General features: G+C 39.4%; 5 protein-coding genes and 1 long non-coding RNA gene across 8 annotated transcripts in view; 3 read left to right on the top strand and 3 right to left on the bottom strand.

Annotated features, from left to right (window-relative positions):
- The window catches only part of hs3st1l1 (heparan sulfate (glucosamine) 3-O-sulfotransferase 1-like1), a 30,306-nt gene extending 22,509 nt beyond the window's left edge, over positions 1-7,797 (bottom strand). Inside the window, exon 1 of the mRNA XM_055018999.1 lies at positions 7,468-7,797. The gene's annotated coding sequence lies outside the window, so the exon portion shown is untranslated. The remainder of the gene's footprint in view (positions 1-7,467) is intronic.
- Positions 7,798-41,147: 33,350 nt separating this feature from the next.
- LOC129350757 (uncharacterized) lies at positions 41,148-42,502 on the top strand. Its single transcript, XR_008604260.1, has 2 exons — positions 41,148-42,163; positions 42,278-42,502. It is a non-coding gene; the product is annotated as an uncharacterized LOC129350757 (long non-coding RNA).
- A 50,357-nt stretch (positions 42,503-92,859) lies between these two features.
- dntt (deoxynucleotidyltransferase, terminal) lies at positions 92,860-213,714 on the bottom strand. The gene is made up of 11 exons (XM_055018782.1): positions 213,515-213,714; positions 207,045-207,219; positions 204,408-204,518; positions 181,749-181,919; positions 176,348-176,419; positions 176,024-176,147; positions 172,308-172,440; positions 159,569-159,671; positions 141,035-141,283; positions 140,516-140,599; positions 92,860-94,361 (listed from the first exon to the last, which is right to left on the bottom strand). Exons 1-11 carry the CDS (start codon positions 213,712-213,714, stop codon positions 94,275-94,277), a joined length of 1,509 nt encoding a protein of 502 aa, XP_054874757.1. The 3' UTR covers positions 92,860-94,274.
- Positions 213,715-222,218: 8,504 nt separating this feature from the next.
- Positions 222,219-251,653, top strand: blnk (B cell linker). 2 transcript variants are annotated; one of them, XM_023276669.3, is made up of 24 exons: positions 222,219-222,450; positions 222,744-222,806; positions 233,734-233,780; positions 238,874-238,939; positions 240,074-240,120; positions 242,168-242,211; positions 242,294-242,405; positions 243,009-243,112; positions 243,212-243,284; positions 243,425-243,508; positions 244,036-244,061; positions 244,152-244,180; positions 245,273-245,329; positions 245,410-245,437; positions 245,532-245,583; positions 247,376-247,436; positions 248,203-248,230; positions 248,408-248,438; positions 248,843-248,918; positions 249,070-249,098; positions 249,205-249,260; positions 249,354-249,437; positions 249,523-249,678; positions 250,822-251,653. In XM_023276669.3, exons 1-24 carry the CDS (start codon positions 222,382-222,384, stop codon positions 250,936-250,938), a joined length of 1,539 nt encoding a protein of 512 aa, XP_023132437.2. In that variant the 5' UTR covers positions 222,219-222,381; the 3' UTR covers positions 250,939-251,653. The 2 variants fall into 2 exon arrangements, with proteins under 2 accessions (XP_023132437.2, XP_023132438.2); XM_023276670.3 differs by lacking the exons at positions 222,219-222,450; positions 222,744-222,806; positions 233,734-233,780 and adding an exon at positions 234,256-238,442.
- Positions 251,654-251,695: 42 nt separating this feature from the next.
- On the bottom strand, positions 251,696-257,027 carry LOC111572833 (zinc finger protein 518A). Its single transcript, XM_023276668.3, has 3 exons — positions 256,887-257,027; positions 253,827-256,049; positions 251,696-253,680 (listed from the first exon to the last, which is right to left on the bottom strand). Exons 2-3 carry the CDS (start codon positions 256,033-256,035, stop codon positions 252,995-252,997), a joined length of 2,895 nt encoding a protein of 964 aa, XP_023132436.2. The 5' UTR covers positions 256,036-256,049; positions 256,887-257,027; the 3' UTR covers positions 251,696-252,994.
- A 9,195-nt stretch (positions 257,028-266,222) lies between these two features.
- ccnj (cyclin J) lies at positions 266,223-276,406 on the top strand. Of its 2 annotated transcripts, XM_023276676.3 has the most exons (6): positions 266,223-266,365; positions 266,591-266,682; positions 271,819-272,029; positions 272,114-272,413; positions 274,912-275,071; positions 275,361-276,406. In XM_023276676.3, the coding sequence occupies exons 2-6, from the start codon at positions 266,614-266,616 to the stop codon at positions 275,722-275,724; spliced, it is 1,104 nt and encodes a 367-aa protein (XP_023132444.1). In that variant the 5' UTR covers positions 266,223-266,365; positions 266,591-266,613; the 3' UTR covers positions 275,725-276,406. The 2 variants fall into 2 exon arrangements, with proteins under 2 accessions (XP_023132444.1, XP_054874323.1); XM_055018348.1 differs by having other exon boundaries at positions 271,819-272,413.
- Positions 276,407-288,358: the final 11,952 nt, after the last annotated feature.

Genomic DNA, 288,358 nt, shown 5'->3' with positions numbered 1-288,358 from the left:
AATGAGGGATGTGCCTGGCATGATGTGCCTTCTCATCCCAGGCAACCAGAGAACAAAAGTAATGAATAAATAACTTAGCCCGTCATCAAGTGGAATGATAAATCTACTTCACATCACTTGCCGATGATGGCAGCGTCAGGCTTTCTTGAACCTCTTGATGAAAAGTGGCTCGTGAAATCTGTTCAGTAGAAGGTGTCACCGCCCTCTGCTGTCTCCTCTTTCACCCACTCATACCCTGTCCCATTATTTCAGAATGGCAGTAAATCTAACAGGAAAAAGCCTGTTGTCTGATTCTGTCATCAGATTCTGCCTCTAATAAGGCTTTCCCGCAGGCTGAGCTCAGATGATGAAGACGAGGCTCCAAAATGCATGGTAAAGACAGCTTCTATGCCGACTTTAATTTGGATGTTGTTGATGCTGATGTATGCTGCTCATCTTGTGGACCAAGGTGGCTTCTTCACCCTGGATCCCTGCTTGCTGCGCACTCATGAATTATGGAATTCGGCACAAATATGCAAATCCGGGCATTAGCCTAGTTATGCCCCTGTACTGTAAGTTACAGTGACTTATCTATTATGTATGAACCAAGGAGTGGAGTGAAAAGGTCCTGGCAGCAAGCTACATGGCCCTCTCTCAGTTGTTCACTTTCACATCATGAAAGAACATGAATAGCAGGGGAGGTAGCTCCAAAATGCTGGCTTTCTGCAGCACTGCATCTCCAAAGACTTGGGAGAATTAGAGCTTCTCTCCATGCTCAATTGCCAAGCTACTTAAAATAACAATGCCTTCCACAGGATTTGGAGGCCTGGAAGATATGTAGGGAATAAGCATGAAGTTGTTGCTAATCCTCTAATTTCCCCCCACAAGGCTGATATGAAATGCTAGTCTGATCAGTAATCAGTCCATTGGGGAGGCAGACAGGGGATCCAGTCAACTCTACAGGCGCACACAAAAATCAGCCTCTGTATACATTACCATCACAATGCTGGATGAGTGATTGTAGTCGAGTGACCTAATCACAGCGTAAATATCCAAAATCAAGAAGCTGGCAGAGTTGAGAATCTCCAAGGCTCAGTTTTGAAATCATGCATACACTCCGTTAGGGCTGAGAGCATGACGAGTAAGTACTGAGGCTCTGTGATGAACAGAGCGATCATTAGCTCGGATCAAAGTCAATCATCAGGCACATGACAGCTGACAACTTCTATTAAAAGGGCGCACAGGAAAATAATGATGCTCAGTCTCTATCGAATACTGTCCCATAGAAGTCAAACTACATATATGTGTGTGTGTGTGTGTTTTACTGTATGTTGTGCAGAAATCCGTCCTCCAAAGCCTTTTGGGGCCTAATTGTGAACAATGCTCTTCACTGGTACAGCAAGCACTTTCCAACATGAAACATTTGCCAAGACTAATTGTTCTGCTGGGTGTGTATTTCATAGTGAAAGTGGAAGAAATTGAGCTAAACAGACTAGCCTGCTATAGTTAGCTCAGATTGCAAACATTAGCACTGATTCTCTCTTGATGTTACTTTGATTTCATGTTATTTCCTCAACTGATGAGTCACTAGCTGCATACTCTGAGCTGTTTTCTCACAGCGTACGAAGAAAGAAGGTCAGTTAGTACCACACGGTCTAAATTCTGCCATGGAAAGTTCTGTAACCGCAGATATCCACATGTAACTCCAGGAATGGAAACAGAAAAGTATTACCTAACATGCAAATTCAGTAAATCTAGGGTAGGCATTATTTTTTGCTGTTAAAAGTCCATGCTAATCTTTCATGATGTTGTAATTCAAGTGATCTAAAATTCTGCACCACCTCTTGGCTCCATTTTCAGGCTTCAAGAAATCTAGTCTATAATGGTTTTCAAACAAGTTTTTTTTTTTTTTTTTTGCTTTTTTCCCAGAGAGAGTGCATAAATCCTATTGGATGCAGAGGTGCTTTAAATGGTAAAAAGCCTGATTCCGTGGCACACAATCCACAAGGAGAAGTTGCTATTCCAGAATTGGAAACAACCACCTACACTGCAACACAACGCAAAAAAAGTCCAAAGAAGAGTCTGATGATAAACACAGTAAAACACATCCGGATTGGTAAAGCGTACTCAAACAACTGGACTTACGTTCATTAACTACTGAATTGGGCGCTTGGCATTCTTATCCTGGCCAGTGAGCTGCTAACCTCAATTTCCTGTTAAATCTAAAGGTGTTGTTGTGTTTATGTAGATTTACTTCTAGTTTAGCCTTCTGCTAACTGTGATTAATGGCAGCAGTGAAGTCAACTTCATGTTTACATTCATGCTCATAATCAAGCTTGCATTCAATATGCACATGAAACCTATGCATATCTTCAATACAGAATTGAAGGCCTTGAGACTGCATTGTGCAAGTCCTTAAGGAAGACACAGAACCTTAAGTTTAAGTGACTTTGAACGTGGCATGGTTGCTGGTGCCAGATGGGCTGGTCTGAGTATTTCAGAAGCTGCTGATCTACTGGGATTTTCATGCACAACCATCTCTATGATTTGCAGAGAATGGTCCGAAAAAGAAAAAATATCCAGTGAGCGACAGTTGTGTGGATGCCTTGTTGATGTGAGAGGTCAGAGGAGAATGGGCAGACTGGTTGGGGATGATAGAAAGGCAAGAGTAACTCAATTAACCACTTGTTACAACCAATGAATGCAGAATATCATCTCTGAACGCACAACATGTCCAACCTTGAAGAAAATGGGCTACAGCAGCAGAAGACCACACCAAATGCCACTCCTGTCAGCTAAGAACAGGAAACTGAGGCTATAATTCGCACGGGCTCACCAAAATTGGACAATAGAAGATTGGAAAAACGTTGCCTGGTCTGATGAGTCTCGATTTAAACTGCGACAGTCAGATGGTCAAAACATATATATATATATATATATATATATATATATATATATATATATATATATATGCATATATACGTATATATATATATATATATGTGTGTGTGTGTGTATATATATATATATATATATATATATATATATATATATATATATATACACAAAATTAGCGCGTTAACAGATTAATTCAGCAAAATAATTAATCAGATTAAAAACTTTATTGCAATTAATGCATCTGCAGCGTAGAATGACTGAAAATCCCTGAAACGTCTCTGGCAATGCATTTCAGGTGTTTTAAATTGGCGCAGCTTTTCCAGTGTTTATGGCATTAGTTTATCAGCTCAGGAAATGAGCACATGTATCCCCCAAACTCACTGTAAACGAGACAGCAACTCTGGTTACAGTTTTTTTCTTTTTTTTTCTGGAGATTTTTCTTTTCATTAAAAAACAGACCAATTAGGTCCGAGTTCAGCCATCCCGCCTGACACTACTCAGCCAATGAATTGGTCTCTGCATTCCCGCCGCTAAACATCACAGCTGAGTTCAGAAAACAGGTGAGGGACAGATGAGAGGAGGACAGACAAAAAGATAAACAAGAAAAGCACTCAGAGAGTGCAGTGCTCCTCCAAGACTGTTCATTCCTCAATTTGTGTATTCAGAAATCCCGGCAACATAGAATCTGGCCATTTAATATAGATCGACCCACAGACTAACTAAATAAACACAAAATTGCCTTGCGTTAGCTAGTGCTGGGCGATATGGAAAAAATCATATATCACAATATGGATTATTTTATATCACGATAACGATATATATGACGATATACCACAACAAAGTATGTTTTCAGTTATTCTCTGAAAAGTTTGACAAAAATTTCATTGCTTACTTTTCTCCATGAAACTTCAACCTGTTGCTAGGGCTGGATCCGAATATTCTGTCCCCATGGTGGTATGCAGATATTAATTTTGAGATCCGAATATTCGCCCCCTCCTACCTCCACCCCTACCCCCCGTCGGGCGTTACGAACCGAGCCGAAAATTCGGCTCTTTCCTCCCTTAGCTCACCGCCTCTGACCTCACGGACTGAACCGAATATTCAAGTCATTCCTCCATCCGTCCGTCAAATTCCTTGGGGGAGTAATAAACAAATAGACACCGAGAGGAAAGTCGCCCTGCACATGTTGACTATGTTTGGCTCAACATACAGCTGTAAGCCAGCTTCACAATGATGAATATCATCCAAACTAAATATGGTTCCAGATTCACCAATGAGCTCCAAATGTGTCTGAGAACGACCCTGACACCATTCAGACCATGATTCAAAATACTGGCAGCTCAGTTCTCCCATTAAGCAGCAGGGGTATAAGGGGAGTGATAGAAGACAGAAAAAATGTAAAAATGTTCAACTGTTTAAATTTTTGGAGATTAGGTATTGTTAAAGATGTATATAAGTTGGTTCATGTTGTGCAGTCAGTATTTTTCACTTTATTTTCAGATGTACAGTTATATCAAAAGTTATTTATTAATAATTGTTGTCAAAATGTTTTTGAACCGTACTGAATTTATTTGAGTTGATGATCAGTTATTGCAGACACTAATAAAACTACCAGGTTACATCAACATATATCACATTAATTCACGTTAGACATTAAGATTTTCTGGACCTTTGCTTTAATACATTTTTTCTGACTGGGCCTCTATTCAATTTTAGTTGAATACCCCTGAGCTATACAGCACATCGGCCCTCTTTTTGAATACAAAAAACCCCAAAGACGGAACAGTCCTCCAACTTACAGTAATAGGCACACTCTATAGGAAGGGGTTTTCTTTTCACCAAAGCACAGGTGTTTAATAAACACGTTACATGCATATATATTCCCTTCTTTCTTGAATCTGTTTCCTCATGCAAAATGAAACGCGATTAATATAGATTAAAAATGAATGATATTTAAAAATCACGATTAATCTAAATTAATCCACAGCAACCCTGTGTTTAATCTGATTAAATCATTTGACAGCACTAATATATATATATATATATATATATATATATATATATGTGTGTGTGTGTGTGTGTGTGTGTGTGTGTGACTGCACAGTGCCTTGGTGGTTAGCACCCTCGCCTTGCAGCTAGAAGATCCCCAATTCATGTCCTGGCCCTTCCGGCATCCTTCTGTTCACCTTGTACATGCATTGGTTTTCTTTGGGTTCTCCGGCTTCCTCCCACAGTCCAAATGCATGCTCAGGTTAATTGGTAACTCTAAATTGTCCATCGGTGTGAGTGTGATTGTCTCTATGTAGCCCTGTGACAGACTGGTGACCTGTCCAGGGTGTCCCCTAGGTCAGCTGGGGTTGACTCCAGTCCCCTGTGTCCATATATATATATATATATATATATATATATATATATATATATATATATATATATATATATATATATATATATATATAAATAAAGGAAGCTTTTAATACAGAAATTCTAGCCTTGAGATTGCACTGTGCACATTTTTACAGCAGAAACATGCTGATTCCTTCATGAAAGCTCTTTTATCTCTTGCGGGAAAATCAACCAACCCCCACAACCACAAAAAGAGAAATACTCTGGAACTCATTTGCATTTTTAACAAATATCCCATATGCCTCAGCTAATGGTTTTCATCCTTTAATTCAGCAAACATAACCTCATCAAATATTAATTCCATCCCCTTGTTACTTTCTATTGCTCTTGATTAGGAAAACTTGAGGAAAAGAGAATGCACTTTTGTTTTGTTGTTCCTCTCTTCCACCCCCCTGTTTGCTCAAGTGGAGCCAACTGGATAAACTCCATCAAACAAAAACCTAATAACAGGAAATTGTACACGAGAAACTGTTTCTTTCTCTACCTCCTCCGTCTTTTTCTATCCTTCCCACATTAAACTCTCCTCTCTCCGTGGTCTAACATACACTGACCCAGTGTGTTTGTCCAGTAATATATCACTCAGACACCTTGAGTTTTCTTTGGGGATTTAGAAATTATAACGCCTCTCCAAACCACTATTGTCTTTTACAACCAGCCTCACAAACACTCACTGTCAGAATGATGTCACAGACCATCCAGCTCACCTTTAGTTACCCATTTGGCTCCAGCACAATATGAAGCAAACAAAGTCTCTGTTCCAGTTTAGATCGGGATACACAGTCGTCTCATTCATGTTGATTAGTCGGGTATGAAAATAATAAGGGTGACCCCTCTTTCATGTGGACCTTTTGCCCTTTTCTTTTCAGTCTGCATCCCAGTTTTCTGACCATTTTACTTCCTCACTAGTGGAATCTCTTATTAGTTATAATTATATTGCATTTATTTATTTATTTATTTTACCACTTCTAACAAAACCATCCTTTCATTTTAAGTGTCTTAGTACATTTAATTGATACAGATTCTTAAGATCTTTCATGTCTTGTGCGTCTAAAAAACTAAATGAGGATTTTCCTCTGGTAAAGTACAGCTGTATGCAGATTTAAAAACCTAAAGAGATATATACATACATACACTGCACCTCTCAATGTAAGGAGCGGTAAAGTAATTGTCAGAACATTAACACCCCCACATCACTTTCAGGAGCATAGTTGAGCAGCCTATGACTAAAAGATTGAACCTGTTGTAAATATAGACCAATTAGAGCCCACTTTTAGCCATGGGATGGGAAGAGGCTGCAGCTGGAAAACAGTATGTTTCATTTAAATTTCATCAGAGAACTTATTCCGGTGAAATACCGGCTTATGCCTTTGAGAAATCCTGCAGCTAGAAGCACCGGCTCACATAAGCCAACACCCACATGCTCATAATCAGAGGTGAATTGCACAGCCAGTGGCAATTTGCATCCTGTGACGTTAATATGTGGCTGCTGGAATTTCACTTGGGTAGATCTGATAGCAGATACGGGAGATGTGATGCTGAGGGGAAAACGATGCTACATCAAGGCTACATTTCATCAAGAACAAGAGAGTGGCAATTATCATTAGCTGCTCTTGTCTGATTGAATCTAACCAGTGACTTGATCCCATGTTTGAACATCCAGAGCATGAGATCTTTCAGTTCCAGACTTCAGCACTAAAACATCTGTGGATGTTTGTGTTTGGATCCATTTTCAACTTTATAAAAATTCAGTCAAAACTTTTAATGAATTAAAAGTGTTAATTGGAAGCAGATTTTATATGTCACGGCCCATAGGATATACAGAAGACTGTGCTCTTGGGAGCTTATAAAGCTAATTTATTGGATGTAGCATTTTAATTAGTTTGATCAATACTCTATTACAGAGGATTTAAATGTGAACTGCTGGGAAAAGACAAGGCTCTCATTTCACATGAGTGAATGATCATGTTCCAAAATGTCAGATGCAGCTTTTCTGCAAGGCGATAACTGGATTTATTCCAGCTTCGTACTTCATAAATTAATCGCCTATGAATTCAGAGGAATAAAACGTCCTTTTGTCAAACGCTGGAGATTCGTGGAAGCATGTGTGTGAGTCGCTGTGTGTCAGGACCGGAGGCTCTCACACACAAAGTAAGGAGGAAATGTTGAGAGAAAATCAAATCTGGTTACCTCGCACGGGGGGGCTTCGATGAGGATATCAGTGCGCCTCTTGGGTTTGGGCTGATCTCAGGAGCGGAGGATGAAGATGATGCTGAGCCACGGAGCGCACTTTTGCGCACCGCCGGTCCACAAAGAAGAGAAGCGTCCGTCTCTCCTCTCGGCCACTCTCATCACTGATTCATTGGAAAGCAGACACCAGGGAGGAACGGAGTCCTTGTTTATTCAAAGTGGATAACTCGGCTATGTCTCCGGCGCACGCAGACGAGCCTGTGGAGAGGAACGCGGGCAGAGTTGTGTCCAAGCCTCTGCTTCGCCTGGCAGACAGGAGGGAGCGGGGAGGAGCCGTCTGCCGTCAGATGATCAAGGTGCTCTCCTCACCGAGACTCTGCAATCCTCAGCCTGAGCAAAGCTGCACTTCACACTTCAGCACAGAAACCCCCATCTAATCATCCACTCTCAGCCACAAATGCAGAATTTATATTTGGATTTACACTATTATTAAGTATAAAAGCAGTGCACATGTGGATATGGGTCATTCCAGAAATGGAGGACATTTGGACTTCTTTTTTTTTTTAAATAAACCTTCTCTCACAATTTTCTGCTTCATATTAATCAATAATAGGTAATAAACCATCAAATGCTTGACTGACTCAGCTTACAAATCACTAGTACCAATTTTACTACATGTTTTATTTGTGGTTTGCTAACCCTACTCTACTCACAGTAACAGGGTTGCAAACTCATGCTAATGTTAGTTTTTTTCTCAGGAGTAGAAACTAGATATTTAGCTAGTTGTTACTGCTGACCAAGAGGACAAACTTACTGATGGAAAATAGTAAAGATAATATGCAGAACAGGGTTGCATGAGATAGAGTGAGACATTCAGTCAAGACTCACAATGTTATGAAAATATGAAAAATAGAAAAGAGGACATGGCTTTGCTCTACCCATTCATTTGGAAAACTGATGATGTTCATTCCAGCGTATCATTTGATTCACTGTTTTCTTCTTCTTCTATCATCTAAAAAAGTTATGCTAACAGGGTTGGGTGTATAATAATAATAATAATAATAATAATAATAATAATAATAATAATAATAATAATAATAATTTTTATTTATAAAGCGCTTTTCCAAAAACTCAAAGACGCTGTATGTTGTGAGACACACATTCCATGCCTAATAATTATTATTTAAAATATTATCTTGATTTAAAAAAAATGTTCCCACAATTACAAGAGACATTAATGAAAAAAATAATACAAAAGTTAGAGATTTAAATTTCATTTTAACAGTTTTATTTGAGATTCAGTTTGGTCATCATCATCGGGGTGGGACAAGAGAAAAATGGCACTCCAGACTTATTTGGCATTTTTAAAAAAATATTTTCAAACATTCTTTGCTTCTAGTTTTTTTTAGGTTTGGTCTCAGGACAAGAAAATTTACACAACAACTGCATGTTTTAGTATTTTGTACATGGATTATTTGAAATTTGATGAGTTGGACGTAAAATGTTGTCCTATTCTGAAATGACTATCTGTGACCAGGTGTTCAGCCTCATGGAATATTTGCTATAACAATATATACAATGACTAAAAATTCCCTCTGCATTAAATAATAATATCAAAATGCTATAATGTGCTATATGACTCTATGTTATTACCATGGAGAAAAACAGCCACATAACAATCAGCAGAGACATAGAGAGACATATTGTACTGCCAGCAGACAAAGCCTGCCAAGGCCATCCTAACATCAGCCCTAAGTATCCCACCATTACAACTTCTGGTAGAAATATTACAGCAGCAAAACAAGCACTGGTACCAGAGGAGATTAAAGGGGCAGTAAAAGGGCATCAAATTCGGCTACAAGGTGAGACAGCCCTGGCGGTGTTATTAACTCGGGGCTCGGAACTCAGAATTTCATCCTGAATTTCAGTCCAATAACAGGGTTTCTTTCCAGAGACTAAAGTCTGGGTTATACTACAAAAGAAAGGTGATGTGATGTGATGTCTGACCAGTGGAAATCAACCGAAGCCGCTCCACATGGCCACACTGGCAGTGTGAGGAGCCAGGTGTCATAGTAGATGATTTGAATATGGAGATAAGGGCTGCACATTTTCAGACACTCTCTTTTGGAGGACATTCAAAGTGTTGCATTTAGTTGTTCACAACAGCAGTGCTCCAAATAGTAGTGGAAAAAATAAAGTGAGCTTAAGTTAGAAATTCAAACCCAGGATTCTTCCTTACTTTGACACAACTGGCTAATCATAGACTGAAGTAAATGGTAAATAGCATGCAATGAAATAGCGTCTTTTAGCCATAGCTGGGTTCTATATTGTATTTCCTATTTACCCATTTGTACCAACCACAGTAGAGTTGCTATGTAAGGTGTTCCCTTGCCATTGGGAGCAACTTGAGGTCCAGTGTCTTGCCCAAGGACACCTCGGCAGGTGAAGGGACCAGTGGTTTCAGTCTTTCAAATAATGGATATCCTGCTCTACAACCTAAACCGTGGCTGTCCTGTCTGACGTTGTTTATGGAAAGTTATTCAAATGGTCAGATACAGACACTGACTCCCATCTCTTCAGTCCAGTGTCAGAGAGCTTTTACTTGCCTTTAAAACAAAGACAGGTGACAAATTAAAGGAAAAACTCAAGCCCTTGACCCTCTGTTGTGCTTTGGGGAGCATTTTGCTGACATGGATTGGGTTCACTTGTCCCCTTTGATGGAAGGATCTCTGCAAATCAATACATGTTTGTCTGAGCGATCGCCTTTATTATACGATGAAACATTTCTGTCCTGATCAGAGTGGTCCAGGATGACAATGCTCCCATCCAAAAGGCACAATGAGTCACTGAATGGTTTGAAAACTCTGGATATGATGTGAATCATATGCTGTGGTCTTCACAGTCACCAGATCTTGACCCAAATTAGCACCTATGAGAGATTTCTGACTGATGTTTTAGACAGCGCTTACCCTGCACTATTATCAAAACACCAAATGAGTGAATATCTTTTGAAAGCGGGCTGTTTGGAACTCCAGTGTAGTTCCAGATACTTGGAGTATCTATGCGAGGAGCATTGAAGCTGTTCTAACAGCACTTTATATTGGGTTTTCCTTTAGGAAACTCCTCAGCTACATCTATAATTTTACAACTATTTCAGATGCTATTGACACGTTAAGTTATGCTTCTCCAAAAATGAACATATATATCTCTGCAAAGTCACCACAAGAAGGGAGTTATGGGTAACCTTTGGTGGCACTCAATGGAAATTGATGGACTGATTCAACTCCTGACAGTGTTAGGCTCATAATAGAGGTGAAACAAACAAAAGCATTACAACATGCAGTTACAAAAGAAAAGTTAGACAGTAACCCAATGCTTTTCTACCCACCAGCAGCATGGAGTAGCAAAATTCCAACTTCACTAACTGGAGGAAAAATCAACATAAAGCATGAATTGCTAAGACGATAGATTGCCAGGTCTAACATGTCACTCCAAGTTCTACCATGGATGTACAAATGGATTGAGACTCAAATCATTTTCACACTCATCAAAGCACTCAGTGACCCCTCATGCTCCTATGAAGGGAGTAATTGTTATTCAGAAACCCCTCCCGTCAGTATACAATGTTCCATTACAGATGCCTGACTGAGGCGTGAGACTAACTGTGCAGTAGAAATGTGCTGTGACCAGAAATGTTCTGATCTGGGAGTAAATGTGATTAAAAAAAAAAAAAAAAGCTCTTTCTGTGGAGCATTATGATCATTATCATTATACAGGGACTTTCACCGTGCCAGTATGTGCTCCACCTCAATAAAAGCAGCTGAAGATTTCCACTCTTTTTCTTTTTTTTTAGCCTGTATTGTTCAGCACAGGAATATCTGAGCTATTGTATTAGTGTATGTTACAGAGCATAATAAGGCAGTGGTTAGTGCTATTTTCCCATTACAGATATCTCTACATGTCGCGGCTCTCTAACATATCATTTTTTTCTCTGCACATGATGAAAAAACTGAAAGAGAAAGTTTAACCCTTTCTCATTTACATAGGTACATTGGCAGATTTTCATGACTCTCTCTCCCCCAGGTAACTTCTGCATGAGCATGTGAGTCTAAAAACAGACTCATCACCTCACAGGTGGGAGATAATGTCAGAAAAAGACAAAGCGCTTTTACAAAGGAAGGGTCAGATATGCCTGGGAGCAACATCCATCCATCCATCCATTATCTGTACACTGCTTCAATCCTCTTTAGGGTCACGGGGGGCTGGAGTCTATCCCTACTGACTTAGTGTGAAGGCAGGGGACACAATGGACAGGTCACCAGTCTATCATAGGGCTACATATAGAGACAAACAATCACTCTCACATTCACACCTATGGACAATTTAGAGATACCAATTAGCCTGAGCATGTTTTTGGATTGTGGGAGGAAGCAGTTGGGAGCAGGAGTTGGGAGCAACATGTCAATTTTAAAAAATCCCCATTCATAATGGAAATGTGTCCATCTATCATCCCCTTTGAGTGCATTTCCTACAGGAGACTGTCTCTGAGTCCTGGATGCTGTAGCCGGATGCCTAAAATGAGCCAGCGAGAGGGTGCATTTATATTTCAACAGCTTAGTCCACCTTTGGAGGCACAAGTACAGAGATCATATTTGATTGCTTAAAAATGTATGGTGCTGGTAGGACAAAAGATGGCAGCTGTAGGTTGATTTTAATACTGAGAAATGGGGACACTGAACAAGACACCGCCAAGTCAGCACCAGTGTGGCCGACATGGGAATCTGACTGAAAATAAAAGCCAGTTTTAGCTCTAATTGAGCACAAAAGTGCACTTTCAAGTGATGGGGTAACAGTTTGGGGAGTGGAAACTAAAATTGTGTCCTTAATAAAATATAGTGCTGTGCTAGATTAAAAATGTTGGGAAATGGGAACCTAGGACCCCAAGGGTTTCTGACCCTACTTTGAGGAGAGCGGGGGTGTAAGAGATGGGAATAGTTGCAGGCTGTACTTTGCAGCATGTAGATGTATTTGATAATTTATCAGCCTGAACAGAGCAGCAGTGATAACCTACAGCTCACTGCCAGCTATAGCACACCTTGACTCACAAGGTCTCAAGCTCAGAACAAAGTTTTCATGCTGACTTGAAGATATTTTGCCAGATAAAAGCAATATTTCAAACTCATACATTTAATATTGTTCACTTTTCAGAGAAGAATCAAGCATTAAAGCATCGACAGTTAAAGCTATTATTTATTAAAAAGGGATTTATACCATTCATTTCACTTGCATTTCATCCTTTTCCCCTGTGAATCCCTATAAGATGGATTATATGTGACACTGACCCCAACATGAATTAAATTATTAACCACTGGCTCCTCTACAACTGTGTTTTTATGTCATTTGACTGAGCTGTGTTTGCCAGTGTCGCATGTTATGTAATCTGTTTCCATGGCACAGCCACAGAGATGCATCGGTGCTGTTCAGACTCGTCCCATCCTGGCCTCGAAAAGACTCCGCTGATGAAATTTTCATTGGACAGATGAAGCTGAGCGTAGTTTCATAATTCCCTAGTGAGTTGCATCAGCTTGTACTGATACCATTCTATCAAGACCCACTAAAAGCAGATTTGATGTCTTGATAGCCGAGGGAACCTATTATATTTGAGGGTGATCCTCCCCATGCTGGGTTTTGGATTACATGCTCCATGATTGAAATGTTGTTTTGGGTAGAAGTGGCAGTTTTTCCTTCAGAGCATTTCATTGTCCCTCAACTGTCAATCCAATGATGCTTTCTGGTTGATGTGACTAGAGGATGACCAACTTTGAAGAGATATAATAGGGACTCAACTGTTGTGTGTTATGTGAATGCAGATATGTTAACGGTGGTTTCTTTAAAAGAGTGTAATGATAGCATGCATCTGTAACCGACACCGCAGGGTTTCCAGTATCCCCACTCCTAGATGTTTCGTATTTACTGCTAAGACCCTGCAGAAGTGTGTTTAACATTTAATACTGATTCAAACCTACAGAGATGCTTGAGTTTCATACTTAGTCTCAAACAGTCTAGATGTTGCTTTGTTTAGTAATGCGGTACAGTTGCTAATTAGTCTATTTGTCTTATTTCCTTTTTGTGCCTAATCAAAAATTAGAACATATTTTATATGGCCTCAAACATGTTCAGATATTTTAATGGGGGATTAAGAACAATGGAATGTTTCTGTTGCTTTTGGCACTGTGTGTCTTGCCAAAGTGTTGCAACTGTGGCATACGCTTCATGTTTATTTAAACATTTGGAAGTCAGACGAGGCTCTTAGTTAATAGTAAGCCAATTCTATTTCTGTTTGTATGAAAGCAGGACTCATATTCTTTCTTCTATAAAAGACCCCTCCAAGCTAATGACTACAACTTGATCATTTGACCCTGGTGACCCTTTTACGGCATTTTTTTTTTAAATCATCGTTTTGGTACATGTAGAATGAAAAATGCAATTTCATGAGTTCTGAGTAGTATTCTCACCAAACAGGATTTCATGTATCTCAATTTAAAGTTGTGTTCCAAGAGCTGAATTTGTGGATTTACACTCTGCTGTGCTTATTTGTTCCAAACAACCAGTTCCCCATCTGTACAGAAGATAGCAGCCACTAGCAAAGATGTCTTAGCATACTGACAATACGCTGAGACATCACTAAAAGGGAGAAAGGCGCAGCTGTTGCCAGAAAATTTATATTTGCCACTTTAGTTCTGAAAAATGTCATTCATTTGTTAGTGTTAGGCCAATTGGCTAGAATAAGGCTGTCAGGTGATATTCACGCCAGGCCAAAAGTGCTGTAATACATATTATACTGTCCTGTCTCACTATAGCTTACTGAGGTTTGTAAAGAAAGAAATATTCTCAGGCACAAACAAAAAAACAACAAAATCCAGAATTAAAAAGTAGCTGTCCCACACATTTTGAAAGCAACTGCAATTCATCCATCCATTATCTATACACCGCTTAATCCTCATTAGGGTCCCAGCTGACTTAGGGTGAAGGCAGGAGACACCATGGACAGGTCACCAGTCTGTCACAAGGCTACATATAGAGACAAACAATCACACTCACATTCACACCTACAGACAATTTAGAATCGCCAAGTAACCCGAGCATATTTTTGGACTGTGGGAGGGAGCCGGAGTACCCGGAGAAAACCCAGGCATACAGTGAGAACATGTAAACTCCATGCAGAAAGATCCCGGGAAAGCCAGGACACGAACTGGGGATCTTATCGCTGCAAGGCGAAAGTGCTAACCACTGACTCACTGTATAATATTTTCAGGCTGCCCTGATACCCCTACATTTTAAAGCTGCATTAATAGATTCACTCACTTGGGGGCAGAAGAGATATTAGCACATCCTAAAGTTCATGCAAAATTGTTAGCAAAAAAATGTACAGATATGTACCAACATCAGGCTTTATTTTAAGTCTGTAGTTTTACTCCTCCTAAGCAAAATGTCTGTTAGCTAGCCTTTGTCCTTGGTGCTCAGCATGTATTATACCGATGCGTTATAGTGTTCTGCTGTTGTTATTGTTGTTTTTCTGAGAAAAATGACTCCCTACTGCAGATGAAATCAACTTCAATAAGAGCAGAGTCATGGGGAAACAAAAACCAAAATACTATAGTAAAAATGAAAAGGTCAACAAAAAAAGAATTGGTGCGGCTTTAATCTCTGATTCCTAGAGCTAACTTGCATTTGTCGGTGCCCAGTGCCTCTTTATATCAATGAACAACCACTAAAATGTACTTGTTCTGTCTGAACTTTTAGTCTAAAAAACTCCAAACAGTACATGACCTTTTTTTGAATGACTCACACCTCCATTGTAACTCTGACCACTGGCCTGGTTGTCTCTATGTTTTTCTACAAGAGGAAAAGCCAACACTCCAGGTCATCCATTGTGATTGCTCACTGCTACTTACTGAGTATGAAGAGAACAACTCTGTGAGCAGGAACCACCACCTGGCGTGAGGTGATTCAATCACCATGGTGACAGCGGAGGCCACACTGTCAGTTCCTCGCATGGTGATGAAATACTTTATTTGCCTGGTGGATGGATCGAGAGCTGTGACCTCCCACTCAACTGCTCATTGACCTACTACTGACGAATCAAAATGCAAAGAGCTCTGATAATCCTGCGACCAAAGCCAATCACAGAGGAGAGCAAAGTGTTGACCTATGAGGTATGTTTGAAGTCAGCGTTATATGTCTCATGGGAGCACTGAAAAGGCATCAAAATAGATGAGAGAGCTATGAATCTGATTTCAGATTAAGTGGATCTTAGTTTTCAGTTTGAAATAGCCCTTGAAAGAAAAACACTCGGCTAGATATAAAAGTATGTCCAGGGAATGGTTAACTTTGTCTCGCAAAAGGCTGGAAATAGTTTCCACAAAGCCCTAAACACACCATTTATACCCTTTGTTTTTTTGTCTAAATGAAACTTTAGAGTCTAAAATGTTCAGTAAGGAGCTTTGGAGATGCTGGTAGGCAGATTTTCTTGGCTTTGGATAGAGCCAGGCTAACTACCGTATACATGAGTAAATATCACTTTGATGTCAAATTCACAACTGAACCAGCTTTCAATAATTGTATTATTTCTAAGTTGAGGAGTAGAATATTTCCTTTTATATGATCTCTGACACACAAGTTTAGAAAACATTCAATCAGTGAAACAAAGTTGAGCACAAGTGCGATTTCCAATTAGCCCAAGTACATAAACACTATTTTAAAATGATCTGAGAACACCAGAACTTTGGCATGGAAGAAACTGACAGAAGAACTGAAAAATCAGGGTTACGTATAGAAATTTAAGTTTTGATGACAGCTGAGACCGTGTGAGGGACATTGCATAAGGTCATCCTCTTTGAATTTTCCTTCCCAAAACATCCAATCATCCATTATCTATACACTTCTTAATCCTCACTAGGGTCGTTGGGGGGCTGGAGTCTATCCCAGCTGACTTAGGGTGAAGGCAGGAGACACCCTGGATAGGTCACCAGTCTATCACAGGGATACATACAGAGACAAACAGTCACACTCACATTCGCACCTACGGACAATTTAGAATCACCAACAAACCTAAGCATGTTTTCAGACTGTGGGAGGAAGAACCCGGAGAAAACCCACGCATGCACTGGGAGAACATGCAAACTCCATACAGAAAGATCCCAGGATGAGAACTGGGGATCTTCTAGCTGCCAGGCGAAACTGCTAACCACCAAGCCACTGTGCAGCCCCCTAACCAAAACAAGCCTGATGAATATTGGAGGTACTTTCTGTCTGGCCAGGACTGCCACAGGGAGTGTATAGTCCTGAGGTGGGAGTGTGATGATATGGGGCTAGATGACTGCAAAAGGTTTTGATCACATTTATAGATGATACCATGAAGGCCCGTGGATTTACCAAAATAGTGACTGACAACATTGAATCCCAGTCTGCAGAAGCTTGGTAGAGAAATAATATTCCAGCAGGACAACAATGCAAAATCACGAGTTTGAACAGATGAAAAAAATTGAAAACTATGACTTGGCCTGACTTGAATCCAATAGAAAAAAGGCAAGCTCAAAAATGTTTTGGGAGAACAGAAAAACATCTCTCAGACTGAGCCTGTCATCAAAGCTGAAAGTGGACATACAACTTATTGAAAAGATGACAGATGTCAGTAATGACTGCACTTTGTTATATTGATTTTCTGCTGTGGAACCTATAATTCTAATATCGGAAGCCTTAACTTTCAGTGTTCTATTTCACATAAGAGCAAATAACCTTCTGTTCAATTTATAGAAATGCCAAAACTATAAGGTTGGAAAATATTGAATTATTTGACATTTAATTGACATTGCACAGGATGCACTCACTTCTGTTGTAGGCTGTATCTCCCCATTTTCAGTCTTTCTGCTAAAGTAAGTTATATACCATCACAGAACATCTCAGAGGCCAGGCTGTAGAAATACTGTTTTTTTTACATTAGATAATAAATTTCATACAAGACAAAGTTTGGAAAAAGAAGACTTTGTGTGACAGCAAGCCTTTCCCAGCTGTCATCTCCTGTCCGTGTTCAACGCCCAGGATAAATCCGAGGATCAGCCGAGCTAATTTGGAGCAGGTGATGTGGGAAAGTTACAATTGTGCTTTTGTTCACACATTCACAGCTGACAATGTACCACCTGCCACTGTGTGAATCACGTGCTGATAATACGCCGCCTGTACTTGCCATGCAGTTTTCACCCAGAATGTTACACATTAAGTCTGCTTCTGTAATAATTCGGAGGTCCTTTGCAAATAGGCTGATTAAAGATTCAGAACACGATCTTCTCTTCTGATGACATACTCAAAGCCTTGAGAGTGAACATATTTATGCATTAGCTCACATTTAAATATAGTATTAAATTACCATTCAAGCAATGTGTCTGACACCTAAAGTTGGAGGTTTTACTATGTAGGAGGGCATCATTTGGCTGTAATGTCAAATGTGGCCTGGCTGCTGGAGTTCATTATCCTGCTCTTGGCCTGGTGCCCTTTAGAGAACAAACATCTAGGAGGGTTTCAGACTCTATTCAGATGAGCGAGAATGTCTTTCACAATGGATGGCTACACAATCAAATGACCACACACGCTTAAGTTTAACTCATTCTTATTGCCTCTCTAAGGAGCTACAGTGTGTGATGCGTATTTTTAGACATGCTATTTGGAAGCGACTGAGGTGAACGGCCTCCCTGTCAATCAAGCTTTCTTTTAACCTTCAAATGCGTCCCTTGATCGAAACTGATGAGGTCTTGTGCATGAATGAAGCACTGCTGCACTTTCCTGAACTTATCACCTGTGTAGCAACTTGACAAAAGCACTGTTGCCAAAAAGCATTTTGTTTCTCTCCTTAAAAACATACATCTTTCAGCATATTTCTGCTTTGCACCACTCTGGAAAAAAAAGAAAGAAGAGGCTTCGTCAACAATAAAGAGACTGACAGGAGTGTGATGCAGGCCCACTGCGAGCAAATCCGACAGGGCTACACCAAACGTCTCCTTCCTGACTTATTAGCATCCTGAAAAGTAGGTCAATCAAACGAGGAAGAGAGAAGCATGTTGAAAAAATACACTTTAGTGTTGGGAATACTGCTGCCAAAGTAACAGTGAAATTACAGCAAAAAAAAACAAACAAAAAAACATATGTTTGTGTATTAGTAGCTCATAACGAAACAGATTTGAAATGTTTTGTAGTATTTGTCTAACAATTTTGATACAAAAACAAGTTTGTAGTATTTCAGTTCTGAACCAATCTTTTCTCATTAGGATTAAATCTTTTTTGCTCCACCTCACTACAGTTTCTTACAAACTAATTGCCAATTAATTCATGTAACAGCCTTCCAGAAGAGTCACTGCCTACAGAGGCTACGCTTCTTTTTCCAGTTTTCCATTGTTGTTGCTAAGCGCTCAGTAGGCCAGGTTGCATCCATCTTAAAGTCAAGCAGGTCTTTTTTTCCTCACATCTATTTCATTACATGATGACATTTGAACAGCTAATACTGCAATTAAGAAAAAAGGCAAAAGGGCCCTATGCATATGAAAGATGAAGCTGTGAAATCAGTGATACATTTAGAGTGGATGAACAGCACAAGGAATCAGGTGTGATTTATTTTAAAGTGAAGATCATCATTAAAGAGCGCTAATATTGTACATTGTGACATTTTGATAATTATGACAGTGGTGCAGTTTTCGTTTGATTTGAAGCCGGTTTGAAGTTTGAAGCACATGAAACCTCGCTGCATTAATAGTAATGATGATGATGGTGTCAGCTCCTACAGATGATAAATGGCACATACTAAGAGAAACAAGGCAGGTAAATGGATGAAAGGCCCTGATACATGTATAAAGGAGCTGGTGGATTCATTTAATGTGAGGAAGGGGGGTGTACATGTGCCTGCCTGTGTTACTGCCCATTGTTTGCATGCTGCACTCTCTGTAACTGCTTTATGCAGGGCATCTAAATATTTAATGCCATGTAAAGGCTTTTTTCTGGATATGCAGTGTTTGCATATTTATTTGCTTTTAAGGTCCAGCAAATAACTGTGTTGATGGCTCACAGTGGATTCAATAAAGTTGTGATTATGGGAAAGTATTGGCTTTTGCAAATGGACTACTTGTACATTTATCACTCATTTCACCTTGCCTATAATTCACTCTCTGGCCTGTAATTTAAAAACACAATACACAGCACATAATGCAAATGCACACATACAGAGCGGAGGTCTTTGATGGATTTGTATTGTATCGTAATGTGCATGCAACATCCTAATTATTCTGGCAACTGGAAGGGCGGGATTTCCAGGGAAATGCAATGCCAAGTCTTGCTGATAGTGCAGCTGCTTATTGCCCCCGGTAAACTTTTTTTTTCTCTCGTCTCGTTGCAGTCAAATTGTTCTTGTGACGAAGCTGGAAGCTCTCCACACCAACTTTGATCATTCCTATAATCATGACTGTGGAGGAAACACCAAACACGATAGCTTCGTCCCGCTTTCAGCTCTGTCCTTATCCCTGGAAGTAAAAGAAGCGGGAAAGGAGGTGGTACTTTAAGGGGAAAATGCTTTTTTTTTCACATCTTCGCTATTTCTCTGACAGATCTTTGAAGTTATTTGTATCCTCAGGCAAAGCAAAAGTACTGAGTGTGATAGCTTTTATGCGCCGTAAGATTTGGCTTTTGTTTCTTTTCTCGACTCTTTTTTTATGCAGCGTAGCATATTTTAGACACAGTGATGGCGGCTGAGCCTAAGGGAGTTACAGCTTGTCTGTGTGAGGAGTGCACTTGTTAGGGTCTCTGGGTTATAGTGGAGAAGATCAAAATAACACTGTGTGAGCAGAAAGACTGAACTATTGTAGAAGCGTGGCAAAGCGTCACGACTGTCCTGCTGACAAATTCAAGAGGTCATTTATTTTCTGAAGGATTCTCCTGTCCTCTAAAGTCCAGTACTGTTGACTTTTGACTTATGTTTGATCGACAATGGAGCTGTAGTACAAAACGTCCATAGTATACAAAAAAGAAGCGCTTGTGTTAAGGTGTTAGATTTGACAAGTACAATAGAACTGTGAAGTGAAAGAAGTTGCTGGTTTCTGAAAGTGTTTTTCTTCTTTTATTCATTCACATTTTTTCCAGTAATATCTTCATTGTTGCTTAACATTACAAACTCAGGATTATTCAAAGTTATGGAAATATTACTAGAGTGAGGACTATAATGTGTTTATTATGATTACTTAATGAAAAAAAATAACACATTTAATCGCACCTTTCTCAGTTCCTTAATTTCTGGCACAGCAGTAACACTGATGCACGCTGCAGCTCAGTAGGTGGTGGTAATGAACCTAAAGTCTGTTTGTCGGATAAAGAGTGAATCAGCGCACAAACATCGAACCAACATTCGGACCAACATGGCGGCTCTGTCGCATACCTTCTCTTTTATTATGCAAACAAACCGTATTTGCATAAATGAAACTACTTTATGCAGAAGAGCACCGGGGCGACGGGCCATATGTTTAGCTATGACAGTCCTGGTACCAGCAAACAGAGTAGCCAGCCCACTTTTCAAGACATTGAAAGTGCTTGAGTTCACAAAAAGTCTTAAAATGTTGAATATAATCACTATAATTGTACTTTGAGTTTGCAGTAATCTGTGAATGTAGTAACAGAAATGTTTATGAAACATAAACATTTCTGCTAAGTTCATGTATGTCTATTCATTGATTCAGTCATCAACCAAAATTTATTTGAATTGAAAAACTTTGCTTATTGTGTCAAATATGGCTATTTGGCCAAAATGCAGCTGATCGCGATTAATTAATTACAAAATCTCTAATTAATTAGATGAATGTTTTTAATTGTGTCTCACCACTAGATAATGCACACCTAACAGCCATAACATGAAAAATATCTGCCTAATATTGTGTAGGTCTCCCTTGTGCCACCAAAACAACTCTGATCCATCGATACTGGGCCTCCTGGATTAAGACTTCAATTAGATTGAGTTTGGGGAGTTTGGAGCCCAGATCAACATGCTGGGCTCTTTATCATGTTCGAGTCGCTTCAGACTAGTTTTGGCGGTGTAGCGAGGTGTATTGTCCTACTGCAGGAGGGGGTCAAAGCAGCTTCCACATAAATGCAGGACCTAGGATATCCCAGCAGAATGTTGCACTGTAATGACCCAGTGGGTTGCTGAGGTAGGGATGTGAATTGCTTGGTTTGCCGAATGAATAGCTGAGCTCTTTGTGTGGGTGGCTCATCTCGTAGAGTGATTAGAAAGACATCCTGACAGCCTGTCAACCTTCACAGCGGCTTTCTCAGTAGCTAAATCAGTAACCGGCTTCCACTTATATGCTCCTCTGGCCTCTCAGTAGTCTTATATTTGGTGAACCCCCTGTGCCCTGTTTAGTTAAATGCTGATGTCAGCAAGCTAACCTGCTCATCATGATAGTGCAGATGTGTAGCAGGTAGAGTTGCCATGTTCACCATCAGTTAAAAGTGTTAATATGATAAAAGAAAAAAAAAGAAAACGCTTATTACCACTAAACATAAAGCTGCAATCTTATTAGTTTTCAGTTAGTTTAGGAGAAATTATTCCATTTTGTGTCACTCAGCTCTTTCACTATATGAGGGATAACTTTAACCTGCTGGAAGCAAACATTGAGGGGATTCATTGGCATTCATCCTCTGGACAGGGTGGATGTCTAAATTTGATCCAATGGTTGTCAAAATGTTTTAGGATTAGCAGAATCCATGGAGGATATGAATGTTTGTACAGGATTTCCTGGAAATCCATCAGCTAGTTGTTAATGTAGTATAATGTAGAGCAAAGTGGTGATTTGAGGACAGAGCAACAAGAGAGACAAGCATTTTGCCATTCCATGAACCATGCTGCTGACATAGCTGAGAATGTTGTTTTGAATGCATCATCTGCGTATTAACATTATCTACATTATGATACATGACAATAGAGTTATTTGATGTATTGTATATTGTTAAAGGGTTCCCCTGATCCATGTCTGATAACTTGCAATATTTTGCATTTATGTTGGCTAAACATCAGAGGTCCTTTTCAACAGATTTCTCCTCCATGTGTCAGCTGTTAACTGTTGAGTGAGTCATTTTTGTTCAGCAGGGAAAGGGAAAAAAAACAAAAAACAACAGGTTTACTGTTCAGATGGAGGGCTGCACAGTGGCTTGGTGGTTAGCACTTTCGCTTTGCCACAACGAGATCCCCAGTCTGTGTCCTGTTCTCCCTGTGCATGCATGGGTTTTCTCTAGGTACTCCAACTTCCTCCCACAGTCCAAAAAACATGCTGAGGTTAATTGGGAACTCTGAATTGTCCACAGGTGTGAATGTGAGTGTGATTGTTTGTCTCTATATGTAGCCCTGTGATAGACTGGTGACCTGTCTAGGGTGTCCCCTGCCTTCACTGTAAGTCAGCTGGGATAGACTCCAGTTCCCCTGCGACCCTAATGAGGATTAAACGGTGTATAGATAATGGATGGATGGATGTTGCTCCCCAACTCTGGCTTCCTCCCACAGTTCAAAAACATGCTGAGGTTAATTGGTAAGTCTAAATTCTCCGTAAGTGCGAATGTGAGTGTTCAAAAGTTTGGGGTCATCCAAGCAATTTCATGTTTTCCATAAAAACTCACACTTTTATTCATGTGTTAACCTAATTGTACAAGGGTTTTCTAATCATCAATTAGCATTTTAACACCATTAGCTAACACAATGTAGCATTAGAACACAGGAGTGATGGTTGCTGGAAATGTTCCTCTGTACCCCTATGGAGATATTCCATTAAAAATCAGCCGTTTCCAGCTAGAATAGTCATTTACCACATTAGCAATGTCTAGACTGTATTTCTGATTAATTTAATGTTATTTTCATTTTTTAAAAAACTGCTTTTCTTTCAAAAAAAGGACATTTCTAAGTGACCCAGAACTTTTGAACAGCAGTGTACATATACAGTAGAAAGAGGAGCAAGCTGTCTGCAAGATATTGAAAGACGTATTCAGCATGGTGAAATATCTTTGTAGAGCTGATTGTGAGTAGATAAAGTAGTGTGAAAAACACCTAGTTTGGTTTAAAAATCTAAGTAGTTATCATAATAATATCTACCGCACATGGAGCCTCCATTTCTCTCCAGTATGAATTATACCTGGGGGTATTTGGAAAAATATTGTGCATGTTGATTCTAGTTTTTGTCAATTTTTCCAAAATAAATAACAAAAGAAGTTCAACTTTTTTTTATGATTCATAGCTCTGAAACTGTGTCATACCATGCAGATGATATTTCTGGGCTCTAACCATGTTTGTGCTGTTTTCATAGCGAGGAAGGATTCTGTATTGCAGTTTTTTTTTTTAAAAAGGATCCCACATTGAGTAAAAATAGCAGAAAGTAGCAGAAATAACACAAAAACTGCATCGGTTCAACTGGTTAAAACAGCAGCAATTTTAAATCAAAGGTTGCATAATTAGCTTATAGACCGATTTTTGGTTATTTGTCATCTCAGCAGGGTGATTTATAACAAATCCAGTTTGAGTTAGTTTAAGTGAAGCACAGTGTATGACCTGCACTCTGTATCATAATTGATCCCATCCTGTGTTAACAACTTAAGAGACGCCTTCATGCACTGCAAGCATTCTAGCAATCTAGGTTCTTTCAGTAATTTGATCAGCTATTTTCCTGCACAAAGAAATGTCACTCCACAGCCTTTCTTAAAAGACCATTGGGACTTTTGGTTTTTATGTGGCTCAGTGAGTTGTTTGGCACAAGTTCAACTGCATTTTCTGAAAATACTGAGCATAAATGTTCTGTTTGTCAAGGGTGAGTGTAGGCTTGATTGGCCTTGAAAGTGTATATAAAAGGGGATCTTTCTTGAATGGCCTCTAGAGGTGCCATGTGAAATTACTGGAACATGAATGTCAAATGTGCTTGTGATATACATAGTCCCTCAGATTCTTATAACAACCAAGTATGGATTAGTGAACAGGCCTACAGGGAACAGATCCTCTGTTTGAAGTGACTCTTAGCAGCCGGAAATTCAAAGACCTCAATTAAAGTCGAGATGTTCTGATTTTGTTAACTCCTGATCTTTGTCAGTGTTGTTGAAAATCTGCCTGCTTGTCTCCTTCATATGGAAGCTGTACAACATCCTGAGGTAACAGACTTTAGATGCTGTATATCTGTATATAGTGATGTGAGACAGTCTCTCTTCATCCCCACTGTGATAAAAAAAAACAACAGCTAAAGTTTCTGAGCAGTTTTGAAAATATGGTTTACTTTCACTGAAGAAGAAGCAAAAAAAAAATCCTCAAAAAACTAAAACATACAAATCAAGAGAAGCACTCAGAGAGCGCAGTACTCTGCCAAGGCTGGTCAGTCAGTCTATGATTTCCGATGGATGAAATCTTTAAACAATTCGTGGTCCACAGCGGTCGATTTTTAGCAGGCAGCTGACGTAGCGTTCACTTGTAGTCATAGTTACAGTGATGTCATGCCGCTATCTCGCAATGATACAGAAATCTTTAACAAATTCGTGGATCCAGAATAAAAGCTGCATCACTGCCAAAATCGAATCACTTGGCCCTTGTGTCATTTCTGACCTTCCCTGAAAATTCCATCCAAATCCATTTTTGAGTAATGTTGCAAACAGACAGACAAACCATCGCTAATTGTCACATAACTTCGCCACGTTCCTTGGTGGAGTAATTTATACAAAGTGAGACACAACAGCTGCAACAGGACACACAATTCTTCAAAACGAGATGCAAAACAGGTACAAAGAGATGCCAAGCTGCAAAGACACACAAGCTAATGGCAGAAAGTCAAAAACAACTAAAGTGAGACCCAAAATTTCCCCCAAAAAAGCAATGCAAAACAGATATAATAAGATGCAAAGCTGCAAAGATGCCGAAAAGGATGCCAAAAAGAATTAAAACAACTACAAAGATAAGGAAATATGCAAAGCATTCACAAAATGATGACAAATAATAAAAACAAACAAAAAGTGGATAGATAATGATTGCAAAAATGCAAAATGGCCAAGAAGTGACAACTAACAGCTGCAAAAACGCACACTCCTGATTGCAGAGACACAAACAACTACAAGAGAAAAGAAAAAAAGCTACTGAGAAATGGACCACAAGCAACTGCACAGCTTAACAACCAGAAAGAAACAGAGAATAAATACAAAAAACTACAAAAAGACATTGAAAAAAACTCCAAACAACATAGCTGCAATTTGCATGTATTTTATTTAGGCATTTTTCTAGGATATCTTGTCTCTCTGCCAAGAGGCTCATTTTCTGGTATTTCAACGATGCAACTGAGGCAAGTTTCAGAGCAGGTATAACTGCATAAATTAATATTTGCTTTATATTCTAAGATACACTACCATTCAAAAATTTGGGGTCACTTAGAAATGCCCTTATTTTTGAAAGAAAAGCAGTGGTACACTGTGGTAGTTAATTGTGTTGAAAGGCTAATTGATGCTTAGAAAACCCTTGTACAACTATGTTAGCACATGAAAAAAATTGTGAGTTTTCATGGAAAACATGAAATTGACTGAGTGACCTCAAAGTTTTGAATGGTAGTGTATGTGCATACTGTAATTGAAGTGCAAACTCCCTGTTCTTTTTTCATCAATTCTGCACACTATGCACAATTTGATGAAAGCTGTCTAGAACTGTAGGGTATTTATATGTCATTTGTAACTCCTTTGGAGCCCTATAGGTTTGCGTGTTGTTGAGTCACAGCTGTATGACATCAATAGGCCTGATAGATCTGTCAGGGCCACAAGCTTTGCCAATGATGTCAGTTGTGCTGATATTCAAGGAAAACTTGCAAAGTGCATGTTGTCAGTACCTGCAAACTTACAAACTGCAGAAACACACTTATGATAAGTAAAATATTGCATCTCATTTGAACAAATGCCATGTTAATACACTGCCCATCAAAAAGAAAAAAAAAAGTTGCACACTGTAATATTTCGTTGGACCACCTTTAACTTTGAAAATGACACACATTGGCCAAGGCATGACTTTGATAAGCTTCTGCAATGTCACAGCATTTATTTCTGTCCAGAGTTGCATTAATTTTCTAGCAAGATCTTGTATTGATGATTGGAGAGTCAGATCGCTGCACAAAGTCTTCTCCATTGATGGAAAGACCTGGTATTTTTTAGTATACTTAGGTAGTCAGCTGACCTCATTCTTTGGACACATAATGTTGCTGAACCTGGACCTGACCAACGGCAGCAACCCTAGATCATAACCCTAACCCCCATAGGCTTGTAGGCACTAGCCACGATGAGTGCATCACTTCATCTGCCTCTCTTACCCTGATGTCCCCAGAGTAAGTCTGGACTCATCACACCATATGACCAATCACATTTACTCCTCAAAGATGATGGTTTAGTAGGTGTTAATAATGCGTTGGATGGTCCTTAACCTGACTTTAGTATTTTCAGAAATCTCCTTAATCTCCTGCATCTAATGCTTGATGCAGGCACTACTTTCTCTACTTACAGTATTTGGGAATGCATACATGAACTGTGGTAAATCAGGTTGAAGGGCCGATTAGATTTGAGCAGCTGGTTTGTGCCTGCTGAGAAACTGATTGTCATGTAGATCTCATTTCCCACGAAAGCGACTCCCACAGATTATAATCCACTTGATTAGAGAGTGATTGTTCCCTCAACTACAAAGCAAATCAAAACAACCTGAAGTGCCGCTCCGTTTTATAACTACAAGTGCTGCTGACTCAACTAAATCATCCGTGTATTCATCACTAAAATTAGATTCAAAAAGCTTCATAAGTCAACTGCTTTTCTGCTTCTGAAGATCTGTGCAGTTCGTTACATTTGAACATAACATACACTCCGATTCGTGTTTTAAAAAATCTATCATACAGGCTTTGAATAGTCACCGAGTTCCATAAAGATCATTGAGAAGAAACTTAACTGGAGAAAAAAAATGCTGTTCAATATAACTTCTCTGAGCTTATCAACTATGGAGAACTTACCAAAGAACCACTGTAAAGTTATAGAAAAAATAATTAGTGCCTGCTTAAGCCTTCATTCACATAGCTATTAGGATTCTTTGACTGAAAACAGTGTGGGCTGTCATTCCCTGCACAAAGAAGGATGTAAATGCAGACATTATGGTGCATGTGTTAAATACAGTGAAAAACATTGCGATAATTGTTGTTGTTGCTTCTTTTTCAACAACAAAAAAATCCTTCTAATGCAGCCACCTTAAGCACAAGGCGGGACATCAAAGAGGATGTAGCAACACATGCACATAGGATGGAAACATGTTTCGAGCTCAGCGAGCTTCTTCAGTCACCAGCGGCGATGAAAAGGGGCCCGACAAAGATGAAAAGAAGAAGAAAAAGAGGGAATGTGACATAAGCTGCTCAGGAACAGTTCACATGAAATACTGCTTATATAGAATCATATAACTTCCTGCAATACACTTATATTACTTGTATTATTTCAAATCGTGCTAATGAGAATCAACCATAGGAGGAGGAAAAACTGACTGACAACAGAAAAATAGGAAGAACAGGAAAAGAAAAGATGCAAAAATAAAAGACAAATAAATAAAACAGATCAGGTTCCTAGTTTGGTCTGTCTGCTACTGTGGTGTCCAGCATCAGAAATCCATTCAGCTTCTGACTGGAGTAGATTCTAGTTGTAGCCTCCACTCCTGGTGGGGGGTTCAATTGATGTCTAGAGCAGAATTTTAACTCTGGAGCCACAGGTTTGCATTTTAGAAGTGGTTCACGAGAGGGAAGAAGAGTCTATATTAACGCTGCTTTAATGTTCAACAGTGCAATTCTCAGGGTACATTTAATTTTACCCACATTACTATTTGGAGGTGAGGACACCGTAATATTCGAAAACGGTCTTCTTCCCCTCACGGGCTGCCATAAAAAGACACACCTGAATATAATACAGTTAATACTGAACAAATGACATATACGTTGGTTGAAGTTCTTCTAATTCTTCAGTTTTCAGCCTGTGACGGTCACAGATATAAGCTATTATCTATACTGGTGACTGTTTTGCTGTAAAAGTCACTCAGTGTTTCATAAGTTGAATGTGTTTACAGTGAATAAGTGGCAGCAGGAAATGCTGTTTGCTTTAGCAGTAACACAGATTACAGATACACGCATCAGTGAATCCCTTCTGCGTAAATCATGTGAACCTTGTAAGGGAATATTGGACCACTAACAGGGATAATGTATGGGTCATTCCAGAATTGGAGGCCATTTTATGTCCCACTCATCAAACTTCAAATGATCCATGTACAAAATACTAAAACATGCAGTTGTTGTGTAAATTTTCTTGTCCTGGGACCAAATCTAAAAAAAACTAGGAGAAAAAAATGTTTGAAAATATTTTTAAAAATACCAAATAAGTCTGGAGTTCCCCTTAAAATGCCATTTTGCTTTTGTTCCATCCCCCTGATGACCAAATTGAATCTCAAATAAAACAGTTAAAATAAAATTTAAATATCAAGATAATATTTTAAATAATAATTATTATGCACGGAACGTGTGTCCCACAACATACAACCAGCCCTGTTAGCATAACATTTTCAGCTGGTAGAAGAAGAAAACTAAACAGTTTTCCAAAAGAAAGGGTCGAGCAAAGCTATGTCCTCTCTTCTATATTTCATATTTTCATAACATTGTCAGACTTGACTGAATGTCTCAGTCTACCTCATGCAACCATGTTATGAATATTATCAGGAAAAGACAAATTCTTTTTACTTTTTTCTTCACTTTTTTCTATCAGTAAGTTTGTCCTCTTGGTCAGCAGTAACATCTAGCTAAATATCTACCTTCTACTCCTGAGAAAAAGCTAACATTAGCATGGATTAGCAACCCTGTTACTGTGATTAGAGTAGGGTTAGCAAACAACAAATAAAACATGAAATAAAAATGGTGCCATTGATGTGTAACCTGAGCCCATCAAATCTTTGATAGTTTATTATCTGTTATGGATGAATATGGAGCAGAAAATTGTAAAAGAAAAGGTTTATTTTTCAAAAAAAAAAAAAAAATGAAGCTCAAATGCCGTCCAATCCTGGAACGACCCATCCACATGCACTGCTTTAATTCACAATAATAGTGTAAATCCAACTCTAAATTCTGCATTTGTGGCTGAGAGTGGATGATTAGATGGGGATTTTTGTGCTGAAGAGTGAAGTACAGCTCTGCTCAGGCTGAGAATTGCAGCGTCTCGGTGAGGAGAGCGTCTTGATTTTCCTGAACGTAACCAAGTGATTTTATTGCCTTAACTTAACCAGGCTTCTAACGTGTAGTTATTTTCATGAAATTGTCAACCAAAGCGTGATATTTTCCATGAGGTTTTGGTGCCCAAATCTAATGACATAGGGAGGGAAAACGAAAGTTAACACTAACTGAAAATGAAACTTGAGATAAAGAATAATGGTCCCAAACAGGGTCAAAGCCCTGTTGCAGACTTCTGCCTCCATCCTCCCCTCCTATAACTCATTATGTCTACAGTTTACTTGTATTGGAATATTATTAGTGGGAGGAAGGGTTGAAAAATGCTGCTGTATTATACATATTCAGTGTATGTGTGAATGAAATTGAAGCGAATACTGCTGAACACTGCATATTTTCACTCCAAACTGTCTAATTTCAAAAGCCCACCGTGCACAGTGACCACAAACTATTTGATGCTGCTCCTGTAAACAAGCAAATTCAAATTAACAGCTTCCAATAGCCCCTAAGGCTATCTGCAGGGGTTTGAGAGTCCACCTGTGCAGAGCAGCTAGGTTGTGAACTCTATGTGACACCAACGTGTGAATGGGCCTCGGCATCCATCCCTGAATAATTTGTGGGCTGCCAGTTCAACCAGGCTAAATGGTCTCCCAGCCCTTCAGAGATGCACTCTGCTCTGCAATCTCAACTGGTCCACATTTTATGCATCTGGGGCTGCTGTGATGAAAGAAAAACAAAGTCATAAAGGTAGGGGTGCTCACCAGATTTCTCAAATATGTATGTGTTTAATAAATCATGTGCCACTCCATAGACATTTTTCGAACCACTCAGGTTGACTGACATATACGCATGCAGATTTAAATACAGGCTTGTCAATATTGCAGGTATCATCCATCAAGAGGAAAATCATTTTCTCATGCTGTCACTGTAAGGAAGACTACTCTGTGCTTGGTGCCTTGCAATATGCTTTTCTCCCTCCTGCCAGCTACAGGAATGATATTAATATAAGTTAATGTATGCCTTTGTAAAGTCTAATCTTCAGATACCCTATTTTGTCACATACGTCCCACATCTTGACATATCCACTAATGCACAGTGCAAGAAAATTGAGAATAATTAATTAGGAACATGATCAGAAACAGGCAGCTGTTTGACACACGAATCAAAGAAAAATGTCAGAAGGCAAGTTAGACGAAGTCAGGATGGTCAGTGGGTGCATTTTTCTCAAACCTGCATTCCTAGTTCAAAGCTAAAATACCTTCAATGTAAACAAAATCTGAATTTTAAGTCCATTAATTTGCCATTTAATTGCTTCTCCCTTATTTGATCCAGTCTGGTTTTCTCTAACCTCTGTCCAGATCTTGTCCACGGTTGTTTAATTGCCAGAACTTAAAGCAGCATTAATTAGGATTCTTAAGGGGAAATATCAGCATCTTTTGCTGATAAACCCTCAACAATATTCACTACCGAGCCACTAACTTGGTCTGTCTGTCTTATCACGCTGGGCAGGTTGTGCACAATGGAGTTGCTGCTGAAAACAGCTTCTAACTGGTTGCAAAGTTGTACACTGAAAGGTGCTAAAAAGCTTTAAAAAAAAAAAAAAAAAAAAAACATGGGAGTTGCAGAGGTGGGTGATCATCTCTGAAGAGTTTGGACCTACAAGCAAGATTTTCCACACGACACATACTTGTAAGTATTGATTAAAACAGCCTCACAAATTAGCTGCGAATGGCAAGTGAAATTTAAGTTAAGGTGTTCTCACAAAGTTTTATTTACAGTGCAGCAGTTCAGAAGCCTAAAATCATTTTGTTACAATGCAGTGGTCTACTGGGAAACTTTTAGTCCTGGTTTTCATGTGGATGTGACATGTACCAACACCAACCAAAAATGTTGCAGACCAAGTAGGGCTGGGCGATATGGCCTAAAAAAAAAAATCTCAGATTTTTTCACAAAAAATCCCGACTCACGATTTATCCGATTTTTTTTTACCCCCTACCTAATCTCTGCACGCTGGAGTCCAGTCTACTTAATGCAAATGAGCTGCAGCCCTCTCCAGGTAAACACACCTGATCGCAGCTGGAAATGCGCCGCATGTGACATGCTGGTCCTGTTGCGGTGCGTTTCCAGCTGTGATCCGGTGTGTTTACCTGGAGAGGGCTGCAGCTCATTTGCATAAAGTAGACTGACTTCTGCTTTATGCAATTGCATGCAGAGATTCCACGCATCGTGAAACTGTCCTCAAACTTCTAAACTAGGTGTCGGTGACCTAAACGAGGACAGATTCAGCTGCTACAGATTATTTCTCGCTTCAAATGCTTTCAGAAATACTTTTCGCTGACGTGTTTTTTGAAATAAAAGGGAAAATTTGCGGCAGAGCCGCTGTGTTTATCCGACTTGTCTGCCGGACTGTCCAGCTGAAAGCTCGGTCACGTGACCACCTAGCGGCCCGCTGTTTCTCAGCGCTGTCATGTGACCATGTTGTGGTTCGCTCGTGACCGCCGTCCGTGCGATTTTCAGATGCGGTGCGTTGCCGTGCAGGAAAATCGCATCTAGTGGACACGCGCCTTTAGATCTGCGCCACTCGCCACCATGTTGTTTGTGTATCAAGCGGCGGGGGGAGGGGGGCGCGCACTCTGAACTACGGGAGCCCAGCGGGAAGGCGTTGGTGGCGGATGTTGATGAGAAAATCGATTTTCATTAAAACAAATCGACGTTAAGTACAAACTCGAATTAATCGATAAAATCGATTTATCGCCCAGCCCTAAGACCAAGCATATACACTTTTAGTCAATAGTTTGGACACACCTTCTCATTTAATGGTTTTTCTTGATTTTCATAAATATTTAAATTGTAGGTTCTCACTGAAGCCGTCAAACAAAACAAAAAAGTGTGAAATAAGTCAAAACAGGTTTTACATTTTAGATTCTTCAAAATAGCCACCCTTTGATTACTGCTTTGCACACTCTTTGCATTCTCTGCATGAGCTTCATGAGGTAGTCACCTGCAATGGTTTTCCATCAGTCTTGAAAGAATTCCCAGAGATGCTGAAGACTTGTTGCCGGAAGGGGTAGCATGTTGCTGCAGGATTCTGTGGTAGCCATGCTGGTTCAGTGTGCCTTCAGTTTTGAATAAATCCCCAACAGTGCCACCAACAAAGCACACCCACACCATCACATCTCCTCCTCCATGCTTCATAGTGGGAACCATGAATGTAGAGACCATCCATTCATCTTTTTTTTGCAAAAGACACAGCAGGTAGAACCAAAGATCTCAAATTTGGACTCATCAGACCAAAGCACAAATTTCCACTGGTCTAATGTCCATTCCTTGTGTTTCTTGGCTCAAACAAATCTCTTGTGCTTGTTGCTTTTCCTTAGTAGTGGTTTCCTAGCAGCTATTTGACCATAAAGCCCTGACTGGGGCAGTCTCCTCTGAACAGTTGATGTAGAGATGTGTCTGCTACTAGAACTCTGTGCCATTTATCTGGGCTCTAATCTGAGGTGCTGTTAACTTGCCATTTCTGAGGCTGGTGACTCAGATGAACTTATCCTCAGCAGCAGAGGCGATTCTTGGTCTTCCTTTGGGGCAGTCTTCATGTGAGCCAGTTGTGTTATAGCGCTTGATGGTTTTTGCGACTGCACTTGGGGATACATTTGAAGTTTTTGCAATTTTCCAGACTGACTGACTTTCAGTTCTTAAAGTAATGATGGAGTGTCATTTCTCTTTACTTAGCTGATTGGTTCTTGCCATAATATGGATTCTAACAGTTGTCAAATAGGGCTGTCAGCTCAACACAATACAACTGATGGGCCCAACCCCATTAAAGAGGCATAAAATTCCACAAATTAACCTTGACGAGGCAAACCTGTGAATTGAAAACCATTTCAGATGACTACCTCAAGAAGCTCATTGAGAGAATGCCAAGAGTGTGCAAAGCAGTAATCAAAGCAAAAGGTGGCTGTTTTGAAGAATCTAAAATATAAAACATGTTTTGATTTATTTCTTTTTTCTTAACTACATATTTCCATATGTGTTCATTCATAGTTTTGAGAGACTCTACAATGTAGACAGTCATGAAAATAAAGAAAAACGATTACATGAGAATGTGTGTCCAAACTTTTGACTGGTAGTGTAACTCTCTACCTGACTATAATCAGATTCAAGTTCATCTCCCCTGCATATACATCATAAACTTATAAAGTGCAGATGCTTAGCAAATTGATTATGAAGGTTTTCTATACCATGATTAGTGATCCATGTTTCGCCAAGTACGAACAATGGGAATGTCAGTCACCTGTCTGGCTGCCTGATCAGCCTGGACCATCTGCAGGCTTAAGCAGTCTCTCACATATTCCTTTGCAATGAACCAAAGGCTTAATTGGATTTATAGCCAATTAAGCCTAATATTAACATAAATCACTTTGGGATGTTTCTGCTTTCCACTACTTTATGTTTTATGACTTTACCAATTCAGTTTTTCTTTATTAATTAAGCTTTTAGTAATTAGCTTATTTTTTATTTCATGAGCAGCAAGGGATCACAAAGCTAAAGTTTTCCCACAAGCATTATGTAGAAGGTAATATGCAGCACAATCTGTTTTTCCACTACTTTGAGGATCATCTATGTTACAAGCTTAAATCAGTACTTTTTGGAGGCACTATTGTGTTCTGTACATCATATGTGTAGGAAGCAATATTAGGTTTTGTTTGTTTTTGCACTTTCCATGTCTTTATCTTGTGTCCCTGACTGCAAGCCTAGTCACCCATGTGAGATTATACAATGACTGAATTGAATTTATTCCCTCCACAATCTCAAATCATTTAAGGTAACACAGAATATGCCAACTCTTCCTCCTTTGGCCTGTACACACACTTGTGACTGAAGCTCAAACACCAGTTTAATTGCCCTGAACATCGCAATCAGCGTTCACTGTGAGCATGTTTGGCAAAAGTGAAAAGAGCTTTACTCATCTTTAATTGAGGGACACAGGCATCTCATGCTGACAACATACAGTATGCTGTACCAGAGGGCCCAATTTACCAAATCTAACAGTGTGTATGATCTCCAAGCCATGTTCCAGACAAACGGTCCAGACCTACAGATGCACTGACTTCATACAGTGTAATATTACATGCAGTAGCTGCATGTCCACCATGCTCTGCAGACTCTACTGTATTATTAATGCTATATTTGCTATATTTAGCTTCTTCGAGGTCTTGGATTTAACATTTATTTTTCACCTGCTTCTGAGATGTATGTTCATGCTATGCATCTCTCTCATGAGAACATATTCTGCCCACCAAGTCTCTTACTTTGTCTCTAATATACAGTGGTAGAATATTTGGATACTCAAATATTATCATAAAATATTTGTGGAAAAATCTTTTTTGTGTTTCAAAAGGTGTGGCTGCATTAGACAGACACAAACAAATACAAATGATTTTTTTTGTTCATTGTTTCCAAGAAAAACTAACCCAACTAAATTCTTGACAGTTTCAATATGTCAGTTCTCCACATCGTCGGTATCAAAGTCAACAAATAACAAAGAATGTGTTCAAAACTGAACAAAAAATAAATAAACCATCACATTATCAAATTAATATTTAGTTGTCCTGCCATTAGCACACAGTAGAGCTCTAATCCTGACTGGCATGTTCCCCACAAGCCTTTCATACTGTTGAGGCGTAATCTTGTCCCATTCTTCTTGAATTACTGCTTTTAATTCTTCTAAATTCTTTGGTTTACACTTTGAAACAGACCTTTTGATGATCCACCACAGATTTTCAATGGGGCTCATGTCTGGGGATTGAACTGGCCAATCTAAGACCTGGATACTGTGCTCCTGCAGCCAAGTTCTACTGGCCCTGGATGATTTCAAGGAGCATTATTGTGTTGAAACATCCAGTTTGGACCTTGACGGAACAGAGCACATGCAGAAGGGAGCATGTGGGTTTGGAGAATGCCACAATACCTGGCAGAGTTCAATGTCTCATCACAGACAGTGAGATAACCAACACCAGCACCACTCATGCATCTCCAAACCATGATACTGCTTCCACCATGCTTGACAGTAGGTACTGTAAATGCTGGAGATAATGCTTCTCCTACCTTTCTGCATACCCTCACATTAGCAGGAGGAAGATAAACTTGGAAAGTGGACTCATCTGACCACAGAATCTACTGCCAGTTCCTGGCTGTCCAGTTCTTGTGTGCTTGGGCCCAACGACGCTGTGCTAACTGCTGTCTCTCATTGATCAGGGGCTTCTTGACAGCCTTGCAGGACCTTAAGCCATGATACAAAAGTCGGCCATGTACAGTGCAGGTGGAACACTGGACACCAGATTGCATTGACAACTGCTGCTGAAGCTCCTGTGATTTCATTTGGGGGTTTTCCTGCACATACAGATCAGGATGCGGTCATTTCTTGCTGAAGAAACCCTTGGACACCCAGATCTTGATTTGTCTTTCAAGCTGTTAGTTCATCTGTATTTCTGCAGAGTGTACTCAACTGCTGAAGGACTGCATCTGCACTTCCTGGCTATCTGGCAGCAGCTGTACCCTTCCTGGCTGAGAATCTGGATCTTCTGTCAGGCCTGCGGCTGCAGGCTCTGAATAGGGCCCCTCCTTTCTGTTTCCTTTTTAGGTATGCTTGGTATGAAGGCTGTGGTGGCAGGTGATCCAGATTAGCAATCAGCAATCAGCAGAGGTGCGAGCAGGTGAAGCAAGCCAATCAGTATTCATCTCCCCTGCAATATAACCAGATGTCTCTCACCACTCGATGCTGAATTGTTGAATGAACCAGTCAGTTCTTTACTCATTCTGTCCAGCCGTTGTTGCTCTTAGTGCTTCAGTAACTCGTGTCTCTGTCTCCCCTAGTCTGGACCTCCGCCTGCTCGAGCACAACCCGTTCCTGGCCACCTGGACCTCACAGCCCACCAAGGATCCGCCACTGCTCAACTCATAGCCAAGGTTTAATAAAAAGCACAACCTTCATTCGTGGATCGCTGGTACCAAAATGACCCCGTACTCAAAATTTCTAATGTATTTTTATGGAACCAATCAATTTTAAGTTTTTAATGGCTTTTTTCAAAAATTTGTTTAGTATTTTGACTGTGATTGTACTTAAAGGAAATTGCACTTGAAGACATAAGAGTGATTCTTAATGCAATATTTCACAAATGCATGGGGTGTCTGAATTTTTTTTTTCCACCACTGCTGCAGTCCTCTAATACCATTATTATCTTAAGTGTAAACATTTTATGCTCGTGTTATTTCCGATGCCCTGGTCAGAAAAATGATTTTGAAGTTGTCTGAGTAAAGTGCTTGATTATTTATGTATAGGGAATTCGAAATGACAACATATTCTCTAAAATCATTTATTTATCTATTGTCTTTCCACAGGCAGCAAGAATTGCCAATGTTTTTGCAGCCATTTGGCATTTGCCCCTTTGTGTCATAAAGTGTGAGTCTGACTGTTTAGAGCATAGCACAGAAAAATTCAGTTTGCATGCTTGAATAAAAATGGCCTCATGCATGTTGTTTACATTTTTGGGAAACACTACAGCACATTGTCACAAAATCGAATCCTAAACAGGTGTTTATGTTCTTTGAGTGGGAGTTTTTCCCAGGTGATTCTCCCTCATCTAATTTCCTCAGATTTGTCCGACTTCATATAAAAGTTAATCTGAAGTCTTTTTTAAAAACATAACACTGCTGACTCCTATCATTCTGCTGTATGGCGAGTTCAATTAATGGGTTTTAATTTTGACTTTACAGGACATAGAATGCAATGCCAGTGCAACATTTGGCACCAGAAAGAACTATTTTAGTCCTTTCTCAGGCCACATCACTGAAACAAACCCGTAATTAAAAATGTGTACACCACTATCACTGCCTGTCAGCTGGAATTGGCTCCAGTCAACAATCACCACCCCATACAACTGATTTATGGATGGAAGGTCAAAGAAGATGCCTTTAAGCAGACTTGTGCAGTGTTTAGAGTGTTACAGATACCCAGTAATATCACGGCTGTGCCTTCTACATGAAAGTGACTTGTGCGCTTATTCAGATATGACACCAACATGTTAAATTACTCTAACTGTCAAGATGCCTGTCTGAAAGTGGCTCAAGTGATTATTTACTGTATTTGTGTTAGCTGGTGAGAAAAACCTGAATGGGTTATTTCCCTGACGTCAGACTAAATGCTGTAAAAATGCACCAGTAACCTTCAATCCTGGAAAAAAAGGATGACACAGTATGTACTGGCACTGCCAGTATGGGTCTTCTTTGGTAACTAAGCTACCACTACCAATATACAGTCATGGAAAAAATGATTAGACCTCCCTTTTTTTTCTTCAATTTCTTGTTCATTTTAATGCCTGGTACCACTAAAGGTATATTATCTGAAGAATACAATGAACATGACAAAAAAATGCAGTTGATTACATAATACTCTATGTCCTGTTTGGCATGCGTAAGCTTAATTATATTATCAGGGTATATAAGAGGCCACTTCATGTCATGAGCAGCACTGCACACGCAAAGGCATAGAGTGGTTTCCTGCTTACACTGAAGCCGTAGCACAACTCAGAAGTTGTCAGCTCTCACATAATGCCTGAAACAGAAGAATTATGTGAAGCCACAAAGGCAGCCATCTTGGCACTGCAGGAAATTGGCATGAGTGAGAGACAGGTAGTGAAAAAACTGAAGATCTCCAAGACAGCCATTCATTAGAGAAGACAAGAAAAAACAAGCCAAACACGGTATTACCAAATTGCTAGCTGGTCACAGCAGGAAACATGTTTCTACCCCACCAGATGACCATGTACTCATCAGTTGCTGTGCCAGGACTCGTCGTCAGACCCCCAGAGACCTTAAAAATGAGTGGGCACTGTAAAAAAAAATGTGACTTGTTCGGCAAGGACAGTTGGAAACCAACTTCTTGAAGCAGGTCTGAAGTCACACAGAGCACGGAAGAAGCCCTTCATCAAAAAAAGGCAGAGGAAAGCCTGGTTACTCTTTGCTGGGGATCACAAGGATTGGACTGTTGATGATTGGACTAAGGTTCTTTTCAGTGATTAATCCAGTTTTCATTTGATGCCCACTCCAGCCAATTTACTGTTTAGGAGGAAGCCTGGAGTAGCCTACAAACCAGACTGTCTTGCCCCTACAGTAAAATATGGGGGTGGATCAGTGACCATCACGGTTTGTTTCAGTATGGGTGGAACAGGACAAATGCAATTATGTGAAGAGCGAATGAGCCAGGTCATGTAAAGGGCTACTCTTGGAAACAATCTTCTTCCATTAGCTGGAAAACTCTTTCCTGCCTTGAATGACTACATTTTCCAACAAGACAATGTCCGTTACCATACGGCAAGGTCAGTTAAAGGCTGGATGTAGAACTGGAACATTGGAACCATGCCTTGACCTGATCAATCACCAGATCTAAATCCAATTGAAAACCTGTGGAAAATCATCAAATGCAAAATGGAGAACCACAGGCCCAAAAAAAACAAAGCAAATCTGTTTGAATTTGTGCGACGGGAATGGGCTGCTGTGACAGCAGAACACTGTCAGAAGCTGGTTGAGAGCATGCCAAGATGCATGGCTGCAGTCATCAGAAACAATGGTTATGCAATCAAGTACGAACTCCTATGAGTGTCATGTGACTAAAACAGACACAAGAAAGAAGAAAACATGGGATGCCTAAAAGCACTGTTTTTGGCAATACAATGCCCTAGCTATTGATGCAAGAACTTAAGTGATTTTGGTTATTATCAACAAAGCCATGGAAAGCTCCTGAATTAAACTTTTATGACTTTTATTATTTGTCCAAACAAATGTACCTTTAATTGTACCAGGCATTAAAATGAACAAGAAATTGAAGAAAACAAGAATGGTCTAATAATTTTTCCCATGAAAAATCCGCCATCAGCGTGTGAATGTGTGTGAATGGGTGAATGTGACATATAATGTAAAGCTCTTTGGGTATCGCTTCAGGTATAGTAAAGTGCTATATAAATACAGACCATTTACCATGAATTGGAAATAATTGAATTTTTTTTTTGTACTGTCTTGAATCCCAAATGAAATACGTTTATTGCTATAAATCAGAATGATTGCAATGGTCCATTTGTGAAACAATGAATTTGTAGAGGACACTTTTGTGGGATTTCTGCAGTGGGATTTAGTTTAATCAGCAATACAGATAGGATGTCTGCAGTCAGAATTATAGTCTTTAATACTCATACTGTTAACTCTTAGAATCCTCAAACGTGCCTGTGTCTTTGAAAATTGTGATATTTCATCAAAATCACTTTATTCTATTGTCTCATTCAAAAAATTTGCTAAAGAATAAACCATTTGCACCAGATCCCGTGCACAGCAAAAACAATCTGCATCCCTGGGGGCACTTGAAAATCCACGACCGATTATTCACCTGAACTGCAGGCTTTGCTTACACAGAACAGAGAGGAGATGACAAGAGGGAGTGAGAGAAAAATAAGTCATTCTTGATCAATGAAATTAATGCAGCATAGCTCAAAAGGGGGATATAGTGTATTAAGTTGTCAGCAGGTTCTTGGAAGATACACAGTGAAATATCTTTCTAGAGTTGATGTGCAGAGTATTGTGAAAACACCCAGTTGGTAGAGGTTGTAGAAATTTAAATAGTTAAATGTCTGTAGCATGTAGAACCCAATTGTTCTGTGAGTATTTGGGAAACTGTGGATCTCTTCTTCCCCCCAATTTTCACAAAATAAAAAATTCAAAGACATTCTACTTCGATTTGTCATGTTGTACAGATGACACCTGAATTTTCTTTACTTCTAGTCATGGTTGTGTTGTTTCCATAGAGCTGGAGGACTTATACTGTAGTGAAAAATTAGCCAACAGTGAATAAAAATGGGACAGGACTGAAAGACGCCAAGAAGCTGCCTTGGGTTCAGAGGGTTAAAGAGCTCATATTTATGGAGGACTAAAAGTGCCAAAATTAAATAAATAAATACATCATTAAATAATTAATTAAATATGTCATTAATTAATTAAAATTGGAATTAAATATTTCATTAATTAATTAAAATTGGAATTAAATATTTCATTAATTAATTAAAATTGGAATGAAATACTTAAATGTGTTATTAAATAAATATATCATTAAATAATTAAATATGTCATTAATTAATTAAAATTGGCATTAAATATGTCATTAATTAATTAAAATTGGCATTAAATATGTCATTAATTAATTAAAATTGGAATTAAATACATAAATGTGTTATTAAATATGTCATTAATTTATTAAAATAACAATTATTTTAAGTAAAAAACATATTTCATTATTTCACTATTTAATTAATTATTTCATGGTCCTTGCGTATGGAGGACTAAAAGTGCCAAAATTAAATAAATAAATACATCATTAAATAATTAATTAAATATGTCATTAATTAATTAAAATTGGAATTAAATATTTCATTAATTAATTAAAATTGGAATTAAATATGTCATTAATTAATTAAAATTGGAATTAAATACTTAAATGTGTTATTAAATAAATATATCATTAAATAATTAAATATGTCATTAATTAGTTAAAATTGGAATTAAATATGTCATTAATTAATTAAAATTGGAATTAAATACATAAATGTGTTATTAAATATGTCATTAATTTATTAAAATAACAATTATTTTAAGTAAAAAACATATTTCATTATTTCACGATTTAATTAATTATTTCATGGTCCTTGTGTTGCAGTGGATCATGAATTAATTTTATCTGTCAACCTCGCCCGTCAAAGTCGGTGGGCGGATCCTAACACCTGATTGGTTACCCTGCACATCAAGTCAAGGCAAATCGATTCCAGATAATGGATTGACGCAGAGCTTGTGAACACATTCCGATACACTGGGTGGCGCTATTCACCTCTACGTTGGTTTGGATACTCAATAAAACAAAACTTTATTAGCAACCGCTAAAGACTCGGTCCTCTTTCCCAAATGTTGATACATGCGGTGCAAGACAAATTTTCCTTTAGCATTTCCTTTAGCATCTACTCGGCGCGCCACGGCTCGTCTCGGTTTAGTTGTTTTTCCATTACATTGAGTACCACCTCATCGTGGGTTGAGTCGTCATAGCACGGTGGCCCGAAAGTCCCTTACCGTCATTTTTGTGCGACACAAACGCAATGCAACAATGTACATGGAGGCGATAGTACACCTGCTGCTCGGTCTGTGGCTTTCTGTCAGATTCAGAGTAACAGAAGAGTCGGAGAAAGCTGAGAGCGGCGAGTCGAAACACTCAGGAGACACACAGGAGAGTTTGGGAGGCGATACAGCAGTATCAAGCTGAAGACAAGAGGATATGAACGAGACGACATATAAGGGTAAGCTAATGCTAGTTCGCTAGCTATCGTGTATCAGTCCTGTGAACGACCCTGTAATGGCTGCAGTTTGTCGCTATTAGGTATTAAAATATGTATGCTGTGTATGTGTTTCAGATGCTCTCTGATGAGACTTCATGGGATTTACCTGAAGCAGCAGCACATGAGCCTGCAGTGGCACAAGGTGTAGAGGAGGAGGGCAGAGATGTACAGGATGCACTGATGCACTACGTGTCATGCAAAAGTTAAAAGTTGTTCTTCTTGTTATACTTCTGTTTTTCTGTCCCCGGACCGCTATTGTTTTCTTTAATGCAATTCTGACAATAAACTTTTGTAGATGTGTCTATGCTATTGTTTGTTTGTGAAGGTTAGCAAGATTAAATAAAAAATTAAACGCCAAAACATTAAAACAGCTGTTTTAAGAAAATTCCAGTTTGATAAATCAGTATTGCTTTGGTGTAATTCAGTCACCAGAATTATGAACCATAAAGGAGTTTGTGTTAAAACATGTTAAATCCCATTAAACACAAATACATTATTAGGGAATATAGAATTGTTTGGTTCAGACTGTTGACTCTTTTCCTACCAGTGTCTTAACAGACAAAATGAAAAGTTATGATGCAATCACATAAGTCACAAAATAGTTTATTAGTCAGCAGCAAAATCAAAACTATTTACAATGTGCAAAGTACAAACTGTGGTGGGCCTCTCCTACAGTGGAGGGCTAAAAGTAAAACTATATACAACTACAGGTGCTGGTCATATAATTAGAATATCATGAAAAAAGTTGTTCATTATTTCAGTAATTCCATTCAAAAAGTGAAACTTGTATATTATACTCATTCATTACACAGACTGATATATTTCAAATGTTTATTTCTCTTAACTTTGATGATTATACCTGAATACTAACAAAAATCTCAAATTTGGTATCTCTGAAAATTAGAATATTGTAGAAAGGTTCAATATTGAAGACACCTCTAATCAGCTAATTAACTCAAAACACCTGCAAAGGCCTTTAAATGGTCTCTCAGCCTAGTTCTGTAGGCTACACAATCATGGGGAAGACTACTGACCTGACAGTTGTCCAAAAGACAAGCTTTTTCGTGATATTCTAATTATATGACCAGCACTTGTAAATCTCAAGTCTATGGGAGGTGGACTCGCTCACACTCGCCGGCTGCCCACTGCCTACCCAGCTACCCCAGCTGCCCCAGCACACCCAGGAATGACTGGTTGAAGGCAGTATTCTGGGCCAGCTTCATTCTCTCTTGCCTCGCTGAGGAGCAACCAGATGTTCTCATCATGCTGGGCATGACTCCACTCCTCCTCAGCCTGCATCTCCACAAGTACGCTAGGAAGGTCCAATTTTCTGTGGCCCCCTTTCCTCTTGCCTAGACCAAAGACAGAAAAGTGATCAGAGTCAGCTTTAATGGCCAAGTAAGTACACAATATACACAGAATTTGGTTTCGGCTGTTGGTGTCATCCTAGGAATATGGAAGAGAATAATAAAAAATAAACAATAGAAAGAGGAACAGGGAGGAAAAAGAAATAGTAGTAAAATAGAACACAATATAAACAGAAATGTACAGCTAGACTGGAATGTATGAACACATTAGCAAAATGGTAATTGCTATAAACACAGTAGTGGTGATTTTTGTGTACAGGGCACTGTAGTCCAAATGTCCAGGGTGAGTGGGGTCTCTGATGATGTTTTCTGCAGTCCGTACTATGGGCTGTAGTCTGTTTCTGTCCTGCTGTGTGGTTGATCCAGAGGTGCACAGGACAGATTGTATGACTGCAGTGTAGAACTGGATCAACAGCTCATGTGGCAGGCCATGTCTCCTCAGCTGTCGTAGGAAATACATCCTCTGCTGAGCCTTTTTCAGGAGGTCCTGAGAGATTGTAGTCCCCAGGAGCTGGAAGGACTCCACAGCTATGATGTGATGTGTTTAGCCACCCGTCCATCCATTTTCAATCATGATCATGTCTTTGATACTTTAATAAACTTCTGGCACTCTTCGCTTTAACCAAAGCACAAGCAGTAACTGCTCCACCACAAACAAAAACGACGTGGTGTGAACTTCATTTCATCCTGTGCACATTTTGGAGTTGCTAAGAAGAGCTGTGTTTTCTCATTTTTATGTATATTTTCATTCAGTTTCACAGCTACCTAGTGACTATAAGAAGAATGGTTGCAATACTACACCGCACCAGAACGTAAATTAATTAGAGTGACTTACTTGTTAAATCAATAGAAAATAAATGCAGCTGCATGTGTTCTGTTTATGTGTCACTGTAGCTACATGTAGCTTTCATCAGGCGTTCCTGAGCTGGCTGCTGCACAGTTTGCATTTACACCTGCCTCAATTCTTGGTCATTGGTCTCGTTGTTCTGATCATGCTTGCAGGCATTTACACCTGTAGTAATAATAATACGAAAATCAACCATGCTCTCTGTTTACCGTGTCTTACCGGTGATAAGACGTTGCTGTGACGTGCTGGTGTCGGTGTCCGAGCTGGTGCTGGAGAAGAGACAGGGCAGCCGGGGGCTCCGCGACGGAGGTGGAGTAGGCTTCGCATGTGGAAAGGGATTCTTGAACAGAAATAAACACTCACTCTAAGTACAAGAAAAACACGGCATGCTGACTGAAGTATTAGCTTCTGAGAGCTAAACGTTAGAAACAGCAGCACGAAATACAAGCAGAGCACGGAGTTAGCGCCGATGGCTAACTAGTTATCTTATTGTCTGCTACAGGAGACAACGACGTTACTTTCTAAAAATACTTGTTTGCTTAAAAGAAGCTTGCCACCAATGGAATAAATGATGTATAAGTTTCTTGAAGTCACAAAACACTCACCGTTCTCGAACGTCTCCAACAATGCAGCGGCTGAGTCTCCCTCCTGTTGCTCGCCGGTGCGGTGCCAGTAAATAGCTTCCATTAAACCTCTTCCAACACCTCCTGGTTGACCCACGCCGGCCGTTGTGGTCCTGGGTGGACCGATAGTCATTTTTGAGCTTTTTCAGCTTCTCCCTACACTGCTTCTGTCCTCTTTATATACAGTCTACTGTATATGTGAGCGGCCATCCGCTCAGAGACCTCCTGATAAACTTTCTCCGTCCAGCTCTCTCTGTATTCTTTGGTCCGCCACCAAAGACAAAGTCTCGACCTCTTCATTCACCCACGGTACAGGTCTGGCTGTCACATTAAAATTATGAAGAACAGAGAGTTTCGTGAAGAGCAATGCACACCGTCGCTGTTTACAGTCATTTTTTAATGCAGGATTTTGTTTTCGTGCTGAAGTTGCTCTGTGTCGTCACTCCCTGTCCAATCAGTGGCCTGCACTATGTAAACGCCACATTATCGGCTCATCTCAGCTCGCTGGGAACCTCAGCCGAGAAGGTGCTGAAAATTAGTCCGTATGGAAACGCTCGCAAACAAAGATGAGACGAGCCGTACCGTGCCGAGTAGATGCTTGTGGAATCGCGGCTAAACAAAGACGAGCGGAGCCGTGCCGCGCCGAGTAGGTCCTAAAGGAAAAGCGCTCGACACTCCGAGCATCGCTGCAATTTGACAGGCTGGTAATCCACAAAGAACGTGATGTTCCAGAACTTCCCTCGGTATGCCAAACGCCCTGGTCCCTGTGTGTGCTCCTGTTGCACCCTGGTACCAGAAAACCGGCGGAGTACTTCCTCTAAATTTGCAGTCACTCTACGGTCAACATCTTGGTCGGAAAGTGCGGAAATAACTTCAACAACGTCAATAAATTCCTCTGCTTTACACGCTACATGCTCGCGGTAAGCAGGTCCTGCTTCCACATACTCTGCAAGGTCTAAAATATCTCTCACCAACTCTCTAGAAAGTTCACAGCGACTCTCCCTCTACACAGCCTCCATGTTTAGAAAGACTTCTACTTCCGGTTTCAAGGCAGACAAAAGCAGTGGATTAGACTAGATTCACGTTAGTCCCGCCCACGGACTTTGACGGGCGAGGTTGACAGATAAAATTAATTCATGATCCACTGCAACACAAGGACCATGAAATAATTAATTAAATCGTGAAATAATGAAATATGTTTTTTACTTAAAATAATTGTTATTTTAATAAATTAATGACATATTTAATAACACATTTATGTATTTAATTCCAATTTTAATTAATTAATGACATATTTAATTCCAATTTTAACTAATTAATGACATATTTAATTATTTAATGATATATTTATTTAATAACACATTTAAGTATTTAATTCCAATTTTAATTAATTAATGACATATTTAATTCCAATTTTAATTAATTAATGAAATATTTAATTCCAATTTTAATTAATTAATGACATATTTAATTAATTATTTAATGATGTATTTATTTATTTAATTTTGGCACTTTTAGTCCTCCATACATATTATGCACATTTACAGGTTTATAATATCATTGTGGGGGTCTGTCAGAATACCTTTACATACTGTAACTTTCAAAAAACACTTTTTTCCTCACATTGTACATTGCTGCATCACCTCTTCTCATCCCCTGTCTCTTTGAGGGCTTCCTTCTAAAAGCTCAATCTACTAATTTGTCAATGTTGATTATGTACTCTAAGTACAGATCTAGGAGAATAAGCACAGAAATGTCACCTGAGCAGAAGTGACTTTAGTGAGGAAATAACGGTGGGTTGTGAAGTGGAAACTAAGTCCCAAATCATGGGCCAGCGTCTAAGACTTGACGGTGTTCAAATGTCTGAAAATCTTCTTTAAAGATCTTCCAAAAAATACCAGGAGAAGTCAGCATTCGAGGGCAGCAGAATATACTGTCGATAGAAAATCTAGGAGCAGTTTTTAGAAGTATTGCACCCCCAAGAAAATACAGAGATACTGAGCTGTGCATCATCTTTTATGCTGTGAAAGCTGGTCATTTTTCCACACCTATAAGGCATATGATTGGAGTGACAGTTTTGACACCATTATACCTTTCTAAATCTATTAGTCAGATCTTGACATCCGGTGATCATATTTCACCATTAGATCACACTTTATAGAGGAAATGCACGTTAGATTATCATTAGGTCATGTTTTATAGAGAACATGTCCAGACATGCTCAGACTTTGCCCTATTATTTTGTGACAGATTTCATGCATATTATACCATTATCTATCATTAAGTTTCTTATACATTTTTAAAAATTATATTGCCTTAAATATACACCATTATGTTTTGAGCACTCCACATTTCATTTTCTGAAAAGTATATGATTTGCCTTTACACCAAAAATACATGTTTTATGTTATGATCTTCCAGCTGTGTGTGTGTCCTCCACAGACACACACACACACACACACACACACACACACACACACACACACACACAATATCATCAAAACATGAGTGATTATTAGAATCTTCATTATTATGTATTTTATATATGTGTCTTAACTCTATTCTTCAGTTTAATAGCATTTTCCATAATTATATCATCTTTTACTTTTAGTATATTATACCTACAAAATATACACTACAGTTGCCAGTTTTTGTCTGAGGGTGCAAATGTGTTACATGGTGATGTAAACAAGTAATGGAAGAAAGTCTGGACATTAAATGAGGTATTTCAGACAGGTGAGGAGAAGTGTTTCCTGTTGAACAGAATAACTTCCTTTGGTGTGGACCTCAGGCTTTGTGAGTTTGCAGGCCTTTTACATGCCCAAAAAAGCAGCTATACTATACACTAAAAGAAAGGAACAAATATATTTTAAAAAACAAACCATAATATAGGCTCTTTAATGTCTCTGAGCTCATCAATCTTGTCAGTCAAACTGGATTATTTTACAACATAGACAGTTCATTCTGCTGATTCCTCTGCACCCAACAGCTGGCCCTCCATAGCTTTGTTCCAATCTAAAATACTAAAGATTTTAATGCATTCAGCTCCACATAAACATTTTTCTTATTGTTCAACCCTCCCAAAATCTAATCATGCAGCTAATGTGTTCATATTCTCCATTTCTCCCAAGCCTGGCTTTGAAAACGGAGAAGAGAGAAGACAGAAAAGATTTTTTTCCTTTTCAAGGTCTTTCTTTAAAAATGAAAGATCCTCTGATTTGGTGACAAGAAGGCTGGGATTGGAATAGTCTCCGAGATGCAGATGAGTAGAATGAGCCGTAATGGGTCCCAGTTAAATGTCTACCCCTCTTCGTTTCTTTCTCCTTCAGGCTTTTCTGGGAAAGAGCATATGCGCTCTGCTGGTTAAAAGTTTAAAAATGTTGTTGCTTAGAGACGACCGTGGGAGAGATGTAACGTTGAAAATTACAGCAGCGCGATTTTTTTGGTAAAAGTGTCCTACTGCCAAGTTAACGTCAGTCAGATTAAAATCTTTAACAATTCTTCATTTCTGCTCTGTCAGTGACAAGCCAATAGATCAGAGAGGCAGAATTGTCACAACATTGTGTTTTGATTAATTCTGCTTTGTTCTAAGAGTCACACAAAACAGTTTACACTCATCTCAAACAGAGTTTTATCTCTGGTGCAGGGGGGGAAATGCTGAATACAGTCAAAAGAATAACCACCTCGTAAGTTTTATCTGTGCAGTGTTTCAACTTGGCTGTGGAACTTTGATGATGTGTCACCTGGAGAAGATCAACGCCCGGCTGAAGTAGTGCAATATCAAAGTTTTCTCAGAGCAGAAGGGCTTGAAGGTAACTTGCTCCAAGCAGATTTTTCATCAGCAGGTTTCTTTCCCTCTGCTCTGGTTGGCCAAAGGCTTGTAGTATGTTGAAAGACAGCACAAACAAGGAATATTAGGTGTCTTTTCCTCTGTAAAAATGACTCAAATCTGGGTTGGATGATGTGGTCAAGAGCGGTTTCCAAAGTGCCCTCCAAAATGACTCATATGAGTATTACACAACAGCCTGTCACCTCTATGGTTTTGTTTTGGTAAATTATTAGCAATTAAAGCTTCTCAGAATAAGCATAAGGATGGTGATATCAACAAACGGTTGGATATCCATGCCTTGTTTTTTTGGCAAAACTCCTGAAAGTCTTTGTAAATTAGTAATTACACACTTCAATCAATTCACTGAATTTACTACAATCACAGCAGGCTAATTGCTGCCGTGGTCGCTGCCGAGTAACAGCTGCACTTTCACAGCTGATGACATTCTGGGTAAATAAAAAATCGTAGCAACCTCTTCACTGATCCCTCAAACACATTTGATACCATTAAGCCTACTTAGAAAACTACCATCTAGGTCTAGATGATGTTGCACTTAATCGGTTCCACGTCTCCCTTATTGCGAGAACTCAGCATTGTGGCAGATGGTGCTGAGTCACATGGATCTATTCTTGGTCCATTACTATTTCCTTAATCGGTACTTCGTTCATTTCAATGCAGATGATCCAGTTTTATGTGTTCCCTGGCACACTCCAGTTCAGAATCTTGGACATCAGGAAGTGATGCTTTCCAGAAATCGCTTTCTAACCATAGACTTGTCATGTGACCAAGAGCTTGAAAACAGTGGTCTTACTATTGTCACAGAGCAGGTTTGAGACCCCAAGTTCAGACACAGAGATCAAACTGAGACAGGTGCAGAAGGTTTTTTTTTTCCAAAAAACGAAGTCCATAGAAAAACAGGCAAAAACTATAGAACTGGAACTAGAAAAGCACTCAGAGAGCGCATTTTTCCACCAAGGCTGTTCATACCCCCATATGGCATTGTCAGAAATGCAGCATTTTTTGTAGAAATGCAGCATTTGTTTGATAGTTATTGATGATTAGAAATCACAGCAACATAGAAAGTAGAAACCCCCACAATTTAATTAATTTTTCCTTGTATCATTTCCCACGGATAAGTCCACAGCAGTAGATTTGCAGTTGGGTCGCAATCATGTGATTGTCAGCAGGCAGCTGACGTATAGTTACAGTGATGCTGTGCCGCTATCTCGCAATGATACAGAAACCTCTCACAAATCCATGAATCCAGACAGACAAACCACAACCAATCATCACATAACTCTGTCGCGTTCCTCGGCGGAGTCACTAAACAGCGCTAACAAAACTAATCTGGGGGAGGGGCAGCAGGCTTGGAGAATCCAGGGTCTGGTGAGGGTATCGCCGATACATGGCTGTGATAAGCCACAGTGCAAGGAAGGAGTGGGCTGGCGAGTGCGTCGCCAAAACCGGCCAGGCAGGAGACAGCAGGTCAGGGAAAGCAGGCTGGAGACCAGCAGGATTATGGAGATGTGAAACCATTGTCTGATGGCCAGATGATGACTAAACTTGGCTTTTATTGATGGAGGTGATGACAGCTATGAGCAATAAGTTCCAACACCGACTAATCTGCCTTAATTAAAGCAGCTGTAGTTATCATCATCAGACATCATACTTATTCAACCACTGATTCTAAAAGAGAACAAACATTTTTTTACATGGCCACAAGAAGTCGCTTGTAAGAAAACTGTAGATAGGTCTCATCTAAACACCGTCCTCTGGTGAAAAGGTATTTTTTTTAACCTTGTGAACATGTTCAAGTGATGTTTTTATATGCTAGAAGACACATCATGGGTAAATAAGCATTCTGCACCCTGGCTGTGCATTTCCACATTGAAACTGCAGTGTTATGATCAAAAACACAGATTTCTGGGTTTCTTTTTGAACAATGAAGGAACACAGTGGCTTGGTGGTTAGCACTTTCACCTTGTAGCTAGAAGATCCCAGGTTAGCATAACCACCTTCCCGTGATCTTTCTGCATGGAGTCTGTATGTTCTCCCTGTGCAGGCATGGGGTTTTCTGAGTTCTCCAGCTTCCTCCCACAGTCCAGAAAAATGCTGAGGTTAACTGGTAACACTAAATTGTCCGTAGGTGTGAATGTGAGTGTGATTGTTTGCCTCTATATGTAGCCCTGTGATAGACTGGTGACCTGTCCAGTGTATCCCCTGCCTTCACGTTAAGTCAGCTGGGATAAACTCCAGCCCCCCACGACCCTAATGAGGATTAAGTAGTGTATAGATAATGGATAGATAATGGAACTAATCCTGTCAGTTTGCGGGGTGGGGCTCTTTGTATCATTATTATTCTTCAGAATCAGCTCCTAACATGTATGACTGACCTATTCCAATACTGCAACTTGTCATTGTGTTGCTCAGACTAGTTTTACAGTGTTTGAGAAGAATCATTGCTGAGCTGAGGGTGAGTAGTGGAGGACTACGTGAAGAAAGATTCACACATTGTAAAAGGAAGCAACAGGGCAGAGTTATGTCTAAGCCATTTTAAGGCATGAATGGATTATTTTCAAGGGAAAAATGACAACATATGTAAATCTGATACACTGAGATAGGTTTTTATGGGATTAATCAGGGACCGGAGAGGGCCTTACTGAGCTTTCAACTCTGTTCTCTCTATCAGCAACAAGGTCCAACACCAACTAATCTGCCTTAATGAAAGCAGTCGAAGTTATTTTAAGACAGAGTTTTTGCAGTTGTATTTATCTCTGTGCTCCTCTCGGTGATTTGCACTAATCAAGATTTAGCTACATCTAAATCTGAATCAGATATTACATTTCTCACCAGGCTATTGTCAGTCAAATTAAATTAAACCACATCCACACTAACAGAGCAGACTAGCAGAGGGTTCTAATAAATATTATTGCTTTTTTAAAAATTTCTAAACAATGTCTTTGCTGATTATTTAGTGATGAATAGTGCCTTTCTGCTGCAATACAGTTTCGGCATGGGAGGCTTTTCATCACAAGCATTCAAATCTATGCCTTTCTCTGCAGTGTAAAAGAGAAAACACTATACAGTCTATACAGCTCTCCAGCATTATTACAAATGCATAACGTGTTCTATGTACAAGGACCATGTGTGCTCACAAAAGCAGACACACATACACACAACATATAGATACACATATAATGATAATGACATGGAGTTAAGCATTTTTGTAGTGGTGAATAATTCATATATTTTGAAGATTTAATGATGTGTGCATTACAGTGGACTGAGCATTCCTGGTCAGTCAAGGTCCTGAGCCACTGCCTGCATCAGGACTGCTGCAGAATGCCAAACGAGACTGACAGACTGAGGACACTAGTGTTTTGATGTGTGTGTGTTTGTGTGTGTGTAATGTATGTATCTGTAAATCCCACATTGTTTATTGTTTCCCCTTTCAAAAGTGCAAAAATCTGCAAGATTCGGAAAGCCTCAACGATAATTACACTCAGTTTTGGTTGATGCACAGAGGAAACAGCTCTGAGTGAATCCCAAAAACAATCTTTAGCACCCTCAGAGAAGAGTGTTTGCATCAACGTGGCATCAATATATCCTTGCAGAGACCAATTTCCCACAGGTTGAACTTGGGTTTGTCCCTGACAAGCTTAGAGAAGACGGTGCAAGGGTTAGTCACACAAGAAATGAACCACAGATAAGCGTTTAAATTGGGCTGTTTTTCTAATCTATTTATTTCAAACTTTCATGCAGGGAAGCACATATACAGCACAAGAACACACAAGAAATGCTTGTTCACTGTCTAAACAGGCAGCAGTAAGTAGGGAAGGCAGAGGATGAAGCCACTGTGCCTATAACTGGATTTACACTGCATTTGCATGAGCCTTTTCCACACTACATTAGGCAGAAAGTGGAGATAGGCCTAATAATGTGAGCCCCTTCTTTTACTACAGTGATGAGCTAATTTCAGGCATTACCCTTGAGAAATCTTTTTTTATTACCTTTAAGGAGAGTTTGCTGAGCAGGCATGCTCTTTTTCTCATTTAAACGTTCTGCCACAGCATTCTTGGCAACTACAACGATGACAGCACAATGGCACCAACTAACAGAGAGGAATGAGCAAAGTTTTCAGTGATTTTAAGATCTTGCCCTGTGATTTCTCTCCATCACAGACATTTGGCATTAAACACAAGGCTAAAAATGTTGCAATACATTGTACAGTTGTGTTCATAATAATCAGTTTTAACCATACTTTCAGTTAAAGGTACACTAGTGTTCAAAAGTTTGGGGTCACTTAGAAATGTCCTTATGTTTGAAAGAAAAGCAGTTTTTTTCAATGAAGATAACATTAAATGAATCAGAAATACAGTCTAGATGTTGTTAATGTGGTAAATGACTATTCTAGCTGGAAACAGCTGATTTTTAATGGAATATCTCCATAGGGGTACAGAGGAACATTTCCAGCAACCATCACTCCTGTGTTCTAATGCTACATTGTGTTAGCTAATCGTGTTGAAAGGCAAATTGATGATTAGAAAACCCTTGTGCAGTTATGTTAGCACATGAATAAAAGTGAGTTTTCATGGAAAACGTGAAATTGCTTGGGTGACACACCTTCTTATTTAATGGTTTTTATTATTATTTTCTACATTGTACATTAATCCTGAAGATTAATCTTTTTGGTTTACAACATAATTCCATATGTTTTTGTTTGTTTGTTTAGTTTTGAAGTCTTCAGTGTTAATCTATATTGTAGGAATTTTATTTTATTTTTTAAAAAACATTAAATGTGAAGGCGTGTCCAACTTTTGACTGGTGGAAGAATATCATTTTACTGGTTTTAAAAGTTTTGAAATGCATGACCATATCTATTGTGCTAACATTCTGTCATTTGAAGTGTCATTGTGGTGCCTGGAAATCTTCTACACTTGATGTGCCACCTGTTGATTGTCTTTTTTCATCTAGATTTGGATAGGGTTAGGAACCTTGAAATAAAACTGCAAATTCAATGGCAAATTACAATGAACCGCTGACTGAAAAAAATCAAGAACAGCTTTAATGCAATTCTTAAAGCTGGAGTGCAGGACTTTTACATATAAATGAACATTCAAGTCCTTACCAAGCGTGTTCGCACAACACTGATTAAGCCTCAGCTTATCACCAGTATCAGCTCCAGCGACAGTTAAATCTCTCTGTAGTTCACCGTGTGCTGGAGTTTTAACCTTATGAGCCTCAGGCTATTATCAGGGCAATTTCACCTCCTTCACTTTAAAGCACTTACCTTGGTCAATATAAGGTCTAATGCTGTACATGACATGTTATATCTTGTTGGATTTTTTTCCTAGAATAGTGTAGGCTGTCCAGAGCTTTAAATAGTTAATCACGTAATATGATCAAACATGCAGGTGTTTTATTGTAACCTGCATACAAACATATTTCGGGTTATGTTGTGTTTTTCAATCTATCTCATCAAAAAATGGAAGGACAGATATCTTTAAATGAGTGTGTAGACTGACTAGAGTCTGGTAATCTGAGAACCATTATGGTGGGATACTGTAATTGAACCAAGGAGAAGGGATGTGAATCTGGGTCCAAATACATTGCAAGGCTCTAAGGGTTAAATCTGGTGTCTGTGGCAACATTCTTATATTGGTGCAACAGTGGCGATGTGGTTTACATCAAACAACAAGGATGAGTTGAGGAACCATAGCAACAGAGACAGAGCTGTAGCAATATAGAGCACATGGCAGAAAAACAAATATTCCTGATGCACCAGATTTAAAAAAATAAAATCAAAGGAAAGATTACAGTCTAAAATAAAAGTACTCAGAAAGCATAGTACTCCGCCAAGGCTGCTCAGTCGTATAATTTCTGACGGCCACAATCTTGAAAAAATTTGTGACAGAAATCACGACACCATAGAATGTGGCCATTTAATATAGATGTACCCAAAAACAAAATGACCTTGTGCTGAACACAGGCGTGTGTTATGCATGCGTAGTTTATGTACGCATGCCGAATCATGTGACCTAAATATGTAGTGAGCAGCGGGAATTGATGGGACTCGGAAATACCCCCACAATTTAATCGTAATTATTCCTTGTATCATTTCTGATGGATAAGTCCCAATAAGTCCGCAGCAGTGGATTAGTAGTAGCATCGCAATCGTGTGATCGTCAGCAGAGTAGAGTTCACTTGTAGTTACAATAAGTCCTTGTGTCATTTCTGACCTTCCCTGAAAATTTCATCCGTCTGTTTTTGAGTAATGTTGCTAACAGGCATACAAACAGACAGACAGACGGACAAACCAACGCCGATCGTCACATAATTCCGCCGTTCCTTGGCGAAGTAAAGAGGTACTTCATACACGTGCCAACATTGTGTTAACTGCCAGTGAAAATACTCTCACTGCCAGAAGGGGAAGACAAAAGTTCAACACTGCAAGGATAAAATGTCTATTTTCAATTACTGTTTTCGCATGGAAAACGCTTCAGACCATAGCAAACAAACATGTGCTACACAACATTTTCCTGGATTCCTGCTGGGATTTTTCATTGGTAAATGGGAGATGGATTTACAAGAAATATCAAGAACTTGATCCTTGGAGTAAAACTTTGTTACAGAGGCTGCTAACACATGTGAGGGTGGATGAATAGATGGATCCTTATGAGTCATAAACTTAATTAGCTTAATTAGCTCCAAAAAAAAGCCCCGACCAGATGACTGGCGGCTCTATACACATGCCGCAGGACAAATTAGTGAGTAAAAGCAGTGTTTAAATGAACCTTATTAGTATTATGCAGTTCATGTCAGAAGCTCATTGAGTGATTAGAAGGCAGCAACACAACACTGGAGTGACAGCATTATTCACAGTTCACTGTCATGTTTGTACACACAATTTTTTATGCAGATATGATTTATGTTCGTATGGGTCTCAGCTGTTATTTCTTCATCAGAAGGACAGTGAACATGGAAATGAAGCTGAAGGGAATAGAACCAAAATTACTGCCTGATTAATGGAATCAGTTCTTTTAACAGACTGCTCTCATCATGAAATTGACAGATTAGACTAATCTTAACCGTTGATTGAATTAATGGAAAGTAATGAGATCTAGAGATGCTCTTATTTTCATTCACTGTGTGCAACGTTAAGCAAATGTTTAATAATTGCGTCATTACATACCATCTGTTACTGCTAATGGAAATCAAGTGGGTTTTTAAAGTCTCAGCTGAAATCGCTCCCACTATAGCGAACTACCTTGTAATTCTCCAGAAGCCTTCACTTGATACGGCTCTATTCGGACAGGATTAGTTCAGCGAGTAGAGGTGGGGTGATGTAATCATTACCAGAGCATGTCTGCAATTTCATTCCCATCTGAATCTGCCATGGCAGTAATTTTTATGAACTGCTCATGCCCACACTAGTAAAATTTCTATCCATTTAAACCTGCTTTATGATATCCAGTGAAAATAACCTGAGGAAATATGAGTCCAGTTCAAAGTGACATCTCTGCGTTTGTTGCCAAATATTGGGTCATTTCCTTTGGGAAAGCACTCCTTCTGTATGCTAGTAGACCATCTGCTCAAATTGCAATTGGCAGCAGGTTACAGCCAAAAGAGGGAGCTGACCCAAAGTCTCAACTCTGGTCTGGCTGTGACTTCTCTCAGCTTGTCATCTTCTGCAAATTGGACATTTGATGTTCTGGCTTAGTAGCTATTGTCCCACAAACTAGGAACAGCTTTGGAGCCTGTAATATCTTCAAACAGTTGACAAAATTGCATATCTGAAGCTGTATGTGCACAGTACTGTTTGCGTCTGTGTGATAAAGCACATAAAAGTGGAATTTAATATTCCTGAGTCCTATTTTTTCAATTTCTGCTTTTCATGTACCAAATTTCACTCAGAACTAGAGTCTCAGAAGAAATAGAATTACTTGCAGGATTTTAATGACTCCAGACAGCAATTTGATCAAGATTAAGTCAAAGTAAGCAGGGGACTTTTAAGAGGTTTGAAGCTATTTAATCTCACAATGCTTGCTGCACAATGTACTGAGTGTTCAGTAAACACATATACTTCCTACTGAAAACAACATTATCTCCCATCTCCTCCCCTTAATTTGAAGTGTCATCGAGGAGCCTAGAAGAGGCCTAATAAATGACTGTGGACAGCTTAATGCTGGCCAGCAGGAGAGCCAAAGATGTAATTATTGCACTCACATAGCATACTGCTGTTGAATTAAAGTCATAATAGACAATGACTGGTGAAGAGGACATATTAATATCAGATAAGTACAGTATGAGACAATCCTGAAGAGGCTGGCATTGGTTAGAAGGATCTCTTCTTGTAGGCCACGTGTCTGCACAACACTTGTATCAAAAATTACATCCCTGTGCAACTATACAACTAAAACACATTCTCATTTATGCTTTGAAGGTCCTGTATTTTCTCCCAGAAATGTAAGAAGAAGAGGTTGTAAGAAATGTTTCTAGTTTGAAAATGATACAATATTCAAGTCATAAGGCAGAGTCAACAACAGGAGTTTTACTCAGGAGACTGAGGCCCATGTCTCATGTGGGAACATTATTCTGCTACAGGGAACTAAAATGGCTGATTGTGCCTATTAGTAATACTTGTGTATCTGGAGATCTTAAAAATAACCTACGTTCTGGAAATGAGATAACCCGAACGAATCACTGACACAGGTTTTTATGACTGATGGTGGAAGACAACAAAACCTTTTCCCACAACAGCAATGCTTTTTTTCCCTTAAAGCTACAGTAGGTAGAAATCAGCTCTTCGCTCTGTTCTAAGCTCCTCCCACAACACGACATATGTTTTAATCTGAAAGTCAACATTTATTTGTGGCGTCTCTCAGGGTTCACACCCCAATCAACCCATTTTCTACCCTATTGAAACTCCATATTCTGTTTCCACTGCAGACTATACTGTCTCATCTGTTCAGTGAAAAGCCTGTGATCCTATCAAGGGCTGGATTTCTGATTCCTGAAAATGGATGCATGTGGAGGTACAGAAGTGAGGTTTCTTCTCAGACTAATTGAATTACACTTGGATGCTTAAAGGAGGGTGTGGAATTTTTTGCCCAGTAATGCCAACAAAATACTGCCTACACCAGCTTTAATGATGTTGTCTATAAACTGAAACTATGACAGATGTTGGACTAGCTTAATTCCCAGTAATTTGATCTGATTATAGGTTTGAGTACTGTGCAGTGAGATGCAACTGTGTGCTGTTATACGACGACAGTCTCCATCCAGGTAGCAATTACAATCCCCTTAAAACGTATAGGCAAAAAGTGTTGTCAGAAATGTAAGACAGTGTTGACTTCTTGCACTGTGAACCTATTACATGATATTCTTTCCTGTTGCTATTCACATGTTAAGATATGCTGTTTCTGCGCATGCATTATCCTGTAGAAAGCGCTTTTTCTTAAGTATTTTTGTTAGCTTGAGAGATTACTGAAAAGTGTATAATCTGACATCCAGATTTTAATGTTAGGTATGAGACATCTTTAACATATGACATCTTTATGATTCTACAATGCAACAGCAGACCTGGTTTAATGTATTTTCACCTCTACATAATGTTGCAAAGTCAATGCAGTGAGACAGCTCTGGATCATCTCTGTGTTTGAACACTCCGAGTGTGGTAGTCTGATTTCATTCACTCTGAGCTGGGGATGTTGTATTCTTATCAGCAGACAATTGGCTTTGGAAAGAAAATCATTTTGTGTCATTTCTTGAATATTCGCTTGTGTTAGGCTTCATACTAGCAAGACAGGCAACAGAGCAAGCTGCATAGCTCCTTTAAAGGTGCAAAACACTAGGCGTGGATGTTTAGGGCGGCGTGAAAAGGCAGCTAATGGACGGGGATACATGCAGAGGACAAGACACCTTGCTGTCTATCACACAGGACAAAACAAAATAAGATCAGGTCAGCAGATGAACTAAATCAGGTCCGCAGTGACTCTTACTCTAAACTGCAGAAAGATAATAGTAATCCCAAGATACTGAGATGAATAATAACCCATTCCATACTGTCATCCCTTCTTGTGTTTTAGAGTAGATTATTATTAGACCCAGTTATGAAGCAACGCTCATGTTATTAAACCTTATTGACAGATCTCCCTGTTAATATAAGAGCTTGTTTATCCACAGCAGCGTGCATTCCTGGACGACCAGAGGCATGGGGGTAATATGGATAAATATTTGTCTTTCGTAGTTTACACTGTTTATTGAGGATTATGAGTTTGAGAGACCAAACACTCCATGTGCAAGGTCTCGTCTCCCTCCACCCCCCGATGCACCCATCCATCACTTCCCCTGCCTATCCATCACTCTACATCTCAGTGGCCTCAAACATTTCTATAAATACAACCTGGTAAACACACCTCTGAAAACCTGAGATGTCATATTCACTCCAGAGGATTGCGTTTATTTTCAAAATGTGTTACTGCAGAGGTGTGTACATTATGTGCCAAAGTGCCAGTGATGGTGGTGGAGGTTTGATTAACACATGGGGAGCAAAAATATGTCATTCATTAGCTATAGCAGCATTAACTGGGTATATGCATCCCCACAGGAATCACACTGCAGCAGCTCAAATGATGTAAATTGATTTGATTTTCACACTGTTGAAAATAAAGGTTTGCATGTTTTAACCCCATAAGTAACAGGAGCAACTAATCCCTGTCACTTGTCATCCCACCAAATTACTTACATCAGGGCTATTCAATTAAAAATTGACTCAGGCCGGATTTTCAGACTAAGAACATGAGCTGGGCCGGACGTTTTTAGCAGACAGTGAGCAAAGTTAACCATTTAAAATAAACACAAACAGATAAGATAACAAACACACTGGATGTTTATTAACGTATTGCCACATCCAAAAGGACATAAACACAATAGAAGAGCAGTACTTAAACTAAACCTGTGCTGAAATACTGCTTCTTTAAATTTTACATTTCAAACACACAACTTCAACACATTTTGATAGGTAAATATAAGCACAGGTTAAGGTGCATATGAACATAAAAACTAAGTGTCGATTAGAAACACCATCTTTTGTTTTGGTCACATCTCAAAGTGCATTAAAAAGTAACTTGCTTAACAGTAACTTTTCAGAACTTGAGACATGTTTCTTCTTTTGAAATAACAAAAAACAAAGTTTGTCCCTGTCCATATTTGGTCTCATCTGAGACAGTCACATCTTCAGTGCATATAATCAAAAAAATAAACAGTAGGCACAGTGATAGTTACTATCCCTTTGAAACGAAATAAAGCTGACATCAAAGTGCATAATAAAGTGCAACTAAGTGAAATAACTGTCAAAACAAAATGTCTTTCTTAAATATTAAACTTATAATAAGTGACCAGAAAATAGTCACATAAATACATAAAACTACCTTTAGTGTCTGCTACAGCACGCTGCTTTGTTGCACTTACCATGTCTCGAAGACATCTGTGGCGAGAATGTTTGACGTGTCAGACCTGTTTGATAGCAGATGTCACACTCGTCTTAACTTTATCGTCCGTTAAAACTTCATCCACGACATCCAACATGCAGTCCTTCACAGTTTCTGAGTCTGTGAACGGCCTCTTTTTCGTGGCCCTTTCCTGAGCTGTGCAGGTCCGCTTCATTGTAGTACAGCTCCGGTTGTAAGATGCAGTCAAACTCTGAATTATAGCCGCTCTCTCATGACATCCCTCGGGAAAGTTTGTCCGAAACGCGGCATGTTTTTCCAACGTGGTGTCTTCGGACATTATAATCTTTCAGCGCTGCAAAGCACTCGTTGCAGAGTAAACGCATTGGTTTGGCGTTCGGACTTGGTGGTAAATAAATAAATACTTGTCAGTCCACGCAGGATTAAACCGACGGTTTTCCTCGCCGATTTGTCGTTTCAGGATAGAAAAAGACATGCTGCTATTTTCACCTGTATAGAACTGCTAATGTTAACTTTTCAAACGCGTCTCCTCAACGCAAGGCATTGTGGGTTAGTTGCTAGGTTACGGTAAGTGTTGCATTCAATGTTTGCAATAATGTTGGAATTTTTGTAAGACCTTGTCAGTGTTACTGAAAGATGTTTTCTGTTTTTCTCGGACCCAAGTCCCAATCACTCGGCAGTTGCTTTAGGGCCACTCGAGGGTTGCTTTCAGGCCGCATGTGGCCCGCGGGCCGCTAATTGAATAGGGCTGACTTACATAGTGCTCTCTTGGTGCCTGGATTGTATCTGTTAAAAATTTCTCCATTCAAAGTGATCGAGTTCGGTACAGTATAATGATGTGACTAAACCGCTACAATCTTTAAGTCTTTTTTGCATCTTTGTTCTGATTACTGGTGCTCCAAAATGTTCGGTCTCTTTCTTCACTTCTAGGAAACCTAAATATGTTACACTGATAAATCATCTTTACATTCAAGCAGCTGCTCCTGTTCCATCCATATTTGCACCCACAATGCAGAATAAAAACTCTATCAGTCATAAACTGTCACAGTTCACTGAAGTGGCCCAAAGAGGTCAGGGGTCGCATTCATTTGTGAATATTTAATGACTCGGTTTAAAAAAAAAAAACTCAACTGGGATGTCATGAAGGAATAGTTAGTCCTAATTACTGAGGCTCTTCTTGCCTCATTTTAATTTTATGGACATTTTGTGAATCTGCCCTCGCTGCCCATTAACTTCTGACCTTGGTCATCAGCTGTGAAATATCATTTATTTTCCTGAGATTTCAAAAACAATCATCAACCAGGCAGCAGGGTAACCTTTTTAAAGGTTCAGATGATCATATCAAAAAACTTATCATTAGTAAAAATAAATAAATTAAACAAAATAAGATAAAGTTATTAAAGAATGGCATTGAAAACTTTAAGAATCTACTGCAAATTAAAGCAGCACTCAAAGATATTTTCGTATAGTTACAAACCTGCAGAGAATTACAAACTTTGCAGTTCCTCTCAGTTACACAGTAATTACTCCGCCAAGGAATGCAGTAGAGTTATGTGACGCTCTGTGCTGGTTTGTCTGTCTGTCCTCGTGATTAGATTTTTGCAGTGATGAGGCTTATAGTCTGGATCCACGGATTTGTTGAAGATTTCTGTATCATTGTGAGATAGCTTCACTGTAACTATGACTACAAGTGAACACTACGTCAGCTGCTTGCTGACGATCACATGATTGCGATCCTACTACAAACTGAGCTGCAGACTTATCGGAACTTATCCGTCGGAAATGATACAAGGAAAAACTGATTAAATTGTGAAGGTGTTTCTGAGTCCCATCAATTCCCGCCGCCCGCCTCATATTTAGGTCAAGCAATTCGGTATCCAAACATAACATGCACAACACACGCCTGTGCTCAGAGCAGGGTCATTTTGTTTGTAGGTACATCTATATTAAATGGTCACATTCTGTGCTGCTGTGATTTTTTAATCATCAATAACTAATAAACAAATGCTGCATTTCTGCCAATGCCATATGTGCGAATGAACAGCCCTGGTGAAATACTGCCCTCTCTGAGTGCTTTTCTGTTTTTTTTCTATTCTAGCTCATTATATTTTGGTTTTCCAGCCTCCAGCTGTTGTGGTTCAGTCTCACAGCTCTCATCAAATACATTGCCAGAAGCAGCAGGCAGCAGTTTTCATCTAAGAAGTCTGATAATACCACTGCCCATTATCTACTCAAAGTCAATGTCTAGCTAGTGAACATGGAGCTTTAGTCAAATAGCCAAATATATCCTGCAGGAGCCTGGTTGGAGGAGGCCAAGCGCAGAGCTAAAATCAGAATAAATACCGGACTTTGATTCAGTTGAAGACCAGAAATGTGGCTTAAAATATTTACTATAGCTGCGACAAGTCACAACGTAAAATTATTGGCTCAGAAATTAGGCATCTGTGGAAATATGTTGATACATAAAATTTCTCACTCAGCTCTCAGTTGGCCAGATAAGATCTGACACATTAAAGGAGTATTAAAGAACTTCATCAAAGTCTCAAATGTCATCTGATGCTCAGAACTTCTTATTATGGCCCTGAGAACAAAGCACACAGATGAAAGGACAAATAAGGAACATATGCTCCAAGTCTAGAACTGTGCGTTGTTGTAAACACATGAAGACACACTTGAAAAAATAATTCAGGGGACCTATTCCCACCACTTAATTAAATGCATGGTTGCAAGACAAACCATGATTTGCTATGGTTTAGAAAAAACCTTTAGACGTTGATTTGTTGGGTTGACATAATAATGTTGGTATTTGAATAAACTTGATATTGTGTGTAATTTAAACTCAAAATTCTTCATTAGTTGTCTTAAGTTTAATTTCAAGTTGAGGGAACTTACTGAAATTGGTTTGATAATGTAATTTTTCTTCACCTTGAGGTCAGCATTTGAAATCCCCTCCCTTTTACTCCCTAATATCAAAGCATTAACTTTGCAAGGTTAAAATTTGTGCTCATAATTATGTTGATTATATATGTAGTACTTACTTTAAATAACATAGAAATACTAGTTGGAACAGCCTAGTTTTATGAATAATCCACCTTTAAAACTTGTTTAATCTACCAGCTGTTAAATGGTAGTCATCAATACCTCTGATTGTGAAGGAAGAACTAACTCTCTTGACTTAGTGTAGTTTGTTCATTGAGCGTAACTACATTGGAACTTGCATTAACTCGAAAAAATATAGACAAACTGTAAATGTTTTTGGTTGAGGCCAGGAACTATTTTTTGAGTGAAGGAAAAGACAAGCTGGATTTGGATGAGTAGCAACAATGCAGAATGATGGTGTTGAAGCTGTTATAAATTCTGAGACCTGCTGGTTCTCTAAGAAACTAATATTTTGGCTCCTACAATGACCAGATGGACAATCATCATCATCATCATCATCATCATCTCAGGGAGAACAGTCTTAGCACAACATGTCCTCTGGTAATTTGCTGCTTCAAATCAGTTATATTTAAGTCATGATCCTCTAAAACAGAATCAAACCAACCTGCAAAACAAGACCTGTCCTCCTGACTTTAACCCCTTCATCCACACTGAAGATCTGTATAGTACACTAGTACCAGGTGTCTGCTCTGTAAAGGCAGACAGCCCCATTTTAGAAGCCAAAGAAATCATCTAAAATGGCTAAAATATATGTAACATCTGTTGCCCTTCATTTCTGTTGCACCTAATTTGGTACAGATGCAGTTGAATTATTTTTTTTTAGAACAGGTTCAACAACATCAGTGTCACTGATTCATTGTTATAAGCTTGATTTCATTTCACATTCTGGCCTGGTGTTCAGAATAAAGAGACTATTTCTATTTCAAATTCTCCCAAGTGTCTCTTATCCACAGTTGTTTATTTTGGCCTCAGTTTTACAGCTTTTACTGCCTGAATTTTGAAAATGTTTTTTTCAGGCGATTTTAGGAAATTTAAAATAATAACCTGGGGCTTGAGAGGTGAAACATCATTCCATCTTTATTGATTTTCAACCTTCTGGCATATTAGTCTACTCAGAAAAATATGCTAATCATGGTCAGGCAGGTCAGTTTCACTTTAGCAGTGTAAAAGCTGTGTTGGTTTTATTTTCACAAACGCCGCTAATGAATTGTGAGATGCTTATGTTTTTCAGGGCTTCTCTTGTGACCAGACCAAGAAAATAGCCAGAGCTTCATGGTTAATGTTTCCATGGCTATATTTTAAAATGTTGAACAATAGCGAATGTCTCTCCCAGCAAAGGATCCGAATGTGAAGCTCCAAACTCAAGCTTTGTTTTCTTTTGTACTGCACAACAAATGAAAAAAAAATCTTGTCATCCATTGTCTAAAGGCTTGACTTGATGGTCTTGATGCAAACTACTCAATACTAGTCTGAAAACACTTCTGGTTGAACCCATGACCAGGTTTTATAGTATTGTAGAATGACTCCGATCCAACTTCCTGTTAATTTTTCTAAATTGGCACTATTATAAATGATGTATTTGCAGAAAACTGTGATGGGTGGCAAATGCTTGACAAAAGGTTAATAAAGAGTTCTCAAAATATAAACAAAACACTTTGACAAAATAAAAACATAAAATAAGTTGATTCTGGCATTATTTTTAAAAAGATCGACATCAGGCTTTTGTACAGTAAACAGAAAAGTAAAAGACAAAAAAGGAGCAGTCTGTGTTGCATCTCCATTATTTGCAATTCTTTTACTGGGTACTAACACATAAAAGGGTAAACCTCAGACTACATCAGTGTTTGCACGAAGGATAAATAAGGGAATTTGATCTGTGACAGTGGCAGACATGGGACAGTTTTATATATTAAATATGCAACATCATATAGTAAAATTTGGTATAGTATTAGTGATGTACTTAGAGCTAGTCCATTGTAGTTTTTACTCTTCAATAAACATCAGTGTCATGGCTTGTGTAAGTGCAGACAGAGAGACTCGACAACAGAGTGAAAATTAACAATTTACAGAATGCAAAAAGCAGGAACACAATAAAGAACCTACTAAATTATGGAAGCCCAAGAGGAACACAAAGTTAGAATACAAAACATTAAATAAAAGCAGGCTGAATTTGAAGTACCAATAATCATAGACAGAGACAGTGATCAAAAACAAAGTCAAGTTTCTCGAGCCTAACTACTAGGCCAGAAAGGCACGTAGACATGAATTCACCAGATTACAGACACAAAATGATTGAAAGACCGATGCTAAGCTATAACTTCTTCAGCGAAAGTACAAACACTACACAGAGAGTCATACAAAGGGACTATCAATATAATAACTTCAGCTTAAACTGTCAAAGAATCTATCAAAACAGCAGTAATGAACAGAACTGTGATTACCCTGTGTGAACTAACAGAAGGTAGTACAACAGTCCAGCACTGAGTAGTTGAAGTATCTGATCTGATATGAGTTCTGATAGTTGTTGACCATAAAGTGAACCTTTAACTAACAGGAGGTAGTGAGTATTGAGGAATGTCTTTTCGGCTCCAGAAATCCTATGTTATGTTGACCTTGGAGTCCACTGTTAACCTATTGCTGATTTGTAATCCTTAGGAATGCACAGAAGGGGAGTCTTGTCTGAGGAGTTATCATTCTTTAGTGGGGATGTAAACCAGATGCTGTAATTCTATACGTTTTCAGAAGGTATAAAAACTGACCGTTGGTCTTTGTTCGAGGAGGATCATTGGGCGACATCCTTCCAGACAACTTCTGTCTGTATGATACTGTTCTTTCTTTTAATAAAGTTCTTATTAAGAAAGTCAGTGTCAACGGGCGTTTCTTCTCCACCTGCACATCACGGACATCAGAGAAACAACGACATAGTGGACTGAGTCCTTTAATGACAGGTGGAGAATGATGAACAGGTGAGCCGCTCCCCATCATAGGTGTCCACAATCAGCTGATTCTCCAGTCCTAAGTGGACCTTCCATCAGGGAAAGGGAAAAGGATGGACAGCTGCCAGCTAAGCATGACACAGAGCTTCAGTAAAAGACTTGTCTTTCAGTATCAGTTACTGCTGCTCTTCCTTGACTGAAATTATCAATCATTTGGTGTTCAAAAACATTACAATACTTTAGTTTTGATGTTACAAGAAAGCAAAAATGTGTGAAGGAAAGGGATGATGAAAGACACGTCAAAAAGTGGTGGGGCAAAATTTGTGTGACTGAAGGATGGGAGGTTTGATTTAGGAAAAATTCACATTTTGGTTAAATGCACATTCCTTCAAAACTGATTTTGCTGATGGAAATCTGTTGGATATAAATGTAATTTCTAGGAGACAGGGTTGAGGGCTGGCCTGCTGGAGTGTGAACGGCTCTCACTTCTACAAGTCAGTGTAATCCATCAATCGTACTCCTTCAAATACAGAATGTCTACTACCGAGCAAATTTTTTTTTGCTTCGAGTGTGTCGAGGAGATAAACAGTTACTGTCGGTTCAGAAACACAGAAGACCAATGACAGTTCTGCTAATGACTAGAGTGACAAACATTATTATAATGTCATCAGACCAGACCACTCATTTCACAAATGTGGCCCCCTGTGTTTGTGCTTTGCTATGATTTGAGATTCATTTCAAAGATGATACCAACCTGTAATCACACCTTTCAGTAAACATCAATGGTTGATGAAAATGCAGTTTCAAGAAAATAAGAGCTTATGTGTGGTTCTGTAGTAACAGAGAGTAAACTGTAAAAAAGAAATACATCAGATATTGATTTAGGGTTATATAACATGCATAGGTTGTGGGAAAAATAGTTCAAAATTAATTAGATTCAAGATTCAAGAACTTTATTGTCATATACACAGCAGAAACTTACTTTGCCTTCACACACCTGAAATAACAAATTAAATTAAATTAAATTAAATAGAATATAATAAAAAGATAAAATTAAATAAAAATAGTTTAAAAAACATTCTTTGTGCAAATGCTAGCATCTTGTGCAATACTGTCATATGTTAATACAGTACTTGAACAAATGTTGATCTGTGCAAACATTGATATGTGCAAAGGCAGGAGATCTGTGCAAAGCATTCCTATTTATAGATACTGCAGTTGAGTCAGTGATTTAGTAGCCTGATGGCCTGTGGATAGAATCTGTTTTTAGTCTAATTATGATAAATACTAGGTATGACTCATGCAGTGACAGGTATCTACAATTTAATATCACATAAAGTATCTGATAATCAAACTACAAAATAAATCAACATATTCTGTTTGTATTTACAATATTTCAGCATTCAGCGCACCTGTTGTCTTCTACAGCTTTTCATGAGACGTATTTTCTACCAAATGTTAGACAGTGAAAACAGAACCAGCCATACATGATGTTATAGGGTAAAAGCGGGCCGACTGTGGGTCAGCTGGTAAAGCAGATTGTACACTGATCGCAGAGCTCGTGGTTTGATCCTGCCTCCTCCTGTCCACATGTCAAAGTGTCTCCGGGCAGGACACCGAACCCTAACTTGTTCCTGATGGAGAGGTCAGCACCTGGTCACTGCCGCTGGTGAGTGAACGGGCGAAAGAGAGCGTTTGCTTTGGATAAAAGCAGTGTTCAATGTAAGCGCAGTTCATTTAGAAACTCCAGATTCAGTTTTAAGATGGGAATAAAAAAGTATAGTTGCCAGGAACTGCATTTAAAAGGTACAGCATATCAAACTTGAGTAGAAGTAGCTTGTTCCTCTCAACCTCTGATCAAATGTTTCCTCTGTGTGCATCGGATAAAGGAGCAAACTAAAGCTGCAGCTCAACAAAAAAAGGCTGTTTTCCTCCATAGGAAGCAGTCATAAAAAGACCATGTTTCATTAGCTTTGGGTATTGACTGTGTAGGCCTGTCCTCACACATGATCAATAGCAATGTATAATGTCTGCTCTCCACCGCTCCTAATAATGAGCCTCGAACACAGCCAAATTCTCATTTTGTTTGGCTTTGAAAGAATAACAAGGTTGTTAGTTACAAAGGTTACATTGATTAATATCCCTCCTCGCCCATCGATGGATGAGTAATTCTGGGTAATGGAACATGCTTTGCTCGAAGAATCGATTGGGGGTTCATGGAAGCGATGAAAAACTATCTGGCTCATATCAGAGAAATGAATTAGAGGACAATCACAGGAGAGGCAATGAGCTTGTGTCTTATCTACAGTCTTAACTTGATGCAGCAGCAACAGAGATAACAGGCCAGCGGGAAGAAACACAAAAATAACCAAAAATTGCACATAAACACATTGCTACTTTCTGCCAAAACTGCAGAAACATCTATGCAGCTAATCCTCCCATAGAGCTGGATGTGCAAAAATCTACTGTATGTTGGCAGCTTGTTTCCAGCCAGCATCCTGCTTGTGGACAGATTTATAATGAGTCATTTGATTTGTAGCCAGACGTGATTATACATATGGCAGATAATGCACGCTGTACCTTCAGATAAACCCTCCACTGCACATTAAATTCAGCTAAGTGAGGCGCATTCTGCTGCATTCGAAACAGAAATCGTACTTATATTTTTAAGAAGGTAAAAGATAAAGACTCTTTCTTGGCTCATGGTGGAGCCCTGTTGAGGTGGGGAGGAGATGCCATTCTGATCATCTAATCCCCACCTCCTCCCCCTCTATTCGCCGCCACTGCCTATCTCTGTTGCCGAGGCAGACACCAGTGGAGGGCCAGATGGTGTGTGTTACACTTGTTTTGCTGTCATGCGGCTGTTATTTATACGCCACAGAGGCAGCAGCAGCGGGCCCCCTCGACGAAAAGCTTTTGTTTTCGGAGCTTGAGGAGGAGAGGAGGCGAGGAGAGAGCGGGAGACAAAAACAAATGTCCCTATTAGATTATCACCTCAGCCCCTGTGGAAGAAGCCTCTCCTCCTGTCTTGTGTGTGCGAGCTGTGCCGGCGTGGGCATGTGCCCCCCGCTGTCAGGAACAGAAAACAGCGGTCTGATATCTCAATATCACTGGTATTAGCCCTGGAAAGAGGCCATGGATCATTTTAATGCCACCTCTTGTACAGGAAGCCCCGAGTAGCAGATCGATGATACATGTCCCCCGGCCACCCATGACACCTGCAATACACACACACACACCTACACACACACACACACCCCTCCCATACCCACTCAATAAACTGTGAGAAAAAGCAATATCTCTCTTGAAGGCAGAGGAATATGATTAAAGCTTTTGCACCGCCGTTATCATCCCATGAGCCATTAACAGCAAGCAGAACGAAGCAAAGTGAATTACCTCCAGCTGTCACCGTGTAGCCTGCAGACCCAGAGTCAAGGGCCTGTAATGTTCGGAACATTGTTGACGCTTATATGACAGATAGAAGTCAAGAAAAAAACAGTCCCTCCAGGATTTCGGCGTTTTTCGAGATTGTAGCTGCCGAAAATGCCTGAATTCGTAGCAGCGTTTCTAAAAAATTGCGATGTAAGTTGAGATGTTTTAAGCTTAATTGTTGCGATGAAATTGCGGGAGACAGTGACAGTTGCTAAAAAGTTGCATTTTTTCAGCTTTTAGAACATGTTTCAACATTGTAATTGACAATATTTAGTCCGAAATTAATTCTTTAACACCCCAACCCATTTACACAGAAGCTGGCATACCATGGTGTGAAATTAGCACCAGCAAGATACTGGTTTAACATGAAATGGTTGGTAGATTTAAGGCACAAAATGATAATTTACTATTGAATGAATCACATTTGGATATATCTGTCAGTGGCTTAATAAGTTAATTCCACTTCCTGGCACATAGGTATACATACATGCGCGCTCACGGCTTGTCATGTCAGTTAACAAGAAAAGCTCTCAGAGAGCAGTACTCCACCAAGACTGTTCACTACCTGGTCTTGCACTGAACACGGGCATGTGTTATGTACGTCTATGTTATGTATGGATACCGAATCGCATGACCTAAATATGTAGCGGGCGGCGGGAATTGATGGGACTCTGAAACACTTCCACAATTTTAATCAGTTGTTCCTTGTATCATTTCCGATGGATAAGTCCACAGCGGTGGATTTGTTGTAGGATCGCAATGATGTGATCGTCAGCAAGCCGCTGAGGTAGCGTTCACTTGTTGCCGTGGTTACCGTGCCGCTACCAGACGCCGTGCCACTATCTCAATGGGAAATCCATAACAAATCAAACGTAACAAAAAATGGATCCAGACTTTAAGCCGCATCACTGCCAAAATCGAATCACATGGTCCTTGTGTCATTTCTGACCTTCCCTGAAATTTTCATCCAAATCCCTTAGTCTGTTTTTGAGTAACGTTGCTAACAGAGGAAGGATTCAGGTACGTCGATCGTCACATAACTCCGCCGTGTTCCTTGGCAGAATAATGAATCTAACTTACCTTCATTCTTTCAGTGCTCCAACAGATCTGGACACAACAGTTTCCATCACGGTGATTTGTCAGGTCTGTGTTCCACTCGTTTCAGCCATTCTCCTAATATGTTTCGTGGTAGAAAAGTGTTTATCAATCGATAATTTTAATTTTTTTTGTATTCTACCACAATATTGCATGGGTGTAAAACAGTTTACTTCCGCTTTGGTGAAGATAATCAGGGAATTAATTGTTTTGCACAGTCTTCAGCAGTAATTTTTGTTGGTGAATGAGCGACATTAGAATCGGACATGTCTGCATCTTCAAACCAAAAACAAGGAGGTGAATTTGGTGACGTACGTGCATTACGTTTGCGCTGGGGACTGCTATGATTGGTGGAACTCATGGGAGGCAGGCCAAAATTGTGGAAAAGTTGCGGTGATTGGACAAAATTGCAAGGTCACTCAGAATTTGTGGAGATTGGTTGAATTCGCGTGAAGAAACTGTGCTATTGTAGTGTTTTCATTGTTTGACAGGGAAAATACTTGAAGCTTTCATTGTTACTTTCTAGATGCTGCAAGCATCTTGACACTGAGTGCTGAAAAGTTATACACTTGACACACCACAGTTTCTCAAATAATAGCCTATATTTTATTCAGTAATTATTTCCAGTCACCTAAAATTTGCCTTTTTGTCAGTCACGGAAAAAATGTTTTCCATTCCTGGTAAGCTTTTAATGTGAGACGTGTAGGAACAACTGAGTCTAAGCAACTGAATTAAACTGATTTAAAAAACAACAACAAAAAATGTGTTTCTGTTTAAATTAAAGCTTATGCTGATGTAATTAGTAGCTGTGGATATGCATATTATATCTTATCTTCCTTCTGTGTTTTCTTCATGCTGCTTTTTTAATGGCAGCCAGCCTATATTTGTTCATGGTGGGTGGTTTTAATTCAGCTTTTGAGAATATGGAAAATGCGCATTAGCTGCATTGTGTTGCTATATACACAGAGCTCAGTATCTTTGGCAGACTGTGTATGGATTTTTAGGTGTGGCAGCAATTTGTTGGGTCAGGACACTGTTTTTGGTGTTCAGGAGAGAGTGTGAAAAGAGGAGCTGCAGAGTCCAGGTGTCAGGTTTTGGCTGCTCATCTATTACAGATGGAGGTGTATAAAAGGAATATGTGAAGAAAACCTGATGAGAATAAAAGATTTAAAAACCCAAAAGGCCACCAAACAGGACATGTTTGTTCTTGCCCTTTTTTTGTCCTTTTGTTTGACATGCTGTCCTCTTCCTGCTGTTTCTTCTCTGTCCTCTCTCCATGTTGACTTTGGTGTGTCTATGTGTGTTTGTAGAACTGGGTGTGGTCGATCTACTCTCCTGTTGCCACAAATCATTTAACACACCTGAAATTCCAACCAACCACCTGCAGTGGTGCAATATAAACCCTGGTTCAACTTTTCATTCTGACAGAATGTGGTAGTATCGCCTCTGCCGGCTCTGCACCAAGTTTTGCTTTTCAGTCTGCTTATTTTATTGTGCTGACTCCCACTTCTAAGGTAAATGAAATCATAACTGACACAGTCCGTAGGCTTTGCCATGAGAGGTCTGTGACTCGAAGTGTCCCTCTCCAGCAGAGACAGCAAGAAACTTCAGGTGAAAGTGTTCAAGCAGAAACATGGCACTTGTAAGACAAATCATAATACAGAACAAAAAGGTTTCAGTCAGATAAAAACAGAAATATCAAACAAAAATATCCCTCTGAGTCCCAGAAACTGAGATTTTGAGGTGCTAATGAATGGATCCATGATTTCATATGAAGACAAATGTGGTCCATTGTTCTATTTTTTAGTACAGTGAGACTTTCATAACAATGTTCAAAAAAGAAAGAATACTTCTGTTCCCTCGAGAATAAACTTTTGTAGGTGTGTATTCCAGGAAATATATCCTCTGGAAGGTATTGCACATTACCATTCCCTTCATTTACTACAGACCACCATTGTAGGCATAGTCTGCCTTGTTGTGCATGATGAGTCTGTTGTCCACGAAGTAGAAACTGTCTGATCTGGGCTCGTAAGGGTGCTCCACCATTTGGTGAATTAGTCAGCTTCTAACCACAATTCAGCAGTCAGTCCAGCTGAACTCCAGAGAATCCACCTACAGCTAGTTTCTAGCTCAGCTTCCTCAGTCACATTCGGTCAATCAATCTGTGTTCCTTGATGCGTCTACCCAATTTTATCAGCCAATCCCAACCACTCTCAGCTGGTCAATCTACCTGGAAGTTCACCTGGATTGTGTTCCACACACTGGCTTTGCCACTTTTCATTCCTAGAAGAGGTTCTCCAAGCCTCCCTCAATCTCTTCATGGACTGTTATAATAAACTAAACTTTTAAATGTTGCTCTCTGTGTTCTGAATTTGGGTCCCGCAAATTTCCTAATTTCTAACAATGTGTTACAACAGAACACAGTGCTGATTAGTGATGGAGAATCTAGCATAGACAGCAAGGCTAACCTAAATTGGAAATAAGCATTGAAATATCAGCAATCATACAGAACTAAAGGGAATTATGGTGTACTGATCTCCCTGTATGTTCCATGAAATATAATTATGTAAAATTCTGTGCTTGTTTAGAAATTTGATTGCCACTTTAAGTAATGGCCACAACATCAGAAGACCCATCATAAAATAATTACTGTCTACATCACTGAAAGGTGAAGTGAATAACATTAAACATCTTATTACAATGCAATGCTCTGCTCTGCTGAGAAACCTTGGGTCCTGGCAATACTTAGACATGTACAACCCACCTAAACCTTGTTCTAGACTAAGTCCCCAATGATCTCCCCCCAGAAGCCACAAAAACTGCTCTGGGATAGCTCCATGAACGCAACAAAAGGCCAAAAGCATTAACCCAGACTCCAAACTCCTGAGATCCCAATCTGATGGAGCATCTATGAGATGTACCAGAACTATCCTGATCCACAGAGACACCACTCCAAAACCCATGATCCAAATGATCCTTTGCCCATGTCCTAGTGCCAGACCCCACAGGACACCCACAGATGTTTTGAAGTGGATCTACTATACTATATAAAGCAGGTGGTTTAAATGGTGTTGCAGATCATTCTATGGAGACTACAGTAATAGAACCTCTTTGCTTTTATCAGTCTAGTGATTGTCCTGAAGGGTTTATTTTTTGGCTCTAATCTTTGGACAGCATGTTATCACTTAAATCTATTTTAGAGGTGAGAGGATTTAGAGTACATCTCAACCTGAGTCTGAAAAGTGCTTCATACTTTCATCTCAGTCCGAGCACGATGAGTTCTGACCCGCTGTGAGTGGAGCGAGTTCTTATATAGACTTCCAGTGCTTTGCAAAATCATACTGAAACATCTTTATATTTCTGACCGGTTCACCAATAATCCAGTCAGAGCTTTCATGTCAAGTTAAGGTGGTGATTTTCTGACTGTATCTAGATAAAGATTTCATATCTGGTGTGGGTGCTTTTAGGCAGATCATATGTCAGGACTTTTCTCCCTAGATAAAAATGAATCCACATTTTACATTAAACTGAAAACTTTTGTTTTCTCATGCCTATGATTAACTTCTCTGTGTGGCTGTTTGTGATATCTTTGAGTGCTGCATTTTTCTTTTTTCTGTTTGTTGTAATTTTTTTCTTGCATTTTTTTCTTATCTCTTTTCTTGTGTTCTTTTTACATTTTGTTCATATTTCTGTGACTGTTCATCTAAAACACACTGAGTTTCTCTGTAATAAAATATTTGGGGTAGGAAAATAACTGTACGTGTTGTTAAATTGCCTGATAAGGATAATGAGTCAACATATACCTAAAAACTTCAGCCCAAGAGCAGACTTTTTGATGTAAAAAGAAGTCTCCAAACAACCCTAAAAGCTGTTAGTGTCAAAGTGCTGCATCTACAATCAGAAAGAAATTACATATTTTTACTTAAATGGGAGGCGTGCCAGGAAAAAGTTTGACTGTCCAAAAAGAATATCAAAGAAAGTTTGCCAAAGTAGCGACAGTAGCAGGGCCTTCAGGATGATGTGCTCTGAACAGATGAATCAAAGAGTTGTTGGCTGCAATGATAGTAGACATGTTTATACCAGAGGCAGCTTTTCAGGAGAAGAACCTCAAACCAGCTGTGAAGCATGGTGGAAATGTTTGGGGTTGCTTCACTGCCTCGGGTACTGGGCAGCTTGTAGTCACTGAATCAGCTATGAATTCTGCACCATATCAAAGAGCGCTTGAAGATAATGTGAGGCCATCTGTTCAAAAGTTGATGTTGAAGAAGGAGCGGACCTTTCAACTGGATAATGATCATGAACACATGGGCAAATCCACCAAGGAATGCCTCAAAAAGAAGAAATGGAGGGGAAAAAAGCCCAGATTTAAATCCCACTGAAATGATGCTTGGGAAATTGAAAGGGAGCGTACATGCAAGAAAGTCTTCAAATATCTTTCAGCTGAAGAAGGAGATGTCGAAATTTATAGCAAGCCTATGTCAGCGACTAGTCGAAAATTGCAAATTGTTATTTCTGCTGAACAGCATAATACTAGTCTCTGTTGCCAAGGGTGTGCTTACTTTTTTTAAGCTATTTTTTTGGCCTTTATTGTGTAGGACATTGGAGAGAGAGACAGGAAATATGGGTAGAAGAGTGGTGGTATGACATGTAGTAAATGGCTATTGGCTGCATTTAAACCCATAACCACTGCGTCGTGTACTATAGCCCCAGTTTAAGGGTTGACCGCTCAGCCAGCCGAGCTATCTGAACTTACTTTTTGCACAGAAGAATATGTTTGTTTGTTGAAGTATATCACTTATATCTTTTTGCAATGAAACCACTTCAGTGCATTTAATTTCATTTATAAATAAATCTCTATTTAGACTTTTTCAGGAGTTGTTGAACAGAACACACATTACAACTGTAGGATCCACCAGCTATTAACAACAGTGAAACAAAGCAAAAGCAGATGTTTATCACCCTCATGGAGCTCTGGATTTTTAACACCTTTGCAGCCATGGACTGGGGATGGGGCTCTCTGTGTGATCAGCAGAACAAAAGGACACCAAGGCACCATAGCAGATGTGTCATTTCAAAGGATGCCACAAAAACAGATCATCAGATGAGAGCAATGGAACAATGTGTATTGGGGCCACAGTTGAACCAAATGACTGACTCACATCTCCAGTCACTACTAGCGCAAAGGACCACATGTCCCCCATAAACTCTCTGACTCATTCCTGACCCCACAGGAAGTGGGGCTCAGAAATCTTGATAATCTCAATAAACTTCAGTATATCCAGAACTCTGCTGCCCGCCTCCTCACCCACCCCTAACTCCCATGAACACATCACCCCTGTCCTCCAAAAACTCCATTGGCTCCCTGTCCCACAATGCTTCCAGTTCAAAGTCCTCATCTGACCCACAAAGCCTTCCATAGCCAAGCCCCCCCATACCTCAGATACCTGCTCCACTGCCACACTCCCTCCTGCAGCCTCCGTTCCTCCAATGCAAACCTTCTCTCAGAACCAAACAACGAACCTGGGGAGACAGAGCCTTCTCCATATCTGCCTCCACACTCTGGAACTCCCTACCTCAACACATCCATGACTGCACAGACCTGACCACTTTCATATCACTAAGACCCAGCTGTTCAGAACTGCTTTTAATACTATGTTCCTCTGTTTTAATGTTTGCTGATTTATAATGCAACTATGTACAGTGTCTTTGAGTATTTTGAACAGTGCAATGCAAATAAAATGTATTATTGCTATTATTATAACAACTTCAAAAGGATTTCACTTCACTGACAATGCTACAAGGAACTGAACTTACATTAGAACAAAAAGACAATTATTCCACCATTCTGGATTTAACCCTTCTTTATGTACATTCATTTTACAGAACAGCTGAACTCTTCAATATCCTCTTGATCAATTTATAGCTTGCCTTTTCTTTTGCTCTTTAATTTTACTTGATTATGTATCAACATTAGAAGTTTAACATATCTGATGTTCATATTTAGCATTGTTCTGATCAGCTGTCTGTCAGGAGTGCACACAGGTAAACAATGTGTCAGCATATTAAAGTATTTTGGAATTACATACACCACAAAATTATCTAAAATTGTAGCTCTGCAAGTGACCTGTGGAACTTAGCCCTCCCTAATAGAAGTTGGCTCAGAAATCCCCTTTTCTTAATGAGATGCAAAAGAATCCTTTAAAAAGACCACACCTGAAAACTCCATTTTGAGTTTTTTTTTTTCGTTTTTTTGTCTGCATTTGTTCTCATTGTTTAACTCCACAAAAGAGGTGTCAACATTGTATGAGATTGATGCATATTTTAGTCTTGCAGCCAAATATTTTAATATTTAGTGCATGTGTGTGACCATCACCAGCCCTCCCTGAAAGCTAAGCAGACATTCTTTATTAGAATTCCCTATTATGAGCCAGGGAGGGCAGTGCTACACCTCAGTGATGTGTGGGGGAAACAAAGACTGGACAGGACGAACAGGACGAGCAGGATGAACAGGGATAGAAACTAACAGGCAGTGTTATTACAATTAAAGATTGTAAGGTGGTGTGTTATTCCCAACTACTAACTGCCCATCAATTAAAAAAAAGAAATAAAAAGAAAACCAACACAAAAGAAAAAGAGATTCAATAAATAAATAATTAAACAAATGGTACTGAGCACCATAATTGTGGATGTCTTGATAGAATAGAATAGAATAGAATAGAATAGAATAGAATAGAATAGAATAGAATAGAATAGAATAGAATAGAATAGGATACCAGTGAAGGAGAGAATGAGTTTAGGGTAGAGAGTCTGGAGAGATTCTCAGCACATTCTGGCGGGTCCCATCATTCCCTGACAATGGGACTCGGCAGTGGCTGGCGAGACCTGATCAAACATGCAAACATGCAAGTGTGAAGGACCCCGAAGCCCAGAACAGCAATCACAGCAAGGCAGGGCCAAGCCAACAGGGCACCCCTCCCCCCGGGCCGTAGGAGCCACAGGGCGGCGCATGAGTTCTACTTCCCATCCATTGTAAGTTATCTTTGAGTACCGTCAGTTTTCTTTCAAATCCCATAAGTTCGCTGAGACCGACTTGGAGGCTCCACTCTGTCCACTGCTGTTCCAGCCTGCATCCACAGGATGACCAGACCATCATCATGGGCACATAAGAACCTATAATTACTGAAGACTTGTTGCAACTTTCTCAAGCTTCTCTAATTCCCAGAAGTCCATCTTTGTAAATGTTCGAATTAGCAGTTCACCAAAAATGACAGCTGCTTTCAGGTGTGTCTCCTAATTCCTTCTTCCTTGAGCACCATATTACAACATTATATTTATCCCAATATTGCATTGTAATATTGTGTTCGCTTCCTTTCCTTCTCTGTCACTCATATCCCCTTCATTGATTGTTTTGTGTTGTTGTCTTGCATTGTATGCGTTATTGTCGTGTTATTAGTTGATAGACGTTGTTACTCATAGCTGATAGTTGTTATTGTGTTGTGGGAAATGAATGTTGTTAGTTTAATAAATGTACAGAAACTAAATCCAGCTGCCTCAACTTTTGTTGTTTACATTTTGCAGCCTAATTTGTATAGATTCCAGCTACCGAAATTTATACATAACCCTTTAAGTTAAACAGTTCCCTTGATCATTTCTGAGGCTTTTTTGTCTGCAGCAAGAGATGTTTCATGTGCTGCATTATTATATTTGTCTAATCTAAATATTTCGCTGGTCGAATATCAGTTATACTATTTAATAATTCTGCATAAAGTAATACTATGTTAAGGGACCAAGGCAGAGACTCAGGTGCAGGCGTGACATCTTAACCTCATTTGAGCAAACATTTACCCTACTTTATATGTTGGTGGAGAAACCGAAACATTTTCCCTATATAACACACAGATTTTTACCATCTTTCTTTGATCATCCTGGATCAGACTGTAGCACCTGGCTTTGAAGGAAAGTGTACATTGTTATTCCTGTTTCATGTGTCCCGTGGTGTGTTGGACATCTGAAAAAAAGGCTGCCCGGTAGGGAAAAACATTCAGTCTTTCGCAACATACCATTTTCTTGGTTAATCCCAACCAGAGTGCACTTTATGTGCTAGATTGGGAACATTGCAGAGGGAGACAAGCTGTCATTAGAAAATCTTCCCTCTGTCCTCTTGAAAAGCCAACAGTTTTGCAAGATACCATTATGGCTCACCATCAAACACAATATAATCTGCTCTGGCTCCTGCGCTAATCGGTAGCAGCAATAAGATGAGAGGAGACTAGCAAGAAAAAAGAAAATGAGACAGAAGGCAGAAAAACGGTAAGATGATAGTAGGACTGATTGGAGGCAGCTGTCGTGTCCACGTCGTTCTCCCTGTTTGATTGTACTCTTGTCTATGTGCCTTAGATCTATTTTTTGAAGTCTGTGGACAATATGATGGTTAACTCTGTGATCAGTACTGAATGTAGTATATGATGCAGGTATACAAATCCTGTCAAACATTAGGAAACATTAGCAAGTAGTGTGCAGCAGTGTGTAGGCAGGAGCCAATGCAACAGCTGAAAGCTCCCATGTGAATGGAAAACAGCGTGTTGATAAATTAAGTCAAATAAATTAGGACAGGGACTCATTTTGTGCCAGACTGACAATTAAAGATGCCTTGGGATTCACCAAGGGATAACATCCATCTCCTCTTTTACATCCATTAAATAGGCAGCAATCAACGAGATTGACACAATGAGTGCTTATGAAAAAAGAAGCTCACACGACATGTCTACTTGAACTAATGTTTAATAATCGAGTTTTCTCTCCCTCCTATACAGGAACAGTTTGACAGTCTGGGAAATAGGCTTATTTGTGTTCTTGCCCAGAGTTGCAAGAAAAGATCAGTGGCACTCTTAATTCTGTCTGTTCAATGTGAAGCCATAAGCCTAAATACTGGAGAGAAGAGAAGCACCTAATTTAACCAGGCTTTGCCTACCTGCATCTTTTTAAAAATCCTGTATTCACACAGAATGTAATTTTTTTAATTTTTGTTTGGTCCTTATATAAACTAAAGTGGGCACTTCCAAGGGGCCATGGGTCTCTTTTGGAAACAGATGACTCCCTTTGGATTGGAGGTAAGTTGCTGCCCAAAGTGAAGGAGTAATTTAGTATCTTGTTCACCGCTGAAAATGGAGCATGAGATGAACAGATAGTTTGATGAAGCAAAGCAGTAAATCAGGCCTTGTCCTGGACCATTGCAGGGAAGAAATCTGGAGGCAACACTTAACTCAGCAGCTGATCTACTTTATAGTCCTCATTTGTGGTCATGAGCTCCGGGAAGTGACCAAAAGAGTGAAATTGCAGATAGAGTGGTATCTGGGGTGGCGATGGTGCAGCTTAGAGATAGGATGAGGAGCTCACACATCTGGAGGGAGCTCAGAGAAGAGTTACTGCTCCTTGTTGAGCTGGTTTGGGCATGTATACTTTGGAGGTTTTCCTGGTAAATGTAACTGGCAGGAGACTCCAGAGTAGACCCATCTAGAACGCAGTGCATAGCTTGCTAACATGGCACCCCAAGAAACAGGTCAGTGCAAGAGAATGGATGGATAAATGGAAAAGCTGAAGTGTGAAAATTTTATGCTGTGGATTAATAAGAGGCTATTTGAAGCATTATTTCAGGGCTGGAAGCAGTGACTTCCTGTAGTCATCCTGAAGTTGCAAAACACATGCTACCATATTAACAGAACCATGGGCCTGCTTTACCAAAGCAATCTGTGAGAATTACTTATGTGCATATTGCAAATAGTACTGTTCTACAGTCATCTACAGCTCATAGATGACTTTGAAATATGCTCGTCATTAGCTACACTACCGTTCAAAAGTTTGGGGTCACTTAGAGATGTCCTTATTTTGAAAGAAAAGCATTTTTTCAGTGAAGATAACATTAAATTGATCAGAAATACAGTCTAGACATTGTGAATGTGGTAAATGACTATTCTAGCTAAAAACAGCTGATTTTTAATGGAATATCTCCATAGGGGTACAGAGGAACATTTCCAGCAACCATCACTACTGTGCTCTAATGCTACATTGTGTTAGCTAATGGTGTTGAAAGACTAATTGATGATTAGAAAACCCTTGTGCAATTGTGTTAGTACATGAATAAAAGTGTGAGTTTTCACGGAAAACATGAAATTGTCTGGGTGACCCCAAACCTTTGAACAGTAGTGTAAATGTGATAAAATGAACATGACAGAGGATCTCATGTTACAGATTATTGCTTGCATGTTGCAGTGTTTGTGAGACAGAGCCCAGGCTAGCTACTTTGCCCTGTTTACAGTACCTTTTGCAAAAATGAATCTAACCAGATTCTGGCTGTAGCATCATATAGAACTGACAGTTGATATCAATATACACATACAGCTCAGAATTACATTATTGCCCAAAATGTGGAACCACAGATAAAGATGAAGTTGGTGGTTAACCATTAATTTATCTGCCTGATCTCAGTCAGCTTACAGTTGTACTTGGACAAAGACCTTTCACATTAATGAAACGTTTCTTTCTCTCCACAATCAAGCGGTAAATACAAAGAATATTACAAATATTTTCCAACAAAGGACTTCTGAAAATCCTCCCTTATTGTCCGGACATCAGTGCCTTGTAATTATAAAGCCTGGTTAAGATTGGCTAAACAGTGGTTAGGTAAAGATCTCTATGGTTAAAAGAAACCAATACTGACTAGATTAAAGAATGGAAATAGTGGGCTTGACCACCTTGGACATCAAAACACCCACTTCAAGCTGAGGTTTTGCACTTTTTTTTTACAACACCACACTACTTTCACCACTGCCTCGTGAACGTGAGTCAAAGCTCAGGGAGAAATCTAGTGCACAGACTTTTAGGTGAGAATTCTCAGTCCTTCTAATTAATTTTAAGGACAAGAATTAACCTTAAATATAAATAAAATGTGTTTTAAAGGAAATTGCTGCCAGTTTTACACATCAAAATGGGTTTTCTAGTGTCAGGGCGAACTTTCTCTTATGGGGAAAAACTTGTATAAACAATTTTTTTGCTTCCAAAGGGAGCTTCATGAAATCTGATAAATATCCTCAAGCAATGTCACTTTACTCTGAGTTGGTTGGGTCTGAAGATGAGGTGTAAAATAAAAAAAGATCTGTGGGTGTGGAGTTGGAAAGAAGGGAGCTTATACCAGACCTCTGTAGCCTATTATTCATCTCAGCTCGAGGCTAGAGGCCTGAGGCTACATTAGTCGCTACTAGCATAACACACTCATATCTTTAACCAACTGTCTGCGGGGATGTGGGTAACAGAGGCTGCAGGTTTTGAATAGGTGGAAGACTGTATGGAATAAAAGAATATGTTTTCTCAGGTTCTGCATCAATTTTGACATTTTTTTTTAGTGTTGATGGTGAACCTGACAGTGTTTTAGCAATGCTAAATTATCATTATTTTTGCTTTTTAAGCGCATGTGGCAGGCTCTTATTCGCTCTGTGGAGAAAACATGAGAGTTCTTCACAGTAATCGATATGCCATTTTAAGCTCATACAACGTCAAAATGAAACAATTATAACTGTGGAAATGAAGCTGAGTTTACATTAATTGGAAAATCAAAGTGTTAGCGTCTTTGCAATGCAGCACATTTCACAGCTACTCTACCAACATGGAGAAAATGTAAAATTAATTACTGATCTCAGTTTATAATAATTACCCTAACAATTATAATTTGCTGATGTTAAAAATATACACCAACACATCTACCAGCTAAGAAATGTAAGCTGCGGTTCAAACCAAGAAAACTGTCAAATAATACTCCAGCTGCGGCACTTCTTCTTTCTTAGCGAGAAGTGTGAACTTATCAAAACAGGGCAAAGGTAATACTCTACCAGCGTTTTCTCAACCTGCATCTAAGTCTAGCTGTTCTGCAACGCATTCTGTTTCCATTTTTTGCTCCATCCAGCAGGATGGCATGTGTCTTGGCCTTCGAGGGTGGCCAGACGTGTGTGGTTATTCGGTATGAAATGAGGTGAAGCCTAAAAATACATGAGGGTCAGGAGGATGCTGGGCAGGGTTAAATGGTTAGACCTCCATTCTGAGAGCCGCAGAATGAACAGCGCTGCCTCATTAGCAGCCTGATGTGGAAGCTGGTCCATCTGGAATAGCAGGGAGAGCAAATGGAGAGACTGGGACTCAGCTCAGAGAGAGAAGGGGCAGAAATAGCTTAAAGATGAGCAGACTGACTGTAGAACACACACACACACACACACACACACACACACACACACAGCGTCAAATTCAGACAAACCACACGCCTAAATACATTCAGCACAGACACACATACCCGGTGACTTACAATTGACAGTGTCAGATATATTAGATTTTAAGTTCATCTCCACATTTAGTCCTGAAAATTAAAAATGTAATCTGTGAGATTTTGTGAGATGCTCAATGAATAGTAATATTACCGTTACGTGACATTAAAAAATGAGCCGTTAAGGTGATGTGGTCTTTGGGTTCATGCAGGCGTGTTTTGTAGGTCAAGAGGCTGAAAAGCTTCCCATTTGTCTAAAGCTTATGCGTAATGTGCTGTAAAAAATGCACTCTGGTATACAACACAGTGAGTGGGTCTTCTCTTGGAAATGGACAGCGGTATTTGTGCTGTACTCTGGCTGATCACTTACCCGGACACAGTCAAGTTCAACTCATCTGAAAGCACAGATATTTTAAATCCACCCACTGCGTGATGCAGTAAATATTCATAAAGAGTGTATATATGCCTTAAAACACATGTTTCTCTCTGAGTGGTCATGTTTGCATTGGGTTGCTCCAGCAATTAATTACTGCACTTTACTAAGTTGGGTGAGCCATAAGAGGCAGATTTTGTTAAAGGACTGGATAAAACTGAAGAAGCAGAGGAGGAAAGCTCTTACTTTTGCTGTCTGGGTCAAGCTCCATAAATTCTGATTCTTACTTTTCCTTTAATGTATATAAAATACATTAGCACCTTTTAGTAAGGCCCTCATTACACCCATATCTTTCAAACTGCAGTTTGCTAGACAGGCTATAGTTATTATATCCAGGCACATAACCACCAAAATCCCCATTTTCATAACTGAACACATGAAATACAATATACACCAGAAGTGAGTACACCCCTGAATAATCAAAAACACATATTATAAAATAAGACTATATTTAAAATACAAGCCCCAAAGTCTATCTGCAACAAACTGAATATGTCTATCATCACTAACACACAAGTTCTAAAACCTATGATCACTAAAACAAAACTGAGTGCACTTATGTTTTTAGTCACCCTAACTGCATGGACATAGTCATAAAATGATGCAGCTGACATTGCAATACTTGCACAACTTAGTTGTGAAACGCTGGCAGGCAAGTGCTTCAGACTTCAGGCATAGGGATTACCAATGGAAATGATAGTTTACGTGACAGCTCAGACAACGAGAAGGACAATTTGAATAATATCAAAGAGAAAAACCTCTGCTTGCACAAATACTTCAGTACAATACTGTGTGACTAAACTTTGATAAAGAGCATGAAAATAAGCCTGATGAATATTGGGAGTGCATTCTTTGGGCAGCTGAGATCAAAAATAATTTGACATTGAAAGTTTTACATTTAACGTAAGAGAAAATACTGTACTATTAAACTTAGAAGTGCTATCATTACTGTAAGGTGATACAGTTTTGAATCATTTGACATTCAGGTGATATTGCACAGGCTTGTACTTTTTTCTGAGAATGAGGCAACATCAACCAGGTCAGGCTTAACAGTCAGGTGACGAGTGGTTTGTCTGTTGAAAGACAACATCTCTATTGGCAACACTTGGATATTTTTTTTCCCTGTTTATGGATCTGTCTTAGTATCTTTACCTCCTGTGGACTGGACTCACTAAAATAAGCTAATTCTATCCCAGCAGTGCATGCATTATACATACTTATGGGTCATTCCAGAATTGGTAGACATTCGGGTTTCAAAATTTTTGAAAAATAAACCTTCTCTTTTACAATTTTCTGCTACATATTCATCAATAATAGGTAATACACTATCAAAGGCTTGATTCACTCAACCACATCAATGGTACCATTTTTATTCCATTTTTTATTTGTTGTTTGCTAACCCTACTCTAATCACAGCGTTAGTGATCCATACTAATGTGAGCTTTTTCTCCGGAGTAGAAGCTAGATATTTGACTAGATGTTACTGCTGACCAAGAGGACAAACTTACTGATGGAAAAAAGTAAAGAAAAAAGGGAAAAGAATTTGTCTTATCCTGATAATATGCATGACAGGGTTGCATGAGGTAGAGTGAGACTATTTGATGATGTTAATTCCAGCGTATCATATGAGTCACTGTTTTCTTCTTCTTCTACTGGCTAAAAAGGTTATGCTAACAGGGTTGTGTGCATGTTTGTGGGGCACACGTTCCATGCATAATAATTATTATTTTTCCACAAATACAAGAGACATCAGTGAAAAAAAAATGACACCAAAAAACAAGATTTAAATTTCATTTTAACTGTTTTATTTGAGATTCAATTTGGTCATCAGGGGGTCTGGACAAGAGAAAAATTGCATTTTAGGGGGTACTCCAGACTTATTTGGTATTTTAAAAAATATTTTCAAACATTCCTTTCTCCTAGTTTTTTTTGATTTGATCTCAGGACAAGAAAATTTACACAACTGCATGTTTTAGTATTTTGTACATAAATTATTTGAAATTTGATGGGTGGGATGTAGAATGTCCTTCAATTCTGGAATGACCCTAATAGTGCTTTTGTTTGGGGGGAATATAAGGAGAGCCATCGATTAATTTGATCAGAAAGTTGTTGCCCACTGTAGTCACACTCGCAGATCCTCAGACAAAGTAAAGGGTATATACTATATATAAAGAGACTGACACATGGACAGAGTTATATATGTATGAACAAACACATGCAACCATATCCAGACATAAAGACAGACTTTCAGTCATTGTAAGTGAATCTGTGCACACACACCCCATACCAAGACAAACAGGTCTGGTTCTCTCACCCTGCCTGTTTGCAACAAAGTGGAAAGATGAGAAGGAATGGAGTGTAGTGACATGTTGCAGCAGATGGCTCATCTCCTCCTCCTCATCCTCCTCATCCCTTCCTCCCGTTCCTCTGCCACCTGTGGAGGACACACACTCTCCGAAACTGTCCGCCCTCCCTGAAATCAAGAATGTAGGTCATTTATCATGAAAGTTGCAGGTCACCTCAAATTAAAGTTTATTGCAGGATTTTTCTCACGCCCTTTGTGCATCATTCCTTATTTGGCAGACTGGATGAGTCTGAAAGTCACGGTGACACTGACGGAAGCTTGTCTTTGCGAACAAATTATACATAAGATCCATTTTAAACATCTCTGCTCATCATCCAAGCCTTTAATTTGATTTCTTTTCATAAAGGTAAATTAAAATTGTACATCTTTTATTGAAACTCACTAGAAATGAAACTTCAGTTTAAGCCTGTCTTCATAGATTTTGCCCAGGTATTTATTCAGTATATATAGAAATGTCCTTATGTTTGAAAGAAAAGCTTTTTTTCAATGAAGATAATATTAAATTAATCAGAAATACAGTGTAGACATTGTTAATGTGGTAAATGACTATTCTAGCTGAAAACAGCTGATTTTTAATGGAATATCTCCATAGGGGTACAAAGGAACATTTCCAGCAACCATCACTCCTGTGTTCTAATTCTACATAGTGTTAGCTAATCAGGTTGAAAGACTAATTGATGATTAGTAAACCCTTGTGCAGTTATGTTAGCACATGGACAAAAGTGTGAATTTTCATGAAAAACATGAAATTGTCTGGGTGACTCCAGACTTTTGGCTGGTAGTGTACACTTATACATTTTTATCATGATGACATCTTTTTAATGTCTATTTAATGCAGACGTGTCAGTGCTCTTCTCTTCACCGTCTGTTCTTTTGTTTCAGAACCACAACTATGTATCGGCTTCACTTCTCTCCAGCTGAGCTGACGTTGTGACAGGCCTTGAGAGGCAAGGATACACAGTGTCCTTATTCTGTCACCTTCCCCCATTGGCTTTGACTGGCCCCAACACTTGCATTCAAGCCCCTACAGCACAGCCAATAAATCACTGTCTTCTAATACAATACAAGGGAAAGTTTGCTCAAGGAGCTCTGCTCAGACATTATCAGCGTTTGGTCCTGATCTATTTTGGTCCTCTCCTTTTCAGTTGCTTGATGTCTGACATAAAAGGATAGATATGCCACTGACTCAAACTGTGATGAAAACTGATGTTCTTCATTGCATTAATGGTCTGGCTGATAATCAAACTGAGCTTGCACTTCTTTTGAGGCGTTTCATTCACACATGTGTGCTCTCACCTCTGACGAATGTGTCCACACCATTATTCATATGACACACACACTCACTCATTGTTCATCACAACCTTTTGTCGCATAACTTTGAGAGGAAAGTGGCACTTCATATTCTCTCCTCAGACTATCTCTAGGGAAGCTTTATGGCTGATGCATGTTCCCTCAGGTACGTGTCCTCCTCAAAGAGTCACCCATTAATCTTTGAGCTCCCCCTATCAACGCAGCCCGTCTCCATATCATCAACTCCCTCATTCAGTTTCATAATGTATGCAGTGACAAACTGACAGAGCTTTGCAATGACCTTATGCGAAATTTACATTCCAGTGTATAGATGGACAAATCATGAGACATAAAAGCAAAATGCTCAGGCTGAATGAAATGCAAAATTGCATGTAGTTGTTGGTATTTTGATTTATTTCTTTACTTTTTTCTATGTTTTTTTTGTGCATATTGGCTATCTGCTTTTGCCTGTCTTGTGTCACTGCACCACCGCTGATTACTTCTGTTCGGACCAGTAAAATAGTGAAAGATTTCACATCAGATTGGAGAATAACAATTGTCTAAATTGTAACAACTGGCTACACCTCTGCACCAACTGGCTGATGTTTTGATGCTGTTTAGAGACAGGAAGCTACAGCAGAGTTTGATTAATGATGATTTATATTTCATACATTTCACGGTTTTTTTTTTAATATGTCTGTTTCATATCTTAAAACAGTACATAAAAAAAATTCTCGGCAAGGATTACATCATCTCCTGTGCATTTTTTTTAATGTCTTGGTAGGTGTTTTTGCACTTTTCAGAAAAGTTTTATGTCTCTTTGTGGCCATGTTGAATGTCTTTGTTGTAGGGCTAAAACGACTCCTCGAGTTATTCGAGTAATTCCATTACTAAAATTCCTCGAGACAAAATTCTCTGAATTGAAGCTTGGTTTAATCCATTACATACTAGAATCCAGGTCACTAACTGGCAGACCATGGTCCTGGACCTAAGTTCAGTTTGATGGAACGCTTCCATTTTAACCAGTGCAGCTTTTCTTGTGTTTATGGTGTTGGTTTAGCAGATCAGAGGCTGAACTACAAATTTATTTGTGTTCTATCACCTGCAGTACCAGGAGAGTAAACAAACCAAACATGAAAACATATTTATGCAATTTCTGCATCTTCAACATACCTGTACTATACTATATATGTACAATACAGATGTCCACTCGTGTTCCACCAGGACAGTTATTTCTGTTGCACAGCCCGCTCACTTCCTCTTTTAATGCTGTAACGCACATGCCAAGCATGGTATCCGATTAATCAATTAATTGCCAGAAAAATCGATACAGAACTCGATTACTAAAACAATCGATAGTTGCAGCCCTACTTTGTAGTCATCTCTGGTCTTTAAGGTAGTTTTGCATCTGCAGCTGTTTTTAGACATGGGATAAGTAACAATGCTGCTTCATCAGTTTGTAGGTTTACATTTTTCTCTGCTTAATTCACACATTTCCACCAAGGGAAGTGATGTGATGTGTGTCGTGCACGCAAGATCGGACAATTCATCAAGTTCTGCATGATGTATTACATTGAACTAGTAAACAAAAGACTAAATCTAAGCTCCTAGCAACCTTATCACACTGTCCAAATATCTAAACATGAAAATTCTATCAATGTGTGATGATAATGCAGCTACTACTTTACCAGCAGTAAAGTAGAAATATCCTGACAGCTGTGATGGAACTCAGGATTTAAACTGAAGATGACTGCTGTGCAGCAAATGATAAATAACAAAGTTAACTGCAGCTGATATACTATGATTCTGTGTGTGACAGCTCACCTGTCTGATTTGAGGGAAAGTTCACAGTCTGACTTGCTGTTAGATCCTGATCCATCCTGTCTCCTTGTTTGGGGTAATTTATCATTCTAAGTAAAGAAGTTACTGCTGTTCCACTGCACATAAATAAATGCAGCTCTCTTTCTTTTGAGACGCTCATATGGATCCTGCTGCTCTTTGATCCTCCATGTATTTAATAAACTCAGACACAAGATTTCTACAAATAGCTTATGTTATCATTTATTAGTGAGTCTCATTAATCTGACCTGTTACAAACTTTGTTATCATCACAGTCATTGGTTATTTTCATGGGCATTCCTGTTTGTAATTGATGTAAAATTGTACAACAAAGTGAATAGAAAGGCGTATTGTGAATGTGGAAGCAAACTGTGCTTTATGCATAAATATCAGTGCTGAAATGTAAGAAAAAGGCTTTCATAAATAGTCTCACAAAACTCAAGGTGCATCACTTGTGCACGTCTATCTATTAATGAGACTGGCTGCAGGTCAGATTCATGTCTTGTTGAAAGTGATATTACAGTGTCTGCTATTGTGTGTTGATGCAGTGGTTTCCTGTCTTCTTGGAGGTTTCTTGTGTTGGTTTTGTGCGTCTTTGTGGATGTTTTCTATGTCTGTCTTTGTGTTGTTTCTCAAAAGCCTCATCTTAGCCCTTTAGGCTCCAGCGTGTGTACAGTGGCCACATTCAGTAATCCATCCATTACTGTAGAAAAGGTCAGGAGTGAGGCTGTAATGCTGTAAATGACTGAGACCTGGCTGGCATATACCATCAAGTTGTCAATATAAAACTCCAGTGCCATGACGGATCTGCCTGGGTTAAAAGAATGGGCGTCAGATGGAGATGATTGAAGGCTTTTGGCGCCAGAATGTCACTGAGAGAAAACTGGGGATTGGAAATGATTGCATAGGTAGAAATGAAAACTGATTGGATGGCAAAATACATTTTTGTCAGCAAATCAAGCACTTTTATGCAAATTCCTGCAAGCAATTTTTCATTTATTCACACATCTGTCATCTCAGTCAGACCTCAGACATCAAGCATGCAAAAAAAGGCAGCGCTTGCCAGACAGCGAGGGGCCAAAGGTGATGATTTGCATAGAAAATGGCCACGTGTGATTGGCTGGAAGTGATGATTAAACAAATTAGTTAGGGCTGAGGTTTTAGAGTTAGACCTCTGCAAGAGCAGACAAGAAACTGAAATGTACACAATAATGAGGTAGTGCACTTGTATGTATTTAATTACATGAACTGTTGAAATTCCACAAACATCAGAACCTGCAGCTCACCTGCAGGTGCATTTTGTGATTGTGCAGCTGCAGCTGATTTTCCTGATGAAATGATGCATGACATTCACAAACAAGGTGGACAAGCTGAAGCTGATTTACAATGTAAATAATGTCCATATTATTTATAATCCAAATAATAACAACTGAATTTATGATGTGCTCATAGAGGTGGAGATATGGAGTTACTTTAAATCACTTATATTACAAGCTTCGGTGTACTTCGATCAGTGATAACTTGAAAACCACCTGCCTAATATTGTGTCCCCTTGTGCCAGTGAACAGCTCTGAACCATGAGGACATGGACACTGGACATACAGGGGTGTCCTGTGTTGCCTGGCACCAGAACTTGGGCCAGATATGCTTCGGGTATTGTGGATTGCAGAGTGGAGGCTCTGTGGATCAGAGACTACTCCGGGTTTTGCTGTGTGACAGGACACATTGTTCTGCTGGGGGAGTTATGCTGCCATTGAAGGGATGTCCTTGGTTTGGAACAATGCATGATAATGCCAAGACTCTAGACTTTCTAGCAGGATTGCATTAGGATGATCACTGTTATTCACCTTAACTGTCAGTGGTTTTAATGTTGTGGTCATAGATGATACAGCAATATGCATGCATGATGTCTTGTAGCTTTTGATTTTTGGTGGGAATTCCACAAATTATCTTAACACTTTATGCCTCACATTTAAATACACACTAATATTAGCTGATGTACAGTGATATCCAGTGCTGAAAGAACTTTTACTCTGTAATGTTTTTTGGTAACTAAGTACATTTACATTTCACATGCGAATGTACAGCAACAGTACCAAGCTGCTTAGCAGTAAATACATTATGATTTTACACGCAAATCATGTATTTGCAAAATGTTATGTATTGTCTTGCACTGAATAACTCAACAGTAATGTAAAGTAGTTAACAATCTCTACTTCCCACCTGTTTTTTCTCCAATAGAGATATCTGTTGTAAGCTGTTCAATACCCCACAGTATCTTTAACTGTGTTTATCTGCCATTCAGTGCTGTGCAAGTAGTGTGGAAGGGGGTTTCACAGAAAACTGCTGCCTCCTGCATCTGACATCCACACTGAGAGGGAACCAAAACAGCAAAGTTAGGGTCCAGACAGCCAAAAAAAAAAAAAGAGTAGCTAAGCTCCATGAAGCAGAGGGGAGCTTCAGATTCAGGTTATAAAACTTTGCGGGTTTATTACTTAGAATAACATTTTAACATTGTTTTCATATTGCCATTTAATATATATTATTATTATTATTATTATTATTATTATTATTAATAATAATAATAATAATAATAATAATAATAATAATAATAATAATAATAATAATAATAATAATAATAATAATATCCTTATTATTATTATTATTATTATTATTATTATTATTATTATTATTATTATCATTAATATTATTATTATTATTATTATTATTATTATTATTATTATTATTATTATTATTATTATTATGAAATTGTGATTATAGCTGTTTAAAGTACATTTAGCATGAGCTCCATGAAGTTAAAATGATTCATGAAGTTTTCACGAACCATTTTAAACATTTATTTTCGAAAACATATGATTCATGTAAAAGCCTGCTTTTGCTCGGTGTTCACAAGCTGCTGTGTGTTGTGCAACTCCTCATCTTCCTGAATCTCCACAACAGAGGCCACATGAGGCATAGAGCCATAATAGCCACATCTATGGGAAACCCACCAAGTTGAAATAAACCCATATTCTCTTTTAATTCATTTTACAGGCAAATCTAGCAATAGTGCAGCTATCCCACAAAGGTAATGCGGCTTGATTGTCATCACCCTGTCCTCCTCCTACTGCATATCTCTGTCATTCACTTTGCATCAGCACCCTGCATTTTGCAGAAATCACACAAATCTCATAGCAACACTAAGAGGAGTTAATAGGAATGGCTTGATGATATTGTTTTGGTATTGTTGGGGACAATTCAGCAGCACTGTCATCCATACCCAAATCTACATATCTACTTCTATGGTTTGTGGATTTATGCAAAAATCCTAAAGAAAAAGTAAATTTTTACTGTTCAAAGCAGAGTATATATATATATATATATATATATATATATATATATATATATATATATATATATATATATATATATATATATATATATATATATATACACTCATTTTATCATAGTCTCAAATGACCCGAGTTCACTGAGGTTAAGTGTTGAAATGCTTCGGCATAGTCACCAGTACTGTTGGACACTCTCAGCTATCTCCTGCAGTTTAACCACCTGAAGTAACTAAGACAAAAATGCTTCCACTCAATAATTCGTGATACCACGCAAATCCACTGCTCCATAGGGAATGAACTGGAGGCCTCTGGAGCAGATAGGACCACTGTGCTGTACTTAAATCTTCTCAGTTTTCAGCTTTGCAAACAGTTTAAGGCTCTCTAAGACCAAAACAGCAATGCGTGAATTTTTTAATTGACTGCTACAGCCCTTTAATCCCTGTACACTTGTGAATCTTTAATGTGGAAGTAGAAAGAGATCCCATTTGCACTTGAAAAACAATTAGCAAAAACAGAGCAGGACAAATGAAAACTTATTGACGTCAGACAGATTTTATTTTACTCTGGAGAAATCTCTTAGATTTGGTGGAATGAAATGAAGATGAAAAAAAAACCCTTCTCCCGTTTTAAAGTGAAAACATTAGAGAGCCCAGGAAAGCAGGGTGCTGGAGGTTGCTCCGTCTGGTTATCGCAAAGCAGAAGCTTTAAAGTTTGTTTTGTGTCAGCGAGGTTGAAAGAGCAGCACAGCAGGATAGGAAAAAAATACAGAGAGCAAGAGGGAGAGCGAAGAAGGAGGTGGGAGAGGAGGAGGCCCAGGTCGAGTCCTCAAAGTGCTGGACTGTTCTACTTAAAGATCTTTAAATAGGGTGATTCACTAGAATGCGGTGCCCTCGTCTGTCTCTGCTCTCATTGACGCACCATGGGATAAAGCGGGGGCTGAGCGTCATGGGAAGTGGGCTGTGTTGTGGACAGCAGGCCAGGTTGTGTCATCACTCGAGGAGCAAATCAGGCTCACACAAATTGTCCACAGGGATCAATAAAGTTCCTTCATTAGTGGATCATTGTCCAGAAAAATAAGGACACAGATCTTGATAAACCACTGTCATACATAAAACATAAGCAAAGTCAAAGCAATAAGGCAATGGATGCACCGGAGCCGGAGCTGCTTTGAATGCCAAGATCTATCCGTGTGGTTAATGGACTCGTTTACCTTCCGTGTGAATTCTTCGTGATTCCCGGCGCAGCTGATTGCCTCTAATTTGAGCCGAGCATCTGGGAAAGGGGATTGATTGTGGAACGAAGAGCGGAGACTATGGGTCTCTGGATTGAGGAATGCCAGCTAAATGATCTCCAGTGGACACGGACTTAAATGGAGGCTAAATTGCGACACGGAACGCTCCTTTATCTGAAGCTCATTACCCGCCTCTCAATTCCACAGAGACCTGGCTCAGCTTCACACTGAGCACTTTCCTGCCAGGAGGAGGGTGATTACAACATTTTGCTCAACAAAAAAGCCCCCCTTCCCCTTCACTTTTCTCAGCGCTTCCTGTCTTCTGCCTCTCTCTCAGTGGTCACCCTCTTACCGCTGTGGTTCTTTCAGACTCCCTGTCAGCCACACCTCACAGGCACCCTAGGTGATTCATACTCTGACTGATTTGTCTTTTTGTCCTGCCTGTGATTACAACACTTAGAGACGGGCAAGCAGTGAATGGCAAAAGAGAATGTTTTTTTGGCTAGTAAACAATAGTGAATAAGCAGAATTATGAATCATACATCAGCATATAATCCAGACAACAACAACAACAACAATATTGGCAACAACAACAACACAAAAGTCTATGGAAATCAAAAACTGCTTGAAAGTGAATCGCAGGAGAGCCACAGACCGACAAGCAGATGGGATAAACACTGATGTACGCACAGGGTATCATCCAGTCAGGGAGGAAGCCTACGCATTTCTCTGCCAAGGCTCGATGTACTCGAGACCCAGATGGGCAAAGATGTCCTTTTCAGTCGTAGCTGCCAGGAACTCTTTCTAGAGAGAGGACAAGCAAACAGAAAGTCACTGACTTGAGCAGAAATGTGCAGGAATTTGTCCCTGAGACACAGATCCACAGATTCCCAACTTTAAGCTTCCTTATTCTGGAGGATGTTCATGTCTAGCGCTTGCAGCCTTAACTGTGCTTATTTGGACTCCTATCTGCACTGCAAGCTGTCAATATCATTCTAAGATTTTATTCAGCCGGTTTGTGCCAAGGCTCAGACATGCCATGTCTGCGCAGATTTACATTTGAGCATCTACCGCCCTTCCAACCCATAAACACTCTAACCTTGCTCTAAGTGATCGCTCTCTTCAGCAGATGAGTATTTTCCCTGACAAATCACGACAGGGCTATTAACTGCTGTCTACCAGCGCCATGTGATGGGTTATGTCTCTATAGGAGCGGTGACGAGGCCTGACTCACCTTGGGAGCGAGACAGCCTGGAGAGGGAGCGAGCTGTGATTCTGACACATCCTGTCCTCAGATGCTAAACTGGACCTGACACAAGAGCATGTCAGCTCCCACTGCCAGCCGACCTCACAGATAACTGAGGGAAACCAGAATGCAGCCAGGAGGCAAACACTACGAGGCCCGTCTCCCTCTATACCAGCTTGTTATTTAGAATGCAAATGACAGGTTAGCCACGCGGCAGGGAGGTTTCAGTGCACAAAGCATGAGGCTCTGTTCATATCACACCTTTCCCTTTTGAGACAAATTTGGGTTCAAGTTAAAGCATGACTGCAGTTTGTGCAACATGTACTTTTCCATCAGATATGTTAAAATTGTAGAAAGTAACTGAAGTCTGGGAATATGGTGACACTGCTGCAGCACAGTCAGGAAAGGAACAAGCCAACAGTTTCTGCTGGATCATGGAAACCACTTCATTTGGAAGTAAAAGTCAGCATGAGCACACTGGAAAGTTCCAGAAAATTGCGTGTTTACTGCAGAAGGATGGTATATCTTTCCACCACTTCGTGTAATAACACAACAGAACAGAATATATTATATTTGGGCTTTAACTGCTACTACGTTTTACTCATTTTTTTTCTTGCATTATCCCTAAAAAAAAACAGAACTTCCATAAAAAAGCAGAAGATGCATATTTTGTTGTCATTATTTGGATTTCATTTAACAACTTTTATGCAACTATGTACACTAGCAATGTGTAATTCAAGTATAACAAACCTTTATTAAAATACATCTCTAAAATAACAGAAACTAATTTTACAAGCATTTTAGATTTCTTTTTCAACCAGTGAATACCAGACGAATAGCAGTAAATCTAGGTAGACTGACATAATATGTATTTCTATCACTGTTGGTCAATTATTTATGAAATAATCCATATTGTAAAAATTAAAGAACTATAATAAAAGTCACCATGGGTGAAATTAAAGTAATTATCACTGCTTTCAATAATACTAGATATTATACACTGATAAAGACTAGTGCTGGGCAATGATTAAAATTTTTAATTGCGATTAATTGCATGATTTTCTGCGATTAATTGAGATTACTCAATTATTATGCAGGAAATTAAATAATGAATTTTAAAGTAGTGTATTCTGAACTTTTATTTTAAAAGTACTGCTATATGAATAAAAATACAATCACATTTGGTTTACAAACACTTTAAAACAAATAAAGTGCTTTTGAACAGCAGTATTCCCTTTACACAGTAGCAGTTAAAACATTTCTCGTAAACTTCAACCTAAACATTAATGTAATCAAATCAAATAAAACAAAAGCTATCACAACATTATAACAGGAATCATCCCAGCAACAGCAGCTTAACATTTATACATCTGTATTCTTATTTTTTTCTTAACAGGTACCAGCAGAAACATTTTTTTCTTTTATCAGGGAGCAACATAAATGGTCTATGTTCAGTAGCAGCTGTCCCTGTTAAAGTGAGGTGAAGTTGTCGAGCACAAAAAAAGTACACAGCTGGGACTGACTGAAAAGAAGAGTTTTTAACCTGTGAAGTCCATGTTTGTACTTCTTCCCTGAAAATGTCATCCAAATCTGTTAGTCTGTTTTTGAGTAATGTTGCACACAGACGGACAAACCAACACCGATCGTCACATAACTCTGCCACGTTCCTTGGCGGATTAATTATATAAGATATCCTTTAATCAGAAAACATGTAAAAATAAACAAATAAACCAATGAAAAAAAATCATAGAACCTAATTTTCTGTTAATTGTTACTAACTTTGGCTGATTTTAGAAATGTATTTTCCAATATGAAACTTTAATTTTACAGTTTCATTTATGAAATAAAAACAAAAAAAATGTGGCAGAAAAATTAGTACGAAAATTTATTTTAAGTCTATGTTTTTGTCCTGTGGCTTATAGGTGGTACTGTTATGCAAGTATTTTCTGCATCCAATCACACATTAAAGCTTTTATTTCATATCAACTTAGACTACAACCTTCCAAAAGAAACTTACACAAACTAGCCTCTTGAAGTCTGGTTTCCACTGCTGAATATTACCAGCACGACATTGCTTTCAGTTCTAAAGAAAATGTAATTGGGTGAGGTCCAAGTGTTGCTGTTTGTTTGGTTTTTTTTTAAAATGATGTTTATTGAGACAGGCATCTGCAAAAAGCCAAAATCATACATTCTTTGTGTTTGTGAATGATGCTCGAGGTGACTCTGAATACAAAGACTACCAGCTTAGATGTAAATTGCATGCATCGGTCAGGTTCAAGGGGTAAAGCCTGCATTATCATCTAACTGCTTATGTTCCTCTTGCTGTCAGATTTGATGTTGCAATAACTTGTAGGATTACTGTCCAAAACAACAAAAAAACAAGAAAAGCACTCAGAGAGCGCAATACTCCACCAAGGCTGCTCATTCCCCCATATGGCTTTGTCAGAAATGCAGCAACTTTTTTTTTTTTGAAATGCAGCTTTTGTTTATTAGTTATTGAAGATCAGAAATCCTGGCAACATAGAATGTGATCATTTAATATAGCTGCACCCACAAACAAAATGACCTTGTGCTGAGCACAGGCGTGTGTTATGCATGTGTATGTCATGTACGGATACCTAATCGCATGACCTGAATACGTAGCAGGCGGAGGGAATTGATGGGACTCAGAAACACTCTCACAATTTAATCAGTTGTTCCTTGTATCATTTCCAATGGATAAGTCCCGATAAGTCTGCAGCGGTTGATTTATAGTAGGATCGCAATCGTGATCATCAGTAGGCAGCTGACGTAGTGTTCACTTGTTGTCATAGTTACAGTGACGCCAAGCTGCTATCTCACAATGATATAGAAATCTTTTACAAATCAGTGGATCCAGACTATAAGCCACATCACTGCCAAAATCTATTCAGGTGGTCCTTGTGTCATTTCTGACCTTCCTTGAAAATCTCATCCAAATCCGTTCGAATAATATTAGCAGAACAGATAGACAGACAGACAGACAAACCAACGTTGATCTTCACGTAACTCTGTCAAGCCTCCACCTCCTTGGTGGAGTAATGAGACCAAACTCTTGTTTTATCCATGCTTCCTGAAATGAGATTATTGTCTAAGGTTTGTTCTTGTTCTGGCTTTTGTTTTCTCTTGCGCACAAAAACATTTAATCAGCACCGTCCAGAAATCATCATCTCTCTTTCAGAAAGAATAGTGTATTGTTGGTGAAACAGCATTACAGTTGAGTGAAACCGTCCTGAGGCCCATTAAGTGGTCCACTACTGCCTGTATTTTTCACTGCTCTCATAAACCTGAGTCCATTTATTGTTCTAACCACTCAAAAAACACGAAATCCAGACACACATCGCTACAGTTTATGATGTCGCCAGCTGTACTGTATGAAACATAAAAAGTGATAGAACAAAGTGGAGGCAGCAGTGGAGGAGGAATGAAAGAGCACAGGGAGGAAAGGAAAATGCTGGACAAGGTCGACGTGATTTGGAGTAAATCCACATTTCGACCAACACATGGCTTATTGCTCAGGGAAAACAGAGGACAACTCAAGAGATCCAACTGAGGGAGAAAGCACAGGGCACAGATGAGATTGTCAACATTACCAATTTAGCCATTGTCTTGGATCAGGCTAAAGCCCTCTGTCCGCTGCACTGTCCACTCTCCTCAATTCCTGCAATCCTTACATGCCCTCAGGGAGAAGCTGCTTTATTTACTTACCACAACCCAGTGTGGGCTCTGAGAGATAAATCCACAAACCTTATGTACCTCTGACTTCTTCCCTTTAGGCATCTGCAGGAAAACTATACTTAAAAAGGCAAAAGCAGCTTTTATTCTAAAGCTTTTTGGTGTATCAAAAGGAGCTTAGTCGGAGAGCAGAGGGGCAGTTAATTAGAAAGAGAGGTTATCTGTCCGAGACACTCATGTTGTCAATGACTGGCAAGTCATCAGAACCACAAGCCAGAATGGCAGTGGTGTGTGTTACTGTGAGCCAGTGTCCTTGACTTAATAAGACTCTAATCAGCTACATGTTTCTCTGTCCACCACGTAATGACATCCCTCGTGGATGCGAACACATATCAGTTCCTGCAAAACATCTGCCCCTTCTCTGCTGCCCGTCATCCTGTCTGCCACCCTGTTTGGTGGATGGAGCTGATAGACATGGCTGCCTGCCCGACTTGGCCCAACTCAACTGACACATCAAAGAGAGAGAGGCAGGCCGAATGACAAAGAGACAGACGGCGAACCTGGATAGCTGTTCAAGTCTACCCTGCCAACAAGCATTTGAAGGACAGAAACATGGAGGAAGCTCAATATCAGCCCAAATGAACAGTTTCACCGCTGAAAAAGAACCAAAACATGTTGGGATGAGGAACAAAGCTGTAAACGAAACATGATACTCCAATTTTGTAACATCCATTTATTTTATGGTGTTATTTCAATGCAGGTGCATAAACTGCACAATCAGTATTTCAAGTTGTGAGCTTAGGAGCTTTTGCATTCCCAATTAAGAAGATATAATCATGGCTAAAGATCCTGTTGAGCAAAGCTCAAAGTTGAGGTGGACAGCATTTTTTGGCAACATTGGGTAAAAATTCCAAACTAGCCAGTTACGGGTCAGATGGCATAAAGCGCAACACATTGTTCAGAGGATGTGGTGGTGTTAAGGATGGACTTTCACTCAGGAGAGCGGAATTTCAATCCCTGTGGATGCCACAAATGACCATGGACCTTTAGCCATTTTTGCACACTTTTCCAGATTGTTGCTCACTGCAGCTTTAGGGTTATCAACACATATGGTAAGAAAATGTGCATATTTCTTAGCCTGCACATCCATCCATCCATTATCTATACACCACTTAATCCTCAGTAGGGTCACAAGGGGCTGGAGTTTATCCCAGCTGATTTAGGGTGAAGGCAGGGAACACTCTGGACAGCAGGTCACCAGTCTATCACAGGGCTACACATAGAGACAAACAATCACATTCACAGCTATGGACAACTTAGAATTTCTAATTAACCTCAATATGTTTTTGAACTCGGAGAACACCCATGCACAGGGTGAACAGGCAAACTCTGTGCAGAAAGATCCAAGGAAGGCCAGGACGTGAACCGGGGATCTTCTAGATGCAAGGTGAAAGTGCTAACCACCCAGCCACTGTAGCCTGAACATGGGCTGAAAATTCTCACTAAACTGTTCTTTCTCCTCCTTAGTTGTAAGAAAAGTTATATAATGATAAAAACCAAGAGCCTCAGCAAGGCTGCTATGCAGAACAAAGGCTGTAGGAATTGTATCACTTTTTGCTATTCAGACACAATGTGCTGTGCCCATGCCAACTGTTTTAAAATGTGAAATGTTGATGATTGGATGTTCCTTACTGCAATGCACTTTGGAGGTTGCAATTGAATTCTCATATTAGGTTTTGATGAACACACATTGCAGGTTTGGCTTTTGACCAATAAACTGCTCATCTTATCTGAGATAGTTCTCAATTGTTGTTGGTTGCAACAAGGTGACAACCTCCAGGGATAAAAAAAAAATAAAAAATCAAGTACAAGTACCAGAAACTGCAGTTCCCCAAATGGCCACTTGAGGCTGGCTCCAAAAGCAAGTCGATTCCCACAGACCCCTATGTTAAATTGTTCAACTTTATAGCAGAAATAAACATGTTTGCAGCCTGGTACAAAAAGATGTTCCTGTTTCTATACCTAATTTTCTTGTTCATTACAACCGCAGCATGGAAGAATATTTATACAACTCTTCCATATAAATTGCATTGACACTTTAACACTCCTCCTCTCTGCTCATTTTTGAAATAGTCAGCAGTCTGGAAGAGCTGCCATGACAGTGATGGCAGGGCTGCCACAGTGGGCTTTAGGATACCTATAGGTGACGTCACAGAGGGTTTGTCATCTTCATATACAGTCAACGCCGACAGAGAGAGTTTTGTCTCAAGCAGAGCTTTGCCAATGCGTTCCAACTGTCAGTAGTTAGCAATGCTGATGAGAATAAATTTGAATAAATTTTTAAAAAATTTAAACCTGGCATGGATCTCTCGACTGGCAAGCTCAAGTGCTGTTACTCAGTCTTTCGCCTTTTAGCCACTAGAACTAGTTGGAAAGAACCTTTTATGTTGAACTAGGCTAGAGGATTATTACTGAAGTGTGTAATGTCACTTTGTTCTATGCAGTATTTTAGCCTATTTGAGCTCATTTGTTCAGTTTAACTGCCTGCACATTCGCTGCTGTGATTTTGTCTTCTTGCTTCTTGTTCAATCCCACTTTAAGCAACACCTTCTGAAGAAGTAAGTGTGCACGAGACAGGTCATTATTATGTTTCTGCCACTACCTGCCCACCACCAAACAGCTACAAGACAACGCTTGAAATTATCCTATGAAGAAGATTGGTGGAGAATTGACATTTGACAAAGGAAGACTGGAACTGCTTTATGTTTACCAAATGTGTAGAGTCTTGCAAACTGTAGCAGCTTTTTAATGTGTTTTACAGCTTGACTGAAACTAACCAAAATCTGTTAAAGCAGGTGTAGAATCGTTCATAGTGCAGGTTTCATTGTTTAAACCCTGTGGAAAATGTCAGCCACAGTTTGCTGTTCAACTTTGATTTTTATCTTTACATGGATTTTGTGGCAGGTTGTTCTTTCACACATCTACAGATTTCTTTGGAGGATTTTGGCTTGACAGGGTTAACTGTTGGGAACATACAATTAAGAGCTTAAGTCACAGATAAAGACGTGAGAAATGATGGTATATAACAGTGTAATCTCTTCGACAGAGAGATATCTTTAGAAACACAGCAAGACAAAGAAAATAGAAGTCTGCAAAAAGAACTAAGATAAAGGTCACATGGATAAGTATGCAAACAACCTGAAATCCATGCAAATTCACTTACACAAACTCTCCAGTCGAGAAAATGTATCAGAACAAAAACTTCACTTAGATAGCTGTCGTCTCATTTTCAGTGCTGGCTGTCTGCTTGGCCACAGAAGTGATGACCATGTAGCAAGAGCTCGAGGTCAGGCTGAATAGCAGACGCACATAAAGCTCTGAAAAGCCTCAGTTTCACTGTGTTGTCTTTTATGGTGAAAGGGCCATATTCAGAGTAAAGTATTTTCAGTTTGAGGACGTGCACCTTTATAGAAAGAGCATAAGGAACACTTCTGTCACAGAAGGCACACTTACAGGGAAAAAGCAATGTGATTGTTATTTTGTTCATATAAATTTAAACTTATCAAATCCACTCTCGATCTACTTTTTTTTTATGTGGGCTCGCTTCTTTTCACTGACAGTTAGAAATTGACTACTTTATTACCAAGAGATCAAGAAAAAAAATCCTTTGATTGCCTGTAAGTTAATTTATCTTTATTGCAGCACACAGGAAAGGGCTGACAGGGGCAGAAAAAGTAGGAAGTCGATTATGCCCCCGTGTCTTCCTCCTGCAACGATCTGCCGCACACCCACACTTCCCCTGTGCTCCGGTCTGCAAGAGCTCGGTGCACAGGACGGCCTGAGCAACCAAAGAGGGCACAGACACCTCACTAATCACACCAGCAATTAGAGCCAGCATCATAAAGCACCGCTGCCTATAAAACAGCTATTGAGTTTAGTGTTATCGTCGTTACCTATCCTTCCCCAGCTTGCTAATCAGCCCATGCACCGGGCAGAGGCAGGCGGGCAGAAAATAATGAATTCCTAATCAGAAACAATGGGATCCTCTCTAGACATCCCTGGTGTTATAGCTCTTTGCTCCTGTGGACGAGTAAACATTTGCAAATCAAAGTTATTTAGTTGATTAGGCTGCCCAAAGGACACATCCGAGAGTCTTAGGGAAGTGTAATAAAAGCTTTGTGTCCTGATAATGTTTCAAAAGCAGTAGTTTGACACCTCAAGTTTTACATTCACATATATTGTCATTGATTGAAGCAGCTGGAATGTAACAATGACGATTTATGGAACTTCCCCTCATGTTATGCTGTGGCACAGTTGTTTCTTGTTCACCATGAAAGCAAAGAAAATATATCAGCAAATACTTTGGGTGCGCATTTTGGTTTGTGGTACTTTATATTCATATAACTTCAGCGGGTAAAAAGAACCTTGAAATATTCTCAAGTATTTGTGGTGAAACTCCACATGAGCCAGTTTGGATATATGAATGTATTATAAAGTCATTTTGAGATTATTGAGAGTCCTTTCACTATGACAAGACTGGCTAAGAGGTTCCTAACAGTTTTATTATTTTTTGTAATGTGTTTTTCTCTTAAGTCTGCATTACTTTTGCTGGCATATTTTAGATTTTGTCAGCTATTTACTTTTGACATGCAGGTAAAATATTTAATGTGATGTCCATTCATCCATTATGCCTAATCCTCATTAGGGTCACAGGGGGCTGGAGTCTATCTCAGCTGACTTAGGGTGAAGGCAGGGACACCCTGGACAGGTCACCAGTCTATCACAGGGTTACATATACAAACAATCACATTCACGCCTATGGATAATTTAGAGTCCAGTTAACCTCAGCATGTATTTGGACTGTGGGAGGAAGCTGGAGAACCCAGAGAAAACTCACGCATGCACAGTGAGAACATGCAAACTCCATGCAAAAAGATCCCGGGGAGGCGGGGACACAAACCAGGGATCTTCTAGCTGCAAGGTGACAGTGCTAACCACCACTCCACCATGCAGACCTTAATGTGATGTAGTTGTACTATATACTGAAATAATTACAACATGTTTGTTTTTTTCCTAGGCCAGTTTAACCCAACAAAGCACAATCAACATTTTTCAGTTGTATAGAAAAAGAGGAAAGAGAAAATTTGTTTTCTTCCATACTGGAGATTACAATAATAATTTGGTTGATTTTAAATCCTTACTGATACCAGTTTAAATAAAACTATGTAACTTTTGAAAAAAGAATTATGAATATATAAAAAGTTAGTTCCTTATTGTCACACACTGCTCTATTTGTTGCTAGTACCTAGTCTAACTTAATATATCGGGTTATTTCATCTCAATCTCATTGAATTTTCAGGCTATGTTTGGAAAACAGTATCTCAAGATCTATCAAAGATAAGAGTATTTAAAATATTTGTCATCACATCATTGATTCAAAATCGAAATATTGGTGAGTTGAAATATTAATATTAATAATAATATTATGATATTCAATACTGCAGATTCTGAATCAATGGCATGATGAGAAATATATAAATAAATAAAAGTGAAATTTTCAGGCTTTTATCTCTAATAGGTCCTGAGATGTTGACATTCACACATAGCTTCAAATTTCAATGCATTAAAGGGCATACTGATAGTGGGTGGATACGCATTTATTAAAAAAAAAAAAAAAGTCTTGGTAAGTATTTAATATATTACACTAAAATATCTGAGAATATCCATTTTATGCAATAATAATAATAAAAACAAGAAAAGCACAGTTCTCTACCAAGGTTGCTCAGTCATTGTCATTTCTGATGGATAAGTCACGTTAAGTCTGCAGCAGTCGATTAGTATAGCAATCATGTGATCATCAGCAGGCAGCTGACGTAGTGCTCACTTGTTGTCATAGTTACAGGGACGTCGTGCCACTATCTCGCAATGATACAGAAATCTATAACAAATCTCTGGATCCAGACTGTAAGCCTTCAATTGTTGAAGCCAGGATTAAATTTTCGTCTAAGATCTGACCTGCTTATGTTGGAAAAGGTTTCTGTTCTATTACTTGACAGAGTAATGTAAGAGCTCACCTGTGTTCAGGTTCTGAGTAAAACAGTTGACATGAAATATTCTAGTTACAACATTAATTAGTGATGATGTACACAGCGTGGCACAAGTGAGGTCTAGGTAATTACAATATAGTGATATTTGTGCTCCATCAGACTATACACCTCTGGATGTTTGAGGACAGAACAGCAGCTGTGTATGTAGAATATAGGCCAATCTATTTTAGCAATGTTAATAATAAAATTGTAAACTCATCCATTCCTGTTTATGAGATGGGTTCAGATAAAACACGTGGACCTATAAAACAGCCCTGCATTAGGTGGTGTCCTCTGCAAGGTTTAGTAATTATTCAGTAATTAGTTACTGTTACGTTTTTGTGGCTCCACTGATATAACTGAGAATAAGATGATACAGTTCAACTGCATCACACACTACAGCTGTCAATAAATCAATGTTTCTAAAACATTAAATAAAGACTGTATAATGATCTTAGAAACCTCAAAATATATACACATTAATTATTTTCATATTAAAACGTAAAGAGGCAGGACTGTGTTGCTTGAACTTGCCATCATGTCAATCAACCAGCTGCCGATGGTCCTTTATATGCAAATGGTATGTAAATAAGGCGTTCCTTGCCCCTCCCCTCAGTCTTCTCCCCTCCAGACGGACAGAAAGGTGTCATTGAAAACAGAACTTTCAAGCATCATTTTAAAAAAATCTTTGTCTCTGAAAGAACAGACATGAAGAAAACTTTGATAACTGTAATTTCATTCTCAAAGACAATTTATTTTTAAATGGCATATTCTTTTTTTTCAATGATACATTTTATTTTCATTGACAAATATATTTTTGCAATGGCAACCTATTGTGTCCCTGTTTCAGCTCCATACTCTTCACCCTCCATCCACATCCTGAGATCTCCCCTGGTGGAGGCTGTGTGTGTCCTCCACCACCTCCACCTAAGTGACACTGTCCTTTCAGCCTGCTCTGATGGCTAATGAACCTGACATTGCAGTAGTTGGTGTGGGGTTCTCATCAGGTGACACCTAGTCCTGGCCAGGCACTCAGAACCTCTTAACATCAGTGTGGTGCAGCAGCATTGTCCTTGTGTCTCCAGGGTTGGCTTTCTTTCTTTATTTAATGTGTGTCAAGGTGAGAAGATTCCTTTATCCTCATTTTTTTATTCATGAAAATGCATTTGCTTTGACGTGTCGGCCCATGGACATAAGACTTCTGGAGGTCCCATGTCAGAGCTGTTTTGATGGGACAAGGGGGGACCTACACAATATCAAGCATGTGATCTTAATGTTGGGACTAATGGGTGGATCTTAGCAACTGGATGATGAATAGATTGTTTTAAAGTTCACGGGAAATCAATCTGTCACTTTAAATAACAGTTACACTTGTATTGATCAATTTCATGTTCAGGATTTTTTATCATGTCTCAGTGGAGCCTTACTTTGCATTTCCCTTCCATCTAATAATAAAACGTTATAAAACTTTGAGAGCATTAGCATCAGCTGTTCTCCTTCTCCAGTACAAGCTACTACACTTATTACAGCCTACAATTTGCTTGCCAGCTATATCGTCATCCCACAAATGCATCTTCCCTTGATGCCAGAATTTGCAAGACAGCTGCGTCTCCTTATACCATTTTTCTATGAAAGTTGAGATGTTGAAGGAGATGTGGGTTGATTTTGTGAAGAGCCTCATCAATGGAGAGCTGAGGATCACTTCTCTGCAGAGACCATTTTATACTGAGTAGTTTTTGAAACTTTATTCTGAAACTACTCAAATTCACAAATAATCTGCTGTTACTGGTAAAATGGACTAAACCAACCATCTCTCTCTTCCTCCTGCCCACATGACATCTGGTGCTGTCATCTGCAGTACATGTCCACCAATGAGTGTAAGCTGCATTGTGTGTTTAGTTTATCAAAGTAGGTAACTCAGTGGACAGCTACAATGTACAAAAATATTCCATTTGTATAGTGTGTGTTTGTGATTTCAAATCTAACATGTTTGATTTTGTTACAAAAAATACACAGTTCTGTTCATTACTCCACCAAGGAACGTAGGGAATGTGACAATCGGCACACGTTTGTCCGTCTGTTTGTCTGTCTGTTTGTCTGTTCGCAATATTACTCAAAAATGGACTAATGGATTTGGACGAAATTTTCAGGGAAGGTCAGAAATGACACAAGGACCAACGGATTAGATTTTGGCAGTGGTGCAGCTTACAGTCTAGATCCACAGATTTGTTAAAGATTTCTGTATCATTGCGAGATAGCGTCACAATTTCACTGTAACTATGACTACAAGTGAACACTATGTCAGCTGCCTGCTGACAATCACATGATTGCAATGCTACTACAAAGTGACCGATGTGGACTTATCAGGACTTATCCATCGGAAATGATACAAGTGTGAGGGTGTTTCTGAGTCCCATCAATTCCCATCGCCCGCTACATATTTAGGTCATGCAATTCAGTATCCATACATAATGGATGTTTGTGGGTACATCTATATTAAATGGCCTAAATATTTTTGCAGGCAGTGGGAACTGTTTCTTGTATCATTTCCAACGGATAAGTCCCAGTATGTCCACAACAGTGTATTTGTAGTAGGATTGCAATCCTGATTGTCAGCAGACAGCTGATGTAGCGTTCACTTGTTGTCATAGTTACAGTGATGCTGTGCTCGCAATGACACAGAAATCTTTTACAAATCCATGGATCCAGACTATAAGCTGCATCACTGCCAAAATCTAATCACCTGGTCCTTGTGTCATTTCTGACCTTCCCTGAAAATGTCATCCAAATCCATTAGTCCGTTTTTGAGTAATGTTGCAGACAGACGGACAAACCAACGTTGATCGTCACATAACTGCCGCATTCCTTGGCGGAGTAAAAATGTTCTTACCAAATCCAGCAGTTATGTTAGGTTTTTCTTTCAACCAAAGAAAGTATTGAAACACTCCTTTCCAGTCTGATGATTTGACTGTGCAGCTGATGTTACACTCTTATGTTCTATATAAACACAATATCTTAGTAATCTTTATTAATATCTTGTTCTTTCTTGACTCAGTGTCAGGTTTCTACAATTGTTTCCCTCCTGATGGTAAGCACTGAAAATATCATAAGCTAACTGTAATCTGGCCATGAATAAACTTTAATAATGTAATTAATTTAGATAACATTTAATCAAGGGCAGCTAAAACAACAAACCCAATCCTCATTTTTCAATAGTGTGTAAACAGCATGTCAAATCCACAGTTTTTTTAAAAATTTTTTATCCACAATGCACACACAGATGTAATAACATTTTAGATTAGAGGCAGTACACTCATTACTTCAGTCTAGAGTAGATTCTACCCCATCAAATACAGCTATAGCTTACAGGTCCATCATCTACCTCATGTTTCTGACTGAAGTATACAGGTACCATTTGAAGTGTTGGAACTACTGTTGCCAACAGCTACGCTAGAAGTTCTCACTAATCCTTTAACTGTTGTTTGACTCTTCTTCATATGGACCCAAACACAACACTCTTCTAATGACAACAATAAATTTACTTTCTCTGCACCACTGAAGCCCATAAATAATTAATTGATTTGTTGAAGAGGGGCTAGTTTTGTATGACCAATATGCTTCCTGCTCCAGACAGTGTGATCGGATGCTCCTGCATCAGCACTCCTCTCATTCTGTTCAATTAAAACAGCACATTTGCAAAATATGAGCTTTGTTTGGGACTTTTCATGACACAGTTTTGTATTTATATGAACCAGGATTTTTGTTAGACATTTCACACCATTAGAGAAGCAGCCATTCATTCTATGTGGTAGGTGAATGGAATACTGAAGATTAGAAAAGCTGTGTGGATCTCTGTAAGAACGGCGCAACATTTCTATCTGTGTGGAACTAAACATGATTTAAAGATTGATTAGCCACATTAATGATTTGCATAGCCAGTCCGATCTCTACAATGTGTCAGTGTTGGAGAAGGGTTACCTGCACCTTATAATCATTGTGGTACATGGGGGAAATGCTCTGGTTTGTTTGCATTTCTTTGAACCAGTCACAATCATCTTGGGTGGCGATAGGGGAATCAATGTGGACAGCATGGTTTGCAGTGGTTAGCACCACTGGTTTTCTTTAATATAAGAAAGCTCTGGGTTTAAACCTGCCGGTTAGCTGGAACCTTTCTGTGTGGAGTTTGTGTGCTTTCTTTGTGCCTGCATGGGTTTTCTCCAGGTGCTTCAGCTTCCTCCTAAAACCTATATATGACAGGTTAATTGAGGGGTTGCACAGTGGCGTGGTGGTTAGCACTGTTGCTTTGCAGCTAGAAGATCCCCGGTTTGTGTCCCGGTCTGGGCCTGGGATCTGTCTGCATTAAGTTTGCATGTTCTATCTGTGCATGCGTGGGTTTTCTCTGGGTACTCCAGCTTCCTCCCACAGTCCAAAAACATGCTCAGATTAATTGGTGATTCTAAATTATACACTGGTGTAAATGTGAGAGGGCTTGGTTGTTTGTCTCTCTGTGTAGCCTTGCCATGACTGGTGACTTGTCCAGGGTGTCCCCTGCCTTAAGTCAGCTGGGATAGACTCCACCCCTCCCACCCCTGGATGGATGGATGGATGGATGGAGGTTAATTGGTTCTAAATTAGCTGTAGGTATGAGCATGGATGGTTGTCTGTCTTTTTGTGTTAGCGCTGTGATGGACTGGACACCCTATCTTTCACCCACTGTCAGAATAGGCTCCAGCCCCCTGTAGTCTTACACAGGATACAGTGGATGTTCCTAATGTTTTGTGGGAATTGTTTTGGTGGAACATTTGCATGCAGGAAAGTGAGCAATGTCGTTAAAGTGCCACAAGAACCAAGCAGGCCTGCCTTGTTGAATGTCTAAATCTTCAGTAAAACCTTTCATTTAGAGCGTGTAGGTAACTGCTTAAAATAATTTTTTTGCCTAAATCATCTCCTCATAATGCTGCCCACCTCTGGTAAAATCACCTACATGCTCAGTTGAACAGATCATGTGATTTGACCAGTGTATTATAATGGCCTACATCAAGGTTCAGAAGGTTGTGATTCACTTTTTTGTATTTCCTGAAAAACCTCAAAAAAATTGCTTGGGCCATTATTTTAAGAGGTTGTCGAAATGATACCCTGCAAATAGTGAGTAGAAACAAACTGCAGAAATGGCAGACTTATACCAAGATCCTACATCCGGTGAGTCACACTAGCACATTGAAGAAGTTAACAACGTATTTCTGTTTTTCAAATTTGTATTTGTTGTTTTACAACAAGTAATATACCACCATTAACACCCATCAGTATTGTTTTCTTTCTGGTACCTTTTAAGAAATCAAGCACTGTAAGTCTGTTGATTTATAATCTTAAGCTAGCAAGTAATGTCAGCAGGGTTTAATTACTACAGGGAACTTTTACATCCAGCCTCTAAAATTTGGACAGAAACATTGATGTTTCCTAATTACAAGCGTGAAATTTTGGACTGAATAAAACAGAATTTAATTTTTCATATGGGGTGACTGCTGACTGCAATCAACCCAAACATGTGCAGTTTGATTCTGCAACTACAGTATTGAATGTGGTGACAGCACAGCAAATGAATCAGCCACTCAAGGTTCTATTTTGTGACAGTGCACTGCTGGGCTTTGTGGAGGCATTTTTACCAGATGTTCATAGCTGTATTTTCTTGATAACCTCATTTTGTATTTTGGTAACGCACTGTGATAGTGAATATGCCACTGTGAAGTCAGGGGTGAGTTATATTGTGTGCCAGTAATAATCAAACTGCACAGAGTAATTTTGGTAGCGGGGCCAGAGACTCAGAGTTTCATAAAAGAGGAAGCAGTCATTTTCTGTTATTTCTGAGGTCTTACCGTGCAGTGTGCATATAAAGAGATCCCAAAACTTGAAACTAAACAATACTTCCCATTCTGCAGTGTTCTGCCATTGCTGGCTGGGTTTCTAATGGCTGTTATCCAACACAGAACTGCCACAATGCGTCGTGATGCACAGAGTTGATAGACTGACAAATGCCATCCTTCTTCTTCTGTGTCATTAAACAGTTTCCCACATTGGAAAATGGTTCTCTGGGGATCCAGGAACATGTAGTCAAGTCTGCTTTCTCCTGTGACACTGGCTTAATTTAAAGTACCATATACAGGGTGTCCCTAAAGTCTCGACACACAGGAAACCGTAGATTAAATATGGCTTTGTCGAAAGAAGAAAGAATTGAATTGGTACTTCTCAGTGATCATGAAGGGTGTACATATCAAAAAATAGCAGATGAATTCAATCTTTTGACAAAGCCATATTTAATCTGTGGAGGGAAAAAAATTATGAGATTTTCTATGTTTCCAGACTTTAGAGACACCTTGTATGCTCACTGGCCTCTTAATTAAGTACACCTTGCTAGTAAAAGATTGGACCCCCTTTTGCCTTCAGAACTGCCTTAATTCTTCGTGGTATGCTTTCAACAAGGTATTAGAAACATTCCTCAGAGATTTTGATCCATATTGACATGATAGCATCATATAGTTGCCGCAGATTTGGCAGCTGCACATCCATGATATGAATCTCCCATTCCACCACATGCCAAAATGGCTCTATTGGATTGAGATCCGTTGACTGTGGACGCCATTGGAGTTCAGTGAAGTCATTGTCATGTTCAAGAAACCAGTTTGAGATGATTTGAACTTTGTGACATTACGTGTTATCCTGCTGGAAGTATGAGAAGATGGGTTCACTGTGGTTATAAAGGGATAGACATGGTTAGCAACAATACTCAGATAGGCTGTGGCGTTTAAACAATGCTCAACTGATACTAAGGGGCCCAAAGTGTGCCAAAAAAATATCCCCCACACCATTACACCACCACCATCAGCCGGAAGCATTGGTCTAAGGCAGGATGGATCCATGGTTTCATGTTGTGTACGCCAAATTCCTCCATCTGAATGTTGCAGCTGAAATCAAGACTCATCAAGCCAGGCAATGTTTTTCCAATCTTCTATTGTCCAATTTTGTTGAGCCTGTTCGAATTGTAGCCTCGGTTTCCTGTTCTTAGCTGACAGGAGTGGCACTGGGTGTGGTCTTCTGCGGCTGTAGTCCATCTTTTTCAAGGCTGGACGTGTTGTGCATTCAGAGATGGTATTCTGCATTCCTTGGTTGTAACGAGTGGTTATTTGAGTTACTGTTGCCTTTCCAACATTTCCAACCAGTCTTCCCATTATCCTCTGACCCCTTCACATCAACAAGGCATTTTCATCCACACAACTATCGCTCTCTGGATATTGTCTCTTTTTCACACAATTCTGTGTAAACCTTAGAGATGGTTGTGTGTGAAAATCCCAGTAGATCAGCAGTTTTTGAAATACTCAGAACAGCCCAACTGGCACCAGCAACCATGTCACGTTCAAAGTCACTTAAATCCCCGTTCTTCCCTATTCTGATGCTTAGTTTGAACTTCAGCAAGTTGTCTTGACCACGTCTACATGCATACATACAATGAATTGAGCAGGTGTACCTAATAAAGTGGACGGTGAGTGTATGTTCTTAGGAGTCCCATTGGGAGAGGCTTTTCTGGCAGTTTTTTCCAAGCATTATCCTTTGAACTGTTTCCTCCATCACAAAACTGACACAGAATGTGATTGCTCAAACCAGACTGCTTTTAAAAGGAATAAAAAGAAGTGATCGTATTTGTCATGACTCATGTCAAAGCCTATACAGCCTGATTAATTGCTCCTAGTCACACCCAGGTTCTGATACAGTGTCACTGTGACCACAAGCTGAAAAAAAACAGTCACCACGCATCTTTACAAAAATAGAGCGCTGGATGAACTGCAGCTCCGTATCTTTGCTTTGCCCTCCCATACTTCGTCCAAACACACCACAGCTGTTGATTGTGCAAGCAGAAAATGCATCACTTCTGTGCAGCAGCGCACTGATCAACAAACCACGTTCAGAATAGCTCCTGTGCAACCTTTATGGCCTGGGTATAGACTGAATCATCCCTTTATGATATCAACTGATGACAGACATTTTTCTACACAATATTTACACAATTTTCAAAAAAATCCTGTTCTTGTCCAATCCTTCATGTACTTTTGGCCATCAATTGCAACAAAATGAATCAAAATTGACTTGAGTGCAGGCACTATGCATCATATTGCCACAAATATGTAGAACATACTAGTGGAGAGCATTCCAACTCACTTTCCTCCCTTTTTATCAAGTCAAGTACAAAGATTTGAAGCCACTTTACTACCTTTATCAGTATGTGAATGCATCGCCACCTGTAATGCCATGAAAGGTATGCTGATTCTGCATTTCAGTAGTTCAGTCAGTTGCTTTCTTGAATTTGTCTCATATTGTTCTGTGTAAAAACTAGCCCCATCTGGGACTGTCGCCTGGCACTGGGAGATCTTTCCAGATGCCTCCTAAAGGAGAGCTTAAGAAGGTGGCTCTGTGTTGGATGTGAAAGGATAACCAGATGTGCATTTGCTAAAACAAGCAAATAAATCTGTGAAATTGAAGCATACTGTTTGAAAACACTGTCAAGGACATAAATCTTATCGTTTTATGGCTTGTCCTAGTTTGTGTCTAAGTGTGGAATGGGACCATTGCTGCTTCTCTTGGTTGACGGCCCACTACAACTGCAGTTCTCACCAAACATACCACAACAGGCGTTTCTTTCTCTCAATAGGCTTGGCTCGTTGCTTTAGAATGAGGCAAAGAGGGCATCATACTAGTGTAGGAGTTGGAGACTGTGGGAGTGAGCTCATTGACAAATAGACATTTTGAAAAACTTAGACACTCTCCAAGAAAAATCCAAGAAAAATAAAGTTATTTTGACCTTGTTAACATATCCGTAAGGTGTTTTTAAATTACAGCAGGTACATCATGAGTACATGAGCAGTCAGGGCCATGGCCGGGCATTTCCACCTTTAAACTGCAGTGTAACAACAGTCAGACTTCCAGGGCTTCATCTGTAACATGCATCAGGAACTAATCCTTTAAACTTGGAGGGCAGGGCCTTGGGTATCATTATTTGTCAGAATCATTTTCTGGGTTGCAAATGTTTGGCTGAATTAGTCCAAGATTCCAACTAGCTATTGTGTTGTGCAGAGACAGTGTTTGAGCCATAGCTGAGCTGGTGTGCTCGAGCTGGAACAAAAGGAGGCAACTGTGTAGAGTTACAGTTCATCTAAGGTGAGCTCATGGTTTCTACATCATGACCATATACCATTGCAGATGTGCATGTACTGCTGTTCATACTGCAACAAGTACATATAAGATGGTCACACTCCCCTTCATATCAAACACAAAAACACACTATGCTCTTGTGGTAACATTGTGTCAATGTGATCATTCCTGAGTTGTGGGAAGCACAGTGGGTGAACTCAGCACAGGATTTCTGGAGAATTTAACCTCCCCACTGTGTTTGTGCACTGTCAACAGAAAGCATGTACAAATCAAAGCAGCTCTGAAGTCCTTCTGCTGCTCCTTCAGTTCACCTCTTTTTAACAATAATTATAAAGGTCTCCTCAAAACCAGCATTTTTTGACCACCTTTCTTTTTCTTGGCATAGTTGCCACAATGGCGTTGAGGACCGCCCACATGGAAACTTGTAAATGTGGAAATATGACCAAATTTATGTCACACTTTTAGAAAAAAATGTACAAACAAAGACATTAGCTTTATTGGGCTTAAATCAATGCCCAGTTTCTAATCATTTACCAAGACTGTAATCTCTATCTTTTCTGATTGCCTTGCAAAATTACTTTGCAAAGATTTAATGTGCAGGCATGAAAACAAGTTTGATCACGATAAGCCTGTAGAAGCACTGTTTATATTGTTAATAGCTCAGCAGCCATCTCGTACTATTGCTTCTGTGATGGTCATTGAAGCTGACAATAGTATTTAGATACTAATGAGAATCTCCACAACTGGTTCACTCAGTGACAATGGCTATAGACAAAATGACTTGTCTCCTCACTTTCCAGCGAGTCCTTCTACAGTGAATGCCTTTTAAAAGACATAGCAGCACAAAGACCACAAGATACGGCTGAACCACGCCAATGATTGTTCAGTTGAGTGTCCCTCTAAATAAATCTTGGGGTAAACCGAAACTGGAGCCCTGAACAGACCAGTGTCTGTACCGCTGCGAGGGCTGTGTCAATTAATGTTACATGACAAGCAGACACAGCTCAACACTGGGCCTTCCTGAAACCTTCAGCCATTCACTTTCATCAATAATGGAGGAGAATCTGTCTCCTGACACACCTCAGTTCAGCCCGATCCCCAGCCTCCACCTCCACCACAACCTCCCTCTCTCATTATTTTCCCATGTTTGTCCCCTTCTTCCATCTCCCAAGTTCACAGAGTCAACTCATTTCTTCTCTTTGCACTGTAATTCCAGAAAAATAGATTGCAGGTTGCTGGATTTGAGGGATAATAGCCTGCTATTGAATTCCTGTTTTATTTTAGTGATGCAAAACACAGGCTCAGTAGAGTCTATGAATACTCTCCATCCTTTTTTCACCCATTAAGAGCTGGTAACAGGCACAGTGTGGGTGGACGGGAGGCTGGAGAAGTGGAGGCAGAGGTAGTGGTGAGGTGGCTGTGGTGAGAAGGGGAAAGAGACGGTAGAATTCAAGTACAGTAAGTGAACAGATAATAGTCATGCAATTATCCTGAATGTGCCTCTCTTCTTTCAGAAATGTTCCTTCCTCTAAATGTGTCCATCGCTCTAATTCCCTCCCTAATTTCCCCTAATTTCAGTCTATTTTTCAACAGTTCCACATTCCCTCCTCTATCATTACCCCCTTCTGTCAGGCAATAGCTGTCAATATGATTTATCATTGATGCTAACTGATGTCGTTGTCCCACTGTGAAGGCTGATTAGATGACCACCCTGCTGATACAACCCTGTCAGGGACTACAGTCTGTGGGATTGTGGGACAACAACACTACCATGTCTCTTTCCTTCTCCTCATGTGTCACTGTCTTTCTCCTTTCCGTTTTATTGTCATTGCCTTCTCTTTAGCATATTCCCATGTTAAATCTAGTGGTATCAAATGCCATTCTTTTAAGGCTACACTAGGCAGCAATTTGGAAATCGACTTGTCTTGTCAACGTGAATCCAAAAGTGGAGCAGATGTTTTTAATGCGTCCCCCTTCCCTTTATTTGCCATATCTGGCCCAGAAAAACTGCAGTGTTAGATATAAACAACCTCTTCACTGCGAACAGAAAGTGATGAATTGAAACACAAGAGCAAAGAATAAACTGTCAAACAGCAATAACAACCACTTTATGCAGAGAAAGTGAAGCATTGTAAGCACTGTTTTCTGCCTGTTTCATCCTTTGGTATGAAGCTTCACATGGTGCCAGCCAGTTCACTAATGACTTCTTTACATGAAACTCCAACAGTACTAGTTTGAAAACTGGCATGTATGGCAGCTTTATAATCAATAATTCAGCATTTATTCTGTAATCAAACAGGCTTTTTCTAGTAACATTTATCCAGCATCTCTTGACCCAGTAAGTAAGAGAATGTTGTTTTTTTCAGAATGCTCAGCACTGTCACTCCATTGCATTACAATTGGATGGCAATCTAGTATTTTGTGTACTTAAAACATGACGTAAAACTGCGAACAAACATTCACAATTCACAAAATTTTTAAATTGTAATGTTATCTTCATTGAAACAAATGTCTCAGTGTTTTGGTGTTGATCTTCACTTGATGCTGTGGCCCAGCAGACAGGTCATAGCAGTTAAATACACTGCCGTTCAAAAGTTTAGGGTCACCCAGACAACTTCATGTTTTCCATGAAAACTCACACTTTTATTCATGTGCTAACATAATTGCACAAGGGTTTTCTAATCATCAATTAGCCTTTCAACACCATTAGCTAACACAATGTAGCATTAGAACACAGGAGTGATGGTTGCTGGAAATGTTCCTCTGTACTCCTATGTAGGTATTCCATTAAAAATCATCCGTTTCCGGCTAGAATAGTCATTTAACACAATACCAATGTCTAGACTGGATGTCTGATTCAATTATTGATATGTTAAATGAAAAAAAATGCTTTTCTTTCAAAATTTCTAAGTGACACAAAACTTTTGAACAGTAGTGCATGTCTAGTGGCTACCTTTTCAATTAAAGCCACCAACTGGTTGCAGTTTTCACATGTTCAGTGAAATGTTATGCATAGCTTTTAAACAAATTTGCACAGATGTGTCCTCAAGTGACTAACCACTGACTACCACCTTGGGATTGGCATTTGTCATGGGGATCCTTGAATATCTAGCACTAGCATTTCATCCAAATATTTGTCCATACTTTGATTTATGACCAAAAATAATGACATTCCCATCAGCTGCAGGTGTTTATCTACTGTCATATCTAATTAGTATCTAGTACTAATTAGCCAATATTAGCACTCTAGACCACGAGGGTTACAAGCTTGTCAGTAATTTCTTATGTGCAAAATCACTGTGACCTTTTTAATCACTCCAGTAAATGCCAAACATGACATCTAAAACTGTAGCAAAATACATAAGAAACTCAGTGTGTAAAAAATATCAAAGACTATCATGAGCATTAAACCAGCATGAAACCATAAAAGTAAGAATGAAACCAAAGACTGGTGGACTCATTTTTAACTGGCTCTGCATCACCAGGCTCACTCCATCACTGTGTATCATTACAGCAGCCCTCCCACTTCACACTCCCCAATCATTTCCATTAAAGTCCCTTAATTGTTTCTCTGACCTCTATGTGGAACGACCCAATCACATGGCAACTGTATCCTGAAATGAATGTCCATATTTGCATTGTTCACCTGTCAGGAGGGCGTCATTACTTGGGTGGCTGGAGCGAACAGACGTCTTGTTCAAGGGGAAGGAGGACAAAAGAAGGTTTCCCATCATTTTTATGATATCACAGTGAAAGAAGTGGACAACGTGTTCTAGTTCTGGTTGGCAGACAGAAATAGGACTGACAATTTGCAAAGAAATCCAAAGGACTCCTGAATCGCAAAAGTTGTATTCTATCCATAGGTGCTTCTAAATAAATTAGAAAAAGTAGAATAAATTGTCAGTACTGAGTTTTGCATCACATTTTTTAAAAGAAAACCCAACAGCACAAAAATAACTAAGGACTGGTCAGAAAATATTGAGTATACCTAGTCATTCCTACACAAAACACCTTCACATTACACTAAGTGACTGCTGCCACTGTATAATCCATCCTGCATCCACGCTGTCTGCAGTCATTCCACAAGTCTTCCATCTTACAGTCAGCGCCTTTCATGACCAACTCAGGGACATACTTGAGAAAACGTCCAGACTGACTTGATCAAAGCAAATCCCTGAAATGAAAAATTCCTGGAACCATTTTTTGACAGGAAGAGAAAAAAAAATGAAATGTGATGGGCTTTTACAACAAACCAGCAAAGTCTTTGTAATGCTGAGTGGCAGTTCCCTTAGAGGAGAACAGGGTTTTTAATCAGAATAAATGCAAAAAGACACTCAGACCTGTTGTGGGGTTCTGGCATTGACTCGGACAGAGGATCAACAAAGACATTCCAGTGTTTCAGAAGAAATTCTAATTACAGCACCTGGAAACCGACTGGAGGAAGCGTGTATCAATCAGAGATAAGAAGCAAGCCAAGTACTGCAATAAACAGATCAAACCAAAAAGTTTCTTATGTGTTTAGTAGATTGTATGGGGATTTAAAAAACAAAAAACAAAAGTACTAACACTAGTACTAGCTACTTGAGTAACTTTTTGAAAAAAAAAAAGTACTTCTGAGAGTAGTTTTACTCTGCCATACTTTTTGCTTTTACTTGAGTAGATTTGTGAAGCAGAAACGCTACTCTTCCTTCGTTACACTGGGCTACACTTGACTCGTTACTTTTTTATTTACCACATTAGATATGCTTTATTTTGCCAGAGAGATGCCCCAGTGGATCTACCACATGACTGTGTTTCACCAATCAGACGAAGCAACAATAATCACGTGACTGTGTTTCCCCAGACGTGGCCCTGCAGTCACATGACCACATATGAACTTTCGCTGGATAGTGGCACAAACTCTTCACACGTAGCAGATAAGGAATGAAAAAACGGGGGCATTTTCGAGAAATTTGATCTTGCTTCGGAGTCCGACAACATTAGCATAGCATTAGTATGGATATCTCTTTTTTTGTGTGTTTCTTGTGCCTTAACTTGTCATTTTGTAAAGATGTTATTTATTTTTGCTATTTTTTTTTTATTTTATTACTTGGAAATACCAGAATTTGCACATTACTGTTACATTTTTGTCTCTGATCACATCATTTCAAAAAAATAAATCGGACATTACAGTCAAACAGTTACTCAGTACTTGAGTAGTCTTTTCACCAAATACTATTTTACTCTTACTTGAATAATTTTTTGGATGACTACTTTTTACTTCTACTTGAGTGATATTATTTTGAAGTAACGTTACTCTTACTTGAGTACAATTTTTGGATACTCTACCCACCTCTGGATATATTATCCAGATAATGAACAATCAGATGGTATATTGTGTCTGTATTCTGTCTGAGTTGGTCAGATCCAGGCCAGGATGTCTACTATGGAAGGCAGGTGAAAAGGGAAGTTGCTGACAACAATTCCAAACAAGGGACATTTAAGATAGAAGATGCACCATAAACATAATTTTAAAACACATGGAAGGGTGTGCCAGATTATACAGCCAATGTCAGTTCTTATTTTTAAGCAAGGAAAAATGTTTTCATAGGTTTACAGTTCTACAATTTAATGTAGCAGATGCTTTTATACAAAGCGATGTACAGCTTTGGAGCTGATGTAGCTTTGACTTTTGACTGTACCACCAAAGCGAACAAGTTAGGAAGCCAGTGCATTCTCCAATCCATGTCAACATAATGAATCTAGCCTCTTTTTCAGGCATTTATTTCAAGTTGTCAGTGTTTAAATACCCCTGCTGTATTAACATAGCCATATTATGGGAAATCCTTATTTAGGATGTGTGTCTACACTGTTAAATGATTCAAAATGTTACACTACCGTTCAAAAGTTTGGGGTCACTCAGGCAATTTCATGTTTTCCATGAAAACTCACACTTTTATTCATGTGGTAACATAATTGCTCAAGGGTTTTTTCAGTCATCAGTTAGCCTTTCAACACCATTAGCTAACACAATGTAGCATTAGAACACAGGAGTGATGGTTGCTGGAAATGTTCCTCTGTACCTCTATGTAGATATTCCATTAAAAATCAGTCGTTTCCAGCTAGAATAGTCATTTACCACATTAACAATGTCTAGACTGTATTTCTGATTCATTTAATGTTATCTTCATTGAAAAACTACCCTTCTTTCAAAGATGTGGACATTTCTAAATGACCCTAAACTTTTGAACGGTAGTGTATGTGGAATGTTCACATAAGGATGTATTATTAGCGCTCATTGACTAGAGAAAAGAAACAGTAATATTGTTCAGTAATACATTTAGACATGTACTGGATCAAACATGTCTTGGCTCAAAAAAGAACTGTAAGTGTCCCACTGTTTAAACCAATAATGCAAACCTCATAGTGGATGACTGGATGTTACTTCCTACATACTTAATTCATCCACAGTTGTGCACTGGTGCCAACACCAGGTGACTGTGATGATGTGTTGGGTCAAACCGGTTGTTGTTTTCCACAAGTGTACTGCGATCTTATCTTATTTCTTATGACCCGAGTCTGCAGATCCATCTTTCATCTTCCAAGGGCAACCACTCACAAAAGCAGCATTTTGAGACTGCAACCTTGAAAAACGCAAGCAGCTGTTATAGTCAGACTCACCTTTCTGGCACAAACAGTCCAGTGTTTTTCTGTTAGCTCTACCCTTTTACAATAATCCTTTCTTTAGGAGTACATGGAAATTATGCATTTTGTTGCAAGCATCTGGGTGCCTGTTCTCAGAATGTTTTTTTATAATGCTCTTGAAGTATCATATTAGAAAAACGTAATGGAAACAGCAAAATTCGACTTCCACTTTGCAAAAAAGTTGTTACTCGCTTGAGGTGCCTTTTGACTTTTTGAAAGAGTTAGTGTACTTCATGGTAGAATAAAGTCTTTTTTTTTTTTTTTTTAAACATACATTCTGACTTAGCAAACATTTAACAGGACAATATGGACAGTATGAAAATGGCCAATACCAGCTGACATAAAGGAATAAATAAAACTTCGGTTTAAGACTATTTTTGATGATTTCTGTCCTTTTTTTCCCATAAATGGCCAAAGTTGTGTTTGTTTCTTCTTCCTTTAAGTTTTTTTTGGCAGTTGTTTTTTTTTGTTTGTTTGTTTGTTTTTTAATTATTTATTTTATCAGGTAAGATCAGTTGAGAACAATTTCTCATTTACAATAATGACCTGGCAGGAGGCCCCAGCAGTTGGCAAACAACTGGGGTGTGTTCCAATACTACCATACTGAGTAGTATAATAGAAAAATAATTAATATGACCGAATACATAGTACGTCAAATTGAGTAACTGAAAAAAACAAGGACATCCCATTTCATCCAGTTGGCTTGCAGCATGACCTACAATCCTTTGCAGAATGGAAGGTACACCACACACAACAGAGTGTCCTGCTCAAGTAACAAGCTTGACCTGCTGAGAACACATAAACAGATGACTTCTCATTGCAAACTGCAAAAAAAAAAAAAAAAAACATTTGAGCCAAACAGTCAAAATTTAAGGCACAATAATATTATGAAGTAGTATGTCCAGGTCGTATGCATAAGTTGTATGGGCAGCTGTAAGCACTAAAAATAAACAGAAAAAGTATGCAGTTTGGAATGAAGGACTAGTTTTGTTTCCAGCATCTTCCACTGAGATTCACTCCAACACAGGTAATGGAAACAAGTCTAATTTGCATTTTCTCAGTCCACAACAATGGTACTGTCTGTATGAGGCTCTACTTAGGCACAGCAAATACATCTTACCTTCTCAGCTTAGGATGTTTTGCTTATGAGCACAAAACTATATTGCACCAGAGGCTGATGGGAATGTTGATAGGTATTGTAGATGTTTGGTGTTTAACTGCTGGATAAATTAAATTTTTGACCTATTATGGATCTGATGTGAAATTGGAGCGTAAAAGAAAGGTTAGAATAAAAAGAAATGAATCACAAGAGACTGAACCACAAACCTCAAGATTGCACTAGAGAAAAAATCAAACCATTATCTACATGAAAACGTATCCACTAAAACATACTTCCTGCACTTTTGATAGATTACTGATTAATCAGAATAGAACAGGTGTCATTTTCCAAAAGATTGTCATTTGCACTGCCATCCCCACCTGTCTCCCAAATACTATGCGCCTATACAAATAAACTGCATTTTAAAGTACATTTTGAAACACTTCGACTCAACCTGTCTTTGCCATTTATTTTGCACTGTTGCTCTTTTTTGGCCAACTAATCATAGATTCGATGACAGGAATTATCACTTTGGCAACCAAGAAAATGGACGAGAAGCTTCAATTATGGCATGAAAGTGTTGAATTTTAATCCAAACTGTGATATCTTCCTAAACCTGACCATGTAGTTTGGGGTTCTAAACCTGCTGAATTATGCCTCCATCCTCCATTCTCTTCTACTCCCTTCTGCAGATATTGTGGCGCTTTTAAGCTGGAAGTCTTTCCCACTGCATTACAGGCAAGAAACAGAATTTGTTCCAAAACTTAATAAAAGAACTTTCAAAACTGAAAAATTAGAGTATAGTTAAGTTGTATAGGAACATCACGTGCTGAGGTTAACTGGTAACTCTATATTGTATGTAGGTGTGAATGTGAGTGTGCTTGTTTGTCTCTATGTGTAGCCCTGCAATAAAACGGTGACCTGTCCAGGTGTCCCCTGCCTTCACCCAAAGTCAGCTGGGATAGACTCCAGCCCCCCATGACCCTAATGAGGATTAAGCGATGTATAGGTAATGGATGGATGGATGGATGGATGGATGGGTACTCTGGTGCACATTTTAGTTTGTGATACTTTATATTTATATAACTTCAGCTGCTAAAAAGAACCTTGAAATGTTCTCAAGTATTTGTGGTGAAACTCACTGGGACCCTAATGATGTTTAAGGGGTGTATAGATACACTACCGTTTAAAAGTTTGGGGTCACTTTCTAATGTCCACATTTTTGAAAGTAAAGCAGTTTGTTTCAATGAAGATAACACTAAATTAATCAGAAATACAGTCTAGACATTGTTAATGTGGTAAATGACTATTCCAGCTGGAAACAGCTGATTTTTAATGGAATATCTACATAGAGGTACAGAGGAACATTTCCAGCAACCATCACTCCTGTGTTCTAATGCTACATTGTGTTAGCTAATCGTGTTGAAAGGCCAATTGATGATTAGAAAACCCTTGTGCAATTATGTTAGCACATGAATAAAAGTGTGAGTTTTCATGGAAAACATGAAATTGTCTAGGTGACCCCAAACTTTTGAACGGTAGTGTAATGGATGGATGGGTTGCCCATGCAGCAATTGACCTGTGGTCCACATCAATATACAAGCACTCCTTTCATGCACATTGCAAAAAAATGACACCATAATTTCTTACGTGTGTTAGCAAAATGCAGGTAAATTGATGAGTCATGCATGGGACACTAGTATAGCATTTGTTCTGCAGCACCATAAATGTCTTATGTTCGAAAAGTGACACAGCTACACCCATTTTTACATTTCACAACATTTTGGTCATGACTACAGGCTTTTTGTAGCCCTTTAGAGTGGATTTAAGCAGTTTTACCTTCAGACATGGTCAAACATTGGACCTTTCTATCAGAACAGCAAATTCATCATGAAGTAGTAAAGCAGTTCAAGCAGTTGAAAGGAAATGTCTTCAAAAAGGCAAAGAAACCCTAAACGTCTACTCAGTTAGAACTAAATGGTCATACTTCAAGCTTTTGTTGCAACACTGAAAGCTTCAGCTCTTCACACTTGCACTGACCTTCTGTCAAATGTCTGAGTTTCTTCTCTCACTTTCCTTATGAAAAAAATAGGACTAAAGAAATCCTCCTGCTGAACCAGGCTCTTTGCTTGTTTAGAGTTTGTCATCACACATTGCAAGAATGTGCATGTTGGCAATATTCAAGATGGTCCAATTTTCCAAATCCAAATGACTCTTGTAATCTGTCATTCCCCACCCTTATCTCGCCGGTAGGTGGGAATTTCTCGTGAAATGTTAGACAAGGTTTTATGAGAGAAATCAAGAGCGGGCCGCCTGTAAATATGAGATATGTTGAGATTCTTTAAATCCTCTAGACTGATCCCAGCTTAAAAAGCTCTGCTCTGCTCCAAGATGTCTTCATGCAGGATGTTGGTCTATTTTAATAATTGCCCAATTTTTCCTTGACAGTACGTCACATCACACAGCGATGTTTTTGTAAGACTGTTGTTGACTCCAGGGATGATAATTGGCCATTTTATATGTGACCAGGAGTTGTGGGTATGGTATTACCCAAAATGACGAGATGACGCCTCTGCCTGCCGTGATGACATTGGTACCCATGGTGATGACATTTCTGTCTGTGGTGATAATGTTTGCACCAACAGTGTTAAGTGCTGTACTCACTGTGAGGATGTTTCCAGTCAGGATGATGACATTTCTACAAAGCATTTCATGACAATAATGATTTTTTCCATTATATTTCGCCAGTTTATGTTGGAGCTGTGATGTTTTTTGTTGCACAGTGATGGATACATATTTCCTAATACACAGGGATTTGTTATTCTGCCGAGGAACGCGGCAGAGTTATGTTCATTTTGGTCGTAATGTGGCTTATAGTCTGGACCCATTTGTTAAAGATTTCTGTATCATTGCGAGATAGTGGCACAGTGTCACTGTAACGATGACAAGTGAACACTACGTCAGCTGTCAGCTGATGATCACATGATTGCGGTCCTACAACAAATCCACCGCTGCGGACTTATCGGGACTTATCCGTCGGAAATCATACAAAGACTGAGCAACCCTGGCGGAGCATTATGCTCTCTGAGTGCTTTTCTTGCTTCTTGATGTGGCAGTTTTTGACTGAAATCAGACCAAAAAGTTAAAGAAAACATTTTTATTTAAAAGTATTTAAAAACCTCTCAATAAAAAGCTGCAGACCACTTGCATTTGTGCTAGATGACTACACTACAACTCCAGCATTGTGATGTAGAGAAAACATAATGCCAACTACGCAGATGTGGATTCAAAGGAGACAAGAAAGCAGTAGTTTAACAACAAATACATGTTGTCTGTATGCATGTTCACAAAGGAGTATGATTCTTATGTCTCTACAAACTTTGCAGGCCTGCACACTTGGCAGATCCTCTCAAGCTCCATCATATTGGATGGAAGCAACTTTGAAATGCCACCATCAGGTTTGTCCACAGATTTCTGTGACTTGAAACATGTTCTGAAGTCAGTCCTGTGTTGTCCTGACTGTATACTTTGCATCCCTGTCATGCTAAAAGGTGAACTTTCACCCTTGTCCTTGGTTGCTGCACCATGGAGCAGTTTTCTTCAACAACTTTTGTGTATTTAGCTGCATTCATCCTTCCCTTAACTCCGACCTGTTACTGCCCATGAGAACCACCCCTAGCATGATGCTGCCACCACCATGCTTCATCAGATGGATGGTATTTCCCACGAGATGTAGTGCCTGTTGTTCAACAGACACAATGCTTAGAGTTCTGTCTAAAGAGTTCAGTTCAGTTTTTATCTCATCAGAACAGAGAATCTTTCTCTTAGAGTGCTTTAAATGCTGTTTGGCAAACTCTAAGCAGGTTGCGTTGCCTTTTACTCAGAGTGCCTTCTGTCTAGCTGTCATAAAGGCCTGACTGATGAAGTCCTGCTGAGCTGGTTGTCAGGTGTGAATAGTGCAATGATACACAGGTGTGTGGATGTCTAAATTCAAAACTCCAATAGTCACAGGTGGACTGCAGTTGAGTTCTAAGCACACATCAAAGGTTAATGCAGTTGACCACAATATTTTTTAAGGTTCAACTGCAAGTTCATAGTTTTAGAATGATTTCAATTTGTCATTTCTCTGTACTGTTATTTTGGGCTTTCAAACAAACAGATTCTTTTAATTATATGCAGATATATGCTTATAATCTATTTGTTACAGCTTTACATCCAGCTTATGAATGTTTTGGAGGTTAAAGTAACTCTGAGTGGCTTTACAATTACCAGTAAAGGTAACCTACTTGCCTAAACACATTCCCATCCCAAAGTTTGCACTCAGTCATATTTTTTCTTTTCCCGGTACAGATGCTTATCATACATGTATCCAACTATGTGTTCTTCTACCTCTTCTGTCCCTCTCAACCCACCGGCCAGCAGGCAGATGGGTCCCCCCACATAAAGAGCCGGGTCCTGCTCAAGGTTTTTTTCCCTGTTAAAAGGGTGTTTTCCTTGCCACTGTCACCTTTTGGCTTGCTCTGGGGGTCAGGCATATGGGTTCTGTAAAGCGTCTCGAGACAATTTGACTGTAATTGGTGCTATATAAATAAAATTGAATTGAACTGAATTATATTACAGGATATAAATGCTGTTGAGACTAAAGCTGCAACTCACATATGTATTTGCTCTTTATGTCTGACCTTTACATTCCTCTTTATACTGTGCTTGACCAATCTGTGTGACAAAATAGGTGCTAAAAGCAAAAGAGAGTACAATTCAATACCGAGTGCAAAATAACCACTAACAAACTGCACACAGTCTATAATAAAACAGATGATTCACAAACTGAGGAAAAAAGGGAAAGAAAGAGAAAAAAGTTAAATCAATTTCAGCTCCTGAAAATAGAACACCAAGTGTAGCAATTACCAGAATAATGTTCCTGGAATACTCTACTTCCGCAGCAATAATAAACAGTGACAATAATTCAACCTGTAATCCACTTAGTGTGCTTAATGAAATGCTACATATTGTTTGTGCACATGTAAGACAAAAGACCAAAATAAACTCCTCCTGGCTCATACTTTCTTACCTACACCCAGCCCTCCTCAGCTTTATTATATATGCATACCACACAGCAGAACTGGGTGCAAGGCTTATTTTAGCAATTTGACTTTACAGTAATTGCTATTGGCTGCTTAAAATGTGGCAATTAACGGGGATAATTTAGGTTTTTATTGGTTATTATGATCGGCATTGGATTACATTGTTAGCTGTAGTTTATGAGGGAGCAGAAACAATAATAAAGTAGCATGAAATTGCTGCATGCTTTTCATTTCGTAGAGGGTTGAATATAGTCACAAGCAGAGAGGTTGGGGGTTAGGTCAGTGTGAATCTGTAATGAGGCCTCTACAGCATGTCCTCTTATTGCCTCAGACCGACAACTGTAGGTGTACAAATTAGTGTATAAATGCGTGGTTTACAAGTAAATTCACCTCCGATTTCTTTTTTTAAAGGTAATATGAAATACTCATTTTTGCTATCACTGCCAGTTAAAAGGTGCTTTCTCCATTGCACTAAATACAAATCCATAAACTAAGGCTAAAAGCTAATTGCAACACATTGAGTACTGAATGAATTGGATCGACTTTTGACCTTGGAGAAAAACATCACAATATATTCCTCTTTTCAAAAGCAGCTACACCAGGTCTTTTCATCTACCTCTGGTAATTAAAATTCCTAAGAACAGACGTGCCACCAAGGTCGAGAAGAAACATTTGCAAATGTGAATGGTAAGGGAAAAAACCCACCCCTCACATACTTCACTCATGGCCCTCTTTATAAACGGTGAATTTCCAGCTCTTGTCGGCTGCCAGCAGGATGTTTAGAGGACAGAGACGCCCCCTCAGCTCACTTGTCTGTCACAACGTACGCTCAGGTATGTGTGTATTACACTGTTTGACACCCTGAGGGTCCCATGCCACCATCCGCTAAATTAAACCTCTCCTCCCCCTTTTTCTGCTCAGAAGAAGGGCCTCCTTCCAGGTGGCTCCCTGTCCTCACTGCAAACTGTGAGCGCCAAGCAGCCAGCCAGCCAGCCGGCCAGAGGAGCGTCCACAACCACCGCTCCCCAAAGCCCAATGCAATTGCCCTGTTATTGTCCACTCATCCACTGCTCAGAGGGTGGAGGAGGCTGGAGGAGGGAGGAGGAGGGAGGAAAGATCTGGGAGCGCTCTACGTCCAGGATATTGTAATTTGACAGTGAGCTTCGTATTAAATTCTGCTCTTACCCAGGTAGACAGGTTGAGAAAGGAAGTAGTGGTGGAGCATGCTGTGCTGAACAGAACTAGCTTTAATTTGTCATCACTTTAAAATTAACATTTCATGCCTTTCAAGGATAATTGGCAGAGAACTCTGCAGAATGCATTTCATTTAGTTATGTATTTAAAACGTTTTAAAAGCAATCTCCTGAGGAATTCCATGTTGTTGTTTGTGTTCAAACTAGTGCAAAAATTGTCCTGCATCCAATATTGACACAAACAAAAGAAATCCTATTTATTTTTATGCTTCCTTAAGGGGTTGTTTTTAAGTATGAAGGCTTCCCTGATGGTCACAGTCAATGTTGTATTTGCAGTTATGTAGGGTAAATGTATAAAATGTATTGTAAACATTCCTGTGAAATAGGGTTTGAAAACTTTATTAACTATTACATAATCTAAATGACATTCAACCAGCAAAATATTTACATCAAATTAATATAATAGTGCAACAAAAATTATTTAAACTGAAGGTTATTCATAAAAGTAAAAAAAAGTTTAAGGAAGAATGGAAAGTGAATGATATAGTGTTGGTCATGATGAGATTATTGAAGTCAGTTTGACAGTTACTTTAAATGAGTGTTCATAAAAAATAGTTAAATCCAGGATGGTGGAGTAATTGTCTTCCTTTGTCCTAATGTGGTCAGTGTTCCTTGTGGTATTGTCAGTAGGGGTAAAATCTTTTGATGTTGTTATGAGATTCTGACCCCCACTTCCTGCAGGGTCAACAGTCAGCCAGAGTGGTTCTGCAGGCATTTTGTCCCTTGTAGGTCTGATAGTGATCGGGGGTTTAAGCCAGTCTTCTGGTTAAACTACACCCAATATACATCCTGGATGTCTAGAGGTACACTAGCAGTCCAAAGTTTGGACACACCTTCTCATTCAATGGTTTTTATTTAATTATTCTGTACATTGTTGATTAATATTGAAGATTTCAAAAGAATAAAAGAATAAATATGGAATTATGTTGTAAACAAAAAATGTTCATCTTCAGTATTAATCTACAATGTAGAAAATAAAACAAATAAATAAAAAGAACTGAATGAAAAGGTGTGTCCAAACTTTTGACTGGTAGTTTATGTGTTGTGAAATCTGCTGAATGTCTGCTTTCTCGTGGCCTCTTCCTGATAGCATAATCTTCACATCATCCTGCCAGATCTGAAAGGTGTCTTCCTTTACGGTTCCACATCTGGTGTGGTGCCTTGGTGTCTGGAAGGTGACTCTGGATGGATGAAAGCTTGATATTTCTCTGTTCTAAAGCTGAATATGGTTGGATGATCCTACAGTTACATCAGTGCTGCAAAGAGGTGCTTTGTGGACATTGTTTGAGGATTGTTTTTTACTTGTTCTAATACATAATAGCCCTAATTAAATGTATTATTAAAGAATAATAATACATTAAATTTTGTTATAAGTGAATTAGACAATGCCACTGAAGGCCAGAAAACAAAGTTTCAGATTTAAACTGAAGATGGAAAAACCAAGAATTTTAACACCAGCATTTTAGGTTTGAAGCTTAATGTTCATTTTTGTATTTAACACTACTGTGCCTGCAGTCATTCACTTGCCTTTGATGATGTTGCCAAGCAACAAGGGTGACTTAAGCTCCACCCACAAGCGCCAAAAGGCCCGCTGAGGATGGTGTTGTGAAAGAGTGACAGAAAACAACTTTTAGCCAATATGAGGCGTCCAGGCGACTTCAAACTCGACACTGCACTTCCCAGGGACACCTACTGAGTGTGAACGGATGAACAGTTGTCGAGAAAAGCAAAGAACAGATATGTATTCCTTCATTTATTGGTCAGATTATATATTTAAAGTTGATAGGTGACAATCTATCTTTCTCTCTCTCTCTCTCTCTATATATATATATATATATATATATATGTATAGAAATATTTAATTAGATATAGTTTTTTTCTACTCCTGTTTACAAATCTTTTTCTTTCTCCTATGTGTCTTCACTGATGTACCTCATCAGTCCAACAGCAAACGTGGGAGTATGTAATGAAGTATATCACCGTTTAAACCACATGTCCACATATGTCTAATATGAATATAGGAATATAAAATCCCATATGGTCTAAAAATAACACGTTTAGATCATATCATGTTCATTTGAAAAGCTGCGAGAGACAGAACCTTGTGGCTTAACAAGTGAACTGTAAGTGAAAGGTTGATCAAATAGTTTTTTGTAAGCTCTACGTCCGTCACACACCCTGCTGGAAAGTTACTGCACTAGTTCACAAGACAGGACGGACGGACGTCTTCGCGTAAAGATGGCTTGCAGAAAGCTGACATGAAGACAGAATCAGACTCATAGCAGTCTTTGTGATGTATTTAGGGCACAAGGACAGTATTTAAAATAAAGCATGACTTTTCTTTAACAGCAGCTCTTGAGATCAACTGGGTTTGTTGTACTCGCTGTGTTGGTTACAATAAACCTACAAGTGAAAAGGTAAGGAAAATGTCATCTCTTATTGGCTCTGCTTGCTACGTCTGTTGATAGCAGTTACTGTTTCACTTCACTGTAAGCAGGACTCACATTTCTCGTGTATTTACTAGATGTTTGATGAAACCAGGCCCGGGTTTCTGTGGTATATCTGAGCGTATATTGCTAAAATAATGTCCCACAGTTGAAGTATAGCAGTTTTCTTTTTGGTTAACAGGGAATAAGTTGAGACCTTCACCGGAGTGTGCTGTAGAGCCGGTGGGTGCCAGGTAGAAAGAGAATATGAATGGTCCTCTCATATCAGTATCTGTGCTTCGGGACCAAAGCCAGGACATCTATGCTCACAGCCTTTTGACCAGAACCTCATTAATCACACTCCTACACATGACATAGAGTAATTACCCTGTGAGAAAGACACATACAGTTGCACACACACTCACACTCACAGCGTATAACACACTTTGTGCAGCCAGCAAGGGAAAGTGCATAAATAGGCAGAACAAACGACAATGAATTAGATTTACATGAACATATTTTTAACAGGTGTACATTGGTTTGATGGCTGGGAACACCTGAACTGCACCACTGAGCATTCACACACTCACCACCTGCACACAAACACACACACACACACACAGATTTTCAAGGGTAGATCCTGCCACACTTATAGGGGTGTGTTTTTTCGAGGTGTTGGGCAGGGTCATGGATCCCTCCTGCCCAGGGAGGGAGTCAGTCTGTCTAGGCATGATGAAATCCTCCACCTGTCCTCATTCATCAAGCCAACTACACATATTAATTATCACAAACCTTCAGACTTACAGCAGAGGACACACACAGACCCACCCCCTCTCACGGCCCACTCCCCCAGCCAACAGAGTTAGACTTCAGTTGAAATTGAACTGTGCTGGCTGAGTACTGATGCTGGTTGTAAGTGCCTGTGGCACCACAAGTCAGCAGAGTATTTTCAGAGGACGACTAGATGTCAGTTATTGCTAGCAGGTGTCCCAACCCAAACCTGACAGCGGTGGTGCAGTCGTATCGATCACACCAGGGTGTAAAAGATTTCCTGGGTTGTGTTTTTGGGTTCTGTCCATGTCGGTTCATGGTGACAAATCAGGAGAAAACTTTACTGACTCAGTAGCTTCTTTATTCGAAAAATAGGCCTTTCACACAGTGCAAACTTTTCTGAGGACCCAGAGGACAGAGGATCTGAAAACACTGGACAGTAGCATGGATGTGATTAATAACATTAATGATGGCTGAATTCCATTTACATGCTGGTTTTAGTATCATTCATGCTGGTTCACAGTCACACTATCACAGTTTACAGAGACACTTGAATACTACAAAGACATTATTAATGTTAGTAGTAACACCTGCTCTTTTCCTACAAGTCCAATTGTCCTTGGGGTAAAAGACCTATTGGTCAATTTTCATACAGCGTTCATTCATATTGTAAGCAGGTGCTAGCTGTCAGTGTGACTGACGGGGGGGCATATGGCTGCACTGCTTGTCTGCAGCTTCCACTAACCCCTACAGAGCTTTGGAGTCAGATCAACTCATTTTTTAGCTGTTTGGCGCACAATTTTACTGTTTTTCACTTTACTTTTACTGCTATCGTAATGTTTTCACTCACAGCACACAGCTGTTTTCAGCAAAAAAGTTCCAAAAGCTCATTGAAGACTGTCTGCTCAGAGGCAGTCAACAGATAAAAGGTAGTGAGGATCTGGTAAATGTAGCTGAGTGGTAAGAGCTGGATATTTCCTTCAGGAGGACAAAACCAGAGCTGAAAGAGTGAATATTGGATTTACATGTGTCACCTGGATACAAACACTAGTTTCTGATGTGCACAACAGCAAATCCTTGCCAATAAATTTTACATATCAGCTTATAAGGTTATATGTCCATTTTTTTTACAACTTGTTTTTGAAGGAGACATCTTTAAATTTCTTGCTCAAACTGTGCAACAGTTCAAAAGCTTAAGGCATTACACCATATTTACAGTTTTTTGTTTGACACATGGCTCAGAAAATTAATCAAATTGCAGAAGATGCTTTGTCAATTGGCTAAAAAAATCCAGAACAAGATGGAAATTCCTTGTAGTTTGTTTTCCAAATGGTAAAGCAGAAATAATTAACATTTGCTGCTTTTTTACAATCATCAGCATGCTGACTTTTTGTCCCCTGTATGTCACAATGAATCACAGTGAACAACACAGAACAACAACACTGTCTTTTAGACAAATTAAAGGTGGAGTTTGACATTATGATGAAAGACTGTTGATATCTAACTAATTAGCACATTTAAATAGTGAACATGTGCCAGATTTACTGTCCTTCTCGCTCCCACTGCCTTCTTCCCCTCCCTTTCTCCTTGTCCTGTGCCAAACTAATCTCATTCCCAGAGCGTCAAAATCTGCCGTTTTGTCAAAGCTGCTTGCTTCACAGTAATACACACAAAGTGTCCCTTGGTATTGGTGACATCCATCCATCCATTATCTATACACCGCTTAATCCTCAATAGGGTCATGGGGGGGCTGCAGTCTATCCCAGCTGACTTATGGTGAACGCAAGGGATACCTGGACAGGTCACCAGTCTATCACAGAGCTACATATAGAGACAAACAATCACACTCACATTCACACCTACAGACAATTTAGAGTTACCAATTAACCTCAGCAAACCCATGCATGCATAGGGAGAACATGCAAACTCCGTGAAGAAAGACCCCGGGAATGCTGGGACGTGAAATGTACATCTTCTAGCTGCAAGGCAAAAGTGCTAACCACCAATCCACTGTGCAGCCCGTAATCGGTGCCACCCATGTCAATATTCGACCGTTTAAAAGACCTTCATGTCCATTCCAGAAGGTGTTTTGGGGTTTTTTTGTTTTTTTTACTTATGTTTAATTTTAAGTCACTTGCTGTTTGGTTGAGTTTAGGCACCAAAAGTTTACAAAAAGATTATGGCTTCGGTTAAGATGCATCCTTCCACAACATTAAGCAGATGAGCAAACTTCTCATTAGTGATGACACCAGCAGAAAACGTTCGGCATTATGGCATCTCATTCTGAAATTCATTGACTTTTACGAATCTTTGTCTATGCTGTGAATTGAAAAATAATGCTAAAGGCACCCAGTTTCATCACATGTTGTGTTTCCTGTGCATGAGCTCAAGCATGTGCGTTGGACATGCTGGAATAGTGTCATTTGGACTGGTCTATGTCGCTTTGTTTCCCATTTACAAAGCCAGGGCTGAGCAGAAAACACCAGATTTTTGTTCATAGCAAACAGATAAGGGACAGCTAGTGGACCATGAGGAGATATTCACTGAATTTGACAAGAACTGTATTAGATTAGAATCACAGAGTTGACACTTAACAGCTCTACAGCCACTATACAACAGAAACACTGATTTAGTTCTGTGTTGGGACACTTCATTTCCTTGTACCGTCTGGTAAAGATGGAGGAAAATGTTTGGAAACCTGTAATCCTGCAGTTCAGAGGATTTGACAACAGGAGGGAAAATGGTGGGGAAAATTGTGGAGCTGAAATAAACATAACATCTCAATATAGCTGTGTTTCCTTTCAGGAAGCAGGGAATGGTTCTCCTCAGCCCATATTCTCACACAGGCCATAGTTCGGTGCGTTGTGTTATGTGACACTTTATGAGCATGAGCAGCTCCAGCTGTCAACACCCATCTCCTTACACCCATAAAATCTTGTGTTGTGGGTTGTTTCCTGTAATTGCTTTGATTATGTTCCCACTATGGACCAGAACCTGCACCTTCAGCCATTTCGCTGCTGTTCCTTGGCTGTCACCTGCGTTCGAATGGCATCATTTTCAGCACAGTAAATGCTTGAAACTGGGAACGTGTTTGGAGTATATGAACTCTAAGTCACTGTTTCTATGTGACAGTTGTGAAGCCCACTCCCAGTGTGATTTGAAGATTCCCCCTGAGCCTATTCTTAATTGGGAGGAGATCATTAGCTTGAGTATAGCCCTCTAATCTTTTTGTAAGCATTTTATAATAAGACGGAAACTTGTGTCGGGGCTTGTGTCCGTTGAGAGCCTTTCTGAAGCCCACAAGATTAAAGTCCTCTAAATGACCGCCTTTGGTCCTTAGCTGAGATGTCTCCCCTTTAATCAGACATCAGTCCTCACCGCTCCCCTGTTTCTCTGTCACCAGTCACACGAGCCACGCAGCATCTCTCCAAAACTGCTGGCCAATTAGAAAGGACACGGAAAAGATGAAAGAGCCATTATCGCCTTGTCCTCAGCCATACGTCCAACCAATTAACGATGGTGAGCGTGGACAGGAAAAGGGAGACGCTTTTCGTCTCCTGCCCTGAGAGAGCATAAGTGTTGACAGGACAGACACCGGGACAGTTAATTGATCTTCATTACGTTAATTATGGCTGTGATGTGGAGCGCAGAATGAAAAATGGGTCATACAGTTACACGGTTCTGTCTGAATGTACCCTGTTCAGCTTTCTGCTGACCTTGAAACAGCACTGGGAAGCGATGGTGCTGCTGTAGCGAAGGACTGTGCATCAGTAGTTTGGCTTGTTTCACTGCACTTTTAAATCCTCCACAGGCCGATGCTTTTCTGCTATAAACCTCCACATGTGGGTGCATTTCTTCGCCCCTCGAAGTTCTTCAAAACTACTTTTCTTCATTGTGCATCAACTTAGCTTCTTCCCTGATCAAACTCCAGCAAATGCATGCAGGTTTTCTGAAGAGTGTGTGTTTGCGTGCGATTTCCTCTGTCCACTCCAGTGCACGGATGGCTGCACTGTCAGCAAGCCTGGCTCTGCCCTTGCATTTGAATAAACACCATCTGAGTTGGCTGGTTGTGTATAATATCTGTCAAGAAGCTGCTACCAAGTGATCTTGGGGACTCTGACCTCTGTCCCCAGGGAGCAGCTGATGGGACATTGCGGTGACAGGGTGTCTTCCCTGTCGATCCGCTCACTGATACGTCTTACACCCTTGTCCCATTCGACTCGCAACTCAAACGGCTTGCCTGTCTGCCCTATGCATCGGTAATGAGCCTGGGTGCCTTACAGGATGCAATGAATAGTTGCGAGGATAGGATAAACACGAGCTTCGAAGATGGCTGTCACAAAGATTGATGGTTCCCTGGATTTTTTTGTTGTCGTCTTGTCAGTACTATAAACTTTCCCCTGGTGAATAATAGAGTCCTGTGACTGAAGAGTCGCGTCAATCTTTTTTTACACTGAGGCTGTTGTACTTTCAACACTGCATCTTAACATGTGATAGCTGTAAATCACAGACAAAAGAAAGCTGAGGCTTGAAGCTGATGCACAACATACAAATGCTCCTCAGGGCCACGGTTCAGTAAAATTGGAAAGATATTCACACATTCGGACTTCCGGCATCAATAACTCATTAAATATACTTTGGCAAAACATAAATGATACCTCTTTCAAATCACTGTAAGGTGGACAATGTGCTACAATCCCAGTTTGATCAAAAGTAGCTGTCTTTCAAGCTGCAGGAATAACATTGGTGTCAACAGGAGCCAGTTGAAGGCTGCAGTGATTTTGGTGACATTACAGTATATAAGAGTGAAGTCATTGAATATTTGTGTCTCTCTTCGCTGTTGCAGCAGTTTTGCAATTTGCAGACTGTACCTGTTCACAGCCGGCTGCTCACAGACACCAATGTTATTTCTTCGCTACACAGGTCTAAGGAAGATGCAATTGGCTGCCCTTAATATTTCCTGTGTTTTATTTTGTTCATTGTACGGTTTTGATGAGTGTGTGACAGACGTGTATAGGACATTTATGAAAATACGGAACAGTTTGCGTCCCGTATTGAATCAATATAGGACGCAGCAATTAATTGTTAAATAAAGGACAATTCCGTATTTTAAGGAACGGGTGGCAACCCTAGCTATACGGCTAACTGCAGCTAGCCTCGCTAATACTTCACTGCCTCGTCTGCCTGGTCTGCCTCCTCACAGTGTCAGCCAGCGCAGAGGGAGCAGCTTGGGATTTGGTTTTTTTATTGCACATTCTCACCTGTTTTTAACTGTAGTTCTCCCTCTCTTTTTTTATGTGTAACCAGTGGGGGACACTGCTTCATTTGTTGGTTATTGTTTGGGTTTTGTTTCTTTTTTGTTTGGCCCTAGGGCCCGTATTAGTTTAATCTCAAATTAGTATTGATTTCTCATTTTGTTATTTTGGTAGCTGTCTTTTTAGGGACTGGTTTTGTTTCTGCAGTATAATTTTGAACTTTAATATCCCTGTTCTTTTGTATGTTTTTGGTATTTTGTATTCTGAGTTGAAATGTTTCTTTCTTGATTTGGTTATTAGTTTATAGGCAATTGTTTTCGCCTATAGTTTATTTTTTGGTTTATTTTGTCTGTTATTTCTCATTTGTGTGTTCCTCACAAATTCCCCTCTTTGTTTGAGAGGCATAGCGCCTGTGGTAGTGGCGTGGTGTCACTGGCAGTGGTACCCCCCCGTGTGACGTGTGAACTCTGGGTATTTTTTTTGGATTAGTCCTTCACGTGTGCGTGTGATTCTTTATTCACCTGGTGACCTCCCCCTGGGCCCTGGTCTTCCCCTTCGTTGACACACTGCCACATGGTAAGCAAACCTCTGACCCATTGCACCTCCCCTCCTCTTGTTTTACTTAGTTTTTTTAATTGATTTTTAATCGATTGTTTAATAAAAATGTGATTAATTTTATTAGAACAACCACATCTCCTGCTTGGTGGCGTACAAACCTGTGTGCCTCAGACGAACTACTAGAGGCAGAACTTTCCTTGGGGGTTTACCCAAGGTGGCGTTGTCGAGCCTAGCTTAGAGCTATTGGGCACTTTTGACCACGGCCTTGGCTCTAAGCTCCCCCCATATTGTTTAGCCCTCCTCGCTACACTCGCCACAATCGGTTAAAAATGTCTCATGTGCAAAGTCAGAAGCTCTTGTCACAGGCTACTAATTATGACAGCACATCTTAACATCACACCATTCCCACCACTGCATGAGACTTACAGCCACTCCATGAAAACGCTCCAATCCACTGTTTTATCCTTCCTCGAGCCAATTATGTACACAATTCCAACAAAGGGAAAGACATTCCTAAAGAGAATCTAATTAGCTCAGGGACAGTGGGCATATAGAGTTAATTGATAACTGAATTACATGAGTTATCCTGTAAATAGGTTTTTCTCCTTCACTGTGCAACTTTACATCACTGTGTAAGGTAAGATGTGGTTTATTTAATTTGGAAATGTGTAAATGAACCCTGCACTCCCCAGTGCAATTACCTTTACATTAACAAGCTTGTGCTTTCATATACTGAAACATTAAGATGTACTTTGCTCACTGAACTTGCTGATGGGCTCATATACATAGTGCATTTATTTCTGTATGTGTGAGAGAGCTGGAGCGTGGTCCTGCCAAACCCTGCCCACCTCCCACCAAGCACTGTGCTATAATTAAAAATGTTGTTCTCACTCCAGTATCAACTTTCTGCTCGCTCAGAGAGCAAATGCATATTGCACCGAATAATTTGAGATAGCTTTTCCTCACTGTGGCATCCCAGAGCGCTGGCCCTCATCCTTCCAATAACCTCTGAGGAACAGAGGTTTAGCAGTAATTCACTATCCAGATTCTTAAACACACACTAAGAGATGCTGTGCTGAATCCCAGGTGATTGTATAAAACAGCTGATCTGGTGGTCTGTGCTCTTTCTTCTCACGCTTTCTCACAGTCTATTGTAATGTCTATATATGCTCATATATACAGATGACAGTATATTTTAGGGCACATTGTAGAGTCCGGATGTAGTTAAATGTTCACTGCATCAGAACTTACCCAGAAAAGGTGTTTCCATCTGCCATTATGTGCAGCAACGCTTTTGTGAAATAGTAAAAATGAATCTCAAGCAAACATAAAATTCTGTTGTTTTTCAAATTTCCTTTTTTCATGAACTTTTCCTAGTACAACACTACAAAAGTGATAAAAATAAATAAAAAGCTAATGAGTTGTGCTACAACCAAAAACTGATCCACTGACACTTTCACGTTTTACATCTTAAATGGCCACTCTCTTGCATGTAATAATAGTCCATTCAAAGACTCTTACAAAGCCATATTAGTTTGAGCTACAACAGCAACAGAACAATGGTGAGAATCATGGTGAACATAAAAGCTGCTGTATCAGTAGTTCTATGCTGAATTACAGCTTGTCTACAAGGAAAACGTTCAGTCGTGTTTTCATCAATGTACTCTCAGAGTATAAATTGATTTCTCATTGTTTAAACTTTACTTTATACATGCACTTAAAGACACTGACTTCTGGTCACAGGCCACTCGCCAGCACAGTGTCACCATGATAGCATTAACGCCATATATTCTGGATAGTTCAGCACAGCGCTTCAAATTGTTCTGGGCAGAAGTTCTGTGTAACAGTCCACTTGTCTCAGCTGCTTAAATCCCAAAGTAATATTGCAAACAAAAGCAGTTTCCATCTCCACAAACTGAAAGGTCACCGGTTTGACACAACTGTTGTAAATTCACTGTGACAGGAGAAGTTCTCACATCACAATGAAGTTGTCAAGTTAAATCTGCAGCAGTTACCAGACGAATCATGGCCTTTCTTCTCTCATTTCAAAAAACATCTGTGAAAACTAAAACATGAATTCAACTTGACCACGACCACTGATTTTTGCACAGGTAACTTTTCAGTTTCAGACCTCCAGTTGATACAGTTTTGGCACTAAAATATGCACTTTGTGGATTTACCCAGTCAGAAAAACAAATCACTTCAGGAATGTCTACTATATAGTAGAGATGCACAATATTGGCTTTTCCCTATGTCTAATATGCTGGTGTTGTGCAGGGAGAATATTCAGGTGCTCTATGTTCTACAGATTGCTCTGGATTTGGAAAAATAATATTGGACAGTATCATTCTATAAGAAGAAAAACATATTACACAAATTCTTCCATGGATGGAGAAATGCTTATACTGCAGAGATAGAATCATTTTATCTTCATTCTTATCCAAATTTTATATTTGAGTGCCTAGATCTTTTTTTCTCCATCATTACTGCTGGATAGTCAACTTCAGTAACAGTTTTTTTTTGTACCTGGTTATGTTTTCTATATTTGCAGTGATTTTTGTCCAAATTCTGCACCTGTGTGGTTCAGATTGGTAAAGATTATTACTCCGCCAAGGAATGGTGGAGTTATGTGACAATTGGCGTTGGTTTGTGTGTCTGTCTGTCTGTTAGCAACATTATTCAAAAACGGAGTAATGGATTTGGATGAAATTTTCAGGGAAGGTCAGAGGTGACTCAAGGACCAAAAGATTAGATATTGGCAGTGATGCAGCTTATAGTCTGGATCCATGGATTTGTTAAATATTTCTGTATCATTGCGAGATAGCAGTACGGCGTCACATGACTGCAATCCTACTACAAATCCACCGCTGCGGACTTATTGGGACTTATCCATCAGAAATGATACAAGGAACAGTTGATTAAATTGTGGGGGTGTTTCTGAGTCCCATCAATTCCTGTCGCCCGCTACATATTTAGGTCATGTGATTTGGTATCCGTACATAACATACACATGCATGACACAAGGTCATTTTGTTTGTGGGTACAGCTATATTAAATGGCCACATTGTATGTTGTCTTGATGTCTGATCATCAATAACTAATAAACAAATACTGCATTTTTAAAAAATGCTTAATTTCTGACAATGCCGTATGGAGGGAGTGAACAGCCCTGGTGGAGTACTGTGCTCTCTGAGTGCTTTTCTTGTTATGTCAACTCTTACCAGATGCAGATATGAAATGCACAAAATCTATATATTTATTGTGAAAAATAAGATTTACTTAAGCATAAAACATGCCATATTTATTCTATGTAGCAATTTAAACTTAACTTTTAGCCTTATAGGACTTACCAGCCTGTCAATGCTTATACTGGGATATTCATTCTACAGCCTCTATCAACTGTTACCAATTCTGATACCAGCTTGTACACAGTGATTATTCTCTATAATATAAATGTCAGTACAATTCTTGTGTTGAGATACTGTTGACCGCCGAGTTTAACTAATGTAGCCGTGCAGTACTCTAATACGCTGTGTTTTGCTAATTATTAGCTGCCTCAGAACAAAATGATGAAATGCCATTGTGTGTCTAATGTAACACAGTACCTTGGTCTTGTCAAACAAGGCATGGTTGTCCAGAAGCATTCGCCGCTCCATCCGAGCAAACCTCCTTAGGTCTCTCTCAAACTGCTGTAGAAGAAAGGATCAATAGTCTGAAATGAAATATCTGTTTTATTTGTCTGTTTTATAGCATTGAAAGGAAATAGTGAGGTCTGAGTGCACTTATTTTTCCGGGAGGACGTCTATGGTAGCCCTTTTTATGTCATTAGCAAGATGGTTTTGAGATATCAGGCTTTACTGATATATTATTTTCATCATATGTACTTTATCATGTTTTAGTCATTTATAATGCAGCATGTGTCTCTAGAACCTGGTTTAAAATTTACTCTATGTTCAGTAAAGTAAAATTTACCCTGACCTTATCCAGGTGACCTTTTATGATATGGTGTTGAAACAAACAAGAAATGATCATGAAACACTGTAACTACTGCAATTTTTATTATCCTCCCACATGTTTCTCCTGCATCTACCTCACTGCCATTCAGTCTGTATAATTATTCATACCCTGGAGCCAGTCCAGCCAAGGAGAGCAAAGGCATAACGGTCTATAGGTGGCGACACCAAGTCCACTCGTACAGCCCTCCAGCTCCGGCCGCCCTCCTCGGCATCGTGCAGACCTCCCACCACTTGGCTGTTCTCCAGCCGCAGGATCAGGAAGCACTTTGCAAAGTGATCCATGGCTTCAAACCTGTGGCTGGGAAGCTTTGACATATCAAAGGTGGAGGCCTGGTGTTCACAGAAGAGAAGAATGCCCTGATGAAGAGAAAAACGGAGTATTTTAGCCCAGATAGAAATTTGCAAGTTTATAGTCTTTATAGGCTTTATAGTCTTTTAGTTTTATAAAATACCACTAATGTTAGCTTAGATCGTTAAATATAACCATTTAGTAAAGGAACTACACTTGAAATATGACAGCACTTCTTGCATGGGTCTTGGAAGGGACTTGAAGGAGGACAGCCGGTCTATCTTTCTCAACTGAGCACCCAGGGGCCCTGACAGTGAAAATCCGGTCACCTTTCATCTCTGGCCCAAACTTCAGAGCATCCAAAAAACGGTCTTATCTGAGGAGCAAAGCCTGCACACAGCCTCATCGCATGTCAAAAATATTGAAGTATAATCCGTAAGTAAGCTGCTGATCACACTTTCATCTCAGAATTGTACAGAGGAGTTGGAGCCTGACAAGTTAGAATGACCATTAGAGCCACAATGGACAAATTATGAGAAATAGTTGAAATAAACTGGAGTTTTTCTTTAAATCAGACCAATTAACTGATTTGATCAGTTCTGAAACTGACGCAAATGAAGGATTCTACATGTGGAGTAATGTGGTTGCCCTAATCAAAAGCAGTTATTCTTCCAAACCAGAGTCATGTCTTGTCAGCATAATTAAGACAATCCGATATAAGAACCTTCATTATGATGCCTCTGCCACTGACTGGCAGGAACTATTTAATTATTTAATTTCTATTTTAAAAAGACTCAATTAGTGGAATACGGCTCAAGGTTTAAATTCGGATCAAAAAGCACAATTACTGTAAATGTTTCAATTCATGGTGTGATATTTGTTAATAGACTAACAGATTCCCCTTTTTTTCCAGGCAATCCAAACTTCTCTGGTAATACAGATAAGCTGCAGAAAGTTAGATGACATTCAGTCTTGCGTGTGTGCGCCGCAAAATGATTTAATTCCTTTCAATATTTTTGAGTAAAAGGTTTTACTGGAACATTGGGCTGAATATTATTGGTGTAGCAATGACTGTCAGTCAGGCAGACATGGACAGTCTGACAAACTTGAAAGGAATCGAGCCTTTAGGTACACTGAAGCTATGATTAGAACCATTCTGGTACATTCCTCTGAAACCAGCCCCGTATTTGAAACCTAGTAAATCTTTGGGAATATTTGTGACCAAATGCTGGACTTTAATGCAACAGCCCCATCACAGAGCACCATCATCATAAAATTCATTCAAAGTCTCTACACAGGTAGTTTCAGTGAAGTGGTTCAGTCAGAAACCTGACTGCAGTTCTCACAAAATGTTATTGGTTTCCTTGAGCACTGCAACTTGCTTCAGAACTAGATTCTCCATAATGCTGGAGATAAAAGGCAGCACAGATACAAGCCTGGAGGCACTGAAAGTGGTAGAGTCAAGGTTTTGTTTCTTTCAAAGAGGCTGGATTTTTGCCATCTTGAAATAGTGGGTGGAGGAATGAGTGGAATTTTCTGGGTATGATGTCTAGTGAACTGATGGATGCTCTGATCTATGATAAGACTCTGTACCGTCCTGTTATCTCTGTGATATACTGATGGTCAGTAAATGAGGATTCATATCTAGACTGATTTTTGACTTTTTCTTTTAAGGGTCGTCTGTCAAATATCATCAACTTGTTACAAAAATTCAAAGTCCCAAGAAGATGAATCCTAATGGCTTTTGTGAACTGATTTTTCCTATACTCCACCAGCAGGTTAAATTTTTACTTATCCAGTGCATAAATATGGTTCCCAGGCAAACAATTTTCTTTGTTCCTTTTTGGTTTTAAGGTAGGATGGACTGCCATGGGAACTGAAACAGAATTAATTATATCAATTTCAGTGATTTACTAGTTTGTATCATCAGATATAGGCTGCGGGTATAAGTCTGCCAGTTGCTTAGTTTAGGCGACTTTGTCCTCCCATTCCACCATGTGCATGTAACTCTTTTCATAATCCCTTTACTCTGGAAACAGCAGCAACTCTGGACAGAAACCTATCAAAAAGAAAGATTTTGCAGAAAATATGGACTGTGCAGCAGTGGCTCGGTGGTTAGCACTTCCGCCTTGCAGCTAAAAGATCCCCGGTTTGCGTTCCAGCCTTCCCAGTATCTCTGAGTAGAGTTTGCATGTTCTCCCTGTGCATGTGTGGGTTTTCTCCGGATACTCCGGCTTCCTCCCACATTCTAAAAACATACTGAGGTTAATTGGTGATTCTAAATTGTCTGTAGGTGTGACTGTGAGTGTGATTGTTTGTCTCTATGTGTAGCCTTGTGACAGACTGGTGACCTGTCCAGGGTGTCCCCTGCCTTCACCCTAAGTCAGCTGGGATAGACTCCAGCCCCCCATGACCCTAATGAGGATTAAGCGGAGTATAGATCATGGATGGATGGATGCATGGATTGTGCAGTAAGGCAGCTCTTCTAAAGGTTTTTCTCGACTACGGAAAGGATTCTTCTGTCATCTAACACACGTTTTTTATGTGGTCCTCCAGGTCTTTTGGTGTTGCTGAGCTCACCAGTGCTTTTTTTTCTTTTTAAGGATTTACAAAACAGTTGATTTAACCACACCTAATGTTTTTTCGATCTCTCTGAAGGATTTGTTTTGATTTTTCAACCTAATGATGGCTTGTTTCACTGATAGTGACAGCTCTTTGGACTTCATATTGAGAGTTGACCTCACCAGATTTAAAACATAAATACCAAACTTAAAATGACCTTTTATCTGCTCCTTGTAAATGGAATAATGAGGGAATAACACACACCTGACCATGGAACAGCTAAGCATCCAATTGTCCAGTTACTGTTGATCCCTTAAAAAGGTGGAGGACACATAAAATGTGTTGCAATTCCTAATCCGTTCACCTGATTTGGATGTAAAAACCCTCAAAGCCGAAAGTCTGCACTTAAAGCACAAATTGATTATTTCATTTCAAATCCATTGTGGCGGTGTATATACTGTAAATTGTGTATGTGTCAAAATATGTATGGACCTGACTGAATATCTAATAAATATAAGAATATAGCATCATGATAATCAATAAACAGCATCAATTTCAAACATTTAGTGGTTGCCATCGAACAAAAAATGGCATGCTACTAAAAAAAATGTAAAAAATTCTAAAGCAGTGACAACAGAACTTTCATTCAGCCAGTCAGCTAACCTTTAAATTAAACTCCATGTCCTGTGTAGCTGAAAGCTTGAAGGAGTAGTCTGGTATCTTTGAAACGGAGCTATATAAAGTAGGAGACACTGGGGTTGGGATCCCTGGGGTCACATGGGACCCAATGCAAATCTTGCATTAGGGGGCAATGACAAATTTGCTGCAAGCCTGAGTGGGCAGTCAAAAATAATCTGCAGGTCTCAGGATTTACTGCAACCAGAAGGATGGAGTCAATAACAGCAAAGCAAGGCAAATCTGACATGTTTTCCCAGTTGACACTGACAAAGATGGAAAAGAAGCAGACAAATGTGCAAAGGGTTGATATACAACTGACTCTATTTCTACACAAATTAAACAATATTTGTTCAACCAGGGTATGAAATGTGTGTGCTACAGGCCCTAGAATAATGACTTCTTATGCACGTCATAATTTTGTATTATTATTACAGACAAGTATGCAACACTTTAGCAACAAAACACAGAAAAATACCGTCTCCCCTTTGGAGCAGCAGAAAACACGAAATCAATGGAACCCTATATTGTGCAGGTGTAAATGGTCAGGATGTGTGCAGTTGTGGATAGGAGGGAACACAGATGTGTTGGAAGCAGTATTGGTGATCTGGACTAGGCCTCAGCAGGATTAAGAAAACAGTCTTGCACAGGGCTCAGGTATGATGTGCTTATCCATAGTCAGTGTTTTATCTGCTATAGTCTAGACTACACACTAAGCTCACTAATAGTCACACAAATAGAGTGTAACTGATATTGACTGACATTGTGTTTTTGTTAAAACTTTTTTTAGGTGGCCAAAATGTATTATTTATTGCTGACTTCAATCCATTGTAGGGGATTCACTATGGACAAGTTAATTAAAAAGTTTGGAGTCACTTAGAAATGTCCTTATTTTTGAAAGAAAAGCTTTTTTCAGTGAAGATAACATTAAATTAATCAGAAATACAGACTAGACATTGTTAATGTGGTAAATGACTATTCTATCGAACGAACGTTCTATGGAACGGTAGTGCGCTTCATGAAGTCCCACTTCAAAGAAACCAAACTATCCTTTTAAGTTGTACATTTTGAGTCAAATGAATGGAAACTTGCTGCTTTAAGCCCTTTAACCTTCCCTTCAGATAATTCCTGACACATCCAGATTTATAACTGTGTCACTGTGAACAGAAATAAAAGACTCAAAAACTACTCGAGAAAATCAAAACGCTAACATTATAGAGCTCCATCTCCATCAAGTGTGTAAAATTACTTTTAGTCTTGTTTGCACTTCGTCAGCAATGTCACTGCTTTTGGGGAAAATTCTCCTCACAGTGGGCTTAGCACGCTTTAGGCAAATTTTCATTTCATTTCATTTTTGAAAATCTTACTGTGTGCTCACTAAGTAGAGTAAATTGATGTTGAAATGAAGAAAAGCTGGCTTTTAGATTTTGCAGTAAATCATGTTGATACTTCTAAAATGAATACATGAATGAAATCAGTTCAGTGATTAAATCGAGAGCAAAGTCTTTATTGGTTAAATAAAGCTTTTAAAAAATTGCAGCTGTTGTCATGACTGAAAACAAAGAAGGGCTTTAAAGGGACGTGGGCCACTGCGGGAACATGCACTCACTTGTTATCAGTCTGATTTGAGCCTGGAGTGGTTAAAAAAATGGGACGGCCGAATATAAGATCCAACAGAGAAACGAGGCTTCAGTCAGCCATAGTAGATGGCTGAAGCCCATTCCCTGGTAAATGGTTCCACTCCTTAGATAATGAAAATATCTGCCAGGTGAGATGTCAGTGTGTTGAAGAGAGAGAAGGAGAGAGGGTCACTGATGAGAAACAAGGCCATAAGAGTAGAGAAGAATGAAATGGAGTGTGAGTGCAAGAGAGTTAGAGAATAAAGTGTTCAACCTGTAAGAGAAAGTGAGAAATAGGTGGACGAGTAGATAACAGGAAAAAGAGACAAGGTGGAAAAAGACAGATAGTCCATGAATTGATTTCCTCGGGGCCTTGCCCTAGCTGATTACGCTCCTCCCTGGATGCAGCAGTGTTAAGGCGATTAAGATTACAAATTGTCAGTTTAATTCCAGCACACGGCGTAATTGTTGGGATACTACTCTCCTCTCAGTAGCCATAAATCTGCTTCACTCTCCTTAAAGAGCAGTAATTGCGAAAGCGAGTGCAGCGAGCGGCCACACTGCCTGTCCAGCTGATGACTGAGGTTAATCACAAAACATTAAACACCTTGTCAGCATTGCCTGAATACACTACCAGTCAAAAAGAAAAAAAAATGAAAAGAACGTCATAGTTTAGTATGTTGTCCAAAATGTCGCGAAAATGTCATATTTTAGTACGTCATTCAAAATATCACAAAAATGTCATAGTTTAGTACATTACCAGTCAAAAGTTTGGACACACCTTCTCATTTAATGGTTTTTCTTCCAGTCCCTGTCATCTGACACAGCACTCCATCACTCTCCTTCTTGGTCAAAAAGCCTTACAAAGTCTGGGGGTGTGTTTGGGGTCATTGTCCTGTTGAAAACTAAATGATGGTCCAACTAAACTCAAACCGGATGGAATGGCAGTTGCTGCAGGATGCCGGTTCAGTGTGCCTTCAATTTTGAATAAATCCCCAACAGTGTCACCAGCAAAGCACCCCCACATCATCACACCTCCGCCTCCATGCTTCACATTAGGAACCATGCATGTAGAGACCATCCGTTTGCCTTTTCTGTGTCACACAAAGACACAGCAGTTGGAAACAAAGATCTCAGATTTGGACTCATCAGATTAAATCACAGATTTCTGCTGGTCTAATGTCCATTCCTTGTGTTTCTTGGGTGATGGACTGTCATTTCTCTTCACTTAGCTGATTGGTTCTTGCCATACTATAGATTCTAACAGTTGTCAAATAGGGCTGTCAACTGTGTACCAACCTGACTTCTGCACAACACAACTGATGGTCCCAACCATCAGATGGACCCATTAAGGAGACAAGAAATTCCACAAATTAACCTTGACAAGGCACACCTGTGAAGTGAAAACCCTTTCAGGAGACGACCTCATGAAGCTCATCAAGAGAATGCCAAGGGTTTGCGAAGCTGTCATCAAAGCAAAGGGCGGCTATTTTGAGGAATCTAAAATATGAAACATGTTTACAGTTATTTTACAATCGTTTGTTTGCTATATAATTCCATATATCTTGCTTCATAGTTTTGATGTCTTCAGTGAGAATCTACAATGTAGAAAGCAGTAAAAAATAAAGAAAAAACACTGAATGAGAAGGTGTGTCCAGATTTTTTGACTGGTAGTGTATGTGCTGCAAAACAGTCCAACGGCACATTATCAGATGAGGACAGCGTTTTCTGGCACCGAGAAAGAGGGTTCCGAGAAATCCAAGGTGTTGAAAAAACTGAGTGACACATGAGGAGAAAATTTCAAAGAAATCGCCAGGCCACTCCTCACTTTCCCACCTCTAATTATCTTCAGAAGCAAACTCGTTTGTTGTGCAACTGCAGGCAAAAAATCTTGATGTCACCCTCTGCTGCACCTCTGGACCGCTCTCCTTCTGCAATTACAGATAACCATTCACCTTCCAATAACAAGCAGGGATAGGGATTCTTAAAGTTCCCTTTACATTTGGTAATAGCTTAGCTAAAGGCAGTGACAGTTCCCACTTAGATAATGAGGCCAGAATGACAGCATAAAAGCACTTAAATACTGACTAATCTGAAATTAAAATCCCCCTCAGCCACACTTGAGACAAGCTGTGGGAGAAGGTCTTTAGCCATGCGATGCACAGAGCACCAAATGTAGCGAATATTTCAGCCCCTCCTGGAAAGTGGATTCCCTTCAGCCTTGAATCACAGTGATGCCTTCAGAGAAGAGTATTAATGAGTTATGGTGACAGTTGCACAGACCATTAGGTTGCTGAATGCAGACGCCCTCAGTGAATCAGGTTTGTGGCTCTGCTGCCTACACACATTCAGTACAGTACGGCAGCGCTGCTTTCACTCAGTCTCTCTCTTTCAGTGTGACACACATACACTCACAAATCCACCATAAAAACAGGATGTCATGAAGCCCCCCGTCTCTGCGTCGCCGGGGGCTGTTTAGCCCAATAGCGCTCTAATCATCTCCTACGCAGCAGGTAATGTCAGAAAGCATCTGAGAGTAAGCTTATTCCAACAGAACTGTTTACTGAGGGAATTACAGAAGAGGACAGCGGGAAGATAATCTTTCCCCCAAAGCTTCGCCTCTGAGCACTGACACAAAAATAAAGGAGCCACGTGAACATGGCTGTCAAAAGTGTGATCTAACGGGTGATCTGTTTTTTATTCTATTTATTATTTACTTTCTGGAGAGAGTGTGACGAGTGGTCGCAGCAGTCCAGAGCACTGGCGGGATATCAAAGCCTGCCTTCAAGTTGCAGATTAGCGCATGTTAGCCAGGACGGTTTGAACTGCGCTTTGACCGTGATAGGCAAGAATGAAAGAGACTGATGGCTGAAATGAAAGTGCAGCATTTCGTTCTGTATGTGCGTCCTCTCGGTGTCAGTCAAAGTAGCCACTGCTGCTCAGGGTTTACTTAGATCTCAAGCGACTAACTCTATGTGACTGCCAAATAACCTCAGCTGTATGGGCAGCTCTGTCTGAATCACTTATTCAACCAAAGGGAAAACTCTGCAATCCCTAACCACATTGACTCAGACCTATTGTGGAGAAATAAAGCCTGAGCTGAATGGCATTGTAATGATAGCAATGCATACAGAGCTCAGCCTTCAGAAAGCAGCGCTTATGGTATTTAGAGACAGAGATGATAGATGGATGGAGGATGAAACATGGCTCTCTGTGTCTCTCCATTGCTATTACCAGGGCCAAGCTGAAACTCATCTGTCTGCCATAGAAGCTGGTGGCTGACCTTGCCTCTGCCCCCAAGTTATGCTTTCAGAATATCAGCAGTAGGGGAGGAGGGGGGAGGGAAAAAAATGATGAACCCCTTTTTACAAGGACATTTCTAGATAGATGTATTTTTAACTCCCTGCAGGCTGGAGAGGGGTGTTGGATGGATGGGGGTGGGTTTTGGGGGGTGTTGAGGCTGGCTATGATATTAGGCCTGACTGAAGACACGCTGGTCCCCGGGGGCTCGATTGCAGATGACAAGGTTACACGACTTAGAGTCAACCTCTGCTACCTCCACTTAATCACTGTCTCTTGTGTCCTCGTCCCTCCAGACCGGTCCCCCCTCTCCATCCCTGTTCCACCTGCCCTGCTGAGAAGAACGCTTCTGGTCAGATCACGGTAACCCCTTCTTGGGTTCCTAAAGCCTTTTTATCACCTGCCTTCCCACCTAATTCACTGTCTCACATCCGTCCTGCCGCTCTGTCCCCGCACATTCACACGTACTTTCGCACCTTAACCTTTCTCCCTCTACCTATAATGAGTGTAAGTGACTGCAAGTGGTGAGAGCTCCCCACAATAACATACAGTAAGTAGGAGGTAATTATCGTCAGTATGGACCTCTGAAGGAGTGCAGTCATGCGGAGGTGTGGATGGAAAAGGGACGGAGGAGGGAGGGATTTATTTTTAAACCCTGTGATGTCAAAAAGAAGCCAGTACTTCGATGAGACAGCACGATCCTGCTTTTCATCAAGCACTTACGTCCTCTCAGGACCCTCTCAAACTATATATTCATCTCAGGAGGGAGCCATTGTTCTCAAAAAAACAGTCCTTCCACGTCCTCTCATTTGGTCTTTAACAGAAAGGCATCTACTGTACATTTTCCTCTGAGTAATACCATCCAAACATGTTAGGTTTTCATTATTGGATATCGAGTTTTTCTGTGCAGTGTGTCATCATGCTTGGTTAAAGGCTCCAGCATAACATGGAATTGGAAGTAAAGCTGCTCTGAAGGCAGACATCATAAACTACTGTTCTACAGGTGTGAGTTATCATGTTTTCCATGAAAACTCACTTTTATTCATGTGCTGACATAACTGCACAAGGGTTTTCTAATCATCAATTAGCCTTTTAACACAATTAGCAATGTAACATTAGAACACGAGTAATGGTTGCTGGAAATGAGCCTCCGTATCCCCATGTAGATATTCCATTAAAAATCAGCTGTTTCCAGCTAGAATAGTCATCTACCACATTAACAATGTCTGGATTGTATTTCTGATTAATTTAACGTTATCTTCATTGAAAAAAATGTTTTTCTTTCAAAAATAAGGACATTTCTAAGTGACCCCAAGCTTTTGAACGGTAGTGTATACTGTAAGTACAACAGATATTAGTTGACTGCAAATTGCAAAATTAGGTGGAGTGTCCGTTTTCGACTGTGACAATGATGAGCGTGGTGTTTGTGTTACAGGTGAGAAGCCATTCCAGTGTCAATTTAGCGAGCTGCACTTCACTAACAGCAGTAATCGAAAGAAGCACTCACAGGTCCAAACGGCCTCAAAGCCCTACAACTGCAGAACACTGGGCTGCACTAAGTCTTACACACATCCCAGCTCCCTGCGCAAACACATGAAGGTTCACGTAAAGTCCTCACCTACCTCTGAACCTCAGGACCTGTATGACTCCATCTCTCATCAACTCCAGTCTCCTCATCAAGCTGACATTTCCCCCAAACTTTTGAACAGTAGTGTATGCTTTCTATGCAGTTAGGTTAGTAGAAAATTTCAGCGCAAAAGATTATCAGACACAACTCCTGCAATGACACCGGATTCAGTTAATTCAGGCTGCCACGATCTTGTAGCCTTAAAGGTTCATGCTGTCCTGTGAAAACTACATGTTGAAAACATTTTTTTAAAATAAGAAAAAAAACATTTTTAATAGACAAGAAAAGGAGAAACAGAAAATCTGTTGATACACATCAAGAAAACATGTCAATCAAACTATAACACAAAGTTCAATTTGGATTTTCATCACTTAAATGAGAAAATAAACAAATATATTATTAAGCATGCTCTTATTCATGGATTCTAAGCCTTAGTATTTAAGTTAGTTGGGGAAGGTTTTGTTATATTTCATTTTGTAGGATCTAAACCTCAATATTTAAACTTGTTGGGCATACTTCCATCCATCCATCCATCCATCCATCCATCCATTATCGATGCACCACTTAATCCTTATTAGAGTCGTGGGGGACTGGAGTCTATTCCAGCTGACTTAGGGTGAAGGCAGGGGACACCCAGGACAGGTTTCCAGTCTATCACAGGGCTACATATACAGACAAACAATCACACTTGCATTCACACCTACAGACAATTTAGAATCATCAGTTAACCTCAGCATGTTTATCGACTGTAGGAGGAAACCTGCGCATGCACAGGGAGAACATGCAAACTCCATGCAGAAAGATCCTGGGAAGGTGGGGATACAAACTGGGGATCTTCTAGCTGCAAGGCGAAAGTACTAACCACCAAGCCACTGTGCAGTGTTGGGCGTACTTGTAACATTAATATTATTTCTGTCTTGGAAAGCAGTTTGGCTCAATGTCTGTTGTTTTAAATGTGTTATATAAACAACGGTTACTTCATTTTTTTTATTTATTTATTTTTTAGTTAAAATAATACATGTCATTTGGTTCGTGAATCCTTTCCAGCTTCAAAGGAGGCCACAACGGAAGGTTTAGAGAACTAAAGCCTGCTGTTCTTCCAGAATTCCAAATCACAAGGGCACACATTTATGTTGATGCATGTTTGTCAGTTTTCTAGTTTTGCATTCAATTCTTCAAAACATTTGCATAACAGAACTTGTAGATGCTGAACTGACTCGACCAGCTTCGGCATCTGCCTCCTCTCAGGGAAAACATGTAAATATAAATGTAAAAGGTTCTTATTTAAATTCCTTATACAATATAATGTTGTCATGTTAGTGCCAGTAGTGTCATTTAGCAGGAAGTGATTGTCATAATTGAAGGAGAGTCACTAATTAAACATGTGTACGTAAACATAGACTGTCATTAACATTTACTGCCTCAGTGTTTTATCTCTCTCACACATATTTTCTCACTTTGTCTTCATTCTCTCACTGCTTTAATCAGCCTCTATTCTTTGTGTCTCTTTTCCATGTTCATCCACTTCTCATTTTTGCCCATTTTCCATTAAAGGATTAATTTTGCATTACAGGGTATATCCAGTGCTGCCCATGGTCCCTCCTGAAAGTTCCTAATGTAACCTATTTCTACTGGATCTATTTATCTTTATCCAATCTGTTGCCATTACAAGAAGCTAACTTGCCAGAACCTGTACTACCTTTCTCTCTGAGTTTTACACAAAAGGTTTCCAAGGACATGGGTCTGAATAATGTCCAATAAATGCCTTATTATTAAAACATACTGGAAATCTTACAGCATCTATCAGTGACAATGAAAGGAAGATTGCGGTTTCTACCATACATCTGAAAAGTCAATAGTAAATCAGAGAGTACACCATAATTACCAGGACATAATTATCAGGACAGATCATTCACGGTGTTTTTTTTTTCTATCATTGAAGTTTAATTCACAGCACAAAAAAACAACAACACAATAACACATCAGGAAATATAAATGTTTTACTCCTGTTCAATTACATCATTATAAATAGCAAAGTTTTTGGTTTCAGATCAGATTTCTGTGGCAGCTTTTGGTTTGTTTCTGTGTGTATTAGGAGTTCTGTTACGTCTCAAATAGATGCAAATGAATATAGTAAAGGAAATTTAAAGACAAGTATGGACAGGCTGTTTTTACAACTTGCTACTGTCCGATTTACAGTGGTGGAAAGTAACAAAACATATTTACTAACGTACTCTACTTTACTTAGCTATTTAAATTTTATGCTATTTTATATATCCACTCCATTACATTACAGAGGGAAATGTTGTACTTTCTACTTCACTACATTTATCTGAGAGCTTAAGTTAATTTGAGGATGAAGATTTTGCACAACTGATGATATACCAAGCTTCTGAAATACAACATAATGTTAAAGGTTAAACCTGTGATTTCCAAACTTTATGGGGACTGACATCCTGTAAAAAAAAAATTAATAAAAAAATTAAATAAAACAAGCACTGTTGTGTCAGGCTCACTTTTCAGATATCAAAATTGTTGCGGGCTCCACCAAGTAGTGATTCTAAACTTCCCCCATGGTTTAATTACTGCGCCAATGAAGATGTGACGATCGGCGTATGTTTGTACGTATCGTATCTGTTTTTCTGTCTGTGTGCAACTTCACTCAAAAACAGACCAACGGATTTGGATGAAATTTTCAGAAATCACACAAGGACCACCTGATTAGATTTTGGCAGTGAGGCGGCTTGTAGTCTGGATCCACAGATTTGTTCAAGATTTCTGTATCACTGCGAGATTGCAGCACGGCGTCACTGTAACTATGACAACTAGTGAATGCTATGTCAGCTGCCTGCTGACGATCACATGATTGCGATCCTACTACAAATCCACCGCTGCGGATTTATCCATCAGAAATGATACACAGAACAACTAATCAAATTGTGGGGATGTTTCTGAGTCCCATCAATTCCTGCCGCCCGCTACACATTTAGGTCACGCGATTCGATATTAACTAGTTTAAACCTGCAGCAGCTACAACAGTAACATGCTGCTGATACACTGATGCCTCAGTGTTGACATAATAATAATAATAATAATAATAATAATAATAATAATAATAATAATAATAATAATGTATCAATCAGAGAGATCAAAACAATATTTTTACTGTCATACTTCAACTGCATTTTGCTGTAAATACTTTTGTACTTTTACTTAATCAGGATTTTTCATGCAGGACCAATTGTATTGGAGTACACTTAGATTGTTTTGGTTTCTTTACATAAGCAACAAGCATTAAATTGAAAGTGTGTCTGCACATGTGCTCCGGCACTAGTGGAAACCAGGGCTGTCTCTTAATCTGTTCTTCAAGGTTTTTTGAATAAAAACAAATTTAAAAAGTACATCTGAATACCTCTTCCACCTGTGGTTATGTTTTAAATGTTTCAATTAAAATTTCAGAAGCTTCATAGATAGCAAAGACCTTAGCAATGAAGAAATTTGTTGCTAGGAGACATATTGTGTTCTCCGCATAAAAGCTCAGTTTTGTGGTATAACCTACTGAAGTGTTAATCATTTAGATTTTAACTAGTTTAACACTATGTAGAGCTGGAACAATCAAGTTCTGTGCAATTCTATCTTTATTCTCATGGGCGGTAGTCTGTGGTAATGTTGCACAGGGCAGATGTTTATGTCCTCAGTAAACTGTAAAACAATACAAAGGAAATACAAATTTACTCTTAAAATACAGTTACAACAAATGACTTAGAGAATACTACAGCAAGCATGGCTGCATAAATACGGATACAATAAATCAAATAAGTCTACATAGACATCCTCAAAATACTCTTCTGCTGTTCTAACAATTAAATGATATTAACAAATGGTACAAATATCTGATACAATCAAATAAACTTGAAGATTATGTTTCCTGCAGAGCACCGTAGAACATACAGATCAGGCTTGAGGGACAGCTTCAAAATGGATGATTCAAACCTGATAACTTTATTAAGCACCTGCACTTTACACAAACAAGACCAATAGATGGCGCTTCATTCACTTAACCACATAAGGGCTTACCCTCTGTTTATGTGTAGGAGAGGCAGAACAGACGCCATACTGCTATCTTGCAATGATACAGAAATCTTTAGCAAACCCATGGACTATAAGCTGCATCACTGCCAAAATCTAATCAGTTGGTCCTTGTGTCATTTCTGACCTTCCCTGAAAATTTATTCCAAATCCGTTTGTCCGTTTTTGAACAATGTTGACCATCACATAACTCCACCATTCCTTGGCGGAGTAATAATCTTTACCAATCTGAACCACACAGGTGCAGCATTTGGACAAAAACATTGCAAATACAGAAAACACAACCGAGTACAAAAAAAAAAAAACTGTGATTGAAGTTGACTAACCAGTAGCAGTGACAGAGAACAAAAGATCTAGGCATTCAAATATGAAATTATAATAAGAATGAAATTAAAATCATTGTATCTGTGCAGTATAAATATTGTTCCTCCCATGGAAGAATCTGTGCAGTATCCATCTTATAAAGTAACACTGTCCAATATTGTTTTTCTTTCCAAATCCAGAGCAATCGGTAGAATATCTAGATTTTCCACATAGAGAATAAGCTGCACAATGTCAACACTACTATGTATGTTCCTCATTTATTTTTATGTTTTTATTGACATTCCATGTGCTTTTGCACAATCTTACCCTGTCTTATTCAAAGGCAAAATTAGTAAAAAAAAAAATCATTAATATATTAAGAATAATTACAGTTTGTGAATTTTAGAAACAAATTAATCAACAAAAACGAGAGCAGCTGGAGGTATGATTAAATTAAATACCACAGTGAGTAAAACTGACCTTTCCAAGTTCAGTAAAAGTCCGCATCTGCAGTGTAATCCAGTCATTCGAATGTGTGTGATAACGGATAAAAACTTTTACTGTTCTTCTTCGATGGTAATTAAATAATTTTAATGTTAATCATTGCGTTGTTTGTTAGTTGTAGCCTACAGTTTATTGATCAACTTTAGATTCCAGGCTGTGTAACCTTCCTGACCTTCTGTAATGAAATGTAGCCACGGACTCATTTTCAGCCCTGGAGTTTCATGCCTCAGACCAGCCCACATAAGAGCACGACCTATTATTATTATTATTATTATTATTATTATTATTATTATTATTATTATTATTATTATTATTATTATTATTATTATTATTATTATTATTATTATTATTATTATTATTATTATTATTATTATTATTATTAAAATCATGTAATTATAACCTTACATGTTAAGTCGTCAATAGCACACTGTTCTGTAAAGCTTGTATTTCAGTATATTTTTCTAAAATATTTCCAATTCAGTGCAGGTAAGGGCTGCTTCACAATGTGGATTTATTTCAAAAAGAGTGCACATCTCCAACATTATTCTTTACAACAATATCAAAATGTATATTCTGTTCAAATAAGTGTTCACAGATATCCAAACCTAAAACATGAAATAAAAGAATAAATAAAAATATGTGATACTAAATTTTTTTTTAAATAAAATAAAAAATGTTACACTTTCTATGAACACTATCATTTCTTTTTCCTCTGCAAGGAAACAGTTCCATCACAACTTAGATTTCACAAATATGAGGACATCAGCTAAAGGGCAAATCTCCAACACTATTCTTTACAACATCAGAATGTATGTGTGTGTATCCTGTGACTGAGGGCGAGCAAAGTAATGAAAACCATCAACTGACTCGTCTTCATCTGTCTCATTCCTAACTTGTGGTTCAGGATTCTGCTGCTGTAATCAGTCCTTGAAGAGACTCTGCTCTCCCTTTTATACTTCCTCCAGTTTCCCTAGACCCACCTGCACCTGTATCACAATAAAAAATAATAATCCGTACACGCATTTTGACTTAACCAATTAAGATATTTTCAATGGCAAAATTTGAAGGCTTATTTCATATTACCTTCATTCAATTGCGGGTTTTGTATATTTACTATCTTACTTTTAATGATTAAAAAATAAAATGGGTCTGCTATTTTTTGGGCATAGAAAGTGGTTATATTGGAATTAATGCTTACTTGTTTACACACTCTGTTACAACAGCTCACCTGTTCCTCTACTGACAGCAGCAATCCCCTCATCACTACTGGCTCTGCTTCTGACACTAAATCACATTTTAAAAATGCTCATAATTCTCAGCACTAATCTCCCCTTTTTATAAAGCCTTCTGATCAGTTCAGGTCAGTTTCATTAATGTAGTGCAGAATCATGTAGCATCTCAGGGCACTTTTCATGCAGAGCAGGTCTACATTATACTCTTCATTATATTAATTCTAATAATATTCACTCAATGATCAATCCTACCTGCCCACTCTGGACTTGTGGGCTCATGGCTGCTGCTTGGTGTTGGATTTCTTCTGACTTTGAGGGGCTACAAGACAAAGTTTCCCAGTTATGTGGTCGCACCATACTATTATTTAAATTATATAATGTTATGTTATTTGTCACAATGCCACACAGTTCATTGACTTGATAATTAATTAACTTGAACGGTGGTTTGCAGGCAAAGTTCATCTTGTCGTACCGTTTCATCGTCCTCATTTGTTCATCGTTTCAAACCGCGAGCACGTTTCAGTGAAAAAGTCTACAATTTCAGCACATTTGTCTGCGCCGCCTCTCTCTCTCTCTCTCTCTCTCTCTCCCGTTGCTTAATAAAACATTTCCATGACATGTTAAAAAATCTGTTCGAAACAAGGACACAGGCACTGAATAATTAATTATGAACGCACATTTTTGCATTCAACTGAATTTTTTTTTTTCTCCAAAAAATAAACACAGAACAGTCATAGCTTAGACACAGAAGGGATTTATGGGAATATTCAGACTCATAAAACCCACTAAGTAGTTTTTATTTGTAGATGTGACACATCACCCAACTGTAAAAGACTAATCTGGTTTGCTGACCAGGATGGCGGAAGATAATTGGCAACACTGATGTGTTTTTAGTGTACAAAAATAAACGTTACTGTTTAAGTACGGTAACTTTCTGTCTCTCTTTAAATGCTGCTGTTAACTTGAGACATCCAGTGAATGTTTTCTCTTTTTCCCTTCATTTTTTCAAGTTTTAAAAGATCCTGTTCATGGCATTACAAGCTCAGAGGTCTTTCCTGATCTGAGCTCAGAAATCAGGAGTTATTTTTACTAGTAATTCAGGGGACCTATATAGGTACCTGTACACATGGTTGCATGATCCATCCTTCCATTCATTATCTATACTGTACGTCGCTTATTCCTCATTAGGGACGTGGCGGGATGGAGTCTATCCCAGCTGACTTACGGTACGTGTCCACCTGATCCGTCAATTTCCTGCATCCCATTCATTGTCTATGTGAAACGCACCGTGTTGCATGCTGGTTCCATTGTGGTGTGTTTCAAGCTGCGTCGGTGCGTCTCCCTGGAGCTCATTTGCATAAAGTAGACTCAACTTCTACTTTATGCTAATTCGATGCAGAGTGCAGAGGTCCGACGCATTGCAAAACTTTCGTCAAATATCTAAACTAGCCATCGTTGAACTAAAATGAAAACAGATTCATCGACTGCATGTTATTTCTTGCCTCAGATGCTTTTAGAGATGCATTTCGCAGAAATTTTTTCGAAATAAAAGAGAAAGTTTGCAGTTGACCCGCCATGTTGGTCCGACTCATCTGCCGGACTAAAGCACTGTCATGTGACCATGTAGTGGCCCCCTAGTGGCCACCCGCCAAGTGGGCAAATTTCCAACGTGGCGCATTTACATGCAGGAAAAACGGATCAGGTGGACACGTAGCATTAGGGTGAAGGCAGGGGACACCCTGGACAGGTCACCAGTCTGTCAGAGGGCTACATATACAGACAAATAATCACACTCACACTTAGGGACAATTTAGAGTTACCAATTAACCTCAGCATGTTTTGGGACTGTGGGAGGAAGCCGGAGAAAACCCACACATGCACAGGGAGAACATGTAAACTCCATGCAGAAAGATCCTGGGAAGGTCGGAGCGCAAACCAGGGATCTTCTAGCTGCAAGGTAAAAGTGCTAACCACCAAGCCACCGTGCATCCCTGGTCACATGATAAAAAATACAAAATAAATCTAATTTGTAAACATTATTTGATGCATTGGGTTAATATAACAATGCTGGTAATTGCATCAAAAACATTAAAACTCAAATGTCTGTGCTACTGAATTCAAGTTAAAGTAACGTAATGAAATTGGCTTGATGATTTTATTTTTTTTAACCTTGAGTTCAAGATTTCAAGTCCTCTCCACTATCCTGCCATGCCTGGACAATTTGGAACAGTTAAGATTGATAATTAAAAATACGTGCTAATTCTCCTAATTTAATGTAGTTAGTTGAACATAATTTAATTACAAATTGTCATAGCTCAAAAAGAATGATGCAAACTGCTGTGTTAATTTGTTTTTGTTGAGGCCAAACATTATTAAGTGAATTATTCAGTAAAACAAATTTAAATTACTGCTGCCAACTAATACAAAAAAGAATGTACTCACTTCTTGTTCCAGTTGATCAATTAGGCTGGTGAGTAGATGCCCCTCCTTCCCCAGCTCTGGTGTGGTCACAATAAAGTCGACATCATGACCAAACTCTTTCCCCCTGTAGAGAAAGACATAGCACGGTTACACGCTCGCTGAGTCCTGGGAATAATGAAACGAATGATCTTTTAGTCACCGTCTTTAACTGATGAAGGGGAAGGTGGCAGACGGAGCTATTAAAAGCACAGGCCGAGCTAATGGCATTGATTTTTTTCATTATTCAAACAAGTCATTTGTCCTAAGCTGTTAAGTGTAAAAGCTCCCTTTTTGTTGCCTCAGCTGTCAGAGCTTTAACTTTTATGAGAATCATCATTTTCTACTTGGATTGGTGTCATAAAGCAGATCCATATGGAGCCTGACTGGACTTACACAATGCATTTCCTCTGTCAGCACAACTGCAGGCAAGGGGTGTTTCACTGCTGTAAGTGATTATCAAGTGATTATCTGGCAGGAACAGATACAAGGAAAAGCTCAGCAGATAACCACTGCATGGGCAAAAGGTATGCGCCCAAACGGCATATCCAAGCTTCTGTCTGGCATCAGCATGCTGAATCATTTACAATAGTTTTAGATCACCACTGTTATGCAGCGTACAATTAATTCACTTCTATTTATTTATCTTTTTCATACACAGTGAATTAATATCACTTAGTTCATGATTTCAGATTTAAGATATGTTTTACAATCAGTAATCTGATGTTGGGTCGGCTTGTATCATGAAGCAGAGTAAAATGTAAATTTGTGTCATTTGTTAATCAAAATCATATTTTGACTGTCAAGTATGTTTCAGTCTGTGTGAATTTGCCACACCCAACCACCTGGCTACCTGACTAAACTGTCATACTGTGTATAAATTTAACCTCTAGCTACAAGTTAACATGCTGACTCATGTCTAGTTTGCCTACAGTAGTTCCAAACAGTATTAGCACAACACTGTGCTTATATAGTATGTTAACTGTCATGGTTTGTGCCAAGGAGAGAAGTGCACAAATACAGATAGAACCCAGCGGGCTATAACAGTTTCTCTGCCTTATTTTAAGATGCAAAAATAGTCTTCAAAGCTGATTTGCAGATGAGCAAGCAAGCAGGTAATAGGAGCAAAACAGCAATCAGCGGCAGGAATTGATGAGACTCGGAAACACCTCCACAGTTTAATCAATTGTTCCTTGTATCATTTCCGACGGATCAGTCCCAATAAGTCCGCAGCGGTCAATTTGGAGTAGGATTGCAATCATGTGATCATCAGCAGGCAGCTGACATAGTTTTCAGTTGCTGCCATAGTTACAGTGACGCTGTGCTGCTATCTCATAGTGACACAGAAATTTTTAACAAAGCCGTGGTTCCAGACTATGAACCGCATCACTGCCAAATTGTAATCACTTGGCACCTGTGTCATTTTTGACCTTCCCTGAAAATTTCATCCAAATCCGTTCATCCGTATTTGTACTTTGAAGGTCGTCAGAAGAGTTTATTTGAATGGCTATTACTAAAGTTCACTCTAACGCCACCTGCTGGTAATGCATTCTTTCTACTAGCCATATATCTGTAATGTTCCAACCACTTCAGATTGGTCCGTGTTGTGCCTGATTTGCACATAAACCACAGTTAAACACACCCACGAGAGGCATTTTAGCTCACACCTATATTCACAAAGTAAACAGAGGTAAACTTGTTGACTTATTCACAATTTCCAGTTTCCAATAAAAGTCTCAGTATTTCTAAAAACATATGCATCTACCAGTTAATGAGGACTCACTGGCTCTGTCTGTAGTTGGATGTGCTGATTGGCATTCTAGCAAGATGGCAAGAAAACTGTGGCTTTAGAAAACAAGGCAAACATATGTAACTCAGGTGAATTGGAAACTGTTCCAAAGTGTGAATATGATTGACATATGTGCCTGTGTGTGAGCCATGTGATGGAAGGACCACCTGTCCAAGGTGTAGTCTTTCTTTTCACTCAGTGCATGCCGACACAAGCCTCGGGATGACTCAAAACAGCAGTCAGATGGTATGATGAAAAGAAACAGTGGGTCCCTCTGATTATAGTAACCTCATATGGCAGAGTATTCATCAGTTATGAAAGCAGTGCTGACACAAACACACAGCAAATTGCCAGTGCTGAAGTTGTCCCTCAGATGACAGAAGCTTCCCCCTGCCATGCTGACGTTGGCTGGCGTCTCAGCTTGGGCCTGTTCTGGCGCTATATACCAAAAGGCGAGGCATCATTTCAAACTGATCATTAGCCAGCACCCACTCACTCACACACACACACACACACACATACCTTTTGATAAACAATGGGCAAAAATCCTACAGACGTAAGTGCCAGTGTCACAGCTAACAACACAGCAAAATGACAATGAACGCTGGGGGCGACATGGCTCCAAAGAAGCCTCTGCAGCCGCGAGACTCCATGTTTGATCTCTCCTTGCCGCCACTAACAAATGAGTGACGGCAGCAATGAGTGAGCAATATGAAAGAGATGGTGAGAGGCTGTGAATGTCTTGTGCGAAAAACTTCAAAGGCCACTGTGGCTAATTCAGGGAGCAAGGAAGTATTGGAAAGTAGCTATTAGAGCTCCACAAGGCATGATAATGTTAATGGTTAGCTTTTGTGACAAAGAGCATGTACCCCCATGGCATTAATGAAATGAGTGTCTGGCTTACAGGTTCACTCGCCAGATGCTTCTTAGTCACAGACATCTAATTTGCATTGTGACCTTATATTATTTATCCAGCCCAGTCTCCAGAAAATTACATTCTTATGCAGCTAAACTGCACTCTCTATTTCATTTTAAAGGGAGCCATATTTTCTCCTGGAATATGCACGTTTGTGAATAATCATAAATACAGTGGTGGAAAAAAGTTTTTGGACACCCTTAAAATTTTACACAATCTAAAATATTATCATGAAATATTTGTAGAAAAATCTTTTTTGTGTGTTTCAAAAGGTGTGGCTACATTAGATAGACACAAACAAATACAAATGTTTTGGGGTTTTTTTGGTTATTGTCCACAAGAAAAACTAACAAAACTAAATTCAATATGTCAGTTCTCAACATTGTTGGTATCAAAATCAACAAAAAATGTGTTCAAAACTGAACAAAAAATATATAAACCATCACATCATCAAATTAATATTTAGTAGTCTTGCCATTAGCACGCAGTAGAGTTCTAATCCTGGCTGGCATGTTCCCCACAAGCCCTTCACACTGTTGAGGGATAATCTTGGCCCATTCTTCTTAAATTACTGCTTTTAATTCTTCTAAATTCTTTGGTTTACACTTTGAAGCAGACCTTTTGATAATCCACCACAGATTTTCAATGGGGCTCATGTCTGGAGATTGAATTGGCCAGGGTACTGTGCTCCTGCAGCCAAGTTCTACTGGCCCTGAATGTGTTCAAGGGGCATTATCCTGTTGAAAGATCCAGTTTTGACCTTGACGGAACAGTGCACGTGCAGAAGGGAGCATGTGGGTTTGGAGAATGCCACAATACCTGGCAGAGTTCAATGTGCCATCACAGACAGTGAGATAACCAACACCAGCAGCACTCATGCATCCCCAAAGCATGATACTGCCTCCACCATGCTTGACAGTAGGTACTGTACATGCTGGAGATAATGCTTCTGCTGGCCTTCTGCATACCCTCACATAAGCAGGAAGATAAAGCTGGAAACTGGACTGATCTGACCACAGAATCTTCCTCTAGTACCTGTCTGTCCCGTTCTTGTGTGCTTGGGCCCAACAATGGCAGGCTAATCTCTGTCTCTCATTGATCAGGGTTTCTTGACAGCTTTGTAGGACCTTAAGCCATGATCTAAAAGTCGGCCGGGTACAGTGCAGGTGGAACACTGGACACCAGTTTGGTTTGACCACTGCTGCTGAAGCTCCTGGGATGTCATTCGGCGGTTTTCCCTGCACATGCGGATCAGGATGCAGTTATTTCTTTCTGAAGAAACCCTTGGACGCCCAGATCTTGGATTGTCTTCACAACTGTTGGTTCGTCTGTATTTCTGCAGAGTATATCCAACTACTGAAGGACTGCATCTGCACTTTATGGCTATCTAGCAGCAACTGTACACTTCCTGGCTGAGAATCTGTATCTTCAGGTGTGTTTCCTGTGTTAGGCTCCTTGTTTTAGCCATTTTTGTCTCTGAAGAACTTTTAAATGTGCTGGCTTTATATAGACATGAAGCACGGCAGCAAAAATTGTGTCTTTTAATAAAGGCAGGACCTTCATTAGTGGATCACTGGTACCAAAATAACCCAATATTCAAAATTTCTTATGTATTGTTATAGAACCAATCAATTTCAAGTTTTTAATGGCTTTTTTTGGATTAGTTTAATACTTTGACTGTGACTGTACTAAAAGTAATTGCACTTGATGACCTAAGAGTGATTCTTAATGCAATATTTCACAATGCATGGGGTGTCCAAAAATTTTCTTCTCCCCTGTATGTTTCTAATTGACATACCTTTACAATATATTATCTTATATTATAGCTTTTCAGTGGGCAAGTCATATACCATGTACCAAGTAGCTTTGGTGCCTAATTCACATACTGCATATAAAGATAGGCCAACTCTTCATAGGTTTCCTGAATAGCAGTTACAAAACTCAGCATGGTGACATCTTAGCAGTGGCTGAGTCTCGAAAATAACCAAAAAATGGGTTTAGAGGTGGAGTGGGAGTGGAGCTGTGGTGGGCCAGTCAAGTATGTCTGGGCCATGGCCTGTCCTATGATAATATCCAGCTATCACTCAAAGCAGTCATGCATAATGCATCATTTTAAGCCTTAGCACAATTTAAAAGAGTGAGTTATATAAAAATTCATCCCCTGTAAAGTTGTATTTTGGTGAATTTCTAATATGACTACCACACTCACTGTATTACTCAAACAGCAAATAATCATAACACCTTTAAGGAAAGAAAAAAACAGAGCAGTTGGTGATCTTCTGTCCACTTGTGGATTTATTGTATACTGTAGAAGGAGTCGGCTCCAACAAACTGAACTGCTCTGATGATCAGCTGAAGTAAAAACAAAGCGTTAACCTAAATATTTTTTACCCTTCTAAACACCCAATAGGTTATAGGTCCCAAAGTATGATTATCACCTGATTGTCACCTACTGTCATGAGCTGCATCACTACATTGTGTGTGATCATCTTTACAGGCTTTTGCTTACATTTGAACCCCATACAGTCTTTGTTTTCGGTACATCTTGTGATTTGAACATTGAAGTTAGCAAAATAACTCCAATCAAGTGCAGTGATGTGTGGAGGGCTCCCACAACCTTCTTATTGAAGCTTCAAACACACCATCTGTTTAATGAGACAAAAGACGTTTGTCCTTCTGTCTGTTAATCTGTCTGTGTGCAACATTACTCAAAAACGGAATAACAGATGGAAATTTGCATGAAATTTTCGGGGAAGGTCAGAAATGACACAAGGACTAAATTTACTAGATTTTGGCAGTGATGCGGCTTATAGTCTGGATCCACAGATTTGTTAAGGATTTCCGTAACATTGCGAGATAGCGGCATGGTGTCACTGTAACTATGACAACAGTGAATGCTATGTCGGCTGCCTGCTGCCAGCTGCAACGACTGAGCACACTTGGCAGAGTACTGCGCTCTCTGAGTGCTTTTCTTGTTAGTATGGTTATCAGTCTCCTAAATAAGTACATCATTATATTCTTCTTTCTATGAGTCACCCGCTCAACCAGTTGAGCTAGTGACCCCACTACTAGCCTATATGACTGTATATTTCAGCACATCTAGTAAATACATGTCAACCCATAGTGAAAATGGCCTGCTTGGACACACACTTGATTCTAATTTCCAACAGTGTTGTGAGAAAATTAGCTATAGAGACCAAAACCTTTTTTTGTACCACGCTGTACACATGTTAAATTCTGCTGTAAACTTGGATATTGTAACATGGGAGTCTATAGGGACTGGCTTATTTTTGGAGACTGCCTCAAGTGGCCATTCAAGGAACTGCAGCTTTTGCCCAAACCTGAACATCCATCCATCAATTTTCTATACATCGCCTAATCCTCATTAGGGTCATGGGGGGCTGGAGCCTATGCCAGACGACTTATGGAGAAGGCAAGGGACACTCTGGACAGGTCACCAGTCTGTCACAAGCCTACATATAGAGAAAAACCAGCACACTCACACCTGCAGACAATTTAGAGTTACCAATTAACCTCAGCAGGTTTTATACTGTGGGAGGAAGACTGAGTACCTGGAGAAAACCCACGCATGCACAGGGAGAACATGCAAACTCCATGCAGAAAGATCTCGGGAACATGAACTGGGAATCTTTTAGCTGCAAGGCGACAGTGCTAACCACCGAGGCACTGTACAGAACCAAAACCTAAACAGTGAATGAAAAATAAGGTGAGAAAATAGTGGGTAAAAGGAAACTTAAGTCAGGGCAAGCAGGACTTTAGCCTAGTCTCCTGGGTGAAAGTCTTGTTGCAGGCTTATGGCTTCACCTCCTAGCACAGACCTTGTGGCTCTTTGAAACATTTCTTACTAGACTATAGGTTTAACTTTCAAGGACAAAATGTTTTTCTTTCAGAACATAAATGAAAATGCAGCTAATTTGCAAAGGAATGTAATTTTAGTTAGATGCAATTGTTTTATCAACTCTCTGAAATCGTAGAAGTGAGACAACTCTTTCTACAGTTGAGTTTATACTCTGTGGTATTTATATCGTCCTTTATGTGTAAAGTTAACACTTCTACATTGGGTTGACTGGAAGGACACAGCTATTTGAGAATGCATCGCAGAGCTCATCTGCTGAACGAGCAACTTTTCACTGAACCTCCCAACATTCCTAATTGGCAAAGCTGAGATTTCACAACACTTCCAGCTTGTACAGTACGCCTAAGTTGTTTAGTGAGTCTCAGTGCTAGCCTTTGCTGTGCTGGCAAAACTCACTGGAGTACAATGCATAAATGTGTGCCATGAATAGCAAAAAACCAAAGCAGGAGAGAGACACAGAGATCATCAGCATAAACTGAGTTTACGACCAATCAGAGCTGAAGACAACCTGGTCTTATCACAGCCTGGTTGGGTGTGTGAGTAAAGGGCTAACATGGGAATTGGTGGTTATCTGTGGAGAAGACAGCATGGTATTCCATTTTTCACTTCCTTCCCATTTGCACTGAGGCATTAGTATGTGTCAGGTCAGAGCGGATACCTCCTCTAATTCAACCTCCGTCAGCGGAAAAGCAGATGTCAGCACGTGAGGCACATTCTCTCCATCAAAGAGGGTGTTTTTCTTCTTCCTCTCCTCTGCCTTTGATGGTGCCCCTTCAGAACACTGTTTTTATTCAGCATTACCCATCCATTCCTGCTCAGCGGGGGGACAGGGCTGCGAAGATTTGGCTGCAAATATGAGCTCTGATGGGTCGTTAACATGCTGTGCAACACCACAAGCCCTGTGTTTCTTTAAATTAAGCACGACAAGCTGTAGATCTATAAACACATTGTGTAAATTTAGCTAGTCTTCTCTTTTATCGCGTGAGGGAAAATATTAAATTATTAAGTGTTACTGCACAAAGCCTATAAAATATACATGGTTATTTACAAATTTGTGGGGAGGACAAGGCGACATATATGAATAATACAGATGTGGGAAGTGTTGCTGCTGCTGCTGCTGCTGAAAATTTCGCAGAATGCGGTCATCTGCGAGAAGGAGGGAGTTCAGGCGCACTTTAAAGTACCTGGTCTAGGAAAAGAAACCGCTTCGTTTGTAGCAATGCATCATTCCACCTTGTATCACCCTTTCCATCTGAATTTTCATGCCAACCACAGAAAAGCAAGGCGATAATCAGGAAGATATTACATGAAAAGAAGAAAAAGCAGTATGTGTGTGCAGACTATGCATCGTGATCAGACGGTTTGTTTTGCTGTTTCCATCTGTGAGCTGATAATAGAGTTGGTTTTAAGAATCGTGACACCCTGAACCAAACTGATAAGGAATGCTTATCTCAGCTGTTGTTCAAGGCAAACAATGCAGGGGAACTCAGCTGCTGTTCAGGCAGAAACCACTGGCCTCGTCTTCATCAGTGTCACTTTGAGTCACTTTCCAGTCAGTCTGATGTTAAATAAGATCTACAGCAGGGACTTGCCGGCTTCGCACCAAAATAAATACAGTTCTCCGCCGACACCGAGTGCGTCTTTCACACACGGTGGTGGTAGAAGCAGTATTTTCAAGTTAATCTATTTTTAATCCTCCCCCCAACAAAACCGCTTTAAGACTTGTCACCCGCCTTCCACAGCTGTCCTTTCAATAAGGCTAATGTCAGTGGGATCAACATATCCTCACCACGCTGTTTCGCTCTGAAGTGGTTGACAGCTTGAGTTTACTGGAGCACGGCGCTTATTTTGTGAAACTTTTGGGAGTTATCGCTTTGTGTATCTTATCCTGAGATGAAAGCTTTGCCAGAGTCGAGTATATCTATTTAAGGAGCGATATCGTATATGTGTATTTCCATTTTTGACAAGGGGCTATCGGCTGGAAAGATAAAGCTAATGAGAGACTCAACATCACGCTGGAAATTAAAGGTAAGTAAATCGAGCCTTGACAGGACTTTCGGAGGAAACATTTTCAAATATGTCACACTGAATAAAATGAGTGGATTATTAGCGGTGCTTCCAGCATCTTAAAAAGCATTTGAACTTTTTGGTGCATTAGGCCTTATATCGCCTCCTGCTATGTTGAAATCATGTCTGGAGAATCTGTTTTTCAACAAGATAAAGGTAAATTACTTACTTACTAACTGATAATGTACAAGCCATCGTTCTTCATTTACAGCTCGGCGTGATTCCAATTAGGACTCACATAATACTCCCCAAGTCTGCACCAAATATGAGATGAAATAAATGCGTGCTTCATCTCCCAGAGTTTGAGGCCATAAAAGCTCTCTCACAGGCCCCTTTACACTTTACAGCAGACTCCTAGTCCATAAATCTCGAGCTGTTCCTCCCCTTCATTCTTGATGTTAACTATCCATGATGCTCTAATCACTTTCCTCATCTCTCTTACCACATTTTCCCCTTGAGGAGCAGTTATTTACATAATCAGATATCATTCCAGCTGCCATTTATCCTTTTGAAGATTAGAGATATTGGATTTCTTTTTTCTTGTGATGTTTGATATCATCTTTACTCAGGAACATTGTACACCTATAAACATGGAAACAAATTAAATATACACCATGGTCCAGGCTTTAAAGAGAGGCTATGTAACTTCTGAGGGGAGAAATAACACAATTTCCCACTTACAAATGAGGCAGTAAAACAGACTTTTCAATAAATTCAGGGATTTTACTGCTATATCCGTAAGGCCATGTACTGTATATAAAAGATAGATGTAGCAATCATGACATCACCTGTTGGTTTGTGGACTAGCATTCTGAAGCCTTGAATCTGGTATTTGGTCATCCTCAATTTTGTCTTTTGGAACAAGACAGGTAGATTTTATTGAGCATTCCAAGGAACTATATACTATGATAAAATAGTGACCTGTTTGATAACCCCAGCCTAAAACATACCCTGCTTTATCATCTATTTTACTCTGAATGGGACCATAATTTACTAAATGAACACTATGATGTGCTGAAGGAGACGCGAAACAAGCATTTGAGACGATAAACTCCTTAAGAAAATGTTTACTGAGATGGCAAATTAAGTGAGTGCCATTTTCTTATACCCTTCTTTCCAATCAGGCTTATTTTTGCAGCCAGAGGAGTCGCCCCCTCCTGGCTGTTAGAAAGAATGCAGATTTAAGTCACTTCCCATTCCGCATTTACTTCTCAAACCTGGAAACTTTGCCCATCTTTGATATGCAGTTGATGCTTTTGGCTAATGTTAACCAACGTCAGCAAATGCTGCAGCAAATATTGCTGTAAAATGCACATTATATAAATTTCATTTATCTCAAGTAGTGTTGGACAGTAATGTGTTGCTCAGTAATGTTAATTGGTTATTATTGGATATTAGCTGGGCCTCTCCCCACAGTTGCTGTATTTACACTACCATTCCAAAATTTGGGGTCACCCAGACAATTTCATGTTTTCCATGAAAACTCACACATTTTTCATGTGCTAACATAATTGCACAAGGGTTTTCTAATCATCAATTAGCCTTTCAACACCATTAGCTAACACAATGTAGCATTAGAACACAGGAGTGATGGTTGCTGGAAATGTTCCTCTGTACCTCTATGGAGATATTCCATTAAAAATCTGTCGTTTCCAGCTAAAATAGTAATTTACCACATTAATAAAGTCTAGACTGTATTTCTGATTCATTTAATGTCATCCTCATAGAAAAAAATGCTTTTCTTTCAAGAATAAGGACATTTCTAAGTGACCCCAAACTTTTGTCTCCTCTTCCTCTGTCTCCTAAAATTGTGTTCCTATGCAATTATTCTCACGTACGTTTTATGTATTTTATGCTGGATAACATTTGTTTGTTATGTATCACAAATGTGGTTTTTACTCAACATATCTTTGTCATTTATTTTGTTCCTTTATTGTCGCCTCTTTTCGACCAACCAATCATACATTCGATGGGGTGTAACTCGGGTAACCCAGAAAATGGAAGAGTTTTAAATATACTGTGAAAGGGCAGCATTACAAAGGGGGGGGAAAATTTCAAAACCTAACCTAATCTAATAACGTTTTGGTGCCTGAACCTAATCAAACAGGAAGTAAAGAAGTAAAAATGAACCTTGTCCTACACAGGATGCAAATCCTGGTCTCCTGGGCGAAGGTTTTGTTTCTGATTTATGTCACTATCCTGAGAGTGCAGGAGTTTTTTTGTATAAGAATGTAATTTTTGGGAGGCAGGGTTGATTTGTTATGTGTTTGTGGCTAGCTTGTTACCATTACCCTTTATTACCTTTTTTTTTTAATTGCCTGCTGGTGTTGAAAGGTATGGTGACAGCAGTTTCTTATTTTGAGGATTGGACTTCTTTCATAGTAACTTCCTTTAAAGTCTATACACATAAATTTACAGCAAGGTTAATATTAGTCAGTGTGGATACTAAAATAAACAGATTTTTCAGTGTGCTGTTAATGAAAACTATTATTCCACAATGTAATGCTTAAAGTCATTGGTTCACCACAAATTCATGTCTCTGAACTGTATAACCAGTCTGTGATCAGGAAAGCCACCCTGATCACAGAGGACCCCTCTCCACCCCCTACTTCACTCCTTCCAGTTACTCCCATCAGGCAGACGTTACAAAGTCCCACTGGCCTGCAACATCTATAAAAAAAATCCTTTATTCCCACTGCAATAACCACCCTGAACAAAATGAAATAAGATACTGAACACTACATATATTTTTTTATCGGCTGCTATTTCTTTTCAACATTACTTTTAGACGTCTGTACTTTATGAGCTTGTATTTTAAGTGTGTTTTTATGTGTTGTATTTTTATTGTTGGAGTCTTGTCAAAGGAGAATTTCTGTCACCGTTTGGGACAGACAATAAAGTTTATCTTTCTATCTAAAAGACATGTGCACTGCTGGACAAATCCAAATGTAAGGACAGTTTTGTAAAAACACAGCTGCCTCTTTGGTAAGTTTTGCTAGCGGTGTCATTCCAAACTTGCAGTTGGCATTTGGTACAGCAAATATTTGCTTTTAGTACAGTCAAGTCTGTTGATTTCTTATGCACGAGCAGCAAAAACAACACACAATAAGTACAAACCTACATATATCAGTATATAAATTATACCAGTACTTTTCCTATTAAAATGTGTGTAGTCTGTGGAATTGTTGCTCATGAACTTCTTTGTTTGTGCTATTTTTTCTGAGCACTTTAATTGCCAAATTGTTGTTTGGTTTTATCTCATAATTGTCTCTTGTAGCCACGGTGGTTGCTGTTTTGCAAAAGTTACTTGATCTCATTTAAAAGTCAGTCTATGGTAATTTTCTACTAAACTTTGGCAAGCACAAATATGTTAGAATATACAGAAAACTTCCAGAGGGTTTTTAAAGAAAAGGGAGAACTCTGGTAGCATTTAATGTTTGCCGCCTAGACACTACTAAAGACCATCAGCTAAGCTGTGGCAGTTCTGTCACCCCTGTTGAGAGGCAAGCGCCGGTCCTTACTGCCAGACTGCTTTTGAATTATTTACCTCACACGCCACTGGTTATGGCTGGATTTTTACAACACGACCAAGCAGAGTGCTCCACGCTTACTCAGGCACAAAGCACTGCACATAAAAAAGAGCAGCACAAAGAGGTGGCAGCGAAGGGAGGCACCGGCTGTGAGTAAATAGTTGCACTCAGCAGGTAGCTTTACAAGAGCACTCACCATGCAGTCTGAGACTGACAATGCAATGCATTTGAGCATCTTAATGTAAGTGCAAAGCATGATTGACTATCAAGTTTTTTTTCTTTTACGATGCAGAACAAATGAGTGAGTGAGGGGTAATCTGCTGCGATAAATGTCAAAATAATCCAATTTGTCCAATAATTCTTGAAAACTACAAGAGAGAGCAGCTCTAATGCCTCCACCACATGCTCAGTCTGTGACCTCTATGGTCTGACAGTAGTTAATAAGAAGAATTAGCCACATGGGAAAAAAATCAGACCTCCTGAGACTTTCCTAATGTCTTTGTATCTCCCTGTGCATAACCAATTTAAGGAGGCAAGTCTTGTACCTGCGAAAGCCACCTGTCAGTGCCAGTATGGCGTCCGTTGTGATCACATGGACAGCTTCGTCAATAATGTTCCCCAGGGCTTGGGCCTCCGCCTTACTGACAGCCCTAGAGATGTCTCCATAATGCAGGAAACCTGCAGGGAAAAGACCACACGGTTATTAGTCTGGGAACCAGACATCAATCACAGGCATTTGCTCTGGGGAAGTGGAGAGTCAGGGTGAATTAAAAGTAAGGTAAAAATGTGATATGTTCTGCAGGCTGATAGAAGGCGACTGATGGTGTACGTCTGCTGCAAACACAAGAGGATCACAGTCGCTGCAGAAAGTGATAAATTATAACTGATGTATTGATGGGTATCTTTTGATTTCTTGACTCTCACTTTGAAATTCCTCCTCTCTTTGTGCTACAGAGAAAGCATAAATTCAGAGCAATAGCACCAATTAATTGCATAGCCTTTAATGATAATTCTGTCTGGGCTGTGGTAAAATTAATGGGATAGTTCATGCTTCTGCTCTTTTAAGATTTACAGAATACAGTGGAGAGATCAGGGTTCAAACACATTTACCATGTCAAAAACTTGCATTATTTCTCCGCACGGAGTGGAGACTGCAGTGTTCCGGATGGTGGATTATGACCAGTTTGATGAAGATGTCTGTCAGCATTATACATTATCAGATGGAGCTTCAAACTGAGTGGGAATTTGCGAGCAGTGGAATATAATGTTTTGAGTTGAGTCATGCAGTGCTACAGTATGTGCATCCAGAAACATCCTGAGCAGTCAAAGAGGCAGAGAAATGATGCACATTAATGAAAAGTTACAAATCAAGATTTCTTTTAACTGGCAAGTACTTTATGGAATCTCTAGAAGCCCGTTTTGCTGTACTTCTGTTCTCTCAGGTAAAAGTTTCAGATTTGAGCATCACATCATCTTATTGAATAATCACTGCAAATGTTTGCTCTAAACTACAACTTTTTCTACTGCTTGTCCCTCTGTTTCCAACCACTTTTAATGCTTTTTTCCATGCTGTAAAGGATGGGACGGTGATGCCAGAGTATTAGCAGGTCCACCACGTTGGTCCAGAATGAAATATCTCATCACCTATTGCTTTGTGCATGCATGGCTTCTCAAAGCCCACTGATTTTCTTTCAGCACCACCAACTGGTTAACATATGTGATTTGAGTATGGGTCTGCAATTTAATGCAGATTATTTACAGTCCAATGAGCTCTGGTGATGCCCTCGCTTTTCATCGGGTCATGATTTTACACTCAGGACTTTGGTTTATGGACAAATGTCTTTGAAATGAATGATACCTTTATGAGCCTCAGTTGACCTAAACTCCCAGTCTGCTGACAGAGACATCCATCACATCTGTATTTTGTAAAGTCCTCAGACTAAATAAACAATAAATCTAAAGTGATCACAGGGAGGCTATGAAGGTGAGTTATGGCAGAACATGAACACATATTACAGGAAATTTGGATCTCTGCACACCACGAAAGTTTAAACTCTGGACTGACTGAAATACATTCTGAAATAAATGCATGCTTATTAGCAAATACCTGCATAATAACATGCTAAACTGAAGTGATAACAGTGGTAAAGACTGTTTTCAGTTTAAACTAAAGGTTAAACTGCAAAAAGGACAAGCAATACCAGCATGAGGTAATGTCTACATGTTCAGAAACAGGACTTGGAGTCTCTGCTCTGAGTTGGATGCTTTTACAACTCAAGGCCAATATGAAGGGGTTTGGAAGCAGAGTGGTCCACCCCAATTTCTGTAGTTTTTGAGAAAAATGGGTTCAAAAAATGGTCTAACATTTGAAGTGCCACTGTAATGCTATATTTGAGTTGTGGGTTTGACCAATTTGCCACTAAAATCTAGACCATAAAATATTACAGAAATTATATGAAACTCAGTTTGGATTTTTTGTGGGTTAGACCACTCTGCTTCTAACCCCCTCAACTGATGCCTTTTCCTTTCGCATGTCCACAAAGGTACACGACGTAAATTTAATATTTTACCCAAGACTGCATTGGGCCCATAATTTGTGGCTGCACAGTGTCCACATTGGAAGCGTGCCAACAATGTATGTACTAGGAAAACAAACGGTTCTTTAAACAAATGCATGTTTTGAGGAGAGATTGTACGAGTGTTTTCTCTGTCATTCACACCTTTATAATTCATCATTAAAAGAGTTCTACTTACAGTAGTCGCTGCTGGAATTTAGAGGGATTTAGATTTGTACATGCTTCCCATCGAGGGTGACGAAACACAGTCATAAGTTCTAGATTCTTTAGAAATCCTGTGTGTGTAGTCACACTGACTGTGAGTGCTGCAGCCCAACCGTAACAAACTATTAAACCCTGTAAGAAGTGTGACGTTTCAGAGACATCCACAGGAGCCCAATGCAACTGTCTGCATAGCACTCATGTTATTATAGTGTGAATAGAAACGTGTGACCACTGTATCATAAGTCACCATAATTTAGCAGGTATTTGGGTAGCGTAGGTAGGCGGGTTAGCACTAAGGACCTTGCCAAAGGGTCCTCACTGGACAGTTGTGCCCTGACCTGTCCATGATTTGAACCATCAATCTCCCTTACCAAAGTCAGGTGTGCCAGTTACTGAGCTATCCAGCTGTAAGTCTAACGATGTACTTGCTACAAAGAATGTATGCATGTATCCAATTTCATGGTAATCCATAAAGTACTTGTTGAGACATTTTACCAACAACCACAAATGTCAAGATTGTGATGGTGTCAATCCATCTAGTACCTCGCTAGCAGCTACTTACTGAGACAGTTCACAGGATAAGTGAAGAGTTTGGATTGCAAACATTACAACAGCAAAAAGCTAGATTAATCCTCTGGAGACTATGAATGCTTGTAAGAAAGATCGTGGGAATCCATCCAGTAGTTGTCGAGATATTTTGTAGACTGTCCAAGAGACATTAACAGTAGCAGGAGTATGGCTCTGGCATGGCTAAAATTTAGACTGTGCTATTTTAACATGACTGCAAAGACCAAAAACTGCTACAGAAAATGAATTTAGAAGCTCTGCTTTTATCTATTTAACTGTTTCTTCACACTGAGCATTACAGCCTCACAGAGCTACTGAGGACTCTTAGTTCTTCAATGATTTTTAGAACCAAATTGCTTCCCTCTTGTTCTGTAAACAATCCCAAAATCGTTATCCAAACTCTGTAAATAGAGTAAACAGCAATATTACAAAAGCAATGAAGAATGAATCCCAACACAAATATGAACCAAAATCTAAGGTCTCAAACAAATTCTAACTTTCCCACTGTGAGTTAACAACCTCTCATGGTCTTTGCCCACTCTGCACTGATGATTGATGGGGCTTGTATGCATTCAGAAGCAAAGACTCTCCTCCACTGTCTATATTCACTGATTTAAAAATTAAAAAATAAAAAAACACCCCGGCTGCCTTTTCCATTGTGATTTTCGACAGTAAAATCCCTGCTGGTCACTTCTCTGCTCACTTTAGGGAAAACACATTAAACATCGAGCCTCACATTAGGAGGCTCCCCTGAGACCAGAAAGTATTAAAAAAGTCCCGAATGGCATGCAGGCCTCTGCTAGAGAAACTTCATGATTAGGTCTTTGAGTCTTTCTTGGAAACAAACTCGAGTTGAAATTTTCACTCTGTAATTTGTGAAGTGGCAGAGTGAAGGTGGTGAGATGTTGATGTACCACTTTGTTGCATCCGGTTGAGATGAATGCTGGGTTCTGCCAGAATGTCGCTGAATGAGCGTAGCCCTCTGCGGTACCACTTCTCTCCTGTCTTAGGTCCAACCCCAAACACACTTGTGAACAGCTGGCAGGAAAAGAAGCAAGGACGTAATCAAGACGACACGCTCTGAAATGACAGGCTCTTCTCAGAAGGGCTTAGCATTCAACACGGAGAAGAGCTCTGTGTCCTTAAGAGATGGCAAATGCAAATCATTTTCACAGCGGTTTCACAGCTCCAGAGTGGATAAAGCAGAAGAACAAGCAAGTTGTTTTTCCCCTACTGACCTTCAGTGTTTGATACCTTTCATCTGAGAGTATTTTCTCAACTTCAAACGAACGGCCATATTGAAGGATCTCCTGCAAAACATAAAAGTAGATGGTATTATTAAGGAGAGTGCTGTCTGTGTCAGTATCAACATGTTTTCCACTGGTTTCTGTTCCATCAGTCATTAAAGAGGGGCCCCAAATTGCTGCTCATTTGAAAACCACTTAAATCAGGTGTCCTCATTTCCTTTTCCTTTCTTTTCATTTCACAAAATAACAACTTTGTGGTTGTGAAACCTGGAATTAATGCCGGTTTTATGGCGTTCATAAAAAGCCCATGATGATGTTTTCCCAGCTTCTATTGTTTGCTCTGGAACAACTTTCTCCTGCATCTAATTGTGTGGCGCTCTCAGCAGAGCACTATTAATTTGCTGGTCACATTTTAACTGTCTTCATTACGAGAAGGCGTAAAAACCAGGTAGCAGTTGTCTAGTTAATATCAGCCATCTTCCATGGGGAACTGTAAAAAGAATGAGCCTGTATATTTTTTGTTTTACAATAGGTGTCCATGTGCATTTAAAGCCTGTGCACGAAGGATGACAGCTAGTATCAATGAAGCAGTGAACCTGAGATCCAGACTGTGAGTACAGTGCAGTTTGAAGCAGCCTTCACTGCTCAATGATGCATCCACCCGTCCACCTCTGCTTTTCTGCCCTCCAGCTAAAGCCAACCTCAAACGCCGGGATAATGCTTCAACACACACGCTGCTCTGGGAAAGACACACTCCCTCACATGCACAGCGCCTCTCTGTCTTTCACACACACACACAGAAAACACACACTGACTATTCATCCCCAACTCTGCCTCGGTGCTCCCGGACTTTCATGTCAGTGGGTTTATATCTTTTCACCACTTTGGATGTTCAGTCGGCAGTGAGCAGTTCAGTCGCTGCTGACAGAGTGTCACTCCGATGTTCACCGGCACATCAAGCGTTTTGTTTTTCCTCTGTTTGGTTTCACTTTGTTTCTCGTGCCACGTTATTTTCTTGCTTTGAGTGGCGATCTGTTCAAAGAGACAACCTAGCGAGAGGAAAACGTACGTCTGAATCGTGTAGGAACAACAAGAAGGAGAGGTCATTGGCAGGCAGTCTAATTTGGTCTCTTTGAGACATTTATGTTATTTTGTTTAATGAATCTGCCTCGGCGCTGACAGATTTGACAGATTTGGAGTCTTGCTCTGTGTTTGTTGGGTTTAACATGTCAGAAAGTTGGATCGCAGAGCTCACTTTGTTATCCTACAGAGACCCGGCGCTCTCTCCCAGCATCATTTCTCAACACTTTCCCTGACAGCTTGCCATGATTTCTGCCCTGAGATCGACTATAGGTGAGAGGATGAAGTGACCCAATAAGACTTTTTTTTCCCTCAAAGATGAAATAAATGTGTCTGATGTCTGTCAGTGTGTGCTGCAGGTGTGCAACCTAGCAAGTTCTGTTAGTGTGTCTGTCTACTCGAAAACTTTTTTTTTTATATATATTTGAAAGATTGGAGTCAACATTGAATTTTTTTAACCTTCAGCACCTGACAGCAAATGTGTTCTGCAAGATGAAATTCCACTTTGGCATCTCCTCCACAAAGCGTATTTGTGCAGGTGGCTGGGCTAAAGATTCAGCTGCAGTCTTCTTGATGGCACAATAAAACAATAAGAAAAAAATAAACGAAAACTCCAGCAAAAATTTATTTTTGTCTTTCTCATTGGTACACTTCAACTAGTCTTTGTATCTCAATGAAAAACTAACCTGAGTTTATAATGCTCCAAACATATAAAAACTGTTTCTTGCAACATGCTTAAACATATGGCTTCTTCATCACATTGATGTCTCATTATATCGCTGTGGTTCTATGAGACATTTCTTATTTAAAGATACTATTTGTCCTATTCCATGCTTTTCTTGTTCTAGTATCAGAAGAGCACCAACAATGTGTTTGTCTATTCTTTATATTCAAATCATTTAAAGACCCCTTCCAGTAAAAATCAAGTTTTTAACCTTGTTAATGTGTCTATATGGTGTTTTTTTTTTTATATGCTGGAAGACACATTATGAACAAGATGACCAGTCAGTGGCTGCGATGGTTTTAAACACATGGATTCTGACTTCCAGGGATTCATATGTAACAATCCTGTCAGCTCGCAGGGTGGGGCTTTCTGTATCATGATTCTTTTTCAGGATCAGTTTTGGGGTCGAACATGTAGGGCTGAATCACTCCATTATTACAACTTGTCACTGTGAGGTGTAGATTAGTTTTACAGTGTTGGGGCAGAGATGTAGGTGAGTTGGTGTGCTGGAGCTGCCCAGAGCTGAGATATTACACATTCTAAAGGAAACAACTGACATAGTCACATCTGAGCCATTTTAAGGCAGGGACAGATTATTTTCATGCATAAAACTTCTAAATATCTAACTTGGATACAGCAAGATGAGCTGTCAGAATTAATCAATGACCAGAGATGGTCTTCAAAAATGAAAAGCTGAGTAACTTCCTGAAACTGCTGTGAACTATAATTTTAGCAAGAGGAAATTGGGCACTATTCCAGTTATTATAGTGTACAGTTTAAAAATGTTTTCAGCGGTAGATTAATAAACATTTGGACCCACATCAATTGGCCCTAGAAAGATTCCTCCTTTTGTGGTGCGTTTCTCAAAAATGAAGATTCTGTCCTTTTGACTTTTCTCTTGATGTAGCTGGTGCGATTTGAGTACAACAGTTTATTCCATCTTTCTTTGAAAGCTTGCAATATAATGCACATTGCTCGCTTTTTTGTTGGTTTTTTTGACACGTCATAACTTTGTATTTAAAAGAGGACATTTTTGTTAAATATTAGTTATTACATAATGCAGTACTAAAGCACACCTTGATGTATTCCTAAATGTTAAATAGGTAAATTAGTTTTACTGGTACATGATCCACACATATATGGCACTTTTTAACGTTAGCTAGGTTCTACAAGCACTTTACAATGTGTTTCTCATTCACCCATGTGAATGAGATGTATAGAGGTGCTATGCAAGGTGTCTGTCTCGTCAAGAGCTACTTTGGGTTCAGAGTCTTGTCCAAGGACACTTTGTCACATGCATGGGTCAGGATCCAACCACCAACCAAACAATTAGGGGACAACTTACTTTAGTACCTTTGACAACAATGCAATTAGGCAAAAACTGTCTAACACAGGGGTTTTCAAACTTATTACTCAAAGGTAACATGACTGGTGATTACAAAATAATATTTAATCAACTCACTTAGAACTTTTAAGCAACAGACATTCCAGTTAAAGACATAAGATAGTCAGAATACATCGGAGCCTAATGGGAGATGGTTTATGTGCAGTCAGTGTGACCCCTAAACTCTCATGGGTGATTACTCCACAAACATCACATCTCTTGCGATAAGATCAGACATGGTTCAGATGGTTAGTCCATATTTATGCCTGTTTCAGATATATTTTCTCAGTTACACTAGTTGTAGATACTGTCTACTGGAGCAAATAAGCAAATTACTTTCTGTTCTGCCCTGCAGCAGAACTTCGTGTGCTGCAGTGCCCTCTACTGATTTATTCATGGAAATGATGTTAAAGCAGGGCATTTTCGAAGAGAGCTTTTAGTGTTGGTCAGGTCATGAGAGGATCTGGATGTTGCTGCTTCTTCTTCTGCTGTTTTCATTTCAGTGTTGTGGCCTTGGAAAGTACCTGTCTGTAAGTATCTCAGTTTGTTTAACTTGCCTTTTTCGATTGTGTGTTTATGTATTGATTTTATTCTGATTTCTATTTGCAATTTGTTCTTGTTACAGTTTTACGGTTCAAAATAAAGTGATCTTCCGTCATAAGAAAAGTCACGCCTTGAGTTTTGAGGAATCACACATTTGCTAGCTGTCTACCTACGAAACAAGAAAACTCATAGGGAGGACAGGATACTTTCTCTGTGTGAACAAGGAGCTGATTCTCTAGTGTTACTTTACTGTACGATCCTGAACAACATGAACAACACACAACACTCTCTCCTACTGTTAGCATTGCCATGACAGCAATGTCATTGATAGGGTCAAATTCTTAAGGCAGGGAGAATCTAACCCTAGAAATGGAGAGCTGGATCAGTGGCCCTGTTCCAGGGCATACTCAGGGACATGCAAGGGACATAAGTCACACTAATATTACATTCATCTGGAGACTGGACTGCTGTGGAGAACCTCCAGCTACACTGTAAACTCAGTTTCACTAACAATTTCTTGATCAATAGGAAACGCATTTCAACAAAGAAACATTGTGTTGCACATAAAATATTGCATTCATAACACAAGGTAAATGCTGGGTACAAACTTAATTGTTGTTTGTCTCAGATTTAGACCAATCAAAGCCTGGAATTTATGAAGCCCAGGTCTATCAGTAAGTCTCCCATCACTACACTCTTCATGCGCTGTGTTCTTTCCCTTGCATCTGCCTATCAAGGATTTATACTTTTGTACCTTAATCCTTGTAACTTTTAAAGAGGTTTTGTTTTATTTCTGACATAATGTTTGTCCTCTGGCATTAATGAATTGCATGATTTGCTATGTTTCCTCTGACTTTTGACAGAATTTGCTGTCCTCGAGCTAAGAAACACCTGATTCAGTTGCACTTTGCTACAAGAATTTACCTAGCATTGACTTCTTAGCAATCATGCTTGTGTTATACCATTTAAATATTTAAAACCTAACCACCATCAACACCCACCACCAGGTCTAAAGGATTACTGTCAATATGTAAATGGTTTAATGAATTCTCTCACTCACTGTATATCACTTACTACTAAAAGTCTATAAAGATCAGGATGTACTATAATATTACAACCATCCCATTGATTTTCACTATTTTAGCTCAGTAATCCCATCATCTATATTTATCAATATGAGAAGCTACTTTCCAATCTTGAATTAATTTCTTACCTTCAAAGTAGCTGCTAATTATTTCATAACGGTATAAAAAGGAAGTCTGAGGAACCTGATAGTTGCAAGGTGAGATAGGAAATCAATCACAGTAAACATTGCATCATTTGTTTTTTTGCAAAGAAACTAATTGGAAAGCTTTCCTAGTTTGAAAGGTTGAGAGTCAGCTTCTAAAAATGTTTATTTTTATTTATTTATTTAGCAAGCAAGTTGTCAGAAAATCAAACCCGGAGGACAAAAGATGAGCAATCATAGATGTAAAATTATGACAAATAATTTAGGACTTTGTTGCATGAAAGCGTTTTCCATCCTTTCTATTTATTACAGCAGCCCAAATTAAATGCTGCTGTTTCCTGATAACACTGCTCTCCACATATAACAAAGATGGATTGGTCAGCTGGATTCTGGATTGCGTGAAGTCACTCTGCATGCTGAATCCGGGCCTCACCTCCATGACAGCCTTGGAGTGTTCCCCCAGGCAGGGCAGGTCCTCTGTGGCCCCCAGACACTGCACCGCCCAAGGCAGACTCTTCAGGACAGATGCAGCCCTCCTGAAGGCCAGGCACGGACCTTCCATCTCATTGAATTCATAGCTCTCTGCCAGTACTTCGAATGCATCCTGCAGAGGGAGGTAGGCAACGACAGGAGAAGAATAGTGAGGGCGATGGAAAAACACACATTTCTACCTACATATTGTAAAATAAGCACTCAAGGGTGCTTCTTGCAGGAATCTCTAATTGTTTAAAGTATTTAAACAATGGAAAGTAAGAGAAAACCGAGAAGAGAAATAAAGACCATGTAAAAATGTGTCAGATGTGCATTCACATGTGAGAAGCACTGACCCATAAAGGAAACCAGACAAGGGTAGGAGCTCCCTCCATTTCCTTCCCCCATCCTCCCTGTCTGTGTTCCTGTCCCTGTCACTGTGCAGTGAGAGCTGCTGCATGTTGCCTTCTTCTGGGTGACCGGACAGAGACATTAGGTGCTGGTGAAAACCAGACAGGAACCTGTCATCTTCCACTTGTTCACAACAGGTTCCCCAGAGGACAGTCATGGATTTCCCCTTTACAAATACAACATATTTCCTCAAACAGGATACAGTCAGGATCCTGGCAGCAGTTAAACAATCTAGTAGAAAGCACAGACTTTCTACGACATTCAGAGCAGGTAACTATGAGATATCCACACGATTCTCAGATTTCAGGAATCCCTTATCACAAAAATCCTTCTTCCATAAATCCATCCATTATTTATACACAGCTTAATCCTCATTAGGAGCGCAGGGGTCTGGAGTCTATACCAGCTGATTTAGGATGAAGGCAGGAGACACCCTGGACAGGTGACCAGCCAATCATAGGGCTACATATAAAGACAAACAATCGCACTTATGGACAATTTAGAGTTACCAGTTAATCTCAGCATATTTTTGGACTACAGGAGGAACCCGGAGTACTCGGAGAAAATTCGCGCATGCACAGGGAGAACATGCAAACTCCATGCAGGGATCTTCTAGCTGCAAGGCGAAAGTGCTAACCACCAAGCCACTGTGCATCCTTCTTTTCTTTTTTGGTTCGTTCTGTATGTTTTATGAACTTAAAAGTTTAAAATAAAAACTATGAAGAAAGGACACTGGTTGCTTCTACCCAGATCAGGTGAGAGAGAGTAAAGAGTGACAAAATCAGCGAAGACAGTAGGATGTGGTGGCAGAATGGGTTAAGCAGAGGACTTTGCTCATAGGAATGTGGTTTGGATCCCATGAGAAGTCAAACGACATTGTGACTTTTAGATTGACTTTTGCCTGTTGCTGGCTTAGAATACAGAAAGGAGAGTTGGGGAGAGTTATTACAAATTCTGACTTTTTGCCCCTTTTCCAAAATTCCGCATCCTGCAGCTTTAAATATTTCTATTAATGTTGAAGTCTGTACACAAATTTCAAACAATTTACTGTGTAGAATTCTTTAATTGGTGCCGCGCTGTGACTGCACATTCCACAACTAACAAACATTACTTAATAATGCTTAATAGATGGTGACACTATACCCTTCCCATTTCAGGAATAGTTGGTTTTTTGTCTCTATTCAGTGTATTTGTGATTTTGTTCAAGTACAACCCAGCAAAGAATGGACAAATAGACTAAACAAGTCTTTAAACTGTTGGTGATTATTCTACATTATCCACATTCAAAATTCAAGCACTTTCGTTGTTACTGCACTTCCAGAGGATGAAATGAGAAAAAAAAAAATCATTGAACAACTTCAGAGTCACACTTTCTGTTCGAATGTATTGGCACATCGAACATTTGACACCCTGCTAAGCATCACAGTTACACAGTTTGAGCTACTGTTGCAGAACTAAGTTATACTCGGAGAACTGGACCATCATCACTATAGTCATTCAATAGCTTGAAAAGTAATACTTTGATGTGGGTTAGGATAAAACATTTTAAAAGTCTCAGAGATGGAGCCAGTTGGTACAGACTCAAAGAGCAGCAGGTGGGGTTTGTGACTAAAAACACAAGACCATTATTTGTAAAACGCAGCACACTTCTGAAAAAAATAAGTTACCCCATATTAAAACAGGAGGGTGGAATTCTCTGAAATAAGGTGTCAGGTAGTTCTTTCTATTTAGCCATCAACTTAAAAACAATCAAAGAAGACATTTCCAAGAAAGGATTTAAAAACTACAGCACAGTAGCAGAATATCAACTGCAGCTACTGAGAAAAGAATAGTAAAGCACATTAAAAATGTCACAGAAAAGTAATTTGAGACAATTATCACATTTCAGTCATTTATAGAAGCACATAATACGAAATGCTGTGTTGCTGCAAAAAAAAATCCTGAGTGTCCCGAGTATTCTTCTTGCCAAAACCTCACAGCATTTTCTCTGATGTGCTTCTGAACGATGGAGATGTGATAATTGCATGTTATCTCACTAAGTAGTTTTAATTTGGTGTATTTTTACGCTGTATGCCTCCAACAACAATTCATTTCTAAGTTTTATTATGTTTCAAACAAGGACTTACCCCCTTATCATTTGCAACATTTTAGGAAAACCTGTTACAGTAGAGCAAAGTCAGTTAAACTGCTGCTTATTGATATACAGTCTCTTCAGTCCATTTCTATGCATCAACGATAATGATTCAACTGCAACAACATGCATATGACACAGAGTGCTAACTACCCAAACTCTAGCAAACTACCTGCTATCACTAAAAGGAGTTTAAAGAAATAAGTTCAATAAACTGACGCCCCTGAAATGCTTATTTTAATTTGTCTGTCTCATCTGTTTCCACTCTGTGGATGTAGACCCTGTAGTGTAATATTTTTTGGGTACGATGTGCTAAAAATAAAAGCAATGCTATTAGACTGAAGACCAGGGTTAAAACATATGTATAAAATACATAATGATGAATATTCTAGTAATGACTGATGTTTTGATGGTATGGTGTGTGTCTGTGGAGGACACACACACAAACATACAGCTGGAAGGTCAGTATAACCTGTAACTTTGGTGTGAAGATACATGCTTTGTAGAAAAGGATATGTGGAGTACTCAAAACGTAATGGTGTAAACATAAAGCAATATAACTTTTTAAAGAGGTGTATCAGAAACATAACAATACATAAAGGCATAATATTCATAAAATTGGTCTTAGAATAAAACGTTTGAACGTCTGGACATGTTCTCTGTAAAATATGACCTAATGACAACCTAATATGCATGTTCTTTGTAAAATGTGACCTAATGGCAAAATATGTTAACCTGATGTCAAGATCCGACCAATAGATTAAGAAAAGTTTATGGTTTAAAATTGTCACTCCGGTCTTACGCTCTATAAACGTGGAAAAATGACCAACTGTCACAGCATGAAATATGACGCACAGCTCAATATTTTTAGATTTTCTTGGGGTGTTAATCACTGCTAAGAACTACTCCTGGATTTTTGTCGACAATAAATCCTGCTGCCTCCGAATGATGACTTCTCTTGGAGATTTTTTGAAGCTCTTTAAACATTTGAACACGGTCAAGTCTTAGACTCTGGCCCATGATTTGTGACTTAGATTCCACTTCAGCCTGAGGGCTGGGTTGTGCCTGAAAAGGCCTAGTTATACGTGGATAATGCTGTACACTTTTAGACAGACATCCATAGTGTTGCATTAATTTATCAAAAATGCTACAGAAACAGTTGTATAAAAAGTAATGTTTGATTGAGAAATTCAAACCCTGCAAACTTTTGCCCTTTTCAGGCGTGGGGTATTGTACGTGCATACACTGTATATAAAAGATGGACGAAGCAGGGCCCAGCAGGGGGCGACTTCTCTGTTTGCAAAAAGAAGTCTGATTGTATAGAAGACTACGAGTGAATGATCCTACTTCTCACGTGATTTTTTTTTTTTTTGCCTAAGTGTAAGAGTTTTTTTATTGATTCTTGAATTTCCCTCAGGATTAATTAAGTATCTATCTATCTATCTATTAGACAATAAAGCAGGGTATTCTTTAGGTTGGGGTTACCATGTCAGATCAGGCTTCAGAGGAGTAAGATGGCACTAGCCAAATTTCAAATCGGCAGCAACAAAACCTTTGTCAACAAACCAATCGGTGATGTCACAGTAGCTACGGTCCACCTTGGATATACAGTCTACAGGTAGGTAACACTGCTTCTTCAAAACTCTCCAGATACGATTGCATTCTGTTATTCAGACATACTGGAGGGCATTTTATGTCAGTGTTCCTCTTTGTTTTATTCAGACACACCCACAACAGTGACACAGAGAACCAAGATGTATGCGTGATGCTTTGTCATTTACTCACAGTTGAACAGTAAAATCAAGGTTCAAGGAACTACTAATACACAAGAGACTAAACCTAACCTACTAACATCTCAGCTTGTGGACACTTTTAGTAATATGACCACCTTTTCTCACAGCAGACAATTTAGAAAAAGCACAACTGTTACTAATAATATAAACATTTCTGTTCTACTCTATTACTGCTTTGTTTGACACAAATGTACCATGAAAGCATGATGGCCTGAACAACAGCAGGAATCTGAAACTGAAGCAGCTAAATGGGTCAATATATGATTGTGTAACTTTTTGTAACGTAGTTGACAGGTATCATCGTTGACATTTTTGCTGTTTTCAGGCCTAAAATCAACATGGCTGCCTATAACCAAACACCACATGGCATTTTGAGAGAAAGATTCTTCTAAAATATTATATATGCAATTGAGTAAAATTGAAATTGAAAGTTATTCATAAAGATATTGCAGTAAACCTGTTGACATGCGATAAAGCCACGCTTGACTCACACATTTCTTTATATTAAATAACAAAGAAAGCCTTGGAGTCTTGCCAGTCTTTTTTTCAGGAGGAAATGACATCATGTGGAGCAGGTTATGTGATTTGGAATTAACACACTTCCTTGAGAGGTGTTTTTGTAATGGGGAACTTAGTTGAAAGTGATTTCTTGGACACAAATACAGTTTGTTATTTTCCATATAAAATTTGAAATATTGCCAAAAAAGAAATGTCTGTCCTGATTATCTCAATTTAATTAAAAAAAACACAATTAAAACTATTTTTTTTTGTAAACTCATTTTGTTATTGTTTAGCTAATTATAAGGTGGTTGTTATTAAATTCGGACGGTAATTTAGTTGACATTTTAGTGATATCCAGTCATTTTTTATTAATAAGTGATTGTTTCCATAATAAATAATTATGGAATTTCACATGATCATGATGAACATAAAAAAATTACATTACATACATTAATTACATAAACTTTTCATAAAAGTGTATGCAAGATATATGCCATAGACTTCAAAAGTCTCTCAATTATATTTTAGTGACTTCAAATTAAAAACAAAGTCACTGAGAGGCTAAGTTAGGGAGCATTGCACTGCTGACTTGCTGCACAAACAACATAGCCATTTCCGTGTTTCCGACTGTCGTATTTATTTCCAATGCCAAACAAACCAGCAAAACAAGGCAAGGCAAGATGTTCAAATGCTCAATCTGCAGTTAGATTTAGCGGTCAACAAAAAAATACGATCTCCCTACTCACCCCCCTCTACACGCAGCCGCCGCGGTGAACAGGTGAATATAATGCCATTCATTCAATCAGTCAAACAACTGCTCCTGGACCACACCCCCCATGATATCAGTGAAAGGTGTTAAAACGAACAGCTGATGCCAATACAAACATAAACAATGTCTCTGCATATGGCACCTACATATATATTGGCCCAAATGGAATTCAGCATAATTTGTTTTAGTCGTTTCACCTGTGCTTTTTCTATTGTTTACTGCATTTCTCAGTCATCCCTATGATGTGCTTCATAGGAAACAAATTCAGACCAATGCAGCTGCCTACACTGGCCACAGAACAGTTTGTACTTTATTTACAGTTGTTAGGCATATCTGCAGTTGTAAATATCTACCGGTGCGTTAGGCTTCAAGCGCTGTCAGAAATGCTTCTGAAGAACTGTGTAGTGTAGACATTGATGGAAGACTACAGATGCTGCTGATGTCCGGTTGTTGTTATGCACCACTACAAGTGACCCTTTCACACCGAATTCAATGATTTGAACATTAACAACAAGCTGAAGCTGGAAGAAAACCAGCTACTGAGTGTGTAGTATCAGTTTGTTATCATTAGCATTTGGGTCAGCAGCCTTTCCAACTCTAGCGTGTTGCTTTGTACACAAATTAGTATTGTTTAACAAAAATGCAGTAATAAAAACTGATACCAGCTGATAGACCAGTGCAAAGTGCCTGAAGGAAATATACTGAAAGCCACTACAGGAACTAAAGCTGCAGAATGTTAAATCCAGTAGCTGAACTTAAAGCTGTTACCAGAGCTCAGGATAGATTTCACCACATCTATGCCTTCATTTCCTCTCTCCCAGCCAAGCCACGATCTGAGGTCACTGCACCCCCTGCAGCCCTGTGCAGACATGCAGCCTCAGGTCATTGAGCTGCAGACTTTAGCCCAGCTCACCCAGGAGATGCAATGACCCGATTACTGCAGCACATGGAAGGGGAACGGCTCTTTACATCACACTAACACACACCACACACACACAGCTGGGCTCTCTTCTCAGCATGTGACAAATAGGAAAAGCCAGCTTGTTACTGGATCGCTGATAGGGCACGCTTGTGTTGTGCAAGTGTTTAGTGAGCAGGATGTGTTTCAAGCAGTTTGTGTTTGGACCAGTGATTCAGGGCTCTTAGAATGTAAACTTTCAATTATCCAAAATATAAAAAGATAACAATAAACAGCATAAGACTATCTTGTACTGTGAGCCTGGTACAAGATTCTTGGGGGCAATGTACTATATCAAGTGAAGAGAATAAAAAGCGAAAGAAAATTTAAAAAAAAAAAAAAAAAACTTGTACTACTTGTGCCCTACATTTGGAGCTAGTATTTATGTTTTAAAAGCAGTCCATACATGTCCCATACATACATGGTAGATCATGTCAACATATTCTGGACATACACACTATTGTCCTTGCATTGCAATCATACACAGAAACAAACTTTGGGCTGCACCCAGACGTGTGAGGTGGAGTTCTTGTGGAGAAACCAGCCTTTGAGTGACAAACCTACTGAGGTGACAATATACGCTACCGTTTGAAAGTTTGGGGTCACTTAGAAATGTCTTTATTCTTAAAAGAAAAGCAGTTTCTTCCAATGAAGATAACATTAGATTAATCATAAATACAGTCTTAGACATTGTTAATGTGGTAAATGACTATTCTAGGTGGAAACAACTGATTTTTAATGGAATATCTCCATAGGGGTACAGAGGAACATTTCCAGCAACCATCACTCCTGTGTTCTAATGCTACATTGTGTTAGCTAATGATGTTGAAAGGCTCATTGATTATTAGAAAAGCCTTGTGCATTTATGTTAGCGGATGAAAAAAAAGTGTGAATTTTCATGGAAAACATGAAATTGTCTGGGTGGCCCTAAATTATTGAACAGTAGTGTAAGTACATAAAATTGTTGACTTTTCAACATATTTGAACAAGCAAACCTTTGAAGGTCTTCGAAACAGGGCATATTATGATAAAGGTGATAGACACAAAGAAATGACACATAAATTTGGCATTTTGTAGTCATTTTCATATGGAGTCACGGGAGTGCCACAATAAAATATAAGGAAATAAATGTGTAAATATAAAGAGAAATAAATAAATAAATCTGTTAAAAAAATAAGGAAATAAATGTGTAAATATAAGGAGGAATAAATAAACCTTTGATCATATTGTGGGTGTTTATTTTTTCCTTATTTTTTAACAGATTTATATTTTATTGTGGCACTCCTGTGACTCCATGTTTTCATAATTCACCTTAAAATCAACCAAATAGAATGAGGGCTTCCAGATCAGGTGTCAGTGATTCTAAATCTTCGGTGGCCTGTGGAATTTGTCTTAAACCTCTCACATATAGGGTATGCCGTTCTCTTTGCTTTTGAAATGTGTGCACCAGCCCAAGATCTACAGACCTCTCTCAGACCATCAGAAAAAAGAAAGTACATGCCAATGAGTATCCAAATGGTGTGAAATAAATCATTTTACTGCAACAAAACAATCATCTACAACGTAGATGATTTCAAATGACCGCCAGTTTGTCCAGGACAGTCTGCCCCATCAAACTGAGCCCAAGAGCAGACTGTGTGATGCAAAAAGAAGCTCAGAATTACATCACAGGATCATATAACTCTTGTAATTGTAGGTGTCAAAATGTTGCATCTACATTCAGATTTCAGAACATTGACTTGTATGGGAGGGTTGTTGGGGGAAAAAGCCTTTGCTGTCCAAAAATAACATTAAAGCAACACTACAGTTTGCCAGTGAACATACGGGCAAAGAGCAGGCCTTCAAGGAATAATGTGCTTTGGACAGATGAATCAAAAGATCAGTTGTAATTGAAATGTTGTGGGGTGGATTTCACTATAAACATCTTGCAACTGAAGGAATTTTTAATGTGAGAGCGGTCAAAAATTACACTTTAATTACCACCAACAGTAACTAGTGGGCAATTACATAAAACATGTCCATGAAGTTATTTCTACTAAAGGGAGCTGTACTAGCTTCTGAAGCCTGGGGTGTACTTAATTTTTCCACTGAAGAATATAACATCTGTTTTTGTTTTAATAAATGATTTAAAAAAATCTTCTTCCTTGTATTGTTTAACACATTTATCTCTAGGCACTGAATCAAAGAGGATCAAATGTTTGCTTGTTCAAATGCAGCATGTCAAAAAAAAGCCAACAACTTTCACTGTTTGAACATAATTTTTCACATGACTGTTTATCCCTTGACTCTGAGAGTGTTTTCGCTGATTGCTTTGGTTTATGCCTCACCTATTTGTTGTTTAGTGTAAACTTTATCTCACTGCTCTCATCAATCATTTACTTTCAGCCATATAGCAGGCAATTGTTTTGGGAAAAACAAAAAAAAAAAAGGCTCCATTAGACCTGCTGTACTCGACAACCACCTGGTCATATACACTGCCTGTCCAAAAAACAGGTTGCCACTTGGATTTAACTGAGCAAATAGGTAAGAGCCTTCTGTTGAATAATTGCTCCAGTGATGAATATGTTTCAGCAGGCAACAACTTATTGTATTGTGTTGTACTTATTATAACTGAACATCTTCGAGGAACAAATGTGGTCGGAACAAACTCTTAGATGATCATAGGAAATGAACAATAGAACTCACAGCTATGTTTAATAGTGAAAGTAAGAGCATTTCCACACACACAATGCAAAGTGAACTCAAAGGATTAGGACTAAACAGCTGTGTAGCTCTAAGAAAACCACTGATCAACGAGGCTGATCAGAAAAAAGGCTTCAATTTGCTATGTAGTATAAAGATTGGACTCTGGAACAATGAAAGAAGGTCATGTGGTCTGATGAGTCCAGATTTACCCTGTTTCAGAGTGATGGGAGCATCAGGGTAAGAAGAGTAGAGGATGAAGTGATGCACTCATCATGCCTAGTGCCTACAAGCCTATGGAGGTTAGGGTTATGATCTGGGGTTGGTCAGGTTCAGTAACGTTATGTTCCCAAAGAATGAGGTCAGCTGACTACCTGAATATACTGAATGACCAGGTCTTTCCATCAATGAATGGAGTTTTTCTTCTCTGATGGCATAAGCATATTCCAAGATGATGATGCCAGGATTCACAGGGCTCACGTTGTGAATGAGTGGATCAGGGAGCATGAGACATCATTTTCACACATGGATTAGCCTCCACAGAGTCCAGACCTCAGCACCACTGAGAATCTTTGGGATGTGCTGGAGAAGACTATGCGCAGTGATCCAACTCTCCAATCATCAATATAAGATCTGGGTAGAAAATGAATGCAACTCTCCACAGGAATAAATGCTGTGACACTGCAGAAGCGTATTGAAATGATGCCATGGTGAATGTGTGTCATTCTCAGAGCTAAAGGAGGTCCAAATATTAGAGTGTGTGACTTTTTTTTGGATGGGCAGTGTATATCCCAAGGGAGTTGGTGCAGACCAGAACACAGCTAAAGGGAGAGAGAACATTAGGCTTACTTTTGTCAGTTGGCCAGCAGCACAACTCCAACAGAATGATAATATTGTTCTATGTCTGCATATGTAAACAGGCAGCTTGTTGTGTTGCCTCTAAGTGGCCATGAAATATTAACTGTTGCCAGTTTGACTCCTGTCAACAAACAAAAGAATTTCTCAAAGTGATGATGCATTTCTTTAAATCTGAAGAAGTTTCATACTTGGTGGTGATTTATTTCAGTTTTTGTGTCTCTAGAAAGTTTCTGTAATAAGTGAAAGGAGGAACAGAAGTGGAATATCCGATAATCACATTTAATTATCTCACCTATGAAAAAGCAGGACTTTAAGCCATCACACACACACACACACACACACAACCTGGAAGGGAGTCTGTCAACTGTCATGATGTTGCAGCAGCTGTGTGGAGTCAGCGCTGCGGGCCTGAAAATCCACCCTGCATATGCGTTCATCTAATTAATGAGGAGTTAAGGCTGATAGGGGGACTTGGTGTGCAGGGACGTTGATGTAACGCTCCGATTTACCCCCCGCCACCGAATATCACGGACATGCCTGCGAGTCATGTTCGCACAGCAGCCCGCCTCACTGCATGCACAAAAAGAAACCATGAAAGGAGGTCAGAGAACCCACTGAGAAGAGTTTTAACACGATTAACATCGAGGAGATGGATTTTATCCTTCCCATACCTAATGAATAAGTGGTGGAAATATTCTGCCTCTTTTTCTCTTTGTGTAACTTTGAGCTGTATTCACAATGAAGAAAAGTTGCTTTTCCTGAACACCATCAAAGGGATCTTGAAGGCATTTTCAAATGAAATATTAATACCTTTGTACATCTCACCAAAACACCTGAACCAAACAAACAAACCAATAAAAACCAATCCTTCTCTAATCCTTATAGCTTTTGTTTGTTGCCTCTTTAAATTCTGAACTGAAACTGGTGATGGAGGGAATCAATTTGATGCATTTAAGGTTCAGTGCTTCCATACCCCATACACCCATCTCCTCATCCGTGACATTTCTGTCATCAGTGCATTGAAAGTCTTGGGGCTGCAGGAAACAAAATCCAGGATGGTTAGCTCTTCCTCTCTGCATCAATTTTTCCTACTTACTCTTTCTTCCCCTCCAGTCATTAGTCTTGTCAGTGTGTTTGCTTGTATGTATCTGTTTGTACATTTGTTGTATATGCGTGTGCATGTGCAGGAAAGGTGTGTCACGTCAATCACCCGAGACAACTGTAGATTCTTGTTCCGCCATTTGTCAGCCTTGTGGTGAAGCTATGACAGCAGAAGACTCGAGGCTAAGCAGAGACATGGTGTAATATGGTGTGGATTTCCCAGTCACACCAAGAGACAACAAGAGTGAGCGAGAGCACAGTCGGAATGGATAGAGGGGGGTTGAGACAGTTTTAGACATAACAAAAGGGCGGGTAGAAGCGATATGGGAGCGAAAGAGTGCGAGGCAGAGATGGTGAGGGATAAAGAGGGAGCAGGGAGGAATAAATCAATAGCTGTGGAATGAAGGACCGCTTGCTGCCAGTGTGTGATTGACACCTCACTGGGGTGCTGTTGCTGAGATGATGCTCATCCTCTCTTCCTGATCCTGACACCGCGCAGCACCACCTACTTCCTCACCTCGCCACCTCGCCTTCTTGAAATCACTGCAGGATCCCTCTACATAAACAGCATACGTCTCATTAGTTTGACGCCCTTTGTGTTGAAAAAAATGTTTTTAATTACATTGTATCTTTATAGAATAAATGCGTTTGGTAGATCAAATATAAACAAAAGCCTTTTGGTAACATTTTATATATTATACTTATGTCTATTTTATCATTACTCCACCAAGGAGCGCAGCGGAATCATGTGACGATCGGTGTACATTTGTCTGTCTGTCTGTCTGTCTGTCTGTCTGTCTGTTAGCAACATTAGTCAAAAACGGACTAAAGGATTTGGATGAAATTTTCAGGAAAAGTCAGAAAAGACACGAGGACCAGGTGATTAGATTTTGGCAGTGATGAGGCTTATAGTCTGGATCCATGGACTGTTAAAGATTTCTGTATCATTGCGAGATAGCAGCACGGCGTTACTGTAACTGTGACTACAAGTGAACACTACGTCAGCTGCCTGCTGATGATCACATGATTGCGATCCTACTCTAAATCGACCGCTGCAAACTTATCAAGACTTATCCGTCAGAAATGATACAAGCAACAGTTGATTAAATTGCGGGACTGTTTCTGGGTCCTGTCAATTCCCGCCACCTGCTACATATTTAGGTGACGCAATTCTGTATCCGTACATCTTTGTAGGTGCATCTATATTAAATGGCCACATTCTATGTTGCTGTGATTTCTGATCATCCATAACTAATAAACAAATGCTGCATTTATAAAAGAAAATGATGCATTTCTGACAATGCCATATGGGGAAATGAATAGCCCTGGCAAAGCACTGCGCTCTCTGATTTTTTTTTTGTTTTATTATTGCATTATGCAAATGTTCATCCTCAAGGCTGAAAAATAAGGCCAAAGCAGAAGTGCCAAAAACTGCAGTTCCTCAAATGGCCACTTGAGGCTGACTCAAAAAGGAGTCAACCATATAGAACCCCATGCTAAAAGATCCAACTTTACAGTGGGAATAAACCTGTTTACAGCCTGGTACAAAAAATTGCTTTTATCTTTATAATTTATTTCTATGTTCATGGCAACTGTACAGGGGCAGAATTTTGATAGAACACACTCATGTAAATTTTGTTAAGACTAAAAGTTAAAGCATGGCTACTTTGTGACATATAGGTACACTCTCTTTTCTCATGTTTGGTGATTGTGATTGGTGAGTCACCGCACTGATCGTCAACAGTGCTGTTCAGAAAACCTATGGGTGGTTTCACGGAGGGTTAATTCGTCTTTATATACAATCAATAGTGTTGTATTCTCTTCCACTGAATCCACAGTGTGCCTCTTCCTCTGTACCAGTAGTTAAAGGAATAGTCTGGGAGTTTGGGAAATACACATACTTGCTTTCTTGCAGAGAATTAAGTTCTGTTCGTAAAAGACTAGTATCACCTATAGACCTCTAGTTATTCATCGTAATTGTAAGGATCACATGTGTTCAACATGTGTAACATGCAAATCTGCCGTGTCTGTAATTTGTAAAATAAAAATTCCACCACAACATGTCCTACCATATTCCACCTAACACAGAGGTCCTGTAATAATATTAGTCCTGTGTGAATCAACATCTCTGTGATTTAGGATAATTTTTTTCAAGCTTTTCTGTTTTCGTTGCAACTTTCCTCCACCTCTTTGCCACTGAAGAATTATGGAGGCAGTCATATCAATTATAAAAGAAACCTTAGACAGCATTTTGGGTGTAAATTCAGGAGACTCATGTCAACACACAGTATTGAGATCTATTCATAGAAAGATCAAGCTCAAATCTATCAGAACAGCAAAACCTTGAAGGATGTTTAGATGGATGATATGCATGGCAGCATGACATAAGGAACATTTGGTCCAAAAGGCTTAACAGGCATTAAGCAGCAGTCTGTTATTATGATATCCAATGATAATGTCAGTAAATTGAAGTAAAACACAAACTTTTTTTTATCCTATGTAAATGTGCTGCCTGAAACACAGATATGGGGATTAATTTCAAAATCACATGAAGTCCTCAGGTAACACTAGTCCCATGTCAATAGGGCTCTAGATCCAGGAATGTAAAGCACTCTCTAAAATCTCTCACTCTTAGTTAAATTTCTGATTGCGCGGTGCCCAGATACGGTTTGATTCCAGCTCACGGCAGGTCTTCCCCCCTATTCTTCTCCCTGCTTTCCTGCCTGCCTCTCTACTAACCTGTATAGAATAAACAGAATAAATAATAAAGCCAACAAAATGCCAAAAATAACTTAAAAGAATATTCTGATTGAGAGTTTCTTTCACTGATATAAAAGCATGTGTTCCTGAGGTTTGGTGTCCATTTTCTGCAAGCTGAGATTGAAAAAAGGGTTGACATTTTTGCCATAGCAAAGTAACCTTAACAACCTTAAACAACTGTTTTTCAATCCATTGCATCTACCCCTACTCTGTAACGTCATAGAACAACAGCTGTAATTTGTGCCTTCTGAAAGCTTTTGCAGCACTGAGATCTGTTAGTTGTATTGCAACATTGGTTACTGAACATGAACGTGAAAACTGCTCACCAAGCACATAAGCCAAAAAGTTTTGCAGCTTTTAGGTTTGCTTCTGCACTGCAGCTCACTGCACATATACACTAACAGTCAAAGGTTTGGACATACCTTCTCATTTAATGCTTTTTATTTATTTTCATGACTATTTACATTTGTAGATTCTCACTGAAGGCATCAAACGATGAATGAACACACATGGAATCATGGAGTAAACAAAAATGTGTGAAATAAGTCAAAACAGGTTTTACATTTTAGATTCTTCAAAATAGCCACCCTTTGCTTTGATTACTGCTTTGCACACTCTTGGCATTCTCTCAATGAGCTCCATGAGGTAGTCGGCTGAAATGGTTTTCTAACAGTCTTGATGGAGTTTCCAGAGATGCTGAGTACTTGATGGCTCTTTTGCCTTCATTCTGCGGTCCATCTCATCCATCTGGATTGGGTTTAGGTCAGGTGACTGTGGCGACCAGGTCATCTGACGCAACACTCCATCATTCTCCTTCTTGGTCAAATAGCCTTTACACAGCCTGGAGGTGTGTTTGGGGTCATTGTCCTGTTGGGAAAAAAATGATGGTCCAACTAAATGTAAAGTTGATGGGATGGCATGTCACTGCAGGATGCTGTGGTAGCCATACTGGTTCAGTGTGCCTTCAATTTTGAATAAATCCCCAACAGTGTCACCGGCAAAGCACCCCCACATCATCACACCTCCTCCTCCATGCTTCATGGTGGGAACCATGCATGTAGAGACCATCCGTTTACCTTTTCTGCGTTGCACAAAGACACGGCGGGTGGAACCAGAGATCTCAAATTGAGACTCATCAGACCAAAGCACAGATTTCCACTGGTCTAATGTCCATTCTTTGTGTTTCTTTGCCCAAACAAATCTGTTGTGCTTGTTGCTTTTCCTTAGTAGTGGTTTCTTAGCAGCTATTTGACCATAAAGGCCTTATTGATGCAGTCTCCCCTGAACAGTTGATGTAGAGATGTGTCTGCTTCTAGAACTCTGTGTGTGGTTAACTTGCAATTTCTGAGGCTGGTGACTCGGATGAACTTCTCCTCAGTAGCAGAGGTAACTCTTAGTCTTTCTTTCCTGGGGCGGTCCTCACGTAAGCCAGTTTCGTCATAGTGCTTGATGATTTTTGCAAATGCACTTGTGGATACATTTAAAGTTTTTGCAGTTTTCTGAACTGACTGACTTTCAGTTCTTAAAATAATGATGGACTGTCGTTTCTCTCTACTTAGCTGATTGGTTCTTGCAGTAATATGTATTCTAACAGTTGTCAAATAATTCAATTCCATTCAATTCATTGAATGGAATTGAATATGGCTGTCAACTGTGTACCAACCTTACTTCTGCACAACCCAACTGATGGTCTCAACCCCATTAAGAAGGCAAGAAATTCCACAAATTACCCTTGACAAGACACACCTGTGAAGTGAAAACCATTTCGGTTGACTACCGCATCAAGCTCATGGAGAGAATGCCAAAAGTGTGCAAAGCAGTAATCAAAGCAAAGGGTGGCTATTTTGAAGAGTCAAAAATATTAAACATGTTTTGACATATTTCACACTTTATTGTTCACAAAATAATTCCATATTTGTTCATTCGTAGTTTTGTTGCCTTCAGTGAGAATCTACAATGTAAATCGTTATAAATTAAAGAAAAACCTTTTAAATGAGAATGTGTGGTGTATATTCATGTATATGCACATGGCGTGACATCACATGCACGTCTCAAGCCTTAATTGACAGCTTGTAATGGTACTCTATTGGGAAAAGGCACTTTGCACCATTCGTTGCTCAGTGGTGCTAAGAAATATCTGAAAGGTGTCTGCAGGCTTCCTCTTGCTATGTTTCTGGTCCCATAGAGCATGTGTCTTTAGTAATAAATAGAGTGATTTTGTGTGGCCACCCTCATTGCTGATTCCTGTGTAGGCTGCAGGGGATGTTTCCACTGTAACACTGTGAGTGACCACTGGGACAAACTGGCAACAGAGCCAAGAGGAGGTGCAATATCTCGACATCCATGCAGTCAATTCACCGGCTGTGTCACTTTCTTTTGTGAAGCTGGCAAGATTTAACCTATAGTCACCCAGGCCTCATGAGAGACGGTGCTTTCTAAGAGGCATGTGAAAGTAGAATTAGTTAAAGGACATGATACAGTTTTGCAGTTTTTTAACAAATGAATACTCTTGTGTGGACAGAGTGAATAAACTCCTAAAGCAGAGAAAGGTTATGCTGCATTGTGTCAAATGTTAAGTTGCTTTTTTTCTGAAAGTTTTCATGGTTTTTAAAGAGACCTTCTGGTTTCTAACAATTTTTGTGATACCCAAGGCAAGAGAGCTTCATTTAACTGAGCTGAGAGATTCCAGTTTGACTGACTGACCTGCTGGTGCTCCTGCTGAATACATCTCTTAAAACGAAAGGGAAAAATGACCACCCCTTTTACACAAAGTTTAAGGCTCCCTCATTTGTATTCACTGTGCAGTCAGTAACATAAAACGCTACCTCTAGAGAGCTCAGGGGTCATCAAGATCCTCGAGCTTCCAGTTCTGCTGGTAGAAGTGCAATCCTGGTTATTGCACACACTACATTTTTGGAGTTGACGAAATTTTGGAGTTTTACCACATGAATCTATGTTGTTTACAAAGTGCATCATTATTGTAGGAGTTTGCACAGTTACATTTATTACCTTCATTCTTATTTCATAATCTGTTGCAGCACTTTACAAATTCATATGTAATTTTATGTATGTAACATACACTATATTGCCAAAAGTATTTGCTCACCCATCCAAATAATCAGAATCAGGTGTTCCAATCACTTCCATGGCCACAGGTGTATAAAATCAAGCACCTAGGCATGCAGACTGCTTTTACAAACATTTGTGAAAGAATGGGTCGCTCTCAGGAGCTCAGTGAATTCCAGCGTGGAACTGTGATAGGATGCCACCTGTGCAACAAATCCAGTCGTGACATTTCCTCGCTCCTAAATATTCCACAGTCAACTGTCAGCTGTATTATAAGAAAGTGGAAGTGTGTGGGAACGACAGCAACTCAGCCACCAAGTGGTAGATCACATAAACTGATGGAGCGGGGTCAGCTGATGCTGAGGTGCATAGTGCCAAGAGGTCGCCATCTTTCTGCAGAGTCAGTCGCTACAGACCATCAAACTTCATGTGGCCTTCAGATTAGCTCAAGAACAGTGCTTCAGCAGAGAGTTTCTTTAAATGGGTTTCCATGGCCGAGCAGCTGCATCCAAGCCATACATCACTAAGTGCAATGCAAAGCGTGGGATGCAGTGGTGTAAAGCAGCCGCCACTGGACTCTAGAGCAGTGGAGACATGTTCTCTGGAGTGACGAATCACGCTTCTCCATCTGGGAATCTGATGGATGAGTCTGGGTTTGGCGGTTGCCAGGAAAACGATACTTGTCGGACTGCACTGTGCCAAGTGTAAAGTTTGGTGGAGGGGGGATTATGGTGTGGGGTTGTTTTTCAGGAGCTGGGCTTGGCCCCTTATTTCCAGTGAAAGGAACTCTGAATGTTTCAGCATATCAAGACATTTTGGACAATTCCATGCTCCCAACTTTGTGGGAACAGTTTGGAGCTGGCCCCTTCCTCTTCCAACATGACTGTGCACCAGTGCACAAAGCAAGGTCCATAAAGACATGGATGACAGAGTCTGGTGTGGATGAACTTGACTGGCCTGCACAGAGTCCTGACCTCAACCCAACAGAACACCTTTGGGATGAATTAGAGCGGAGACTGAGAGCCAGGCCTTCTGGTCCAACATCAGTGTGTGACCTCACAAATGTGCTTCTGGAAGAATGATGAAAAATTCCCATAAACACACTCCTAAACCTTGTGGACAGCCTTCCCAGAAGAGTTGAAGCTGTTATAGCTGAAAAGGGTGGACTGACGTCATATTGAACCCTATGGATTAGGAATGGGATGTCACTTACGTTCATATGCAAGTCAAGGCAGGTGAGCAAATACTTTTGGCAATATAGTGTATGTACCAAGCTTATTACAACCCTCCCGTGCTGCAGAGAATAAGGTAAAGTGTATACTGCCCTGCTGTGATGGTGTTGATTAAAGAAGATTATTCAAAGACAATATATACATTGTTTGTCACCCACAACCCAGAGAGTCTGGAAAAGATACAGACCAAGAAATCATGGCTACAGACACTTTAAAGATCCTTTCACTAAAATCAGGTTATTTATCTGTTGGCTAACAATTATTATTATTATTATTATTATTATTATTATTATTATTATTAGTATTAGTAGTAGTAGTAGTAGTAGTAGTAGTAGTAGTAGTAGTAGTAGTAGTAGTATTAGTATTAGTATTATTAAAGCTGCAATAGTGGAGTACAGATTTGTCAGCCATGTGTGACTTTTGGACTGGAAGGCTTTTTTTCTTTATCTTTTTTCTTTTTTTCTTCTTTTTTTGGAGCTCGTATGGTCGTGGTTGCTAGGTGACAGTGGTACTGGCCAGCCATGACACACAGCAGCACATGTGCCAAAAACATGCTGGACTTCTACTCTGTGTTAGAGCCTCATAGACTGCCTGTAGGGACTCAGAGAATAATGTAGCTACATGTCAGTTTAACAGTCAGCTGTATATGATTTTTGTATTTTAAAAAGAGGGTATTTGTAGATATTTGTAGATTTAAGCATATTAATGTTAAAGAGAGTAGTAGCCCTCTCATGAAAAAACATCAGAAACCAAGAGCAAGCAGGTGGTTGTCTGAGCTCCGTTCAACCCTCCCCTTAGAGAAAATTATACAATAGACACCAACAACAACATTTTCATCAGATATAGGACCCCTTCATTTACTATGTTACAAGAAGAGATTTGTCATGTGTGATGGAAGAACCCGCGGACATGTGAACAGTGGCCCTCTGCAGTATCCAATATGGTAGAAATGTGGGTTTTTTTTCTCCTTTTTTTCCGATACAATGAACTGAAACGGACTATAACTCACTAACTTGATCCCTAACCAACAATGAGAATAATTTGGAGGGTGGGGATGGGGGGGTTGACATGTTTGTTCAATACATGTAACTGCATCTCTTTGTTATCACTCCGCCAAGGAACTCGGCGGAGTTATGTGACGATTGGCGTACATTTGTCTGTCTGTCTGTCTGTCTGTGTGCAACATTACTCAAAAACGGACAAACGGATTTGGATAACATTTTCAGGGAAGGTCAGAAATGACACAAGGACCAAGTGAACAGATTTTGGCAGTGATATGGCTTATAGTCTGGATTCACCGATTTGTTAAATATTTCTGTATCATTGCGAGATAGCAGCACGGCGTCACTGTAACTATGACAAGTGAACCCTACGTCAGCTGTCTGCTGATGATCACATGTTTGCAATCCTACTACAAATCCACCACTGTGGACTTATCAGGACTTATCGGGAAATCATACAACAGCTGAGCAGCCTTGGCAGAGTAGTGCGCTGTCTGAGTGCTTTTCTTGTGTTATCTTTGTTATGTTGTGAAAACAATGAAAAGAATGTTGGTTAAAAAAAATAAATAAATAAATAAATATGCATATGCATACATATATATATATATATATATATATATATATATATATATATATATATATATATATATATATATATATAAAGTGGGTATTCAGTAAAAAGATTTTGTTGTGTTGCTCTGCTGCTTAAAAACGTAATCTATTGAAAGAAAGGTTGTAAAATTTCATCGTTAACAAATCCGCCTGCTTTTGACATGCCTCTCTGAGACCACTCATCACTGCAGCTGACATCCAACTTGCTAATGAGTCAGAATGAACTTTTCGGGCGCATGTTATTGATATCTTCCATGAAGCAGTATCCATTTGTGGCTTTCCAACATGCATAGCATACACAACTGGATAACAAGGCCCCCAACCACCTACTGTCAATATAATTGCACTGTACACTGATCAGCATTAAAGCCACCTTGTGCCGCCAAATTAGCTCTGACTTGCCAGGACATTACCACGACACCTCTGGGGATGTTCTGTAGAGCCTAGCACTGGGAATTTGGATTCTGTGGGTTGCGGGGTGGGGTCTATAGATCAAACTTCACATCCCACTAATGCTTTGGGATATGGGGAGTTTGGATGTTTGGGTTCTCTGCTGTATTCTTGGACCTGTTCTTGAGGAGTTTCTGCAGTGTTACATGGCGCATTACACTGCTGGGGGAGGTTGCTGCCTTCAGGGAGTGCCATTGCTTTGGAAGGCTGTGCTTGGTTTGCAACAACATTTGGGAAGGTGGTACGTGTCAAAGTATCATCCACATGAATGCCAGGTCACAAGGTTTCCCAGCAGAACATGGCACTGAAACAAGATTTTGGTAGTCATTCACTTCACATCTTTAAATGTCAGTTATGAGATTCATTCCATTCTCAGTAGCAGAAGATATACACAAATGAAGGAGTTTTGGTTTGAAAGAATTTCTTTTGGTCGTATCAGTTAGGATTTGACTTACAAAAATCATCGTAATTTAAGAGATAACAACCTCTTAAATTTGCCACTACATCACAACAAATACAAGCACATACTGCACATAAATACAAAGATGTATGAAGTGCACATACCCTTATCTGAACATGAATTAGAAAGACAGACATATACACTCATGAGCATACACAGCTTAGAGTCTCTCGTACCCACAAAAGCTTTTTGTTTAGACATATGCATTCACAGGGATTACATCATTACTGTCCTTTCCCATTAGGAATGCAGCAGGACAGAACAAGGATAGCTTTATCATTGTTAATCAATAGTTTGCCCCTCATTAGCACAGCCGCACTATAGTATCATATCCTATGTCTGTTGGTTGGCTGGTTCTTATTTCTCAACAGGGACTTGTTTTACAGTCAAAGGGCAAGGCGACACTTATTTTATTCCTGTCTATCTCGGATAGTTAAAGTAACTGCATTTTGTGTGGCTCAGTGAAGTATTTTATCTGTCTCTCTCAGGTCCACAGCTCGAACAACCTTTCACTCTAATCAGAAAAGCTCCTTTGATGTGGCTTTATGCAGAGATAATGAGTTAATCATGGGGATAGGGAAATTGAGTGGGATTGCTAATTATGGAGTTAATGCCCTGGAAAGAAACGGGGGATAAGAAATTGAACAGCAGCCCTCCCCAGGTGAGACATGTGAGGGTGTGCACATCTGTACCTGCCTATCCATGGAGACTAACACGTGTGTGATTGTGAGAGTTTCAAGATGTGTACGCAAGCACACATAGGTGGATATCTGTACATATGTGTGCATCCGTTACGTACATTTACCGTCACTGGGAAGTAAAGAGTCATTATTCAGCAGATGCCTCACAAGCCCTCAGTAAGCTGTGCTTAATAGGTCTTACTGAAGCTCATCAGTGGGTCTCTACACTCCCACACAAACACACACATAGGTTTGCCAGTTACTTCACAGTTATATTGCACACCTCAGACTTCCAAATTCATATTCAGGGCCAAATATAGCATCCAGATAGTGTTGAGACATATCACCACATGGAAATGAATGATGGTGTGTATTTGCATACAGTCTTTATTTCCTTTAGGTCACAGCAGTGCTATTAAACTTAGTGTAATTACTGTTTCCATCATAGATTAACCTGCCAATTATTTCATTCTGAATTATTTTTTGGATAATTTTTTTTAGCCTATAAAATGGCAGAAAATATTGAAAAATGTCCAGAGCCCAATCGTAAGGTTTTTAAATTGCTTGTTTTTAACAGAAGGCACCGCGGTTTGTTCGCACTTCGATGCCGGCTTGTTCCTGCTCTCTGGCTGGTTTCTCTCTCTGCACCTGCAGCTAAATTGTCATTATCGGTGCAGCATCGTTTCCCCTTTCTTTCACGCTCATCAACACCTAAGCCAATTAACCACTTTGCCATTCTGTAGAGGATCCTGAGCGTCAAATCCTCAGTCACCCACTTTACCCAGCCCTCCCTCCCACTCTGCCCACCAGATGGCAGAGGAACAGATCCATCATTGCTTGAGAATAATGTCACGTCCATTGCCCATCCTGGCGTAGCATGCGGCGCCTCAGGGCGTGTCTGTGCCAGCCCCCGTGCCAGGGATCGTGGACATGTCAGCTGTTGCGTCTTCAACAGCTGCAGATGCTACTCATTTGCAGGTTAATGTATTTTGTGGAGAGTTGTGTCAGAGAGCTGGTGAGTGAGGCAAGCCAGCCATCCAATTAGAGCAGAACAGATTAGGGAGCTTTTTACATTGCAAAGTAAAAGTGACAGACACGTCTGAACGTGTGAAAGTGCACTTGGGTCCAGAGTGAGGTTAAAGAAGCAGTTTCTTACTGTGAAAATCTTGTTGTTGTTCTCTGTGGTGGTCTGTCTCTGGCAGGCGTATTGAGAAACAGTGGCCACTGGGGTGGGTGTAGTAGCCTCTGCCATTGTGGGCAAGGTATCCTGTGTACAAAAATATCCAGAGACTCAGGAACACATGCATACACATTCATTTATCGTCTTCATTTCTGAGCTCAAATAGTTGACGTGCTAAATGTGTGTAGGGCTATTCCTGATGAGCACAGAGCCAAGAGTTCAAATTGAATTACATAAAAATGTAGCCATTTGCCTTGGAGAAGTTATTTTTATGACTGTGTGTCTCCAGGGCAACAGGCTAATGACACTCATCTCACAGTCTGGTGGCATCCAAATCCATTATGCTACCTAACCCGTGGCATTACAAATCTGCTTGCCATCATCCAATTTGCCTCCTGTAAATTGCCTTTTCATTCTATGAAGAAATGGTTCTCCATTTGTAATATATGTGTCAAAAGGATTACTAATGTAATATTAATATTCTTGCAGACAATTAGACATTACAAAAGGGAACATTGTGTCCATAAAATTATGCATGTATTGGGGGAAGGGGGGGGGGGGGGGGATGGAGAGATTGTCACCACAGTGTTGATGGGGACTGATGCTGCAGGAGGAACAGAGGTGTCTCAGAAAGATAATGAAAAGAGCTACTACCTCTCACACTGCTGGGCTGAATCAATCAAGGGATTCAAAAAATGTTCATTTATTCTCTGCCAGTAGCCTTAGCTGTTCTCAAAAAAATGAATAACTTTGAATATATTTCACGGCACAATTTTTCTGCCAATCAAAAGTAAAACTGCCTCAGAAAACTCCCTAACTGTGTTCCCTCTAAATACAACAGGGGGTTCTCCATCACTTTTCCACCTCAGCTGCAGTTTGTTTAATCCAATATGGGACTGTGGGTCCATGGAGACAAATGTCTGTGCATCAGCATGCAGAGGCTGGTTTTCCCCATCTGGGCTGGGTTATTATACAGGCCTATCGCTGTGTGGAAGTTCTCAGATCTCAGAGGCAGCATATCCCCTCCTGGCCTTCTCTCCAGTGTCCTCTCCACCTTTGTGGTATGGCTTCAATGTAACTAAACTAATGTGTGCAGTCTACACACTGCTTCACTTCTCCACATACCATCTGCAGAGATGAAAAGGTAGGAGTGAGTGTTTCAGGATCTCACCCACTTGTGTGCTCTAAACCGTAGAGACACTCCAGGCCTGTTCTTCCCCCCACATTAATGCCGATCGCATAGGCGGAGGAGCCCACTCGGATGGGTTAATAAAATCCTCTCAAACCACAGAACAGGACCAAGGTTAGCCAGGTTCCACCTCTTCAGGGAAACAACTTGCCCGTGCACCTACTCACTAACCCACAAACACACAGAGTCCACCTGCCTCCTAAGACTGAGGGCAAACACATGTTCACCAACCAGATGCAAACTCTGAATCCTTGGGATTCACTTCCATTTTCAGTCCTCTCAAGTAAAGTACTCTCACATCCTGCCACATCTCCACTTAAACAGGCTAAACAGCCTCTCTGCACACTTGGAAGAAATGGAAAATATTACATTTCAGTGGGTTTAATTTTTAAAATTCCTCCCTGACTTGCTGTAGAATATTTATGATAGTAAAACACATTGCATCTCCAGACTATCATGAAGAGCCGCAGGCAAATGTGCCCAAGAAGTGGCTTGTTTGGGGAATATTTTATCTTTACATGATAGCTCCTTAAATGGATTTATCACTCATAAAAAACAATCTACTGGAAGCTGCGTGCACATAAATGCCACCGTGCGTTACCTCATTTGCTTCAGAGAGGAGCTGCATCACAAAACAAGCAGAGAAGTGGGCTTGTTGTTACCTGGGGAGATGGGTCAATAAATGTCAGCATGGCATCATTAGCCTTGTCTCCTAATGATGCAGCCGACTAAAAGCGCGCCACTGATGTGCTATACATACGTAGCCCCACAAAAAAATGCTAGAGCAAGACAAAAGCATATTTGGGGGGTATTTCACATGGAAGCACAAGCGATCTTATTGTGACCGTCAACACATACACAGACTATTTGAAGGAGACGTAGATGCACCCTGCAAAACTGGCAAAACTTGAGTGTTTTTTTTTTTCTTCTCTGCTGTGGAAGAAAAAGGAGAAAGCATATTTCTTTATTTTAGACCCATATGCTGCCAAGCACTTCATAGTGCCATTCACAGGGGAAAAAATGTGAGCATCTGTGAGCATGTGTATGTGTCTCTGTTTGTGGGCTGCTCTGAGCCCTGACATCCAGCTGATGGGTTCATTTGACACTCCCACACAATCTGGATGATGTTTCTCTTGCTATCAGCGAGGTGAAGTGTGGAAATATGAGCAGAGACACAGCTAGAAGTGGCCTCTTGTTAAGAGCGCCTGGTCAAATGGTTGACATTATACATCTGCAGGGGGAGGAAGAAGCATATATGTACCAAAATGCAAAATATATAAGGCGCACCTCACATTACATATATTTAGAATTTTCAAAAAGTATTACATGATGGTTTTTCCTCGAGTCATCATTTCCCGTTTGGTTCCTAGTGCCATCTAGTGCCTGCCTCTATCTGTCAAGATATTTCTGTGGCACACACAAACCTGAATGAGGTGTCTGGTCTCCACGGCAACAGGTCTTCCCTCTCTCATACTGTCAGTGAACCAGATGATGTTCAATATGTGCATCATGGGAAGATTTTTCAGGCCGCATCCCTTTAGCCACTTCCAAAGAGATGAAGCCTGGCTTTCCTCAGACACCACATGAGTGACAGCATCACTGTAGGGGGAGAGAAGAAGAGCTGTGAGAAAACTCAGAGATCAGTTCATGGTTTTATTCAGCTTGGTCAACACTCACGGATATTGGTGCATTATTTTTCAAGTACAAGAGTATCACTATCTGTAAAGTAAACACAGGTGTCTATACATTGAACTTCTCGCATCAAGTCACTCTCAGAATGAAAAAATAAAAATCTAAAGAGTTCACAGTTTAGGACTGAAATTATAAAACATACAACTAAATGTTGAAAAGCTAGTCACTGGCTTTGTCTGAAAGCAGCTGTCTGATGCAGAGAGATTAAACCCCCATGAAACCAAAAATGATAACAAAAACACATTCAAAAGCTCCACAGAGTTGAGGATAATTGCAGAGTATGAGCGAACCCTTTCACAGGTATTCAATTATATTTAAAAATAAATACAAAATGATTGATTACAGCGGCTTAAAAGCCCCTGATAACTTCCAACTGTAATTACGCCTGTTTAATGTTAAATATTCATAACAAGTAAGCATCAGTTTACAGATTTTGATCAAAATGATTTCATGTATCATCTATTAGCTCAACTAATCTGCTTCATCAGGACAGTGTGGGTGTGGTTTCCTCATATTTGACAACACAGCCCCTCAGAATCGTATGCCAACTAATTCTGAGCTAAACTTTGCCGACATTTGATTGGTGACCGGAAACATGACATCACCTTTTTGCAAAATAGTGAGAGAAAACAGACAGAACCACAAATTCTGAAATCTCCCACATGAACCAACCAAATCTGTCAGCCTGACTTAGAAAAGACTTTTTTAGACTCTACAAGTAAATGCCACCTGCAACAATGTGGCTGATTTAGTTTGTTTTGGGTTTTTTTTGTCCATTTGACTGTGGGGTGTGTGTTTATATATGTGTGTCATTGTTGCAAAATATGTTCCTGGAGACACCTACTTTAGCAGGAACTCCCACAAATTATATTTCTACTACTTTGGCATGTATTCATATGTCTGTAAACAGATTCTGTCCACACAAGAGCTTCGCAACTGCACAAGATGCAGCCAATAAACTTTACAGGTGTGTGATTTCAGGATCAAAATGAAGGCCCATTTAGAAGATGAGTGTCCAACCGAGCAACTTGACAGATCTGATGTTTGTGCTTTTTAGGTGTCTTACATCATTTTGAGCACTTCCCAAGTTTCACTTGACTTTTAATAGGTCGAGTGTTCCAGTCGCAAGATCCCCTCCTGTACAACCTTTTTCAGAGTTGTTTTCAGGTGAGTAAGAAGTACCAACTTGTCACCGGCTCTGTAACACTGCTATGTGAGTCTCAACGCTAATCAGTTACATTCTGGGAAGACAAACACCGATTGGTTGAAGTTAAAGATGACAGCAACCGCCACTTTCTGCCCTTTAGTTGTTCTTTTTGAGTAGCAGTCCTCTCCTCCCTAACATCAATTTCTTCAATGAAAAATCTGCCACACAGGTTACTATAGCAAACATATATTTTTCCGTTTCCTATATGTTCATAGAATTGAATTACGCCCAAATACGGCTACTTGTAGTTGTGATGGCGCACGTTGCGGTTGAAGCTGCAGTTGACTTCAGTTGATAGAAGGGGTGTTCTTCTAGCTACTGAAGTGCAGTTTATTGCATTGTGCCTTTATGGGAGGTTTGAGGGGTTTTAAGGTTATCATTACAAAATGTGCCAATATGAGTAGCTGTCACAAGTCCCCTTTCTTAGGAGGAACCCAAGCATTTCCCTGGTTCGCCTCCCCTGAGAGTGTGCCTCTGCTCTGTCTATAAGTATTGATTCAAAGCACTCACTCAGTATCCATCCAATAATGTGGTAATGACTACAGGCTACTCGTGGGTCAGATCATCAACATATTAATGGGCATCACGACTAGTCTGATCTCTTCACAAGACAGACTCCAGTATGATTGAAAGATTTTTCCTTCACTGCTCGATTTAAGAATAAAGAACTTTGCTGGATTTGTCTCAGCAGCCTTTAGAGAGTGTACGGGTGCAAGTGAAGCTTTTGAAATGCAGCTCAGATCTCAGCATCACAGTCTTACTTGTGCTGTTTGGGGATCAACACTGGGTAAACAATCACCACAGACCTTCAGTGCCTTCCTCCACAGCTTGATATTTGAACTCATTCAATCGGTGCCTCCTTCATCTCCTCTGAGACGCACTCCACAGACTTTTTATCACGGCGTCCTCTCTGCTTCAAGCCACGGCGTCTTACTACCATACCCAATCAGTGCATCCAGCCATGCATAATTACCCTCAGCATGCTCCTCCTCTCCCTCTCTTGGTATGGGGAAATCGGTGAAAAGACCCCTGTAGGGAGGTCTCAGCAGAGCTCAGGCTGAGGTCTAATTGGCCAAATCACTGGTGAAACTAATCCTCTATCTGTTCGACACACCAGTCTGGCCACCGATGTTGCATGTTGAAATAAAAAATCCTCCTCAACACAAAGATGTGGATAAAGAGCGTCTCAAACACACATCTGGAGTACTGAAGGGACACAACTATTATCTCCAAAAGCTTAAATTCACTTGACATGGACAGTTCTCTAACCTCAGTACTAGAGATTTGCCTCTAAAATCACAAGGGGCTGAATTGCTGTGTTGCAACAAGATTGAAGATCATGAAAAACCACTCTCTCCTCAAGCTAGTTTGCCTAGTTTGCCTAGTTTTTGCCATGTTTGCCTAGCTATATTGTACTCCTAAAATTTAGATCCTCATCTTAATGTGTAGCTATACAGAACAGAAAGTGGAAAATTGACATATGAATGAGCAAAACAAGTCCAGCACTAGATTGTACTTCCCAGAACAAGTGGGACTCAGTGAGACCAGACACCAGGACAGGCTAAAGTCAATGGGCTATGATATGGAGAACACGCTGACATCATCGCTCTGGCCTGTTCCTGTCAACAGCTATCCTCCTCTTCCTTCCAAACGTGAAAACCAACTGTCTAATATGTCCAGAACAAATGCTCACACTGTGGCTTGGTTTCATCTATTTACCTTCTACACCTGCTCCTTCATCTTCAAAGAGACTGGTGTGATTGCTGTAAGTAGTTAAATTCTCAAAATAGCATAATAAATACATACATAAGCGAAATTACTAACTAAAATGGTTATTTTATTCACTCAAGAAGAGTTGCTTTGATGCCTAATATGTCTAATCACAGGTAAACAACACGAGGAAGTGCCCAATGGACCATTTCCAGTGTAAATAAAGATGTCTACAGTGTTTTCTATATGCTGGAAGGACATATCATCAGTAAGAAAGGAAGCTGTGATTGAGCATTTCCACCTGGAAACTGTAGTTTACCAATGACAATCTCAAAAATAGAGGTTCAGACTTTATGGTTCCATACATAACAAACCTAAAGAATCAATCTTGTCAGCTGGCAGGGTGGGACTTTCTAGACCGTTTTTCTTCTTCAGATTCCAGTTTAAACATGTATGGCTGAACTACTCCAATATTGCATCTTGACATTGTACAGTGTAGAATGGCTTTACAGTGTCTTACAGTGTATTCATTTGTGAGCTGGTGTGCCTGAGCTGTCACATTTGTGGAGAGGGAGAGGGCCGGACTTCATAGATTTGCACATTCTAAAAGAAGAAATGGTATGGAGTTAAATTTAAGCTATTTTAAGGTAGTAAAGGATTATTTTCAAGGGAAAATCTTCTAAATATCTCATTTTGATACACAGAGATGAGTTTAACTACTCCTCCAAACAACAATTGTCTAATCAGAGCATGGCAGTAGCTTGGATCTTCTTTGGATCTTCAGTTAGTATTGGGCAATTAAGTTCCTCTGTGTGCACAAAAGTAAAGAAACTTGCGATCCTACTACAAATCGACCGCTGCGGCTTTATCAAGACTTATCCGTCCAAAATTATACAAGGAACAATTGATTAAATTGTGTGGGTGTTTCAGAGTCCCATCAATTTCCACCACTCGGTACATATTTAGGTGACTGATTCAGTATCCATACATAACATAAGCATGCATACCACACGCCTGTGGTCAGCGCAAGGTCATTTTGTTTGTGGGTACATCTATATTAAATAGCCACATTCTTCAGTGCCGTGATTTCTGATCATCAATAACTAATAAACAAATGCTGCATTTCTACAAAAAAAATGCTGCATATCTGACAATGCCATCTGGGGGAATGAACAGCCTTGGTGGAGTACTAAGCTCGCTGAGTGCTTTTCATGTTCTTTAACTTTTTTCACTTTCGAGTTGCTAACAGCTGATTTTGGTTCAGTTTGATCAAATTCAACAGCCTTGTTGATAACCGGTTGCAACAACAAAACCTTCTGAAATTCCTACCACTCCCATTCATGCCTCTGACTGACTTCTTCTCCACAGCAGTGGCGCCCAAGTCTCAGGTATTGTTATATTTAAACCTCTTCAGCATGCCAAGTTGATAGACTAAACAAAGTTTTTCCATAACAATGCTGAAATAATTGAAATTAGTGGTCATAACATAATCTTCTGGGCCCATAACATTGGTGTGTGTCAGTTTTTGTATGTCTGCAATTTGTGAAACAGCACTGAATGCGGCCCATCAGTCAGCTAGGACAAACATGTCGATATTTGGATCCATGTTCATGTGCACCAGGCTTGAAATTCGAGCAAGGGGAGACGTGTGTGTGTGTGTGTGTGTGTGTGTGTGTGTGTGTGTGTGTGTGTGTGTGTGTGTGTGTGTGTGTGTGTGTGTGTGTGTGTGTGTGAGAGAGAGAGAGAGAGAGAGCGAGCACATTTCTTTATGTGCAGAGGAAAGCACACAGCGTGTCTGACCATATGCTCAAGGCAGCCTGCCTACAACTTGCGTTAGACAGATACAGGAGGTGTTGCTATCAAACTGCAGCTGATATCAGTTTTGTCGGCTTGCAGAATTAATGTCAGTTTGAGGCAGGCACGCTCTACTTCCTGCCGTTGGTTTCAAACAATTGTATCAAGCCAAGTGTAACCGTAGGAGCACTCAAGCTGTGTTTCTGGGAATGCTGCCATGGCCAAGCTGGCGCACGGCTGGCAGGCACGCTTAGACACACATTTAAACGCATACACACACTGGTTGTACTATACTTGTGGGGGCTTTTGGACTACACACCACACAAAGCACCTAAATCATATGCTTTAACTTCAACTATTTTTTAACCTTAATGTTATTTTAAAAAATAAAAACTACCCTCATTAAATCAAGAAAAAAAGGAAAACAATGGAATACCCAAAAGCTCTGAGCTGAAGCTGACCAAGATTTAAAACAAAGCTAAGTTCTATAAAAAAAAAAAAAAAAGAAGAAGGTTGCACCAACAGTATCAGCAGCCTCAAAGGAAGCCGACTCTGAACCCTCACTGGTGTCAAGCAGTGGACTTCTGCTGTGCTCACAGTTTGGCATTTAACAGATACTTTCAATTAGGGATAGAAAAAATGAAAAAAGGCACACTGTTCCATAATTACCACACAATAGATGATTCATCATTGTGAGGCACAAGCTCACAAAACATCTCCTATTAAGTGAATGAAAAACTTTCGCCAGACTCATTAAAAAAGTTGGTGTGTGCTCTGTTACCTTTCTCCTAATGTTTTCTCACTGCCACTTTTCCCACTGTAGCTGGTTGAGCCAATTTCTTCCCCTTCTTTAAACGTATTCGTGTAGGAGCTGTGAGTTATGGCTCAGGGGGAAAATTCACTAAGGTGAGGCAGAGGCAGGATGGATGCCCTAATCCTTCTTAATTAACTATTCATGAGACAAAACTGGCTCTCTAATTAGCTAATTGGACCTTAACCTAACTTTAAAAAAAAGTAGAACTTCGTGAGAAAACGCCACAAAGTAAAACTGGAGAACTGGTCGTTTCAATAGTGTCCTGGTGTGAGTTTTGCCGAGCCTTATCAGTCTTGTCTGAACACATCTAGGGAGCAGGTTCAATTTAAATTCAAAATTTGTAACATTTCAACTGCTTCTGCTGACTATAAATGATCGTTTATTTATGCATGAAAATGAGTCTTCATTTTCCATTCATAAGCGTGACTTTTTGACAGTGGAACCACGCTGAAACAGGCATTCAGTTACTATTGTGACCTTCCATTCCAGCAGGATTACAATAAAGGCCTTTATAGTCAACAATTCTGTCTGGCACCATCAACTCCAAACCCCAAAAAAATACCTCAGCATACCTTGTTCTACATCAGCGTGTTTTTTTGAGTCTTGCATTCAGAAAAGCTTTTAGGCACCGAGCCCCGCTCAGTCAGTGAACAGCAAAATGGTAAGCTTTTTCTAACCTGAGAGTGTCTTCTACGATAAAGCCCTTCGACCTGGCCAGATGGGTCAGAAAGCGTCTCCTGCTGCTGCCCATTTTCCTCTCCAACAGATGCACTCTGACATCCTCAAACTTCACCCCTTCATGCCTGCTAATACTGGCTTCTGGTGACTTCGACCTCTTCCTCTTCCTCACACGAGGCACAATAGGAGAGTGGAACATCTTTCCTGACACGAGCTGTCCGAAGTATTTCTGCACCTCTAGGAATACCTATTTTTGTGAGCTTTTTTGTTGTTGTTGTTGTCATGTGAAACTTAGCTTCCATCCAGGAAGAACGCCCACTTTGGTAATGCCACAGTTGTTTATTTTACACTTGAGACTGTCATATTTTTCATTTTCCCAGCGGTGGGTCTGTGTGTCAGTTGGAGCAGAGTTGGTAAGAATTGGCAGAAACAATGAAGACTCCTGGCAACAGGTGCTGAGGATTTGGTGTTTACCAAAAACCACCTGCCAAGATCGAATGATTGAGGATGCAAGAAAAAAGAAAAAGATAAAAACACCCTGTTGGCATGCTATTATTCACTTCCACTAAAAATTGTCCTGCAAACATGAATGGGTGAAGTAAACACTGCCTGATCCAACGGCTTCTTAAGAACCTGGCAAAAGTTTTCATGGAGTTGTAGTTCCACTCTCTTGAGCAAAGCCTCACTCTTTCACTCCTGGGAGAGGCCTGATTTCTGGTCACCTCACAAACCCCGCACAGCTGTCCTGCCATGTCCGGTTCGTCTCGCCACTCACCATCTCATTATGTCCGGACCAAGTCTGCACCATCTGCTCCACCACTTTAATTAGCTTACTTCCTAGAATGAGAGCCTTTGTGGGCATTTCCCCTGAGAGCCCAAAAGCTCATACACGGCCTTTGCACACATACAGGTAAAGTATATGCAAGCCGTTGATGATTAGGAGCATTTATCTGGGGAATATAATTGCATATGCAGTGGTCAGGTACGCAAATTGAAAATAGATTTAATCTGCTGAGCTCATCTCTTCCTTTAATATCCAAAGAGGCAATTACAACATAAACCACTGCCTCCTGTTGTCTCGATTCCTCTCTTACAGTGGTCAACAGTGTGAAAAGAAAAGGTTTAAGTGTATCTCTGCCGTCATTATCTACAATAATGCATCTGCTTCAGTAGACCAAACAGAAATGATTTGTTGATTTAGGCAAAGGGGATAAAATCTTTACAGGCCTTGATTCTACATCTAATTACCGTAGCCTCTGTTCACTTCATCGCTTTAATAGGCACACCTTGCTTCCGTCTGCAAGACAGAAATTACTACACGGATCTCATTAGCATAGAGCTCTGAGGGTTAACAGGTGTCACAGGGCAAAGTAGACTAATTGTTTGACTGTTTACCCCTCCAATCACTCAGCTGTAATATGAGGGTGCTGGCCCTCATCCAAACTGAGCCCAATGAAATTCTAACATCTCTAAGACAAATGGCTCTTACGGTGCCAACAGCAATCTCTGCAAGAGCAACGAATCCAATTTCTCTTCTAAGTTTCTGCAGTAGCTCCATGAGTACATGGTAAAATTGTCCAGTAATTGCAATTACCATACATATTCAGTTCATTTTGGAGAGGACAAAGCGACAGCCAAATCCAGTTGGTATTTTGTTCCCTGGGCTCTTGGGCTGCAAACATGGGGAATCCAAACACACCCATATTGAATTTTAGTGTTGGAAATGAATAAAAATGTTTCAATGTTCTTTTCATAACATATTACAATGTCAAGGATCATAGCTGCAGGACAAATATAATAATCTAAGTTGTAGTGAAACGGGCTCATAAGAAAAATATGCTAGAAAACAGCTGTCAAGACTCAACATTATCATAGAGCTGGCAAAGTGGCCAGTTTGCATGAGAGGGTTGGTTCTGCTTCATACGTTTAGTCCGTTGTGCTGACAATACTTATGTATTTTGAATGTTGGACTTGTAAAGGAGTCATTTGGTATTTCAGTGAAAATAATCCCCTTCTGCCCTAAAATTATGTAGATAGACCTCTAAGCCAAGCTTCTTCTAGAATGCACAAATCTATGAAGTCCCAGCCTCTCTCTCTTTATCCACCCCTCCACACTCGCTGCAGCTCCGGCACACCAGCTCTCCTGCGACTCTGCTACAACACTGTAACATACTCTACACTACACTTCAGTGGCAAGTTGTAATCTTGGAGTAATTTAGCAAAGTGTTTGCACCGGAAGCTAATTCTGAGAAAGAATTATGATCCGATCTGAGTTCATCCTTGCAGTTTAAAGGTGGACAGACTCAGCCATGAGGACGCCCTGGACAGGTTACCAGTCTATCGCAGCGCTAAAATTAAACAAATAATTAAAAACTAGATTTTTTTGTGCCACTTGAGGGCAAAAGAACAGGATCAGACATTAGCAGGTTAGCACCTTTTCAAAAACATTAGTTTCAATCATTCATTAGTGCATTATTATATTCAGTCATTCATGAATGCAGCTTAATTTAGTCTTCTTCTAGCTCTGTTTAACTGACCATTAAACCCTGAAAGAAACATATTTGTCTAAATTTGTTGCACTATTTATTGTATTTGTCTGTTGTGTGTGGAAACAAGGCTGGTAAAAGGTCACGTATGCAACTGTGAACAAAAAGATTGTTGTCAAATTGAGCAAATATAGAATCTCCTCCTCACAGTCCATCTGCTGTGTGCTAACCCTGTATGCTAACTACCCAAATATCCTAATTAGCAATATATCAACAACCTTTCTCCTTAATCACAGACTCCAACATTCAAACCAAATACTAAAACGATCACGAGAAAGTTACTAAAATCCTTCCTAAAACTGATCATAGCTGCAGATTTGAATGATTCTCTTAGGATTTGTCACTGCAGACGAATCCGATTCACTTTACACAGTACTTTAATTGCATTACCAAAGTAAAGAATATTGATTAGTGCAACTTTGAGCTACTTAGGGAGACAAATGGGAAAACAATATGAGGGGTTAAAAGCATCTTATTCTCAAGATTTATAGAATTTTTATGATGAATACTGATAGAAAATCGAAACCTGAATGCTTGGAGCAGCCAGGATTGTTTTGACGACACAGTTTTCTTGTCTTGGTTCCCATAAGATGTCAAAAAGAGCCAGGCCTAGTGGGCATTCTGCATTTTGAAATCAACAGTCAGTGGAGCAAAAATAAATAAATAAATGCAGCCTGGAAGTAATCTTATTCAGTTTTCTTGCTAACGACTTGCTGTTTGGTATCATCAATATTTCAGGTAAAAAAAAAATGCTTCTTAATATAGCAAAAGGCTGTACAGAAAAAATATCCCACTAATAAAGAAAAGAGATATAAAGAGAAGTAATGGTCTGCTTTTGTTTATTGGATGTACTTCTTCATTGACTTACATGAGTTAAGGAACCATGTGGTGTGTTTCCAGCATTATAAAAAAATTAGCACCACACAAACATCTTTAAAGCATGAACAGAGAAAAACATATAAATTCATAAATGAATGCACTAGATAATGTTTTGAACTCTCATAAAGTCTGGGGTAAAGATTTAGATGGGGGAAATATGCTTATTTGTATTACTGCCTTGAGAAAATTGATAACACTCTGATGTCTGTGCATTAAATATGGAGTTGAAGCCAAGAGGTGATTAGCTTATCTCTAACTCCCACTGCTTTATCTTAAGACTTTGTGTATTTATTAAAGAAATACCTACAGTGTTAATTTGTGAGCTGTGCATACTTTTAAAGTCAGGAGGGAGCCATGTTCGCTGTTTCTCTCTACATCCAGGTGTAATGCAAAAATAGCAACTATTTTAGAAGCAACTTCTCATTTTTAAAAAAAAAAAAAAAAAATATATATATATATATATATATATATATATATATATATATATATATATATACATATATATATATATATATATATATATATATATATATATATACGTTCGAAGAGTTCAACAGTTTGAGAAATACATCTACTTGCTTTCTTTCCAATAGCAGATGGTCACCACTCTAAGTGCTACAGTTGAAGCTGCCACCAGCAGCCTGTTAGCTTAGCACAGAAGGTTTAAAACTAGCCAGACTCTATCCAAAGACAATCTGTCAACAAGCACCACTAAAACTCACTAGCAAAATATAACATTAAGCCCATTTGTTGAATGTGTTTAACAGGGCTGCCAACTGGTGACCAGACCTTAGAGTGAGATTTGGTTTGTGCGGGATGCTGACGGGGGGTCTAGGGTCCCTCCCCCTGAAAATTTTGAAAATTATTGATCCCATTTCCTGCATTCTGATGTAGTTCATTTTGCCTGTTAAAATCTTATTGAAGCATGGCTGTACTAAAGACCACAAACCACCACACAGGCACCTAGTTTTTGCTCATAGTTTCCCATCCAAGTGCTAACCAGCCACAACCTGCTGAGTTTCCAATGTTTGATGGGATCAGCACTCTCAGGGTGGTGGAGCCATAAATTATGCTACATTTGACACTTTAACTTGCATGTAAACTTATTATTAAATTTTAAATACAGTACATTACAGTTTTAGAATAGAAAGCACTTTTTTGTTTGAGTTGATACTTATCTAAAACGTTTCTCATCTGTCTTCATATATTTCGTATATTCATATTTAATTGTTTTTTAAAACAAACGATGTAACTGAAAATTAAACAATCAGATCACGATATCCTGCAGAATTGGAAACACAATTTAATACATGGAATGAAAGGGGCACAGCCTGAAAAATGTTGACAATCCCTGCTGTAATGTAACAGGCAAATATTTTCACCCTTTAAATAGTCAGTGCTAACCTCTCAACCTCTGCTAGTCTGTCTGTTCTGTCTCAGATGAATAATTTTTCTTTGGTGGTTGATCTTTTGAAAAATAAAACAAAATATTCTTCCTTTTTCCTGGTTCACCTTCCTTATCTTTGAGTGGCATGCTTGCAACCTTAAAGGATTAAAATATTCATGTTGGTTTAATTTCTCATCACCAGAGTAGGCTGTGTTCACACCATTCTACAGAGCATTATAGAAGGTAGTCATATTAGGTCCAAAACTAGCAAAAGATGCCAGTTAGCGTTCCATCATGGGAACAGCAGCAAAACCAGAAAACCAATGGGTTTTTTTCCCATTAATTTGCCACACAATGTATAATGCTGAAGGTTTCATTTTCTGTTTACATTTAAATTGTGCACAATTTAATTGAACCTTGAACAAAAACTCAAGAAACCCACTGGTTTTGCTGCTGATGGAATGGTGCAATGCTAACAGACATGTTTCTGCATCATATGCATACCCTCTATAGTTTATTTTGATGGTGATGGGCAGCAAAGATTTTTATGTTACAGTGGTAGCTGTGGTAACAGTAGAAATCCTGATATTTTGACCTGGTTTATGTTTTTCTTGTTTTCTTTCAACTATTGCAAGGTCCATCGCATGAACCAGATAACTGTCATAAAGTCCAATGTATTCTCTATCAGCATAAATTAACTAAGGCTATAGTGTTATCCCATAACAGTGTATAATAATGTGACCTTATTTCTATTTGTGTGATGTTTGTTAAAAGGACTTTCAGAAAAAGATACAAAATGCTGGTTTGTGGATTCAGCCAGAGGTAATGATCTGATTAATATTGGGGGGGAAAACACCTGCCCTCCAACTTAGTTATAGCAGTGGTTTGCAAACTTTTACTGCTGAGATCCACACTAGAACATAGTGGAAATATGCATTTATTTTTTGTTGAATAAACTGTTGTGTTAGTAGTGATTGAAAAAAAGTACAGATAGAATGAATACTGGGTAGGATCAAACAAGGCATTTACAACCAAGAAAAATGTTGAATAAACCAGGTCAAAAAAAGGGAGAGTATCTTTGATGCAATTCAATATGATGTCATTAACAGCTGAAAAGAATTGCCTAATTTAAGACACGTCACTCCTTTACAAATTTGAGGACCACTGTGCAACAACATTTCCGGGTTTTTGTTTTTTTTTTTTTTGCTTGTAAATTCTAAGCAGCCGTGTGACACCAAAACATTTAAGTATGTGACATGTAGCAACCTCATAGTTCTCCCGCTCGCAGGAAACAAATCAGTTTGAGACTACAAACCCACTGACACAGCAACTGAGCGATATACCTGTTCTGAAGCCTTAATACATACCTAAAGAGGTTAATGTCGGTATGATGATCTGGAATCACTCCTCCACGATCATTTAAAGCTCCCGGGCAGCTTTCAAACACAGGTGCGTCACTCAGAGACATCCAGCCTGACAGCCACCCGCTACAGGGGACCGGGGAGCGTGGAGGACGGAAAATGCGGACCGGATCTTCACAAACCTGGCGTTCTCTGGAGTAAAAACGCGAAATGGATTTCCATAAAGGTTACATATTACCATAAAACAGTGGTTCTCAAATTTTTTCTGTCGGGCCCCCCTTCGGAGGACAAAAAACTTTCGTGCCCCCCCAATAACTTTGTGCGTATATATAAAAATCTGTGAAAACACGAATATGCAGGGCTGTGCTATTTTATCTGATTCCATTTTGTTGTTTTTCACAGTAAAGATCAGGGGTTTCAAACTCATTTTAGTCCAGGGACCACATAAAGCCCAATCTGATCTCCAGTGGGCCCCACCAGTTAAATCACAGCATAATAACCTATAAATAACCACAACTCCAACTTTTCCCCTTTGTTTTAGTTCAAAAAAAGTACATTCTGAAAATGTTCACATTTAATGAACTATCTTTTTACAAAATATTATGAACCTGAAATTTCTTAAGGAAAACAAGTTCAGTTTCAACAGTAGCCTATTATGCCTCAGTTCATCATTCACACATGCATTGTCGCTGCCAGATAACAGTTTATCTACAAAAACACAAAACATTCAGTCACAGGTATCTGGAACTGAACAATCTAGTATTTCACTTCATGATCAGAACAACTTGTCAAGTTCTAGAAATTATTTTAAATTTACAGTTTTACAGATTTACAATTTACAGTTAATGTTGTTGTAATTTTTATCATTTGTAAAGTCGTCCCGCGGGCCAAAATGGACCGTCTGGTGGGCCGGTTTTGGCCCAGAGGCCGTATGTTTGACATTGCTGGTAAAAATAATCGGAAGAGATGAGCCGAGTATGTGACGTGATCGAGTACGCTGGTGTTCCGACTGCACATTAACGATGCGTTCTCCTGTTCTCAGGAGTCTGTACTTCGGAGTCTGAACGGCCAGTGCATATACCATAGATATATACAGAAGATCATTATTATTATTAATATTTTTTTTTTTTTTATATCTATGGCATATACAGTCTATGGGCCAGCACAATTTCAGTATTGTTGTACGTCGCGAAAAACAGGCCGACGTTAAAACAATAGTTCAGCTAATTAGTTCCGTGTTGAAGGACCTTTTCCTCCCAGTCTCCCGCACCCCTCCCGACATGCCTCTGCGCCCCCCTAGGGGGGCGCGCCCCACTATTTGAGAAACACTGCCATAAAAGCAAAGTGGAACTTTTTTCGTGTGAAGGCACTGAGATGCGTGTGTCTCACGGCCAAAGCGTGAGAGTTGGCAGCCATGGTTTAAACAACATTCTTTACTGAAGGTACTTGTTTTTGGACAGAAACAGGCTAGTTGTTTACCTGTGTTTTAGCCTTTAGCACAAGCACTATGTTCAACACCAACGAACTGACAAAGTTAGCTGCGAGTGGTTCAACGTGGAAATGAAATTAAATTAAATGAACGAATAGAATTCAGCTGAGACTATAAAGGTAAGAGGAAAGTCAGCGTTGGATTTATATTTGACAGATGGCCAGACTCCAAATTAAATGCAAATGCTGCTCCCTTTCTGCTGGAGGTGTAAATAGAAGGTTATTTTTGCCATACAAACTTATACAGTTGAAAAAGGACATATTATGTGTGTCTGTATATATGTATTTATGGTTCTGGTTCTAAGAACGGGATGTTTTTGATAATAGAGCTTCAAGAGTACTGGAAATTCTTAATAATTAAAAACATAATTATCGTTCTCGACCAAGCGGACCGATCTGAACAGCAGCTTTAAGGACATAACAATGGCCCGAGGCATTGATCCGACCTCATAAACTCCATAAACCCAGTCTCGTCAAGCATCCACAGAGGCCGCCCGGTCCATGGAATCTACAGAACCCAAAGCATCTGCAGATCAATGCCAGACACAACAGAAGTCCCCCCTAATGGCACAGAGTTGTGTCACTTGGTGGACCTACACAGTATAAGGCATGTGGTTTTAATTTTGTAGATGATCGGTATGTATTTCTTAGTCAGTTCAGTCTTTTAGTCTTTCAACTGCATTTTTAAATCTCACTATTGTATTGGCTCTCTACATGATTGATCGCAGTCCTAACACCCCATTTCCTAATAGAAACTTTCCAAAAGTTGACTGAACACATGCTCTATGAGTAATCTTGAAAACTTTAAACTGGAATCCAGTCAACAGAAATAGGATGGATACAGTAAATGACACACTTCGTCTGACGGTCAAGGAAGCATGCCTGAGCTAAAACGGGAAAATCAAGTCCCGCTATTATGACGCTTTTGTTTCTCAAGGTTTTTATAGAGACGACTTTGAGGAAGTCCCCGCTTCCCTTTTGTGGATAGCTCAATACAACTTTAGATTTTTTCGAAAATACCAAGAATTGCTGCATTACTTATGGATTGGGGAGATGGCGAGTGTGTGTCGGTTTTAATGAGGTGACCTCACTGTGTGTACTTCTTCCTGCTGAAGCAGTGCTGGAGCCACGGTGCGTGACAGGTCAGTCTATTACTGTACTTCCAGAAGCACACTCCTGCTCAGAGGTTCCCCGTCGAGGCAGAAATGAAGCTGCCATCCAGAGAGGAGTGTGAGGGGTGGGACCATGCTCAAGTAGCCTTCTTTATGTCCAAGGTGAGTCCAAGAAAAATGGGGTACAAAATAAGGTACCATTAGAAAGCCAGTGGTTGGTAAGGAGGCATGCTGATCTATCTCATTTCAAAGTTCAGTAGTTCATTCTGTTGGTCATGTGTGATCTGATGTTTTCATTTCTCTCATATACATGCTGTATTTACAGCTCGAGCAAGTGTTCAGATCAAATCAGGGCATTGTATAACTGAAAGATTAAGTAATGTGGAATTAAATTCACTTAATCACTGTGTTTAAATGTAAACAGACCGCTAAATCGATGTGTTTACTGCCCTCAGAATAACATGCAAGGATGTGCTTCCACTGTTATCAGACAGAAGATAAGTGGACAAAGACTTTTGGTGAGTTTCTTTGCAAACAATTTTTCACATTTGTACCCTAATTGTTCAGAAACTACTCTTTCTGTCCCTCTCGCAGTCACAAAATATACTAATCTGTTCAGGATCATATCAGGGCTGTGCTTGTTTTCAGTTTGTCATTGTAATTACATCCTTGTGAGCAATTATTATTATTGTGTTTATAGTACTGAAAACAGCAGAATAATTACATTCCCTGGCGCTGTTTGTGCCAGTTTTGAAAAAATAAAATAAACTGTTGTAACATTTGTAGCAAATAAGACGTTTGCTGCTGTTTGTTTTTTTTAATCTGAATCGTAAGTCTTTAAAAGGATATTTCTTAACTAAATTGTAGAGCATACATTACGATGAAACTGATTGCATATTTCCTAAATGAAAAACAGGAGAGTTTACAGGATATGAAACCTGTGAAGCGTAAACTCCATCAGTTGCAAACTTCCCACACTCGCTCAGTGTGTAACAGCGGAACTCCAAATATGGTAATTTGTCACTACTTCTGCTTCGACATCACTCTCACTGCTTTGTCTAGATCATACACATTGTGTGTACAGCCTCTCAGGGCCTTCCTGATGTTTCTGAGAAGCTCAAAACTGTGCATGTCTGTGTTTGGGAGGGAGTAAGATCTGTGAAATGAGTCTCATGGCTAATAAAGCTGTGATCCACTCTTACTTAAGGAAGCATCTTTCAGTCTGCTTCAGTCATGAGGGGAAATGTGGTTTAAAGAGGATTTTATGCAGCAAATAACTGAAGTGTGCTTCCTATTATTTTAGTGTTTTGAGGATCCTAATAATACTTTAGTCAAACCTCCTTCGCACTTGCAGGCGACTTGCAGACTTTTGTGATCCGCTATTTCTCAAGGTCTTGTTCACACTACACAACCAAAATCTTTTTTTTTTTTTTTTTGCATGTTGGACATTAAAACTATATGTGGACGTGGTTTGACACTCTGTTCCGATACTCTGGCTGTTTAAATAAGTATGTTTTACATCACCAATCCGTCGACGTCCCTGTACAGCCTGAAATTATTTGTGCTTTAAACAAATGTGTTTTATAATAGGAGGTTGTACAAGTAGATTCTCCATCGTTTTTTGATTGATGCTTTTATTTGTACATGATTTGATGGTGCCCAAACACTGTAGGAAGTACTAAACTCTCCTGAAATCTTGTGTCATTTTGGCTCCCTGTGCTCAGTATAACTCAGGGATAATCGTGTTTCCATTGTAGTGTGAAAAAACCTTTGTGTATTTTCACTCTGCCAGGGAACGGCGGAGTTATGTGACGATCGGTGTATGTTTGTCTGTGAATCTGTGTGTCTGTGTGAAACATCACTCAAAAACGGACCAACGGATTTGGATGAAATTTTCAGGGAAGGTCAGAAATGACACAAGGACCACCTCATTAAATTTTCATAGTGATGCGGCTTATAGTCTGGATCCATGGCTTTGTTAAGGATTTCCCATTGAGAGATATAGCTGCCAGCACGGCGTCGCCGTAACCACGACATGAACACTGTGTCAGTTACCTGGTGACGATCACATGATTGCGATCCTACTACAAAATGACCACGATTTATCTGCTGCAAATCATACAAGGAACAATTGATTAAACTGTGGGGTGTTTCTGAGTCCCATCAATTCCTGCAGCCTGCTACATATTTAGGTCACGCAATGTAGCAAATCCCAGCCAGACAATGGTGAAGCTCCTGGTGTTTCACAAAGCCTTTATTTCCGTTTGGCCGTCAGCCTTATTTTGAACACAAATTCACCTTTCTTCATTCCTTTCTTCAGGAAAAACCGTAAGGGCTTGTCCCCATGCCATCTAAGTCCTTATAAGTTTCTACACATCCATTGCTAGACAGCAACAGTGTGGAACCGTTTTCTTTCATCTTCACATGAATTTTCGGACTTTTCGGCAGCGTCTTCATCGTGTCAAGAAACCACTTCTTAGATACACACTTCCTGTGCCGCTGGAATGGTTACAAAATAAAAGCCCATAACATTAAAAATATGCCTTCAAAATAAAAGCCTGGAGGGAACGGTTATTTTAACACTAGCAAAACAAAGGCTTGCCAAAAGTGATGAACTGATCAACAGGCCTTTATAAGAGTAATTTATACATGATTTGGTATCAATACATAACATGCACATGCATAACACATGCCTGTGCTCAGCTCAAAGTCATTTTTTATTAAAGATTTCATCCATCGAAAATGATACGTCAGCTGAGCAGCCTTGGCGGAGTACTGCGCTCTCTGAGTGCTTTTCTTGTTGCTGTCTGCTTTCAAAGTCAGTTGCAGAAACCATGGATCGGCCTTACCAGTGCAAACATACAGTCTTTCCTAAAGATCTGATTTCACAAACAGACTTGCCTGCAGTTTGAGCGAAGCCTAAGGTCCACAAGAAACTCTAAATTTGTATTTCAAACTGAAAAATCTCAACAACTGTTGACACATTACCATCAATTTCGCCTCCGATTTTTAAGGTCCTCAGAGGACTTTGGTGATCTTCTAACTTCTTTGTGCCAACAAAGGGTTGTCACTTTTTTATTAAGTGGCATGTCTCAACATTGTAGAATAAACCGGCAACAAGATTTTGAACAGGCATTTATGATTACCAGATGATACATGCTAATGACTATGATGAGCTCATGCATGCCTTTCCTTCAACACAATATTCTAATTCATTTTCAGATTGCTCAGTAATTTGGTCTATAACCTAAAGGCCTACAAAACTAATTACAGTTCCATCAGTCTCAGCTTTACTTTGAATTTTTTGATTGAGTGCCAATTACCAAAAATCAAATAAACCTAAACCCAGATAGCGAACGTTGTTAAAAATACTACTGCTTGGGGCGACCCATAAACAGGGGCTATAGTCCCCATTGCAGCCGCCTGGGTTTGATTCCAGCCCAAGGCCCTTTGCTACAGGTCTTCCCCCCATTCTTCTCCCTACTTTCCTGTCTGCCTCTCTACTAACCTGTCTCACAAAGCCAACAAAAGGCCAAAAAAAATAACTACTGCTAATTACCAGTATCTTAGTATTGCCTTTGTGAGCATGCCAGCAAGCTAATTTTAGCATATTCTATGTCTCACAAACACATGATGAGCATGCTGTATAGAAAGAGTGATTTATCTCTTTGTCCTTGTGTGTAACCTTGTCCTCACCATGGGTGTTTGACGGAACGCCGTTAATATTTAATCTACTTCCTCATCGATTCATGTCCTGACATCTTTAGCTCTAAAAGGTAATCACTGTAAAGACATTTGTCAGTCTGAGAAAGGTTTTATCTCCTGATGAAGTGAGTTTCAGTAGGTGGTGCTCTTTGCTTCCTCTATCATGAGTGTTGCTGCTCATTGTCACAATCCAGTTCCTCTTCTGTGTTTGACAAACGATCTGAAATTGCCTCTGGCAGTGAAATGTCACTTCCTTCATTTTATAACAGCAACTGCTTTGATGATTTAGTGTAGGTTGAATCACCGCTGTCTTACACAGTAAAATGAGACAAAGCGTGTCTTTATTCACCAACAATCTACATGAGGTTTTTTTGTTCTACTATCTAGCATTTTAAGACATAAGCATATAAGCTGGATTTTATGGCATCACAGCGAGTTTGGAAGCTAATCATGGTCAGGTGTGCAACTTAGACAAAAACCTTCCCTACGCATAAACTGGCCTTTTAAAGGAAATAGTCTTTTTTTTTTTTTTTTTTTTTACATCTTATTTGAATCAATGATTATTCAAAGGAGAATATTTCTACGTATCTTATCACTTGTCTGAAAATAATCTTTACATTTACAACATGTATCTGCACTAAAATCATTAAATGTGAAGAATGTGATTTTCATCTAATGCCTTTTTTTAAAATAAGATTTAGTGAATAACTCCTCTAAGGTGAGCCGTTTTAACATTTAATAGCCGAATTGAGAAGATTATTTTGACTAGTCATAATTAAACTCTTATTAGTCAGCATTTTTCTGTAACGGTCATTCGGACCAATCAAAATGAGCGTCAGAAACATCTGTGGCTCAGTTTTAACTGGTCAAAGTAACAGTCAGATGTCATTATGACTGATCCAAGTTGTTTGTGCTTGACTGCCCTCATATGAGATTTCCCAGTGGATACTGGACCAGCAAAGAATTTGAACAGTGTGTCAGAAGTGATAATGGTTGCTGTGGTGAATAAGATCATAAGAAGATGCTGTAAAATAGAAAGAATGTATAAGCGAGGAGTTGGTGGAGAGTGAGCGCTTCTATCATTTGACTTGTGGTTGAAATTTAGCATAAAGTTGCTCTGACAGGCTAGTAAAACAACATGTCATATGCAGCGTCATAGTATGTTTGAAACACAAGCTGCATCTCCCACTTGCAATAGCTTCGGACGTAACTACAGACATCTGCAATGTCAATTCACCAAGTCAAAACTCTAATTCACGATATCTTTAATTACATTTTGACTTGGCAGGATTCCAGCTGAAGATATCTGCATCATTTTGACTAGTTCAAACCTAATTTAAGATATCTAAAAAGGGCAATGTAGATATCGTAAATTCGGGGGAATTAAAGATATCTTGAGCTAGAATTATGACTCCTCAGAGTAAACTGTCCACAATTCACACTGTGGATATTTTCAGCTGAATTGTAGATATCTGTAATGAGAAATCCAATACATATGAAGGGTAGGCGTGACATCATTTGCCCTAGGAAGAATGACAATGTGGATATCTGAAATGACAATTGTGGATAGAAAGAATGACATTGTGGATATCGAAAATGTTCCTTTTTGAAGTAGGAAAAACTAAATTATGGATATTTGCAATGCATAAATTACAATGGCCTGCCATACTCCTCTCAGTTTGCAAGTTGTCCCTGCCTGTATATATGTCGAAGTCCGCCTCAGATGGATTCACCCAGCGCCATTCTAGTGTGTCCTGTGAACATTTGCTTATAGATACAACAAGGGGAGAAGAAGGATGAGGTAAGATTGAGGGAAAAAGGGCAGAGGGAGTGACAGGGACAGTAAATCTGGCACATGTAAATATACTAACTCCACCATTAAGATGCATTTTTGACAATTTATTATCCATGCATTATCAAAGATGTCTTGTTTTTCTTAAATGCATGTAACAACAGTGTGCCCCGACTGATACTCACTGCGCTGAGAACGCAGCAGAACAGAGAGAAGAGACATTTATAACATTTATAATGAGTTGTGTTTGACTCATCAGGAGCTCAGCATGTGTCTAAGGGCAGCGAGGGTCTGCACTGTGGACTCATCCAATGTCTTCCAGCCAGTGTGCCGCTGCTGAGCGTTGCCTTTGGCCGACTTTGCATATTCATGTGATGTTTATATAGTAGATGGAGCAAAGGTCATAAAATCCTCAAGTAAATAGATGCAAGTAAGGAAGCAGCACAGATCTTCGCTGCTCATATAAGACAAAATCAAGCTCTGCCTCGAATGCATCGCCTTCGCATCGTACCTACAAGGTCTAGAATGAGACATGAAAAAAAGCTACTTAATTCTGTGTGAGCGGTGCATGGCTGTAAACTACAGTAGGGATAGCAATGACAGTCAGTCAGCACGGCTCAGATAAAGGTAATCTCTGTCTTTCTGATGCCATGTTCACTCACAGAGGTAGACAGGTTAAAAGAGATATGTAGCAGATCAAAAGAACTGTCGGCCTCCATCTCTGTGAAGCTGCCTGCGTGTGGCGGCTGTGTGTAGAAGTCACTTTCAGCTTCTATCATATCAATATTACAAACAAAGGCCAGTCAAAACGGATGGCCTGTGCACACATCTGTAGTAAGATATATATATAATATATCACTGACTCTGTTGTTGGTATCAAACCTCTACAGCAGCCAGCTGAATTACAAATAGTATGGGGTTTACAAGGAAGGCTTTAAAAATGATACATAGGCTACGTTTTATTAAAAAGAACTAATTTTTCTCTACAGAGATTAAGTGTTAATACAGTCCAACTTTAGCCTCACTAAATCTAATTTGAATTCTGACACGGTTGCCTTGTAAATGATAAAAGAGGAAACAGGCCAAAGTATAACAGCCATAAAGGTGAAAAACACTTTAAACCATAATTAGCTTGTCGTGCCTGTAATTTTGGAGCATTTAGTGCAGATTTGGGAACATGTCCTCATTTCAACAAGATACATTATACAATTTACAATTTCATTTAGCAGATGCTTTTATCCAAATTGGCGTACATACAACATGAGATAGGTAGGCAGGGCAGCACTAAGGAACTTGCCTAAGTATCCTCACTGGACAACTGTGATTTGAACCACCAAAGTGTGCCAAAGTCAGGGGTGCTAATCTCTGAACCATCCAACTGCTAAAACGGCATATGTGTCGAGGCCTCCGCTTGTAGTTTGTCACTGCAGAAGCAAACCACACATGAACAGAAACAAAAGTGATGGTTTGCTATGTGCCTGGTTTTGGGTCAAAGTGAGATTTCACGCTGAAGCAACACATATTTGTGACTGGAGGTTTTGTGCTTTGAACTTTGGCAGCTGTACACAGATTTCTTGAGTGTTAGGGTCTTAAGTTAGCTTATCCAAAATCTGTACATGTTTAGATACTGCAATTTCAAGCAGCTTTTTTAAAAACTATGTTTACATGGTTAGATCATTTAAATTGCTCAGATCGGATCGTCATTGTTGTCCCCATGTCCCCCAAAATCTGCATTTCGACAGAGCTAAACTGCATTGTCAGTTCTGTTTTTAAAGACATGTTTTTTTTCTCTCTCACTTTTAGGAAGGAAATGGCATTTGGGAAATAGTTCTCACTTCAAAAATACATTTTCTCAAAATGCTAGCGTTTGTGTTCTGTGATTGAAACATTATTCTCAGACACAAGACTTGTTTTCACGTGTTTTCATTCGTTTCCACAAGTTGTTTGGTTAAGTTTAAGTACTAATTCTTTAGGTTTAGGAAAATGTCAAAGTCTGGGTTCAGATAAATTGTTTCACCAGGTTAACCTAATGTTTAAAGCTTTCCCCCATTTTCCTGGTTACCAGGAAGTTACCAGTCCAGTCCCATCTCATATGTGATTGCAAAGGCATAGATTTTTCAGGGGGATTGCAGGAAGTTTACTCATTGATGATCTTTTTTCTTCAGCATGCCAACCACAGGTATGTGTGATATGTCCTGAATGTGTACAAAGCTTTAAACATAGATATAAATCTGTCTGCAACACTTAGGAGCTACTAAAATCCAGCCATCCATCCATTATCTGTACACCGCTTCATCCTCAGTAGAGTTGCAGGGGGCTACCTATGTACAATTTAGAATTACCAATTAACCTCAGTATATTTTTGGGCTGTGGGAGGAAGCCAAAGCATCTGAGAAAACCCATGCATGCACAGGGAGAACATGCAAACTCCATGCAGAAAGATCCCAGGAAGGCTGGGATCTTTCTGGTGGGGGACCTGGGATCTTCTAACTGCAAGGCTAAAGTGCTAACCACTGAGCCACTGTGCAGCCCGGAATTTAAATCGAAGAATTTTATTTATCACTTATTAGAGAAGGTGAGACATGAACATCTAAAGGTTGGAGGTTACATCTCCAAACAAAAGACACAAAAGAGGACAGAGGAATAAATCTTGCCTACTCTATGATGTATTTTTTAAAAAAATCCTCAAAACACAGGCAAGTGTTTGACATTCGAAAGGAACCCCAATGTTCCCACTAATGTTGAGACACTCTTACACCCACATGCGATTGATGAAGTGAAAAGGAGCAATAATTGGAAAGCAATGAGCAAATGGCAAGGTCAGGGTTAGGGTTAGAATAGTTGATTGAGTGCATTTTTGATTTTCAAAACAAAACTGATCATAGTTAAGTTGTAGAGGAGCAGAACTTTTTGGAGACATGACTCCAGCATAGCTCTAAGGATGTCAGTGTCACTCTATCAGCAGCACCACTTTAGTCCGGACTGAAATATTTCAGAAGCTACAGGATGAATTTTTATACATTTTTGTATTTCCCAGAGGATCCGTCCCACTGATTTTCATGATCCCTTTAGTTTTACTGTTGCTTCAGTATGAGGCTGACATTTTTGTTTTTAGTGAAATGTGAAACAACTATCAGATAGATTCAGATTAACATTCAGGGTACACAAAAGAAGAATCCCAATGACTTTGGTGTGATCTCACTTAAATGCTTCTTACTCAGCGTCAGTCCAGTGTCACACCAAAATGTGTAATAGCTATGTTGGTTCATAGTGCAATTTGTGTTGTTTTCACAAACAAAAGTGATAAAATTGCGAGATGCCGATGGTTTGGAGGCAGCTAGAACTCAGTAATTCTGGCACCTAAACTTAATTAAGCAGTTTTACAGTGTAGCTCAAAGCCAAGACTGTCTGAAAACGACTGAACATGACAGCTGATAAGGAAAGTAAGTCACTACGAAACAAAAAAAGAATGATGTGCCACATGGGAGTCAAACTTGAGTCTCCTGAGTAAAAGTTTCATGTTTCCTTGATTTCCCCCATCAGTCTGCTAATGTGCACACTGTTGCGTTGTGCTATGTGAAAAGCAAAAGAAACTCGACTGAACAAGTGTGTGATCTGGAACACAGCTTTATTACTCCGCCAAGGAATGCGGCAGACTTATGGGACGATCGGCGTACGTTTGTCTGTCTGTATGTCTGATAGCAACAATACTGAAAAACGGACTAACGGATTTGGATGACATTTTCAGGGAAAGTCAGAAACAACACAAACACCAAGTGATTAGATTTTGGCAGTGATGCGACTTATAGTCTGGATCCAGGGATTTGTTAAAGATTTAACAATTTTAAAGATAGCCACATGCCGTCACTGTAACTATGACAACAAGTGAACACTATGTCACCTGCCGGCTGACGATCACATGATTGCAATCTTATTACAAATCCACCGCTGTGGACTTATTGGGACTAATCGTTGGAAATGATCAAAGGAACAACTGATTAAATTGTGGGGGTGTTTACGAGTCCCATCAATTCCTGCCGCCCGCTACATATTTAGGTGACACGATTCGGTATCTGTACATAACGTACACCTGCATAACATACGCCTGTGCTCAGTGCAAGTTCATTTTTTTATTAAAGATTTCATCTGTCGGAAATGATACGACTGAGCAGTCTTGGTGCGGTATTGTGCTCTCTGAGTGCCTTTCTTGTTTTTGCTAATGCTACCTAATAACTTCTAAAGTAAAAATGTGAAAATCATGCACAGGATGACTTCTAGTCTATCTGTCTAGGAACAATAAAATATTTATTCTGTATTTGACTCGCACATTATAATGCAGTTGATACAAATTACGTCAATTCCAGCACAAACTGAAGCTCAAAAAGACTGAACCAAAGTGACAATATTTCTGTTCACACATGCAAACTGGCTTGTATGTAAATTGTAAAAACATGTGAAGCTTTTAGATGTCACTGAGTGTGGTTCTACACTAAGTAAGGGCTCCAGGTCTGTAGTAGAAAGGAGAGGCTGCAGCTTGTAGAGCTGTTGTGTCTCATTTGAACAAGCACAGACACCCCTATAAATAATTCAATGTGGGAGCAGTACCTGAGTATCCACTGGGGCTGACTATTTGATATTTTATTCGGTGTCAAAAGGCTAAGTCTGATTTTATACTGATGCTTTTTTTCCCCTCCTGTAAGCCGGTGTGATGATCAAGCGTGTATCAGGGAGGGCAGGGTTCAGTTCTTTGAAGGAGGTAATGCTTTTCATATTAAGTGATCTCACTCTCTGATTTACAAATCACAAGCTCTGCCTAGAGGGTTATGCGATGCTATGGTGCTATGGATTTATTCTCAGAGATAATGCATCCTTTTGTTGCACCAAGGTCCCCATATCCACTCACTAAGCTGCCTTGCCCCCGCCACTGTGGAATTTCTCATATAAATCAGACACAGCTTGAAAAACTACTGTTTAATCAACTCGAAGCATCTTAACAGTACATCATTACACCTGTTTCACAAGAGACTCTGCACAAAAAGAGCCATCCATACATTATTCATATCTATATTATGTACGACGCAAACCTCATACTCTTATGACAAGCTTCTCTCTGTTTCTTCATTTGACATCTAACAAACGTAAACACACAATTTCCAACTTTCCCAAACATTTATTGTCATGGATCATCATCACATTACAGCAAATTTTAAACAGGCAAGAGACAGAGCAAGTAACGACCTGGAGTAATGAATTATGAATGAAGAGGGGAATACATAATTTAGCGAGAATTGTTGAATATTTTATGGTAATCATTTTCCTTTCATTTACGAATTACAATTGCCTTACTGCAACACAGACATTAAAATGCAACAAAAATTACAAGGCAGTCGTATAAGCTTTGGTTTTTTTTAAAGGTTTGATAAATTAGAAAATGATGGAGGTGTTGTGTTTTTGGATAGATGAGGGATCTTAGCTGGAAGGTCAGCAGTTTTTACTCAGACGAGGACAACCTTGCTTTAATTTAATTTTGTGTCATATGTGATACTGGTTTAGGACTTAAATCATCCATAAATACAAAGATATGTTTTGAAGCTCCTATTCTCAAGTTTGTTTGTTTTTTATTGTCAGTGGTCTGAATGTAATGTTTGTAATAATCTCTGTCACTGCAGCTCCCACAGTGTCCTTTGACTCAGTTTAGAAATACAATGAGGGCGACATTAAAAAATAAACTGTGCTTTTGAAATGGCCCTTAGTGAGATACTGCCATCTACTGGTAGCTGAGAGGTAGTGCATTTCTATCACCTCTGCTCAAAAGCATGTTTGTTGAAGGTGAAATAATTTCAACATCGCATCTGATATCGTGAATCATACCTGTGAACTCTGTCGTCTCTCATTTTCACACCATCTTGTCAGTTTTTTTGCAATTAATTTTTCTGATGCTTTTGCAGAGCCTGTCCCACAGTGACTTGAGCAAGTTTAGTCTCATCCACCGGCCGTAAGTAACACTTTCCTAATTCTTGTGTTTCTTTGTTCTTGTTGTCTTTTGAGGTAAATCTTTTAGGCAATTGTTGACAAAATACATCTTTCTATTATTGTTTATCATCATATCATTGAAAAGCCCAACCAGGGACGGCAATTGAAAATTAGCTTAATGCTATGCACTCTATATACATCAGATGCTTTCTATGTCAATTGCATGGTCCCTGATGAAATAAATAAGTCACATATATATATATATATATATATATATATATATATATATATATATATATATATATATATATATATATATATATATATATATATATATATATATATATATATATATATATATATATATATATATACACATAAGCATGGGATGTCTAAAAGCACTGTTTTTGGCAGTACAATGCCATAGATATTGATGGAAGGCCATAAGTGATTTTGGTTATTATCAAGAAAACCATGGAAACATGGCTAGATATTAGCTCTTAAATTAAACTCTTTTGAGCTGTTTTTGTTGTTATCATTATATTTGTCTAAACATAAGTATCTTTAGTTGTGAATAAGAAATTGAAGAAACCAAGGGTGGTCTAAAAAATTTTTCCATTACTTTATTTATAGATATATATAACTTAAAAGATTGTATTCAGCATCACAAAAGTAATTTTGTGCAAAAAAAAAGCCTATGTAAAAATGCATCTTCAAAGAGCATTTCCTATTTCAGTGACAGAAGTATTGCACAGATACAGATCCCTCACATTGTGATTTCATCGGCAACCCAGATACTTCCTTGTCTGCATCACAGAAAACCTACCGAGGAATTACGCTGATTCTTAGAATCTGTGAGCATTTACAACTCCCTTTATTCCAGATCTGGACCATGTACAACACCTAACCTTTGTTCTAAACCTGCACTGTTTAAAGCCTGTGGATTAACTTATCATGCACAATACAAGTGACTCTACGAATCTACTTTGTACAACAAAATTTCTATTTTTACTTTAATATAAGGTGCAGAAATGCAGTTGCAGTGTACGTATGATGTGTGCGTGCGTGCGTGCGTGAGTGCGTGCGTCCGTGCGTGCATGCGTGCATGTGTGTGTGTGCATCCAGCTGGTTTGTACTTTGTGTGTGCACGTGCAGAATGTGTGTAGAAGTTTATCTGGTTGCCTGACTGCAGCTGCACAGTCATCTGCATCTGTTTGTTCTTGTTTGTGTGAGGTAGTCTCTGTCCGTGTCTCCCCTGAGTATGCATGAGTGCATCTCACAAACACCATCAAGTTAAATTTAGTCAGGAAAATTGGCACAAAATGTGGAATATATTGATGTCATTTTTTATGTAATTTTTAATCTTATATATAACAAATTAAATAAATGGTGGATTAAAATAAATTTTAAAAAAGACATTGTTGAAACTGAAGCTTTACTGCTAAAATCTACATGGAAATAAACACTTTATTTGCAAAGAGATATTCATTTACTTTTTTTATTGTTTATGTGGCCTAGTTTCTACCAATGTAAAATCAGTTTCCAAGTTCACTTCACATTCAGTGTCATTACATAATTATGGTAGGATGATGCATGTGAGTACACTGCTTGTATTCTTTTACTCTTTTCCATCCATCCATTATCTATACACCACTTAATCCTCATTAAGGGGCTGGAGTCTATCCCAGCTGACAGGTTGAAGGCAGGGGACACCCTGGACAGGTCACCAGTCTATCGCCAGTGAATGCAACATGCACTATTTATTGAATTCTATCCATTCTTTTTAAAGACACTACCATTCAAAAGTTTGAGGTTATCTAGGCAGTTTCATATTTTCTATGAAAACTCACACTTTTATTCATGTGCTAACATAATTGCATAAAGGTTTTCTACTCATCAATTAGCCTTTCAACACCATTAGCTAACATAATGTAGCATTAGAACACAGGAGTGATGGTTGCTGGAAATGTTCCTCTGTACCCCTATGGAGATATTCCATTAAAAATCAGCTGTTTCTAGCTAGAATAGTCATTTACCACATTAACAATGTCTAGACTGTATTTCTGATTAATTTAATGTTATCTTAATTGAAAAAAATGATTTTCTTTCAAAACTAAGGACATTTCTAAGTGACCCCAAACTTTTGAAAGGTAGTGTATGTATGAGCATTTATTGTTCCAACACACGGCACCTCTACAACAGAATGGACACCATGAAACAACTGGGTACACAATTTAAAGGAAATGATAAAAGGCTGATTGAGAGTGGAGTCATAGACCAGAAAACACAAGTTAGTTTGTCCACTTTTTGCATTATGTAGCTCCACATCTGCGCTACGTACAGTTAATGAGGTTGTCGGTACTGCCTGTGGATTGTTGTCTCACTCTTCCTGAAGGACTCAGTCAAGTGTCCAGACATTTTGGGGAACTGAATCATGTTACTGGACACGTCCATCGAAAACTGTCTGAATCCATTTCTGAGAGATCAAATTGTGACATTCAAGTGCCTGACTGCAGTCCTAACGAATATCCAGGAGCTTGTTTTCATCTTTCTCTTGTCATCAGTGGCGTTACGTCATTTGTATGAAGCTGCATTTTATAATGGCCTTTTATAGTCACTGGTCAATGTACTGGTCACTATCTGGTCATAGTCCTTTAAAGCCACACCTTAAAAGATGTAGATTGATACAGAATTAGTCACCAACGGAACAGCTCAAAAACATTTTGTGAACTGACTGAACTGAACCCTTTTCTATCCAACAACAATAGATTAACTTTTTTTTATTCTAACTCAGAAAAGACACATACTGTGTTTTTGTTTCAGTGTAAACATGAAATTTAAGATTGTCAGTCCTGAACTTCCATATGTTCTTCTTTTACTTCCTGTTTTCATATGATTATTCATACAACTGTTGAACCAGGAAATTATGTACAATTAGATCCTCCTATGCGCAGTGATTTGACCAGCTTTTCAGTTTCAAAAAGTCATCACCACACATATCAAAGACACAGATCATATACAGGAGGGCAGACAAAACAAAACATTTTTTGCAGTTAAATGTAGCCAGAAATAAAAGAAACTTTGCAACTCATTCAGCCAGTCTGTGCCCCGACATGACTTTCCATATAGAGAATGAACTGAAAACACTCTGTGGTGTGATTTTCCATACTGTATGAACATACATGTGCCCCCGGGTTTCACATTCATTTAGAAGAAGCAGCTTCAGACTGAATGAAGCTTGTTCTCTCTTGATATCACATGCAGCTGCTTCCTTAAAAATCCACAGCTGTGTCTCTTTCCTTCTTGAACAATAGCAATGTTTCTCACCACAGACAGCTTCCTGGTTTCTCCTCTTCTGCTGACTGTGATCTAAGGTTGAGCAGACATTTATTAGGCAAAAAATCCCCTGGTGACCACACAAACACATATAATGTAGTGGGTCATCTTCCTCACAGGAAAAGCTGCACACTCCTTTTGTTTCATCTTCCTATATATAGAAAATATTTAGGATTACAAAACCTTACTTTCCGTGACACAACATTCAGGACTGTACTTTTGAACCCATTTTAAAGCTCAAAACCGTCATCTATTAACATGCTCAAATCCACAGAGTCATAAAGAAACTTTGCCAGTCAATGTCCAGAACAGATTTGCAAAAAGAGAAAGTAAGTATAACTTAAAAGGAAACAGAGATCTTCAGAAAACCAAGATTTAGGACCGAATTAATGGAAGGCTCCATTTACATAAAAGGAGTCAATTTATCTACCAATCTAAAGAGTTTAAATCACACGCAAGATAGAAAAATGTGATTAAAACCAGCATATTAATAAAATATAAAGAAATGAATTAAGAGTTTCATAATGTTTGCTATGAGAGAAAACTCTGAAATGAGTGAAAGTGGCTGTGAAGGCCTCTCAGACTTTATAGTCATTTAGTTTGTTGTTTGTTTTTAATGCACATTATAAACTGATTGTTTGATACAAAGGGGTAGATGACATAAGTTTATTCTTCTTTCTGCTCCCTTTCTTCAGAAGTTTGGAAATTTTTGTTTTTGTATTGTATTGAAGTGGGGGGTTTTGTGTTTTTTTTTTGTCAACAATTTTTTTTTTTTTTTTAAGACAAAGATTGCTTTATTTATTAAAATTTATTAGTGTATGGAAGAGATGTACAACAACAAAATCAATGAAAATAATATCCCTCATAAGGATGATTATGCAATTTTTTTGCAGATAATAGAAAGTTAAGAAACTAAAGAGACATTTGTGTGTTAAATGGTGGTAAGTGCATGAGTGAAAACAGTTAAAAAAACCAGCCCACACTAACTTGAAGGCCTCCTCTATGAAGTTATCTGCAGCTGTTTGCATGTCTGGAGGGGTGAAACTGAAGAGAGATGTGATGCAAGAAGTTTGCTAAAAGTGCGGTCACTGAAATCTGTTTTTGTGTGAGTGCCAGGGGACTGGAAAAGAGAAGTGATTTTTCTGAGAGACGCATCTACAAAAAATTCCCTCCCTTCTATGACAAAGACGTGACTTTTCAAACACAACGTTCATTTACGATTCTGTGAACAACGTGGCAGCACAGATGTAACGCATGAGGCGAACGAGGCCTAAAAAGCAAACATGAATTTGGATACGTTGGGGGATACGTTGGGTAAACTTGCGTCTCCTGCCTCAGCAAAGATCCGGTAAGAAGTTTTATTTTAACTTTTGAACCTAAGCAGATGCTGACACATTGTCACTTTTAGTTCATTAGGTTTTACTGTGTATTAAACAGTGAATATTTGGCGCACAAACTAAATCAGAGTTTCTTTCATTTTTGACAGCAAAAGAGCTTGAAGCTTGGGCAAGGAAAGGCATGTCATTAGGAGAATCAAAAGCATTGCTTTATAAACAGTATAGTAAGATAATATAAACCCAATGTAGAAAGTGTTATTTCACAAAATTGAAGAGAAAATGAGAAGTATCAGATGTGAATACTTCAATTTTCTTTTCAAAGCACTTTTCAAAGCTGAAGACTAGCGTAAAGTTCATGTGTAAGACTTCTGCTTAGCTTGTAATTTTGCAAAATTTACTTCCTCAACATTTGTCTTTTTTTTTGTCTTTTTGTGTTATCCAGGCAGCTTCAGAAAATTGTCCAAGACATCAAGAAAAATGATGGCAGCTTCCTCAATAAACTAAGAAGGTCAGTCTCTGAGATGCCAATTTTTATTGCCCTTTTTGTTGTCTCATATGCTAATATTATGGATGAAAAATACACAACGGAAATATATCTGGAAATGTATGCGTGGTGTAACTTGAGAGAGTCTAGTGATCTAAAAATTCTCCATGTGGTTTACATACATGCATCAGTAGAGAATACCAATTCCTCTTTCACAGTCGTTGGAATAAGAGAGAGAGATACGAAGTAAAAATAGCTAAAACAGATGGCTTTTCTCTCACTTTCCTTTCCTGAAATGAGTCCCCTTAAGACACATAAAGATAGATACTGACACATGCGTTACAGAAGCCATTTATTTTCCAGTACGCCTTTAGAAAAATTATCCTCCTACACTTTTTGGTGTAGTTATACATGTATATGCAAATTAATTCATATTTAATGAGCTTCATTTTCAGATTTGAAAATAACATTTCGGTAAATTTTAAATTCAAAAACAAGTTTCATGGTGATATCTTTCAGTTGTTGTTTTTTTTACCTATAAATAATGGTTTCCAATGGCAGTACTTATAGACACCGATCTATGCAGTTTTATTTCTGTCTATACATCGAAAGCTTTGTTCATATACCATAACCCAGCAGAGCCTGATTTATAGAACATGTATTCCTGAAAACAATGCAAAAACTGTTTTTTGCCTTTTTTTATGATTTATGGAGTAATACAAAGAGATTTCCAAACCCCCCTCCTTAAAGACCTTTGACTCTAATGTATCAACAAAATGAAACAAGAATTTTGAACTTCACCTTATAAAGGTTCCGGTATGTGATCTGGAACTTAATGTACAATGCCGTTCAAAAGTTTGGGGTCACTTAGGAATGTCCTTATTTTTGAAAAAAAAAAAAAAAAGCAGTTTATTTCAATGAAGATGACATTAAATTAATCCGAAATACAGTCTAGACATTGTTAATGTGGTAAATGACTATTGTAGCTGGAAACGGCAGATTTTTAATGGAATATCTCCATAGGGGTACAGAGGAACATTTCCAGCAACCATCACTCCTGTGTTCTAATGGTACATTGTGTTAGCTAATGGTGTTGAAAGGCTAATTGATGATTAGAAAACCCTAGTGCTGATGTCACTGTCTTTCTGTATACAACAGACTGAAAAGCAAACCAGTTCCAAACGTGCCTGCAAGAGACTACAGAGGTAAGAACTGAGTCATCACTAGCGGTGTTTTCACAATAAAACGGCTTGAATGAAGCTGGACAGTTTGAGGTTTTCTCCAGAAGTCTTGCTCAAATGTCCATCCCTGACAGACACTGGATGTGAGGACATCACCCTAAGCATTGCTAAAGACTGTCTTCTGAGTCTGAGATTGCATCTTTTAAAGCTACAGATTTTGAAAATATCCACCTTATTTGTCTGGCTCGTACTGATGAAGAATTATTACTCCGCCAAGGAAGCGAAGCCTCGACGGAGTTATGTGACAATCGGCATTTGTTTATCTATCTGTCTGTCTGTTTGTTTGTCTGTCTGTTAGCAATATTACTCAAAAACGGATTTGGATGAAATTTTCAGGGAAGGTCAGAAATGACACAAGGACCAAGTGATTAGATTTTGGCAGTGATGAGGCTTATAGTCTGGATCCATGGGTTTGTTAAAGATTTCTGTATCATTGCGAGATAACGGCACAGCGTCACTGTAACTATGACAACAAGTGAACACTACATCAGCTGCCTGCTGACCATCACAATTGCGATCCTACCACAAATCCACCGCTGTGGGCTTATTGGGACTTATCTGTCGGAAAGGACACAAGCAACAATTGATCAAATTGTGGGGGTGTTTCTGAGTCCTATCAATTTCAATCGCCCGCTACATATTTAGGCCATGCGATTCGGTTTCCACATAACATACACATGCATAACATATGCCTGTGCTCGGTGCAAGGTCATTTTGTTTGTGGGTACATCTATATTAAATGGCCATATTCTATAGTACTGTGATTTCTGCCACATATCTTTTCAAGATTTCAGCTGTCGGAAATAATACAATGACTGAGCAGCCTTGGTAGAGTCTTTTTCTTGTTTTGACTTGCACTGATCGAAGTACTTTTGGTGGAGTGAAGGCTGTGGATTTGTCCTCACATCTCTCACAGTGAAGTTGTGTTATCAGGAGGGGAATTTTAAACAATATTTGTCTGTCCTTCTGTACAGAAGGAATGATTATAGCAACCAATAACTCTTTCCGTGTCCATATTGTTATAATAGTAGACTCTGAAATACATGAATCTGACATTTATAAGCCCCCAGTCTCCAATTTGTATTGGGCAATTAAGTTCCTGTGTGTAAAAAAGTAAAGAATCTTCCAAAAACCATTACATGTTCACACTCACACTCACACCTACAGTCATTTTAGAAACACCAGTCAACCTACCTATATCTACTTTAACAAAATCATGTTAACTTAAAGTCCACCTACAAGGTTTTAATCTCATGCACTCATTCACTAGAAGCTAAAGTTAATAGGTAGCGCTCAAGTTAACACTATTTTGTCAAACTATCACTTCCAAAGTCAAAAAGTGAACTTTAGCATCAACGTTTTAATGTTTCTTGGTATAAAAACTGCTTCAATTTAAGCTTATTTGACTAATTATAATGATAATGATGCTTATCAAGACAATTAAACTCAAGATAATCACATCAGGAAAGGAAATGTTTGGCAAGGCTCACATCAGCTGCTTAGATTTCAAACAGTTTTAAGCAACAACAACAAATAACACATATAAATGGCTTTTATTTCACTACAGCTTCACTTTGCCATGATAGAAGCTGTCATGCCTGTTAGCTGTACAAATATACAACATAAAAATATTCCAAGTAGCACTTCATCCTTTCCCAGATGTTGTTCTGAGTGCTTAATTATGTGAAGCTTCAGCTCAAACTACAAACTACTGCTGAAAACAGTGATAAAGTGGCTTGGTGAGAGATTACTCAATAGTTCAAGAGGTGAGGAAACACGCTCTAGTGGTTCCACAACAGAGCAGCTCACTTAAAGTCATGGTTTTCTGTTAAAACCAGAAAATGTGCTCTGACACCTGCTCAGTCTAATTTATTTCTGGTGTAAAATGTTTAAAGGAAGCGGTTTTAAATGAAACACACAACTCAAGCATTTTCCTTTACATACTGGAAATCAATTCCAGGCTCAGTATTCAGTTTTTGTTTTGAAATCCCTGAAATCTCTGCGTTCACAGATGACAACGGGGAAGATGATGACCAGCTGTCTGACCCTGACTATGTAAGTTGGACTAAATGTAAATTGTAATTAAACAGATGCTTTGGTTTGTGACAATGAAACATTGGAAGCGTGTTGTTCTCAGGATAATGACATGTACGAGGATCCACGTGAGGATGACAGCTACGAGCCCCCGCCCAGCCACAGAGCCTTCGCCACAGCTTCCTCTGCTTCCTTCCCACGGGGGGAGTATCTCGGTCAGATCACTCATTTGACATTTTTGCTTTGCTGACATTTGCCATTTTTGTTCCTACAAGCACATCCATCCATCCATTATCTATACACCGCTTAATCCTCATGAGGGTTGCTGGAGTCTATCCCAGCTGACTTAGGGTGAAGGCACCCTGGACAGGTCGCAGGCACACTCACATTCACGCCTACGGACAGTTTAGAATTATCAATTAACCTCAGCATGTTTTTGGATTGTGGGAGGGAGCCAGAGAACCCGGAGAAAACACACACATGCACAGGTAGAACATGCATACTCCACAAAGAAAGATCCCAGGCCCAGCCCGGGATATGAACCGGGGATCTGCTAGCTGCAAGGCGAAAGTGCTAACCACTGTGCAGCCCCTTACAAATACATGTCTAATCTTTTTTTAGTTCTTCTAATGATGCTTTTCAAAATTCACACATGTGGAGTCTTGTTCACATGTCTCTCCTTTGCAGCCATCACTGGCTTCCAGGTTCATTTAGATAAACCAACATGTGCACACTGTTGAACCAAAGGCTTCATAACTGTGTGTCATGCAAATTCTAATGTCCTGCTTCTGTTTCTGCTTCTGCTTCTCCTTTTCCAGACAGCTGCCGTAACCAGCCCAGCAGGCCCCCCAGGAAGCCCCTCCGCCCAGGCAAAGCCTCCAAACAACTGCCCCCTGAACCCACCCAGGAGGGGAGTGATGAAGTAAAATAAAACTTTGACTCCTTACACTAGTTTATTTCACCATGTACTGTGTATTGGTAAATACTTTCCAATGACTGTGGGGATGCTGTTATTTTGTAGGAAGACTACATAAATCCAGACGCCAGTAATGATGATGACAACTATGTAGAACCTGCAGAGAATCTGCCTGCCAGTAAGATGCACATCAGAACATAGAGCAGGAAGACTTAATACTATGTAGAATCAAAGCAGAAATGTGGATATGAATGCAATTATGAGAAAAAGCATAAAATAATGAAAAATGTCAAAAATGCTGTCCATGCCTCTCCTCAGATAAAATGTTGCATGATGGCAACAGAGCTGGAAGGGACCACCCAGTGCTGCCTACACAGTTACCAGAGCGTCCTCCCAGTCCTGGTAGGTACAGCACAAGTTCACAAGTACACACTCGCTGCTACTATCATGCAGTCTAACCACATGTTGAATAGATAATCTGAAAATTTACCACAAGAGGAAAAGGTGCAGGTGATCCCACTCCTTTTATACTTATGTTGAATATTACACTGAAATGCAAAAATGTAAATCTTGTGGTGGTGCTGGAGGAAAGATCGAGGGATCGGTAAAGTCAGTAGAGTTTATCCTCAAGGGATCATTAATGTCAGTACATAATTTAATGACAATCAATCTTTCAGTCTGGAATGTAGTGATGGACTGACCAACGTTGCCATCCTAAGAGCCATTCTGCCAGCATGGCTAAAACAGGGAAAAGTGAAGCCTTGTTTGGGATAAATAACAGTTGGACAGTCAGAACCTGTTAGTCACAATGTCCCGGGAAGATACCACTGCATGCTGAAGAACAATGAAACAATCCCATCCAGCACCAGAAAGAGGCTTTTGTGGATCTGATTAAAACATAATTTAATTGTTTTGGTTGTTTTCTTCAGATTTTTATGAAGTCCCAGACAAAGAGGTAGGCTGTTTAATGTCAGTTACAAGTATTTTAATTAGAATTATTTATCTGTGGAGATGAATATTGGTTCATTTTATGGCATATTTACAGGAGAATTCTTCAGCTCCTTCAACAAGCAGGTGAGTTTGGAACTTTCTTGAAACTTTCTTGACTTTACTTTCACGAAATTGGCTAGATATACGATATCATGTGTGAAATACAACCAAGTGCATTTATTCAGCTACCATTTTTAGGTACACTACCGTTCAGAAGTTTGGGGTCACTTAGAAATGTCCTAATTTTTCAAAGAAAAGCAGTTTTTTTCAGTGAAGATGACATTAAACTACTCAGAAATACAGTCTAGACATTGGTAATGTAGTAAATGATTACTGTAGCTGGAAACGGCTGATTTTTAATGGAATATCTCCATAGGGGTACAGAGGAACATTTCCAGCAACCATCACTCCTGTGTTCTAATGCTACATTGTGTTAGCTAATGGTGTTAAAAGGCTAATTGATGATTAGAAAACCCTTGTACAATTATGTTAGCAAATGACTCAAAGTGTGGCTTTTCATGGAAAACATGAAATTGTCTGGGTGACCCCAAACTTTTGAACGGTAGTGTACAATTTTGAGATATACTAAGTTAAATTGCAGTCTTACGCCTCAATATTTATTTGACAGCTTTAGTTATAGGATACTTTGATTTGATATTTAAACTATGGATTAAAAAAAATTATATTTCACGTGGTTAAATATTTAACCAAAGATTTTTTTTTTTTTCAGAAAAGTTTGTAGATAGGTTAAATCCAAAAGAAGTGAAACTCTGTTTTGCAACACATCCAAATGCACATATCAGAAATTCCATTTATGTGGTAACCCTTTGGATATTCCAGCCCCCTTTGTTGGGAACCACTGGACCAAACTGCATATAAAGTAGTTAAAAACTAGCTTTACCTTAACAGTACAATGCTTGTTACTCACTGATGCATCAGTATTAATAATGTACAAGCACAATTAGTTTTACTATTGACACTAAACTGAACTGATAATGCTTTCACTGAAGTAGGATTTTAAATACAGGACTTTATTTTTACCATGTGATATGCATACATCTACATGAATGACTGATCTAAATACTTCTTCCATCAGTGTCCAGTATAAAATGACAGCATTTTAGAAATTGTTTTGACTGTAGACTACTCCTTCATTTCCTTCTGTCTGTTTTACAGATTGTGTCCAATCCCAAGAACACAGTCACATTCTTTACCACCAGTACCAAGCCCCAGGTAGGACTAACAACTTCAGTTCAGAGGTCTCAGAGTTAAAGTCCCAGTACTACACTAACAATGACTTGTTGGTTTTGTAGGGGGAACATGAGGAGATCTCCCCCACCTGTAAGTGACGACTAATTTGCAAAAACAGATGCTTTGCAGAGATTTGATACAATTCACATTAAGACACCGACTTACTGATTTTGTGACTTCACAGGTTGAGGAGCCAACAGGTGCCGATGAATATGAAGTTATCGATCCAGATGAGAGTGAGTATTAAACCATGGAGCAACTGACTTGAACAGACCTTTACCATGAATCATTCAGACAAAGTGCGCCATCCAGAGGCAATTTTGGAAACATGTAGCTGTTTATCAAAATGAACAACATACACACTGTATAAACTGTCAGAGTTAGCACACATATACGGTTACAGTCAAAAATTTGGGCACACCTTCTCATTTAATGTTTTTTTTTTATTTTTACTACTTTCTACACTGTAGATACATACTGAAGACGTCAGAACTATGAAGAACTATGAAGCAAGATAGATGGAATTATGTAGCAAACAACTGTGAAACAATCCTAAATATGTTTTATATTTTAGATTCTTCAAAGTAACCACCCTTTGCTTTGATTACTGCTTTGCAAACCTTTGACCTTCTCTCAATGAGCTTCATGAGGGGATCACCTGAAATGGTTTTCACTTCACAGGTGTGCCTTGTCAAGGTTAATTTGTGGAATTTCTTGCCTCTTTAATGGGGTTGGGCCCATCAGTTGTATTGTGTTGAGCTGACAGCCCTATTTGACAACTGTTAGAATCCATATTATGGCAAGAACCAATCAGCTAAGTAAAGAGAAATGACAGTCCATCATTACTTAAAGAACTGAAGGTCAGTCAGTCTGGAAAATTGCAAAAACTTTGAATGCATCCCCAAGTGCAGTCACAAAACTATCAAGCGCTATGATGAAACTGGCTCATATGAAGAGGAGCCCCAGGAAAGGAAGACCAAGAATCGCCTCTGCTGATGAGGATAAGTTCATCTGAGTCACCAGCCTCAGAAATCACAAGTTAACAGCACCTTAAATTAGAGCCCAGATAAATGGCACACAGAGTTCTAGTAGCAGACACATCTCTACATCAACTGTTCAGGGGAGACTGCATCAATAAGGCCTTTATTTTCAAATAGCTGCAAAGAAACCACTACTAAGGAAAAGCAACAAGCAGAAGAGATTTGTTTGAGCCAAGAAACACAAGGAATGGACATCAGACCAGTGGAAATCTGTGCTTTGGTCTGATGAGTCCAAATTTGAGATCTTTGGTTACACTTGCACGACACAGAAAAGGTGAATGGATGGTCTCTTCATGTACAGTTCCCACCATGAAGCATGGAGGAGGAGGTGTGATGATGTGGAGGTGCTTTGCTTGTAACACGGTTGGCGATTTATTCAAAACTGAAGGCACACTGAACCAGTATGGCTACCACAGCATCCTGCAGCAACATGCCATCCCATCCGGTTTGCGTTTAGTTGGTCCGTCATTTATTTTTCAACAGGAAATGACCCCAAACACACCTCCAGGCTGTGTAAAGGCTATTTGACCAAGAAGGAGAGTGATGGATTGCTGCATCAGATGACCTGGCCTCCACAGTCACCTGACCTAAACCCAATCCAGATGGTTTGGGATGAGATGGACCGCAAAGTGAAGGCACAATGACCAGCAAGTACTCAGCATCTCTGGGAACTCCTTCAAGACTGTTGAAAAACCATTGCAGGTGACTACCTCATGAAGCTCATGGAGAGAATGTCAAGAGTGTGCAAAGCAGTAATCAAAGCAAAGGGTGACAATTTTGAAGAATCTAAAATATAAAACGTTTTGACTTATTTCACACTTTTTTTGTTCACTATATAATTCCATATGTGTTCATTCATAGTTTTGATGCCTTCATTGAGAATCTACAATGTAAGCAGTCATGAAAATAAAGAAAAACCATTGAATGAGAAGGTGTGTCCAAACTTTTGACTTGTCGTGTATATATCTGCACTGTGTTGCTTCTCTAGGTTCCAGTAACAGCCCTGCAGAGGGTCCTCCTCCACGTCTACCCAAACCTTTACCCAGAGAGTAAGCACCTTCACCTGACAATGTACCATCCAGTTACACACAATTAAGCTTTCATCTTTTTAAAAGTATTACAGTTTTTCTCTATTGATAAGACACTGTTCCTGAAAAATAGCACACATTTCCCAAAACACTGCACCCTATTTTCTTTATTAGGACACAATTCACAAAGCGCTGCACACTTGTGTCAAAAGCGCACTTTATTGTCAAAATTTGAACTTTGTTTTCAAAATTAAGACACACGAAGCAAAAGTAGGACACTGCACTGCTAAATACAAAACACTCTTCTCTCACTGTGTTTTCACATGAAGTATAAAAAACGATACAGTTCTCAAAAATGACAACTTAAACACAAATGCATCCTATAAGTGAATCAGAGGGGGCCATTGCAGTGCTTGACTGTACATTACAAAATAAAAATAATGTTAGACAAAAAATACCGAACTGTATTGTACACAGTACGGTATGCAGATATTATATATATATATAGTTCTGCTTCCTAGCGTTCACTTTGTGAAAAATGTGTGCTATGAGTGAAAAATGTGTTTAAATGAGCAAAAAACGTGTTCAGTCTTTTGCAAAAAGTGTGCAAGAGTTTTTGGAAACTGTGTGCAAACCATGAATAGTGTTCAAGGTTTTGACAGCAGAGTCCTGTTTTTGAGAAATGTGTGCAATCAGTTGGTGGCTGAGTGCAGTGAATAGAATTTAGTGTCTTATCAATCAAGAAAAAATGTAACAGAGCATCTGTTCATTTCATTTTTTCTCTCAGGAGGTCACCAAAACCACCTCCGGGACCGGTAAGAATGTCTTTTAATAAACAAAGTGTTTATAAAAAGGAAATACACAAACAATATTTGATATCATCTTTGCTTTACTATATAGTAGTAGTATGATACATGATAAACTGCTTTCTTCCGATATTACGCGGATTTTGTATCAATAGATATGATTAATTTTGAATATTTTTGTTACAGAGGCCAGATTTAAAACCAAGGGAATTTGAAAGTAAGTGTTTCAATTACCTCGCATTATTAGCTACACCATGCAGAGTGAGCATCTAATAAACACTAGAAAACCTGACACTGCTTCTATAAATTAAGATTTCTCCTGAAACCTGATTAAAGCCCACATTACATTTGCTCTGTGGATTCCTCTGCTGCCCCAGGAAGATTTCATTGTATACATTCACACATATGCTGCATATACAGAAGATATCAGTTACATTTATTTCAAACTCATTATCATATGCAGGTTTTTCACACTTATTCAATTTAAAAGAGGATGTAGATGAGTAGAGAGTTAAAATATACATGATAAGCGAACAGTTTTAATTTGTGGAATTTGTCTTCATTTTCTACTTCTTGGTAAACACTGAACAAGGTCATTTTAGTATGTCTGTATTTTCAAAGGCAAATCTCTCCCAGTGGTGCGTACTGAGCAGAAACCTCCTCCAAAGGCTTTTTCACTGGACTTGAAACGACCACAGTAAGAAATATAGCATACAGTCTAAAACTCTGCATTATATTTACACTGTAGATGTGTATGTCTAGCGCTGCTCAAATGAGGAAAATTGCCGTTAATCACAGCTTTGTGCTGTATATTTACTGTGTCTGCTCTGTTTGTGGCTCTCTTGTAGGATTCCTCTCCCACAGTTTACCTTACCAAGTAAGTATATCTCCTCCATGTGTTTCACAGCAGGCTAACAGTCAATTGCACAGGAGTTTGGTATTCTAACATGAAGTGACACAAATTGTTATGTTTGTTGTCTCAGAACCAGCTGAGGGAGGAAGTGTTTCAGCTGAAAATGGGTCAATACACCAGCAGAAGGTGCGCTCCTACGGCAACACAGTGTAAAGATGAGTAAATACTTTCATATCAAGAGTGATTGTTTAAAACTCTGATTTCCATTGTTTTGTTTAGGATGCAGATGTCTATATGAAGCCCTGGTATGCTGCTGCATGCGACCGAAAGACTGCATACGACGTCTTGTTCTGCGCAAATAAAGTGAGAATCTTATTATTGAGAAGGGAGAGCACTGTTGTTCTTTAAGCTGAGCAGTAGATTGATTATAGCCTGTTTTCTATTTAAGGATGGAGCGTTTATGGTGAGGAAGAGCTCTGGTCAGGACGCCCAGCAGCCCTATACATTAGTGGTGTTTTATAAGGGTAGAGTGTACAACATCCCAATCCGCTTTATACCCAGCACTCAGCAGTACGCTCTGGGAAGCGAGAAGAAAGGAGAGGAGGTACAGCAAAACACTTTTTTTATTTCTCATTGTGACTGTTAATATAGAGCTCTGTCGATTTTGTTCAATTGGCCAAAAGTGCATGAGTCACAGAAAAGGTCATGTTTGTCTGTCCAGGAAGCTGTTTAGTATGAGTGTGGTAATCTTGTACAGTAGACAGGACCGGATACCAAATAGTTAATTTTACATTTAAATAGTTCAGAGTTTAATTATTTGCACTGCAAAATAGCAGAAAGACCACAGGACACTGAAAGTAACACCGTACATGGACAGTTTAGAAGGTTAGAAGCTCCTTCAGGTGGTATGAGGGAGGTTTTTACTGCAAATGTGATCACATATAATCCTTCTTTCCGGTCACCAGCCAAATATTTTCACCTCGTTACAATCAGCAAAGCACGGGTTGGATTAATAGCATCAACTGTGACTCCATTTGATTCCAGTGTCCAAGTAGGACATGGCAGCATGGCTGTAGCTGGACACTTAGGAAATGAGTCACTTTGCATCATCCCTGGCAGCTTATGCCTGTAAGATGTGATACACGGCACTGTTGGATTAGTAGAAGTTTGTAAACTTCTAATACTAGGTGTTTCTGAAGGCACTTCACAGTGTAGGGATGAGGACACTCAAATAGTGGCAAACAGTAGATATGTAGTACTGGAGTACAGAAAACACAGCGCAAAACACTCTACTGACTACATTACTTATATTACACTAGAGTATTGTGCTATACTACAGCCAATACTCTATCAAATTGTAATTTGGATATGAGATTATGGATGGCAGGGTATTTTGAACAGCTCGATCAGGACAAGTTAAGTCCTGCTCATTGGCACAGAGCCTCAGATAGAGAAATTCAGTGTGAAACTGCAGGACTTGGGGTGAAAGAAAATAATTCAGTGTCATTCAGAAGTAAATATACAAAAAAAGTGTTGATGTTTTAGCAATCAGGTTTAGCTGAATGAGAAGAATGGATGACTTTAAACGACTTAATGAGTGCCGCCTCTTAACCATTTTTAGAATTTGTGTTAAAAATAATTTAAATGTATTTCAAGTAGCATATGTAAAAGTTATGTAAAAAGTTTAGCCTATTTTTGTAATTATGTCAACTTTATCTGGTTAATTTATCCACATCCTTTTTGTCAGTATTTCAGCAGGGTCTCCCACATCATTGAGAACCACCAGAGGACTCCTCTGGTGCTGATTGACAGTCACAGCAACTCCAAGGACACCACCAAGCTGTGCTACCCTGTCAAGCCCTAGATGACCTTTACTGATTGCAGACAGTCCAGTGATTGGAGCTGTACATCCCAATCTGCTGGGTTTACTGTCAGATTGCTTCTTACAGAAGTCACTGGGGCTGTTGCTCTGTCACATACCATCTCACTGGCTCAGCTTAGAATGAGTTACATTAAGCCTGAAGTTACAGAGGTTTAAAACGCACACAGAATGGTAATTTAGGCTCGATGGCTGTATCAGAACAACCTCGGGAGTTGCCCATTCAGGTGTGTAAGAGAACATCATCAGTGCGGACAATGTCAAGTCTTCTCAGCATGCACTGGGGCAGAGAAATGATCATAGTTTTCATCATCAGACCACAGCTCACTCAGAAGATAAAGGCATTTCAGTGATCCAAACAACACAGGTTCAAACCCATCTTAAACCTTTAACTGCAGCTAGACTAGTGTGACAGCAGCAGCCCCATTGTCTGAGGCTTTTCGCCTCCTTCATGCTGGATTTTTCCTGCATTGCTGGCCAAGCAGAGCTAAAATAGCACCAACGCAGAAGACTTTTCAACTTGTTTTATTAAGATGTTTTTTTAATGCTCAGTCAGTAAACAGTGTAATAAAATATATGCGAGGAATGAGTGAAGGAAGCACGTAGACAAATAAGTTGTTTATGGCGGCGTTACTTTGGAGCGTGAAAGCTAAAAGGTTGTATATTTTGTCTGAATAAAACTGTTTTCCTGTTTTGTACAGCTCCGCTCACATCTTCAGTCATAACAAATGCCACCAGGAACTGACAAACGGATTCATTTATTCTCTGTTCAACAAGTAATGCTTTCATACTCATGCACATTTGTTGCATAACAATAAATTCCAGGCACTTGGTGAAAATTCTCAGGTAATATTTTACAGTACCTCTAGCGGGAGTATGTACAATTATAAATCTTTCATCTAAATTGAAAAAAAGTATTACAGACACTCCAGAAACAGGGATTCATGCACAATTTAGGTACATCTGTCCAATGGTCCTTGACTGACAAACGCACATACACACAGGGGCCACAGTTCCCATGGTGTGGATACTGAGGGATCACGGCTGCATAAAGAAATGTGGAGCCACAGAAGGACACTGGTTGAGATTGTCGTAGGCTTAGGCCTGATAAGGTGAGGTAACAGGAAATATAAATCCTCCTTTCATAGTGCAATTAAAAGATAAGTTTATCATCATTTCAAGTCAAAAGAGGAAACCCACTAAAGGAAAAGAAAACATGATCAAATCATCTAGGCCTCTTGATGTCGAAAAAATCCAGATTTCATATGAAATGATTTAGTCGGTGTGTCACTGACATCACAAAACACACGATTACTTTTTAAAATTTGTCGTGTCTTCGGAGATAACAGCACCCACTGGATACATGCATGAAAATATACGTCTTCACTACATTTCAACATAATTTGGAGTTTATACAAACAAAGAAATTACAAATATACTAATTCTTCTAATGGCCCAAAAAAAGCATAAAGGAAGCATATAAAGACTAAACATAAGAGTCATAAATAAATGTTGAATAAAACAGCTTATTGTCTTCTTTACACACAGTTTTGGTATATCTGAGTAACTTGTGGGTCTCTGTGTCCCATTCCAAAAACATAAATATGACAGCTACCACACTGCATAGCCTACCCGTACATAAACTGATCCATAAAAGAGATGGTATGGCAAATATACATATTACAGTGTTCTATTAAAAATTCCATACGACAGTGTACTTAAATCACCTTAAATAAAGCTATTGCGTAGACAAAATACAAGCAATTCAAAGAACTAAATTATCAGCACCACATCCATGTGGCTTTACAAATAATGACTCATCTACAAAGAGTCTGTGTCAAGCTACTCAGACAGGGAGAGGGACAATAGGTAAAATTAAAATTACCCTGAGAATGTGAACCCTCCAGGAAGCGTGATTTGATTCTCCTCAAAACAAACAACCAATCATAATTAAGACTTTAAAAAAATGGTTCCATTATTGTTTTGTTATATTGCAAAGTCACCTTTTTCCAGGCTATTTTTCATCCAGTGTGTGCGACATTTAAGAGTTTTCACAGTTTGGCCTTTTCCACTCCATCAGATGTCGCTGCCGATGGGTCATCCACATTTGCTGGCTTGTAAAGGCCCTGCCGCAAAACCAGCAGCGAAACTTCAACTCGACATCCCTGCTGGGAGAAACAGCACCAACCACTTCGTACTTTTTCCTTGTCAACCTACGAAGTTTCAACTTCAAACTGAACCTCTCCTGTACAGAGCTTTTACCCTGCCACGCAGTTTCAGCTTGGGCATCCTTTGGATCGTTTGTCCTAGAGGCCTCTCTGTTCAAAGCTGAGAGAGCGTTCAGAGTCCTGCGTGACAGTACGACCTTCTTCACCTCTCCTCGGTACCTGTTGACGACCTCCATGATCTTGGCCACCTCGGGGATGTCAGCATCTGGATGATTTAGCACCACAACAGGCTGGTCTCCTGCTGGACGCTTTACCAGCTGAGAGGGATTTATGGCTACTAACTTCAGGGTCCTCTCCACGTCTTTTGGGACCGGCTGCCACCGATGCCCAGAGGCTGGCGAGGGCTCCTGTTGGATGGCTTTACCTGGGGACAAATGGATGCTGCTGAGGAGATCTGGGCAGGAGTCCAGGGGCACTTCTCTGTCTGCCATCCCTTCAACACTCTGGCTACTCTGCTCTGCAGAGAGAGCAAGGCAGGAGTCTTCAATGTTTACCTCACCTGTAAGATAAAAGGAGTAAAACTTCAAAATGCTTTGCTTTGAATTCAGCATTTAAACTGAAAGTTCAAATATGGCAGGAAAATGCCAATGCATGTTAAATCTGTAATCATTGTGTCTGTGTAGGAACTATAATTTGCCGTCTTACCCTGTGGTGCAGTAACACGTTTGGAAAAGGGGGAAGACATGCTGCTGCTGTGAGGAGTCACTTCATGAGCGGGTGAACTACTCTTTTTGTCTGACACATGGCAGTCGGTGCCACTGTGTGATGTTTGGAACTGCACTTTCTCGGGGTACATCTCTTCTTCAGTCACTGATGCAGCTCTCAGATTTGCCTGGCTTGTGCTCTTGTCAACTTCAGTTTGCAACAGCTGCAGTGATTTCTCTTCGTCATCTTGCATTTCTTGACACGTTGACGGCAAGCCTTCAAGCACCACAGGCCTGTTTGTAGTCATATTCTCAGATCCCGTAAGGTCTGCAGCGCAGCTTGGGGTGAGTTCTTCTCCTGGCCTTAATTGTAGGATTGAACTAACAGCTTCAGATGAGTCAAGAAGATCAGTCTTGGAACCTTTAATCCATTTCTTCTGATGTGCTTCTGGTGGCTGCACTTTTGGAAGAATCTGTACCACCTCCTCCATTGCTGTATGAGGATTTGAGAGTCCACAATGTCCATCCACTGAACCACCTTCTGATGGAGACAAAGAGCTTTGAGACACCCACTGCTTCTCCTTCACAGGGTTCTTCTTCAAAACAATCTTTAAGGGCAGTCCTGGTGATTTTTTATCCGTTTTTTTAAATCTGGTCCTTCTTTTCCGTCGTCGTTTTCGTCTCTTGATTTTTGGTAGGGCTTTATGAATGGATGTCTGCTCTTCACTGTCATTTGTCAACTTCAGATCACTGGATATAAGAATCCCATCACCCTGCATAGGCCCCTCCAGTTTTTTACTATGTTCCACTATTTCCAGATCAGTCTTTAGTTCCTGATTCTCCCTGTTTTCCTGCATTTGAGTGCATGGCTCACTATAGACCGACAGTGAAACATCATTGTGTAGTTTGTTTTCAGCCTGTGGACAGGATGCATGATCGTTCAAATTTGACTGACATCCATTTTGGTCGACTGCACACTGAGCATCATCAGCAGCACTTTCTGGAGAAACAGCTTCCTCCGACATCATTTTCAACCTTTTCGCATAAGCAGCACCGTTCTGAGCTACAGTTATCTTGTTCTTTACTGTAAGGACAGTGAGATCTGACGAGTTCGACATGATGCCATTCTCTGACTTGGGGTGAAGATTCATATCTTGAGGGACATTTGACAAAACAGTTTTAAGAGCCTTGGTCCATTTCTGGTCACCGGTTTCCCCTGTGACTGATTTCATCAAAAACTGTTGCGTCTCCTCAAGTGTTGTTTGTGGATCTGACAGATGGCAGTATTTATCTAAGAATTCTCTCCCTGGCAGAGAAAGGCAGTCCTGTGTCAGCCAGCACATTTCCCTAACTGCACTTCTTGTTAATCGGGGCTTCATTTTGGGAATAGTATCATTTGGATTCACTTCTACAGAATGAACCCCCTTCTTCTTCCGCCTCAGGTTACTATTCTGGCAAGCATGGACAGCTTTAATGTGCTTTGTGATCAACCACTTATGAGATGCCTCATAGGTACAGTGTTGACAACGTAAAGTCTGAGTGGTTGACAGCTGATTCTTGTCCTTTGTGTGCAGCGGTAGATCAACATCCTCAGCTCCTTCCATGTCCAAATTATGTGCATACACGTGCTCTAAAAATACTGTAGCGTCACCTGTGGAGAATTTCTGGCACACTTCACATGAGTATTTGCCATTGGGACAGTGGCACAGAGTCAGGTGTGCACTGAATTCAGCCCATGTGCGTTCAACATTGTCATTACAAATGCAGCAACTAGAAAAAGTGTCTTTGTGGCTTAACAGATGAACCTGAAGGTAGGAGAACTCGTGTGTACTAAAAGTACACATATGACAGGAAAACACTGGCGGGCTCCCTCTGTGTTTTTCCTCAAAATGTCTCACCAAGTCTTTGGGAACATATTCCAAGTTGTCCTTGCATTGAGAGCATGTGAACCTGAGTGTATTTCTGCTGTCATTTGTCCTATGGTGACTTTGTTGTGCTTCTTGGGGGGCCTGCTGTGATGAAGGCCACACTGTGCTCTGCTTCCACGCTGCTGGTGTCTTCTTTGGTCCACGCTTATCTGCGCGTTGCATAGCTGGGGGCTGAGCGGCTGCCTTCCTGAGGTGCAGCCGTTTGTGCCAATCTCTGTTCTTTTTGGGGCGCCGTTTGTTATCTCCTGTGGAGGTAGCTGCGCAAATATCCACCGAATCCATGGTTTTGCAGATTTCTGAAAACACAAGGGATGAACAAATAAAACATACAGCCTCAAATCAAAAGTGCTTCTTCCAAATACATTCATATTTGTTGTGTTTTCACAGAATTCTGCGTGTGTTTAACAGTGAGTCCATGTAAAGAAGCTGCATTCAGTGTCCTACTCTGCATGCTACTACTGCAGGTCCACCTGTTGCTGGTCATGGTTCAAAAGTCTCAACGTGGATGTGAATTCATCTCACTCAGATCATGCACAAAATCAGTACCCTTCGATTCTTATCATCCCCCAGGAGCACAAAAAAAAAACAACTGCACTTAATCTCACCTGCTAAATACACGAACTTCATACCATTCATAAAACACACAAAAGCGCTTCGGTGGTCGGTGAATCTCAAAACTTTAAATAAAAAATAATAACGAATGCACCAAAACTAAAATAAAGTAAGCTAGCACTTTGTAGCAGCAGATTAATCGGGCAGCGTGCGGCCATTGTGCAGTTTGACTGGACCACAACAAAGTGTGAAGACAGCCTTTGTAACGAGCGACGGACGCCTCGGGAGTGAAGTCACGATAAAACTAGCCGAGCCACGGAGCTTTAGAGCCGCTTAGCTTTCTCCTGAAAACGCGGATAGTAATTTAATACCGGAGCTAACCGTTCAAACTGAGTTTTGAATTAATGTGACGCACAAGAGCTTACAAAGACGAAATAACTTGAGGAATACAAAGCGTGGCTGCAAAGTTACACCAAAGCCGCTTTTAAACCCCGAACCGAGTTGATACTGCAGATACACCCGCCCGGGGTGGAAATTAGAAATAAAGCTGGAGTTGTGGGTGTAGTTGTGTCGGTTTTTACCTTTTTCTTTTGTGGAGCGCTTGACAGCTCAGCGAGTGGCAGCCATGATGGTTTCATCCGGGGACTGCAGCCTGTGAGCTGCTTTAGCCTTTAGCCTGGTGCTCTGCCCTGCCGGGCTGCTGCTCTGCACACACCGAGCTCACAGCGGTGATGTAGCGGTTACATGGACTCCTCACACACGGCAGGACAACAACAACAACCTGAACATAGTGTACAATAACACTGTAGGCAAACACGACTTCCACAACTAAGTCTGGTTGCACTAAGGTAGCATGAATAGACTTCATGTCAGAACTGCACCTTCAATCCTGCTTATGGAGTGTAAACACCTGCACCGATCTTCTCAAATATTACAGTTTTTCTCGATTGATAAGACACTAAATTCCATTCACTGCACACAGCCACCAACTGACTGCACACATTTCTCAAAAACAGGACTCTGCTGTCAAAACCTTGAACACTATTCATGGTTTGCACACAGTTTCCAAAACTCTTGCACTCTTTTTGCAAAAGACTGAACAAGTTTTTTGCTCATTTGAACACACTTTTCACTCATAGCACACATTTTTCAAAAAGTGAACACTCGGAAGCAGAATTGGGACACTGTTCCAACACTGCTGTCACAATTAAGACACAATAGGTCAAAACTGAAAACACTTTTGCCAATGAACTGCACACTATAAAACCTGCTGGGAAACAGAATTAGCTGTTCAGTATGCAATCTGTTGTTGAGGTCAGCACATGGTAAGGATGGTGCATAAAGTAAATAGTTCCAGGTTTATTGTGGTTTACATGGTATGTAAATGTTGTTTGTCACTTCAGTGACATGTCTATACTGGAACAATACAAGCAGTCAGAAATGTTCTGAGAATACTGTAAAAAATCTAATGCATAATTCTGGTTCACAAATTCTAGTAAAATTACAGAAAGTGTACGTAACTAACTTTTTCTCTGTTTTGTGTGCATTTGTTCCTGAGAATTTTTCACTTGGATTCTGATGATACACATGAATACATCTGGGACAATGTTACTTTTCATAGAGGACTATTGATTCAGGAATGGTTCACAATATGAACCCTCAAGTTGTTGTGGTTTTTCTGCCGCCATATTCTCCCTTTCTGAATCTTGTAGAAGAATTCTTCTCTACATGGAGGTGGAAGGTATATGAGCAGCAGCCATACTTTGGGAAAATCTCTTGCAGTCACTGGTCTTGGCATGTGGTGATGTTTCTGTTGATGCATGTCAGAGTTGAATCAGACACACTAGGTCTTTCTTTCCACGTTGCCTGGCCAGAGAAAACATAGCTTGTGATGTTGATGAGATCCTGTGGTCTGACCAGGCTGAAAGAATTGATGCAGACGTGGTGTAAATATCTGCATACTGTACTGTGTACAATACAGTGCTGTATTTTTTGTTTAACATTATTTTTATTTTGAAATGTACAGTCAGGCACTGCAACAGCCCCCTCTGATTCATTTATAGGATGCATTTGTGTTTAAGTTGTCATTTTTGAGAACTGTATCATTTTTTATACTTCATGTGAAAACACAGTGAGAGAAGAGTGTTTTGTATTTAGCAGTGCAGTGTCCTACTTTTGCTTCGTGTGTCTTAGTTTTGAAAACAAAGTTCAAATTTTGACAATAAAGTGCGCTTTTGACACAAGTGTGCAGTGCTTTGCGAATTGTGTCCTAATAAAGAAAATAGGGTGCAGTGTTTTGGGAAATGTGTGCAATGTGTCCATGTCAATAGAAGCTGCCACACAAGCAGCTTCTCCTGCATTTTATTTCCATCAGGAATGAGGAGTGTCTAGGTGATGATGCTTGGTTGTTAAAATATGCTGTCGACCTTGGCAGTATAAGCGTCATTCCAGAACTGGAGGCCATTTTCGTCCCACCCATCAAATTTCAAATAATTCATGTACGAAATACTAAAACATGTAGTTGTTGTGCAAATTTACTTGTCCTGAAACCAAATCTAATAAACTAGGAGAAAAGAATGTTTGGAAATATTTTTTAAAATACCAAATAAGTCTGGAGTTCCCCCTAAAATGCCATTTTTCTCTTGTTCAACCCCACTGTTGACCAAATTGAATCTCAAATAAAACATTTAAAATTAAATTTAAATCTGCTTTTTTGGTATCATTTGTTTCATTGATGTCTATTGCAATTGTGGGAACATTTTTTAAACTAACATAATATTTTAAATAACTATTATGCATTGAAGGTGTGTCTCACAACATGCACCCAACCCTGTTAGCATGACCTTTTTCGCTGGTAGGAGAAGAAGAAAACAGTGAATCACGCGATATGCTGGAATTGACATCATCAAGCAGTTTTCAAAAAAAATAGGTAGAGCAAAGCCATGTCCTCTCTTCTGTTTTCCATATTTTCAAAGCAATATCAGCTTTGACTGAATGTCTCACTCTACCTCACACAACCCTATTATGCATATTGTCAGAAAAAGACATTCGTTTTACTTTTTTCTTTACTGTTTTCCATCAGTAAGTTTGTCCTCTTGGTCAGCAGTAACATCTAGCTAAACATCTACCTTCTTCTCCTGAGAAAAAGTTAACATTAGCATGGATTAGCAACCCTGTTACTGTGATTAGAGTAGGGTTAGCAAACAACAAATGGAATGGAATAAAAATGGTACCATTGATGTGTAAGCTGAGCCAATTAAGCCTTTCATAGTTTATTAACCTATTGATGAATATGTAGCACAAAATTGCAAAAGAGAAGGTTTATTTTTCAAAAAATTTAGTTTTAGTTAGTTGTGTAGCTGCGACACTGCTGACAGACTGCCCAAACATGGAATAAAAATGTTACCATTGATGTGTAAGCTGAGCCAACCAAGCCTTTGATAGTTTATTATTTATTATTGATGGATATGGAGCAGGAAACTGTAAAAGAGAAGGTCTATTCTTCAAAAATTTTGAGGCCCAAATGTCCTCCAATTCTGGAATGACCCACATATATACACTACCATTCAAAAGTTTGGGGTCACTTAGAAATGTCCTTATTTTTCCAAGAAAATCATTTTTTTTTCAATGAAGACAACATTAAATTAATCAGAAATCCAGTCTAGACATTGTTAATGTCTGTTCTAACTGGAAATGGCAGATTTTTCATGGAGGGGTACAGAGGCCCATTTCCAGAAACCATCACTCCTGTGTTCTAATGCTACATTGTGTTAGCTAATGGTGTTGAAAGGCTAATTGATGATTAGAAAACCCCTTGTGCAATTACATTAGCACATGAATAAAAGTGTGAGTTTTCATGGAAAACATGAAATTGCCTGAGTGACCCCAAACTTTTGAACGGTTGTGTATATATATGTGTGTATGTGTGTGTGTGTGTGTGTGTGTGTGTGTGTGTGTGTGTGTGTGTGTGTGTGTGTGTGTGGGTGGGTTTAGCATACCAAAACATGGGGCCCTAGCAAGTGAACGCCAGACGGATTTCCCAGCCACCGGACAGACGATCACACGCTGGTGGCCTGCTTTAGCTGTTCGTTGCTGTGTGGAGGAGGCAGTACCTGACACTGTAGCATAGCATAACCCAAAACTGCACATACATACCTATAGATAAAAATAGTGCAACATCAAGTTTTAGGTTAGACATAACTGCATGACTGAACCACAGCAGACTGGTTGGTATGCATGGTCAGCTCAGTGTCTAAAAGCAGCAAATTTGTTTCTGAAATGAATCCTTTGACGTTGTACCTGGAGTCTGCTGCAGCTACCCTCCCAGTTTGCTCTGATTATCACTGTGGCCACTGTGGACTTCCGCATCTGTTCCAGTTGTTCCTTCAGCACCTTCTCATTCCTCTCATGATCCTTCTTCCTGATGTTTTGCCAGCTGATGACACACTTATCACAACTGCCCTCCTGTGCTCCACCATTGTATCAGGGTTCGTTAGCCAGCAGCTGCTTGTTAATCTGAAACCTGAAGTCCCACAGGATCTCAGTTCTGTCGTTCTCAACCACTTTGGGCGTTGAGTCCCACAGGGACTTCTAACTCATACTCCAGTGAGCATTTGGAGTGTCTCAGAAGCATCTTTGCACAGCCTGCACTGTAGGTCCGGTCTACATATAACATATGTAAAAGTTCGAGCAGGTATGTGACTCGTTGCTGTTCCAAACAGGTACAGTTCTAAATGTAAAATCCATTAGCTTGCAAAACACTGGAGAAGTGAAACATTGGGTTACTTCTGTTGTGCCACAGAGAAGCTGGACGACCTCTGGGTTGTTCCGGCACTTCACAAATTATACTAACTCAGAGTGAAGGGCTGCTCCTTTTAGTTCAATAACACCTATAAAAATAGCCCATTGGGCCTGAGTTCGGTAATTGTAACACACTTTATTGCGTTTAGACAACAGGCTACACACCAGTGACCTTTCAGTGATTGTTAATAAGTCTCGACTTGTATTTGCAAGTAATAAAAAATAAGCTTCATTTGTGAACTGTGTGAGAAATAGCCATAAATATGCAATCGATATAGACAATCATTACTGTACGAGTAGTCAGTTTGTCACTAAATATTGTGGGGATGAGGAGAATGACCATTGTGCTGCCAACAAAACTAACATAAGATTCTAAAAAAGCACAACTTTTCTGTTACCGAGGAACATTGCATGTACACCGAAGAAATCAGATTTAGAAACTGGGCGATGTCTTGCATCAGTAGCACCCATCTTGACAATGTCAATATCTTAAAATCATCTACAGCCTCTACTTTGGCATGTATGTCGATGTGCTCTGAGAAAGAGTCAGCAGTGAGTTGCACACACTCCTTAGCAGGTCAATGGCTGCCAGCTGCCCTCCAGTCATGAACTGCATGACTCCAGGGGGAGGAGAAGCACTGAAAGGAAGGCCACCAGCTCTCTCCACCCAGGACACCATTTGTTTCCTCTAGGAGACAGTTCCAGTCCATTGAGAAGACGACTACCCACCACCTCAACAGCGATTACCACTGAGCACTTAGCAATACCAATCCTCTTAAGACTCACCCCCTGCATGCAGCCACACTGTCCCCATTGCCCTTTTTATTATTTAAGCACAGCATGGAAGCACTATGATGCCTTTTTAGTCACATTTATATCGAATCTGCACTAATACTAAAGGCAGTAAAAAGAGTTAAAACAATGCAAGTTTAATTACATTTAAATGGCTGTTTCTGAGTTAAATGTTTAATAAGCTATTATGCCAGTTTCCACTCTAGTTTTACATTTTTAGAATCACTGAATAAATCAATTTTTTTTCCTTGGGATTTTTTGCTCAAAATAGAAAATGATGGTTCAGAAAAAAATTTCTGTGTCGTCACTATAATGAATGTTTCTGTTAACCTGGGACACTGCATTACATGAAAGTCTGCCAGCTCTTGACAGACAGGGAAACCACTGCAACACTGATGTTGCTTTAACCTATTTGGGTCACATTTAATGGTGCTGCGCTGCTGGGCCAAGCTGACCCATTTTGGATTTACTTTGCAAAAGTGACTCATTGAATTATTTTGTCAGCCTGAAATTAAACAAGCATGGCTTCTTCTGTGGCAAAAACACGTACAGAAATACATGTGCAAAAACTAATCTAAAATGCATTAATATTGTTCATATTGAGGGCTCAGATTGACCTAGGACCACAGCAGAGTTGAGTTTAGTGAATGTGTGAAAAAAAAAAGACATCTCAGAGTGGCTCTCACAGCTGTGTTCAACACACATACAGTTGTGCTCATAAGTTTACACTGGCAGAATTTGTGAAATATGTACCTTTCTTTAATGAAACATGAATGATCAGAGCAAACACAATTGTGTGACAATAAATGACTTTGTCTGACCACCAACCCTAAATGAAAGAAAAATTTTTCCACAATCAAACATATCTTCAAAATAAATGACAATATTTCACAAATGTTGCCAGGGTATGCAAACTTATGAGCACAGCTGTATTTATGCATGTGATTAGTCACTATGTATTTTATTTGCTCAGGTTTGCACCATATTTCATTCATTTGGGGCACAACATTTACGAATTGTCTAACTGCCTATTTCAGTTCTCAGTTGTCAGTTTGTCTTGAAAATTTTCACTTTCATGAAAGAGAGGAACAAAATGGATAAATAGCCACCAGCGTCATGTGGCCTATAAACCAGCACCCTGATGAGGTGAAGGATCATCAGGGAGGCTCCACACTGATAATACACTATCTATTCTGAGTTTATCATTACGCCGCCGAAGGAACGCGGCAAAGTTATGTGACGATCGTTGTTGGTTTGTCTGTCTGTCTGTTTGTCTGTTAGCAACATTACTCAAAAATGGACCAACAGATTCGGATGAAATTTTCAGGAAAGGTCAGAAATGAGACAAGGACCAACTGATTACATTTTGGCAGTGTAGTGGCTTATAGTCTGGAGCCATGGATTTGTTAAAGATTTCTGTATCACTGCAAGATAGAAGCACAGTGTCAGCTGCTGCTGATAATCACACGATTGCGATACTACTACAAATCGACCCCTGAGGACCACAGATTTTTAAAAGTATTCTTTACAAAAATTTCATCTGTCAGAAATCGTACGACTACTGAGCAGCCGCGGTGCTTTTTTTGTTTATTAAATGTGACATAGTTTGAGTGAATGCCTGTCGTTAACCAATGTGTTATTTTTGTAGTCTTTTTAAACAGAATATACATTGTTTTAAGATGTTTTCCACGGATGTCATAATACTTGAAAAGCCCCGGCTTGTTTCAGATCATGCTCACTTGTTACCAAAAAGTAACAAAGGGTTTATTTTTGTATTTTATTATTATTGTACTGTTTAGAAAACTCTTTAAAAATTATTTTGACATATAGTTGCTACCAAATTATGTTTTATTGTACTCTATTCTGTTCCTCAATAGTGGTGAAGCTTGAGCTTAGTTTTTTGTTTGTTGTTTTCTCTCTCTTGTGGTGCCATGGATGTGGAAAAACAGGTTTTTTTATTTCAAATCAATTGTATATATAATTATTGAAACATTTATTATCTAACAATCTGAAAATAGCAACAAGATGTCTTTTGTGTTTTTAGAAGCTGCAACTGTGCAACTGTGTTTGGAATATGTCTAGTTATTTCACAGATATTTGACATGAATGGCTGTATTACAGTTTTTCTCTATTGATAAGACACTGTTCCTGAAAAATAGCACACATTTCCCAAAGCACTGCACCCTTTTTTCTTTATTAGGACACAATTCGCAAAGCACTGCACACTTGTGTCAAAAGCACACTTTATTGTCAAAATATGAACTTTGTTTTCAAAATCAAGACACATAAAGCAAAAGTAGGACACTGCACTGCTAAATACAAAACACTCTTCTCTCACTGTGTTTTCACATGAAGTATTAAAAAATGATACAGTTCTCAAAAATGACAACTTAAACACAAATGCATCCTATAAATGACTCATAGGGGGCCGTTGCAGTGCCTGACTGTACATTACGAAATAAAAATAATGTTGGACAGAAAATACAGCACTGTATTGTACACAGTACAGTATGTAGATATTTACACCACATCTGCATCAATTCTTTCAGCCTGGTCAGACCACAGGACCTCATCAACATCACAAGTTATGTTTTCTCTGGCCAGGCAACGTGGAAAGAACGATCTACTGTGTCTGATTTAACTCTGACATGCATCAACAGAAACATCACCACATGCCAAGACCACTGATTGCAGGAGATTTTCCCAAAGTATGGCTGCTGCTCATATACCTTCCACCTCCATGTAGAGAAGAATTCTTCTATAGGATTCAGAAAGGGAGAATATGGTGGCAGAAAAACCACAATAACTTGAGGGTTCATATTGTGAACCATTCCTGAATCAATAGTCCTCTATGAAAAGTAACATTGTCCCAGACAACAACAAAAACTGTGTCTTCTTTCCAAACATCCTGCTGCACCGTGTCAGTAGATCCTCTAAGTCCATCTAGGAATGTCAACAAATGCTGGGTGTTCTATGGGCCCAGAACTGCATGATGGTGAATTACTCCAAGATTGCTTATTGCAGCACAGAGGGTTACGTTGCCCCACGCTGACCTGGACGTTGACTCCAGCCCGTTGTCCAATGATGTTTCTCCCTCTTCTCCTCCTCTTGGCCAGGTTGAAACCAGCCTCATCCACATAGATGTATTCATGTGACCTATCATCAGAATCCAAGTGAAAAACTCTCTCTCACTCTAAACAGAGAAAAAGTCAGTCATGTACACTTTCTGTAATTTTCCTAGCAATTGTGAACCACAATTATGCATTAGATTTTTTACAGTATTCTCAGAACATTTCTGACTGCTTGCATTGTTCCAGTATAGACATGTCACTGAAGTGACAAACAACATTTAAATACCATGTAAAGTGGTCCAGGACCAGGTGCATGAGCAGGTCCAGGTTCTGAGTCTGGTTCTGGCCGTGGTCTGGGTCGTCCACGTCCACGTCCACGTCCTCTTCTTCCAACATGACCTCTTGCTCCTCTGACATCCATTCTGAACAGCTAATTCTGTTTCCCAGCAGGTTTTATAGTGAGCAGTTCATTGGCAAAAGTGTTTTCAATTTTGACCTGCTGTGTCTTAATTGTGACAGCAGTGTTGGAACAGTGTCCCAATTCTGCTTCCTAGTGTTCACTTTTTGAAAAATGTGTGCTATGAGTGAAAAGTGTGTTCAAATGAGCAAAAAACTTGTTCAGTCTTTTGCAAAAAGAGTGCAAGAGTTTTTGGAAACTGTGTGCAAACCATGAAGCGTTTAAGGTTTTGACAGCAGAGTCCTGTTTTTGAGAAATGTGTGCAGTCAGTTGGTGGTGTTGTGCAGTAAATGGAATTTAGTGTCTTATCAACTGAGAAAAACTCTAGCAAGATATCCAACGACTGGACGTTGACAGTTATACTTATTTGTAATTGGCTGCGTCTGCGCACTACCTGTTCTGACGTGTTGACGTAATGTGATGCTTTCAAGTGTAGATCAAAAACTTCTCGCTCACTTTGGAAATTTCCTCTGGGAGACAGATGGCGTCCTGACGTGAAAATTTCTGGGTATAAACAATATTACAATATCCCACCAATAATTCGCACTTATTCATGTCCATTTTAATAAATACGCTCTGGCATGTTTGATAACTTCTGAACGTAAAATTAAATTGTTTTGTTTTTGTGTTTGTTTTTGTTTTTTAAATGACAAGACGTGTTAAATAAGCAGAAGGAGGCGGTCAAATCTGGTTTAGTGTAGTTTTTTGTGCTTGTCCGCCGCTAAACATCATTTTTCGTGTTTCTCGGGTTCATTTAATGTTGGTTGTTCTGTCGAAGTTCCGGACAGCCCTTGAACGCAGCAGCAGTGTTTGCTGAGCTCGTGCTGCGGAGCCTCACTCTGACTACAACAATGAGTGGCAGCAAAGCGTGTCCTGTTAGTTTGAGTTGAAGTTTACTTCAGTGAAGCTGCCCGTAATATTCACTACATGTGCTCAGTGGGTGAGTGCCCGCTCTTAACACACAAACACAACCTTTATTTGACGTTCCCTCCTCAGAAAATCACCGGGGTTCCTCCCGGTGCCCGCTTCTGACCAGGGAGCAGCTCCGTGGCTGCGAGTCTGAGTCATTGTGTGTCAGGGATGAACTTTTTTCCCACCCATGTGCAACACATCTTCACCACCAAGTATTAGCTGGCTGATTGTGTTCCCGTGTTTTGCCTTTCAGAGGTTTCCAAAGCATTGTGTTAAATGGAGCTGGAGGACCAATGGTGGAAAGGACAACTTGCTGCAGATATATACCAGGCGCTGCGATTCAAAGTGAGTGGGACACCATAAATTCCGAGCTAAAATAGACCAGAAGGAGCAACCATGGAAAAAGTTGCTTTGAAGTGTCAGTTGGAGGACATTTTACGTCAAATTTCAAATAATCTATGTACGAAATGCTAAAGCATGCAGTTGTTATGTAAATGTACTTGTTCTGAGACCAAATCTTAAAAAAAAAAAACACTAGGAGAAAAGAATGTTTGAAATTATTTTTTAAAGTACCAAATAAGTTCTGAGTTCCCCTTAACATGATATTTTTCCCTGTCCCACCCCCCTGATGACCAAATTGAATCTCAAATAAAACAGTTAAAATTAAATATAAACCTCATTTTTTTTTTTGGTATAATTTTTCAGTGATGTCACTTGTAATTGTGGGAATTTTTTTTATTTAACATAATATTTTAAATTATAATTATTATGCATGGAGTGTGTGTCCCACAACATGTTAGTATAACCTTTTTAGCTGGTCGTTTTATTGTTTCTGTAGCTGATACACTGCTTGTCCAAAAAGAAGTCGCACACTCTTATATTTCATTGGACCACCTTTAGCTCTGAGAACGACACACATTCACTGTGGCATCATTTCGATAAGCTTCTGCAATGTCACAGCATTTTTTTCTGTCCAGAGTTGCATTCATTTTCTATCAAGATCTGGTATTAATGATGGGAGAGTCGGACCACTTTGCAAAGTCTTCTCCACCACATCTCAAAGATTCTCAGTGGGACTGAGGTCAGGACTGTGGAGGCCAATCCATGTGTGAAAATGACGTCTCATGCTCCCTGAACCCGTCATTCACAATGTTAGCACCATGAATCCTGGCATCATCATCTGGGAACATGCACATGCCATCAGGGAAGAAAAACTCCATTGATGGAAAGACTTCGTCATTCAGTATATTCAGGTAGTCAGGTGACCTCATTCTTTGGGAACATAATGTTGCTGAACCTGACCAACCCCAGATCATAACTCTAACCCCCACAGGCTTGTAGGCACTAGCCATGATGAGTGCATCACTTCATCCTCTACTCTTCTTACCCTGATGCATCCATCACTTTGGAACAGGGTAAATCTGGACTCATCAGACCACATGACCTTCTTTCATCTTTCATCTTTCATCTTTCATCGACTCAAAGAAGTACAACATGAGTTGAAGAGGAGACTGAAGATGGCAAAGCTAGAGTACAAAAAAAAAGATAGAGAGGAATTTTCAACGCAGCAACATTCGTGATGTGTGGAGAGGAATCAGTACCATCTGTGGACACAACAATAAAAAGAAAAGGGAGCCAATAGTTGGTGATGTGGAAAGAGCTGATGAACTCGACCTGTTCTTCAACAGATTTGACACTGTGGACACACCTACTTCCACTGCTGCTCCTCCTTCTTCTCCTCAGCATATGGAAATCTCCACTATAGCTCCTTCTTCTCCTCCTCCATCTCCTACACGTCTCCACAGCTGCAGCCACTTCCATTCTAGCATCTGTACCCTTCTCTGTCACAGAGACAGGGGTGATGTTGGAGCTTGGGAGACTTTGCTCTGGGAAGGCAGCTGGTCCAGATGGTGTGTGTCCAAGGCTGCTTAAAGACTGTGCTGCACAACTGTGTCAACCTCTCCACAGGATCTTCAACCTGAGTCTACAGCTGGGCAGGTGCCTGCTCTATGGAAAACATCCTGTATTGTACCGGTACCAAAAATCAAATGTCTGGCTGAACTAAATGACTACAGACCTATTGTCCTTACCTCACACAACATGAAAGCTCTGGAGCGGCTGATTCTGGGCCTACTGAGACTTGAGGTCAAAGACAAACTCGATTCCCTACAGTTTGCATACAAAGAACACATTGGAGTGGATGATGCCATCCTCTTCATGCTTCACCGTCCCCTGTCTCATCTGGAGGAACCTGGAGTTTATGTGAGAATCATGTTCTTTGATTTTTTTCAAATGCATTCAACTCCATCCAACCCACCATACTCAAAGACAAGCTCACAGAGATGGGAGTGGATCCTTCCTGTGTTTCTTGGCTCATAGATTACCTGACAGGAAGGCCACAGTTTGTCAGGCTGGGGAACTGTGTTTCTGGGACATTAATGAGCAGTACTGGGGCTCCACAAGGAACAGTCCTGGCTCCATTCCTGTTCACACTGTATACATCAGACTTCAAATACAGCACTGAGTCCTGCCACATTCAGAAATACTCTGATGACACCGCTATCATGGCATGTATCAGAAATGGACATGAAGCTGAATACAGGGATCTGATAAGTGCCTTCAGTGACTGGAGTCACAAAAACTGCCTGCTACTCAACACCTCAAAGACAAAGGAAATGTTCATAGATTTCCACAGATCCAAATCCCCTTTTCAGCCAGTGAACACTTGTGGCGTAGACATCGAGGTGGTGACATCGTATAAATATTTAGGTGTCCACCTTGATAATAAGTTGGACTGGTCTAAAAATGTAGACATCATCTACAAATAGGGCCAGAGCTGACTTTTTTGCCTCAGAAGGCTTCGATCATTAGACATCTGCAGTAAGATGCTGCAGATGTTTCATCAGTCTGTGGCAGCAAGTGTCCTGTTTTATGCTGCAGTCTGCTGGGGAGGCAGTATAAAAAACAAGGATGCAAGGCATCTGAACAAACTGATTAAAAAAGCTGTCTCTGTGGTTGGAATCAGACTGAACTCATTGGAAGATGAGGTGGAGAGACATGCACTTAGAAAGATGGAGGCCATTCTGACAAACCTGGATCATCCACTTCATATCTCCCTCAGTGACCAACAAAACATCAGTGGTGGACGGCTCCTATCCCTGTGCTGCAGGACTGAAAGATTCAGAAAATCGTTCTTGCCATCAGCAATCAGACTATTTAATTCAAAAGTAAACAGATGAGACCAGACAATTGAATTTCCCTTCGGGGATGAATAAAGTCATTGTATTGTATTGTACTGTATTGTATTCATGGTCCAGAGTCCAATCTTTATGCTACATAGCAAATTTAAGCCTTTTTTTCTAATTAGCCTCACTGAACAGTGGTTTTCTTAAGGCTACGCAGCTGTATAGTCCCAGTCTTTTGAGTTCCCTTCACATTGTGTGTGTGGAAATGCTCTTACTTTCACTATTAAACATAGCCATGAATTCACCTGTTGATTTCCTACGATCATGTAGGAGTTTGTTCCGACCACATTTCTTCCTCGAAGATGATGGTTCACCAGTATCCTTCAAGTTTTAATGATGCATTGGACAGTTCTTAACTCGATTGTAGTAGTTCCCGGAAATCTTCTTAGTTGTTTTCTTTGCTTGATGCAGGCCAATAATTTGACCCTTCCGAGACAGATTAACATCCTTTTTATGAGCACCGGATTTGTCTTCCAGCATGGTTGTTTAAGAAATGAGAAGCTCCTCACTGCATCAGCTGGGGTTAAATAAGTTGTTGCCAGCTGAAATATATTCATCACTGCAGTGATGAACTAATGGAAGACTCTGACCTATTTGCTTAGTTAAATTCAAGTGGTGACTTTTTTTTGGACAGGCTGTGTATTTCTATGTAATTATTGTTCCTTTCTGCAACCAAATCTTTCTTTTCGGTGTTTGTCTCCTGTTCCTCACTTATCTCGTTGACACGTAGAGCCTGCATGTCAACAATCTCCATGTGTTGTAAATAAAGTTAAAAATCCTACATTGTGCCCCTTTTCAGCAAATTAACCAAAGTCTCACATGTCCCCACAGTGCGCCTTGTGTTTTAGCACAGGCTACTGCAAACCTGGTTTCATCATGACTGTATTACGCCTGCTTTTCGCACAATCCTAAATAGACTGTTTTGCACTGAAAACCTACAAGCTGCTGCTGTTTTTGTCCCTTTCAGGAAGAAGCCACTGTCTGTTCTGCACTGTCAGTCACAGTTTGAGTTGGATAACTATGGGTTATTTAGGTGATACATAGCACCTGGGTTGAGAGGAAACAAGCAGGGTAGAAGACAACCACTTCAGTCCATTTAGAGAGCTTGAGGTTTAACCCCCTTCCCATCCCCCCTTTCTCTATTCATTTTTGGTTTTCCGTCATTGGTATCCCCATAGCAACATCAACAATCCAAAACCAAAAAAGAGACAGCTTGTCTACTTAATGACTTGATGCTTTTTTTTTTACCCTCAATAAAGCCCTACCCCTCCTCCTCCCCAGATTGTTTTTTTGGGGGAAGGGTGAACTCTTCCAAGCCCTGCTATATTATATATAATTGTGGTTTTATATGTTATTCTTGATTTTTAAAAAAATTAGAATTTACACACACACCTAGATAAATTGTCCTGGAAGAGTTTAAATAGAAAAAACCCCAAAACATTCATAGCTTACTTTTTTCCACTAAAGAATGTGAATATGCTTTGAGCAAATGTTAAAGTGATCCCTACCTCAGGCCCACTGGATTGCAGATCTTTCTGCCCAACGCATTTGTTAACACAAGATTATAAAAAGAAAACTCCTTTGTTTAAATTGATGTTTCTGAAGGAGAATATTCCTAAACCTGTATCGTATTTTGTCCTTTTGCTTGAAGTAGTAAATGACTTTAGGTGGCTGAATACGCTAGGCATCTCGCTTTATGTCTAATTTTTTAAAAAGCATTGATTGGATTATTTCAAGTTGAAAAGTACACACAAATCATAGGAAAATGCCAATTTGTCACGTGTAGCTTTCTTCTCAAATTCTTATTTTTAAGCTAGGACGCTCACTTGTTGTGGGGGGACTTGGGCAAATAGCAGAAGTAAATGTCTTTATATATTAATAGCTTTTATTTTAACCTTCAAGTTTATAACAACCACAAAACTAATAAAAATATTTTTACCTTTCAAAAATTCCATTGTGTTCAAGAAGCCTTAAGTCAGAGTCAACTATTTTGTCAGACAAATTTTTCTTGCAAATTAGTCACGGAAAATAGAACCAAGGACTTTTTTTAATATACTGAGCAGAAAAAAAACTTGTTGCATGTCATATTTAAGTTATTTTGCCCTACTTCACATTGCATTTCCAACAGAGTAACTATTGCTCATGTACACATCATACTGTCAGTGATAAACAAAATATCATAATGATGATCAATGATGTGTTCTTGATATCTCAAATACAATCTACTGTCTAACAGGAGCTCAAGTTGCCTTCCTACAAAGGCCAGTCCCCTCAGCTCAACTTGAGAAGATATTTTGCAGACCTCATAGCCATCATCAGCAACCGCTTCAGACTGTGTCCTGCAGCCAGACACCTGGCCGTCTACCTGCTGGACCTCTTCATGGACCGCTATGATGTCACGCTGCAGCAGCTCCACATGGTCTCTCTCTCATGTCTTCTTCTGGCCAGTAAGTGTCCTGCAGCTGAGATTCCAACATCTGACTGTTTCATCTGTATGCTGGTGTCACAGGTCCAATTATTCTTCTTTATAGGTAAATTTGAGGAACGGGAAGACCGGGTGCCAAAGCTGGAAACCTTGAACAGCCTGGGCTGCATGAGCTCCATGAACCTGGTCCTGACCAAGCAGGGTTTACTGCACATGGAGCTGCTCCTGCTGGAAACTTTCCAGTGGAACCTGTACCTCCCCACAGCTGCTCATTTCATTGAATACTACCTGTCTATTGCCGTCCATGAGGGGGATCTGCATGACGGTTGGCCTATGACCTGCCTGGAGAAGACTAAAGTATACATGGCCAAATATGCTGATTACTTCCTGGAGGTTTCCTTGCAAGGTACATTGCATTTTATAAGGTATCTGGACTGTTTTCCCTGACAGGTGTGTGACCCTGAGAGTCCAAAATGGGAGAAAAATTCAGTTTCACTAAGTTGAAATTAGATGAAATGTCCTTGATTTGAGAATTTGTAATGGTTCACTATTACAAAAAAATTAGGTTTCTGGCAACGACATTCCAATAAGGTTTATTTGTCCCTTATCCAGTCTGACCCGAGTCATTTACTATTTAGTATCTGCTAAGTATGGACACAATGGAAAACCATCCAGTGCATTAGCTATACCCTCTTATCTTTCAGAGGTTTGCAGGAGGCTCTGCCCTGCCCCAGCTACCACTGTATGGACACCAGTCATGCTGACATTCACACCTATGGTCAATTCAGAATCACCATTTAATCTACTATGCATATCTTTAGATTGTGGGAATTTGCCAGAGCACTTGAAGGAAATCCAAAAAAGAAACCTGTACAGTTGACCGACAGTACAAAATTCTATGCCACTGTTAAAGTACCAAGAAAACAAATCTAGATTCTATTAAACTTACATGAAATATGAATTTGCAGCAAGCTTCAAATTCCAGCAAACCTGCCATTAACATTTCCGTAAAGTTAGCCAGAACTTCACTGCAAGTTTCTAAAAGGATCACTGTAAGTGCAGCGTCTGCCGACAAAATGTGTTCTTTGAACTTTTTTTTGTCCAGTTTAACAGTACTCTTCAAAAAGAAGTTTTATTTGATTATTAGTTAATAGCAGTAAAATTTACTTATTTTTTCTGTCTGCCTGCCTTCTCCAAATATTTATATTGATATAATAAAACAAATTTAACACATTTAAAGGTAGGTTAGCCATGTGAAATCTCATGAATTCCACACAAAGAGTTATAGCTACTCTGCTAGGCTAGGATGCATTAGCTACAGTTAAGCTAAATTCTTGTTCTGTACAATTGGCTAATAATAATAATACATTTTACTTGTATAGCGCTTTTCAAAACACTCAAAGAAACTTTACATATAAAATCATCAAACATTAAAAATAGAGGAGCATCATAAAACAAATACATCATAAAAATAAGTTTGTATTATGTATTAAAAGCAGTTCTGAACAGGTGGGTTTTGAGGAGTGATTTGAAAGTGGTCAGGTCTGTGCAGTCCTGGATGTGTTGTGGCAGGGAGTTCCAGAGTGTGGGGGCAGATATGGAGAATGCTCTGTCCCCCCAGGTTTGGTGCTTGGTTCTTAGTGAGGGGGAGAGAAGGTTTGCAGTAGAAGAACGAAGGCTGCAGGAGGGAGTGTGGCGGTGGAAGAGGTCTCTGAGGTATGGGGGGGCTTGGCTATGGAGGGCTTTGTGAGTCAGCAGGAGGGCTTTGAACTGAATGCGTTGTGGGATGGGGAGCCAGTGGAGGTTTTGGAGGACAGAGGTGATGTGTTGACGGGAGCAGAAATGGGTGACAAGGTGGGCAGCAGAGTTCTGGATATACTGAAGTTTATTGAGGACTTTTGAAGATGAACCATGAAGAATGCTGTTGCAGTAATAAATTCGGGATGCGATGAATGCGTGGATGAGGATTTCAGCAGCAGAGAAGGAGAGTGAATTGTGGAGGCGTACGATGTTTTTGAGGTGAAAGAAGGCGGTCTGGGTAATCTGGTTGATGTGTTGTTGGAAGGTGAAGTTGCTGTCAAGAATGAGTCCCAGATTACGGATGTGAGGTGATGGGGACAGAGTGGCGTTATCGATGGTCAGGGAGAAGCTGTCGGTGTTTTTTGTGAGGGATTTGGGGCCGATGATTATTATGTCTGATTTGTCATAGTTCAGTTGTAAAAGTTATTTTGCATCCATGTTTTTATTTCACTGAGGCAGTTGGTACAAGCTCTTTAAGGTGAATGGAATAAAAAAATATAACATTACTAATATGTTGGTTCATCAAAACTGATACTTTTAAAATGCAGGTATGGTAGTATGAGTTTGGTTTTAGCTTGAGCTAAAGCTAGCAAGGGTTGGCTGTGTCAATAGCTAGCTTTCTCTTGGTGTAGCACTGTTGTTTTGGCTGAGAGAGCTGTCAAATTACCGAACGCAGTAAAATTCCTGCGGTGTGACAAGCAATATTTAGTCTTGTAATTTGTTAGAATATTGTTATAATACATTTATATTGCAAGTTTTTAACCTTAATATTTAAGTTCTCGGACTGATTTGCCTTATATATAACATTGTATAATCTTAACCTTAATATTTAAACTTGTTGGGTGAATTTGCAATGCCAATTTTATTTCTGTACTGGAAAGTACTTTGGCTCACTGGGTGTTGTTTAAAACGTTATAACATAAATAATGATAACTTGACCAGACAGTAAACGGCCACAAAGCAGTGACTGTACAGCCAAGGGGCAGGTACTGCAGTTTGTCTTAGCTCTGCTTTATAGTTACTGTAAAACGCTGTTTCGTTTAGAAACTATATTACAATATGCTATGTTAATTTCTGGGACTACTGTTTTCTTTCTTCCCTTAGATCATGTGTTTTTGTGTTTCACACCCTCACTGGTGGCAGCTGCATGTGTGGCTTCTTCGCGCCTCATCCTCCACCTGTCCCCTACGTGGCCACCCCGACTGCAGTGCCTCACCGGCTACACATGGGAGAACCTAGTCCCGTGTGCAGAGAAACTGCTTGTGTGCGTATCTAGCTCTGATGACATGGACTCGGATACATGACAGTTAATAAAAATGACTGTTGTCACAAGGGAAAATTAAATACAGGAGTTTATTTTGGTGACAGTGATTAAGATAGATACTGACAGCTCACAATGACACACTACACAAGGACAATAGGCCCACAGTGACAATACAGGCAGACGGTAGCCTTTACATTTCACACTATACATGCATGTCAGTGCTCATCTTACAGAAATGACTCTTTTCACTCATCAACAGTGCAACTCTTTGTCTCGTTTTTTTCCTCAGTGCACATGACAGTGATGTCAAAGAGGCCAACAAGCAAAAGTGCCAGCAGCCCAGCCAGCAGCAGCAGCAGCAGCAGGGCCAGACAGTGTTCCACAGTTCAGGCCAGGCAGCCACTGTGGCTCAGTACCTGCACCAGCCCAGCGTGCAGTATCCCCAGCAAGCCCCACAGTCAGCTCTGGCACCCAACCATAGGCCTGCCTCCTACCTCAACCACTCCACCACCAGCCTGCAAGCTCCCAACGGCTCCCAGCTCGGCAGCACCCAAACCATCTCTGCCTCACTGGATCCAAAGTCTAACATTCCCAACAGGGCTTACCAGGTCAGCATGCACTACTCCTGCACTGCTCCATGCTTTGACAGATGATGGTTTTTCAAGATTTAGTCATTTTTGGGCAGGATGAGAAAAGATATAGTGATCTGTTTCTCCTGAATGTAAGAAAACACTCTGAAGGAAAAAAAAAAACATGTTTTTAATTTGAAGAGTCTTGATGAGATTGGTGGAGCACTTTGAACCATAAGGTGTACGCAATGTGCAATATGCCTACTCTGCTGTAATTTTCTGTGTAGAGCCTGCATGAGGATTTTTTTTTCAAGATGTTTGAAATATCAGGTATGAATGTTGTTGTGAGGTGCTTGAGGCACAGTTTGCACCTCTGTATCCACTAATGTTACTGCATAATTTAGCTACAGACCAAAATTCTTGTATTTATTTAAGCCAAAGTATATCAGAAGTATTGAATGCACAAATACCTTGTGCCTGTAGCCATTATGACTATTAGTATGCTAAGTTAAAAGGGCAGTAACAAAAAGGGATTTTGTCAGTTTGTGATTGAGATAAGAGTTTGTGTAGATGTTCTTTTTCCTATTTTTGTTTTCCTTTTTTAAATTTTGGACTAATGTCATTTGTAAAGAAAGGAAAGAATTTATTCCTATAGATGACACCATGTCCCAAGAAAACTTTTGCTCTTCTGTACACAGGATTTCCGTCAGTGCTGTCCACTTCTATGATGATAATTTTAAATAAAATTCAAACCTGTGTTAAACTATCATTCTAGTCACCTTAAAATTTGTTCTCCTTTTTATTCTTCTGTAGATCTTCTTTTTTCTCATTTATTACCATCCTTGCTGAGTTAACATGGATGACATACTCTTCTGTCCTCTTTTGGGTTTTATTTTTTGGGAAGTGACTTCTTCAAATGTGCATGTAGCATATTTTTATGTCATTTTAATACATTTATAAACTCTTGGATTATAATAGTTCCCTCAGCAATGTTTCTGCTCATGTTCAAAACGTTTTGCACATTGAAATATATAAAACGTGTTTTGGGACGATTTTTATGAATCCTGTACATCTCAGCTATGTTGCTGAAGCTGGCTGAAACCAGAACGCAACACTTTTTTGGCCTTAACTGATTCAAATTTTGATCAAATCTTTTAAAGAATGACACTTAAACCTGTACCTAATACTGGAAAACAAACAAACAAAACTTCTAAAAGTAAATTTGAAAAATTTTCCTAGTGGCTCACAACTTACCCAGTTATGAGAGGTTTTGAGAAAAAAAAAACCTAAATGCCAGACCTCCTCCTGCTTTGACCTTCCGTTATCACCCTGCCTGTACAGGCTCACAGCGTAAGAGGAGGAGATTCAGTGCTTGTATGAGCTCATAGTTCATATTTTGGAAGTTAGAAAGACCAAGGAACACGGCGTTGTCACGATTGGCATTGGTTTGTCTGTCTGTCTGTCTGTTAACAACATTACTCAAAAATGGACCAACGGATTTAGATGAAATTATCAGGGAAGGTCAGAAATGACATAAGGACCAAGTGATTAGATTTTGGCAGTGATGCGGCTTATAGTCTGGATCCTCGGATTTTGTTGAAGATTTCTGTATCATTGCAAGATAGCGGAACACCGTCAGTGTAACTATGACTACAAGTGAACACTACGTCAGCTGCCTGCTGACGATCTCATGATTGCGATCCTACTACAAATCCACCGCTGTGGACTTATCTGTCAGAAATGATACAAGAAACAATTGATTAAATTGTGGGGGTGTTTCTGAGTTTCATCAATTCCCGCTGCCCGCTACATATTAGGTGACCGATTCGGTATCTGTACATAAAGTAGACATGCATAACACATGCTTGTGCTCAGCGCAAGGTCATTTTCTGAGTACATCTATATTGAATGGCCACATTCTATGTTTCCGTGATTTCTGATCATCAGTAACTAATAAACAAATGCTGCATTTTTGACAATGCCATATGGAGGAATGAACAGCCTTGGAGTACTGTGTTCTCTGAGTGTTTTCTAGTTTTAAATGTACACCCTTTGCTTTCTCCTTATTTTTATTGTGGGGGACTAGTACATCTGGTCCAAGTATTGATGGGATGCATCCCCTGCCTTTTCCCCAAAACTTACACCTATGTATTGATTGTTAACCCAGGAGCAAAATGAACTACATTATATTAAGGGTTTATCATTAGAGCAGCATGATGTAGTTGATGGGGATTACAATAATGCATTAACATAACAAACCAACTGCTCTGCAGGCAAAACCTTGGACACATCTTGTCATTCAAGGTTTTTGTTTTGTTTTTTAACAATTTTCTGCATTGTAGAAGAAAGCAGAAGACATCAGAACTGTGAAGTAGTAAATGGTGTGTGTCTGCTTCCTCCAGTCTCCTGCTATTTTTATACTGTTGGCTGTTAAAGATATAAAATCACCAAAACAGTCAAGGCAGTGCATCCTGGATGACAGCTGAAAGGGAGATTGAATGATAGAATGAATACATTTGTATTCATTCTATTTCTCTGTTCCGTTCCTTTATTTTAATTTGTCACAATAACATTCACTCTCTGTTGAGTGTGAGCAACATTTGGTGATCACTCTTTGTGCTTTGTGGGATCAAACACAGTGAATGAGGAGCTGCTAATTCAGTTGTGTCACACTCCATCTTCATGATCCTCAAGCTCAGTTAGCTGTTGTTGGATCCTGAAGCACACCTATGAGCAGTTTATCACTGACACTCTCTACAATACATGTTCTGTACAGCCTGTAAGCAACAGTATGTTTGAGATGACAAGACAATCCACAGTCTGCAGAGGGCAGTATGAGCCACATTTCTGTTGATGTTTTTCACCTTCTTGGCTTCACATCTCTTTTGTTTTCCTGCATGTGTCCTGTAAAATTTTCCTTGCGATGTCGGACACTGGAATAAGAAATATCATAAACACAGCAGCCATTCCTGAATTTTAAAGTTTGTGTTTTGCTCTATTTCAATTCAAGCCTCTGTTCTCCCTGATTTAAAACATTTGCTTTTATTGTCTCTTTTTTGTAGTTTAATAACAATCAGAATAGTTTTCTTTAAGATAAAATAGATTTGGTGTATAAAATTTGGGAGGGAGATGGAAAACATTTGTTCTTATATGTTGAAACTGTGGACCACATGCTTTCCTTCTCATTGGCATCAGAAGAATACAACATCTTTAGATGGGAGAACACAAAACCACTCTCTCCTCCTTCACAGGAACTCTAAATCAATGTTCTTTTTTCACTCCAACCTTGTCTATATTCACCTTTGAGGCTGGAAACACAGCAGTTCCTTAAAGTAAACATCTAGGGGTCTAAAGAAGCCCAAATTATCTTAAATTCCTGTTATAAAACAATGTGGTCGAGCCTGAAGGGAACGACACTTCCACGTAAACCTCTAATGCACTGCTGAGTCTTGATGTGGCAGGACTACTAAAATAGCTTTTCCGATATGAGGCAGTACGCTGCAGAGGGCTTCCTGTGGAGGAGGAGGCCGACTGGCGAACCTAGTGATGAAGAGTCTTCTGGCTGCTTCTGATTCGCTATTCCTCTCCCAGTTTGTGTATATACATTCGCCAAAGCGGTAGGTGGACTGAGATGCTATCCAGCAAGTTTTCCTGCTCTGCTTTATTTTATTTTTTGGCATATATCCTCCTGCATCCAGTTAGTAGAATGAGTCGCAACTAACTTAAACGCCTTTCGTCAGTGTTTTCACATCACAAAGGGACTTAGTGCATGGTCAAGGAGAAGCAATGAAAACCACAATGAGCAAGGCTGGGGGACTCAGCCCGTGGCAGCATGAGTTGAGTCTTTTCTCAGTGAGACAACAACAAAAAGCAATGATGTCACCATATGAGCATTTTAATATTTTGAAACCTGCTTCAAGTGAAAGGCTGTAAAAGAAGGAAACGAAATCCCTTTCATGTACTTTTCTATGGTTGGTTAAAATGTTTTATGTAAAAAAACAAAAAAACAAACTGCCCCCTCATCCATCTGTTGCACACCAAATTAAGCTCTAGGGAGGTTTAGCTAATAGACCATCCGCTCAAAGATGAAAAGAAAAAAATCAAACATTGATAATATGATTGGGCATAACTGAGAGGGGCTTGTAGCTTGTCTAAACTAGGAAGTTTTATGCCTCAGTGTATTTCCAAGTATCAGCCATGAAGCTCATGGAGAGAATGCCAAGAGTGTCTAAAGCAGTAATCAAAGCAAAGGGTGGCTATTTTGAAGAATCTAAAATATAAAACACATTTTGACTTATTTCGCACTTTCTTGTTCACTACATAATTCCATATGTGTTCCTTCATAGTTTTGATGCCTTCAGTGAGAATCTACAATGTAAATAATCATGAAAATAAAGAAAAAACTTTAAATGAGAAGAAATGACTTTTGAGTGGTAGTGTAACTGTTAATCCTATACAAAATTAACAGTGTTAACCTTTAACCTTAACCCCATTATATATATATATATATATATATATATTTTTTTTTTTTTTATTTTTTTTTTTTTTTTAAATTTAATTTAATTTATTTATTTATTTATTTTTTTTTTAAAGAGTTTTCTATAACTAAACATCTTAACGATGAAGGAAAACAATACTACAGGTCAAATCTACAGGTCAAATACTAACTTGGAAAATTATTGAAATTGTTCCGAAAGAGAGAGCTAGGGGGTCAGTGGAAGACAGCCATGTTGTTTGAACTTGGCGTGTGGCAGTCTTACAATATTAATATTTTTCCCACCAAAATGTTGCAGTTTTGCAGTTCATAGTGTGGGGTGCTGGGATATGTAGTGTTTGTCTACATTCAGTCAGAAATAGGTACAGCTTGACAGCTTGAATTTAATGTTGCAATTTTGCAACTGTGGATCTCAGAGAGTTCAAAAGGGAGTGGACGTTTTAATTTTAATGCACAAGCATGGATCACACCATCAATTAGATGCACATAGTTGTTTACAGTTGAGTATATAAATGTGATGTGAATGATGGGTAAGGTTAGTGGCTGTGACGTGGGGAAGGCTTTGTTGAGAATAAGCTGCAGCTCCAGCAATGTGAGGGAGGGTGGGGCACAGCAAAAAAAAAACAAAAAAAACCAAACAACCAACAGGTGTGCAGGGCAGCTTGGCATTTAGGGACATATAACAGGAAGGGGAGTGTTTGAGGTGTGGTCCTGCTCCTGAACTTTAGCTAGAAATGTTACCTTCATCTGATAGGATAATAAGAGTGTGGCTCAAACTGGAGAGACAACCAAGCCAGTTATCCTTTCTTGAGCCATGTCCAGGGTGGGAGAACTTTACAGGAGGAATAATTACGCCTTGTGTTTCTTACAATGTGCCTTTTAGCACTGAGTAATGTGTTAAGAATCAGAACCTGTTCTTGAAAACACAATAATTCACCAGAGTAGCATCAGATACAAGGTCAGCAGACAAATCTTGACCTGAATTACACAGATGTGGAGTTAAGTGGTTGCTAATTTTGGGTGAAACCTTTTTTCCCCATCATTTCAGACATAACAAAACACAACACAAAACTTTTCCAGGAGGCACTTGTGAGAAAAGTCTGACTAGTTTTGACTAAATCTGGTGAATAGTTCAAATTTATTGAGCAAAGGAGATGAAGTCAGAGAAATACAAATTAAAAAGAACTAACAAAAAAGTTCCAAAGTTCTATTTCTTTCTTATGGACAGGAATGGGTTGTTTTGACAGAGTGTGAGTTCCTGAAGTCCTAACACTGGAAGCAGTCTGACTTGTCAAACTGTTCTTCAACTGTGATGCCAGACATTATCCTTCAGGGCATGTAGATAAAAGCTTGTGTTTCTGTGTCTCTGTTCTGAAGACAGCAACGAGGGCAGATTGTTGTGAGGACTTTTCACCCTCAGGCACATGTTGTGCACTACCATGTTTCATGTTGCTGTGGCAAAAGCACACCTTCACACACAGAAAGTACTGTAGTTTACAATAAATATGATAAATACGATTGTTTTTGAACAGTATTGTACTGCAGAAAGTAGTGTGCTGCTATAAAAATGGCGAAGAAAAGGCAATTAACAATAGAAGAGAGACAGACCATCATAACACTTAAAAATTTAGGTCTTTCCTACAGAGAAATTGCGAAGAAAGTCAAGGTGTCAGTGAGTACAGTTTTCTTCACCTTCAAAGGGCAGAGTCAAAAATTTTGGTTTTTAAATTGTTTTAAAAATTTTTTTGTTCCATTTGTTTATTTGTTCTATGCTTTCATTTCAGAATACAATGAGACATTAACATGCATAATTTCCCCTAAAAAAAAAAAAAATGAAAAATTGTTCCAAACGTTTTGACACGTAGTGTATAACTATAATCCAAGGAGTATGTGGATGTTAGTGTGTGTGTTCTTCACATATCATACATTTGCGGCAATTGCACAGCCTGCCACAGTGTCTAGACTGCCTGTCATGGTACCCAAACTACCTGCTATGGTGTCCAAACTACAACCTCCAGCAGCGCTCAAATTCCATGCTTTGCTGCCCAGAATGCAGCTGGCCGTGACACCCGACCTTCCTACAGTGGTGTCCAAACTGTAGATTGCCACACCACCTAAATTTGCTGCCACAACACCCAAACCGCAGCCTGCAGCACCTGAACATCCAATTGTCAAACTGCCGAGCCGGATGAGAAAAATGGAGGCTGCTGTAGAGCCTGTAATACTTCCGATCTCTGCGGCAGACTTTCATGACATCTTATGTGATAAGGCAGGAAAGCGAGAAAAGCTGTCTTGCAAAGGGAGATAGAACAGCTGAAAAACAGCTGAAAACAAAACAAGGACAGAGAATGCAAAGACATGTTCCCTTCAAATTAAACAACATCAGGCTGAACTCTAAGCATCACAAAGGACCCAAAGAAGGAGGCCAAGACCTGCTAAGCACAACAGGTGGAGAGAACCTCCAAAGTTAAGGTTGCTCTGGCCCAAGTGCAACAACAGCTACGAGGCTAAAGATATCAGTGGGAGGGGGACAAGTCCTGTCTCCTGGATAAACAACAAACAATCCCACATGGAGAAAGCAGTAATTCAAGTGCAGTAGAACATGGAGAATAAAAGATACCAGTTGCATCATGAAAAGTCCAGCCTGCTAAAATCTATGAGCACACTGAGGGAGGCCCTTGAGGTGAAGGTGAGGAGAGGGAGAAATCCACACATGGACATACTGGTGGCTTTAGAACAACAGATGGAGGAGGTGTAAAAAACGAAACAGTCTCACCAAACTCCCTTCCCCCAATGTCTTCCATTTTGAACCCCTTCCCTCCTCCCCCTAACCCAGACCGAGTCTATTTTGGTGCAGCTGTTCTCATGAAATATGTCCTTATGTTCTGTTTTCATATATTGGTGTTGGTTATACACAATCAGAAGATATCTCACTAGTCCCTGAATCTGTATCTCTCCATCGTTTGCATATCTAAACGACCATTTATCTGATCTTCACCAAAGTTGGCATGTGAACTGCTGGTGACCCGGGGAAGTGCAGTGTCAAGTTTGACATTGTGTGAAGGGAGCAGAGGTCGTTTTGGGATCTTTTTTTGGGTCCCTGGGGAGTCTTTGGCTCCCTGTGGGTGGAGCCTAAACTGTGAGACAGCATCACTGAAGACACATGTATGATGTCATAGGTCAAAGACAAGGCCGGAATGAACCACATTCTGCAGGGCTTTGGTTGCCTGTGAACGAAACTAACTCACCACTCCTCACCTGATTCACCGTCCAGGAATCATTCCTCTGAGCTCCTCCTCAACATCAGATCCATTCAGATCTGCAGCATTGTTCTTCACCAGTGTCCACATTTCATCGGGGGGTATTCCTGCACTGCTCATGGTATAAGTACCATCTATACTGAGCACACTTCAAGTTTTTCTCTAGTTTTAATCACTCCTCCTCCTGCTGTTGTTGTTACGTTTTTCCCCCCTATATTTATTAGATGAATTCTCTATCTGAAGTTTTTTCTCCGTCCTTCACCAAGCTCTATCTATTAACCCACCTCGCCTCTGGATTCCTGCAATCTCACACTCGCCACAGTCAGAATGCTCCAAATGAAAAGGATTTACTGTGCCTTGGTATTTTGTGTAGCAATGGAATATTTTTGGCGGCTAACTCTAGTCTGTGTGTGGGAGGCAGCAATAATTTTAGCAATTGAAATAAGACATTAATCCTCAGTGTCTAAACTGAAGATTTGTCGTATTTTAGACCATTAAACAAGACTGGATTTCTGTCTGTCTGGTAAACTGAATATCTGAGCTATGGTAAGGGGAATTTTCCAATTTCATAATGATTAACCCTTAATCTTTCATTGGGTTTATATGTCGCAGTTTTATGTTCAACAGAGACGTTTTAGTGAAATAGTCTGAAGGCTGTGTGACCTCAGGTAATTGCTGAGATGTCTTATGAAAAGAGTACATTTGGCTGAACCAGACATGGCCAGTCTGGTTCAGATGAAAAATCCTCTATTTTATAGAAATGATCCCAAAGTCAAAAGGGGAGAACTTGTTTCTGTAGACAAATTCAAACACACACATTTGATCTATTTATTAACACAAGGTGGTTTAATTCATGACCATAAAGATGACAGTGGTGGTGAATGCATTATACTTTGCAGATGAACTGCAGATCAAGGTTGGAAGTTTAAAATTCATCCCACAAAGTAGCCATGACTGATATTGTATACAGTAAGTACCCTATCAGTCAAAAGTTTGGACACACCTTCTCATTCAGTGCTTTTTATTTATTTGTATTATTTTCTACATTGTAGATTAATACTGAAGATTAACACTTTTTTGTTTACAACATAATTCCATTTGCATTCTTTCATAGTTTTGATGTCTTCCATATTAATCTACAATGTACAAAATAATTAAATAAAAACCATTGAATGAGAAGCTGTGTCCAAGATTTTGACTGGTAGTGTATATGTTCCAGCTGCACCCACTCATAACCCCAATTAATTTTACCTCCTCTAATGATGTGATAAAAAATTAAGAGGCAGTCTCATTTGCCAGATTGTATCTGTCTCTCTCTCTTTTTTAATTTAAAGCATGTAAATAAATTGCATTCTGATTACGATGTTGAATATATTTTTACTTTGTAATATCATCATATATAAAATGAATAAAAATCAGATCTTTGACAGATTCCAGTTTGGTTTTTGCACTCTTCATAGCACTTAGACTTCTGAAATCTTTCATCAGTATCAGTGACGTGGTTCTGTATTGGTCTGTTTCTCGCTCATTAAATGGATCCCACAGTAGAAATTGGTGGGGAATTTTATTTAAGTGTCCCACTCATCTGAGAAGTTCCACAGGGGTCCATTCTAGGTCCTTTATTATTCTCCATTCATTTGCTCATATTAGGACAAAATGTCAGTGAACACAACCTCCATTACCACTGTGACGCTGATGGAGTACAACTATACGTGCCGCTTAGGTCCAGTAGTAATGATATGTCCTCCTTACTGCCTTGCTTGGCTAATATTAACTGGATGGCTGACATTACTGGATATCCAAAAATGTCCTCAGTCTCAGTGATTCTATAAGAGAAATCATAGCTATTCCTTCTAATTTAAGAAACAATACTTATCATTTTATGATGTTAAAAAAGAGGCTCAAAATCTGGAATAGTCATTGATTCATGTCTTTGCAATGCTCAGGTGACACAAGTTCATTCCGTTCTGTTTCATTCAGCTTAGGCTGATAAATTAGGTCAGATTTTTGCTCTCTTTTTCAGACTAAGAAACGGTCGTTCATCCCCTTCACACTCCATTACTGTAATGGACCATAATGGGCTTTGATGAGTCTAACATGCTGCTGCTGCTCAACTTTTAACTCTTTCCAGTAGAAGTTACTACATTACTCCAATTATTTCTGGCCTTCATTGGATAGCAGCTAGTTTTTAATTTGATTTTAAAACTATATTACTTGTCTTTGAAGCCTTATACTGCCAAATGACCTTTAACTTCTCATGAACCTGATCACTGTTTGAGATCCTCTTGAAGTGAATCTTCTAACTATTCTTGATTCTTGGATTGTCTCCAGAAGTGATCAGACCTTTGCTGTTTGCGCCTCTAAAGTGTGGATTTCCTTCCCAGAGGATCTCAGACTATTGATGTCTTCTTTAAAACATTACTAAAAACTTTCTTTTGTCATAAGGCCTTGGTTTAATTGATTTCACTGTGGCTATTTTTTTTTTCTTTACGTCACGATGGTGGTCCACTTGTTCTTTTTTTTGATAAGCAAGTTATGTCACTGTCTTTGTAATTTTGATGTATTGTGTCACATGGCACTGTTCAGTCTGGGAGCAACAACCCCACTCACAGAGTAAACAGGGACCACATCAGAACATTGGCCAAGGAGAAAAAAAAAAAGAAAGAAAGAAATGTCAGTCACGTTTTCATTTTCCGTAGAGACTGATGCATCCTCCACCTCCAGATTCATGAGCTCATTACACACAAAGTGCCTCATGAAAATCTTATTGTCCACCTTTGGAAGGAGGATAAATAACCTCATTACATACATGCAGATGATACATTGCATTAAAAGTTTTGGAAATATATTTCCTGTCATTGCATTAGGGTAAGCACCTCTCTGTGTTTTATTCAATTTAGATGATTGATTTGCTATCACTGTGTTCTGTAGACAGATGGAGCAAATGTAAGTCAGCATGAAAACCGCACGTCCCTGAAATCTCAGCAGGTTATTGAGAGGAGATGTAGCCACCTGATATGTCACACAACACAAAACAACATGCTGTTTGTGACTAGGGTGTTAGAATATTTTGCTGCAATGATTGAGAGGTGTCATCTGTATGTTTTAAGACTGTCTGTCTTTCCCACATCACTACAGATATTCTTGTGGAAAATCTACCAAAGGCATAGTTGAAGAACCCCTCATGCAGCATTATTTAAGTCTATTTTTAAACCTTTTTAAAAAATTATTTATTTATTTATTGTAGCAGCTCCTGGATTCCGCAGCCCTATGTACTGATTAGAAAGTGAAGCACGAATCATGTTTTAAACACGGCGTGTTTCACTGGCAGTTCTAAAATAAATTGTGCTCAGTGAAAATGTGTTATTGCTTGTTCTACATGCTGTCAGTTTCATCTAATATCTGGCAGCTTTGCTCACCTTTTCTAGATCTCAGCAAAGGAAGGTGCTGAGAGGATGACGACAGGTGACAATAAATGTACATGTCACCATGCTGCATCTCAGTGTGGCAGCCTTATTAGTCCTATTTTTTTACTGCCAACACAAGCAATTGTACATTCTGCAAAAGTCAAGTTAAGGTTGTGCATTAAATGCTTTTAAATATAACCAAAAATATAAAACTAAGTGAATAGTGAATTGCATCCTTTTCATGTTTAGAAAAGCATATTGATCATTTCTTAATGTTACTGTAAAGATACATAATTTGTTGTTGCTCATTAAGTCTTATCTAAAGGGCTAAAACAGGACTTACAGTAATCTAAATGTGAGCTCACATAGTACTCCAAACTGCACTGCCCTGTGCTTATTTTAGACATTGCATAACAATGTTTCATAACCAAAGGTTCTGAAAACAGACAGGATGTTCATTATGTGATAAAATCTTTTCAGATTCCTCTCTGCAGTGATACTGACCATGATACCTTTATGTATTAGATTACATGCAACACTGCCATGTGAAAACCTGCCATCATCTATAACGTTATAAAATCACCATGTAATGTACATGAATGCACTACTTAGTGCTACATATGCCAACTGCAGCTGTTTCCTTTCACTATAAAGAATATTCTTTATTTCAAGTGTCGAAAACAAAAGCCTGGTTTATATGACGGTGCTTCAACAATACACTGGCAAATGGGAGGGCAATTTTAAATTCATTCTCGATGTCACATTGCAGGAATACAAAGATTAAACCTTCAGATAATAGAGGTCACACGATACTTGTGGTATCACATTTATAGCACAATAATAGGACTCCTCCTTCAATACTTAAACTTCTGGAAAAAAAGGCTATGAAGTGAAAGTCACCCAATTTAAAAGGCTGTGAAATATTATGAGGACACCCTGAAAAAGGTCACCCATAATGTCACGCCTTGTTTTTCTTGTCAGTCTTCAACAATGACAGACTACTTGCTACTCTGGAAAGAAAGTTTTTGTGACCCAGACCACTTTGTGTTTCTATTTTCATGGATTTCAAAGTCTTAATCTGTCTATAATCTGTGAAAAACAGTGTTGCTGTGATCATTCAATAATATAGGGGTTTATTCAGTTCTGCTGATTCTGTTCTGAAAGCATTAGCACAGACAGTATTCAGTCAAAACTGGTATGGCAGTAATCAATAAAACGTGAATATTCATATGCCTCACAAGTGTTGTTTTTCTAGATGTGTTTAAATTTACTTCTGTTTTTTTAATATTTTCAAACACCACTTATGGTTCAAGTGAGGTCACGTTGCCATTGTGTGTGCAATAAAATATATATCTTTTTTTTTTTTTTTATTTATATAAAATATATATCTAATATGCAAATGCTTAAAACTGTTCAAAACCAATAATACCCCTGAATTGTCCACATATTTGGGGCTGCACAGTGGCTTGGTGGTTAGCACTTTGGCCTTACAGCTAGAATTCCCTGGTTCATATCCCAGCCTTTCCTGGATCTTTTTGTATGGAGTGTGCATGCAT

The sequence above is a fragment of the Amphiprion ocellaris genome, chromosome 16 (assembly GCF_022539595.1).
Source record: "Amphiprion ocellaris isolate individual 3 ecotype Okinawa chromosome 16, ASM2253959v1, whole genome shotgun sequence".
NCBI classification, from domain to species: domain Eukaryota; kingdom Metazoa; phylum Chordata; class Actinopteri; family Pomacentridae; genus Amphiprion; species Amphiprion ocellaris.
The sequence above is the reverse complement of the archived record's forward strand: the minus strand, read 5'-3'. Positions and strand labels throughout refer to the sequence as shown.

Coding starts and splice junctions, on each gene's coding strand:
- dntt (XM_055018782.1), bottom strand. CDS start 213,714: ATGTTCCACTCTCCTATTGTGCCTCGTGTGAGGAAGAGGAAGAGGTCG. Junction 207,220..213,514: donor ATCGTAGAAGACACTCTCAG/GTTAGAAAAAGC, acceptor CTCCCCCTACAG/TGATGCTGTCACTCATGTGG. Junction 159,672..172,307: donor CTGACAGGTGGCTTTCGCAG/GTACAAGACTTG, acceptor CTTTCTCTACAG/GGGGAAAGAGTTTGGTCATG.
- blnk (XM_023276669.3), top strand. CDS start 222,382: ATGAAGCTGCCATCCAGAGAGGAGTGTGAGGGGTGGGACCATGCTCAA. Junction 222,807..233,733: donor TAAGTGGACAAAGACTTTTG/GTGAGTTTCTTT, acceptor ATGCTTTTGCAG/AGCCTGTCCCACAGTGACTT. Junction 249,438..249,522: donor TCTTGTTCTGCGCAAATAAA/GTGAGAATCTTA, acceptor TTTCTATTTAAG/GATGGAGCGTTTATGGTGAG.
- LOC111572833 (XM_023276668.3), bottom strand. CDS start 256,035: ATGGATTCGGTGGATATTTGCGCAGCTACCTCCACAGGAGATAACAAA. Junction 253,681..253,826: donor ACGTGTTACTGCACCACAGG/GTAAGACGGCAA, acceptor TTTATCTTACAG/GTGAGGTAAACATTGAAGAC.
- ccnj (XM_055018348.1), top strand. CDS start 266,614: ATGGAGCTGGAGGACCAATGGTGGAAAGGACAACTTGCTGCAGATATA. Junction 266,683..271,818: donor ACCAGGCGCTGCGATTCAAA/GTGAGTGGGACA, acceptor ACTGTCTAACAG/GAGCTCAAGTTGCCTTCCTA. Junction 275,072..275,360: donor TGTGCAGAGAAACTGCTTGT/GTGCGTATCTAG, acceptor TTTTTTCCTCAG/TGCACATGACAGTGATGTCA.